This window comes from Eurosta solidaginis, chromosome 2, assembly GCF_040869045.1.
Source record: "Eurosta solidaginis isolate ZX-2024a chromosome 2, ASM4086904v1, whole genome shotgun sequence".
NCBI classification, from domain to species: Eukaryota; Metazoa; Arthropoda; class Insecta; order Diptera; family Tephritidae; genus Eurosta; species Eurosta solidaginis.
In genome coordinates, this window is record NC_090320.1 from 136557227 (window position 1) to 136845584 (window position 288358).

General features: G+C 38.6%; 2 protein-coding genes and 2 pseudogenes across 3 annotated transcripts; 2 read left to right on the forward strand and 2 right to left on the reverse strand.

The window, feature by feature from the left end:
- Positions 1-244: 244 nt before the first annotated feature.
- Positions 245-153270, forward strand: LOC137242374 (uncharacterized). 2 transcript variants are annotated; one of them, XM_067769685.1, is made up of 2 exons: positions 245-899; positions 152886-153270. In XM_067769685.1, exons 1-2 carry the CDS (start codon positions 345-347, stop codon positions 153075-153077), a joined length of 747 nt encoding a protein of 248 aa, XP_067625786.1. In that variant the 5' UTR covers positions 245-344; the 3' UTR covers positions 153078-153270. The 2 variants fall into 2 exon arrangements, with proteins under 2 accessions (XP_067625786.1, XP_067625787.1); XM_067769686.1 differs by lacking the exon at positions 152886-153270 and adding an exon at positions 11523-11974.
- LOC137239744 (uncharacterized) lies at positions 114453-128019 on the forward strand. The gene is made up of 2 exons (XM_067765365.1): positions 114453-114651; positions 126826-128019. Exon 2 carries the CDS (start codon positions 126829-126831, stop codon positions 128017-128019), a length of 1191 nt encoding a protein of 396 aa, XP_067621466.1. The 5' UTR covers positions 114453-114651; positions 126826-126828.
- On the reverse strand, positions 123109-126052 carry LOC137240250 (vacuolar protein sorting-associated protein 41 homolog; annotated as a pseudogene).
- Positions 153271-241509: 88239 nt separating the features above from the next.
- On the reverse strand, positions 241510-249400 carry LOC137241661 (uncharacterized; annotated as a pseudogene).
- Positions 249401-288358: the final 38958 nt, after the last annotated feature.

The window sequence follows — 288358 nt, forward strand, 5'->3', positions numbered from 1 at the left end:
CATAAAGATACGTTTAAATTCAAAATAGGTTTAAATTCAATAGAACATATGCAATAATACATATTGAAGCGTGTAATAATTAAAAATTGTTTATAAATCCAATGTTCTTAAGACTAATTTAGGTAAAATAAAGGAGTTGGTGGTTGACGCCTGCGCCAGTCGCCAAACATTTTATTTGGAGGATATATTATCAGAGCTGTGATATTAATTTTTTTCTTGTGACATTTTTTTTAATTTCAGGTAGACTACTAAGTAACCAGCAGCACGGAATTGTTCTAACAAACGAAGAAAGGTACCAGTATTTAAAATATACCTGGCAACTTACAGAAGACTTTAAGTTTACAATGGTGAGCGAGGGAAACAAGAATCGTTATTCCCAATTAAACTGGCTAAAAAAGTATGAATGGCTAGCATATAGTAAAATTGCTGGTGGTGGATTATGTAAAATGCGCGTTCTGTTTGGTCGACGTGAAGCGAGCTCAAACGATGTGAAGTTGGGGAAATTGGTATCGGAGCCGCTATCAAAATATAAAAAGGCAATAGATGCTATAAAACACCACGAGAGCAATAATTACCACAAAGCAAACATGGTAGAATCTAAAAATTTTTTGATGGTGATGGAGGGTAAATCGGTGAATGTTTTTGAGCGAATGCGATCCCAGGAAATGGAGATCATAAAGAATAATGGTGAAAAACTAATACTGATTATAAAAACGATTATACTATGTGGAAGGGAAAACATACCGTTAAGAAGTCACAGAGACGATGGTAGTTTAGAAGCGAACAGCTCATATGAACACGGAGAAGGAAACTTCAGAGCTTTATTAAAATTCCGAGTCGATGCTGGAGACATGATATTGCAAGAACATGCTGAAAAGTTTGCTGCAAACGCGTCTTACGTAAGTAAAACAACACAAAATGACTTAATTGAATGCTGCCATCATAGCAGATGAAACAAAAGATGTTTTTGTTTGCGAGCACTTATCCATTTGTATTCGCTATTTCGATGTAGATACAAATGAAATTAAAGAAGAATTTATAATGTACGTCGAAGTAGTTGGGCTTACGGTCGAAAACATTGCTCAGCAAATTGTGAAAGCATTGGACAATTTTAATTTAGACGTAACATTCTGCCGGAGCCAGGTTTATGATGGATGAGCCAACATGAGCGGTAAACTAAAAGATGTTCAAGCACGTATTTGCACCATTCAGCCTTTAGCCGTATTCACCCACTGTGCAAGCCACCGACTGAACTTGGCTATTAGCACAGCCTGCACCGTACCCAGCATAAGAAATGCTGTAGGGGTTATTTCGAGTGTAGGCACTTTTTTTCGGGAATCTGCTCAAAGAATGCATATCTTGAGAAAAGAAATGCAATCTCATCTGCTAAAGCAAAAACAGATGTTATGGTCCACTTGGGAGATTCACCCTTGGAACATACCAGTTGGCTAGTGATAGGGAAAAAGTTAGGATTCACCCTCACTCATGTCTGCCTGGGGTGGTTAAAACAAATTTTTGTTAATTTCGCGCAGGTGGCATCGCGAAAGAATCCAATGGTGTGGAAAAATTTCCAATAACGGCAACCACCATGGTGAAACTATGCAAGGTGACAGCTGACTTGTAGTTTTTATACGATTTGACACTTCACCTTTCAGCGCAGTACGATTTTGACATTAGTCCATCGGTTCACAAAACCAAGTATATGGGAACTTTTAATGATGGCTGCAGGAATGTCACAGCGGCTACCACCTTGTATGGTTCCACCATAGCAACCACAGTTAAATCATGCCATTTAACGCGCTTTTCCATGACGCAGTCACAATAGGAGCGAACAATTTTCTTCCTAACGCCACGACGGCTTGGTGCGCCATATGAAAAATCAAAATGTAAAGTGCGTTGAAAAGTGTCGGTTGTGTTCGCGTGATGATCGTTCAATATTGATAAATTTAAAATTATTTTCCATCGCGCTTATAATTAGAATGAAATTAGTGTGTGCGGAATGTATTCATTTAAAATGTATTAAATTTGGAAAGTAATAACAACTTTAAATATGTAAGTTGTGTTCTTATGTGTATTTAAGACTTATTGTCCGTTTGTATAGCCTCAGTTTCTGTAGGAACATAGTGGAAAGTAATAACAACTTTAAATATGTAAGTTGTGTTCTTATGTGTATTTAAGACTTATTGTCCGTTTGTATAGCCTCAGTTTCTGTAGGAACATAGTTATATATATCGTCGGAGTTTGGTTTCCAATAAGCATACTAAAAATGAATGTGAAGATTACCGCGAATTTTGCATTAGAAAATGAGTTCGATAACTCTCGAAATGCTTAATTGGAGGGTTCCGCGCAGTTGTTTTAAATTGGTGTTAAAATTTACATATATTAGCAATAGAGATTACTGAGGTGCTGAAATACCACTTGAATTTAATAAAATGTTTAGAAAGCAAATGATAGACAGGGTTGCTTAATGGTCCCCCCCCCCCCCTCACTTTCAGTCAAAAAAAAAAAAAAATGTCTCATAACAACGAAAATAATGTTCCGAAATAAAATACAAAATCACAGAAACTACACCGTAAGAGAACCTCTAGTTCAAAACTGGTGCACTTCTATTGCATTCTGGATCGCTAACAGTTCGCCATCTATCTCTTTTACATTGCGATGTATTAGGAGATGGAAGTTGTCCTCACCAATATACACAAACTTCCACTTTGGAATTAGTTCTTTATTTGCACTTTTGGATATTTACGAACTAATGTAAAATTTTACAGTTCCATTGAGGATAACTTACTATTATCATGCGAAGTTAGAAGAGGCAGTTTTGCTTATATTCTTTGGTCATATGCCCCATATACTTCAGCTATGCGGTTAGTTATCTATTATTCTAATTATCAATGTTACAATTTTATTTATGAGTCAATTTTAATTACCATTTTTCAGTGCTATTTATTTTTGAATATATTTTAGCTGTCAAATTGTAAGTGTAAAGCTTTTTTTTATTCTTACACAAGTGCCTGAGCTTCATACCGAAGTGTTTTTTTGGCACTGTCATAAGAAATTCGAGCATTTTCATACGACTCAAAATTATATGTGATGGCATATGCGAGCGCTATGAAATTATTTTTTTAAGTTTGAATTTGTATCTGTGCATATGATTCGGAGCAAAACAAAACAAAAGTGCTGCAAGTGTATAGGGGTTGAGCAGCCCTGTTCTTAACGAAAACGGATTATAGCCAAATTGCCAAATAAAGCAATACATAATCCATGTAATATGTTATACGTTTTTATCGCTTATGAAACATTAACAGCATTCTTTCTTATTTCATAGCCCCACCATCGCCAAACCGCGCGCTACCACCGCCGACAGCACAACACCGCGCGCCAATACCACCTTCAAATGTACCCCCCAACCGCGCATGAACATCATCAGCGCACCGCACCGTGCAACAACAGAACAGTGACAATCAACAGGCAGGCCCACCTAAACGGCCTCCTGCACTACCAAAAGTGACAATCAAAAGGCAGTGGCCCACCTAAACAGCCTCCTGCAGTACCAATAGTGACAACAGCAAGGCAGAGGCCCACCTAAACGGCCTCCTGCACAACAACAGTGACAATCAAAAGGCAGGGGCCCACCTAAACAGCCTCCTGCAGCACCAATACTGACAACAACAAGGCAGAGGCACACCTAAACGGCCTCCTGCATCTCCAACAGTGACAATCAAAAGGCAGAGGCCCACCCAAACGGCCCCCGGCAGCATCGGCAGTGACATCATAAGGCAGAGGCCCACCTAAACGGCCTCCTACACCACCGGCTACGGCAACGACAACGAGAACACCATATAATGGGTGAGTTCGTTCCGTAATACGGACGATTTAGGAATTTAAATTTTTTTCTTTTTCTTTGAATTTAAATTTATAATTGAATTTAAACATATTTAAGCAAATAAGCTGTCTTATGATGATACTGTAGAAGAAAAACGTTTTCATTAAGTTAACATCCAAATATGTAATAAGAATTACGCCTAATTTTATGTTACATAAGACGCAAAACTTGAGGCGTGTTTAATTGCTGCTTGCAGCATATGCGCTAATTCTTTTACCTAAGGCTTAGGTTAAAATTTGTAAGTAAATTTTGCGGTTGCCAGCAACAAACAAAATTTACTTCATTAATATTTCGGCTTTGATTGCATTTGTTTAATAAAATGCAATTTTATTATAATTTTTACTCAGCATATTCTATAAGCATACATATCTATTCATAGTTGCTAGTAGAATCAACTCACGCATACTTTATCATACACTTACGTATATACATAGGCATAGAAATACATTCACCTTTTAAATATGCTTATTCTCAAGTATACAACTACTTAAAATTTGTGTGAATATGTATCAGCAACACAACATACGCACATGTATGCACAGAAATTTAAACTATTTTTTTTAAATTTGTAAGTAAATTTTGCGGTTGCCAGTAACCAAACAAAATTTACTTCATTAATATTTCGGCTTTGATTGCATTTGTTTAATAAAATTTAATTTTATTATAATGTTGCTTTAGCATATTTTATAAACATACGTACATATTTTTAGCTGCTAGTAGAATAAAACCACAAAATACCATACGATACACTTACGTATGTACATCTGCCTAACGATACATCCACCTTTTAATCATAGTTAATATCAATTACAAAACTACTCGAAATTTATGTGCATATGTATCAGCAACATAGCCTATGTAAGTGCATACACCGTAACAAACAAAAATGTATCGACTATACTTTAAGTTATTTTTGTTACTTCGCAAGTTAAAAAATACATTATAAAACAAGTAAGGAAGGCTAAATTCGGGTGCAACCGAACATTACATACTCAGTTGAGAGATATGGAGACAAAATAAGGAAAATCACCATGAAGGAAAATGAACCTAGGGTAACCCTGGAATGTGTTTGTATGACATGTGTATCAAATGGAAGGTATTAAAGAGTATTTTAAAAGGGAGTGGGCCATAGTTCTATAGGTGGACGCCATTTAGGGATATCGCCATAAAGGTGGACCAGGGCTGACACTAGCATTTGTTTGTACGATATGGGTATCAAATGAAAGGTGTTAAAGAGTATTTTAAAAAGGCGTGGGCTTAGTTCTATAGGTGGACGCCTTTTCGAGATATCGCCATAAAGGTGGACCAGGGGTGACTCTAGAATTTGTTTGTACGATATGGGTATCAAATGAAAGGTGTTAATGAGTATTTTAAAAGGGAGTGGGCCTTAGATCTATAGGTGGACGCTTTTTCGAGACATCGGCATAAAGGTGGACCAGGGGTGACTCTAGAATTTGTTTTTACGATATGGGTATCAAATGAAAGGTGTTAATGAGTATTTTAAAAGGGCCTGGACCGTAGTTCTATAGGTGGACGCCTTTTCGAGATATCGCCATAAAGGTGGACCAGGGTTACCCTAGAATTTGTTTGTACGATATGGGTATCAAATGAAAGTTGTTAATGAGTATTTTAAAAGGGAGTGTGCCTTAGTTCTATAGGTGGACGTCTTTTCGAGATATCTCCATAAAGGTGGACCAGGGGTGACTCTAGAATTTGTTTGTAAGATATGGGTATCAAATGAAAGTTGCTAATGAGTACTTTAAAAGGGAGTGGGCCTTAGTTCTATGGGTGGACGCCTTTTCGAGATATCGCCATAAAGGTGGACTAGGGGTGACTCTAGAATTCGTTTGTATGATATGGGTATTAAATGAAAGGCGTTAATGAGTATTTTAAAAGGGAGTAGGCCTTAGTTCTATAGGTGGACGTCTTTTCGAGATATCTCCATAAAGGTGTACCAGGGGTGACTCTAGAATGCGTTTGTACAATATGGGTGTCAAACGAAAGGTGCTAATGAGTATTTTAAAAGGGAGTGGGCCTTAGTTCTATGGGTGGACTCCTTTTCAAGATATCGCCATAAAGGTGGGCCAGGGGTGTCTCTAGAATTTGTTTGTAAGATATGGGCATCAAATGAAAGGTGGTTAATGAGTATTTTAAAAGGTAGTGGGCCTTAGTTCTAGGGGTGGACGCCTTTTCGAGATATCTCCATAAAGGTGGACCAGGGGTGACTCTAGAATTTGTTTGTAAGATATGGGTATCAAATGAAAGGTGTTAATGAGTATTTTAAAAAGGAGTGGGCCTTAGTTCTATGGGTGGACGCCTTTTCAAGATATCGCCATAAAGGTGGACCAGGGATTACTCTAGAATTTGTTTGTACGATATAAGTATCAAATGAAAGGTGTTAATGAGTATTTTAAAAGTGAGTGGGCCTTAGTTCTATAGGTGGACGCTTTTTCGAGATATCTCCATAAAGGTGGACCAGGGGTGACAATAGAATGCGTTTGTACAATATGGGTATCAAACGAAAGGTGTTTATAAGTATTTTAAAAGGGAGTGGGCCTTAGTACTATGTGTGGACGCCTTTTCGAGATATCGCCATAAAGGTGGACCACGGGTGACTCTAGAATTTGTTTGTAAGCTATAGGCATAAAATGAAAGGTGCTTAATGAGTATTTTAAACGGGAGTGGGCCTTAGTTCTATAGGTGGACGCCTTTTCGAGATATCTCCATAAAGGTGGGCCAGGGGTGACTCTAGAATGCGTTTGTACAATATGGCTATCAAACGAAAGGTGTTAATGAGTATTTTAAAAGGGAGTGGGCCTTAGTTCTATGGGTGGACGCCTTCTCGAGGTATAGTCATAAAGGTGGACCAGCGGTGACTCTAGAATTTGTTTGTAAGATATGGGTATCAAATGAAAGGTGTTAATGAGTATTTTAAAAGGGCGTGGGCCTTAGTTCTATAGGTGGAAGCCTTTTCGATATATAGGCATAAAGGTGGACCAGGGGTGACTCTAGAATTTTTTTGTACAATATGGGTACCAAGTGAAACGTGTTAATGAGTATTTTAAAAAGGAGTGGGCCTTAGTTCTATAGGTGGACGCCTTTTCGAGATATCTCCATAAAGGTGGACCAGGGGTGACTCTAGAATGCGTTTGTACAATATGGGTATCAAACGAAAGGTGTTAATGCGTATTTTAAAAGGGAGTGGGCCTTAGTTCTATGCGTGGACGCCTTTTCTAAATATATCGCCCTAAAGGTGGACCAGGGGTGGCTCTAGAATTTGTTTGTAAGATATGGGTATCAAATGAAAGGTGTTAATGAGTATTTTAAAAGGGCGTGGGCCTTAGTTCTATAGGTGGACGCCTTTTCGAGATATCTCCATAAAGGTGGACCAGGGGTGACTCTAGAATGCGTTTGTATAATATGGGTATCAAACGAGAGATATCGCCAAAAGGTAATGTGTTTTTACGATATGGGTATCAAATTAACGGTTAATGAGGGTTTTAAAAGGGAGTGGTGGTAGTTGTACCTATATGTGAAGGCGTTTTCGAGATATCGACCAAAATGGGGACCAGGGTGACCCAGAAAATCATCTGTCGGGTACCGCTAATTTATTTATATATGTAATACCACGAACAGTATTCCTGCCAAGATTCCAAGGGCTTTTAATTTCGCTCTGCAGAACTTTTTCATTTTCTTCTACTAAATATGGTAGGTGTCCCACACATTTTACAAAGTTTTTTTCTAACGTTATATTTTGCGTCAATAAACCAATCCAATTACCATGTTTCATCCCTTTTTTCGTATTTGGTATAGAATTATGGCATTTTTTCATTTTTCGTAATTTTCGATATCGAAAAAGGGGGCGTGGTCATAGTGGAATTTCGGCCATTTTTATAGAAATACAAAGTGAGTTCAGTTAAGTGCGTGAACTGAGTTTAGTAAAGATGTATCGATTTTTGCTCAAGTTATCCTGTTAACGGCCGTGCGGAAGGACAGACGGGCGACTGTGTATAAAAACTGGGCTTGCTTCAACCAATTTCGCCCTTTTTCACAGAAAACAATTATCGTCCTAGAATCTAAGCCCCTACCAAATTTCACAAGGGTTGGTAAATTTTTGTTCGACTTGTGGCATTAAAAGTATCCTAGGCAAATTAAATGAAAAAGGGCCCATTTTGAAATTTTCTTTTATTTTTGTATTTTGTTGCGCCATATAATTACTGGAGTTGAATGTTGACATAATTTACTTATATTCTGTAAAGATATTAACTTTTTTTTTTTAATTTGACTAAAAAAATTTCTTTTTTAAAAGTGGGCGTGGTCGTTCTGCGATTTTGCTAATTTTTATTAGGCATACTTATAGTAATAGGAGTAACGTTCCTGCCAAATTTCATCATGATATCTTCAACGACTGCCAAATTACAGCTTGCAAAACTTCTAAATTACTTTCTTTTAAAAGTGGGCGGTGCCACGCCCATTGTCTAAAATATTACTAATTTTATATTCTGTGTCATAAGTTCAACTCACCTACCAAGTTTCATCGCTTTATCCGTCTTTGGTAATGGATTATCGCACTTTTTCGATTTTTCGAAATTTTCGATATCGAAAAAGTGGGCGTGCTTATAGTCCGATATCGTTCATTTTAAATAGAAATCTGAGATGAGTGCCCAGGAACCTACATACCAAATTTCATCAAGATACCTCAAAATTTACTGAAGTTATCGTGTTAACGGACGAACGGACGGACGGACATGGCTCAATCAAATTTTTTTTCGATACTGATGATTTTGATACATGGAAGTCCTTTCCTTTATACCTGTACAACCAACCGTTATCCAATCAAAGTTAATATACTCTGTGAGCTCTGCTCAACTGAGTATAAAAATGCATACTTTAATTATATAATTTATACATAAAGACATGCAATTGCATATTGCCAACATGCAACCATACAATTGCTTACTGCATGTTGCGCTTATTTTGCCCAGTAACTAGCATTTTTATTTTTTTATTTTTTTTCGAGAAATTAATAATTAATATAACAATAAAATTTTTTTAATAGTTTATATATCTATATTATATATATATGCACATATGTACCTACCTGGGTAAATATAAGATGCAAGACATACTCTGAATCACATTAATTTAACAAAGATTTTAATTAACATAATGGTGGCCACCGTGGTGTGATGGTAGCGTGCTCCGCCTATCACACCGTATGCCCTGGGTTCAACTCCCGGGAAAGCAACATCAAAATTTTAGAAATAAGATTTTTCAATTAGAAGAAAATTTTTCTAAGCGGGGTCGCCCCTCGGCAGTGTCTGGCAAGCGCTCCGATTGTATTTCTGCCATGAAAAGCTCTCAGTGAAAATTCATCTGCCTTGCAGATGCCGTTCGGAGTCGGCATAAAACATGTAGGTCCCGTCCGGCCAATTTGTAGGGAAAAATCAAGAGGAGCACGACGCAAATTGGAAGAGAAGCTCGGCCTTAGATCTCTTCGGAGGTTATCGCGCCTTACATTTATTTTTTTTTTTTATTTATTTTAATTAACATTAAAATAAAATTACACCAAAATAAAAAGAACCAACAAAAATTATGAGACAAAATAAAATTTAATAAAATAATAAATATTATAAATAACAATAACAAAAATAAATAAATAAATAGATGTAAGGCGCGATAACCTCCGAAGTGATCTAAGGCCGAGTTTCTCTTCCAATTTGCGTCGTACTCCTCTTGATTTTCCCTACAAATTGGCCGGACGGGACCTACATGATTTTATGCCGACTCCGAACGGCATCTGCAAGGCAGATGAGTTTTCACTGAGAGCTTTTCATGGCAGAAATACACCCGGAGCGATTGCCAAACACTGCCGAGGGGCGACCCCGCTTAGAAAAATTTTCTTCTAATTGAAAAACCTTATTTCTAAAATTTTTGATGTTGCTTTGCCCGGGGTTTGAACCCAGGGCATCCGGTGTGGTAGGCGGAGCATGCTACCATCACACCACGGTGTGATACAATACAATACAATACAAGAAAATTTAACTGAATATATCAAAAATAAAATGAACTATAATAAAATAAGTTTTAATAAAATAATAGAGATTATAAAATAATAGAGATTATAAAATAATAGATATTAAAATAAAATAACATTTAAAATTAATCTAAATCAAATTAAAACAAAATTAAATTAAATTAAAGTAAATAAATACATTAAATAAATAAACACAAGAGATAAATAAGGAAATAAAATACGTAGCTACAACAAAAACAACAAACGAATAACCCAAAAACTGTAAGTATGAGTATATTTAGAAGGGCAGTTTTTTTTCTCGAAATCAACTTTTACGTTGTATTAACCGTTGAAAGGAGTATGCAACTCAGTCAATACACACACAATTAGTTGAGATTTTTTCTTTTTTGCCTTAGGTTTTCCTTATAGTATTTCAAATAAGTCCTTAGTATAGTACTATTGCTAATTTTGACTAAGTTTTCAACTATAATGAATTATAAATAAATTCTTGTAATAATGGGAATGCTGGCGTTCTCTTTTATTTATAAGGCACGTAGGGTATTCAGGTAAGGGGCCACCGAAAATTTAGGTGCGTCGGTGGCCATGGTTTTTGAGGGTGGGGATAATGCACCGGGCGTCGCAGCAACACCCGTGGCGCCCCTTTTTTATTTGTTCTAATTTTCAGCTTTTTTTTGTCATTTTGCTTTTGTGCGTTTGGTAACCGGTCATTTCCGGTTCGGTTAATTTTGTTTCCTTTTTTTGGGTTTAGTTTTTTTGAAGTTTGAATTTTAAATTTGAATGTTTTAACGGTCTGTCCGTGGCAATCGGTTCGACCGGATGTTGTTTTAGTTTGAATTATAGCGTTTTGAATGAGTTCTGCGCCTTTGACAGGTTTTTTTAAAGGCATGATATGACCTTTTTTCTGTTTATGGCGCAGGACAGCAAGGTTGCCAAGAGCCCAGCCTAGCTGACATGACTGATCTGATTTGATCAGTGTCAGTCGCTCGATTTGCTGGGTTTACAAAGTTCAAACGCACACACACACATGCACACACATATGCGCACATTTGCGTTTTTGAACGGATGCGCCTAAATGTAGGCAACGAAATTGTTTTGTTGTTTTGCGGTGTCATACGCATGCACCTAAATGATAAAGATCGGCCAGAACACAAACCGAAAGAACGGATGCACCTAAATGTAGGCAACGAAATTGTTTTGCTGTATATATGTGTGTCGGTGTGTATGTACTTAATCAACTTGTGGATTAATGTACACATAAAAACCTACCATCTGCAAAAACAAAATCGATTCATAATTAGAAGAGATATTCACAACAAATATGTACAAGGAAATTACCGGTAACATTATTAAAGGTTACAGTGACCTTTTAAGGAAACCCCGAGACAAGTTTAATATATAACAGTTCAAAATAAGTAAAATTGGTATCAGACCAGATTCTTATCAGATACACAACTGATAGGTAACAGATTTAAAACGGAAGAGCCCCATTTATGCGCCATATGTTATAGAATAACTCCGTTCTCATTGCAAATATAGAAGATATCTAGAACCTAGCTTAATTGCTGCGTTGACAGGTGCACATTTTCTTCTTTCTTCCTGCAGCTCGAACTTCCTACATCTGCTGTGGAACGTACCCGATCTATGTCCGGCAATGGACCATCATCATCGATAACACTTCCAAAAACCTTCGGGGGAGTGCCTTTATCGTTGAAACAACAACAAACACAAAAGCCTTTCCTGCTTGATGGATCACATACAACTCATGTCTCTTTTTGATTTCTCCGCTGATCAGATACACAACTGATAGGTAACAGATTTTGCAGATTCTTATCAGATACGCAGCTGATAGGTAACAGATTTTTTTTGATCGCTCGTTTAAAATCATGTTATATAATCGTATTACTGCATTAGCAAATCTTGCTAAGACCATGAAAGTATTAAGAAAAACTAAAAAGAATATTTTGTTAGTTTTGGAAATTTACAGCCACCGATTGAACTGGTTAATTATCTGAAGCCATCAATACATTACAATTATGGGTAGAAAGAAAAATACAACACAGTAACATGTGGTCAATTACGTTTAAAATTTTTATTTAATAAAAATGAATTATATAAAATATAAATTGTTTATTATTTTTTTCTTAAATGTATTACAGTAAAGTACTACTATAAGGTTTCGAAATGACCATAAGCATAAGTATCAATATGATTTTCTCGTACAATTCGCTTATCATCCATATTGCTTAGAGCTACTTTATAAATATTTTGTGTATAAAGCGTATGTAATTTAGATCTAAATGTATACATTGATGCATTATACAATTTATTTTCCAACAGACATTTTCTAAAATCACTTAAACTCAATGTAGAAGTTACACACTTTTTTATTCACTTAATTTTTTTAGTTTCATTTATATCGTTATCAATTTTAAATGAATAGTTTTTTGCTCTTAAACCTATAAACTGTTTTATTAACTTCCCATTACATTCATCCTTCATCATACCTAGAACCTTCTTATTCAACTGAGGAAAATTAAAAATATTTTCCTTTGGATATGAGGATGTATCGAAAAATTTTGAAATATCATCACGAATATCATTATAAAAGTCACCGGTTTGAATGTCATATATGAATGAAAGAGTATCCATATAATTCAAAGCAATATGATAGTTTATTGTTCTCTCGCCGCGTACGGACGTGTTTTTAATCGCTCTCATATTTTCACGTATTCTTACATTTTCTTTTACTTTAAATTGCCAAAATGGATGAATATTGTGGAAAGTGTAATAAACAATTTTCCAGAACTGGTGACAATAGTCTAGTGCGGTGTAATGGGTTCTGCAAAAGGATTTTCCACAGAACCTGTAGTGAGAGTATATCGGACTATGAAGTAAAGCTAATCAAAGCTAACCCGCATTTGCTTTACTTGTGTGAAAAGTGTGTGCACATGCCGAACAAGCTATATAATATTTTCAACGCTATTCTTGTGGCTCAAAAACAAGGTTTTGACATAATTTCCAATGCTGTTTCTAAAAAATTGGATGACTTAAAAAATCATATAATGGACTCTTTGAAGTCATCCAACAACAACTTAAATGTTGCTGAGTCATATGGTTGTCCGAATGTCAGAAATAGTGCGCTATTTATTTCTGCTCTCCCCATGGTATCCAATAACAACAACTTAATACAAAGCAACCTAATGGATTTTCCCGCTACCCCGATTGGCACGGAGTTCTCTAATTCCCCTATCGATAATCTGAGAGCTAATGCTTCATCACCTGCACCTACTACTACTCTTACATCTAAACCTGCTGCTATTATTACTCAGCCGCAAACATCGAAAATTCTCTCTACTAGTTCTACTACAAAGACAACTTCTACTTCGCCTGCATCTAAATCGACATCTAAAAACGCCTCATCTTCTAAAGTCTCTCATTCGTCTAAAACTACGTCTACATCTGGAAATACATCAACATCAATTAGTTCCAATTCTACATCTGAAACTAAATCTACTGCATCCACATCTAAATCAACTAAAGCTAACAATCATAAAAATAATTCAAATGTGCCTTCTGATAATTCCAATAAGTCTGATGCTCAAATGGTTGTCAACAATGTGACAAATACTAGTGCAGTGTCGCGCTCTGCTGGCACTGTATCATATGCAGATGCTGCAGTTAGCGCAGTTAATGCAAATGTGCCATCTGTTGATGTTTCTGACAGACAACGAAAGAGTGCATCAAAAGAAATTACGCAAAAATCGCGTGTTGTTAGTGGTAGCAATGACAATGCTGAATTAGATGTATTTGTGCGGTATAAATGGATTCATTTGTCCTCACTTAAACCATCGGTCACTGAGGAGAGTATTGTTAAATACATCTCTGATCACTTTGGCATTGCTGCTTCTAATGTCGCTTGTTTTAAGTTAGTAAATAGAGATATCGACATTAATACTTTAGTGAGAGTCGCTTTTAAAGTTCGAGTGATTGAAAGTGAATATAGCAAACTTTTCAATGCTTCTCTTTGGCCCAGTAATGTATACATTAAGCCCTTTCGTTTTTTTTTTGAAAAGATGTAGAAATTCCCGCGGAGTCATAGATTTGTCTGACACCTTTCATAATGGCCTCAATGTCTATTATCAGAATGTTAGGGGTCTAATCTTTTTCTCCGTAGTCATGAACTCTGTTATGACGTTTTGGTTTTTACTGAGACATGGTTGAAACCAACTGTGTTTAACTCTGAGATATTAGCAGATTCGTATGAGATCTTTAGAAAACACCGACGAAACAGAGTTGGTGGAGGCGTGTTAATCGCCGTACATACCAGGTTCTCTGCTGAGGAAGTGTACTTCGATGATTCTTCTGAAATCCTCTGCGTTCGAGTTAAACTTTTATCTACTTATAAAAATTTTGTTGCGTCTTATATTCCGATCCAGTCAGATATTTCTATATACTTAAAATATTCTTCTCTATTGAAATTTATATTTGCTATGTCAAGGTCTGTTGATTCTGTCTTAGTGGCTGGCGATTTTAATCTGCCCTTTGTGTCGTGGAATTTTATTAACGGAATGCTAGTTCCCACTGCTTGTAATGCTGTATTCTACGAGTTTTTAAATGACCTTGCAGACTTTGGTCTTTATCAACTTAACAGAATTCATAATAAATTTGGCAAATATCTTGATTTAATTTTTTCAGACGAACATCGAATTGTTCTGTTACTCGATGTGATCCAGTGGTATTGCCTGAGGATGTTTATCATCCAGCACTTTCAATTTACCTGGATTGTCTTAGCTTACCGGTGCGGAATACTACCGATCCGAATGCGTCTTCGCGCCGGTTTCTGTTTAGAAAGACCAATTGGTCTTTACTAATCGACGAAGTCTCTAAAATAAAGTGGCTTGAGTACGACGGAGATATTGAAGCGAGCTCCGTCCATTTTACCAACGTTTTACATGCGATATTCCGCAAATGTGTGCCTTTTTCCAAAACCTCCTCAGCATCTGCAGCTACTGCTTGGAGCTCTAGAGAACATAATTATCTAAAAAAAAAAACACGCTTCTTCAAGCGTTTCAAATTATCTGGCTCCAATAGTGACTATGCTGCATACTCCATCTTGCGCCTTAAGTACAACAGGCTACAGATAAGATGCTATAAGAATTATCTGATGAAGATTAAGCATCGGATCTCTTCCAATCCAAAAACATTTTATTCCTTCGTCAACTCCAAAAGAAAAAGTAAAGGGTTTCCTTCTGTAATGAAGTATAACGATCGGATTTCTAGTATTGACTCCGAGATTGCAAATATGTTTGCTGACTTTTTTAAATCTGATTACTCGACTGTCCCTGACTCCCCTCCGGTGGATTATCAATACATATTACCTTCACTTAACTCAGTAGGTATCTCATATATTCATACAGATGAGGTACTAAGGCATCTGGAAAGTCTGAAAATTTCCTACTCCAGTGGACCTGATGAAATACCATCTGTTGTGCTGAGAACTTGCGCTCAATTTCTTTGTCAACCCCTTACCTGCTTATTTAATGCCTCTTTGAGGCAAGGGATATTCCCTAAGAAGTGGAAGGAGTCGTTTATAATACCACTTTATAAAAGTGGGAGTAGATCTTGCATCACAAACTATAGAGGAATAGCCAAACTTTGTGCTATTCCAAAACTATTTGAATAAGTTGTCACAAATCAACTGGCTTTTGCAGTATCTTCGGCAGTGGACCTGCCACAACATGGCTTTTGCAGGGGTAAGTCCATTGTGTCTAACTTGCTGGAGTTCACAACCCCCGTATCCAATAACTTAAGGACGAACTGCGAAGTTGATGTCATTTACACTGATTTCAGTAAAGCGTTTGATAAAGTTTCCCATTCCTTACTCCTACTAAAACTCGATCGATTGGGTTTTCCATCACGGCTTCTCTCTTGGGTCTCTTCGTACTTGGTAGGTAGAAAGCAAACCGTTGTGTTTAACAATTGCTTGTCTGAATTCATCAATGTATCTTCTGGAGTTCCACAGGGCAGTCACCTTGGTCCAGTGTTGTTTCTGCTCTTCATTAATGACCTCCCAAATGTTTTGAAGCGCTGCATACCGCTGATGTACGCTGACGATGTTAAACTGGTTATGCCCATTCGCTCACCTGATGATAGTGCACTTCTTCAATTGGATCTGAATAACCTGGTTGAGTGGTGTGACGTGATCGTCATGTAACTAAATTTACCGAGTGCAAGTTTATGTGTTTTACGAGGAAACCTTTTAAAACCTATCAGTACATGATAGGCGATTATATCATTAAGCAACTCACAAACTTTACTGATCTTGGCGTTATAATGGCCCCTAAACTGGACTTCAAATTATATATCGAATCGTGTGTGAATAGGGCTAGAGGCACTTTGGCTTTCGTAAAAAGGTGGTCAAAGGAATTCAATGACCCCTATGTCACTAAAACTCTTTTTTTATCGTTAGTTAGACCTATATTGGAATATGCTTCCATTACCTGGAACCCGCGTTATCAGGTTCATAGCGAAAAATTGGAATCGGTCCAGAAGCAATTTTTGCTCTTTGCTTTAAATCATTTGCCCTGGGATCCATCAAGGAACCTACCGCCCTATTGCAGCCGGTTAAAACTTTTACAGCTGCCTTCACTACAGAGCCGTAGGGAGATGCTTGGCGTTTTATTTACATTATAAAAAAATATACACTCACTGCCTTGAACTCATAACTGCTTCAAAATCACATGTTAAACTAAATCTGTTACCTGCTCCAGTTACTTTGGGCGGGTGGCTTGGAATTGCGTCCTTTCCAACCTCCCACACATCGCAGCCCTACTCATTGTGTGTTAATATACATCAGCTGCTCGAAATCACGTCCATTCCGACAGCACTAATAATCAATAGTTACTTTGGGCGGGTGGCTTGGAATCACGTCCTTTCCAACCACCCACACATCGCAGCCCTACTATTGTGTGTTAAATATACATAAGCTGCTCGAAATCACGTCCATTCCGACAGCACTAATAATCAATAGTTACTTTGGGCGGGTGGCTTGGAATCACGTCCTTTCCAACCTCCCACACATCGCAGCCCTACTATTGTGTGTTAAATATACATCAGCTGCTCGAAATAAAGTCCATTCTGACAGCACTGATAATCAATAGTTACTTTGGGCGGGTAGCTTGGAATCACGTCCTTTCCAACCTCCCACACATTGCAGCCCTACTATTGTGTGTTAAATATACATCAGCTGCTCGAAATCACGTCCATTCCGACAGCACTAATAATCAATAGTTACTTTGGGCGGGTGGCTTGGAATCACGTCCTTTCCAACCTCCCACACATCGCAGCCCTACTCATTTTGTGTTAATATACATCAGCTGCTCGAAATCACGTCCATTCCGACAGCACTAATAATCAATAGTTACTTTGGGCGGGTGGCTTGGAATCACGTCCTTTCCAACCTCCCACACATCGCAGCCCTACTCATTGTGTGTTAATATACATCAGCTGCTCGAAATCACGTCCATTCCGACAGCACTAATAATCAATAGTTACTTTGGGCGGGTGGCTTGGAATCGCGTCCTTTCCAACCTCCCACACATCGCAGCCCTACTCATTGTGTGTTAATATACATCAGCTGCTCGAAATCACGTCCATTCCGACAGCACTAATAATCAATAGTTACTTTGGGCGGGTGGCTTGGAATCACGTCCTTTCCAACCTCCCACACATCACAGCCCTACTCATTGTGTGTTAAATATACATCAGCTACTCGAAATGACGTCCATTCCGACAGCACTGATAATCAATTCCGTTGCTCGGCATCACAGTCCATCCCGACAACTGATTCAATAATATATGTATATACATATTTTATAATATAATTTTGCTCACTATGTATGCTTGTTAATTTTATACTGTAATCCGCATTTATATTCATTCATTCATTCATATTTAGTCTAATTAATTGTAAAATTTGTAGACTAACAAATAAATAAATAAATAAATAAATATTATTTTTACATTTATCTTTGATATAATCATAATGAAAACTATACATTTTAAATTTAGAAAGTTCTAATACGGTAAAACCAATATGTATCGGTTTATTGTACAGAGTTGACACTTGTTTCAATTGAATCGCTTTTAAATGATTAGAAAATTTGCTTAGACTATGGAAATTTGGTTTTGCTATTAAGGCCCTAGCACCTAATTTTTTCCTACCTCTTCCCCCAATACTAGTATTTTCCCAATCTTGCGCTAATTTAACATCTACTCTTTTATCTACATTTTCCATAGTTTTCCCATACACAGCATTATTCAATAATTTAAAGAAATTTTTCTCAAACTTATTTGCTGCTAATGTTCTATGATAACTATTTAAATCAATATATTTTTTTTAGCCAATCTGATTGATTAAATTGTAGAATTCTATGAATTTTCTTTAATACAAGACCCATGTTTAATACATTGTTGTAAATTTCTATAATGAATAATATATTTTATTTTGCTTCTCAAATCACCAAACAACTTTGAGTTTTTCATTTAGCCAACTTTTTTATTTTCAAAACAAAATGGTAAATCATTATGAATATTGTGAGTGGTTATGGGATAATCTAAATCTACTTCTAATATGTATCCGACTAAAGAATCATCTGGTATGCTAAAAACGTCAAACTCCTCTACGTTTTCAATCCATTCAAAATTATTATGAGGGAGATATTGTGACATAGCATAACCATATAAATTATTAACATCTAAATAAATTATATAATTTGAAGACTTAGTCGCATCGTAATCACTTAAATATTTATTGTTAGTAACTGAACGCCGTTTGCAACATTGAACAATCCCGCCCCTAATTCCCGACGTTATAAAATTATGCATGTTTTCATCAGTAAACAATTCTATTCTATTCTAATTTGAGCATTGCGTCCCGTGATAATCCTGGAGATGTATAATATTGACAAGGGTCTAGTCGATAAATTCCTTTACATAATTTTCTAAAATTTTCAAAAATGTCATTGAGGAGTAGCACATCTACTTTTAGATATAATAATAAATAATCTAATAAATTGGAACAATTAAATGTTGTCCAAACATTTTGTGCATGCTGATAATAATCGATACTACACGATTCATTTGATAATTTATTAGAGAAAAGTGAACGATCAGGTAATTGTGTTTCGTTGAGACGTTCTTCTGAATCTAAGTAGTCATATGGAAAAATACCTCTTCGTTTCATTAAATTAAAGTGATGATCGTTGGGGAAATAAGCCTTTGTTATTTCTAAATCATTATTACTTAAATTAGCTAAACTGTCTAAGCTAGAAGGCATGAATCGAAATGAATGTAAAAACCTAAGTTCCATGGTATCTTTATTACTAACGCATATTATCTTTGATATTGAAATATGTAACTCTTTGTTTAAGGGAATAATATTTATATCCCCCTCTACAGATGACAACTCTTTAATAAATAAATGACAATTGTAGAGTTTAAATTGTTAATTTCTACTCTCGTTCAAATGAAAATCGAAAACAGCTGGTTCGTTTCGTTATAATTATTTATTATTGTTCGCAAAAATGTCTATATGTTCACAAAAAATGTATTTTTCCACAGCTAAAGTAAAACTATTCGTACAAAATCGTTTAGCGAACTTCGGAAAATCTCTTCTGCTTTGCACGGCCAACCATCGTTGTCCACACTACAACGCAGTCAACATTGTCTTTAATTCCAATTCTTGGAATTGGTACTTTGTACGGCGAGCTTAAGCCGGGGTCATTGGTGCCGTATGTCGTATCGCTGTATCCGTATCCCTAACGTAATCAGCTGTTTATCGTTACCACGGTAAACCAAACCCAAATTGGTTGGCTACGATACGGTTACGACCTTAGCGGCACCAATAATCGATTGCATTGATTCTCATAAGGTTGGTCGAATCAGCTGTTAAAAGGTTACCGATACGGTTACCGATAAAGCACCAATGTCTCCAGCTTTAGCGCTTACCACGTACTCCGTACTTCCTCCAGAATATAAAATTCCACTTATCAGAATTTGCACTTTGTACGGCGAGCTTAGCGCTTGCCACGTACTCCGCACCTCTACTGATAAGTGTTCTTACCGCCGATCGCAAAACGAAATGATTGAAAATTAAGAGTGCGCAGCCTTTTTATAGTCTGCGCCAGAGCAAAATTATTTTAAGGCAATCCTGTTAAGAAAAATGTTATACAATGCCAATGCAAAAGAAAGAAAGAGACAAGCATAGTTCTTCAGTTATACTACTATTACTATGGTAACGAAAGTTTTAAAGTGAAAGGAGTTGCCATACAGTTGTCTAATGAAATACTTCAAATATGTTATGCTACGTTACAGTCTCCCCCTTTGGCGTGACTAACTCGTCTCGAGGGCACGACAACACTTGTTTAATTCTTCTTGGGTCGTCTTCGTCTTTTCAAAGGCCGTACAGGTGTTGGAGACTCATCTTGATTGCCTTGACTGAATTTTGTAAGTGAGGAAGCATGGTATGTTCCCAGCAATAAATTTGGGTTTTGTTTAGAAGCGATTTCATACGACGATGAGCCAACTTTTCGGATGATAATATATGGTCCGTCCCTTTTCGGACAAATTTTGATGTGAGGTTTTTCGATGCTTGACTAAGATTATGTGTAGTGACTAGTACTTCTGTACCAAGTTCAAAGTCGTATTGAGGGCGTCTCCGCTGATCAAAGTAGTCTTTGTTTTTGTCTTGCATGTGATGTTGTGTTTCTTTTGCACGTTTCAATTCAGTGCTGATTCTATTGAGATATGGCGTAATTTGTGGAATAAAATTTTCGGACTCCACAATAGCTTTGACGTCATGTTGTACGTCATCGAGAGTGCGTAGCTCTCTTCCGAAAGTTAAGTATGCTGAAGTAAAGCCAGTACTTTGGCACCTGGCAGTATTTAGTGCGAATCTGATTGATGGTAGATTTAGATTCCACGTATTATGTTCATTGCCAACAAGTATTGCTAATTGTGTTTTGATGTCCCTATTCTTACGCTCGACGGGATTAGCTTGCGGGTGATAGACGGCTGTGAACTGTTGCTCAATTCCCATGCAATATGAAACTTTTTGCATTATGGCTGACATAAACTGGACACCATTATCAGATTTTAGTCGACGGGGAATCCCATAACGGAGAAATATTTCGTCAATTAACGTTTTTGCACAACATTCCGCGGTTGCTTCTTCTAGAGGAAAAAGTTCTGTCCATCGTGATGCTACGTCTTCGACTACCAGTATCCACTGGAAGCCATCGTGGGTTTTTGGTAGAGGACCAAACAGGTCAACCGCGACTACTTCAAATCGTTGATTGCTGCTGGTAGTTTGAAAAAGACCCATAGGTTTTAGATAAGTTGCCTTATACCTCTGACACTCTGTGCAAGCTTTGCCATGCTTTGCAATATCAGTTCGCATACCTGGCCAAAAATATCGGTTAGCAATACGATGAATGCTTCTCTCTATCCATAGTGGCCGGCAGTACACTCATTATGGTATTTCTTTAAAATTTCCTCACGTTCTTGCCGTGGTATTACCAGTTGAGCATCTTCTCTATAATCGTTAGAATAGCAGAACAATATCCCATCAAACAGCAAATAACCTCCGCTTGACCAAAATGTTAAATTATCGTCTTCAGATTCAATTGATGATATAATCTTTTTTAAGTACTCGTCTTTCAATTCATCATCCCGTATTTCTTTGGAACTCTTACGGGGAAAGTCTATTTGAAAAGCACGTAAATAGTTTTGTTCAATTTGGATTTGATCCTCAGCACTTGTCGGACGGGATAGCATATCAGCGAGGGAGTTGGTTTTCCCAGGGGTGTATTTCAATTTGAAGTTATACTGTTGAATTTGCAATGCCCAACGTGCTAGCCGACCAGAAGGTGACTTTATTGTAAGCAACCATTTTAAAGGTTGATGATCTGTTACCAAAATAATCTCAGAACCTTCGATGTAGCCGCGAAACTTTGCACATGCCCACACTATCGCTAGTGCTTCCCGTTCTGTAGTAGAATAATTTCTCTCAGCTGATGATAATAATCGGCTCGCATATCCAATCGGATGTTCATTATTTTCCTCCTCCTGGAGTAAAGCAGCTCCTAACGCATAAGCGCTAGCATCGGCTTTGATATAAAATGGCATATTGTCTTGAGCCTGTTTCAATATGGGCGCTGATGTTAAGGATTGCTTAAGTGATTCGAATGCTTCTTTTTGCCTTTCTGACCAAGACCATTTTGTATTCTTTTTCGTAAGCTCAGTTAATGGTTTCGAGATTTCGGCATAGCCACTTATGAATCTCCTGTACCATGAGCACGTCTGAATAAATGAATTTAATTCTTTAACATTTGTTGGTTCTTTTCTTTGGCTAATGGCGGCTGTCTTCTCCACATCAACACATATGCCATCAGCTGTAATAACATGACCTAGATACTTTACCTCGTCGCAATAAAGTTTACTTTTAGCATTATTTACCCGTAGGCTACATTCGTTTAATTTAGAGAGGACAATGTTAAGATCCTTGAGGTGCTCTTCAAAAGAAGACGAGCGCACGATCAAATCGTCTAGATAAACTAATAGTTGAACCTTGGGACTAGAAGCCTTAAAACGGTCCATGAGACGCTGGAAAGTTGCCGGTGCATTACGCAAACAGAATGGCATTCTTTTAAATAAAAATGTTCCAAAAGGGGTAATAAAAGAGGTTTTGTAAGAGTCTTTATCATTTACTTTTATTTGATAATAACCACTTTGCAAATCTAAAGTTGACATATGTTTAGTACTTTTTGCTGCATGTAAAATGTCATCCATACGTGGTAACGGTACGGTTACTGCATTTAGCTTCCTGTAGTGAATACATACTCAGACTCCGCCGGTTTTCTTTGGCACCATTACAACGGGGGATGCCCATGGTGATTCACCTTCCATGATAATATCAGCATCTATCATCTTTCAACTTCTGTTTTTAGCTCACGTGTTTTCGCAAAAGAAAGACGATAAGGTGGACTAAAAATTGATACATGATCACCTGTGTCAATTTTGTGTTCTGCGTACGGCGTTGATTCAGAAATGTTGCCAAATGCTTCTGAATTGGCGTGAAGAACTGCATTGAGCTCCTGCTTCTGTTCACTTTTGAGACTAATCCCATCTGTGGATTTCAACAATTTAAAATCGAATGAATCCAGTCTTACGAAGTCATCGTCGTCATCTCTTTTATTATATATCAAACTTGGAAATAGAGGTGGTCCTTTCTGCCTCTGTGGGGTTAGCGCATCGGCTGGCAGTGAATCTTTAAATATGGCTTGGATCGAACCTGGCGAATAGTCATTTCCTGGTATGTCTGGACCATAATACTCAGGATATGAAGCATGCGACTTTGGAGAAGGGTTGTTAGCTGGAATCTTGCGCTTAGGGGTAATAATACGCGCTACTTTAATGGTTTCGATCAGGTTTACTGGTACGTTTTCACCAAAATCGAATTGTTGCGTCTTCGAAATACCAATATTTCTGCCCCATGTTTATTACGAAATTTTCTTTTTCGAGAAAGTCGGCTGCAATCAACGTGCGATTACAGTCCGCCTCTGGCAGTATTATGAATTGGATGTTTAAACACCGACCGCCAATTACGATTTTGCATATAGTTGCCAAACATTCTTTCCTTGACACGATTCCATCCGCTAAAGCGATGTCACAAGTAACTTTTTCATACTTACACCCCTTGAAATCCATGACGCGTTTGAGGTTAGCGCTTGCCACACTTGTACGAGCTCCAGTATCGAAATACGCTTGTCCCGGTACACCGAACAGCTCCACATTTACCACTGGTATGTTTCTACCAACATTTACGGGGGATATTGCGTTAAAATTCACCACCTTACCAGATGACGGTTTACTTTTATTGCATACGGTACAGTTTGCGCGTGTTACGCCAGGTGCATTGCATCCATAGCATACAAACTTCGGTTTGACAGCTATTGCAGCGGCAATTGTAGCGGCATTTGCGTCAGACGTGTCAGATTTTTGCTTTTTAAAGCAAGTTTCACGCGTATGTTCCTTTTTATGGCAACAAGTGCATCGGGAAACTTGATCCTGTACCTTTCTCGAGCTTTCACGTTCGCTCAAAAACAATTCTGTTTCTCGCGCTTCTTTGAGAAGTTGCTCATATGAATTTACCTTATGTCGGCTTACTCTCTCCCGGATAAAAGCACTAAGCATGCCAAAAACCATATCGATTTGATCAGCTTCTGCTGGAGCGTTAGGTAATTGAGCGAATAATGCTCGCTTTTTCCGGATAAAGGTGTCCGTCGGTTCGCTCTTCTGCTGCTTACATTCGAATATGTCACAATATATTCTCCATGCCGGTTTTGCGGGACAGAAAATTTCGCGTAGCATGCGAACTACATCCGTGAATGTGGATACTTGATCCTTCACACCACGCAACCATTCCGCAGCATCACCCTCGAGCAACATAGGCATTCCCGTTATTGCGTCGGCGTCGTTAATTTTTTCCACCATTTTAAAAGTAGAAATCGCTGCGATGAACTCTTCGACTTTGATAGGGCTCCTCTCGCCATTGTACCGAGCTTTGCAGGTGCTAAATGTACCTACACATGTATTAGGGTTGTTCATTGACATCAGTAGCTCCTTAAATTGTTCATTAGAGAGAGACACCATTTTGTTAAAACGTGGACTTCTTCGTGGTAAAATTTTGAAGAACAAAAATTCAGCCGCTTTGTTGGGCACCAATTGTAGAGTTTAAATTGTTAATTTCTACTCTCGTTCAAATGAAAATCGAAAACAGTTGGTTCGTTTCGTTATAATTATTTATTATTGTTCGCAAAAATGTCTATATGTTCACAAAAAATGTATTTTTCCACAGCTTAAGTAAAACTATTCGTAAAAAATCGTTTAGCGAACTTCGGAAAATGTCTTCTGCTTTGCAGCGGCCAACCATCGCTGTCCACACTACAACGCAGTCAACATTGTTTTTAATTCCAATTCTTGGAATTGGTACTTTGTACGGCGAGCTTAGCGCTTACCACGTACTCCGTACTTCATCCAGAATATAAAATTCCACTTATCAGAATTTGCACTTTGTACGGCGAGCTTAGCGCTTGCCACGTACTCCGCACCTCTACTGATAAGTGTTCTTACCGCCGATCGCAAAACGAAATGATTGAAAATTAAGAGTGCGCAGCCTTTTATAGTCTGCGCCAGAGCAAAATTATTTTACGGCAATCCTGTTAAGAAAAATGATATTCAATGCCAATGCAAAAGAAAGAAAGAGACAAACATAGTTCTTCAGTTATACTACTATTACTATGGTAACGAAAGTTTTAAAGTGAAAGGAGTTGCCATACAGTTGTCTTATAAAATACTTCAAATATGTTATGCTACATTATCTTGATACGTTACACAATCATATTTAGATAAATTATGAAAAAATATTGGAATAAAATTTGATACCTGATATTCTAAATTACATTTTTTATGTGCTGGACCTCTATATTCACCAGTTAAATGGTAATGGTCTGCTATCCTATCATTTAATAAAAGTTCCATTCCACAAATATGACAAACTATATCCTCGTTTTGACGCCTAACTTGGTTGGCAGTTAATGGATGCATTCTAACTATTTTACTCAAATATAGGTGGTAAATATCTAAAACATCATCGAAAATATTTAAGAATTTATGAGCTTAACACCGGCTTTTAATAATTGAATTTCAATTATTATGTTTTCTAAGAGAAACTGAAAAGAAAGAAACATTTACTGGCATATTGCGATGGACCCATTTCGAAAACCGCCAACGTAATCATCATCAGGCAATTTTGTAATGTTATCAAAGGTTTCACCGGGATTCGAACCGTGAGTCACATGGTGAAAATGCAGCAGCCTTTAACCACTAGGCCATCCTGCTGGTATTTGTTTTCATGCTTAATTCTGTTTTTCTCATTTCTACACTAACAACACAATTGAGACATTTTGTTACAAAGCTTCTCATTCGCAACGAAGAAGGACTTTACAAGAAACATATCTACATGGCACACAAATCAATATAGAGACAAAATGTCTCAATTGTGTTGTTAATGTAGAAATGAGAAAAACTGAACTAAGCATGAAAACAAATACCAGCAGGATGGCCTAGTGGTTAAAGGCTACTGCAGTTTCACCATGTGATTCACGGTTCGAATCCCGGTGAAACCTTTGATAACATTACAAAATTGCCTGATGATGATTACGTTGGTGGTTTTCGAAATGGGTCCATCGCAATATGCCAGTAAATGTTTCTTTCTTGTCAGTTTCTCTTAGAAAACATAATAATTGAAATTCAATTATTATAAGCCGGTCTTAAGCTCATGAATTCTTATATATAAGTATAAACTGAACACACCATTAAACAAACATACATAAATATGTACAACTGAGCCCGAGTTCACAAAGCGTCTCATTCGCAACGAAAAAGAACTTTACAAAAACAAATCTACATGGCACACAAATCAATATAGAGACAAAATGTCTCAATTGTGTTGTTAGTGTAGAAATGAGAAAAACTGAATTAAGCATGAAAACAAATACCAGCAGGATGGCCTAGTGGTTAAAGGCTACTGCAGTTTCACCATGTGATTCACGGTTCGAATCCCGGTGAAACCTTTGATAACATTACAAAATTGCCTGATGATGATTACGTTGGTGGTTTTCGAAATGGGTGCATCGCAATATGCCAGTAAATGTTTCTTTCTTTTCAGTTTCTCTTAGAAAACATAATAATTGAAATTCAATTATTATAGGCCGGTGTTAAGCTCATGAATTCTTAAATATAAGTATAAACTGAACACACCATTAAACAAACATACATAAATATGTACAACTGAGCCCGAGTTTACAAAGCTTCTCATTCGCAACGAAGAAGAACTTTACAAAAACAAATCTACATGGCACACAAATCAATATAGAGACAAAATGTCTCAATTGTGTTGTTAGTGTAGAAATGAGAAAAACTGAATTAAGCATGAAAACAAATACCAGCAGGATGGCCTAGTGGTTAAAGGCTACTGCAGTTTCACCATGTGATTCACGGTTCGAATCCCGGTGAAACCTTTGATAACATTACAAAATTGCCTGATGATGATTACGTTGGCGGTTTTCGAAATGGGTCCATCGCAATATGCCAGTAAATGTTTCTTTCTTTTCAGTTTCTCTTAGAAAACATAATAATTGAAATTCAATTATTATAAGCCGGTGTTAAGCTCATGAATTCTTAAATATAAGTATAAACTGAACACACCATTAAACAAACATACATAAATATGTACAACTGAGCCCGAGTTTACAAAGCTTCTCATTCGCAACGAAGAAGAACTTTACAAGAACAAATCTACATGGCACACAAATCAATATAGAGACAAAATGTCTCAATTTTGTTGTTAGTGTAGAAATGAGAAAAACTGAATTAAGCATGAAAACAAATACCAGCAGGATGGCCTAGTGGTTAAAGGCTACTGCAGTTTCACCATGTGATTCACGGTTCGAATCCCAGTGAAACCTTTGATAACATTACAAAATTGCCTGATGATGATTACGTTGGCGGTTTTCGAAATGGGTCCATCACAATATGCCAGTAAATGTTTCTTTCTTTTCAGTTTCTCTTAGAAAACATAATAATTGAAATTCAATTATTATAAGCCGGTGTTAAGCTCATGAATTCTTAAATATAAGTATAAACTGAACACACCATTAAACAAACATACATCGAAAATACTTTTAAAAAAAGTTTTGGAGCATCAACACCGCTATATATTTTAAAACGATTCTGTTGGTTATTATATGAGCACTTAATAAAATAACAATAGGCATAAGGAATATGTTCTTGTACACATTGAGTCCTACTGGAATTTTAAATATCTATTGGTTTTAGAATTCATTCCAAATCTGCATATATATATTAATGGTACATCTAATTGTAGTATTGAAATTTTAGCATTCTTTTCTCAGGTGTAGGCATGCCTGTTACAATTTTTCTACAATGCTTTTTATGAGTTAGTAATTTTTCTTCCATATCAAAATGTATTAGACATATATTGCAAAAATAAAATTTATTCTTATGTTTTGTAACTTGATCCCTCATTAATCTACTTAAATTTTTTATCCAAACATAATGGCTTTCATTGAAATCATCACTGTATAAAAAAATAAGATTAATGTAATTCGATTTTTAGGGTCCTACTACCAAATTGTCTTGTATACCAAACACATTTACACTAATATCTGGATTATTTGATTCAAATATTTCAATATCTTTTATTTGTAATGGGAAATTAAAATTTTCAAAATTGACTACTTTATCATTAATTAAAGTTATAACGGAATCTTGGATATTTCTAATGTGATATGAAGAACACCTTTTTCAATTTTTTGAGGGTTGGTAAAGAGATGAAATTATGGCCCACTTAAAGCAATATATCATTGTTAACAATGTTAATACAAGCTTTTTTATCTGCTATTACTTTTGGTAGTGGTATATATAATGAGCCTCTAATTGGTTGATATTTATTTATGTTTACTTCTAGATGGCTAATTTCACTTAGACTCCAACCACTATCTCGCTCTTGAAATGTTTTCATTTTTTCCATCAATTTACTAAACTTTTCCTTAATTATTTCACCAACATTATTATTCTCCATAAATGCTTCAGTCATTAGTGTTTGGTGTGACATTATAGCGAATTCTTCAATATCTTCTTTAATTTGAATATATTTACAAAATAACTCAAAGTTAAATTTGATGCTTTCATGCTTTTCTATAGATTTCTGTAAAAGTGCAGATAATTCGTTAAAATGTTTTTCAAAAAAATGTTCAACAATTAAATCATAAATATATATACTATATATATATATATAATGCAAAAAGCTCCAAGCTTAAGAACGTATGCGCCTAAAAGTAGGCAACGAAATTGCTTGCGCTATGTATATGTGTGTCAGTGTGTATATACTTTTCCTTGCACCATTTTTCCTTTCACCATTTGAGCTAGAACCCCCTTTTTCATACTACTCTTGTTTGGTCGAAAGCCACAAAAAAAAAAACATACCTCAAAAAATTAGAGGGGGTGTGCAGGCGATGCTTAGCATTACGGGAGCCCTGAAAACAACCCCGACGGCTGCACTTTATGCCATTCTGCGCATTCCACCTGTAGACCTGGTAGCAAAGAACAAAGCATTAACAACCGCAACCAGGCTCGGTGCCTCGGGGCAGCTTGAGCGCCGACCATATGGCCATATTAGTATAGCGTCATCAATCACAAGACGAACAAACAACGTGATTCCCTATCTGCGTTTCGGGGAAGATCTTAAGGCCACAATAGAGGTGGACGGTTGGCGCAAGGGTGCGCAAATGGCGGACGAGGCGATACATGTGTATACAGATGGTTCCAAAGTAGTGAAAGGAGTAGGGTCTGCGGTATACTGTGCTGATCCGGAAATAAGCAGATCCTACAGGCTGCCGGATTACTGTAGCGTTTTCCAAGCGAAAATATTAGCCGCAACCAAAGCAGTAGAAACCCTGGAAGAGAATAGCTTAAGCTACAACCGTGTTAACTTTTATATTGACAGTAAAGCAGTAATTAAGGCAATAATCTCGCATAGCACAGCATCTAAATGCGTGTTAGAGTGTAAACAGTCTCTGGAGAGAATCGGGACAGGGAGAAGCATACATCTGTATTGGGTCCAAGGGCATATGGGAATAGATGGGAATGAAAAAGCGGATGAAATAGATAAAAAGGGCGCATCCCTTGGAGCTTACTCCGTAGACGTCCGAATTAGGCTGGGCGAGATTAAGCGAAGGCGAGAGGTGCACATGATCGACCAAGCGGGAAAGGCGTGGGTTCAAGTGCGGGGCTGTAAAGTGTCGAAGATTATGTGTAGGTTTTACAACCTTAGACTAACAAAGTTGCTTCTATCATTAAAAAGAGCAGACTGTAGACTCATGACGGGTATTCTGACTAGGCACTGTCTTCTGGCGTCACATGCCTTTAAATTAGGCTTGGTCAGTGATGGCAGATGTAGGAAGTGCGGGTTGGAGGAGAAAACGATCGAGCACGTTCTGTGAGAAGCAGCAAGTAGCTTAATTCCTAGGAAGCCTCTAGTATTTGCCAAGAGGACGGAGTTATTTTATAACATAGGTCCTGGTTTTTGATAGGGTTTTTCAGTTTGGTCGTTAAAACAAACTTCTGGTAACACTACGGACTCAATCAGTTTATGTGAGGTCCTCATGGACCGGCCAGTTCAACCTAACCTAATCCAATATTTCTTAGCTCTTTTATTTTTTGTTTGAGTTTTAGCCTAACTACTGTATTTGTGGTAAAATTTAGTAACCTAAAGGTTTAAGAGTCCTTAATTGTAACAAGTTTTAGCGGATTTAACTGAAACATTTAAATTTTCTTTAAAAGGAAAAAAAATTGTTTTTTTTTTCAAATTTTTCTCATAATCCAACACAAGTCCTATTAAATAAGGAATTATTAATCCTATTAATGAAAGAAGAAAAAAAATTTCTAACTTAACATAATTCCTAAGCAGAAACGAAAATGTCTGCTCTTGGTTAAACGTCCGTAAGGCCGCCAAATGTGTCTAATATTTTATACTTAATTTATTAGAGTAATAGCCGCTACTCATGCTGCCAGTCGTGTACTCCTTCTGAATGTTGTTTTGCTGCTAATCTTCGCTGTAAATCAAGATCTCCTTATTCCACCTCGCTTGTGCTTTTGTGCGGCCAGTCATACGTCCATGTTAACCTTTTAGAGCCTCAAAAAAATTGGTAATTACAAATATTTGAACATCCGATCTTTGTTGAGGTATGATAAGTTATTTGTAGGTGTACTAATGAACCCATCAAATCTCCTCTAGCCTCCAATGAGTGTGCAAGATTGTACCACCTTGTTTTGTATCCTGTTCGGTTCAGGATTTTATATTAATTTATTAATATTTTATTTTTATTTTTTATATTTATTTTCAAGACCTTTAGTCCTGCTTTTAAAATCCTCGGTAGCTAACGAACTGTTTGTTGTAGTCTGGCAGGATCTCTGATCAGCTAGATTTTTAGCAATTTTTCTGATGTTTGATCTAGACTGGCAGGATCGTCATGAAATGTGAAATAATTAAAAACACGCGGAGTCGCTTAGCGTCTGACAATTATTGATTCTTTATTGAAAAATGCTTTCTCTTTTATACAAAATGTCTTACATTACAAATACGTAGTTACACTAATACTTACAAACTAAAAAGTACCTACATTCCTAGTGCATATATGCCAAGTCAGCATATAATTATTTTAGTGACCTATTTATGGACACATGCATATAAATATTTTTGGCAGTCACATTGACCATTGACTGATCGATAAGTGTGTTGGTCAATGTGACGGGTTGACAAATGTAAATAAATAAGTGTCGTGTGCGTCGGCATGCACAAGTGATGTTGAGCTCCCGCTGGTTCAAATTATGTATGTCGGTTTTGCTTGAATACTTGGGTGGTCGGTATGAATGTATGTATATTGTACCATTCGAAAGAAGTGCATTCAAAGTAATGCTACAATTCTAATAAATTCAAACATGCCGAAAGGAGTGGTAATCGCAGTTTTATAAATAATGTCTTCTTTAGCCATAGGAATTTGGTGATACGCTCTAACTAAGTCTAACTTTGAAAATATCTTTTTGTTATGCAAATTCATATTGAAATCCTGAATATGACGTAGTAGATAACGATCTGATATGGTACAAACATTTAATCTTCTGAAATCACCACAAGGATGCCAGTCATTTAATTATTTTTTTGTACCAAGTGAAGTGGAGAAGCTACTGAAGAACTAGAAGGTTGAGAAATTCCTGTTTTAACTAAAAAATCAAACTCAGCTTTAGCAATTTTATATTTAATTGGGGCTAAACGCCTGGTGTAGCATTAAGCGTCATGCCCACCTATGCAATACATTTTGCGGCATTACGCATACTCCTATGCAATACATTTTTAACAGCACAATCATATTACTATATTATTCAAATTATTGACCTAACACAGCGGTTACCTAACATCAATGGAATGCCGAATATGAAACTCTTGTCTGTTCACAAATAATAAATTCTGCTTATTATCAATTTTAGTTTCTCACCAAAATATTTACATACTACCAATAATGAGAATTAACCAGACATTTCATATGAATATCGATTTGCTGACGAATGCATACATATTTACATATATGCATACCAGGCTTACAAATCTACATGTATGCATACCGTGCATACAAATCTACATATATGCATAGCTTGCATACAAATCTCCATTTTTAATATTAAGACAATTATGAATGTGTAGGTTAAGAAATTACCTATAAAAGAGAAAGAACTTCTTTAATAAAGACAATCATTTTCAGACTTCCAAAGTCATAAGTTCTTTTTATTTAAACCTAATATTTCATGGCGATCCTGCCAGCTTGATCTTCATTTAGCTGAAAAATTTGCTCTTAAGCAAAATTCGCTAGATCTTGCTGGAGGAAGATCCTGCCAGTTCGATCTTAATAAGCATACAAGTTTGCTGAACATGCAAACATTGCTAAGACGATCTGAATGGAAGATGTGCCAAGTTTTTTTTTAATTAAAAAAAAAAACGCGACAAAGGATAATTGTAATACGTACACTTAACCTTACCAAGGATGACGCTTTGTAAAGCATACAACAGTAGAGCCTAGAACACTTTATTTTAACCACCAACCAAATGCCACTGCAAATACAACAGATATAATCGAGTGGAATATCATCAAAGATTCAGCAAACCACAGATATTTTGGAAAAAAGCATAATCGAGTGGAATATCATCAAAGATTCAGCAAACCACAGATATTTTGGAAAAAAGCATAATCGAGTGGAATATCATCAAAGGTTCAGCACACCACCAAAGATATTTTGGACAAAAGCATAATCGAGTGGAATACCACACCAAAGGGACAACATAAGCGAACCGAATATTTTAGTAACATCCAATTGGCAGCATGACCGGCGGAAAGCAGGACTTATAAGTATAAAATTTAGAAGCAAATTGGGCGGCCTTTACGGACGCTAAACCATTAGCAAAAACGAAAGTTTTTGCTTAGGAACTTTTTTTTTTAAATAGGAATTGAAAAATAAATCAAATGTAAAACGCTTCTTTTCAAAAAAAATTTCATGGAATTAGCAAGAAAATCAAAGTGTATTAAATTATAAAGAATTTTTTAGCTTGAGAAAAAAATATAACATAAAAATCTACTTTGTTAAAATTTAAATTTTTATGAAAAAAAAGCAGTAGCAGGAAAATTAAAATTTCTTATTTGAAAAAAAAAAAAAAATGCTAAAATGCTAAAAATCTTAAATTAAACAAATTTTTCCAACAAAAATTTGCTTAAGCTTTTATATCAAATAAATAAAGAAAAATATTCAAGTAAATTGGAATGTTTAGGACACTTCTGTAAACTAATCAATTAACTTCAGACAGTTCACCTATCCTATGTAGAAAGCCCATAGAACATTTGTATAAGGTTTAAAAATTTAAATCACTCTGTTCATAATTATTAAAATGCAAAGAGATTCCTTAGACTTGCCTCTATATTGGTGGGACGAAAATACCCGATACACTAAGGACCTAAAAAAAGGATTAGAAGGCTTAAAAAAATTGTAGAAGATAATAGGAATGGAAAGGGAACCCACAATAGAAGATATAATAAATCCCACAACCAAGGAAGAAGAAATAATGAGAATGATTGGGAGAGTGTTCCCCGAAAATGCCAAATGTTAAGTAGCATCTGAAAAAAAAAAAATATTAAAAGTTTGTTTAATACGAATAGATAAAAATATTTCCAAATATATTAAGAAAATTTTTTTGGAATATTAAAATTTTTTTTACCCTAAATAAAAATATTTTTAATCAACAATTTCCATAAAATAAAAAGTCATAAAACAAAATATCTAACATCTTATTAAAATTAAAGAACTTTCAAGATGTCTTTGTGTACAAAAATAGCCCAAGGCATTATGGTATCCATAGCTGGTTACGAGGTAGGAAAAGGAAACGTTGAAACATCAGATAACAGGATAATAAAATATGAACCACCAGCTGAACCAGAAACAAAAGCTGCTCCAAATATTCCAGATGTTTTGTTAGCAGTTATAGGTTGTGTATTCATGCTATTGATCATCACAATAGCTATGATGCTCAAAAACTATATCAAGCACAAATTTAGGCAGGTAAAACCCGCCACAAATCGTATCTAAGAAACACCAGTTTTTGCAACCCATTACCTAAACCAAACCCAAAGCTGAGGAAGAGCAATAAACAATTCAAGTAAATCTCAAAAAGTAAACCTAAAAATGTCGCAATCGACAGTAAAGGCATCCCTGCCTAAAGCGAACAGCAAATCAAAAATTCGCATAATTGCTTTGATGGCTCCTGACAAAGATGGTCATGAAGCAATAGGAAATTATAGGACAGTGGAAATAGCCAAAAACTAAGAACGAAAAAAAAATACAAAACTTTTAAAACCACCCCATAACAAAAAAAATGAAGAAAAAGTCACAAAGAGAACCTATATAACTATAGAAATATTAAAGCGCTATATAAATTTGCAACAAAAGACTAGTCGCGCTCGTTTTCATCTTAGGATAGAAAAATGGTAGCGTAGAAAATTTTCAAGCAACCGGATTGTTGAGGAAGTTATTGACTTAGGACAATATTCGACCAGGCATAAAAGAAATGGCTGCAATCCAGGACTTGAAATTTATAAGGAAAACACAGTTGTCCTGAGGGATAAATTGGTGAGAATAAATATTTAATGCAGTAGGCAAATTTAAAAAATTATGAAAGTAGGTACCAAAGCTCTCTAAGATCAAGCAATTGCACAAACCCAAACGATTGTGCATGTGACAATCCCGGTATAAAAATAATAATTATTCTTCATAAAAGTCATGACGATTCTGTCTTGGTGGCCGCCGCAGAAATCGCATGACACATAAGATCAAAGATATTACTGGAAAATAGGGAAATTATTGAAAATATAAAAAGAACATTTAAAGATACAAAAATTTTTTTTTGCACCCACTGTACCTAAATTCATTATCCATTAAAGCTATCCATTAATAGAACTACTATCAATATATATATTGGCGGCCACCGTGGTGTGATGGTAGCGTGCTCCGCCTATCACACCGTATGCCCTGGGTTCAACTCCCGGGCAAAGCAACATCAAAATTTTAGAAATAAGATTTTTCAATTAGAAGAAAATTTTTCTAAGCGGGGTCGCCCCTCGGCAGTGTCTGGAAAGCGCTCCGATTGTATTTCTGCCATGAAAAGCTCTCAGTGAAAACTCATCTGCCTTGCAGATGCCGTTCGGAGTCGGCATAAAACATGTAGGTCCCGTCCGGCCAATTTGTAGGGAAAAATCAAGAGGAGCACGACGCAAATTGGAAGAGAAGCTCGGCCTTAGATCTCTTCGGAGGTTATCGCGCCTTACATTTTTTTTTATCAATATATAGCTACCCCGCTCTTCCATCAGCAACCCCTCTATTGTCTATACAATTTATTACATATTTACCTTATTATGAATGAAAAAAAATGCAAGTGAAAAAACAAAAATCTTTTTTTTGCTCCTTGAATAATATGCGGAATTAGTTTGATAAAACAAAATAAATACAATCATTTATTACCTAGGTCTCATAAGGTCATATTTTTACATATTAGGAAAGTACTCTACTTTAACCCCATTAGATTAGAAAATATTAATAGGAAAATTCTTTTACTCTAACCCTCGGTAGATAAACAATAAAAATTATTACAGTAACTTATATACATAAGAAAATTCCGATAGGAAAATAGTTTGCATAAGTTACTAAATAATGATGTATATTGGAACGATTTTCCGTCATCCCTTGTCAAAACATTCGACGGTAGAATAATAAACGAACAGATAAACACAATTTCTGACACAATATTCGAGCCTTTAAAACTTGTTTACAGGAAACAACTTAATCACACAGGTACAACAGACAAACACACAACAACAAATAAACACAAAACAATTAACACACCAAAACAAAAAACCGACAAAGAAGGTCAAACGACTAAAATCACAGATTTCTACCTGCCCCAGTCAGCCACACAAATCGATTAGTAAACCACCCTCGGTTTTGAATGAACACACAGCACATACACATAACTAAATATACACCAGCATCAATTTGACAATACCTGCTCATATACCTACTATAAATACAGGACAAACGACAACAACAGATCAGAACGAAAATCGACACTGACGGTGGCACAACGCCGAAACCGGTTTGTCTCAAAACCAAATTTGACAAGGGATGACGGAAAATCGTTCCAATATACATCATTTATCCACCCTGTCGGAAAATCAACCAAACAAGACAAGTCAGTTATTACTAAATAATGGTAGGAACAATAAAAATAAGAAAATAATAGGCCATAAAAATAGGCTTAAACCCATTTAAAGCATCTTTTGACAACTTAAAAAATAATCGTAAAATAAGCATTCCAATTTACTCGGTTAGTTAATAAAAATTGCTAAAGACAAGCGGATTTTAAGTGAGTACACACATTTAAAATCCGGCAAATAAAATAAATAAAATCAACAAAATAAATAAAATAGGTAAAAGTTAAGAATTTCTATATGTAAAAATTTAAAAATTTTAAATAAAAAAAAGAGGACTTGTACAAAAACAAAAGAAAAAAAATATATGTAAGATGCAAATAATAAAAGTATGAAGGTCAGCAAATTAAAAACTAAATTCAAAAACTCTTTCAATACAATATCAAGTTACAGTAAAATACCAAAATCATCTAAATGCAAACAAAGAGTATTATACAATTGTTCACAAAACAATTATATAATCCTCTTTTTCTAAGGCGGATGGTGTAGCATTAAGCGTCATGCCCACCTATGCAATACATTTTGCGGCATTACGCATAATGAACTCCTATGCAATACATTTTTAACAGCACAATCATATTACTATATTATACAAATTATTGACCTAACACAGCGGTTACCTAACATCAATGGAATGCCGAATATGAAACTCTTGTCTGTTCACAAATAATAAATTCTGCTTATTATCAATTTTAGTTTCTCACCAAAATATTTACATACTACCAATAATGACAATTAACCAGACATTTCATATGAATATCGATTTGCTGACGAATGCATACATATTTACACATATGCATAGCATGCATACAAATCTACATATATGCAGACTATGCATACAAATCTACAGGTAGGCATACCATGCTTACAAATCTACATGTATGCATACCGTGCATACAAATCTACATATATGCAAAGCTTGCATACAAATCTACATGTATGCAGACTATGCATACAAATCTACATGTATGCATACCATGTATACAAATCTACATGTATGCATACCTCTATTATAAATATACGTATTTTTAGTATTAAGATAATTATGAATGTGTAGGTTAAGAAATTACCTATAAAAGAGAAAGAACTTCTTTAATAAAGACAATCATTTTCAGACTTCCAAAGTCATAAGTTCTTTTTATTTAAACCTAATATTTCACTGGGCTTAGAATATGGAAGATTACCTTCTGTTATAAGTTTGTGTACCGTGGTATGTTTAACTGGCTTTGTATAATCTGATTCAGTAATAAGTGACGGAAACATTTAAAAATAATAATTTTGTATACTGATTATCAACAGTAAACATTTTGGAAGAGGGACGTTGCAAAAATATGAGTTTGTGTTAACAGATAGATTTGTCAATAGATCTACTAAACGTTTATGTTTAATATCTATTAAAAGACCATATTTAAAAAGAAAATCAGCACCGATAATGGGTTTTGCTATTTCAGCTATCAAAAACGCAAGGAGAAACTCGCGACGTAAACCTAAGTTTACATTTAATACCTTCTTTTCACAGGTAGAAATTGTTGAACCATTAGCTGCAGTAACAATAATATCCGAACATTTTGCATGTGGGAATTTTGATGCAGGCAATACTGAAATTTCTCCTCCACTATCAATCAAAAAATTTAGTTTGTTTCCTTTATCAAAAATAAATAAGCAAAGAGTTGAGAATCCCAAATTTCCGTTTGTCGCTGCAACAACGGACGAATTTTGTTTGTTGAATTTTGATTTTTACTATATCAGCAAGGTTGTTTACACTTAGTTGCTTTATCTCCAAATTTATAGTGAAATCTGCGCAACCAATTTGGATTATTACGTGAATTAGATCTACGTCTAAATGTATTTCGAAAACTATTTCTTTTTGTTTTGATCGTGATCGTGAACGATTTTCATTAATTTGAGTTTTAATTTCTGATAATTCTAGGAATAATTTTTCAAAATTTTCACGAATAAGAGAAGTTATTTTAACTAAATTTTCAATAACAGAATTTTCAGATCTGTTATCTAAAATATTGTTAACCGTGAATACTTAATTTTTATTAACGACCTCCCAAATATTGTCCGCTAAATTCGTTAACTCCTTAATATTATTTGAAGTTGAACTAACTAAAATTGCATTTAAATTTTTTGGTAATTTCCCCATCCAAAGTTTTTTCAAAATATTTTCACTAAAATTTGAACCTGCAAGCAAAATTAATGAGGGATAAAATTCTGAGGGTTTACGGTCACCCATCTCAGAATCACTTAAAATTTTATCTATTTTATAATTTTCACTAAGTAAAATCTATCTATCAGAACTTTTTTAAGTTCAGAATACTTATGTTCCGAGGAGGATTTTGAATAAAATCTAAAATAGTTATAATTACTTCCTGCGGATGTGCTGTTCCAATATATTCGTACTTAGTATTCTCTTGATTAATGCCTTTAGTACTAAATTGCATTTCTGCATTACAAACCATGTTATGGTTTCGCATTTTTAGGGGAGCAGCAAGGAAAGCCGTCGATCTGGTGGTTCACTGTGGCTAGTCATGTCGGATGGCCGGGTTCTTGCCAACCTTGCTGTCCTGCGCCATAAAAAGAAAAATTCCTATCATGCCTTTAAAAAAACAGCTGTCAAAAAGCGCAGAGCCGACTCAGAACGCTTATAATTCAAGTAAAACGACATCCGGAGGAACCGGAATGCCACGGTCAGACTGTTACCAACCAACAATTTTCAAATTCCAAAAAAAAATCAAACGCAAAAACAAATTTAACCGAACTGGAAATGACCGGTTACCAACGCTTAAACAAAATAATAAAAACAAAACATGCTGAAAGAAAAAAAGAAAAGGGCTGAATATATTTGGGGCGCCGCGGGTGGTGTTGCGACGCCCGGTGCTTAATCCCATCCTCAAAACCATGGCCACCGACGCACCTATATTTTGGTGGCCCCTTACCTGTAATACCTACGTGCCTTCTAACTCAAAAAGAACGCCAGCATTCCCATTTTTAATTACAATTTATTTAAAATTCTTTATAAGAAAAAAAAATTTCAGAGAGAACTTACATGCCAACCTAATAAAACCGCACTGCGTTTTTTTAGCGCACGCAAACAACCGGCGTTTTTTGCCCTAACCCAAATAAGCATGCGTTGCGACAATGTAAAGCAAAGCCGGCCAAAAGTTGCACATTGTGCAACTTGAGTTCGTATTTTCACACAGACACTAACGAAGAGCGATCACGATCGTTTGCTTTCGCTTGTCACTAATTAAAATCAACAGTGAATGCAAAAGGAAAAGTCCATGCTACTTTTTGGGCACATAATCAAAACAACATGACTTTTAATTCGTTTTAGTTAGTATTATTAAGTTCCTTTGAACATACATATTAATATTGACAATTTATATATTAATTATTAATAATTAATTAATTATTAATAAATATTGACAATTTAATATAAGTAAATTTTTGTACGTTCTACTTAGTTTTATTAATTTTTATTAATTTTTTTTATTGAGTAACTTTATGTTTTCAAAATATATATTTCCATCTTTACATTTACTTTGTTTTATAGTTCTTTCTTAATGAAAGAGTGAATTTTTTTTAAGTAAATTTTGCATTGAAGAAACATAATACCTTCTTTTATAAAAAAGTTTTATCTGGCTAGCTCGACCTCCGTGTTCTTAGTTATACGAATATAAGTAAATATAGTTAGGATTAGCTTGAAATCAAATAACCTAAGTCCTTTTTAATTTCAAACTTCTCAGTCCACATTTTCTTTTAGCACACTGTGGGGAGTTGTCACTAAATTTTTCAGACACTTATGTAATTGTTTTAGTTTTTGTGTGGCCGGCTCTGTGCTAAACTGTGGCTGGACTCCGCTCCAGAAGTTTATACGAATTGGGCAAAATTCGTGAGTGACTTTTTGTTTGAGTTTCGCTCAGAAATAAATGCAGCTGAAATTCATATGAAGCTAATGAGAATGCGCCGTACATTGAGTGAGTCATCCGAGACATTTTACTATCGTGTCTTATCTGAGAGTAGACAGGGTAGGGTGGGTTAGATGATCAATCGATAATAAAATATGTGCTAAATGGAGTGAATGACGTTGATATGAAACGTTCACTCTCGGTAAAAACATACAATTGAGAGCGATTTTGAATTATTGTTCGTTCAACACATACAAAAACGACTCAGTCACAAAAACCGATGAAAAATATGTACAGCAGTCGGTGAACAAGAATAATAATAATAACAAAGAAAGAAAAGATAATCAAAATATTGTGTGCTACAATTGTCGCCAACCCGGTCATATTTCATTAAATTGCACAGAGCCACAAAAACGCATAAAGTGTGTGAAATGTAACAAGTATGGGCATGATGTAGCAAATTGCAAAGCTATACAAAAATCTGAATGCAACAAAATTGAAGAAACGAAAGAAAAATTTAATATGAAAATGGTGAAGCTAAACAATGTTGTAGTAGAGGCATTAATTGATTCGGGCAGTACACGATCGCTAATTAAAAGAAACTTTGCAACAAAATTTGACAATAATTTAATTGAAAAATGCTTTGTAGGATTGAAAGGTTTCGAAGGTAGCGAATACGAATGTTTTGAGCATATTGAATGCAATATGATAATTGACGACGTGCGTGTTGATGTAAATTTATTGATAATAGACGACGTTAAACTTGAATATAATGTACTAGTGGGTAGAGACGTGCCATGTACAAACGGTACTCAATTTGTAATTGATGGAGAAGATTGCTGGATGCAATCCAAAGAAAATACGATTAAAAATGCGACATTTGAGAATGAAAATTTAAAGAAAACTTTGGAAAAATACGAAGGCTGTTTCAATAATCCTGGAAAAACCAAACCAATAATAATGAATATAAAGCTCGATAATTATTCCCCAATCAATATGAAATCATACCGGTTACCTTTCGCGAAAAGACCAATCTTAGATGAAATAATAAAAGATTTATTGGCAAAATTTTTGTACATGGGTTTTGCCCTATATATTCGGATTCTATGTTTAATTCTATAAAAAAAATGCAATTACGAATCAAAAATATTTGGTTTTGTAGAAGTTATAACGATTTGAAAATTTTGCATTTTTGCACCACGCTAATGTAGGTCCTTTCGCGTTATTTCGGTCGATAGAGGGCGGCGGGTAGCTACCTGATGCAGCGATGCATCGAAAAAAGATCTACTTAAAGCGCAACATACTCATCTTAAAAAAAAAAAAACAAAAAAATGTGGCTGAGAAACAGTAAAAAAGAGATAAAAGTCCCAGATACACATGATTTTAGGTAGATTTGGCAATTCGTTAAGTACATATTAAGAAACTCATCGCCAGCTTGCCAGCTACCTGATAGCGTTTTTGTAAGTAACATTTTTTTTAAGAAGCTGTAGTTTCTTGGGTCACTCTTTTTGGGTGACACTATGTTTTGTTCCATATCACAGAGGAATGATGTCTTCGAGAAGTTGTAAACGAGCGGCTAATTCGTTTTGCTATATATATGGCGAATGTATTAAAAGAAGACAAAAAAAGTTTGATTTAACTAAAAACACAAGGATTTGCGAGACCTACCTAGCCTACTTCGGTCTACCTGTTAAAAACCAGGACAAAAAATGGGCTCCACATGTTTCATGTAACTCTTGCAGAAGCATTCTGGAGCGTAAGTTTATTTGCTCTTTTTTATTGTACTAACTGTTGCATATATATATACATATATCTACATATATATAATTGCATAATAACTGAAATTGTTATGAAATGCTTTACGTTTTATTATAGTTTGGTACCAGGGTGAGAAAAGAGCCATGAAGTTCGCAGTTCCGAGGATTTGGAGGGAACCGAGTAATCATGACATTGATTGCTATTTTTTTGTAGTGAAACCACTGAAAGGGAAACGTTTAAGGAAAACAATATATCCGGAACTACCATCGACATCCGCTCCAGTACCACATTCGGAACAAAATCCTGTACCTGATCCACCTGTGTTGGAAAAGCAACTATTCCCTCAAGGCAGCTTTCAAACACCGAGTTCATCTGCATCCGTACATTCCGAATTTGTTCCTCAATTTGAACCAGGAATACCACATCTCATCAACTCTGAAGATCTCAATGACTTAATAAGAGACTTAAATCTATCAAAGGACAAAGCAGAGTTATTAGCATCGCGGCTTAAACAACGAAATTTACTTACTTTGATGTTCGAATATTTCGGCAAAGAAATCGTCATGAAGAATTTTCTTATTTCTACAGTAAGGAAAATGGACTCTGGTTTTGCTATGACGTGAACGGTTTATTTGAAGCAATTGGTATTCCTTGTAATACAAATGAATGGCGCCTCTTTATCGACAGCTCAACAAAAAGTCTAAAAGCAGTTCTACTACACAATGGGAACAAATTTCCATCTATTCCACTGGCACATTCCATACATCTCAAAGCAAATTATGACAGTATTAAAATGCTATTAACTGCAATCAAATATACGAAATATATGTGGGAAGTTATTGGAGACTTCAATATGGTTTGTTTTTTTTTTTTTTTACTGGAATGCAAGTTGGATATATCAAACACTCCTGTTATCTTTGCCTATGGGATAGCAGAAATGATTCCGCCCACTATCGCCAAAAACATTGGCCTGAACGTACTGAGTATGGAGTGGGAAGATTTAATATTAAACATGAAGCAATTGTCGATCCCAAAAATATATTTATGCCGCCATTGCATATTAAATTGGGCCTTATTAAACAATTTGTGAAGGCTCTTAATATTGAGTCTAAAGCTTTCAAATATTTGCAGACTTTTTTCCAAAGCTATCAGAGGCGAAAATTAAAGCTGGAGTCTTTGTTGGCCCTCAAATAAAAAAAATTGTGAACTGCGATATTTTCCCGGACCTACTTAGTAATGAGGAGAAACTAGCGTGGAACAGTTTTAAGGCAGTAGTTCATGGCTTTCTTGGAAATCATAGGGATGAAAATTATGATGAGCTGATAACGAATTTTTCCGCCATCGGATGTAGAATGTCGCTAAAGATGCACATGTTACATTCACATCTGGATAAATTCAAAGATAATATGGGAGCTTATTCAGAAGAACACGGGGAGCGATTCCATCAAGATATAATGGAGTTTGAGAAACGCTACCAAAGCCAGTATACGGAAAGCATGATGGGGGGACTATATTTGGACGTTGGGAAGACCCCAAAACTACAGGATTTCGGGGCCTCTACCAATTTGGATTTTTCTTATTAAAATCATAAACTGAAGTATAATAGTTGACCTATATATGGCATGAAATGAATTCACTTATACATATATGTATATACATTTTGAATTAAATATACTTTGTACAATCATACATACATTTTAAAACATATATAATTATAATACATATTAAATTATATATAGGATATGAAAACTTTTATCGCAGAGTGTAAGAACTCACATAATTATGCACAAAAATACATACCTACGTATAAGCGAACAAGGAGAAATGAAATTATCAAACGATAGCGAACACACATGCGTACAAATATACATTTAGGATGCTTAGCTTAGTTTTAAGAACTTTTATTGTAAATCAACGGAAGCCGACTCAAAAATGGTATAAAAGGAGCGGCAAATTAATAAGCAAGGCACTCTTGGCTTAGAAGTCATAGAGTGAGCTATACAGTGGGCTGTGTTAAACATCCACTACGGAGCAGCTGGTGGTGTCAAACTTCAGCTGTTTATGCTAGGCGAACCCATTCGCTGAGTTATACCCCAGCTATAAACCCGACTATCGGGGTTCGTTACAATTGGCGCCCGAGCAGGGACCCTTATACATATAAGGGGATATATATTTTATTTCACCGGAACATATAACAAAACAACATGTTCAAGGTAAATTGGGTTTATTACCTGAAGAAGGAAGATATTTTGACATACGCGGCCGAGTTTGGATTCAACAACAGCGGAACCGTCGACGAGTTGAGGAAGGAGTTCGCCCAATTTGTTAACCAAAATCCGAGCTACGAAACACGTTTCGCAGAGTTGGAAACAAAGCATTCCAAAACAACATTAACCACCAATCAACAAGGTCAAGGCCACATTGGAACCGCTTCCGGAAGTCGACCAGCGACCTCGGTCAACAACAACGGCAAATGAAAAAGTAGCGAAAATGAAGGAGATATTTCAAATGGTACGGCGAAACCAGCAACGTGCGTCGGCAAAACAGGCACGACATTATAATTTGCGGAGAAGGAAGTGGAATCCGGCGATAGGAGACAGAGTTTTAGTAAAGGAACACCATCTGTCTAAGGCAACCGACAACTTTGCGGCCAAACTAGCACCAAAATTCAGCGGGCCCCATAGAATCACGAATTTTATTTCACCAGTCATCGTCGAACTGGACAAAACGTTTCAAGGCAAGAAGAGAACAGCGCATCTAAGCGAGCTTAAACCATTTTATGAAAACAAATTAATTAACGGAGGAAACGAAAGCGCAACAAAAACCTCCACACTACATCTTGGCAAACACAACCGAAGAGTAAAATCACCGAAAACTACAAAGGATGGCGTAGCACGAAGAAATCTGACGCATCTCCAAACAAATCACAGGAGACTAACAATAACAAGGAACAAAGAAATGCAATGGTACAACAACAACCAACACGTGCAAACACGAAATATAAATGCAGTGGTACAACAACAACAAACACAAGCAATACAATAAAGAGCAAATGCACGCGCATACCAATAGTAACTAACATAAGTAATAGAAAATATCACAGCTACTTGGTACAACAACAAACAACGCAAGCAAGCACGAAATGAAAAGATACGGTGGTACAACAACAACAAGCACAAGCAATAAAAGAAAGGGCAAATACACGAGGATACCGACAGCAACTAACATAAGAATTGCAAGGTATTAAAGCTACAGTAGTACAACAATAAAGGTCAACGTAACTTAAGAAGGAATAATTATTTGATGACAACAACAACAAGTAAGAAATTAGCAAACTCACACGTACATTTATACACATAAACATACAAAATTTTGCGAAATGGGAAACCTTGGGAAATTTAACGAAGGAAATACCAACACGGTTCGGGTTATGATTAGATGGTTTTGGACAAAATTTACAGATTTCACGCGATGACAACGGATCAACAGAGGCGGCGAGGTAACAAACACGAGCCGGAAGTAAGGGGGGATGTGAAGACCACAAAATTACAGGCTTTCGGGGCCTCCACAAATTTGGATTTTTCATATTAAAATTATAACCTGAAGTATAATAATTTATATATATGGCATGAAATGAATTTTCTTATATATATATATGTACATACATTTTGAATTAAATATACTTTGTACAATCATACATACATTTTAAAACATATATAATTATAATACATATTAAATTATATATAGGATATGAAAACTTTTATCGCAGAATGTAAGAACTCACATAATTATGCACAAACATACATACTTACGTATAAGCGAACAAGGAGAATGAAATTATCAAACGATAGCGAACACACATGCGTACAAATATATATTTAGGATGCTTAGCTTTGTTTTAAGAACTTTTATTGTAAATCAAAGAAAGCCGACTCAAAAATGGTATAAAAGGAGCGGCAAATTCATAAGCAAGGCACTCTTGGCTTAGAAGCATAGATGAATGGATTTGCAACTCTTTGTTTCGAAAGAGCGCTGTCAAAATGCACATTTTTTATAGCATTTATGAGGTGGGTTTGGTCAAAGGCTGAGGTATGCTTAAGTCAATCCAGAGTCGGATGGAGGTTCCACTTCCCCCACCTAAATAAATACACAGTGAATTAGTGTTTTGATTTCGAACACACACACACACGCGGCTCTCGGGCTAAAATATCCACAACCTTGAATCCAGGGGAGAGAGAGAGAGATGTTCACTAGGTAGTGTCGCTGAAAATATAGTGTAATCCATGGACGACGGCTATCCACAGAGAGAGGGAGATAAAGTGCTAGCTTAGCGGTGGCTGAGGCGGTGAAGACGACGGTGGCTCTCGCTAAGGGGTGCTAACGGCGGTAGTAATGACGGCGGTAGTTAGGATCACGCCCGAAGAGAGAGTACTGAGTGACGGTTGCTCTCACCAAATAGCTTTGACGACGGTGGTGGCTAGACTTCGGGATGGGATATCCGAGGATCAGGATCGTGGTGATATACCTACGGCGAAGTGTCTATTAGTATGAGGCTAACTAACTACAATATATTGGCTCGGGTATTCGGCTAGGGTAGTAGGGGAGTTTGTCCCGCCGCAGGCGTTGAGAAGTGTTCCCCTCTTACCTGAGCCGTGTATCCGTGCATTACCCTTCCTCTGAGTAATAGGGGGGGGGGGGGGGGGTGAGTCCCGTCTTACTCAGAGGAGATGATAACAAAATATTAGGGTTGCCCAATAGGCCGCGGGGGGAAGTACCATCGGCAGAACCGACCTTGTAACTTTACCCCCCTCGACCCAAAGGGAGTCCCTGGAATATGGGCGAGGCTGCCCAATAGGCCTGGGGGGAAGTACCATCGGCAGAACCGACCTTGTAACTTTACCCCCCGTCGACCCAAACGGAGCCCCTACAAAGTATTCATATTGGCTCGGGCAGTCTGCCAGGGTAGTGGGGAAATCCGCCCCGCCACTGGCGTTGGGACGGGTTTCCTTCCTACCCGAGAAGGCTGCTCGTGCATTACCTTTCCGATGAGTAATAAGGGGTGTAAATCCCTTCTTATTCACGGGAAATGTGGGTAAACCTGCGGGGTGTCCGATAAGCAGGGGGGGCGTACCATCGGTGGAACCGACCTTGTAACGCACCCTCCTAACCCAAAGGCCACCCCTTGTCGACCGCCAGTGGCGGCCGACACGCACTTCACTTACCTACGGCGAAGTGTGCCTGGTGTATTCCGGCCAATCATTTTATTCATAGGTAACTATGAACACGTTGGGAATTATGCTCGCATTGTCGCGCACAGCGCGCCACGAATGAAAATTCCCAAGCATTTTGCGTTCACCATCGCTGGCTTGCTTTGTGCTTGCGCGATGGTTGTTGGGCCGGTATGTATGTATATATGTATTTCGGTACATACACTACTAGGGGTGGGCAGTAAATGGAAAATATGATGTTAGGGGTGGGCGCTAAATAGGAAATAGATAATGTGGCGTAGCATTTGCTACGTTACAGTCCCCCTCCTACTTCGGCGGACGAAAGGTTGTGGTATTCTAGGGTTTTTGCGCGGAGGCCTGAACTACCATGGGCAGAGCCCAGGTATGTTTTATCATCGGTTGAATCCGATGGCTCGGCCGACATGTGTGTATATGTGTTCGTTGATGTTTTTATTATTATGATTGATTGATTTTTTTTTTCTTCTCTTTTTTTCAACAATAATGTGTACATTTCATTTGTGTTTAAATTTACATTGCAAGTAGAAATTCATTTTAAATTAACATTTCAAGATTAAGGTATATACGTATGTACATTTTTATATTACATTTTAAATTTACATTTCATGTAGAGAAAACTTATCAAACTAGGTCGGATCTTGCTTCTCCTCAGCCAGCGAACCGTACCATCTTGGAGTGTTCTTTCAGCTTGATTATGGCGTGATCTTCGTCCACCCTACGCGCCGTGTTACACCCTTTTGCGATTTAGCCATAGTCCGGGCAAAGAAGTCTGGGCGTGGTTTCCATTAATAGTATCGTGTGGTTCTCGGTTTGGTGCATACGGTATAGTGTCACCAGCGGTTAGTTTGTCGCATACGATGGCGTTTAGATGGCCGGCTATTAATGGCGGGTCCCAGAATATCTTAGCGTCCAGTATTCGTGGCTTATTTGCGGGCCACGGTACTGCGTCGAATGGAGGCGGTTCTTCGGGTATGGCATATTTTGTTCGTGCTTCTCTCGGCCCAACGAAGTTGCGGTTAAAATTTATTTCGGCGGTTGATTTGTGTTGGGCCGTATTTATGGCGAACGCTTTTTCTGGTAATTCCCGTTGCCAGTTCCGATGGTCTTGTTTCGTACGTTGTGCCACCCTTGTTTTGATAACGTGATTAACGCGTTCGGTAGGATTTTGTGGGGGGCACACGGTTTGGTAAATCGGTGGGTGATGTTATGATCCTTCAGGATCGCTGCCGGAGCGTTAGTGACGAGTTGCTCACCATTGTTGCTGAGGAGGATGGCCGGGTAATAACTTTGTTTTAGTGTTGTGTTGTGTCTGTGTTCTGCGGCAGTGTTTGACCCTTTTAGGTGTGTGGGTGCTTTTTGATGTGTTTCTATGAGCTCTAGGTGTTCTATCTTTCGCTCTTCGTTGAGGTGTTCCGCTGCTCTTATGTAATGCAGGGTTACGGGTGCGTTTGCTTTGGTTGCACCGGCTGTGGTAAGGGGCTTTCCATTCATTGAGACGGTAACGTTGAGCTTTGCCAAAAAGTCCATACCCAGGATAACACTCTAGGCCAAATTAGGGATAACAGACACCAACGTACTGGCTGTTTGATCATTGTATTTGACCTTGACCGGGTAGGAGTGGGTGCTCCCAATGCATGATTGGTCGGCGAGTTGCACGTTGCGACGATTGGATAACGATGGAATCTTTCGTCGTTCCAGATGCCTTCTTACGGCTTTATTGATGTATGTCACGGTGGCCCCCGTGTCGATCAGGGCGCGGCACATCAATCCTTCCATGGACACCTGTATGTAAAAACGTCCGTCGTTCCCCTTCCCTTTGGCTACGGATGATAATAGTGCGGGTGTTATCGGATTATTTCGATTCATTCCGTAGCATGCACAATCCCTGGAGAGCGTTCCGTCTCTGCCGCATCTAGAACAAAAAAGTCGTCTTTTGTTGTTGCAATGGGAGCGGCGGTGGCCGCGTTTCTTGCATCGCCAGCAGGTGTTTCTTGCACCGTAACGGTCAGTGAGTGTGGACAGGGAGTTTGTTTTTTAATCATTCTGCTCCTCCAGCTCCGCGATTATTAATGTGCTTAAGCTATGTGCTAACAGTCGGCTCTGTTTGGCTTCTTCGCTCCGCAGTAGTTCGTACTCGTCGGTGAGCTCCATAAGCTGCTCTATCGTTTGGAACTCGCCCCGCTTCACAAAAAGTCGATACTCCACCCGTAGTCCGTCGTATATGCGTTCTAGATGATCTTCTTTGCACAAAGTCGGGTGGCGGCGAATCATCGTCTGGAGGGCGAGGATATAATCCTTGGCCTTTTCTCTGCTCGTCTGTTTCATTTGGCGGATATCGTCCTCTAGCTGGCTAATGTGTCGCTTCGGCAAAAAGAATTTGCCGGCTTCGGAGCGGAAGTCAGCCCATGTGTGTAGTTGTTGTTTTCGCAGGCGGAACCATTGAAGGGCTTTGCCACGCAGTATCTCTGGAAGGGTTGGGAGGAGTTGATCTGGCTTAACCAGATAGCATTCTGCCAGTTCCTCAATCCTTTCCAGGAAGTCGTATAATTTGTCGCCTCCAGCGTAATGTACATCCCAGCGGCGGACTGTATTCATAACCTCCGTGTTACTTATGCCGCTCTGCTCACGCTGGGGGGATATTGCTTTAATTGTGACGGCCGGCGTGGTATTTTGCGTAGATGTGACTGGCCGGGCCTCTTCGGCGGCGATCTCCATCTCTACCTCTCTCAAAAGATTTTCTGTTGACTTACGCTTTCGTTGGTCTCGGACGTATGCGCTGAGTGTGCTGCGTAATTCGGCGACGGTATGTCCTTCGATGTAGATTCGGTAGCGTTTGCATTCTTCGATTAGCCTCTCCTTCTTCAGCAGGTAAATCCAGCCTAGAGTGTCGACGTTGAGCGTGGTGGTGGTGGTTTCGCTTATTTTTGTGTCAATTGTTGGTTGTGTGTTCGGTGAACCCGTTCCTACAGTGTTGGTTCTCTCGTTGGTTTTGGCACAGTCGCCTGAGGAGACGGGTCCCTGCTCGGGCGCCATTTATGAGGTGGGTTTGGTCAAAGGCTGAGGTATGCTCAAGTCAATCCAGAGTCGGATGGAGGTCCAACTTCCCCCACCTAAATAAATACACAGTGAATTAGTGTTTTGATTTCGAACACACACACACACGCGGCTCTCGGGCTAAAACATCCACAACCTTGAATCCAGGGGAGAGAGAGAGAGAGATGTTCACTAGGTAGTGTCGCTGACAATATAGTGTAATCCAAGGACGACGGCTCTCCACAGAGAGAGGGAGATAAAGTGCTAGCTTAGCGGTGGCTGAGATGGTGAAGACGACGGTGGCAGTAATGACGGAGGTAGTTAGGATCACGCCCGAAGAGAGAGTACTGAGTGACGGTTGCTCTCACCAAATAGCTTTGACGACGGTGGTGGCTAGACTTCGGGATGGGATGTCCGAGGATCAGGATCGTGGTGATGTACCTACGGCGAAGTTTTTATTAGTATGAGGCTAACTAACTACAATATATTGGCTCGGGTATTCGGCTAGGGTAGTAGGGGAGTTTGTCCCGCCGCAGGCGTTGGGAAGTGTTCCCCTCTTACCTGAGCCGTGTATCCGTGCATTACCCTTCCTCTGAGTAATAGGGGGGTGAGTCCCGTCTTACTCAGAGGAGATGATAACAAAATATTAGGCCAATAGGCCTCGGGGGGAAGTACCATCGGCAGAACCGACCTTGTAACTTTACCCCCTCGACCCAAAGGGAGTCCCTGGAATATGGGTAAGGCTGCCCAATAGGCCTGGGGGGGAAGTACCATCGGCAGAACCGACCGTGTAACTTTACCCCCCGTGGACCCAAAGGGAGCCCCTACAATGTATTTATATTGGCTCGGGCAGTCTGCCAGGGTAGTGGGGAAATCCGCCCCGCCACTGGCGTTGGGACGGGTTTCCTTCCTACCCGAGAAGGCTGCTCGTGCATTACCTTTCCGATGAGTAATAAGGGGTGTAAATCTCGTCTTACTCACCGGAAATGTGGGTAAACCTGCGGGGTGTCCGATAAGCATGGGGGGCGTACCATCGGTGGAACCGACCTTGTAACGGACCCTCCTAACCCAAAGGGCACCCCTTGTCGACCGCCAGTGGCGGCCGACACGCACTTCACTTACCTACGGCGAAGTGTGCCTGGTGTATTCCGGCCAATCATTTTATTCATAGGTAACTATGAACACGTTGGGAATTATGCTCGCATTGTCGCGCACAGCGCGCCACGAATGAAAATTCCCAAGCATTGTGCGTTCACCATCGCTGGCTTGCTTTGTGCTTGCGCGATGGTTGTTGGGCCGGTATGTATGTATATATGTATTTCGGTACATACACTACTAGGGGTGGGCAGTAAATGGAAAATATGATGTTAGGGGTGGGCGCTAAATAGGAAATAGATATTGTGGCGTAGCATTTGCTACGTTACACATTGGTGATTGGTGCCACATGCAAGGAAAGTAAAATTGGGGATTTTTTGATAAATTTTGGGGATTTTGTAGTTCCTTATAGAATTCAACGGATATCGTAATAATGAAATTTTGTATGCCTTAGTTTTGAATAATGTAAGTAGAAAAGTAAATAAATACATAAATATAAGAAAAATATAAAGATTTAATAGAATTATAGCAACAAACCAAACAGAAAATTTAATATATCAAAAAAGATAATGCCAATATATTTAAAATGATGTTTTGAAAGCAAAAATCATTCAAATGAACACAAAAAAATTAAATAAAGCTTTACTTTGCACTTTCCACACCACCCCGGAGGTATGCATATGGCGCGTTACCGAAGTTAGTTTTGGGTGCTCGGTTCCCCAGTAGGCCTATATCACCTATATACGTAAATTTGTACAAAAATCATAAAAAAGCGAACATAAAATTATACAAAATAATGCAAAAAAAAAATAAAATCAAGTTATAAAATAAAAACAATTCAATGAATTATAATAAATAAAATAAAATTTAAATAAACACAATAAAATATCACAGAATTCATTCACATGAAATAACTTAAAAGTATAAGTTTTATTTACACATTTAAATAGATTTTTGCCAAATCTGACCCCAGTGCTTAAACAAAAACTGTAAACGCTAAAAGGATAATAGTTCTCGGAAATATTAAATCGAGTCTTGGAAAAATAATTTTGATACTATTTGCCGAAAAAAAATCTAAAAGTGCGAAACACACAATATTTTGTTTTTAAAATCTGGGTTGCTTAGATCTCTATTAAAAAATTTGAGATGGAAGAAAATTCTACTCCGAACAAATAAACCTAGAACTATGTCGCTTTTACAATTTACACAGCAGAGATAGGGTCGAACATGTTTCATTTTATCAAATAAAAGTTGGCCTACACCAATTCTGTGGCAAACCGAATCAAATTCCCTAAGAAACATACTTTCTAGCTCTTTAATGTAGTCCATGAATTCTTGCGGTGGCTTAACTAAATTACATCTATCGATTTGCCTTTGCTGAATGAAAAATAAATCATATGAAGCGTCATTTTTATCTAAAACCTGTAAGGGTTGGGAGCACGTATGCGTTTTGAAAATTTTCAAATAGAGATAGCCGCAGAAGTAGGCAAGGGCATTTGATTTAAGGAACTCTACTTCGAAATCTTCTATATCAGAGTGCTCTTGAACTCTTAACCTGTGAAATTCATGCTCTGGTCGGGGAAGACCTTGAAACTCCTGCCATGACAAATCCTGAACTATATTGTCATTGCACACACTTTGCATTATATTATTGAGCTGTTCAGGAGAAAAAGTTTCATGTTGAGAAACGGGCTCACAGTTACCACGAATGACTACATTTGTGTATCGCAAACCCCAAGACTTTTTAAATAAATTGCAAAACATATAAGGTGTTATCCGAATACTTCTGCCACCTCCTATTCTTATTTGCCCAAAATAGTTTTCCAAGCTGTCTTGACAAAGACGTCTAGTCTGTAGATAAGTGAAACCTGATTGTGATAAAAATCGCCACAGTCGGAGCAAGCTACTAATATTTATTATCCAACCCTTGATATACCTAAACTTATTGGTTATGTCCGTCCCATTTTCATCTAAAACTTTAATGGTTTTTAAAAGACCTACAGCTTCACGCAAAAATTCAATTTGTTCGGGGCTGGCGGAGAAAACTTTTTTCCAAGGCAAAATAGCATCACAATTTCTACTGTTGAAAATATCAAATAATTTATTTATAAATAAAAGATATTCCGCGGTGTTGAAATAGCTTGTAGAGGGGGAAGCCAAACTACCGGAGCTATACATGGAAAACATGCCAGAAGCAACTGTGTCGCTGAAAACCTGGCCAGCTAGCTTAACGCTCATCTTCTGAAAATTGTTGGGATTAATGTGTGCATCCGTCAGTTTTGGGGCACAACGAATAGGGTTCTGGGAGTCTTTACCATAAAAGTGAACAATATCGGACCAATTTATAGGGCGAGACTTAAAACTTATCCGATTTTTGGAATTTTGTAGACAATTCCGCGTATTTTTTAATAAGTGGGGACAGTCGCTGAAGAAATGTATATCTTTGCCATTTACTTGAAAATAGGGACGTTCTTCAGAGACACCTAAGGCATTAGCTAAATGTTTAAAATTTGATCCCTGATCACTAACAAAATGGCAAGGTATTAAACCGATATTTTGCAATTGGGTAATGGCCTCAAAAATGTATTTCTTGGCAACATCCCCGTCGTAAGAGTTATGAACAATGAAATAAGCTAAAGGATGAGACCAAGGCTCTCCACCAATACCTTGGACCATAAGAGCAAATGCGCTATTACCTATTCGACTGGTGCGATTCTCATCGCCATAGTCCTCTAAACCTACAATTTTATCAAATTTGGGAAGACATTGCATGTGGCTCTTTAGTGCCATTTCATCGCATAAAATTGACACGAACTTTTGGTTCTGAGTAAAGCCACGGGCTCTTAATTCTAAACATTTAAGGGTACTATTACTACAGCCTGGATCCCGCGGCCATTCCGAAATGAACTCTTCTAAAGTTCTTTCTGTTGGAAACCTGAGGAGAGGCTTAAGGTGTCTATAAGCTAATGGGGAAATAAAGAATACACCTAAAGCCAATGTTTTAAAATAACTGTCGTATCTACGACCTTTTGGGTTGCGACTGTCATTTTTAAAGGAATTTTGTACCACTGAACTTATAGCCGGAGGAAGATTGCTACACAAGTTACGGACGGAATCGAAACTCTCCTCCAAATCCGCTAACTCTTTTTTCAAATTGTTTACTTTGGTGGTCATCTCTGCTAATTGGTACTTTAAATATATGATATTCCTATCCTTTTCTTCAAGGGCGGCCTTTAATTTTAAATTCTGTTCCTCGAGTCTCTTTTCTCTGTCTGCTCCAGAGGTTAAGCTTAAATTTGTTTGATTTCCCCTCTGTACAACCATTGGCTCTATTGCTAAATAATCATTATCAAGCTGTATTTCGGTGTCCAATAAATCTATTTCCTCCTGGCTTTCTTCTGCCACGGCAGCAAGTAAATATAAGTTGCTTGCTTCATTAAATAATTGTGAACTATCAAAAATTGGATCAAAGTCCTCAGTTCCTAACTCCACAACATAATTAGGATCTATATTTTCAGACAAATCACTGGGATCAGGCACATTTGTTGGCAGTTTTTGGTCCGGAACAGCTTCTGGAAATAGTTTTCGGTCCATTTTCATTTTTTTTGGAGAAGTGCCGATCACATGCAAAGAGATTCTTTGTTTTGGTATGTTCCACACCAAGCGATTCATCCAAAGCAAACATCTACAGGAATTATTAAAGCGAAAAACGAAACCGTAAAAAATTTCTGTACTAAATATAAGGGCAATAATCTCACTTTTTTTTTTTAATCTCACTCTATGGTTTTTAGAGAGAGAATACCCTAATAGTTATTTATTGTTAGCAAACCTAACGGCATTATTATTTTTTTTAATAAATTTTATTGTCGCATTGTTAAAAGGAATTACTTATTTTTATTATGCCGAATCTTATTTTTCGATTTGCTACTGCACTGACTTAAAACCAATGGCATGAAATAGACATGCAGTAACACTGAATACTACTTATTTAACCTTATCTTCATGCAAAATACAATATGAAACCTCTCAAGTACCGGGTTTCAAAACACCAAATTTATTAGATTCATCTTTTTGAAATTTCTAATATTTCCTACACTCAATTGAGAAAAAGGAGATGAGGACTAAAGATACAAAATTTCTACTTAGTAGGTACGAGATATTTCATAAAAATACTTAGGAACCGAATATCTTCATATAATATATACATTAATTGCAATTTTAGTATATTCAATTGACTAGTATACTCGACGCAAAGAAATAAACGCACATATTATTTAAAATACTAATTTGAAATTAGGTTCTATACAAGATGCAATAAAAATGTACTCGGTACTCTGGCTACTTTAGATCTAGCAACACCATGCATGCAATAAAGTAATATTAAATGTTATTATTATTAAAACTGCTTTAACTGATTATTTTGCCGGAAATTCACAACTTCTGCTTTTAAAATTAATTTCTACTTCAACTTAACTCTCTTGATCCTTCTCCCAATTGGGAAACTTAAAGAAATGCCCGTACCCACATGCAATGACGCATTTTCGTTTGTTCGGCATTTTCCTATTTACAACAGAAACACAACACTTTCATGTAATATCAGTACACTACACTTTATTTAACGCAAAATTACTATAATTACCTGATATAATTCGGTATTTAATTAATTATATTGCAAAAACTTTGAAGGATCATCAATTAAATCAGTATCACAAATTCCAAAATTTTTGACAATTATTTTGGCGCGTTTTTTGCTCTGGTTCCCGCTTTTTTGCATTTCAGCTGCTCAGAGGGATTTATCTGTGATTGTTGCCAGCAACAACTAGAAGATAAATCCCTCGTGAGAGCGAAAATATGAGAGCGTAAACAAAAGATTCGTATCAATCTAATCTATGCTTAGAAGTCGTAGATTGAGCTATATAGTGGGCTGTGTTAAACACCCACTACGGAGCAGCTGGTGGTGTCAAACTTCAGCTGTTTATGCTAGGTATACCGCCGAGTCGTGTAAAACGTTCGACGACTACGTATTTTACTAGGGATCCGGTGAGTTGTGTAAAACGCTCACCGATTACGTATTTTACTAGGGATCCGGTGAGTTGTGTGAAACGCTCACCGATTACGTATTCTACTAGGGATCCGGTGAGTTGTGTGAAACGCTCACCGATTACGTATATTCACCAGGCATACCACCGAGGCGTGTAAAACACTCGGTGACAAAACGTATTATAACCATATACGTATATATATATATGTATATAGATTTTATTATTGATTGAAATAAATCATCGTTTTATAACGTTAACTAACATCAGGTATAAACCCGACTAACGGGGGTTCGTTACAACGTTAATAAGAGAAAATGTTACCGAATATGGCGGGAAAAGCAGGAAAAAGCATTTTTAAACATTTAAACTGTATTCTAAAACTAAATTTATAAGAATAAATCTTAAATTGATTTTTACTATACTAGAATAAATCAAATCTATGTCAAATTTTGACGAATTTTCATGTTTTTCGTTTTTCTCATTTTTTTCGAACAAAACCAAATCAAAAACTTTTTTATGTTTATATTCTTATTTCTGGGTGCAAAAGCAATAAAAAATATACGCACGACCCATGTACAAAAATGTTGTTGAGCAGTGTAATGGATGAGCTATTTGCTTCACTCGCAGGTAATGTGTACTATACGACGTTAGATTTCAACATTTTCATTTTCACCAAATTGAATTGGAAGGAAATGCTAAGCAATACACCGCGTTTGTAACTTATAATGGTCATTACGAATATAATCGTATGCCATTTGGGTTGGTTAATGCACCGTCGGTATTTCAAAATATGATAAACAAAATCGTTGATAAAATGAAACCATATTTGGTTATTGAAGAATATGACTTAACGCTACGCTGTAATAAATGCAAGTTTTTGGTGCAAGAAATTGAATCCTTGGGACACAGAATCACTGGTGATGGCATTGCAGCCGGCGAATGTAAGGTAAACGCAATTAACTAATTTAAAAAACCAAATTCTGCAACTGAAGTGCGACGCACAGTTTATTATTTTCATGTTCTAGAAAACATTAATTAAAAAATGTATATTATTGAATTTCAAAATTGAAATTCTATTTAGAAATGCGTAATTAAGCAAAAAAATAAAAAAACTAGGAAATTTTAACTAAGTTGAATCGACTAACGGAGCTTTATTTGGAAGCATATCAATTGAAAAAAAGTTTTAACTCGAATTTTTGCCATTCAATGTGAAAGTTTAAATTGCTGGCCTGCTGTGAGTTATACTTCAATTGCTAAAATACTATATTGTTTTTATTTTCTGAGGTATGCTAATTTTCGTAAATATACATTTTTGTGATTTTAATTGAACAGGAATTAGTTTTTCATGTTATAGTGGGATAATGTTAAATTAAGTAAAATTTTGGAAATGTTTTGAATTCATAAGGCCAGCAACCTCGTTATCCGCGTTTATCCGCTTTAATTTTTATCTAAACTTGTTTGCTACTATTCATATAACAAAAATAGTACAACTTTAGCTGCAGGAAAATACAGGTTTTCATGTAATACTTTGTTTTCAGGAAATATGGCAATTTCAAAGGACGAACTTTTCGAGATTCGGTATAAGTAAAATAACGCAAAAGAAAAAAAATGACAGCTCAAAGTTGACTCCAATAAAAAAAGCCGTTTCAAAAGTTGTGAGTGGAAAAGTTGCAGACATATTTTAAAGATGAATGGATGAACACTGATATCTTTTTCGGAGACTAGTCATCAGTCCAAAAGGAAAAAGTTATCGCATTTGATAAGAAACTATTCAAAAGAAAAGTTAACTTTTGCAACTGCTTCTAGCTTGAGGTTATCAGGTCAGCGGGATACAGCATTAATGGTAGAAGCCATCACCAAAAATGCAGACGCAACTAAAATATAACACGCCCTTACTCGTCCAGCCTCAGTGATAAATAAATATACTCCAGAACAGGCAGTAGCTCTATACATAGATCGAAAGTTTACAGTTAAAACGAATTTAGAACTACGATCTGGGGCTAAATAAAGTTATGTTTATATTTACCCAACATATGAATTCCTCGTTCCACAGTGTCGGAGTCGGCATAAAACATGCAGGTCCCATCCGGCCAATTTATAGGAAAAATCAAGAGGAGCACGACGCAAATTGGAAGAGAAGCTCGACCTTAGATCTCTTCGGAGGTTATCGCGCCTTAGATTTATTTTTAAAAAATTTTTTTTTTATGAATTCCTTAGAAAAGAAAAAATTGCATGCTATCCTCCAAAATAATCCATTGTTATAACTGGCCTGTCAGCGGAAGTCCACCTGCAAGCGTTGGTGAACAAAACTCTTGAAGGAACCGAAAAGAAGATTGTTGAAGAGAGAAAAAAAAAGTTTTAGAGAAGACATGGAGTTATTAGTAAATCTTCCAAAACAAGGCTTTGGGACGACCAATGATGGCAACACAGCCAGAAGTTTTTCCAATGCCCTTCAAATGCTGCGGAAATAACGGGAGTTGACGAAAATTTAATTAAGCGGTTTGCTTTCATACTTCAAAAAATGTCATGTGGATTTGCCGTTAAGTCCGAAGCATTTCAAAAGTATGCCATTTTGAAAAATTTTTTGTAGATTTGTACCCATGGTATTACCTGCCATCGAGCATTCACAAAATTTTGATTCATGGGGCAGATATTATTAATAAAGCATTACTTCCAACAGAAAAGCTCTCAGAGGAAACACTGGAGAATAGAAATAAAGATTTTAAGAGCTACAGGCAAAATATTATAACAAAGATGTCTCGTAAATATACAATGGAAGATTTATTCAATATTTGTTTTTTGTCGTCGATCCCCTAATATACTGTAACGAATTTGCTGCAAATCCTCTTATTTGCCCTTTTGCTAGGTTCGTATCGCTAAACTGTTGAATAAATAACTCCAATATTGAATAATGGAAAAATGGCCTTTATTAAAATACTTCACAATAACACTCAAACTGTGCAACGAATAGCTTAATAATCAAACTGATAGCTTAAATGAAACTGACTTTCAAAATAATACTGCTATTGCTCGCTAGATATCGTCTTAGTCGTAACTGCTTAACAACTCAAATCAAACTGAATTACATCGCCTCTACATCTGTCGCCTTTTATACTCTTTGATTTTAACATTCGCATCTTCTAGTCACTTCGAGAATCTACTAGTCCAGCAGCTCTCAAACTTGTCAGCTGTAACTACAATTGCACAATTTTATACATCTTCTAGGCGCTTCCAGAATCTACTAGTCCAGTAGCTCTCAAACTTTTCAGCTGTAACTACAATTGCACAATTTTATAGTTTATCTCATTGCATACTTATAGGAGTATCTCAGATATATGCGTGTGTTTGCGCATTGACTCTCCGCTGCTCGTATTCGTACATGGTACATATGTGTAGACGCAATTATTTATTCATTTATGTAGATACATAATGATTGAATTATTGATGTGAATGTTTGTAGTTTACAGTCCCTCGCGCACACATAGGCGTATAAGTAAATGCATCTGTGTGTGACATCTCTCGGCTGCCTTATATATGTGTATACATGATTTGATTATTGACGTAAATATCGCTTAGCATGGCCTTAGCATCGCCTTAGTGATGGTATAGCTCAGTGATGCTAATATCCGTGACACTGCCCTCCACCTAAGTCTGATCGTCCCGATCAGACAAATCTCTCGATCTAAACGCTGCTTATCTCTCCAATTGAACCACTTTCATTTTGGTTCGTGGTTTGGTAGTGGTTTGTATGCGGTATACTACATCGTTGCTCCGTTTTACAACTTTGTATGGGCCTTCCCAGTTACACTGCAATTTCGGGGACAAACCTTTTTTTCGTTGTGGGTTGTATAACAGCACCAAATCTCCTTCCTGAAACCCTTCCGAATTAATTGCTTTATCGTACCTCGCTTTCATCTTGTCACTCATAATCTTTGCTCGTTGCCTTACCAGATCGTGTATCTCTCTCAGCTCTTCTTCCAAGACACCAGTGGATTTCTTGACATTCCTCTCCGCATCGGCATCTATCCCATACTTCAAATCAGCTGGCAGTCGAAGGTCATTGCCAAAAATTACCTTTGCGGGAGCTTGGCCCGTTGTGTCATGTACTGCCGATCGGTAGGCCATCAAGAATAATGATATGTGTGTACCACTTTTCTACTACTTTCCTTAAATGCTCCTCCAATGTTCTATTGAAACGTTCCACCATACCATCGGACTGAGGATGCAATGCAGTTGTCCGTGTTTTTCGAATGCCCAACTTCTTGCACATTTCTTGGAACACAGCTGATTCAAAATTCCTGCCTTGGTCAGAATGTAACTCCATTGGTACACCATACCTTGCAACCCATTCGTTTTTAACCACTTCTGCTACTGTTTCTGCTTCTTGGTTTGGGATTGGGTATACCTCTGGCCATTTACTGAAATAATCCATAACCACCAGTACGTATTTGTTTCCGCGGTTGCTAGTAGGAAATGGACCTGCGACATCCATGGCGATCCTTTCAAATGGTGCACCTGAAATATACTGCTTCATCTGGCCATGACTTCGGGTTTTGGGCCCTTTCGCTCTGTTGCATACCTCGCAATTGGCAATCCACTCGGTGACCGACTGACGGCAACCAACTCAATAGAATCTCTGCTTAATAGAATGCTCTCGAGTATCTTCGTGATTTCAAGATGACCTCCACTTGGACCATTGTGCAGCTCGCTGAGCACGTCAGGAATCCTCTTTCTGGGAACAACTATCAGTTTCTTCTTGTATTGACCATCCTCACTCTCCCATACTCGATGCAAGCAACCGTATATCAATTCTAAACTGTTCCACTGTGCCCAATATGAGTTCGCAATGGGACTCTCTGCTGACATCTCCTCTCTGCTTGGTCTTTCGTTTCGTTCGAGCCCTTGCATAACATGTGACAGATCTGTATCTTCTAGCTGACACTTTCTTAGTTGTTCCTTGTCCAATTCATCCGTACACGTTATAGTCATTAGCCGGACATCAATAATGTCCTCTTTAGCCTCGGCCTTTGAACAGTGCTTGCATTCCAAACTACATGGCCTTCGTGACATTGCATCGGCATTTCCATGGGTACTACCTTTTCGATGCTCAATGGAAAAGTCATAGCTTTGTAGTCGCTCGATCCACCGTGCCAATTGTCCTTCCGGATTACGGAACTACAGAAGCCATTTCAACGCTGCGTGATCTGTCCTGACACGGAATCGCTGGCCGTAGAGGTATTTGTGAAAATGTTTAATGCACTCTACCAATGCCAACAGCTCTCTCCGCGTAACACAGTTAACACAGTAGTTCCTCTCTGGTTTTCCAATCGAACGGCTGTAATATGCAACTACCTTCTCCTGTCCATCGACCAGTTGTGATAAAACGCCTCCTATAGCATATCCACTAGCATCTGTATCTAGAATAAATGTTGCCCCTGAAATCGGATATGCCAACATTGGGGCAGTGCACAAACGCTCCTTCAATGTTTGGAAAGCCACTTCTTGCTCCTTCTTCCATTCAAAAGCTTTATTTTTTCTTGTAAGCTCATGGAGGCTATGGGCTACGCTGGAAAAATTTGGATCAAATCGGCGGTAATATATGCACAGCCCAAGGAAACTTCTTAATTCATGTAGGCTCTGTGGTCTTGGCCAATCCTTTACAGCCTCTATCTTTTCGTTCGCAGTGCAGATGCCCTCTGTCGTTACCTTGTGACCCAAATAATTTACTTCCTTTTTAAACGGCGCACACTTTTTGGGACTTAACGTCAGACCAGCGCCAGCTATTCTTTGGACAACTTCCTCCAAGTTCCTAAGATGTTCATCAAAATTCTTGCCCAATACGATGATGTCGTCCAGGTACACCAAGTATGTTTTCCAATATAGTCCTTTCAGTACCTGGTCCATGAGTCTCTCAAAAGTAGCTGGTGCATTACAAAGTCCAAAAGGCATCACTGGAAATTACCAAAGACCATCACCGACACTGAAGGCTGTTTTCTCTTTATCTTCCTCCTTCACCTCCACTTGCCAGTAGCCGCTTTTCAAGTCCAGCGTTGAAAACCATTTCGTACCAGATAGCGAGTCCAGAGTGTCGTCAATTCTTGGCAATGGGTAGCTATCCTTTTTCGTTACGTCATTCAACTTCCGGTAGTCCACGCAAAACCTAATTTTTCCATCCTTCTTTTTTACAAGTACTACCGGTGAGCTCCATGGACTAGCTGATGGTTCGATGACGCCGCTGTCGCTCATTTCTTGAATGATTTGACTCACAACTTCCCGCTTCGCCAGTGGAACACTACGTGGAGCTTGACGGATCGGCCTCGCATCTCCAGTGTCAATTTGATGTTTCACAACGTTGGTGCGGCCTGGTTTAGAATCATCCTGGTCAAATATATTCGCGTACTTTAGGAGCAGTTGTTTTGCCTTACTCTGATATGCTTCCTCTAGCCCCTGCGTCCATGCCGTGATGTCATTTGAAAGATCAGTATTACTAGCTGAAACGTGTTCCTGGAGCTTTTCACAGTTAATAACTACTTCAGCCTCTTGGCATCTTCCCAAAATAGCTCCTTTAGTCAGTTTGAGTGGTGACTTGAACTCACTGAGTACTCTTACCGGAATACGTGCATCTTGTTTTGTCATAGCTAGGGTTTTTCCTACAAGTATGTTTAGTGCTGATTTGTTTGCTGCTTTGACAACCCACAATTTGTTTGTCCCACAATCTCCATCAACCTTTGCCCAGATGACTGCTTCGGATTTTGGTGGTATTTGCTGACTCTCTTCCACCAGCACTCGTTTACTGCTGTAGCCTCTCTCGTAGCCGAAATTAAGTGGTACATCCATGTTTTTATATCGCATCGTCTTGCTTTGCATGTCGATCTTGATGCCCTGGTCGATTAAGAAGTCCACTCCAATTATGATTTCATCAACAATTTCTGCCACTATAAAATTGTGTACTACCGTGACGTTCCCAATTGCGACTTCACATTTTACTTCTCCAATTACCTGGGTGTCCTCTCCCGTGGCTGTACGTAATCTTGCTCCAAGCAATGGTCTTAACTTTTTGTTGACTAAATGGAATGATGGAATGAGATGCACCCGTATCTACAGTCAGTAAACGTTCTTTTCCGTCCACATGTCCTCCAACAGAAAGATTGCTTGATCTTCTTCCAATCTGCGATATAGAGATTATGGGGCATTCAATTGCGGGAGCCAGCTGTCGCCCCTTGCGGCTGACTCGATTTAGTTTAACGATTGAGTGGTCTTGGAGATTTGCTCATCACCTTCTGCTCTGCGTTTACGACCACCCACATTGTTGGAGCTATTGGGACCGCTGCTGCAATGTCGTGCAATATGACCCGGGTTGCCGCACTTGAAACATTTAATAACTCCGGCAATTTCTGTTTCCACGTCCCGTATGCCATTTATGAAACTCTGGATTTTTACCCTTTCAGTGTATTCCACGAGTGCGTCCGCATTTGCAAGATGAGCCAATCTTTCAATATCTGAAGCAAGATCCTGCAATGTCTCATTTGCTTTTTGGTAGCGGTTTTGCAACTCAATTTCAAGTTTAACGCCGCTTGTATTCAATCCACGGCTCTCCAACTCCTCCTTTAGTTGCTGGATCTTCAATTCACTGAACTTTGCCATGTCCTTGTTGTCCTCTGGAATTTATTCAACAATTCCTCTTCTGACACCAATTGTAACGAATTTGCTGCAAATCCTCTTATTTGCCCTTTTGCTAGGTTTGAATCGCTAAACTGTTGAATAAATAACTCCAATATTGAATGGAAAAATGGCCTTTATTTAAATACTTCACAATAACACTCAAACTGTGCAACGAATAGCTTAATAACCAAACTGATAGCTTAAATGAAACTGACTTTCAAAATAATACTGCTATTGCTCGCTAGATATCGTCTTAGGCGTAACTGCTTAACAACTCAAATCAAACTGAATTACAGCGCCTCTACATCTGTCGCCTTTTATACTCTTTGATTTTAACATTCGCGTCTTCTAGTCGCTTCGAGAATCTACTAGTCCAGCAGCTCTCAAACTTCTCAGCTGTAACTACAATTGCACAATTTCATACATCTTCTAGGCGCTTCCAGAATCTACTAGTCCAGTAGCTCTCAAACTTCTCAGCTGTAACTACAGTTCGAAGATTTTTGTAAACGAAACGATATATCTCACATTAAAACCGCAGTCAGGACTCCGCGTGCAAATGGGCATGTGGACTAATAAAATCATTCTAGACTTTCTACGTACAGCGGGATCTAAAGCAACTCAATAGGACGAGGAGTTAAGAAATTTATAATGGAGTGTAAACTCTCAACGAAACTCTAGCACTGGTTTCAGCCCAAACGAACTAATCTATGATTTTAAACTACGTGACATCATTCGTAATAAACTTTTGGCAGCAGTAATTGAAGACTCTGAAAAACATAGCATGACCGAGAAGCGTGAAAAGGCTGCTGAATATATAAAAAAACACCGAGGGAAGTGGAAGCAACGCAAGCCTGTCGTATATCAGGTAGACGATCTAGTAGTAAAAGAGAACGATCTTCAAGCAACCGGTGAATCACGTAAACTCGACATACGTTATAAAGGTCCATACGTGGTAACAAAAGTATTGGGTAACGATCGTTATTTGATTGAAGACATCGATGGTATGCAACATGAACAAAAGCATTTCTGTTCAGTGTATACAACAGACAAAATGAAACCGTGGTGTACACTACCACTAGATCTAGATGAAGATGATTCCGACGAAGATGAAGTCAGTGACATTGGGACGATGCCAATGTCAGGATTGGCCGAATTGTCACATACTTAAAAATGCAACCCTACTTGACATTAGAACGAAGAGCAACTCTACACGAAAGAGGAGCACGATGAGATATCTAGTTGACGAAGGACATGGAAACGAATTGGTATCGCGCGGCAGTAGTGAAATAATTGAAATATAATAAACTTTGTATTTCCTAAACTCTGTGCTTACGCGACCACGCGTAGCAGCACATCATCGTATCCAACAGTCCATTTTTATACGCCCACACGTCACCTAGAAGTTCACCACGCCAATTCAATCTGGCATGGGCAACTCAGCCACGAAGAGCAGCGAACTTCTATAGGCAATTGTCATTATTATTGAGAAAAAATCATCATCAGCATCGTTTTTTTTTTCGAGAACCATCATCTTGTGCCTTTTTTTGATAAACAAAGTTCGCGATAATCATCAAGTTTTTCTACACTATCCATTATTGGTATCACCGTGCTATTATATTCGCGCTATAATTCCTGAAAACCAACAAATCATCGAGACTTGTTCGCCAAATCATTTTCATGTTTTGTACCACATTATAAGTGTGATAATTGCGTATACATATCGATACACTCATCAATGTTAGCACTCAATGTGTCATTATTCTATGAACTTTGAATATCAGAAAATATAAACTTACAATTTTGTGAAGATTAACGTTGGCCTATATTTCAAATAGCGAGCAGATTCTAAATTTTTAATAAATCTACGATCACCGATCGCAAACTACGGATTTGACAGTGTTTCATTCCCACCCAAATTGCTAGATTCACGGCGACATACAGTGGAGCTTGCAGCAAAAGGGCACACCCCTCTGAACTAAACCATCTGAGCAGCTCAACCTCGAGGCGTTGAGTCAGGTAAGCAGGACGTAACCAGTGGTCCTTCGACACCATCAACAAGCCAGCGCAACAAAAAGCATAAGTACCCAAAACAGTAAAACTGTAAGTAGAAAATCAAATTTCTATTCCCCTCACAATAGTAAGCCCCCTCAAGTACCATAAAAGTGAAAAATTAAAATCTCGTAAGAAAAATATATCCCGCCAAAAAAAAATTTTTCCCGCCAAAATTGCATATATATATATATATATATATATATATTAGGGCGGGTCGCTTTAAAAATTGCTCATTGCTCTGTGAAAATCGTACTCTAGAGATCAAAATAAGAAACTTTGCCGAAGGAACCATACCCCTCTAAAACGAATTCTGATGTCCCCCCCTTTGGGTCGAACTTTTGGGTAGGGGCAATTTCAATTCTACCTGCTGTGTCTTGTGGTGGCTTAAAAAAAACAACACAAGCAATTGCAAAATTGTGAAATGGTTGAATAAAAAACCCACACAACTATGTTTACGACATGCAAATGCATCACAGTGATGCCTTGGTTTTAAAAGGGGGTTGTAAAAACGCTAATTTCTAATAATTTTTTTAAATTTCTTTTCTGTTACTAAGTTAAATTCATTTTTTCATTTACATATGTTCTGACTAAATAAATTTCGAAAGAGAAAAATAAACTCCAAAAAGAAAAAAAATATAGGCATTTCAAAGTAGGATTTTTCAAAATTTGCCCCTACGACCCATCAGAATTCGTTTTAGAGGTACGGTTCCTTCGGCAAAGTTTCTTATTTTGATCCCTAGAATATGATTTTCACAGAGCAATGGGCGATTTTTTTGTCTCCCCACAAATCGACCCGGCCTAATATATATATATATATATATATATATATATTATATATTCTCACCCCCATATATGCATATACATAAACGAGGTCCATTACAACCCGGCAAATCCCACACATACTTCCACAAAGTTATTTCATTGCCCTTTTATACTTGTGTGTCCCTTGCGGTATAATTTTAAACGCATATCCCCACAATTGTATTATTATTTGCGATACCCAGCAACAAATTCTGCCACTTTTATATTGTGTGCAATACCCAGCAGTAAATTCTGCCGTTCGTCCCAAATAGTCCCAGACTAAACCCAAATCAGTCTTAACTGGTCCTAGATTACGGCAATCCTGATTAATGGGATAACTTCTCCCTGTGGTTTTCGCGTATAAATAAACTCTCGTCAGTCCCCAAAAAATTCCCAAAATAGCCAAAGTAAAATTAAGCAAGTCCCTCTTTAGAATGGCTGCCGTGGTCGAAAATAAATTTATATCCGAAACGGATCTCATTTCGGATTACTGCGCTCGGTTCGGCACAACCGAGATCCAAGATAACACCGAGGCATCCCTAAAAATAAAAGATAAAAATATCGATCTGTTCTGTGAAAGGGTACAGAGCGCATATGACGCCGTCGTAGAGTCAGATAACAACGACCTTCCCGAAAACTTTAAGGCCTCAGCTTTCAATAAATACCGCGCCTGCCTTATAGCGTATGAGGACACAAAGGCAAGAATAGGAAATCAACTCCAGCTAATGGTACCAAGCAATCCCGTCCCCACTACAACCACCAATCCCCAAGAAAGTTCCGGTATGCACCTCAAAGTACCCGCCTGTGACACCGAAGTCTTTTACGGGAGTTATGATCAATGGCCGTCCTTCCGTGACATGTTCACGGCGGTCTATATCAACCACCCCGAACTCTCGAGCGCCCAAAAACTTTACCACATCAGGTACAATACCCAAGGAAAGCGGGCCAAATAGTGAAGCAATTCCCACTTAGTGATGACAACTTTGCTCTGGCGTGGGAAGCCCTGAAATCCCGATATGAAAAGAAAAGAGTGTTGGTCGATAACCAAATAAAAGTTCTCATGAACCTCAAGGCCATTCAGACTGAAAACAGCGAATACATTCAAAGACTGCAATCTTCCCTCCAGATATTAGCAACCCAACAAGTCTCGATAGATAGTTGGGATCCCATATTAATATATCTGGTAACCTCAAAACTCCCAGAAAATACAGTTGCGCTTTGGGAGCAATCTTTAAGCTGCAGAAAAGACCTACCGAACTGGTCCCAAATGGTCCAGTTTCTGGCAACTCGTTACGAGATAGTGGAAAGGGTGGATCAATGGCGACCAGCCAAACCCCGATATAATCCACCCTCCACAAATTTCTCAAGGCCTTCCCCAAGTCAGAAAAATCCCCAGTTCAGGCAGGCTCAGACCAAAAACCAAAGCCGCAACCCCCCGCAGAACAGCAACTACTCGCAAAATCGCACAAATGCTCATGTGGCCGAGCATCAAAAAATCTACGCCTGCAGAATGTGCAAGCAGTCCTCCCACACGCTACAAAGCTGCTTGCGTTACAAGAAGCTGTCAATCCCAGAACGAAATAAATTCGTGAGAGATAACAACCTGTGCGAAAGTTGTCTATCCCATACTCACCTCTTAAAAGACTGCACAAGCACAAGAACGTGTCTCTACTGCCAAGTTCGCCACAACTTCACCCTCCACGACACCGGAGTATCTCATCAAACCAATGGCCCTCGAAGAACGGCATCCCAAGTAGCATCTAGTGAGGACGTTACCAACCCAGAATCCAACGAAGAACTTCCTACCACCTCAAACGCTGCCCACATTCAATCTTTTCATGCAGAAAATGATAGCCAAATCATCCTCCCCACAGCGATAGTGTCGATAGAATACCGAGGGGACTGCTTCAGGCTCAGAGCCTTAGTGGATCAAGGGTCAGAGCGTAGCTTAATCTCTTCAAAAGCTCAGATCAAGCTAGGCCTTCCATATACCCACTCCCTAATTGAAATATCGGGCATGGGAGGCGGAGTGGTACAAACCTCCAACAAGTTGTGCTCACTGACCCTAGTCTCAAATGGCCACAAGGTGAAAATAAAGGCCCAGGCAATAGTGTTACCCAAGCTCACAAGGATACTCCCAACCCCCAACTTACCCACGAGCAAAGTCGTAAATGGTTGCACCTAAAATTAGCCGACCAATATTGTCAAAGCCCCTCCCAAATCGATCTGGTGTTAGGCAGCGACCTCATTCCTCGAATAATGTTAGATTGCATCTAGAAAATCTCTCCCACGTTGCTAGCACAGAACACCATATTTGGCTGGATTCTACGCGGCCAAATCCCCGAAAAGGTGGCGTCACACTCTACCCAAGTCTGGGAAGTAACTGATGCCTAGACCAACAGCTCCGACAGTTTTGGGAAATCGAAGAAATTCCCAGGCCACAAATGTTAAAACCCGAAGATCGCATATGCGAGAATTACTACCAGAGCACGACAATTAGGACAGATGACGGTCGATACATGGTTCGGCTCCCTTTTAAGCCAGCATTCCCGAACTATATCGATCTAGGTCAATCCCGAACGGCAGCCATGAGACAGTTCCTAGGCATGCAACGTACCTTCAGTAAAAAAGGCGATCTCAAGTCTCAATACGATAAAGTATTGGCAGAATACATCTCCCTCGGCCACATGGAAGAAACTAGCCGCTGTGAAGTATAATGCAAAGGCAAATACTACTCTTTCTACCTCCCCCACCATGCGGTCGTTAAGCCAGAAAATAAAACGACAAAGGTCCGTGTACTGTTCAATGTGTCGAAAATATCCGGTTCCGGTCACTCCCTAAACGACGTTTTATGCACTGGGCCAATCCTCCAACCTGATTTATGGCTTATGATACTAAAATGGCGTACGTATCAATACGTGTTCAATGGCGATGTTGAAAAAATGTACCGCCAAATTCCCCTACACCCCGATGATCAATACTACTAGAGGATCATCTTTCGCACATCTCCAAATGGTCCAATAAAGGAGTTCAAGTTGAAAGCAGTAACTTTCGGTGTCAACTGCGTGCCATGCTTGGCTATAAGAGTTCTGCACGAGCTCGCGAAAGATGTAGCCAACTCCCACCCAAGCGCAGCCCCCATCTTAAACCCGAAATCTATGTGGATGATATCCTATCTGGCAGCCATGATCTTCAGTCAGCCGAGCAGTCCCTTTCGGAAGTAATATCCGCTCTTCGTTCAGCCGGTATCCCATTAAAGAAGATAACAGCAAACCATCCCGATATTCTGCAGTCAATACCACAAGCAGATTTGCTGGACACTAATTTCCTCGATTTCGAAAAATCGAGTACCGCCAAAACCCTGGGTATACAGTGGAATGCGCTCTCGTACACTGTGGGGTCCAATCCGGTATCCATTGCGAAACTTTTCGACCCCGCAGGGTGGCTGACGCCAATTATGATCCAAGCACAAATCTTGATGCAAGAGCTATGGCTAGACGGGACTGACTGGGATGAGCCAGAGAAGCCACCTCATTCCTGGAAAACCGATGTCTCCAATCGAACTGCGCAGATCATCGACCTCATCGGCAATGCCACGTGGCGACATGTGCGCAACAAGGACAATCCCGCGGATATGGGCACCAGAGGATGCACCCCCTGGACCTATCGAATTCATCCCTATCGTGGAGCGGCCCAGAGTGGCTTTCCGGACCCCCCGAGGACTGGCCAACACCAACGGCCAGAAATATTGCACCCCCCGGAATCCACCGAGTAGAGGCACTGCACGCAGAGGCAGAAACCGTATATGCCTTAGAACGGTTTTCCTCTTTTCCCCGCGCCTTATACGTAACAGCGTACATATTGAAATTTGTAACTCCGATTAGGAACGCCGTAGTAGGTAGCCGTACTCCTAACGATTCCGTCCTCTCTCACGCACGCGAAAACCTGTCTGCTGACCTTGACTCAGTCGAGATTTTTCGCTTCCGAACGAGCTTCCCTCGAGAATTCAAAACCAATCGGAAGGCGAAGTCCCCTACTGGCACTTGATCCCTTCCTGGATGCAACCGGGATTCTCCGTGCCAACGGACGATTAGTAAACGCCGACATGACCTACAATGAGTGTCACCCCATCATTCTACCCGAAAAGGCTCGATTTACTACCCTCTATATAACGTTTCTGCATGAGACCTTCCTCCATGCGGACGTCCGCCTACTGAAACAAGCTGTGAGGCAGGAGTTCTATACTCCCCGACTCAAACCTCAGTTGAAAAAATTATTATTCCAGTGCAAAGTCTGCACCATTCACAAACAACAAACGCGATCACAAATAATGGCAGCCTTGCCCCCTGAAAGATGTAGGTTCGCTCCCCCCCTTTCACCACGACTGGTGTAGACTTCGCTGGCCCATTTCAGATAAAGGTTTCTATGCATCGGTCTCCCAAGATAATGAAGGGCTATGTAGCCGTCTTCGTCTGCTTCGCCACCAAAGCCGTCAACTTGGAATTATATTCCGATCTCACCACCCAAGCAGTTCTCGCCGCTTTTGCCCGCTTCGTGGGACGCCGAGGATACCCCATCAAAATGATGAGCGACAATGGCACCACCTTCGTAGGAACTAAGCGGGCCACAGAAAAGGAGTTCATATCATTTCTAAGGGAAGTCTCGCCTGTCGTCGTCCATAAGTATGCACCGCAAGGCATCAACTGGCAATTCATCACCCCTGGCGCTCCCCACATGGGCGGTCTATGGGAATCCGCTGTGAAAAGTTTTAAGATCCACTTTAAAAAGGTCGCCGGGACCCACACCTTCACATTAGAAGAGTTCTCTACTTTATTAGTTAGAATAGAGGCGGTTTTAAATTCTCGCCCCATCTTCCAGCTGTCTCAGGACCCAGCGGAACTCACCGCCCTCACACCTGGTCATTTCCTCCGAGGTGCACCCCTGCTCTCCATCCCCGAACTGAACTACGAACACCTCTCTATGATTAGCCGCTGGGAACTGTTGAAAGTTTTACATCACCAGTTCAGCAAACGCTGGAAGAATGACTATCTCATGGATCTGCACAAGCGATATCGATGGAAGATGACCCAACCTCCGCCTCGAAAGGGGGACCTCGTAGTCATCAAAGAAGACAACCTACCCCCGACGTCTAGGACGTGTGGAAGACACACATCTCGGAAGAGACGGACACATCCGAGTGGTCAACGTACGCACCCAGAGTGGCGTCCTCACCAGGCCAAACACAAAGCTGTGTTTTCTGCCGGCTCTTGAACCTGACTTGAGCCCTCGCGGCTCTCTAACACCCCCGACTCTACTACAGTCCACTACATACACGTTATAGAAGAATCGACCCAAACCCCGACAACGCCTTACTAACACTCCACTCTCAACATGATGAGTGACTAAAGTCTGTGTTATTTTTCTTGTCTCGTTCGCAGATGAATCGCCAGCGTCCTCCAGTTCCCACGATGCGCCGCTCCTTCGCATTGAAAGTGACCAGGCCAACGACCCCATTACGAAGTGACGATGCCATAGCCGACTATCGACGATGCCGATGGTGTATGCGGCACCATGCGCTTTCGAAGTGCCCCTTGTTTACGATATAGCCCCAACAACGTGCCTTGATTGCCAGGGCGCATAACTACTGTACGAATTGTCTGGCCTTGTCACCCCACACACGCGTGTGTACATCCCGCGAGCACTGCCAAGTCTGTGGGCTCCATCATTACGCACTATTGCATCGTGACCCCGTGAGTCGCCAACCCCAGCATGCAGCATCACCACCGGTGCGCCACCGTCGTCAGTCGCGCCGCCGCGAAATACCAAATTGCCGCACTATGCACGGCGAGCCACACCAACAACCATCGGCAGCAGGAGTGTCTGGCACCGCATCCAGCTCACGGCGCAACCAGCACCCACCGACCGTGTTAGGTCGCACCATCAGGTGCACCGACACCGGCTTGCGCACCGCCAAGTATAAGGGCAAAATCGGAAAGCTCCTCATCGAGGAAGCCCAACGAGCTCTGCGAGAGCTACGGCAAACACTAGGCGCTTTGTACGCCTATGGGAGGCAGTGTTTACGCGACCACGCGTAGCAGCACATCATCGTATCCAGCAGTCCATTTTTATACGCCAACATGTCACCTAGAAGTTCACCACGTCAATTCAATCTGGCATGGGCAACTCAGCCACGAAGAGCAGCCAACTTCTATAGGCAATTGTCATTATTATTGAGAAAAAATCATCATCAGCATCGTTTTTTTTCCGAGAACTATCATCTTGTGCGTTTTTTTTGATAAAAAAAGTTCGCGATAATCATCAAGTTTTTCTACACTATCCATTATTGTTATCACCGTGCTATTATATTCGCGCTATAATTCCTGAAAACTAACAAATCATCGAGACTTGTTCGCCAAATCATTTTCATTTTTTGTGCCACATTATAAGTGTGATAAGTGCGTATATATATCGATACACTCATCAATGTAAGCATTCAATGTGTCATTATTCTATGAAAGTTGAATATCAGAAAATATAAACTTACAATTTTTTTAAGATTAACGTTGGCTTATATTTCAAATAGCGAGCAGATTCTAAATTTTTAATAAATCTACGATCAACGATCGCAAACTACGGATTTGACAGTGTTTCATTCCAACCCAAATTGCTAGATTCAAGGTGACATGCAGTGGAGCTTGCAGCAAAAGGGCACACCCTCTGAACTAATCCATATGAGCAGCTCATCCTCGAGGCGTTGAGTCAGGTAACCAGGGCGTAACCACTCTGTAAATTCCATTCTTTTGAATTATTAATTAGAAAATATCTTTTTATACGAAAACCCTGACAAACAGTGAAATAGTAAAGGATATTTAGTAATTTCATGTTATTTTTTATTAATTTTATATATGTGTGTTTTTGTTAACATAAAAATTGCACAAGTTGATGTTTTAAAAGGAAGTAGTGATGTTATGAAATGTGTATCTAATTAATAATTATTTGCATCAATTAAAAATTGTTTCACTAAATTAACATTGTCAAAAATAACGATATTTCGATGGAAATCAAAACTTAAAAGAAATTAAAATAAAAGGTATTTATGTATATTCATTATCAAAAAGTTGTTTTAGTCATTATAACAAATTGGCATTTGCTTTCAATAAAGTTAAGGTTTCTAATGAAACGTCCGACAAATGCCTTGGAGCATTTATAACTCTTGCAAAGGAAAATAGTCGCTCAACAGGGGCAGAAGAAGTTAAAGGAGTGTTGAAGAGTTTTGCAGTTTCTTTCAACGCACTTCGTGTTTTCCAAATGTCCATGCTATTACATCAATCCCCCAGATAGCTATACCGCTCAGTAGTATGTAAATACCAGTTCTAGCCCAAATGGTGAAAGGAAAAATGAGAAAGGAAAAGTATATACATACCGACACACATATATATACAGCAAAACAATTTCGTTGTCTACTTTTAGGCGCATACGTTCTTAAGCTTTGGAGCTTTTTGCATTTTAAATACAAAAACTCGGAACATGACTCACTATATCAATTTATACGTTCTTCCGGTTTGTGTTCTGGCTGATGTATAAGAAAAAGCTTAGATCATTTTGCCTTTAGCAGAGCTTAGCCCTTCTGGAGAGGATCTTTAAATGGGGGCCCTATATTTTTAAAGGGCCGCAATTTTTTAAATGCTCCCTCATATTTCTAATGAGTCCTAGACTTAACAAGAGCGTTTTTAAAGAGTCCCATAGATTTCTAATCGAGCGACTGCTCCCCAAACCCCCAACCCTCTTTTTTCTCGTCTACAAAAAGTAGCAGTTGGGCACCTGTAGTACCGCCCAATCCCAACCCCAAATCCCAACCCCTAACCCCCTTTTTTCTCGTCTACAAAAAGGAGTCGATGGGCACTTGTAGTATCGCCCCCCTTTTTTTTTCTCGTCTGCAAAACGGGCCTGTCGGGCACCCGATTAGGGGCAGATTGAACATTTTATTTATCTTTTTTATTAGGTTATAAGTTTGTGTGCATATGCTGATCCATTTTTATATGCATGTGCGAATTTCATAATTAACTAAAGGTTATCTTAATATTGAACACATGATTTTCCATTTGAGCTCCTTAAAAATGACAGCATACACATAAATTATAATTTTTTAAATATGAATATTGAACATTTTAGTTATCTTTTTTGTTAGGTTATAAGTTTGTGTGCACATGCCGTCATATATGTTTGTACATGGGAATTTTATTAAACCACACTGATAAGAAACCTTAACCGCACAACATTGAAACATATTTATATATATATGTAAATAAAACTTCATGCTGTATTTCATTTAATTAAATTCGTTATCAGAATTTTCCGTAAGTATAAAACATAGAAATCCGATCAGGGGCAGATTGAACATTTTATTTGTCTTTTTTATTAGGTTATAAGTTTGTGTGCACATGCTGGTCCATATATATCTGCATGCGAGAATTTCATAATTAACTAAAGGTTATCTTAATATTGGACTCATGATTTTCCATCTGGGTTCCTTAAACATGACAGCATATAAATTATATATATATTAGGCCGGATCGATTTGTGGGGAGGCAAAAAAATCGCCCATTGCTCTGTGAAAATCATATTCTAGGGATCAAAATAAGAAACTTTGCCGAAGGAACCATACCTCTAAAACGAATTCTGATGTCCCCCCCCCTTTGGGTCGTAGGGGCAAATGTTGAAAAATCCCACTTTGAAATGCCTATGTTTTTTCCTTTTGGAGTTTATTTTTCTCTTTAGAAATTTATTTAGTCAGAACATATGTAAATGAATTTAACTTAATAATAGAAAAGAAATTAAAAAAAATTATTAGAAATTAGCGTTTTTACAACCCCCTTTTAAAACCAAGGCATCACTGTGATGCATTTGCATGTCGTAAACATAGTTGTGGGAGTTTTTTATTCAACCGTTTTAAAAAATGAAGGTATCACTATAACACAATTGCAGATCGTAAAATTGCTTGTGTTGTTTTTTTTAAGCCACCACAAGACACAGCAGGTAGAATTGAAATTGCCCCTACCCAAAAGTTCGACCTAAAGGGTAGAGGTATGGTTCCTTCGGGAAAGTTTCTTATTTTGATCCCTAGAATACGATTTTCACAGAGCAATGAGCGATTTTTAAATCGACACGCCCTAATATATATCAACAAACCACAAAATACATACCGACACAGACACATCCATCCATATACATACATTCAGAAAGATAAGGGCTACTTGGCTCAATGTATATAAATTGGGCATCTTTTCGGTAAAAAAAATGTAGTAAATTGTTTAAAGCAGCGCAGCACTCATCTTTATTTCACTGATAAACAGTTTATACGGATTTTCACCCGTGTTTAACCAGGATCACTTCTGATAAACAGTAATAAACTTTAATACTTATACTTCGTTACTTCTTTAACACCGTTGCTTATTGTAGGCATATTCCACAATATGAGTCAAGCTCTTAAGGATTTAAAATCAATTTCAAAGGAAAAAGGCTCATAAAAGCCAATTAATAAAAAAATAAAAATGCATCCGGGTAGTTCTTGTGAAAAGATATATACTCGGAAGAGCAGTTTAGTGAGACATATTGCAATGAAACATCAAGTTATAAAAAAACCCGCGATTTTTTGCGAGCAGTGTAAAATTCAAGTGAAACAAAATGTATTGACAGCACACTTTAGAACAAATATACATAAAAAGAATTGTTTGCATAATGTAAGTAGTAATGTTAAATGTATTAACGCTGTGTTTAATAATCGTATTGAGACATACGTTTTGGAATACCATCAACCCAATGAATTAATTGTTGAACATTTTTTTGAAAAATATTTTAACGAATTATCTACACTTTTACAGAAATCTATAGAAAAGCATGAAAGCATCAAATATAACTTTGAGTTATTTTGTATTCAAATAAAAGAAAATATTGAAGAATTCGCTATAATGTCGCACCAAACATTAACGACTGAAGCATTTAGGGAGAACAATAATGTTGGTGAAATAATTAAGGAAAAGTTTAGTAAATTGATTGAAAAAATGAAAACATTTCAAGACCGAGATAGTGGTTGGAGTCTAAGTGAAATTATTCATCTAGAAGTAAACATAAATAAATACCAACTAATAGGATGCTCATTATATATACAACTACCAAAAAAAAGCTTGTATAAATATTATTAACAATGATATATATTGCTTTAGGCCACCTGCCTGAGGCCACCGTGGTGTGATGGTAGCGTGCTCCGCCTATCCCACCGTATGCCCCGGGTTCGCACCACGGGAAAAGCAACATCAAAATTTTAGAAATAAGGTTTTTCAATTAGAAGAAAATTTTTCTAAGCGGGGTCGCTCCTCGGCAGTGTTTGGCAAGCGCTCCGGGTGTATTTCTGCCATAAAAAGCTCTCAGTGAAAACTCATCTGCCTCGCAGATGCCGTTCGGAGTCGGCATAAAACATGTAGGTCCCGTCCGGCCAATTTGTAGGGAACATCAAGAGGAGCACGACGCAAATTGGAAGAGAAGCTCGGCCTTAGATCTCTTCGGAGGTTATCGCGCCTTACATTTATTTTTTTTTTTATATATTGCTTTAAGTGGGCCATAATTTCATCTCCTTTACCAACCCTCAAAACATGGACAAAGGTGTTATCCATATTACCTTAGAAACATCCAATATTCCATTATAACTTTAATTAATAATAAAGTAGTAAATTTTGCAAATTTAAATTTCCCATTACAAATAAAAGATATTTATTGTTATTTTTATTTTCGGCCTTTGAAGAAGAATTTCCGAGCTCTAGGCCACACAGATATATGAGTAATAAAAATGCAATGAATTACAATACCATATATGTTGTATTTATTTATTTTGTCGATATTTCGATTTAAATTAGAAATCATCTCCAGGGCTGTAAAAGATACATTTTTCTATAAAAACCGTAAATGCACAAACATAATCTAACACTTACACTTGTGAATACACCTTGTCGACTAATTTAAAATTTCAGTAAAGAACAGAGAATATCATAAACAGAAAACAAAAATGTACGCAAATAATACACAGTAATAATAAACAAAATATCTGCTAACTACAAAATATATATTAACTTATTGGACACCCTCAGCATTATTGTTGCTAGCTTCTCTTCATTACCAAATGCCTGTATGCGTGAGCGATGTTGTCGGTGCCGCTCTTAAAGTTCATGCGTATGTCATTAGGTGTATTGATAATATGTAGCATTTAGAGAGTGTACCGCTTGGAATATTGTTTTTCTTCTTGCAATATTGTAACATTCTCTAAGTCGGGAGAGTGTCCCGTGGTCTTGCAATGATGCGATAAAGCCGTTGTGTTGTCGTTAGAGTGGTTGCGATTTTTGATGTTCGATTTGTGTGCGGAAATCCTTGTCTTTAGTTTTGATTTAGTAGTACCCACATATACTTTGTTGCATAAGTGGGACCCGTCGCATTACATTTAATTTTGTATATTACGTCGGATTTATCGTATTTTTCGATTTTGCTTTTTGTATTGCTGTATATTTGTTGTACGGTATTCTTATACTGGAATGCGATTTGAAATTTTTCCTTGTTATACATGTTTGAATGTTTTATTCGGTTAGACAAACCAGGCACAAATACGGCAGTCTTATATATTTTATTTGTGTTCTTGTTCTTTGTTTCTATTCGTAGCGTAAAATTGGTGGATATAACCATTAATAAGGTGGATCGGAAACTCGTTGTTTTGAAGTATTTTTTTATATTTTTCGGGTGATATATTCTATCGCTGATAGAGAGAACTCGCCTGATAAAATTTTTAGCAGTGTTTATTATTATACTTCTATCAGGTTTCGAGTTAAAACTTATTAACCTCCCGGAAGCCGTAGGCTTTTTATACCAGTCGAAGGTTAGGTGGTTGTTATTTCTTATTACTACCGTGTCCAGAAACGGCAACATTCTATTATTTTCCATCTCAGATGTGAATTTGTTTGTGCCGTGATTTTTCCTCAAAATTTTCCATTACTATATCTGCTATTACCGGTGATGCTGGTGAGCCCAGGGGCATACCCGATCGTTGTTCATAAACTTTGTTGTTGTACTTAAAGTATCTGTTATCTTTTATACAGAAGCGTACAACACTTAAAAATAGCTCTTTGGTAAGGGTTATGTGGGGTTTTATTTGGTCCCATTTGGACGATATGATTTCTATGGCATGGTCTATTGGGATACTAGGAAACAAGGACACAACATCAAACGATACCAGACTCTCATCATCATAAATATATGTATTTTTAATCTTATTCTTGAACTCAATCGTGTCTTTAACATTGTACTTGGACCCTTTAGTGATATTTTTCAGGACATTAACAATATATTTACAAAAATTATACGACGGAGGATTAATGGACGAACATATAGGTCTAAGTGGAGTTCCTTCTTTGTGGATCTTTAGTAGTCCATACAATCTGGGCGCATTGGCCGTTCTGCTCATTAGGTTATATTTTTCTTTTACATCTATCATTTGGTTTTTAAACAGTTTTTCTACGATCTCGTTATTCCTATCTTGCAATTTATTAGTGGGATCACGTTTTAAAACACGGTATGAGGAGATATCGTTAACTAATGTTTGCAATTTTCTATCGTAATCGGATTTTTCCATTACAACTCTTACGTTTCCTTTGTCTGAATTGAGAACTAACAGTTGGTTATTTTGTTTGAAGAATTTCTTTGTCGTTTGTAAGGTATCCAAACATACTTATCACGCACGCTAATGTTTGTTCTATTGAGGTGGTCCCGTATTAATGTAGTCAAATTGTTTCTCTCAATCTCTTGTTGCTCTTTGTCTTTGATCGTCTGTATAAATTCTTCGCCGTCTGCGATAAGCTTAAATAAGGGAAATTTTTTATTAGTTGTTGGTATGGAGTATTTCGGTCCCAGGGAGAGAATCCACTGCACATCCATCGGTATAGTAATATTTGTGGTATTGTGAAACCACTCGGGTACATTTTGTATGTTAAGTAATTGTGTTTGTTTGTCTTTGAGTCTCTCAAATTTGTTTATTTTTAGTTTTCTAATTTTGGCTCTGAGGTTTTGAGACAATACTCTTTCACTATCGAAAAATACTTTAGAATCCTCCGCGTTAAGCTTTATTTGTAATCTATTGTTTAATTTATTTACCTCTATTCCTTTTTGTTTTTGTAGATCATGCTTAATTTTAATAATGAGATTTATTAGTTTTTTCTGCCCCGTAGACAAGAACGTTTCTATTGAGTTGGGGATCTTCTCTGATATCTTTTCATTGTTGGTGTTGCATTTTAAGATGTACGAGATGTTTGGTAGCATTGCTAATGAAGTTGGGTATGACAGCACTTTTTCTGCATCTCACTAGAAACTTTATGGATTGAGACAGCTTTGTGAGTTGTTGTGTATTTTGGCGATAACGTTTTGTACACTTGTTGGTTTCTATGTCGTATTTATCTTTAACACGTCTGTAAATATTTACTGTGTTTTTGTTGTTACGGTGTGCTTTCCGTTCCATGATTATTGTTATTTTTATTTTTATTTTCGGCCTTTCCAAAGTTATATGAAGAGGAATTTCCGAGCTCTAGGCCACACATATATATGAGTAATAAAAATGCAATGAATTACAATACCATATATGTTGTATTTATTTATTTTGTCGATATTTCGATTTCAATTAGAAATCATCTTCAGTGCTGTAAAAGATACATTTTTCTATAAAAACCGTAAATGCACAAACATAATCTACCACTTACACTTGTGAATGCACCTTGTCGACTAATTTAAAATTTCAGTAAAGAACAGAGAATATTATAAACAGAAAACAAAGATGTACACAAATAATAAACAGTAATAATAAACAAAAGCCGTGTTTTTTTACACGCGTATACGTTTCGTTTGCGCGTGAAAAAAAACGCTTATCCTCGCTTAGATAATGCGTAGGAGACCCATCTAGCGGCTGTGGTTAAACAACTAGCTACAGCAACAGGGTGTACCGAAAAGCCGAGACACAACGCTCTGATGGCCATAGGGTAACATATAGCTGAATCAGTTGCTATGAATTATGGACACACATAGAATACATAGAATTAATGTAGAGGGTGAAAAAAAGACACATATTTCAGTTACATCTGAGTGTAATGCGTATTGAAATTTAGTAGGACAAAATTTACGCGCAGCAATTTCAGAGGTGTATTTAAAGTTTGTCGCTTAGCAGTCCATATAAAGTTTAAGCGTAAACGGATATACGCGTATTAAAAAACACGGCTAAAATATCTGCTAACTACAACATATATATTAACTTATTGGACACACCCAGCATTATTGTTGCTAGCTTCTCTTCATTACCAAATGCCTGTATGCGTGAGCCATGTTGTCGGTGTCGCTCTTAAAGTTCATGGGTATGTCATTATGTGTATTGATAATATGTAGCCTTTCGACAGTGTACCGCTTGGAATGTTGTTTTTCTTCTTGCAATATTGTAACATTCTCTAAGTCCGGAAAGTGTCCCGTGGTCTTGCAATGATGCGATAAAGCCGTTCTGTTGTCGTTAGAGTGGTCGCGATTTTTATACTCAGTTGAGCAGAGCTCACAGAGTATATTAAGTTTGATTGGATAACGGTTGGTTGTACATATATAAAGGAATCGAGATAGATATAGACTTCCATATATCAAAATAATCAGGATCGAAAAAAAATTTGATTGAGCCATGTCCGTCCGTCCGTCCGTCCGTCCGTCCGTTAACACGATAACTTGAGTAAATTTTGAGCTATCTTGATGAAATTTGGTATGTAGATTCCTGGGCACTCATCTCAGATCGCTATTTAAAATGAACGATATCGGACTATAACCACGCCCACTTTTTCGATATCGAAAATTTCGAAAAACCGAAAAAATGCGATAATTCATTGCCAAAGGCAATTAAAGCGATGAAACTTGGCAGATGGGTTGACGTTATGACGCAGAATAGAAAATTAGTAAGATTTTGGACATTGGGCGTGGCACCGCCCACTTTTACAAGAAGGTAATTTAAAAGTTTTGCAAGCTGTAATTTGGCAGTCGTTGAAGATATCATGATGAAATTTGGCAGGAACGCTGCTACTATTACTATATATGTGCTAAATAAAAATTAGCAAAACTGGATGAAGAACACGCCCACTTTTTAAAAAAAAAATTTTTTTAATTCAAATTTTAACAAAAAATTTAATATCTTTACTGTATATAAGTAAATTAAGTCAAAATTCAACTCCTGTAATGATATGATGCAACAAAATACAAAAATAAAAGAAAATTTCAAAATGGGCGTGGCTCCGCCCATTTTCATTTAGTTTGTCTAGAATACTTTTAATGCCATAAGTCGAACAAAAATTTACCAATCCTTCTCAAATTTGGTAGGTACATAGATTCTATGACGGTAACTGTTCTCTGTGAAAATGGCCGAAATCGGTGGAAGCCACGCCCAGTTTTTATACACAGTCCACCGTCTGTCCTTCCGCTCGGCTGTTAACACAATAACTTGAGCAAAAACCGATATATCTTTACTAAACTTAGCCCACCTACTTATCTGAACTCACTTTATCTCGGTATAAAAAATAGCCGAAATCCGACCATAACCACGCCCACTTTATCGATATCGAAAATTACGAAAAATGAAAAAAATGCCATAATTCTATACCAAATACGAAAAAAGGGATGAAACATGGTAACTGGATTGGTTTATTGACGCAAAATATAACTTTGGAAAAAATTTTGTAAAATGGGTGTGACACCTACCATATTAAGTAGAAGAAAATGAAAAAGTTCTACAAGGCAAAATCAACAGCCCTTGGAATCTTGGCAGGAATACTGTTAGTGGTATTGCATATATAAATAAATTAGCAGTACCCGACAGATGATTTTCTGGATCACCTGGTCCACATTTTGGTCGATATCGCGAGAACACCTTCACATATACATCTAAGGGCCACTCGCTTTTAAAACCCTCATTAATACCTTTAATTTGATATCCATATCGTACAAACACATTCTAGAGTCACCCCTGGCCCACCCTAATGGCGATATCTCGAAAAGGCGTCCACCTATAGACCTAATGCCCACTCCCTCTTAAAATGCTCAGTAACACCTTTCGTTTGATACCCATATCGTACAAACATTCTAGAGTCACCTCTGGCCCACCCTAATGGCGATATCTCGAAAAGGCGTCCACCTATAGACCTAATGTCCACTCCCTCTTAAAATGCTCAGTAACACCTTTCGTTTGATACCCATATCGTACAAACATTCTAGAGTCACCCTTGGCCCACCCTATTGGCGATGTCTCGAAAAGGCCACCTATAGACCTAATGCCCACTCCCTCTTAAAATGCTCAGTAACACATTTCGTTTGATACCCATATCGTACAAACATTCTAGAGTCCCCCTGGCCCACCCTAATGGCGATATCTCGAAAAGGCGTCCACCTATAGACCTAATGCCCACTCCCTCTTAAAATGCTCAGTCACACCTTTCGTTTGATACCCATATCGTACAAACATTCTAGAGTCACCCTTGGTCCACCTTTATGGCGATATCTCGAAAAGGCGTCCACCTATAGACCTAATGCCCACCCCCTCTTAAAATGCTCAGTAACACCTTTCGTTTGATACCCATATCGTACAAACATTCTAGAGTCACCCTTGGTCCACCTTTATGGCGATATCTCGAAAAGGCGTCCACATATAGAACTAAGGATTACTCCCTTTTAAAATACTCATTACCACCTTTCATTTGATACCCATATCGTACAAACACATTCTAGAGTCACCCCTGGCCCACCCTAATGGCGATATCTCGAAAAGGCGTCCACCTATAGACCTAATGCCCACTCCCTCTTAAAATGCTCAGTAACACCTTTCGTTTGATACCCATATCGCACAAACATTATAGAGTCACCCCTGGCCCACACTAATGGCGATATCTCGAAAAGACGTCCACCTATAGACCTAATGCCCACTCCCTCTTAAAATGCTCAGTAACACCTTTCGTTTGATACCCATATCGTACAAACACATTCTAGAGTCACCCCTGGCCCACCCTAATGACGATATCTCGAAAAGGCGTCCACTTATAGACCTAATGCCCACTCCCTCTTAAAAGGCTCAGTAACACCTTTCGTTTGATACCCATATCGTACAAACATTCTAGAGTCACCCTTGGTCCACCTTTATGGCGATATATCGAAAAGGCGTCCACCTATAGAACTAAGGATTACTCCCTTTTAAGATACTCATTACCATCTTTCATTTGATACCCATATCATACAAACACATTCTAGAGTCACCCCTGGCCCACCCTAATGGCGACATTTCGAAAAGGCGTCCACCTATAGACCTATTGCCCACTCCCTCTTAAAATGCTCAGTAACACTTTTCGTTTTATACCCATATCGTACAAACATTCTAGAGTCACCCCTGGCCCACCCTAATGGCAATATCTCGAAAAGGCGTCCACCTATAGACCTAATGCCCACTCCCTCTTAAAATGCTCAGTAACACCTTTCATTTGATTCCCATATCGTACAAACACATTCTAGAGACACCCCTGGTCCACCTTTATGGCGATATCTCGAAACGGCGGCCACCTATGGACTAAGGATCACTCCTTTTCAAAATACTCATTAACAGCTTTCCTTTGATACCCATATCGTACAAAAATATTCTAGAGTCACCCCTGGTCCACCTTTATGGCGATTTCTCGAAAAGGCGTTCACCTATAGAACTAAAGCCCATTCCCTTTTAAAATACTCATTACCACCTTTCATTTGATACCCATATCCTACAAACACATTCTAGAGTCACCCCTGGTCCGCCTTAATGGCGATATCTCGAAAGGGCGTCAACCGATAGACCTAAGGCCCACTCCCTCTTAAAATGCTCAGTAACACCTTTCATTTGATACCCATATCGTACAAACAAATTCTAGAGTCAGCCCTGGTCCACCTTTATGGCGATATTCCTAAATGGCGTCCATCCATAGAACTATGGCCTACTCTCTCTTAAAATACTCTTTAATACCTTCCATTTGATACACATGTCATACAACCACATTCCAAGGTTACCCTAGGTTCATTTTCCTACATGGTGATTTTCCTTATTTTGTCTCCATAGCTCTCAACTGAGTATGTAATGTTCGGTTACACCCGAACTTAGCCTTCCTTACTTGTTGATGTTCGATTTGTGTGCGGAAATCCTTGTCTTTAGTTTTGATTTAGTAGTACACACATATACTTTGTTGCATAAGTGGGACCCGTCGCATTACATTTAATTTTGTATATTACGTCGGATTTCTCGTATTTTTCGATTTTGCTTTATGTATTGCTCAAAACCTCAGAGCCAAAATTAGAAAAATACAAATAAACAAATTTGAGAGACTCAAAGACAAACAAACCCAATTACTTACTATACAAAATGTACCCGAGTGGTTTCACAATACCACAAATATTACTATACCGATGGATGTGCAGTGGATTCTCTCCCTGGGACCGAAATACTCCATACCAACAACTAATAAAGAATTTCCCTTATTTAAGCTTATCGCAGACGGCGAAGACTTTATACAGACGATCAAAGACAAAGAGCAACAAGAGATTGAGAGAAAAAATTTGACTACATTCATACGGGAACACCTCAATTGAACAAACATTAGCGTGCGTGATAAATATTGTGACGACTATGAGTGACACTAAGTGATACTCACATCCCTAGTCTGATGCTAAGTAAATAAAGTCACAACAACAATAAAGCAGACAGCCACTTGTATCTACATAAACGAGTCAATCATTATGTCTACACATATGTAGGCACACGCAGCTGAGAAGCAAGGCACAACCATATGCAGACATCTTATTTGAGATGCTCCTAAATGTAGGCAATTATAATTGTGGAAGTCTCGCTCACACATACAAGCATGGGGTATGAGAGAAGCTATAAAATCGTGCAATTTTAGTTATAGCTGAGAAGTTTGAGAGCTCATGGACAATGCTAGTAGATTCTAGAAGATGCGAACGAGGAAATCAGAGAGTATAAAAGGCCGCAGATGTAGAGGCGCTGGAATTCAGTTTAATTTGAGTTTCGATTAAGACGATATCTAGCGAGCAATAGCAGTATTATTTTGAAAGTCAGTTTCATTTAAGCTATCAGTTTGGTTATTAAGCCAGCTAATTGCAAAGTATAAGTGTTATTGTGAAGCACTTTAATAACGGCCATTTTTCCATTATTCAATATTGGAGTTATTTATTCAACAGTTTAGTGATACGAACTTAGCAAAAAGGCAAATAAGAGGATTTGCAATTCGTTACAATATGTTTTGGATACCTTACAAACGACAAAGATATTCTTCAAACAAAATAACCAACTGTTAGTTCTCAATGCAGGCAAAGGAAACGTAACAGTTGTAATGGAAAAATCCGATTACGATAGAAAATTGCAAACATTAGTTAACGATATCTCTTCATACCGTGTTTTAAAACGTGATCCCACTAATAAATTGCAAGATAGGAATAACGAGATCGTAGAAAAACTGTTTAAAAGCCAAATGATAGATGTAAAAGAAAAATATAACCTAATGAGAAGAACGGCCAATGCGCCCAGATTGTATGGACTACCAAAGAGCCACAAAGAAGGAACTCCACTTAGACCTATATGTTCGTCCATTAATTCTCCGTCGTATAATTTGTGTAAATATGTTGTTAATGTCCTGAAAAATATCACTAAAGGGTCCAAGTACAATTTTAAAGACACGATTGAGTTCAAGAATAAGATTAAAAATACATATATTTATGATGATGAGAGTCTGGTATCGTTTGATGTTGTGTCCCTGTTTCCTAGTATCCCAATAGACCATGCCATAGAAATCATATCGTCCAAATGGGACCAAATAAAACCCCACACAACCTTTTCCCAAAAGCTATTTTTAAGTGTTGTACGCTTCTGTATAAAAGATAACAGATACTTTAAGTACAACAACAAAGTTTATGAACAACGATCGACTATGCCCATGGGCTCACCAGCATCACCGGTAATAGCAGATGTAGTAATGAAGGAATTACTATTAAAATTTGAGGAAGAATCACGGCACAAAGTACGCTGACGATTTATTCGCTATTGTGAAAACCGATTCCGTTGAAGAAATGCTGGCCCTCTTGAACTCATTTCATAACTCTATAAAATTCACATCTGAGATGGAAAATAATAGAATGTTGCCGTTTCTGGACACGGTAGTAATAAGGAATAACAACCACCTAACCTTTGACTGGTATAAAAAGCCTACGGCTTCCGGGAGGTTATTAAGTTTTAACACGAAACATGATAGAAGTATAATAATAAACACTGCCAAAAATCTTATCAGACGATTTCTCTCTATCAGCGATAGAATATATCACCCGAAAAATATAAGCATAATCAAAAAAATACTCCAAAACAACGAGTTTCGGATCCACCTTATTAATGGTTATATCCACAAATTTTACGCTACGAATAGAAACAAAGAACAAAACGCAAAGAAAATATATAAGACTGCCGTATTTGTGCCTGGTTTGTCTAACCGAATAAAACATTCAAACATGAATGACAAGGAAAAATTTCAAATCGCGTTCCAGTATAAGAATACCCTACAACAAATATACAGCAATACAAAAAGCAAAATCGAAAAATACGAGAAATCCGACGTAATATACAAAATTAAATGTAATGGCGACGGGTCCCACTTAAGCAACAAAGTATATGTGGGTACTACTAAATCAAAACTAAAGACAATGATTTCTGCACACAAATCGAACATCAAAAATCGCGACCACTCTAACGACAACAGAATGGCTTTATCGCATCACTGCAAGACCACGGGACACTCTCCGGACTTAGCGAATGTTACAATATTGCAAGAAGAAAAACAATATTCCAAGCGGTACACTCTCGAAATGCTACATATTCTCAATACACCTAATGACATACGCATGAGCTTTAAGAGCGACATCGACAACATCTCTCACGCATACAGGCATTTGGTAATGAAGAGAAGCTAGCAACAATAATGCTGAGGGTCTCAATAAGTTAATATATATAAATTCGACCAACTCTTATTTTTTTCAACTCAGTCTATGCATCCAGTATTGGGGGTAGTGAAATAATGCGTTAATAGTTAAGCAGTGAGCGGAAATATAGCAAACTGGTCTAACTTACTTAAATTTTTCATTAAGACATTGTAATTTTTATTGTATTGTAACGAATTTGCTGCAAATCCTCTTATTCCCCCTTTTGCTAGGTTGGTATCTCTAAACTGTTGAATAAATAACTCCAATATTGAATAATGGAAAAATGGCCTTTATTAAAATACTCCACAATAACACTCAAACTGTGCAACGAATAGCTTAATAACCAAACTGATAGCTTAAATGAAACTGACTTTCAAAATAATACTGCTATTGCTCGCTAGATATCGTGTTAGTCGTAACTGCTTGACAACTCAAATCAAACTGAATTACTTCTTACTCGCTTGCCCCGCTTTTATAGTTTACGCTGCATACATCTTACCAACTATTTCGTGTGTTTATAGTTCTCATATAGTTTCTACTTGTTTACAATTATCCACTTTTCAGCGTCTCTCAGATGTATGTGAGTTTGTAGTTTACAGTCTCTCGCACACACATAGGCGTATAAGTAAATGCATCTGTGTGTGACATCTCTCGACTGCCTTATATATGTGTATACATGATTTGATTATTGACGTAAATACCGCTTAGCATGGCCTTAGCATCGCCTTAGTGATGGTATAACTTAGTGATGCTAATATCCCGATCGTCCCGATCAGACGAATCTCTCGATCTAACCGCTACTAGCCTCTCCAAATGAACCACCCTTCTATTTCGTGGCTTCCCAATTGTTTGGATGCGGTAGATGGCATCACTGATCCTTTTTACAACTTTGTACGGGCCTTCCCAACTGCACCAAAATTTGGAAGGAACACCTTTCCGCCGGTGAGGGTTGTACAACAGTACCAAATCTCCCTCCAAGAAACCTTCCGAATTATTCTTGTTGTCGTACCTGTATTTCATCTTACTACTCATTATTCTGGATCGTTCTCTCGCACTCTGTTGCTTGGCCAATGAAGAACTACTCTGTAGAGCTTGTTCTTGACGGATTGGCTTCACATACTCAGTATCGTTCCGACGTTTCCCAACAGAAACCATTGAAACCATCCTTGCGTTCTTTCTGAAAAATTTTTTCAGTCATTTTAGTGCATCCATTAGGGTTTGTCGATGCCGGTCTTTTTCTCGCAAGTACTTTGAATTTCGCTTTATTTGGCACATTCGATCCATCAACCTCTCCTTTTGCCTTTCGTGGCCTTTGTCGAATCTTCTCCACCAGCACTCGCTTACTGCTGAACCCTTTTTCCAAACTGAAGTTAAGTGGCACATCTTGGTTCTCATAATGCGTCACCCTTCTCTGCATATCGATCTTGATGTCATGGTCAACCAAGAAATCCACTCCCAATATAACTTCATCAACAATCTCCGCCACAACGAATTTGTGTAAAACCATGACCTTCCCAATTAAGACTTCACAGATCACTTCTCCCCGGAGCTGGTTATACTCGCCAGTGACCGTACGCAGCCCCGCTCCAGGTAACGGTTTTACTCTCCTGTTGACCAAGTCAGATCGGATCAAGGAATGAGATGCGCCCGTATCTACAGTCAATACACGCTCCTTGCCATCCACATTCCCTCTGACGGTAAGACTGCTTGATTTCCTTTCAATCTGCGACACAGATATCACAGGACATTCAATAGCCGGGGCAAGTTTTCGTTCTTTACATCCGACACGCTCTTGCTCATTTCCGCCAGCTTTGCGTTTACGGCCACCCACATTATTGGAACTATTAGGACCAAGATCGCAATGTCGTGCAATGTGACCTGGGTTGCCGCACTTGAAACATTTAATAACTCCGGCATTCTTCTGTTGAGATCCCTTCAGTGCTTCCAAAATTGTGTCTACCCACTCTGGCCTTTCTACTTCCACACGGCGTGGTTTGAAAACTGGCTTACACAGAAGCGACGTTGTTTCCTGAATCAGAGCATGCGATACCGTTTCAGCAAATGTTAGTTTTGGATTCGTATATGTAGCCCGCTTCGTTTCCACATCTCGTATGCCATTTATAAAGCTCTGAATCTTTACCCTTTCAGTGTATTCCACGGGTGCATCCGCATTCGCTAAATGTGCTAGCCTTTCAATATCCGACGCAAACTCTTGCAATGTTTCACCAGGCCTCTGGAAGCGGTTCAGCAACTCCATTTGGTATATCTGTCTCCTATGCTCAGTTCCGTATCGTCTCTCTAGAGCACCCATCAATACTTCATAACAGTTCCGTTCGCCCTCTGGAATGGTTTGTAAAATCTCAGCTGCAGGCCCTTTCAACGCCATGAACAGTGCAGCAACTTTATCTTCCACATTCCAGTTGTTCACTGTTGCAGTCTTCTCAAACTGAATCTTAAACACCTGGAAAGGAACAGAACAGTCAAAGGATGGTGTTTTTACCTTTGGATTACTCGTTGAAACTGCTGGGCGATTTAGTTGCAACTGCTCGATACGTCCTCTCAAAGCATTCACCTCGGCCTCGATTTTATCCTGTCGACCACTGTAGCCTTCATGAAACTGGTTTCTTCCATATGCGCTTCCAGTTTAGATGATATACGGACTTCCTGCTCTTCTAGTTGTGTGGAGATCTGAGATGATATCTGTGCTGAAATTTGTGCCGACATTTCTGAAATACGCGTTTCTTGTTCTTCAATCTTCGATGTTATTTCTGACGACATTTCTGCAATATGTGTCTTCTGTTCTTCCAATTGTGATGACATGTTGGTATATATTTGTGATGCCATTTCGGACATTTGTGCCGATATTGCAGCCAATATCATGTTCAGGTCTGTGTTCGCCATTGTCTGCGGTGTTTCATTTTTCTCTTAAATTTTTGTTGTTCTCTCGTCCTCATCAGGATAAAAGACATACTCGTCCACATCAATTCCTTCTGCTTCCATTGCCTCTCGTAGCCGTGCCTGAAGTTCGAGTTTAATGCCGGTTGTATTCAATCCACGGTTCTCCAACTCCTTCTTCAGTTGCGGGATCTTCAATTCACTTAACTTTGCCATGTCCTTGTTGTCCTCTAGAATTTATTCAACAATTCCTCTTCTGATACCAATTGTAACGAATTTGCTGCAAATTCTCTTATTTGCCCTTTTGCTAGGGTCGTATCGCTAAACTGTTGAATAAATAACTCCGATATTGAATAATGGAAAAATGGCCTTTATTAAAATACTCCACAATAACACTCAAACTGTGCAACGAATAGCTTAATAACCAAACTGATAGCTTAAATGAAACTGACTTTCAAAATTATACTGCTATTGCTCGCTAGATATCGTCTTAGTCGTAACTGCTTGACAACTCAAATCAAACTGAATTACTTCTTACTCGCTTGCCCCGCTTTTATAGTTTACGCTGCATACATCTAGGATCTTCTATTTCCACAACTTACCAACTATTTCGTGTGTTTATAGTTCTCATATAGTTTCTACTTGTTTACAATTATCTACTTTTCAGCGCCTCTCAGATGTATGTGAGTTTGTAGTTTACAGTCTCTCGCACACACATAGGCGTATAAGTAAATGCATCTGTGTGTGACATCTCTCGACTGCCTTATATATGTGTATACATGATTTGATTATTGACGTAAATACCGCTTAGCATGGCCTTAGCCTTAGCTTAGCCATGGCCTTAGTGATGGTATAACTTAGTGATGCTAATATCCGTGACAGTAATTTCTTAAATTTTCTACAAAATTTTCAAATGTATTATAACCTTTTGGTATGGACCTCCTTAAACAAAAATATAAAAAATATCTAAAATCAAAAGAAATTGACATAGAATTAAGGTGAAATTACTTGACATTAAATTGAAAAATAGGTTTTCCACACCACCCGGGAGGTCCCCGTTGGGGCGCTACCGAAGTTAGTTTTGTGTGCTCGGTTCCCCAGTAGGCCTATATCTCCCATATACATATATCGCCCATTTACTTCAATAGTGTCATAATTCAAAAACACGAACTTTTAGTTACAAACGAAGAAATGTGCTTAAGGAATTTAGTCTATTTCACGCCACCCGTTAGGTATGCAATTGGCGCTTTACCGAGTTTAATTTTGTATAAATTCATATGTAGTATGTATATAAGTGTGACACAAAACGAAAATTTTGAATAGAATAGATGATACCTTCATAAAAAATTAAAATATAAAAAAACTATGTAATGAGAAAGAGGGCAGAGTTTACTAAAAAAATTTAAATGAAAGAAAAAAAATAAAGTACTTAAAGTGCGAAAAAATTAAGTGATGTGAATAAACAGTTCCATATAAAAACGCAATAAGTGCACTTGGACCTTTTTCCGGGTTTTAATGTTATCATTGTGGAAATATGAACATTCTAATATTCGGATATTTAATGTTGGGATTCCCATTGAGATCTATGTACGTAATTAATTTGTATTAAATTTGTAAACATTCATATTCATGAAATGGAGATGAATATATATGACCATATCTACCATAAAATATCGTCTGTGAACGATATAATACTAAGATATAGCAAAACACAATAAATTAGAAAAAAAAGAAAAAGAAACAAAAACATTGAAATTATTCACGCAAACATATTTACTAAAATAAAATTGATTTCATAATTTTAAGCAACATAATCCAATTAGGATTATGGGATCTAAGCATCCGATTAATGGGCATATAATCAAACAAAGTTAGCCTAATAATAAATATAGTGGGTAATATACTGCCTATGCAATATTTCGACCTAAAATCGAAAACATTTTTGGGTCGTTTTTTTCGTTTAATATACAACGTGAAATTTTCCGATTCAATCAAGTTGCATTTAAATAATAATAAACTAAGTTGAAATAAAAGATAATATAATAAAATAAAATAAGAAATATCAAAATAAATTAGCATAAAAGACAATATACAAATTTTAATGTAATATCTGTGTAGCAAATTTATTTATTTTTTGTTTACTATAAGACGTGCTATATCTAAAATGAGCTTAAAATCTGGAAATGCAAAAAACATTTGGGTCAAATTTGCAATTAATTGTTATAAATAAATAAATTTATTGAGTTTGAACAAAAGTTGACTCATTATTTCTGATTTCATTTTTTTTAAAGCACCTAAAATAAAAACAAAGAATCTGTTAAATAAAGACCTATGCTTTTACGTGTAAGTAAAATTTGTCCAAAAAAAATAGGCCGGTTAAGTTATTACTTCTCTTTAAAGTTTTTTTGTGCGCTAACAATTATTTTAGAACAGGTTTTTAAGGATTTTGGTACAAACCAATATAGGTAATTGGAAACAATGGGATACAATATTTTATTTCAACAGAAAATGAGCGAAGCAGTAGTTCTCTCACCGTTTGCCGTGTACAAATATATACATATGTAGCGGTGAAACATTTGAGCAATGCAACAATTGAGAATTTGGAGCTATTTACTCAGGGGGGTTTGTGAACATAATGCGTACTGCAGATGGCAATTTCGATAGTTGCACAGATTTTCGAATTTACAAAAAACTTTTTCTATTAATTATAAACAAATAGAGTAATATTTGTTAACAAAAATAGGCCTATGCACTGCGGCTGATCAATACGAATCGATTCATATAACTTTTATATGATTTTACGTATGCTAAGTATGCGAAACAGCCTGTCAATTGATTGTATGGAAATTTTGTTAGCGTATTAATATATAAATAGTGGGTAATATACTGCCTATGCAATATTTCGACCTAAAATCGAAAACGTTTTTGGGTCGTTTTTTTTCGTTTAATATACAACGTGAAATTGTCCGATTTAATCAAGTTGCATTTAAATAATAATAAACTAAGTTGAAATAAAAGATAATATAATAAAATAAAATAAGAAATATCAAAATAAATTTGCATAAAAGACAATATACAAATTTTAATGTAATATCTTTGTAGCAAATTTATTTATTTTTTGTTCACTATAAGACGTGCTATATCTAAAATGAGCATAAAATCTGGAAATGCAAAAAACATTTGGGTCAAATTTGCAATTAATTGTTATAAATAAATAAATTTAGTGAGTTTTGTTGCGCGTATACTTACAGCGAAGCTCGGAATAAATATAAAACACGTTGTTACTAGTACGAAGTTTATTTTAGAACTGAACTCAACGTTGAAAATTTGAAAAAACATAGTTGTTGTACATATATGCATTTTACAGGGATGCATTTCATAGGATTGCCAGGTTTCCAATACTCCTCCTCAACAATTATAGTTTTTATATAATCTCAAAAGCAAATACTATTTCAATCCAAGCAAATTTACTAGTTTAACATGCTTTACTTTACATAAATTCTTTGTCAAAATATCTGCTGGCATATTATCTGTGCTAATATAATTCAGATTGATTACATTATTTTTTACAACATCTCGTATATAATGAAATCGGATATCGATATGTTTACTCCGGTTATGGTAAACCGGATTCTTCGCCAAATTATGTGAACTTAAATTATCGCCGTATATAGTCATTGGTCCTTCATTCTTGCAATATTCAATCTCGCTAAGCAATTTCTTTAAATATACTGCTTCTTTTGCCACTGCTGTTAACGCCATATACTCAGCTTCGGTACTGCTTAGTGCAACTGTTGATTGTTTCTTACTTTCCCATGAAAATACACAGCCTGCCATTGTAAATACATAACCGGTGAATGATCTTCTGTCTTCTGTGTTGCCACCCCAATCTGCGTCTACATAACCTTCGGCTTGCTTACCAGTCTTTTTTTAAACAAGCTTCAAATCTTTGGTTGAAGAAAGATACCTTAATATATGCTTTGCTGCTGTCTCATGCTCAATGTGGGGATTTTGGTTTCGTTGTGCCAACTTGCTGACCGAATGCAAAATGTCAGGTCTTGTTGTTATCGCCAGGTACATTAATGCGCCGATAAGTGACTGATACTCAGTAGTATCTACTTTCTCGCACTCTGTTTTATCACAATGCACTTTAAACCCAGGATCTAATGGCGTAGATGCACTACGACACTTCTCCATACCATACTGACGCAGCATGTTTTGAACGTATTGAGTATGACCAACTGAAATAGCGCCTACACTTCCAATGCGTTCTATTTCCATACCGAGAAAGTGTCTTATTTTGCCTTTGTCTACAACCTCAAAATTGTTTGCAATTTGTCGCTTTATTTTTATAAGTTCGTTTTCGCTGGAACAAGCCACGATAATGTCGTCTACATATACCGCAATCAAATTGTAATTATCGCCGTCTTTTCTCTTATATAACCATGGTTCATTAACGCAAGCTTCGAACCCAATATTTTTCAATATTTCATCTAACGTGTGATTCCACTGGCGACCTGATTGCTTAAGGCCGTATATCGCCTTTTTAAGCTTTAATACGCGTTTTGGGTATTTTGTGCTTACAAACCCTTCTGGTTGCGCCATAAAAATTTCCTCATCTAAATCACTATTTAGATATGCTGTTGAGACATCAAGCTGATGCATATGCAGCTCAAGCTCTGCCGCCAACGCGAACAACATACGTACAGTAGCATGACGAACCACAGGCGAAAACGTTTCATTGTAGTTTATACCATATTGCTGACTACACCCTTTAGCAACTAACCGCGATTTGTATCGTTCTATATTTCCTGCCTGATCTCTTTTTAAATTGAATACCCATTTGCAACCAATTTTTTTCTTACCACTAGGTAAATCAACTAGCACCCATGTGTTGTTTTTCATTAAAGAGTCATACTCTTTTTTCATTGCTTCTTGCCAGCGTTCACTACTTTCGCTAGACAATGCTTCTCTTACGCTCAGCGGTATTTTAACACGATTATCGTTTGCAAAATTAACAACATGGTACTCTTTACGCGGACGACCAACATTACCAGTATGTATACGTTTCGGTCTTCCCCTTCCTCTTCGTTCAGTCAAACATTCATTTACGCAGCCTTCGTTGCATTGCACTCCTGCTTCTTCGTTGCTAACGTCGCTCTCTGCTTCCGATGCTGTTTCGTATTGCTCCTCCTCAATACGAACTTTGTTGTCGATTTCATTTGATGGTTGTTGTAATTTGCTTCTTATTTCATTTGTGTCAATTGTTACCATTTCTGTCTCTTTCGCTTTCATTCTACCTAATACATTTTCATCGAACATCACATCGCGTTTCTCAACTATTCTCCTTTCTTCGCAGTCATACAGTCTATACGCTTTTGATGTTAAAGAGTAGCCTACAAAAATATACTCTTTTCCCCGCTCTCTAAATTTATTCTGTTGACTCTTGTCTAACCCAATTGCTTTTGAACCAAACACCCTTAAATGACTAACATTCGGCTTGTTGCCTGTCCACACCTCGTATGGAGTTTTGTTTACTAATTGTTTGGTTACCGATCGATTTCGCAAATACACTGCAGTAGCAACAGCTTCTGCCCACAAATTTTCATTGAGACCTGCTTCTACTAACATACTACGAGCCATCTCTACTATTGTCCTATTAGCTCGCTCTGCAACACCGTTTTGCTGAGGCGTATAAGGAACAGTCAATTGCCTCTGGATGCCGCACTCATTTAGAAAATTATCAAATTCGCGATTCACATACTCTTTGCCATTATCAGTTCTTAGCACTTTTATTTTTCTCTCTGTTTGGCATTCTGCTAAGCTTTTAAATAATTTAAATTTCTCAAACACTTCGTCTTTCGTTTTGAGAAAATACACATACATTCGCCTAGATTTGTCATCTATAAACGTCGCGAAGTAACGCGCTCCACCAAGTGACAATTTTGGCATAGGCCCACACACATCTGAGTGTACCACATCTAACAAATTCTGCGATTTATTATCGCTAACCTTCGGAAACGACTTTACACATATTTTTGCTCTCATACATACGTCACAATTTATGTCTTTAGGTAGTGTTTTTAGCTCTAAACCATTAACAATTCTCTTGCTACACAGCTCTTGCAGACTCTGAAAATTTAGATGGCCATATCGTTTATGCCACATCATTGCATTTTCTTCTACTGCACTGAAACACTTTTGTACACACATTTCGCTTTCAAATATATACAAGTTATTTCTCTTCTCTGCTCTTAGCACAATATTTCCTTTTTCATTTCTTATAATCGCGCATTGTTTATCAAAATTTACACGCATACCATTGCTTATGGCTTTGCCGATTGAAATGAAATTGCCTACCATTGTTGGTACAAATAATACGTCTCTTAAAACAATGTTACAATTTGCTTTAATCAAAACACTTCCTACACCTGTATCTTCTAAGTACTTTTCTGATGCCAACATCACTTTCTCTTTGCTCTCTTTAAGAGATATAAACATACTTCTCTCACTGCATATGTGAGTCGACGCACCACTATCAAGACACCACGACGAACGTTTGATGCTTGAGACATCGGCTGCTGCCAGCGTCGCGAACGAACACTGCTCACTCTTCTCACTCTGCTTGTCTTTTTTCGGTGCTTTACATTTTGACGCTATATGTCCACACTTACCACAATTAAAGCATTTTCCGTTGAATTTTCTATTTTGATTTTTACCTTCCCCTTTCGAAGTCGCTAGAAACACTTGTTGGCTTGTCACACTTTTATGCTGCCCCTCTGACTGTACTTGACGATCGTACTCTTCTAGCAATTTAATTTTTAGAACTTCGAAGGTGGGGAAACTGTCACGCGTCTCCATTGCGATCACGAAGTTCTCGAAACTTCGTGGCAAACTGGACAACAAAATTATCACTAAAAGTTCTTCGTTTAATTTAATATCCAATTCTGCCAATTTCTCAGAAATGCACACAAACTCTTGAATATGCTTTGCCATTGTTATATTTTCACACATATTCAGGCTTAATAACTTTTTATACAATGTAACTTTGCGAATTGGACCGCTTGGCTTGTATACACTTTTTAATTTTTGCCAAGCATCTAAAGCATTGGTACAATTCTTCACATAGCCCAACTGCGATGGCTTCAAACACAATATAATCATAGCTAAAGCCTTTTCATTTTCGCTCTTCCATTTGGCTTCTAACGTGGCATCGTCTGGCTTCACAAATTCGCCACTCACTACACTCCAAATGTCCGAATGCACGAGGATGCACTGCATCTGTATACACCACGTATCATAGTTGGCGTCGTCCAACTTTTCTATTTGATACAGCGAACTCATTTTATTTTTTATTTTTCACACAGTTCTATTCAAGTCTCTTTTACGACACACGCGATAACTTCCAAACGTTTTAAATATTATCCCGACAAGGCTCTGGGCCCATAACCTGTTGCGCGTATACTTACAGCGAAGCTCGGAATAAATATAAAACACGTTGTTACTAGTACGAAGTTTATTTTAGAACTGAACTCAACGTTGAAAATTTGAAAAAACATAGTTGTTGTACATATATGCATTTTACAGGGATGCATTTCATAGGATTGCCAGGTTTCCAATAAGTTTGAACAAAAGTTGACTCATTATTTCTGATTTCATTTTTTTTAAAGCACCTAAAATGAAAAACAAAGAATCTGTTAAATAAAGACCTATGCTTTTACGTGTAAGTAAAATTTGTCAAAAAAAAAAAAAAAATTGGCCAGTTAAGTTATTACTTCTCTTTAAAGTTTTTTTGTGCGCTAACAATTATTTTAGAACAATTTTTTAAGGATTTTGGTACAAACCAATATAGGTAATTGGAAACAATGGGAAACAATATTTTATTTCAGCAGAAAATGAGCAAAGCAGTAGTTCTCTCACCGTTTGGCGTGTACAAATATATATATATGTAGAGGTGAAACATTTGAGCAACGCAACAATTGAGAATTTGGAGCTATTTACTCAGGGGAGTTTGAAATATAATGCGTCCTACAGATGGCAATTTCGATAGTTGCACAGATTTTCGAATTTACAAAAAACTTTTTCTATTAATTATAAAAAAATAGAGTAATATTTGTTAACAAAAATAGGCCTATGCACTGCGGCTGATCAATACGAATCAATTCATATAACTTTTATATTATTTTACGTATGCTAAGTATGCGAAACAGCCTGTCAATTGATTGTATGGAAATTTTGTTACCGTATTAATATATAGATGTTGTAGTTAGCAGATATTTTGTTTATTATTACTGTTTATTATTTATGTAAATCTTTGTTTTCTGTTTATGATATTCTCTGTTCTTTACTGAAATTTTAAATTAGTCGACAATAGAAAAATGTATCTTTTACAGCCCTGAAGATGATTTCTAATTGAAATCGAAATATCGACAAAATAAATAAATACAACATATATAGTATTGTAATTCATTGCATTTTTATTACTCATATATATGTGTGGCCAAGAGCTCGGAAATTCTTCTTCAGATATTGAAATATTTGAATCAAATAATCCAGATATTAGTGTAAATGTGTTTGGTATAAAAGACAATTTGGTATTATTTAACAAAAGAAGAAAAATCACATCACATTAATCTTATTTCTTTATAAAGTGATGATATCAATGAAAGCCATTATGTTTGGATAAAAAATTTAAGTAGATTAATGGGGCATCAAATTACAAGAGATGGACATAAATTATATTTTTGCAATGCATGTCTAATACATTTTGATAAGAAAGAAAAATTACTAACCCATAAAAAGCATTGTAGAAAAATTGTAACACCTGAAAAAAGAATGCTAAAATTTGAAAATTTCAGAAAACAATTAGATGTACCATTTACTATATATGCAGATTTCGAATGCATTCTAAACCCAATAGATATTGAAAATTCTAGTAGGACTCAATGTGTACAAGAACATATTCCTTATGACTATTGTTATTTTATTAAGTGCTCATATAATAACCAGCTGAAAGTATTTTCTATGATGTTTTAGATATTTACCACCTATATTTGAGTAAAATAATTAGAATGCATCCATTAACTGCCAACCAACTTAGGCGTCAAAAAGAGGATATATTTTGCCATATTTGTGAAATGGAACTTTTATTAAATGATAGGGTGTAGTAACGCGTGGAACTCACCCCATTTCAAACACGCTTAACATTACAAACGCTCGTTCACTGACCCAGGTAACTACCATAAGTTCATTCGCTTTCACAAAGTCACCTAATGCATTAATGCGTCATACCAAACTGCGCAAGCGGGAATCATATTGACAATATGTAGGTCAATAATTTACTGACAAGCATTCCTCACTATTGAGTCATGCACCTTTAGTATGTAAATGTTAATGTAAGTATGTATATATGAATAGGTTAAGAACTTCTGTATAAATAGTAATGCATTTCTTTAATAAAAAGATTACTGATCAGACTTCCAAATTATAAACACTCTTTTATCAATTTGTCACATTACATGGCGATCCTGCCAGTCTAGATTTAAATTGGAAAAACTGCTAAAAAATATAGGTGGAGGAAGATCCTGCCAGTTCAGATCAAAAATTGGAACAACTGCTTAAACGACCTGACTGGCCAGAGATCCTGCCCACTTTTTTTAAAGTTAAAGAAAAACGTTTTGTTAAAAAACAAAAAAGAAGCGACGTTAGCAGCAGCAGTACAGACAAGAAATTAAGCAGCGTTTAGATGGCATAAAATTCGGATATTGGTAACAATTTTGACTGACAGCATGCGAGCATATATAGAGCTGGAATATAATAAGGAATAAATACTACATGGAAATTAACAATTTTGACTGGTAGCATGCGAGGTGGAGTATAATAAGGAATAAATATCACATGGAAATTAACAATTTTGACAGGCAGCGAAATAGAACCCTCTTAAAATAAGACTGGCAGCAATAGAGAATAAGTATAAAAATGTAGAATCAATTGAGCGGCCTCAGGGACGCTAAACCATGAGCAAAAACTTCGTTTTTGCTTAGGAATTTTTTTTTAAATGGTAGGATGAACAACATTTTTTTTACAAAAGTTTGTTGTCAGCTTTGCAAATGACACAAACTAAACCAAAAAATAAGAAAAAGATTGAAGCCCAAAGTGGTATAGAAAATAACAATAGCATAAAATTCAATTTTAAACAATACTTTGTAAAGTAAATTCAACAAAAAAAAAAAATAAAATAAATTTCAATTTTAAGAAAAATGTCAAAAATATTAAATCTAAAAACTTTTTTAAGAAAAGCAAAAATTTTAGAAACAAATTTTCTATAATGTCAATTAAATAAAGAAAAATAGCAAAATGGCAAAAAAATTAATTTTTAAAATATTTTTTATAAATTGAAAAAAACTACCATTTCTAAAATTTAAAGAAGAATGTTAATTATTTTGTAAAATTAATTAAACAAAAAAAAAAAAATTACATAGAAATAAGTTTTTTTTAAATACTTTGTAAAATTAATATTTTAAAAATTTTATAAGAAAATTTGAAATATCTGAATTAGAAATGTTAAATTTAACAAAATTTTTCTTTAAGAATAAAGTTTTTTTTTCTAAATAATAACAAGCCTAATTAAATAAGAAAAAGAAAAAAAAATAATTAAGTTACATGGAATGCATATGATAAAGAATAAAACCAAAATTTTTTTTTCACATAGAAGCAGGCAAAATAATTATAGGAAAAATTCAACATGGCTTGGTGGACAAAGATTGCCCACGGCATCCTGATAGAGATAGCCGGATATGAATTAGGGAAAGAAAATTCTGAAGTACCAGAGAATAGACAAATAAAATATGAACCACCAGCTGAACCAGAGACAGGAATTACACAAAACATTCCAGATATTTGGCTAGCCGTTTTGCTTTGTATAATCGGGCTATTGATCATTACAATAGCCACAATACTAAAGAAATATATGAAGCATAAGTACAGACAACTAAAACCCGTTCAAGGCCGTATCTAAAATTTTTAAATAAACCTTTAAAGAGTAACCCTCAAAATGTCGCAAACGACATTAAAGGCAGCTTCATTAGACCTGCCCAAAGTTAATGGCAAATCAATAATTTGCATACCTCACAGTAGTAGTTTCCATGGAAGTTATCAAAATAACATCCTTGAAGGCTGTCAAAGGAAAGATTTATAAAACAACCCTAGTAAAATTTGCGTCAGTGGACATATGAAAAAATTTTTTTTTCACAACCACCCAATATTAACAACAAAAAAAATAATGAAGAAAAGTCACAAAGAGAACATATAGAAATAAATGTGAAGCGCTATATAAATTTGCAACAAAAGACTAGTCGCGGTCGTTTTCATCTTAGGATAGAAAAATGGTAGCGTAGAAAATTTTCAAGCAACCAGATTGTTGAGGAAGTTATTGACTTAGGACCATATTCGACCAGGCATAAAAGAAATGCCGGCAATCCAGGACTTGAAATTTATAAGGAAAAACACAGTTGTCCTGAGAGACAAATTGGTGATTAAGAGTTGAATATTTACTGCAGTAGGCGAATTTATAAAATAATAATTTGTACCCAAGTTCTCTAAGATCAAATAATTGCACTAACCAAAGAGGTTGTGCATGTGACAATCCCCGAAAAATAAAAACAATTCTTCATAAAAGTCATGACGATTTTGTCTTGGTGGCCGCCGCAGAAATCGCATGACAAATAAGATCAAATAAATAGCTGGAAAAATATGAAAAATAAATTAAAAGATCGAATAAATTTTGCATCCACTGTACCCCCCTTCCGCTAACTAGCTAAACTACTACCACTAATATAAACTACCTTGCTCTTCCGTCAATCACAACTCCTAAATTACTGCATTATTAATTACTGACATATTTCATATCATATATTTCTGTATAATTAGCTACAGATTTTTTTTACCAAGTTTAATGTAACCCTAATGAAATGAAATAAAAATGAAAAGATGTTATTTAATAGAAATTATTAAAGAAATGGATATAAGTATGAGATGCTTCAGTTAGGAAACCTATTTCTAGAGAGGTCATAATTTTAGGAAAACTATTTTTACGAATAGGAAAATATCTTTCATTCTAAATAGATTAGAAAATAAAAATAAGAAACATTTCTACTTTTAACAAAAATAGGAAATAAAATTAGGTGATCTAGTATTAGTTAGAGAAGAAGCTAGCCATAAGCTAGACAGTAGATATAAAGGACGGTATAAGGTAAAGAAAATTTACAAAAATAACAACTTTACTTTATCCATATAGAGAAGAAACTAGTAATAGAAGCAATAAAGATAAGGAATTAGTAGTCCATAAAAATAGGCTTAAACACATTTAAGATATCTCTCGGAAATAATCTAAAAATAAATATTCCAATTTACTCAGTCATTTAATAATAATTTGTATCTAAGCAATTGAAAACAAAAATTTTTTTTTTCTCTCAGCTTCATATTTGTATATAAATATTAGAAAATAATTTCTAGAAGACAAGCGGATTTTAAGTGGGTGCACACATTTAAAGCCGACTTTGTAATAAGTAAAAAAAAAAAAAATAAGTAAATAAATAAAAAAAAACACAAAATTTTGCACAAAAAAAAAATATAGTCAAAATTACTCATTATAACAAATATACGAAAACACAAAAAAAATATAGCAAAAGTCAGCTTATTATGAAAAAGCGAGCATGAGCATAAAGGGCATGGTATGTAAAGCAAATGCAAACGAATAAAAGTTACATATCAGTTCATTTATTTATTAAAGACTTGTCATCTGTAGAGGGGGCCTAGAGCTCGGAAATTCTTCTTCAGATATTGAAATATTTGAATCAAATAATCCAGATATTAGTGTGAATGTGTTTGGTATAAAAGACAATTTAGTAGTAGGACCCTATTATGTAACAAAAGAAGAAAAATCAATGAAAGCCATTATGTTTGGATAAAAAATTTAAGTAGATTAATGGGCATCAAGTTACAAGAGATGGGCATAAATTATATTTTTGCAATGCATGTCTAATACATGGCGGTCACCGTGGTGTGATGGTAGCGTGCTCCGCCTACCCTGGGTTCGCACCCCAGAAAAAGCAACTTAAAAATTTTAGAAGTAAAGTTTTTACATTAGAAGACAATTTTTCTAAGCGGGGTCGCCCCTCGGCAGTGTTTGGCAAGCGCTGCGGGTGTATTTCTGCCATGAAAAGCTTTCAGTGGAAATTCATCTGCCTTGCAGATGCCGTTCGGAGTCGGCATAAAACATGTAGGTCCCGTCCGGCCAATTTGTAGGGAAAATCCAGAGGAGCACGACGCAAATTGGAAGAGAAGCTCGGCCTTAGATCTCTGCGGAGGTTATCGCGCCTTACATTTATTTTTTTTTTGTATGTCTAATACATTTTGATACGGAAGAAAAATTATTAACCCATAAAAAGCATTGTAGAAAAATTGTAACACGCATGCCTACACCTGAAAAAAGAATGTTAAAATTGAAAATTTCAAAAAACCATTTACTATATGTGCAGATTTCGAATGTATTCTAAACCCAATAGATATTGAAAATTCTAGTAGGACTCAATGTGTACAAGAACATATTCCTTATGCCTATTGTTGTTTTATTAAGTGCTCATATAATAACCAGCTGAATCGTTTTAAAATATATAGCGGTGTTGATGTTCCAAAACATTTTTTTAAAATTATTTTCAATGTTGTTTTAGATATTTACCACCTATATTTGAGTAAAATAGTTAGAATGCATCCATTAACTGCCAACCAACTTAGGCGTCAAAACGAGGATATATTTTGCCATATTTGTGGAATGGAACTTTTATTAAATGATAGGGTAGCAGACCATTGCCATTTAACTGGTGAATATAGAGGTCCCGAACATAATAAATGTAATTTAGAATATCAGATATCAAATTTTATTCCAATACTTTTTCATAATTTATCTAAATATGATTTTCATTTATTTATTAAAGAGTTGTCATCTGTAGAGGGGGATATAAATATTATTCCCTTAAACAAAGAGTTGTATATTTCAATATCAAATGGAATATATGTTAATAATAAAGATACCATTGAACTTAGGTTTTTAGATTCATTTCGATTAATGCCTTCTAGCTTAGACAGTTTAGCTAAAAATTTAAGTAATAATGATTTAGAAATAACAAAGGCTTATTTCCCCAACGATCATCACATTGATTTAATGAAACGTAAAGGTATTTTTCCATATGACTACTTAGATTCAGAAGAACGTCTCAACGAAACACAATTACCTGATCGATCACATTTCTTTAATAAATTATCAAATGAATCGTGTATTATCGATGATTATGCACAAAATGTTTGGAGAACATTTAATTGTTCCAATTTATTAGATTATTTATTATTATATCTAATAGTAGATGTGCTACTCCTCAGTGACATTTTTGAAAATTTTAGAAAATTACGTAAAGGAATTTATCGACTAGACCCTTGGTAATGTTACACATCTCCAGGGTTATCTTGGGATGCAATGCTCAAAATAACTAGAATAGAATTAGAATTGTTTACTGATGAAAACATGCATAATTTTATAATGTAGGGAACTAGGGGCGGGATTGTTCAATGTTGCAAACGGAATTCTGTTGCTAACAGTAAATATTTAAATTATATAATTTATTTAGATGTTAGTAATTTATATGGTTATGCTATGTCACAATATCTCCCTCATAATAATTTTGAATGGATTGAAAACGTAGAGGAGTTTGACGTTTTTAGCATACCAGAAGATTCTTTAGTCGGATACATATTAGAAGTAGATTTAGATTATCCCATAACTACTCACAATATTCATAATGATTTACCATTTTGTTTTGAAAATCAAAAAGTTGGCTCAATGAAAAACTCAAAGTTGATTGGGGATTTGAGCAACAAAATAAAATATATTATTCATTATAGAAATTTACAACAATGTATTAAACATGGACTTGTATTAAAGAAAATTCATAGAGTTCTACAATTTAATCAATCAGATTGGTAAAAAAAAATATATTAATTTAAATAATTATCATAGAACATTAGCAGCAAATAAGTTTGAGAAAAATTTCTTTAAATTATTGAATAATGCTGTGTATGGGAAAACTATGGAAAATGTAGATAAAAGATTAGATGTTAAATTAGTACAAGATTGGGAAAATACTAGTATTGGGGGAAGAGGTAGGAAAAAATTAGGTGCTAGGGCCTTAATAGCAAAACCAAATTTTCATAGTCTAAGCAAATTTTCTAATAATTTAATAGCGACTCAATTGAAACAAGTGTCAACTCTGTACAATAAACCGATACATATTGGTTATACCGTATTAGAACTTTCTAAATTTAAAATGTATAGTTTTCATTATGATGATATCAAAGAGAAATATAAAAATAATATAGCGTTGAATTATATGGCTACTGGTTCATTCATATATGATATTCAAACTGATGACTTTTATAATGATATTGGTGAAGATATTTCAAAATTTTTTGATACATCCTCATATCCAAAGGAAATATTTTTAATTTTCCTCAGTTGAATAAGAAGGTTTTAGGTATGCGAATTGTACGAGAAAATCATATTGATACTTATGCTTATGGTCATTTCGAAACCTTATAGTAGTACTTTACTGTAATACATTTAAGAAAACATTAATAAACAATTTATATTTTATTACATAAAAATTAATGTGTTGTATTTTTCTTTCTGTTCATAATTGTAATGTATTGGCAGCTTCAGATCCTTTAAATAAAGGTCGATATCGAAAGGGGTTCGATAATTTTGTATAACTATAAGAGATCTATAAAAGAAATATACGACAAGAGGATTCTTATCAGATACACAACTGATAGGTAACAGATTTACCAGATTCTTATCAGATACATAGCTGATAGGTAACAGATTTACCAGATTCTTATCAGATACACAACTGATAGATAACAGCTTTTTTTCGATCACTCATTAAAAATCATACTAAATAATCATATGGCTGTATTAGCAAATCTTGTTAAGATCAGGAAAGTATTAAAAAACTTAAAAGAATAAAATTGAGAGAATTGGATAGAATTAACTTGTTAGAGGATACAGGCATTCTACTAATTGAGACTGTCTCGGCCGTTTCATGTTCATAACGAAAACTGGTCCCGCAAACACTTTGATCAAATGTAATTCCCTTATCTTCCTTTTCTGAAAGACAGATGCACACAAGTAGATTACGCATTGCTTAATGAGATGGCATCGCTAGCCACATTTTTTCTTATCGCACGCACACTTTTTATTGAATGCTTATCAATGATAAAATGAATGAATATATTCGATGACATGTTGCAAGTAGATTAGGCATTGATTACACATTTCTTATCGCACTTAAAAGTACTTTATTGTTCTATGCTTCTACTATAAAAGCTCAGCTCAGATCCATTTTAAATTATTCAAAATTCAAAACGCAAGCATATAATATGATTAATATTTTAAATTCAAAGTTGTAATTTTCAGTGCATACATTACGAGGGATAATCTCCCTCTTAATGATTTTGCGCGATGGCGCCGAATTTTGGAGGACGACCAGCGGCGTCAAGAGCTGCTTGGCGAAATTGTTGAAGGGCTAGTACATTACCTGCGCCTGCAGCCGGATTTTATTAATTTTTGCAACATATCAATGGTTGTAACAAACATTGATTTAAGTGACACTGAGGAGGGTAATTTTTCTGTCTCAGTGTCACTTTGTAAAAAAAATATGGAAAAAAAAATATGGAGAAAAGTAAGTATTTACAGATGGAACTTATTTACAATATTTATAAGGAAGTGGATTATAAATTTTTGTGTAAGTGTTCATAATTTTGTAGGCTTCCTCATCCAAACGCTCTAGGTGTAAGCAATTGCAAGTGTTTGGGCCATCTGTGCTATTAGAATTCGACCAAACACAGTTTTCATAGTGTTCGCCGAAATTATTCTTAATTTTACTTAATTTATCTCTATACTCAATTTTTGAATGAATTTCGAAAATCTTTTCTTCTGCTCTTCAGGTAAAATATGTTTAAATTGTTTCAGAAAATTAAATATGTCTACTGCTGCAGACGACGACGACGAGACATGTTTGTGATTACCTTCATATGCAATGTTTGATAATAACGATCAACATGAATTATTGTTGGATTTATATCGTACGATGTGTGCTCATATAATTCTTCTCGTTTATGTAATGTCTCCGTATTGTCTTCCGGAAATTCAAAGCAATATATATTTAAGTACGCTGTATATAATTACTGTAATAAGAGCATTTAATTAGTATTTCACAATTATCGTAAACTAAATTGAAATGTCTATAAAAACCTCTGGGCTTTCAAAAATGCCTCCTATTCTCTTTTCCTTTTCAACTAGTAATTCTTTCGTCAATAGTCTCTAGAATGGTGTACTCACTTTTTTTCACACCATGTGACTCACTCCTTTGATCGCGGATAGTTGGTTTAAAAGATCCCCCAGGGCTCTGCGTTGTTGTTGCTGTTGATGTTGTTTTTAATAATGATGGGTTGAGCTCAGGAAAACTCTGATCTAACAATTGAATTGTTACATTCAAAACAATCTGTTTACTATTTTCAAACTTTCTGAAGCTGTTTATATTTTGTTCTTGATTCATAAATTGATTATAGGGATAACTTGTTCCATAACTTAAGTGAAACAGGTAAATAAGTAAAATTTTTATTAAATTAGCTAATTTCAAATCGGGTTTTTTATTTTTTTATTTTTATCTATACACGTGTGAGTCACATTATACAATGATCATATTATATGTTTGTCTATAGTTTTCACATCAATTAATCCTATATGTGGTCTTTTAAATTAAGTATCCTGGGCTAGAATCTTTTCAATATCACCATCACTAAGAATTCGTTCAGTTTCAATTTCACGATATTCAAAGCACTTGATGCTCAATATTTTTTCCACGTATCTACTATCATAACTACAACTAATTGGTAGATCAAAATTATCATATTCCAATTTAAAATGTCGATAAAACGCTTGTTTTGCCTCAATGATTCCTCCAATATCAGATTCCTTTTCAATGAGCTCTCTACGAAATGCCTCTATGGCTTCATCTATAGTAAAAGTTCTCATAGGCTTCCTTTTCGTTGAAAAATCACCTTTAGACGATGGTGCGATTGTTATGGATGGTGAAAATAACGGCATCGTTGACAACACTTTAATTTCTTCTTCGTCATTCGTTAAAATAGGCTCACTTTGTTTTAGTGATAATAATGATATATTGATTGATAAAATATTATTACTATTCGGCAATGTTAAATTAATTGAATACTTTTCGAGTTTTGGTTTATCGCAAGCGCATTACTATCTAGGTTTTTCCCAAAATGGTGCCCCGTAGGTAGTTTTGAAAACAAATAATAATAATAATGAGATATAAAATTTAAAATTCATTGTGATATATCCCTTTGTTCACGTCAATTTAAAATGAGATTGATATTAGAAAACAATGTATTTATATACTTACTTTTCTTCTTCTTATTCTCACCCTTTTAAAATAAAAAAACACTAAAGTTAAGATTTCTAATTCTATTTTATTTCATTATAAATTTAAATTACTACACCATATGTATTTGAACAAAATATATGCTGATTTTAAAGCACAACGAATTTGTCGTTGGTTAATTTTCACATTACAATCAGTATGGAAATGATATTGACAACGCACAACCTGTGGGAGTAAACTATATAATCTAGAGAGATTCATTCCATCACATCCTGTACTCTCCTCTTCAATGTTAAACACCGGCTTTTGGAGGAACTCTGCTAACCATACACTTTTTTTTGTCGCCCCTTAACATAAACTTGTATGTGCTTCAAATCTAATCAACATCAAATAGTTTTTTACAGATTTAAACTATCGCTTCCATAGGACCATAATAAATTATGGTGGTGTAACATTAACCAATTAGCTTGTCGTTGATTATCCTTACTCAGATCCGAAAATTTAAATGAAGCTTTTATGTGGAAACAGTGGAATTCTTCATTGTTGAGGACCACAGCTATTTCCTTTACAATAAATCTATTATCGCATGCTTTAAAGCCTTGAACATCTACTGTCGCAAACATTATGAAAATTATTAAGAAATATCTTTGTAATGGCATGCTTTTTATACGTTAAGCACACACAGGTGAAGCATGGTTGGGTATAAAAAAGAATTTTTATCATTTCCCCACACTTATATACTTTAGAAATATGAGATGCCATTTAAAAATTTGGGCTCTTTAAAAATTTGGAGCTCTCTTTTAAAATCTGAGCTCGATATTCTCTTGAACGGCTAAGCGGTGCTAAAGGCAAAAAACTCTAAGCTTTTTTATACATCAGCCAGAACACAAACCGGAAGAACGCATAATGAGTTGATAGGGTGAGTCATGCTCCGAGTTTTTCTATATAAAATGCAAAAAGCTCCAAGCTTAAGAACGTTTGCGCCTAAATGTAAGCATACAAACTTACAATATAATGAAATACGACATGTGGTTTTATTTACTTATATATATTTGTAAATATGCTTCAATGTTGAACAGTTAAGGTTCCTTATCAGCATGTTTTGATTTTTTCTTTTGTACATACATATATGTTACTATTTACATATAAACTTATAACCTAATAAAAAGATAAACAAAATGTTCAGCCTTCATATTTATTTACCGTTTCATGAAATTCTTACGTACATGCATATGTGCAAGTATGTATATACATACTTATACCCTAATAAAAAGACAAATAAAATGTTCAATCTCCATATTTAAAAAATTTTATAATTTATATGCAGACATGGTTAAGGAGTCCAAATGGTTGTAATCAATGTTTTATTAAAATACAAAACTTTGTGGTAAAGAAATTACAAGTTTATTATAAAGGCGGCCTTTAGTTAAAAATCTTAAAAATATTTATGTGTTGTACGGATTGGGGAGCAGTCGCTCGATTAGAAATCTATGGGACTCTTTAAAAACGCTCGGGTGAACTCTGGGACTCATTAGAAATTGTCCCCTCATATTTCTAATGAGTTCTAGACTTCACCCGAGCGTTTTTAAAGAGTCCCATAGATTTCTAATCGAGCGACTGCTCCCCAATCCGTACAACACATAAATATTTTTAAGATTTTTAACTAAAGGCCCTTTAAAAATGTAGGGCCCCCCATTTAACGATCCTCTCCTGAACAGATAAGCTTTGCTAAAGGCAAAAAGCTCTAAGCTTTTTCTTATACATCAGCATGAACACAAACCGGAAGAACGTATAATGAGTTGATAGGGTGAGTCACGTTCCGAGTTTTTCTATATAAAATGCAAAAAGCTCCAAGCTTAAGAACGTATGCGCCTAAAAGTAGGCAACGAAATTCTTTTGCTGTATATATATGTGTCGGAGTGTATATACTTTTGCTTTCACATTTTTCCTTTCACCATTTGGCCTAGAACAGTATTTACATACTACTCCGCTCATTTTGTACCAACTTTTTCAGCCCACCTTTTGTTGGAGAATATTGCCCCAGACTGGCGATGATATGAAACCAATATTACTAAAATAAAGCGAACAATATGATAAACTTTGATTACGAAACAGTCAGTGCATAGCTGTAACGTAATCCAAAATAGTGGATATATTAATTTTGTATACAAAACAAAATTGGCTTGACTTAAGGATGAACCATAGAGGATAGTTATTATTTTATATAATGAGCGTAGCAAATTATGCACGTGTATATACTTACCGGAGAATATGTTTAGATCAACGCTCATATACCATTCGCCCTATATCTTGCATGTATATATTTGCTTCGATAAGCGGTTACGATTTAATATTGCATCCTAAAATGTACTTGTATGTAGAAATTATTCCGTTCATGCAACAAACAAGAATTTTTCTTTCAACAAAGCGGAAAATAATCAAAAGTAATAAAAAAATCAAAAAAAAAAAAACAAAAAAAAAAAAGACAAAAAAATCAAAAATAATCAAAAGTAATCAAAAAAGACCTTTTTTTGATTATTTTCAATAATCGTAAAAAATCATGATTTTTATTTTGATTATTTTTTTAAGTAATTGAAAAGTAATCATCAAAAATAGAAAATAATGGCAAGTAATCATTAAATGGTGTTTAAAGAAAATAATCAATGGAACGGCAAATCATTACCATTAGTAATCATTATTTAACAAGTCTAATACCACCATATATATACTATATATACCACCGATCTGTATGATTTTTTAGACAACAATATATGATATATATGTAACAAAGATCTGCTTGGAGTACTAATAAAATTAGTGCACTTAGTCATGAGCGAAAAAATTGTGTCTAAATGTCAAGTACAGACAAATACTATGAGTGATTAGCACATAAAATAGAAAATACAAACGAGTGCGCCGTAACACATATGTCTCATACATATATGACATAAGCTGTATTTCGTTGCTAACTAGTACAATTAAAACACTAGCTAGCTTACCGAATTGCATGGAAAGCAACAATAAAAAGTAATCGAGTTGAGTTGGCTAAGCGCTTTCAGTTCAAACCACCAACCATCTTACTCAATAAGAAAATGGAGTACTGAACTGCTTCGTGGCTTATGAGCGGTTATTCATACGGTTTTAATTTATTATAATAAAATACATTAGAATTCGATTCGTCCTCTAATCGCTTTCTAACCTAAATGTTTGTTGGGAGGGTTTCCCTTCTGTGCTGGTTCAGGTACCATTTGAACGCAGAAAGCTAATAGCTGTTTCCATCTTAGAAAGTAGGTACCATAGCCTTAATGTGTCGGCGGCACTTTCGACTCCAGTGCAGACATTTCTCCACGAAGTTCTCTTCGCTTGTCTCAGGAATTTTCTGTCGGTCCTTAGTTTTCCTTTGTATTCTAGCCATTGTGAATCATTATCGAGGCTTTTTTAAACTGCTCTATGCTGGGTTTACGAAGTAGGTCCTAATCATGGGACCACCAAGGAGGCTTACGCCTACCGCGTGGTTTATGAATTGGACAAGCCTGTTCCAGGGCATTTGAGAGTGCCTTTGAGAAGGTTGCTACCAAGAACACGCCATTTTTTAACCCACCCATGAACGCTTTCGCTACAAATAGAGAGGACAATAACTTCTTTACGGTCTTTAGGAAGAAAAGTTGGTTCATTACCTGCATTGCAAACTACCAGATTAATTGTTAAAAGGTAACGGAAAAGTGACTTACCACGAGTGCTTATGTCGGAACTGCCCCACTGGACGTGGTGGGCGTTTGAGTCCGCCCCGATGAGCAGATGGCTTTTACCTAGATCGGCCACCAGATCCTTTAGGAAGGCGACGGCAGCGAGCCTTACATTTGTGCAGGTTTTTCTGGAGCCACTTTAGAATGAGCTTGTTCAGACGCCCCTGCCTCCAACACCGTGCCGTTATGATCCCCCGCGCATAGAGCCCCAGTGCAATCTTATATGGCGGACACCAAGCTTTCTGCGTCGGAGAGCTCCGCTTCCTCCTCGAGTGCCTTGTTGTCCGTGTACAAAGAGGCAACCGAAAGGGATGCGCGGTATGCGTCGCCACGGTATAGGTGAATTACGACCTCGCCGCGGCCGTAAAACATTCGTCCTTTGCTCTGTTTTAGGGGCTCGAGAGACCTCTTATTCAAGGCCAAAACGACCTGCCTCCTAGGTATTAAATATAATCATGTCTATCATGGCAAACGTCGGATGGGTTGCGGCGGGAGTTAAATCGATCCGCACTCGATTCACTTTCTTGCTAAAATGCTATCATTGAATCCGACGGATGCACTGCATTACAATCCGTGTTTAGGCCACAGGCCTAAATATATCTCCCCCCCCCCCCCCCCCCCTCGTAACATAACTTTCTTTGTTTTATTTTCTTCGTTACTACCACCCGCATATTCTTGTGATATACACACAGGCATGTGTGAGTGGTAGTACGTATGTGTCTTAGACGTTTACCGCTGTGAGCCCGTGGTACAGCAACTTTGTTGCCGGGAAACCCAACGAAGTGGCTGTATCGTGGGTTCATCGGCTCATGTGGAAAAGAGTCTCGTCCTCTTTTAATCCAGCAGCCAGCAAAGGAACACGTAATCGCCCGTTCACGTAAGTTCAACTTTTCAAAATTATTTTCACATATATATCATTTTCCACAACATTTGTTAAACCTTTTCTTAACACTTGTTGTATTTATATAAATAAAAGCACTTTGTGAATTCTTTTATTAATACGAAATCCTTTTGGTGTTTTTATTTTCTTCCTTTTTTTTTCGCCTTAACCTAATCTTTAACAAATACGTGGGTGCGCGCCGTTGCCACCACGCATTTGTTCATGGTCCTTACCGCGCCGGTAAAGAGAACCAGTCACACAATTACAGTCCACTCAACTCTCTAGGCATTAAAGCAAGGAAGTGATAATACACAGGAAAAACCAAAAATTTCAACAGCAAATAATACAACTTTCTTGGTGATACCAGCGATTTATATCCAATATACAACAACTGATAAATTTTGGTGGTACATTTTGGTGGTACATTTTGGAAACATCCAACAACAAAATTTAATTCACATTCGAGTACTCCGGATCAACGAATTAATAAAGGTACGTGGTTGAAAGTATTCCGTGCTAGGTAGGGTTTTCCTTTTCACTTTTAATAAAATTTCACAAAATAAAATTACAAATTACAAAGTGACTTTTTTATATGTAATAGTGCAAGTGATTTTGTTTTTTTTCCGTGAAGTGAGAAGTCTCATCTTGTGCAAAAATTTGAAAAAAGGCGCTTAACGCAGTTATTTAAAGTTTGTGCAACACGCCTTGTGACTATCCGGAACTATCCCCCACCAGCGGTAAGATTTTCCGGACACAGCTCAAGGTAGCACAACACTGCTCTAAAAGGTTAACATAACCTCAAACACCGATTTGCGTCACTTTTCGATTTTCACCTTTGCAGGATTTATCTGAAAAAATTAATTTAATCCACTGCACAAAAATTCGATTTGTTAAGGTTGCTTATTCAGAAACCTGTAAATTTATTTTAGGCGCACATTTAATTAAATAAAATTTTCTCCCACATAAAAATCACTTGCACTTATTTACACGGGCAATACGTTTGCAATTTAGTTTGGTGCTATAGTACAAAGTGCACTTAGTTACATACACATATATTGTTGTTGTTGTTTGGGTGGCCAAAAGGCTTATTTCCTGTTCAATTTTTTAAAAATTGAATTATTTTTATTTTTCACTTGCGGCAATACACAAATCAGTTTTTGACTGATCTAATTTTTGTGATACAAAAGATCACAGCCCTTGGTTAAATTACCAAAAAGTCCATAACGAACGTTCATACATTTCATTATTTTTTCACTAACACCACTTTCTTCACTAGCCATTACTTATTGGCTTACACAAGTCATTGGCACATCTGCATTAGAGCATTCTTTGAATAATTACGTGGGTGCGCGCCGTTGCCACCACGAAAATTGCACATTCTTTAAATCAATTCCTAGCTTTCTCGCAAGCTTCGAGGCCACTTCCTCGAGAGATCTCTCTCAAACACAGTCCTTCGTTTCAGTTCATTTTCACTCAATACTCTCTGCAAAGGCAATTAATCAATTAATACTTCAATAAATTTTCATATAATGGATACCTATACACGCCAAGCAGATGTAGTGACGGAGTATGAAAATGACTTCAACGACATGTCACCTTCACAACACAGTAAACACTCCCTAATATACCAAAGGGATGAGTTAAAAACTCTGTGGGAAGCTACGAAGGTGACATACGAAAAGCTCTTAGGTTCATCAGAGCTTGATTCAAAGGACTTATCGGCTATCAAGAAGAAGCATAAAATGTGCTATTTCAGCTTCCTAAAGTGTCAGGCGGCAATAGCTGAGCTTTTGGAAAATTTTGAAAAGAAAGATAAGAAAGTAGATGTCTCAGATAATATGGAATATCACATGCGCCTGCCAGCATGTGATACGGATATTTTCAAAGGTGACTATATTTCATGGCCGTCTTTTAGGGACATGTTCACTGCCATATATATTAATAATAGTAAACTCCATGCAGTGCAAAAACTATACTATTTAAGGCAAAAAACTCAAGGGGAGGCCAAAGAGATAGTGGAACGGTGTTCCTTAACAACAGACGGTTTCGATACAGCGTGGAAAAATTTATGTGACCGATACGAAAACAAACGTATCTTGGTCAATGCCCAATTAAAAATTCTTTTTAGTTTAAAAGCAGTTGAGAGCGAATACGGTAGCTCCATTAAAAAACTGCAACGTGAAATAAACAATTGTATCTCAGCGCTTCAATGTCACAAGATTGACATATCAAACTGGGATGCAATTCTAACATATTTGTGCTCCACAAAACTGCCAGAAACCACACTGGCTCTATGGGAACAAACCATAGAAAATAAAACAGAAATTTCAAAATGGGCAGATATGGATAAATTCTTATCCAGCAGATTCCAAACGTTGGAAACTGTGGTAGATATAAGAGGGGATACGGTTTCAAAACCATCTAAGCCACATGCTTCTCGTTCCTCGGCAGATACATCGTCGAAACGATTAGGGTCCTACCAGGCAAGTGCAACAACAGCCAAACCTACGTGTAAGATGTGCAAAAGTCCTGCACATCGAATTTCAAAGTGTGAAAAGTTCTTACGTTTAACACCCAATAAACGGTTTGAACAAATTAAGAGCAGCCGTGGGTGTATAAACTGCCTTTCTGCTGGCCATTCGGTGACAAGGTGCACCAGCCAAATGAACTGTGCCACATGTCATTTAAGACATCATACGCTGCTTCATATTTCGAATCAGCCAAAACCAACAAATACTTCCGACACTATCGGAGCATCTACCTCACGGGAAGTTCAAATACGACGCAATGCTGAAAGAGAAAACGCTCCGATTAATAATGTGAACTCATGTTTCGCAAACACAAATAAAGGGGTATTACTAGGGACAGCTCAGGTCAAGATTCATTTTAATGGTGTTGACTATTCGGCGAGAGCCCTAATAGACTCGGGATCTGAATGTTCATTCATTACCGAGAAACTAAAGCGCAGAATTAATCTGCCATCCAAACACCTGCATGCCCAAGTTTCGGGCATCAATAATACAATGTCTGCACAAGCAAAAGAAGCGTGCAACATACAACTGCGGTCACCAACCGACCCATTAATCGAGATCAATACGATCATGCTGGTTTTACCACAACTGACAGGGAATCTTCCAACTTGCCGAATAAATGCAATGACTAGGCAAGCATTCCCTGACTTAGTACTGGCTGACAAAAGATTCTTTGTCAATGAGCCAGTCGACTTAATTCTGGGCGGAGACATATACCCCCAAATTATGCTAGGCGGTATCAGGAAGGACGTGCTAAACACATTAATAGCACAGGAAACGGTGTTCGGCTGGATTTTGACAGGCCGGACAGATGCGGTTGATACAAATAAGACCCTAGTTTCATATTTCAATGAGGTCACTTTAGATAAACAATTGGCGGCTTTTTGGGAGATAGAGGAAATTCCAAAGAAAAGGAGCATCAATAACGATGACACTTACTGCGAGGAGCTATACAAATCCACAACAGTTCGGAACAACGATGGCAAATACGTAGTCTCCTTACCCTTTAGGAAAGAGTTTAACTTAGGCCCCTCATTAAGAAGTGCGTGCTCTCAATTCTATCGCAACGAGACACGACTTGCGAAAAACCCAGTCCTTCAAACGGAATACAATAGAGTTGTATCCGAATATGAAACTTTAGGGCACATGAAACAAATAGGCAATATTTCGCCAGACTCAAATGACTGTTACTTCCTACCTCACCATGCTGTTATAAAGGAGGGAAGTACAACGACAAAAGTCAGAGTCGTATTTAATGCATCTTGTCCTACCACTAATGGCAAAAGTCTAAATGATGCCTTATATCCAGGTCCGATTCTTCAATCCGACCTGACAGTTCTTATACTACGTTGGCGGCTGTTCAAATACGTATTTAACAGCGACATAGAGAAAATGTATCGCCAAATATGGGTCAATGAAGACCAAACAAAATATCAGCGAATCATATTTCGCAAATGCCCCAAAAACCCAATTAACATTTATGAATTGAAAACGGTAACCTTTGGGGTTAATTGTGCTCCGTATCTTGCGATTCGAACGCTGCACCAACTAGCTGATGACGTGGAGGCATCGCATCCAATGGCAGCAGATATACTGCGAAATTGCATGTACGTTGATGACGTACTCGCCGGTGGACACAGCATCGAAATTGCAATCAAGGCAAGGGACGAAATATCATTGGCATTGCAATCGGCAGGTTTCCCATTGCGAAAATGGACGTCCAACTGCAAGAAAATCCTACAGGGTATACCGAAGCAACACCTATTAAGTGAGGATTTTCTTGAGTTTGAAGACACCAGCATGGTAAAAGCACTCGGTATCAGGTGGAACGCCCATTTCGACTACTTTTACTTCACAGCGAAACCCTTTGACAATAACCACGCCGTAACAAAAAGGTCAATACTTTCTGCGATCGCAAAACTTTTCGACCCTCTTGGCTGGCTGGCACCAGTCGTAATTGTAGCCAAAATAATAATGCAAAATATTTGGTTGGAAGGGACAGGCTGGGATGAAGATGTGTCTGAAACTACTCTACATCGGTGGCAATCGTTCATGACGGACTACGAAAAGATCAACGATATACGCATACCGCGATGGGTTCACTACACATTGAAGGACAATGTCGAAATACATGGATTCAGCGATGCCTCGGAAAAAGCATATGCCGCCACTGTTTTCCTGAGGGTACAAACAAAGGATCAAGTCTTCACCAACCTGTTGATGGCCAAAACGAGAGTAGCCCCGGTCAAAACCATATCATTGCCACGACTGGAACTCTGCGGCGCAGTCCTACTTGCAGAAATTATAGAGTCGGCCATAGAAAATATGCAACTTTCAAACATTAAAGTAACCCTTTGGACAGATTCGACTATAGTACTGGCGTGGATCCGAAAACCACCATGTTCGTGGTCAACGTTTGTGGCACATAGAATAACGAAAATCATCTATAAAGTAGGAGACAAAGTATGGCGGCACGTAGACTCCGCGTCAAATCCTGCAGATTTGGCGAGCAGAGGCCTCTACGCTTCGGACCTAATCAACAATTCTTTGTGGTGGCAGGGACCTTCTTGGTTACAAGAAGACAACGAAAATTGGCCAACACAAGAAGAAGATTACAATACGAATATGGAGGAAAAGAGGGTGAAAGTTCATACAACTTTGGTGAAAAATAACTTTGACATTCTGGATAGGTTTTCCGATTTACCAAGGGCTTTGCGGGTTATATCCTATATTCTTCGGTTTTTCCAGAATACGCACCCAAAAACTAAAGCCTCCGTGAAAAGGGATTCTCATGCGATCGCTCCTGACGAAATAGAAAAAACAACGCGAAGATTGATAACAATATGCCAGAGGCAACATTATCAAGAAGAGTACGCAAACTTGAAGTCAGGAAATCTAATAAATGGGAAGAGTGAGATTCTACCCCTGAACCCATATATAGATGAAGAAGGCATCATTCGAACTGGGGGGCGGACTGGGGCATCGAAAGACATGTCCCATAATGAAAGTCATCCCATTATTCTTCCTTATACTTGCAGGTTATCCAGACTTATCGTCCAATCCTCTCATGAGACCACCCTGCATGGAGGGAACCAGCTGATGCTACGTCATATCCGCACTCAGTACTGGATCCCACGCGTTAAAGTCATGGTAAGGTCGGTTATCCACAACTGTAAAGTCTGCACTATTTACAGGAAGCGGACACAAACGCAACTTATGGGGATCCTTCCGAAAGAGCGCACCACCTTTACTAGGGCCTTCACTAACACTGGGGTAGATTTCGCGGGACCATTCGATATAAAATCCTACAGAGGGAGGGGATGTCGAATTTCGAAAGGATACGTCTGCCTGTTTGTCTGCTTTTCGACGAAAGCCATCCATCTAGAAGCGACAAACGACCTTAGTTCCGGGTCCTTCCTAGCTGCCTTCGCCAGATTCGTATCCAGACGGGGCTGTCCAAAAAACGTTTACTCCGACAATGGTACTAACTTTGTCGGAGCTTCTCGATCTTTACGATCCGAGTTTAAAGCATTTCTGCGTGAAGCAAGGGACGGAACGTTGACTAAATATAGCCATCACATTATAGAATGGCATTTTATACCGCCAAGCGCTCCTCACATGGGAGGTTTGTGGGAAGCGGGGGTAAAAAGTTTTAAGACCCACTTTAAAAAGCTCGCGTCCGATCATAAATATACTCTCGAAGAGTTTACAACCCTCTTATGTCGAATTGAGGCCTGCCTCAACTCGAGACCTCTAAGTCCCTCATCCAACGACCCTTCCGACCTGGAGCCGCTTACTCCAGGCCATTTCCTCGTAGGCGGGCATCTTTTAGCTCCACCTGAACTCGACTGTAGTGAAAACCCTGCCTCCATTGTAAACCGATGGCAAAAGATGAAAGCCCTTCATCAAACCTTTTGCAAAAGATGGAAATCGGAATATCTCACCGAGATCCAGAAAAGGTATAAATGGAAACATCCACAATCCAACGTAAAACCCGGGGACCTAGTCGTCATAAAAGAGGACAGCCTACAACCAAACGAGTGGAGAATGGGTAGAGTCGTCAACACACATCCAGGTTCCGATAACCGTGTACGTGTTGTTGACGTCAATACAATTAAGGGACAAATTACAAGACCAATAGCGAAACTGGTACTACTTCCGCCCAACGACAACGAAAATGAACTTTAATAGTCCATATTCCTTTATCCCAAAAAACCCAGCTCTCGTTCACCCCGAACGAGGCCAACACACAAATCACCCAGCTCTCGTTCCCCCGAACGAGGCCAACACAACCTAACGCAGACTCACTATCTGCCCCAGAATACAATTGAATTAAAAGTATTTTCGAATATAAAATTAAGATGCACGTCGTAAAGGTGTAAAAGTGCAAATAAATGTTGAACGAGCCGGCCCAATAAAACCGCACGGCGTTCTTTGCCCTAACCCAAATAAGCATGCGTTGCGACAATGTAAAGCATGTGTGCAAACGTCGAATCTAAATGTTACGCAGAACAAAAATTGGAAATCGAGTTAGTTTTTCACGCAGCAAATTCAGCTTGGGTTGCTCTCATGTAACTTGTATGTACATGAGACATTTTTTGACAGAAAATTACTTGCGTGCGTTTATATTGGGTTGGCTGTAAGAAACACAAGGTGGTGTTCTGAATAGCAATCCGGCCTGTTCTGGATTCCGACTCGCTTTGAAAGGTCAGGCGGGGTTGATTCCGAGTCGATTTCTTTTTGGTGTTCTCAGTTCCGATTTAAACAAATCGATTCGAAGCTGATTTCGTATCGTTTTTCATATCGAGTCGATAATAAAGCGAAACAGCTGTTTTTATTTATTTTGGTTTTGGTTAAATTAAAATTGTGCAAAAATTTGAACAAAATGCCAGCACCAATGGTTTTCGGAAATGCAGAGGCAACAAGACAATTGCAATTTTGCATAAAAAAAAAAAAAACAAAAAAAACGCTAAAGAATCGATCGATCGAAATTGAGAACACGTCACCTTGCTTTCGACCGGAATCGCTTTGCTTGGGTGGGACAATTTTTTGATAGGAGTTTTCAAGTTGAGATTTATTATACTAAATAAAGAAATATTCCGGCAAAACGTTGTAATAAATTTTCCAAATAAAATGAATAACTTAATAAAACTTATTTGTGGGGAAAATAATGTAAGGATCTGTGCTTAATGGGCTAAATACTTTCGATTCCGGAGAACAGGTCCGAATCTCAGTTTGAATATCCTAATATTTTCCACATAAGACAATTAAAAGCGGAACATTAAACTAAAATAAAGTGACTAACACAAAAGGGTATTAACTCAGATTTCTGCACACTATCCTTTGCGCATTGCATTCCAACCAAAGAAATTTGGCAAACTATTTGGAACATACTAGAACCGGGAGACTTGGGTGTTGAAGTATTAAGCATCAAAATCAACATTTCAGACGCTATTTTACAGTTTTTTTAAATAAAATGCATTTTCAAACCCTACTCATACGTACATCTATCTTCAACTTAAGTATGCTTTGTGAATTTATTTCAAGAGAGTAGCTAAACCCCTGGAGCCTACTAAAGAATTTGGCATCGCGGACTTCGTTTACTCTTTCAGCAAATCGGGATAAAGAATTTTTGAAAAGAAGAAAAGCTGCACCCATCTCGGGTAACTTAACAACTTGAGGTCAATTTGAAGCATGCCCGACTTGGGCCATTTTATTTAAATTCATGGTTCTTTTCTATTTTTTGGAAAAAAGTTATGCGTAGAGAGCATGTAAAAGGCAAAAAATCAACAAATTAATCTGGCTCAGGATCCTTGCAACGAGATGATGGCGTATCTGAGCAACATTATGGCTCATTGCCGCGAGAGATTTCGAATCTTAATTTACTATTACTCACCTGATCGATATCCATATAATAGCGTCCCTCTTCGACCGCTCCTTGTATATCATAATGCAGCGCTGCAGCTTCTGACGTTGGTACGTTGCCATCGTCGGGCAATAGCGAAAGAGTTGTATGAGTTAGCCATGTTGATTACACAATCTTCCCTCAGAAAAAAAAGAATATAATTATATTAATAAGCCTTCAGTACCTCCAAGATGTAATTTTATACACACCTACGCTTCCTTTGTGTGATATCCACCGGCAAATGTAGGACAGACCGGGCTGGGATTGACTCAACCTTCATTATTTGAATTGAATGAGCTCGCGCACGATGACGAGCACCCATATCACGATAACATTGTGTAACTGCACCACCAACGTTCAAATCACGATACTCGCGGTACATGATGTGCGCACCAGAACGCGAATCACAACGCAACCAAATGCCGAAGCTCTTTATTTTGGTTGGAGAAGTCTCATACACCTGTTTCGGCGATACAATTTCACCGATGGTCTTTTTTTTATCTAATTCAGCAGTAGTAAAAAGTCATCACCTTAATTTTTATCAAAATCGCTGGGATTGCAAAATTCGCAGTGATCAGTATCCAAGGCGCCAGGTGCACAATTATGATGATATGCATGTCCGCATAGGAAAATAATAATATCTTTAAGCGGTGCCATATTTTCGTTCGTACTAATAATCGATCGATGACATTTCAAACAATACTCGGAGGCCGAAGCATAACGGCCACGATTTTGTGTATTTACTACTTTTTCATGTTGCTTATAATAGAATTCAAATTGTACTTTTTGCATGCTTTTACGAATTTTCACCTGCAAACGATAATCCCACAAAAGCTTTACTACAGCATTTCGTAAGCCTGGTATACTTTGACCAAGCTTGATTTTTTCAACAACTGCGACTGGATCCACATAGTCAACTATGCCATCCAGCAGTTTCAATACAATTCCCGGATCTTTAACAGACTCATCAATCAATATATTCCATAAGTCCGAGTCGTTATGCTCTTTACAAAACTCAATAGCCATTTCAATATTTTTTATCTTCTCTATAATAATATTTAATGCTTCTATCGGATTACCCATTTGACCCAACAAATACACCATTTCAGGATAGAATAATTCCCGCTTACATACGTCTAATGCTTCTTGCATTGGATAGTGATTTGATTCTTTTAAAAATGGTAATAGTTTTTCACGTTCGTATTTTGCATATAAATTCACTAATTTCCAATGGTATTTGCCACTTTTATCAAATTTATCCAATTCATCCAAATACCAATATAAATACTCTTGATTTTGTTCCAATTGTTGTACAACAATTTCTGGTGAAATTTTATTTTTTTCAAATAAAATCTTAAAGGCACGCTCCCGATCTAACTGTATGAGTGGTATAATCATTTTATGTATTGCATCATAACGATCATAACGTCGTATCATTTAAAATACGTCGGCATTTTGTAACTTTAAGTACATTCTTAATGCACTTTCATAGTCGCGCTTACGAAAATTGTCATGAATTGCATTAATGACCGCAGTGCAATTGTATAAATGTAATGGCCATTCCTTGATAAGATTCAAAAATCCTTTGGCATCGTATTTTAAATACTCATATAGTACCACCTCGTACACATGTGGATCAAGCTTACAATCATCGGCGGTAGGTGGATAAGCGCTAACTGAACGTAATTGTTGGCACCTAACAAATTTGAAAACTTCCTCCTCCCAAGGTGATTTTTATTGCCCAATACGCGCAGACATAATTCCGCAGCTTCGTCGTACTGCTTCTGTGCGAGTGGATGATTTATGTACAATTTGGCCACAGACAGCAATGATGTGCTACCGCCATGTGTTGATATAACTTCCATTGCCTCTTCAAATTTACGATGGTCGATCAACCATTTAACTCTGTCCTCTGTTTCATATAGGCTAGCAACAACTATATCCTTTGGTGCAACAATGAAGTACCGATTTTCATCAATGATACAACCCAAACTATAATCATTAACCGTATATTCCTGATAACCACGCAATGAAAGATTGTCAGTACAAATCTCCTCACAAGAATTCAGTTTATGTTCCATAACGCAAAGAACTGGTCTCAATGACGTACGCTCTGCATCCTTTTCTTTCGGGCAACCCAATACCACCAATTGGTTAGATGTAAGTGGCGCCAATCCAGAAATATAGAAGTTTGTTTGAAAAGTTGATATTGGGTCTACTATATAACCGGGCAATTCTCTGGAAGCAACTTCAACTGAATTTCGTCTACGTATAACACAGATGCGTATTGTATCGACCCAACCTATAAGCAACGTAGTTGCATTTGACCAGCGAAAATTACAACGAAAATTCTCCAAGCGTGCGTTAGTTGGTTCTTCCCATTTCATGAGGCCAAGTGAACATTTTTCATTTAAATCATAAACACGTACGCCTAGATAACTGGCCCATGCTATAAAGGATCCATTCCAACATACTGATAGAACGTAGCCTTCGGCGCTATATAAAACAGTTGATTTAAGTTTTTTAAGGAAATTTTTCTCATAAAGCGTTAGTTTATCGTCACCTACAACAAATCGTTATCCAGCCGTTATTTTAGGATCCGGATCCAAAGCGACGGCTTTTATTGATTTACCAAAACTTAAATTTTGATTATTTTCATCGCTGAATATGCCAGTTATATTTACCTTGCCATCATCAGAACAAGTAGCTATGTACTCGGCCTTTGCGTCAACATCTATATTATTGACAGCGACAGTGTGTGAAAATTCGTTTGGTTTATCCCCCGAGAGATGTGAAGTCACTGTATTACCTTGATGGTCAAATAAATAAATACGACCCAGAAAAGTGCCAAACATCAAAAACTTTGGGTGCGCCGCACTACATGTAACCACATCTGTATTAAGCATTTTACGCAAATCATTGGCAATACGATGATACTTAAACTTGGGCTCGATTTCATCTTCAGTACTTTCGGTTTCTGTATCGCTGTTATTAATTGGCTCTTGATCGGCAGCCATACCTGAAATGTGCAAATGAACTTTTTTTGAACTTTTTCAATTAACGCAAGAAGTACCAAAAAACGCGATTTGGCCACAATGTTATCCGGGGCAAAGATACGCATTTCGTACAGTGGAGTTTGTGGCTCCTTCTCGGTTGGCAATTTGCGGCTAAGCACGTCGTATTCCGTCAAATCTCCCTTGGACTTCATTTTGGCAGCGTTTAGAGAAAACGATACGTCACCTTAAACGTTTTTTTGTGCCTCAACGCTTTGTTCACGATATAATGGCTCAGCCGCTTGTTTTAATTGCATGTTGTACCATGACACCTTCAACAGCACTGGATACCTGGAAAGAAAAAGAGAAATAAATTAATAAAAAACCATATTACGCATTATAGAAATTTACTCACCACCGCGTGTTTTATCTCAATGATTTTTTTTTCATTCAGGAAATGAAAAAATTGTAGCAAATGTCAAATGTCTACACTTTACTTCTGACAGTCAATGCATGGCAACACCGACATTAGGCCTCATGCGCAGCAATCATCTCGCGCACTACACGTCACGTACTACATGCCGCACTACACGTCACGCATTACATGCCGCACGACATATCGAGCACAATACGCCACACATGTCGCGTATTACATATCTCGACCAATCATTCATTTGGTCGAGATTTAAAATACTTAATCCAACATTATCGACAATACACGTCAAAAATAATGTTGAATGGTGGAAGTGCAACTTTTTAATACCTTTTCAGCCAGGTTTGAAACCGTTCCGTGTGGTGGCAGGCCACTTGTTGTGAAAACAAAGTTCACCACAAATCAAAATAAATCTTTAGGACTACTTCGGCGACAGCTACCGACATAAAATAAATTATAAAATCCCTACAAAATTTGGTCACAAAACCCAATCACGCCCATGCAAGTGTGACTAGGAATATAACCTATGACCTGGTAAAATGACTAGTCAAATGACGTGGAGTGACGAGAGCGTTTTTGCAGGGATGTACTAGAGGCGCTAAAGCACCAGCCACATCGTATGGATGCGTGCTAAATCCGTTTTTTCTTCGTATTTACTTATGGCCCTTAATTTTTATTTCAATAAAATGTTTTTTTTTCTTGCGAAAATATATGAGAGATAATATTTTTTTTGGCTTACGCCACCCAAACAACATTCCGCCAACCTCAATTTGGGTATGATCAATGATATCAATATTCTTTCAGATCATGACCCGCTACCAAACTTTACTGGCCAAGTCAGAGGGAGGCGCAACGCGTTTCGACGTCGCTTGCCAGCTCTGCGGCAGGGACCATAGTCTACGAATCTGTCCCGAATATCGGAAAAAATCTCCAGAAGAGAGGTTGCGGGCAGTGCTTTTATATAAGTACTGTCCGAACTGTCTGTCACCCTTCCACCGGGTAAACAAGTGTAGCAGCAAGTATCGCTGCAAGAGGTGCCAAGAGAAGCACCACACCACGCTTCATTTAGATGAGCGTCGGCCGGTATGCGACGAGACAGCCACAAATGGCGACGACAACACGTCCGACGACGCGTTGTCAATCAACCTATCGGGAACGGCTAAATCCTGGGCTCAGCAGGTGGAGGAGGAAGAAATGGAGGAGGAGAGAGCAAAGGCGGAGGAAGAAATAAGTAAAACGGTGACAACAAGACCGTCAACGGTCAACCATGGGATGCGCAGTTTCCGGCCGCTGTTACAGCATGAAAGAAGCGCGGCGAAAGTAAACAAACGTCGAAACGAACGAAACAACTGGCGGCACCACGACATTGGACTCCAAGGAGGCCCGACCAAGTCATCCAAACGCGGCAGACAGCAGCGGCGAGATAAATCGACGCCATATCATTCTGACGCCCAAAATATGCAAGCACTATCGCGTGGTACACCGGAAGGCTTCCGAACCGGCCGGCTGCTCCCAGCCACTCCAGCGCCCATCATGCGGTCTTTCGTGCCCATTGCGCCGACGGCCATCGTACGCGTCGAATCGCGTGGGCACCTACACTTGGTACGTGCGATCATTGATCCCTGCGCCGCCAGCACCATCGTCGATGCAGAGCTGGTACGCGATTTGCAGTTAGAGCGCCAAGGACCAGGGCAATGTACCCTTATTCTGCGCGGCAAGTTCGGGTCAACGACTCGTGTCACTACCCAAGCCGCCGTGGTCAACGGCCACTATCGGTTGAGTCCGCCATCCAATGTGGATGCAAAGGTTGCCGTTCCATTTGAATTTATGCGGCTTGCAGATCCGCAGTTCTACCGCTCATCGCCAGTTCGTCTTACACTCGGCGCTGATCTATACGCCGAACTGATGGTGAGCGGAACGCCAGCAACAACAGTTGGCGGTCTCCTGACCCAACCGACCGTATTCGGGCTGGTGGTCTCAGGAGCCTGCCAAGAATAGGAGCGTTTCATTAGAACTAAGTAATTACAGCACGGAATTTAAAACCACGTACGTGTATTTAATAACATCTTTTCTTTTTCTTCTCAGGACAACGAGACACGAAGTCCATCGTGCGACGTGCAGTGCTTGCAGTCCGCATCTGCACATCGACATAACGGCTTACTGGACGTGCGATCGCGTGTCATTCCTTTTTTTCCTTTTCATTCTTTTTTTCTTTGTTGCTTACGGCAAGGGGGCCGGTATGTTTAGGCCACAGGCCTAAATATATCTCCCCCCCCCCCCCCCCCCCCCCTCGTAACATAACTTTCTTTGTTTTATTTTCTTCGTTACTACCACCCGCATATTCTTGTGATATACACACAGGCATGTGTGAGTGGTAGTACGTATGTGTCTTAGACGTTTACCGCTGTGAGCCCGTGGTACAGCAACTTTGTTGCCGGGAAACCCAACGAAGTGGCTGTATCGTGGGTTCATCGGCTCATGTGGAAAAGAGTCTCGTCCTCTTTTAATCCAGCAGCCAGCAAAGGAACACGTAATCGCCCGTTCACGTAAGTTCAACTTTTCAAAATTATTTTCACATATATATCATTTTCCACAACATTTGTTAAACCTTTTCTTAACACTTGTTGTATTTATATAAATAAAAGCACTTTGTGAATTCTTTTATTAATACGAAATCCTTTTGGTGTTTTTATTTTCTTCCTTTTTTTTTCGCCTTAACCTAATCTTTAACAAATACGTGGGTGCGCGCCGTTGCCACCACGCATTTGTTCAATCCGTAAACCGTATTATCAACATAATCAGCTGTGCAATAATTTCAAAACACAAATAAATATTTGTTCAATGTGTAGTATGGATTCAATAGCGTTTTATTTAGATTTTGATGAAAACACAAATAAGGATGCAAGACGAACCCGGAAGCAAGTAAGAGATAAAGCTGTTGAGGTACTCCGGTTACCTGATGATATGTAAGTTCACGGTGAATATATATTTAGAACAGTTGACGTTGTCAATTTATGTGTACTCCTTAGATTTGTTAAACAGTTCCGGCTCAATAAGTTAGCATTTCAATATGTTCTGGATATATTAAAGCGGGAAATGCCTCCCGCTCGCAACTCATGGTCAATGTCACCAGAGCTTAAACTAGAATCCTGTCTTAAGATTTTTGCTGTAGGGGGCTATCAAAATGGTACTGGACAAGATTTTAATATTGGCATAGCGCAATCCACAGTTTCCACAGCACTGTCCGACGTCCTTAATATTTTAGAAGCAACACTATGCCCTATATGGATAAGCCTGACAATGACGGAGACTGAAAAGCTTGAAGCCAAAAGGTATTTTTTTGGAAAAACAAGAATTCCTGGTATAGTTATGTGTGTAGATGGCACCCATATAAAAATTTTAAAACCTGCTGGGGACAATGCACACCTTTATTATAATAGGAAAGGGTATTACAATATTAATGCCATGATTGTAAGTTAATTTCCACAATATAATTTACTACGAAAATAGTTTCCTTTCTTAAGATATGTGACCATAAGTTGCGAATAAGATATGTGAATAGCAGATATGCAGGTGCAAGTCACGATTCCTTTATTTGGAAAAAAAGCGATGCTTCAACATATTTCCAAGCCTTGTACGAAAATGGAGACAGAAGCACCAGATTGTTGGGTATGCATTTAAGAAAAAAAAATTAACCATACATTTGTAATTTTGTTTTACATAACCTTGCCCTAGGTGACTCTGGATACCCACTTTTACCCTGGCCGATAACACCCTTTCGAAATGCTGGAGCTAATACACCCCAAAGCCGATTCAACAACAGTCATAGCTCGGGTCGCAATATTGTTGAACGCACCATGCCTGCTTTCCGCTCGCCAACTTCATTATTCTCCAGAAAAAGTGGCTCAAATTGTAAACGTTGCGCCGACACTTCATAACATTCGAATCCATTACAATATTTCAGAGGAATATTTAGACGGGGTTTATGAAAACGATGATTATGAAATAGGTGAACCTGTAACAACACCAAAGATATACAAATGAAGCAAACCAAATTCGCAATGAAATGTAACAGAACTTGTTGTGAAAGAAAATATATTTATTTTCTCTAAACATATGTATATATTTGTTAAAATTAAATAAAAAAGCCTTCCTGGCAAATGTTGCACTTTAAAAACTAAAGCTAAAAAATTTAATTATTCACACAGGTACTTAGTTTCGGTTAGATTTAAATACTCATACTTATATATACATTTAACATAATTTGTTAAAATTAAATAAAAAAGCCTTCCTGGCAAATGTTGCACTTTAAAAACTCAAGCTAAAAAAAATCACTAATTCAGTCAGATTTGAATACTTATACTTATTTTTTAGGTGTCAGTTATTTGTTGATCCCTCCTAGCTCAATACTTAAAAGTTCTTTTTTTACCCTCAATTTTTCAACAGCATTCGTCTCCATAGCGATATTGTGCCCCTTTGTCTCTCCAAGAAAAGCTTGGAGAATTTAATTTTTTTCTGGTAATATCCCAGCCTTTCTACCGATCTAGTCAGTCGTTTTATATCATCTTTGACATTTCTAAAATGCAGTTCTTGCGCACCAACACCTTCGCTAATTTTTGAATATAAGCTCTCCTGCACACATATTTGCTTTTCTAATAAATCAAATTGCTCTGGTCTCTTTTTTTTTTTTGCGTGCATTGCAAATATTTTGCTGATTTTCTACATTTTCATTTCCTAAGAACTAATGGTCCATGGCATCTCGTGAAGTATATAGATTACTACCCTGTTGTTGTTGTTGTTGTAGCGATAAGGTTGCTTCCCGAAGGCTTTGGGGAGTGTTATCGATGTGATGGTCCTTTGCCGGATACAAATCCCGTACGCTCCGGTACCATAGCACCATTAAGTTGCTAGCCCGACCATCTTGGGAACGATTTATGTGGTCACGTTAAACCTTCAGGCCATTCCCTCCCTCCCTACCACCAAGTTCCATGAGGAGCTTGGGGTCGCCAGAGCCTCGTCTGTTAGTGAAACAGGATTCGCCGCGGATAGATGAGGTTGACAATTGGGTTTGGAGAAGCTATATATTGCGCTGGCAACCTGAAAGGTTGCGCTACACAGCCCCTTGAATCTGGTATTTTAGTCGCCTCTTACGACAGGCATACCTACCGCGGGTATATTCTGATCCCCTAACCCGCTGGGGTTAGGACCCTCACGAGTTCTCTTCGATGTAGATGGAGTAATTTCATCAACCGTCAGCTCTAAATTTATTGGAGTGGTATTCTCAGTTATTTTTTTCTGAGGAACTCCAAACTGCTTTGCATTTCTAATGCCACCGACACAGTCATTTAGACCTACTAAATCAGCAACATCTTCTTCCAAACTAGTTAGCGGTTGTTGCCTATTTTCTCCTCCATTTCTCTTTTGTTGTGTGCCAACTTTTTCTTAACTGCAGACTTAAAATCTGACCAAACCTAAAATTAATACATAATTAAGTATATTTTCAATTAACTATTGAATAACCTACAAAGCCTTTTTCCATTCTGCTATGGTTTTCGATGCAGGTCCTAGAGAGTTGAGATCATCACGCACGCCTTCCCAAAATTGTTCTACCTCTTTTGGAGCATTTCTTGTAAAATTTTTGGCTATATCGGGATGCTCCTTCATTTTAGATACCAAGCATTTAAACTGGTCCCTGCTGGTTGTGCGTCTCCTAAAAAAATGGAATTTTTAATATATATTACTCAAAAAAGATATATAAAAATATTTTCCCTTACATTTTATTGCTCTCCATCTTTATTTTAATAAGATCCGCAACACAATGAACTACGGATGAGAAACGAGTAAATTTGTTTGAAAAGCGGATCGAATGCGTTATCGGTGATACCATTTATTTAATCGATCCGCGCACTACATTATCGATCCGCACCCTGCTTTATCATGCGTTTATTATGATACCGAATACCGTCGGATCGAGTATAACTCCCTCCGCAACCATCCGACGTTTGCCATGATAGGCATGAATTATGTGATAGTTAAAGAGCTATAATTCTAAAATTAAATATGAACAACTTTGTAAGGTTGGCTTAAAACCGTATTTAACTATTTTGAAAAAAGCGGGCGGACAATGCCTTCTAAGGTCATTCGAATCTTTTGAAAATCTTTGCATTGATTTCAAGAACAGTTGAAAATGTTGCCACGAAAATTATTTTTCATCTTTATTTCCCCAACAAAAACACAACATTGGTTGATAACCACGCCGACTTTCTATATAAAAATTAAAAATACGCCTACAACTTCGAGATCGTGGGCCTTTAGTTCTGTGGAAATTATTTTCATTAAGTTTGTCCATATTTTACGTAAGTGTACTAAAAATTTATTTATTTACTTTATTTGTAATAAGATATCATATGAATAAGTAAAATTTTTATAAAATTGAGTCTTTACTGATTAAATTATTTTTTGTTGGCTTTTTGCCTTTAGTTTGTTAAAAATGTTTGTAAATTCTCGAGCTCGAGGCTCGGTATTTGATGAATAAAACGACAATGTATAACGCATATATATAAAAAGTTTTTGTATGTTATTTAACATCCAGATAACGAAGGTGTGTCATATAGACCGATACCACTCCTTTCACCAGTAGCAAACACATTGGAAACCATCTTGCTCCCCTCATTTTACGGCGAATCTTCGCATAGCCGCCCACCAACATGTCTTCCGAAAAATGCATAGCACTACCACGCACTAAACGTCATGAACACTCAGATAAATTACGGACTAAATAAGGAAAAACCTTATCAAAGGACGGTGCTCGTGGTACTTAACCTGTCAAAAGCTTTTGACACAGTCAACCACGGCACGGTATTTCAAGGCATAGAAGGCTCACACCTGAATGGTCGGCAAGCGTCGGTACAATTTAGGAACGAAATCTCAAAGCCTTTGAAAATTAAACGGGGGGGGGGGGGGTACCACAGGGTGGTGTCCTATCCCCGCTTCTGTTTAATTTCTACACATTAAAACTCCCTTCCCCACCAGAAGGAAATACAATCATTTCCAATGCCGTCGACTGCACCATTACGGCAGCGGGATCTGGCCTTCAATAGATGAATTAGTTGCTAAAATACACCGCTATCTCCCCGGTCTTTTTTGTTTCTTCACTGTACCATAGTACAAAGCCGCAAAAATAATTTCGCTTTTTCTACTTTCATTTGTAGCTACTTCTTCTTTTTTTTGATTCATATAGTTTTACTTTCCTTGCCACCACTGTTCAGACTTCAAAACTTTAAGTAACTCAGCTCATGTCAAAAACATATGTTTTGAACAGAGTTATCGACACATCTTGGAAACGCAAGGGTCTAGTACCTTTTCCTGAAAAAATTATCTTTTTTTTTCCTGTGGAGATCTGAAAGAAGTAACATAGTTTGTAAAGTTGTCGCGGTGATATAAATTTCTTTTGAGTTAGAAGTGAAGTAAAAGTGAAGCTTCCTAAAGTTAACTAAATAAATTAAATAGCGCGAGTGAGCATAACTATATTTGACCAACAAAAACACTCAAAAGCAGTCGTCAACTGCGAGCCGGAGCCTTGTTATCTAATCGTTAAATTTTGCATCTATATACATGATTTCTTTCGAGAATTCCCAGCAGAAAAGTTGTATCATATGCATGTGGGTTGCTTGTGCGAGCCACAAGCAACCCTCTCCCTCATCTCCCTGCATTTCGCCATCAAAGCATAATTGTACTAAACGCTGCAAACGTTGCTGAGATCTTCCTAGGGCCACTCTTGACCTATCTCTAAGTCCAGCCTGATCGAGTTTTCCCACCTCCAGCTTTGGAATTTTCAAAATGAATGAATAGCAAATCCTCTCAAGTATTTGCATAAATATTAAAATATGTAAAAATGTAAAATTTGGCATATAGTACAATGTACGAAAAAGAAGAAGAAGTTAAAAGTTAGTATACTGAAAAGACAAGTCATTAAATACAACAAAACTTGGAGCAAAAGGTTGCTAATAAGAATGTATATGATAGAAAGATGTTGCGAAATTGAAATTATTATTATTTCCGAATAGAAACATCAATCTAAGAAGGATTATCCAATAAAATTAAAATAATACCTAGATTTAGTCCCATTTAGATTTAAACCCACTGTGGAAAACAAAAAAAGTTAAATTTAACATATCCATTAGATTTTCATAATCAAATTTCATATAATGATTATCAACATGAATATGTAATGTAACTAGCGATCGCTCATCAACATATGCCTATGTTGTTGTTCGTGTACATTCAGATTGTTTAAACATGCGACAAGTATAAATTGTAAGGAATGAGAATGATTGAACATGTTTGAGAGAGAGTCGTATGACGTCGTTTGAACCCAAATTGTAGCTTAAATAATTTTTTGTTGCGATCTCTCTTAAGCATTTTGTATGAATTCGGATGGTTACCGTCATTCGCAAATTTATTATAGATGGGTAATTTATATTTAAAAGAATATTTGAATGTTTGCGATATTCCTAGTGCGGCGGCTGCAAGCGTGAGGGCCTTCGATGCTACGTAGCAATGCAATATATATATAAATATTTATATATATAATATATACCTATATCTACCTTTTTTTGATGCCCCTAAATATTGAAGCACACCACATACATATGCATATCTAGTCATAAGATTTTATTAATGTTACTTAAACACATATTTTTCTTAAAACATACTTACTTTGTTGTTGTTGTACATACATACTGTATGTACATAAGCATGTGCGGATATACGAATGTAATTTCAACTTAAGTGAAATTCGATGATTTTTAATGATAAATACTTTGTTCTTGCAAAGTGAGTTTTCTTTGCATCTACACACATACATATTTACATACATCTGTTTAAAGCTTTTTATTGAAGTTGAAGTTAAAGACAAAAAAAAAGTGAGTATGCTTATAGGAATCATTATAGTTCTGCCACCTCATACTTTTCGTTGTAGTTTTAGGAAATAATAGGCAAACTAAGCTAATATCCTTAATATTGTAATGGATTGATTTTGGATGAAATAATAATTGTTAAAATGGGTAGATAATTTGTGTTTGCTTTGGTTTGAGACACAGGAGTTAGTGGTAATGTATCGGGGCCTCAATAACATCTATGGGGCCAATGGTAGGGCGGGTAAAGAGGCAGCCACCAAACCTTGCAACAATGAGCTGCCATGCATAGAGGTGAGTATACGGTGGGTCATATGACTGAAGGGTGGCATGTAAGTGCGTTTGTTGTTTTATTTTATCTTCTTATGCTAGTGTATCCCAGTGTGCAAAACAAATTATTCTGTTTGACCATTGACTGGGGAGAGTAGTGCTGTGCAGTGATAACGTTAAGGAATCCACGAAGCTGAAGCTCCGGGCCTAAACGCCAGTGCACACGCCGTGGTCATCGCACCTTGTCACAAGCACTGCTGCTCGTTTGTTCCTGAATGTGCCCGTTGCACACTCAGTCGATGGATATCATAACAGATAAAATGGCGCCCAACGTGTGGGGCACAGCCCTATAGAGGAAAGTAACTTTTGTGTGCTTTTGTTAGATATTGGCTCCACATACATGATTCACTCCTGGAATCAAATAGTCTGTCTGCTTTTGGAATTTTTTTTTAGATTAACATTTTATAAATTTTTGATTTTTTTTCGGTTGTCGTTGTGTTCAAACATTTTTGTATGGATGCGAAGAATTTTCGCTGGAATTAACCATCCTATAGGCTAGATGCTTGGAGATGCGTACCGCGTTAAAACTTCGCGTTTAGGGAATAATTTGAGCATAGCACTTTTGGTTTTGTTCCAAAAATACGTTATACGCTTCTTGGGAATTTTTGTCATTAAGGCTAAATGCCAACTGACTTACCAGGCGTTTACGTTTGCTACAAACCAATAGAAAAATATATGCAAGTTTTCATTAGATAGTACATCTCACACTCATCGTCGAGATGCCACCTCAATTTCATACCTTTTTTATAATTTTAATTTAATTTATTTGAGAAAGATTGTGAATATGTCGGAATTTGTGAGTTTAAATCAAATAAATCACAACCGATCTTTCTTTTTCAAAATGTTGCATGCCACAACACAGTATGACATTATGCTCTTAATTACACCTTTGTGCCACATTACCACTAAAGAGACTCCCATGGTCTCAAACCAAGTTTCTTTTGATGATTTTTGTTCTTTGATAAATAACCTTTTGGCGTTTAATTACAAGCGGAAAAGATATAATTATTTTGATTTTTGTTGGGTTTTCTTTAAACGAAAGTTTTCCTTTGCGTTAAGGACATAACAAGCAGATAAGCTTCTAATATTTTTGGTGCTTTTTTTTTATTGGTTTTCGTAAAAACAATTCTGTTTGCGTTAAACTATTTTTTTTTAACACTGCGTTAAAGGGTCATATCTTTTTTTTGCGAGTGCAAATATACATATCCTTTTTTTTAATTTTTTTTTGGGAACATGCCATTGCGTCACAGCGACGAACACACTCCTTTGCAGGCTGGATGTTTTCTATGTAGGAAGGCTTTTACGAATAGGGATAACATACTAACTACCGCGTGTGACCACCGCTTCCACCGAAACTGCCTATTGCCGTGGCTTAAGAACAATTCTTCATGCCCACTTTGTAGAGCTCCTTGCCGCAGTAGGGAGTTTAATCACAATATATATAACACTAGATTATTGAAGACGATGTCTCAGGGAAACGCAGGTAATACTAGTGGGAGTGGAAACCTGCAAAAGTCCCATAGGGAAGCGCAGCATGCGCTGCAACAAAGATCCGAAAATGCCAATAATTTCTCAGCTGAAGGAGCACATGGTGGTCACGTACCACCCGTAAATGATGACGAAGCTCGTATTAGGAATATGGTCTCGGCTATTGAATCGCGTAGCGCAAATGCTAGAACAGCGGATAGAAAATACTTTATCCAGTTTTTTAGAACGGTTAAATATTAACCCTACACCAGCAGTCCCTGTAGGCAATGACATAAGTCAGGCAGCTAATTTGTTCACAACTCAACACCCACCAAATAGGTCTACTCCGGTGTGGCCTAGAGATGCACCTCCATTGCCAAATAATACCAATACAAATTTTCATAACCAGATTGACCAAATACGGCTAAGTGATATGTCGACCGTGCCGTACATGGGTAGAATAGCCCAATTAATTGCAAGTTGGGACGTAAAGTTTGACGGTACGTCTCGTTTATCGGTAGATAGCTTCTTATCGAGAATAGAATTGCTAGTTATCGATTCGCTTAACGGCAATTTCAACCTTTTGTGTGAACACATACAAAGCCTTTTTATTAATGAAGCCAAGGACTGGTACTGGCGATACCGTAGATCTGTCGAACGTGTCACCTGGCCAGCTCTTTGCCAGGCGTTAAGAACAAATTTTCAACAACATAAGAGTGACTTCGAAATTAAAGAATCGATTCGTGCTCGAAAGAAGGGCCAAAACGAATGTTTTGATGAGTTCCGTAATGCCATCCTAAAAATCGCAGAACCACTTGAAACTCCACTTTCAGAGGTAGAGTTACTCGAAATTTTAAAACATAATTTGCGACCTCGGATTCGGCAACAGCTTCTTTTCATTCCTATTCATTCTGTGGCAGAATTACGTAGACTCTGTTTGAAAGGTGAGAGTCTTGCCAATGAAATTGCGAAGATAACGTCATCTTCACAAACAAACAGCTCTCGACTATTGCCTAGGAGACAGGTTAACGAAGCCTACCTTGACTTGGAAGTAGATGATGACGCGATAGTGCAAAGTGAACTTGCTTAGGTACACGCAGTTTCTCACCTAGCTTCCAAACTAAAACCTGGCTGCTGGAATTGTAACAAAGAGGGACATAGATATTATGACTGCCTTGAAGAGCGAACGGTGTTTTGCTACGGTTGTGGCGCCTCAAATACTTATCGTCCCAAATGCCCGAAGTGTAGCCCGGGAAACTGCAAAACGAGCGAGGAATCTCGACAGATCCCTCGCAACGACAGCAAACGCTAGCCAGCAATATCTCACACAAGTATACGCAAACCAGCTGTGTACCGCCAAGTATACACACTGGTGATTCTCAGACTTTTACAACTCCGCCAAGAAAAGAAATTATTCCATACGAAGAACGGTTGAAGAGATACAATGAAGTTAGAAGAAGAATATTTAGTCCTGATGATAGTACCTCAGAATTTCCAAAACGTTCCTCAACTCGTATGAAAGACTTTTGGATAAAAGTTAAAACAAATAGAAAAAAATTGAAGAAGGTTATTTGTTCGTTGCAGCGAAGTGAAAGTGATTTGAGGCCCTATGCCAAGGTTAGGTTATTGGAAAGCGACCACTTAGGCCTCCTAGACAGTGGAGCTCAGGTGTCTTGCCTTGGAGGTTTGTTAGCAAAGGAGGTTTCCAAACGTCCTTTACGAAAACACCAAATTCCGATCTGCACAGCTTTTGGCAAGAATCAAATAGTTTTCGGTACTATAGACCTTACTGTAAAATATAAAAATAAAACAGAAATCATAACTTTTTTTGTTGTACCGAGTATGTCACAGGATTTGATACTAGGTCTTGATTTCTGGCTTAAGTTCCAAATTGCGCCGAACATTATTTCGGAAATTTCACTTGATGAAAATTATAATGACGAAAACTCGCTTTCGTTGAATGTTGAGCAACAGCATCAGTTAAGTTTAGTTAAAAATAGATTTCCAAGCTTCGAAAAAGAAGGCTTAGGAAAAACCTCTTTATTGGAGTACGAGATACAGCTCGAACCCAATGTCGGTCCGATAAAGCAGCGCTACTTTCCAATTTCGCCAGCTGTCGAGAAACTCGTACATGCCGAAATTGATGAAATGATTAAGTTAGGTGTAATCGAGGAAGCTCCAAATAGTCCATGGTCCAGTCCGGTAGTGTTAGTGAAAAAGACAGGCAAAGTCCGTATGTGTCTTGATTCAAGAAAAGTAAATAGCGTTACCGTGAAGGACGCTTACCCCCTTCCTCATATTGATGGGATTCTTAGCAGAATACCCAAGGCAAAATTTATAAGTTCACTAGACTTAAGGCGTGCCTTTTGGCAAATTCCCCTAGCCGAACAATCCCGAGATTACACCTGTTTTACCGTCCCTAATCGTCCGCTTTATCGATACCGTGTGATGCCTTTCGGTCTTTGTAACGCCCCACAAGCACTTTGTCGCTTGATGGATCGCGTAATTCCACCCTATTTAAGATATCAAGTTTTCGTCTACTTAGACGATTTATTAATTGTGTCAGAAGATTTTGACACACATATGTCCGTCCTTGCTGAAGTTGCTCTACATTTAAGGAAAGCGGGGTTGACCATAAACGTCAACAAAAGTAAATTTTGCATAAAGGAAGTGAAATATCTGGGGTATATCGTAGGCAACGGAACTATACGTACCGACCCCGAAACGATTTCGGCTGTTACGCAATATCCGGTTCCAACAAACGTCAAGCAAGTTAGACGGTTTTTGGGAATGGCGGGCTGGTATCGCCGATTCGTTGACAATTTCGGTGCATTGACATGTCCTCTTACTAACTTATTAAAGAAATCCAAAAGTTTTGAATGGAACGACGACGCCCAACTAGCCTTCGAAACGCTGAAAGGAAAGCTCTGTACAGCACCAGTACTGGCTAGTCCAGACTACACAAAACCTTTCATCATCCAGTGTGATGCCAGTAAGCTAGGAGTTGGTGCGGTGTTGGTCCAAAAGAATGCCGAGGATGTTGAGGTTCCTATAGCATATTTTTCGCAAAAGTTGAACAAAGCGCAAAGTAACTATAGCGTAACAGAACTCGAGTGTTTAGCAGCTCTGCTAAGTTTAAAGAAATTTAGAGCCTACGTCGAGGGGCAGGAGTTCACTATAATTACTGACCACGCTAGCTTGCAGTGGCTTATGCGACAAACTGACTTATCCAGCCGACTAGCGCGTTGGTCTCTCAAATTGCAAGGTTTCAAATTTAATATAGAACATAGGAAAGGCTCCCTTAATGTAGTGCCTGATTGTCTATCACGACAAAATTTTGAGGAAGTAGCTGAAGTCCGTGAGATTGAGGTCCCTCCGTTAGTTGATTTACAGTCGTCCGAATTTTTGTCCGATGATTATCAAACGTTGATAAGTCATGTCCGTCGAAATGAGAACCGCTTGCCTGATCTTCAGGTAATCGACAACCTGGTTTATAAAAGAACCGAACACCCCGATGGCAATCCTGAAAGGGAATCATTTAATTGGAAGCTTTGGATTCCCACATCTCTAGTTCCAGGGGTCATCGAAAACGCGCACTGTCCACCAAATAAATGTCATGGTGGGATTGCCAAAACATTGGAGCGATTGCGAAACAATTTGTATTGGCCAAATATGACAGTTGATGTCAAGAACTACGTTAGCCGATGCGAAACATGTAAGCAAAGCAAATCGCCCAATGTTACGCTAAGACCACCAATGTCCGCACAATACACTGTACAAAGACCGTTTCAGAAATTGTATGTAGACTTTCTTGGACCTTACCCTAGATCCAAGTAAGGAAACATAGGAATATTCATTGTATTAGACCATTTGACAAAGTTTCCCCTTTTAAAAACGGTTAAAAAGTTTAACACTCCAGTTGTATGCGACTTCCTCCAAGATAACGTCTTTAGTATTTTCGGAACTCCCGAAATTGTAATGAGTGACAATGGCAAGCAATTTAGATCCACTCAATTTAATACCTTATTGTCGGCCCGTGGGATAAGACATGTTTACACGGCCCTATATAGTCCTCAGGCCAATGCAAGCGAGCGTGTGAATCGCTCAATCATTGCAGGTATAAGAGCTTACCTTAAGAAGGATCAATCACACTGGGACAGGAACATCTCTGAAATTGCTGAAGCACTTCGAAGTTCATACCACCAAGCGATCGGTGTAACACCGTATTTTGCATTGTTTGGACAGCAGATGATGTCCCATGCAGGTGATTATGAACTATTAAGGAAGCTCAAGACCCTGGACGACACCGTTTTGGAACGAAGTAACAACCTGAAACTCATAAGAAAGAAAATTTCTGAAAACATCTCAACAGCCTTTGAAAATTCCTCAAAACGATACAATCTTCGAAGCTCTGATAAACGTTTTGAAATTGGTGATTTCGTTTTTCGGCGCAACTTTGTCCAAAGTGATGCCTCAAAGAGATTTTCAGCGAAACTTGCTCCAAAATTTGTAAAATGTAAAGTGACTGCGATAAAAGGCAACTGTATATACGAGTTAGAGGATATCGATACAGGGAAAAGAGGAATTTATCATAGGAAAGATATCCAGAATAGCAACTAAGGCACACCGCACCAGCTCTCTAGGTGGGGGGATGTGTACCATAGTACAAAGCCGCAAAAATAATTTCGCTTTTTCTACTTTCATTTGTAGCTACTTCTTCTTTTTTTTGATTCATATAGTTTTACTTTCCTTGCCACCACTGTTCAGACTTCAAAACTCAGTAACTCAGTAACTCAGCTCATGTCAAAAACATATGTTTTGAACTGAGTTATCGACACATCTTGGAAACGCAAGGGTCTAGTACCATTTCCTGAAAAAATTATCTTTCTTTTTCCTGTGGAGATCTGAAAGAAGTAACATAGTTTGTAAAGTTGTCGCGGTGATATAAATTTCTTTTGAGTTAGAAGTGAAGTAAAAGTGAAGCTTCCTAAAGTTAACTAAATAAATTAAATAGCGCGAGTGAGCATAACTATATTTGACCAACAAAAACACTCAAAAGCAGTCGTCAACTGCGGGCCGGAGCCTTGTTATCTAATCGTTAAATTTTGCATCTATATACATGATTTCTTTCGAGAATTCCCAGCAGAAAAGTTGTATCATATGCATGTGGGATGCTTGTGCGAGCCACAAGCAACCCTCTCCCTCATCTCCCTGCATTTCGCCATCAAAGCATAATTGTACTAAACGCTGCAAACGTTGCTGAGATCTTCCTAGGGCCACTCTTGACCTATCTCTAAGTCCAGCCTGATCGAGTTTTCCCACCCCCAGCTTTGGAATTTTCAAAATGAATGAATAGCAAATCCTCTCAAGTATTTGCATAAATATTAAAATATGTAAAAATGTAAAATTTGGCATATAGTAAAATGTACGAAGAAGAAGAAGAAGTTAAAAGTTAGTATACTGAAAAGACAAGTCATTAAATACAACAAAACTTGGAGCAAAAGGTTGCTAATAAGAATGTATATGATAGAAAGATGTTGCGAAATTGAAATTATTATTATTTCCGAATAGAAACATCAATCTAAGAAGGATTATCCAATAAAATTAAAATAATACCTAGATTTAGTCCCATTTAGATTTAAACCCACTGTGGAAAACAAAAAAAGTTAAATTTAACATATCCATTAGATTTTCATAATCAAATTTCATATAATGATTATCAACATGAATATGTAATGTAACTAGCGATCGCTCATCAACATATGCCTATGTTGTTGTTCGTGTACATTCAGATTGTTTAAACATGCGACAAATATAAATTGTAAGGAATGAGAATGATTGAACATGTTTGAGAGAGAGTCGTATGACGTCGTTTGAACCCAAAAAAAAGCTTAAATAATTTTTTGTTGCGATCTCTCTTAAGCATTTTGTATGAATTCGGATGGTTACCGTCATTCGCAAATTTATTATAGATGGGTAATTTATATTTAAAAGAATATTTGAATGTTTGCGATATTCCTAGTGCGGCGGCTGCAAGCGTGAGGGCCTTCGATGCTACGTAGCAATGCAATATATATATAAATATTTATATATATAATATATACCTATATCTACCTTTTTTTGATGCCCCTAAATATTGAAGCACACCACATACATATGCATATCTAGTCATAAGATTTTATTAATGTTACTTAAACACATATTTTTCTTAAAAAATACTTACTTTGTTGTTGTTGTGCATACATACTGTATGTACATAAGCATGTGCGGATATACGAATGTAATTTCAACTTAAGTGAAATTCGATGATTTTTAATGATAAATACTTTGTTCTTGCAAAGTGAGTTTTCTTTGCATCTACACACATACATATTTACATACATCTGTATAAAGCTTTTTATTGAAGTTGAAGTTAAAGACAAAAAAAAGTGAGTATGCTTATAGGAATCATTATAGTTCTGCCACATCATACTTTTCGTTGTAGTTTTAGGAAATAATAGGCAAACTAAGCTAATATCCTTAATATTGTAATGGATTGATTTTGGATGAAATAATAACTGTTAAAATGGGTAGATAATTTGTGTTTGCTTTGGTTTGAGACACAGGAGTTAGTGGTAATGTATCGGGGCCTCAATAACATCTATGGGGCCAATGGTAGGGCGGGTAAAGAGGCAGCCACCAAACCTTGCAACAATGAGCTGCCATGCATAGAGGTGAGTATACGGTGGGTTATATGACTTAAGGGTGGCATGTAAGTGCGTTTGTTGTTTTATTTTATCTTCTTATGCTAGTGTATCCCAGTGTGCAAAACAAATTATTCTGTTTGACCATTGACTGGGGAGAGTAGTGCTGTGCAGTGATCACGTTAAGGAATCCACGAAGCTGCAGCTACGGGCCTAAACGCCAGTGCACACACCGTGGTCATCGCACCTTGTCACAAGCACTGCTGCTCGTTTGTTCCTGAATGTGCCTGTTGCACACTCAGTCGATGGATATCATAACATCACCTCAAGCAACCTGGCACTTTCACCGAAAAAATCCAGGGCCACTCTGTTTACGACGTTGAACGAACAGATTACGTAAATTGGACGGTCACGTTTTTACTAAACTGTCACAAACCAGGACCTCCTAGCAAACAACTACATGATATAGCCCCATCTTCACGGGGGTTAAGGGAACATCTCCATAAGCACTATGACGAGATCCGTCATCTGCCAACACAGCCGTTTGATCCAGACAAGCATAAGGAAGCCCTAAGCAAAATCCACGCAGAATCAGTAAACGCGTTTGCCAGGACGCGCCCGGTGAACCCTGCTATCAACATACAATATCGCACTCTTGCAGAAGAAGAAAGCACACTACCAAGGGAGACACGAGTCACCCTGACCCAACTTCGATCTGGGTACTGTAAAAGGTTAAACTCTTAGACCCATTCACAGAACGGCAACGGTCGTGCCCATTGAATGGGGCGTGGTCGGACACCAATGTTACCATCGGCTGCCAGTTTATGCAATTGGGAAATCCTGCGATATCGATGGAAATGTCTGGACTGTGACAACTTCCTACCATACGTGTTGGGGTGTCCCCGTTTATCGTGCAGAACGTCGTTTCTTCTATTTGGACTGCCAACATCTCGCCCCTACTCTCCGCCTGTGGATCATAATGCGATTTTCGCCAGTGAGTAGGGCGCTGATGTCAGGACAGTATCCACGGGGCAACAGGTGACAGGAGAGATGTAGATGTTGATGATTTATAAATTTGCATCAATGTAATGAGTTGATCTCTCTGTCGTTACCGAGCAAGGTTTTCAAAGTTTGTTTGGGAAAGTTCATGTCGGGCGGGACCCTTTTACGAAACTAGCGAGCAGTCGGCTTTGGGGGGATTCTTGACATTCTTTCTACCAATAACTATTACAAATATTTATTATGAGCGTCCCTAAATTACCCTTTTATTAGGGATAAAACCAAAAAAAAAGGAAAACGAATAACTATAAAATTTAAGTCGAGAGCAAGCAAAATGTACAGCATTGTCATTTCAAAGTCGGAAAAGGATATGGAGGAGATACAAGGTGCGAAATCTGAACCCTCCCTACCTTTGATTTTTGGGGGCACTATCTTTTACCCAAAAATCCCTAGCGCAACTCTATGACCCGACTTACCATATTACCTCAGTAAATAACGTAAGCTTTTACAGTTCCGTAGTAAGTTCCTTTACTTCATTTAAAAAACAAAATTTCCTTAACTCTACGTATATCAAATGTGAAAACTTGCATTTCTTAAACCGGTTACATAGGTTAAACTACTTTAATGATAATAAATCTGGAGATTCCATATATTATTTCTCGTTTTTTTCTTCAATTTAAATACAAAATTTTTATTTAACAAATTCATGGTAACCGACTTCATGTCTAAGCTTTTAATTTTAAAGTTTAACTAAGTTTAACTTATCTAATATTATTGTCTGGAACACCCCAATGTATAGCATGTAGGAATTAAATCAAAAAATTAACATATCTACATGCTATATATATAAGTATGTGTGATGCATGAGACAAAATTTATTGCAACTTTACTTAGCAACATGTCGCATAAAAAAATGTATCACAAGGTATGTGATTAAAAATAGAAAGAAAATATCATGATACTCTTCTGTTCAGAAATCGTCACAAGTGGGATAGATTGTACGTATATATGCACGTAGAAATGTGCAGCAAGCGTATGTATAATATAAAAAGAATGTATGCAAAAACAATTAAAAGCACTTACATAATTTTGGTCTCGATCGATGACGTCAGGCGCCTGGTGACATGGTCGTGGGCGAAGAGATTGGTTATCTCTCTTAAGCTGTTGAAATAAATTATCACATTCTTTTGTTGTTTTGTTTTTCTCACTAAAACAAATACTCTAACCCACTCTTACGATGTACATTTGTATATAGTATATATACTATTTTACGTTATTCCAATTAGATTTTACTCTGTATACCGGTTTGGTTTTACGCCGCCAGTGGCGTAGTGAAATTTATATATAAGGGGGAAGCGTTGGATATTTGTAAAAAAAGAAAGATGTACAAATATTTAAAAGCTTTTATGTTTTATGCTACATTTATAGCGAAATTGCGAATAAATGTTTGTTCCTCTTTTGTATACTAATTAAATCAATTTATATCAAATAGTAAACTAAATTTAGCTTTGTATTATTCTTTTTCTCAAACGCATATTTTTTTGTATCAGATTAAGGAAAATCATAAAAGTACCATTACAATAAAAAAAATCTAAATCTGAGTTTCTACAAAACTGTTTATAATTGTCAAATTTGTTCCGCTTAATCTTCATTCTCATGTTTAGCAAAAATTACATATTGAAATCTGAAGACATACAAGCTCTCTGCTGTTATAAATATGTTATTGACGCAATGTATGATAAGCATCAGAAGTTCGAATTTGAGTTTATTGGCATTTCGTATCGTTTTATATACATCATCGTTACTCCATAAGCATTCTAACGCAAAATCTAATTCAATAACTGATACTGATTGACTATTAAGATTGTTATTACACTCGTTTGCAACACACTTTAACATTAATTTTATGGGCATAAAAGCTATTTCATCACTACTTGCAATTGCGTTTTTACAACACTGCAGATCTTTCTCAAATTGGTTGTTCGATTTCGGTAGCACAGCAATTTTGCTTCTCTCTGGCAGGCCTAAGATTCTATCTTGCTTTACATTTTTTGATATACTCGTGATAGCTGCTAACATTGAAATTGTCCTCTCAAGCTCAATTTCTTCGGCATTCCCTATGCAATTCGGAAAAAGATTTATGCATAAATTGCCTAGTCCTTTTTATGAGGCGATTAACTTGTGAACAACACGCAAGAGTAAGCGCAGCAAATTTGTACCCAAATAGTTTGTTAAAAATTCTCGCAAGGCAATTATTTTACTCCAGTCTCCAGGTGCATTTACAATGAGCGGTGTAAAACATTTGTTTGCATATAAGGAAATTGCACCCTTCGTTTCGTTAATGCTTATCTCATGTGCTTGTACAAAGTCAGCGTTACTGCTGTGGGCAGGGACAGGTTTTGTTGATAAGTGTGATTGATTTATGATGTTACACACTGTCTCCAAGAGATACGAGATAATTTCCTCGGGTATATTATTATTGAGCTTTTTTAGCTTCGCTGTTATGGCCGGCAGAAAGATGATTTTCCCAAATAATGCTTAATGTCTTTGTTAGTAAAAATTCATTGTCATTTGCTTTTATTTAACATATTTTACATTATTTAAATGATGCGATTAACATGTCAAGTAGACGTTGACGAGAGTAGACGTGTTTTTGTGCTGCTCTGTTCTTTTAATTTCTTTTCATTTTTTTTGTTCTTTTAATAGTGCGTTATGTCTTTGTGTGATAAATGTAACTCTGAGTGTGCCATGGGTGAATTTTTATGCTGTGGCATTTGCTCGCATACTTTGCATTTAAAGTGCTCTAATATAAACACAAGCTTGGCTAAGCTTATAAACTGTTGCAAAAATATCTTGTTCAGATGTGATACGTGAATTGATTTGCCTATTTCATCTTATTTGCTTAAGCTTCGAAATGCAGTGCGCTCTTTAAGCGAAATTCAAAACGAATTTAGAGGACAAGCAAATCAAAAACATTTTAAAAAACAAAGTGCTACAAGTGCAGCCACCAACAGTGTCGGTAAATCTATAAAAAGTCAATCAAACAACAATGCTGCTGATAACGGCGAAGCTAAACAAAGTGCAGTGCAAAACAATAAGAAGTGAGCCTTACGATCTAGCACAAACGCCGATGATCGTGATCCATTGCCTTTGATTTCGATTTCTACTCCCTCAACTCCTTATGTTTCTGATATTCGTGTGGATGCTCTCTCTCAGTTTACCGACAATAATAGCGATATTGAAGTTGTTGCTGCATCCGAAAATGAATTTGTTTCTCGTGATCCTACTGCTGCTACGACTTCTTCTTCGAATTCAGCTAATGCGAGAAGAGTATTTCGCGCATATTCTGTTGAACTCGCGAATAATGACTCACTGCTTGATCAATTATATGTATGCATTAACAGAGCTGAGCATTAACGGCTGCTTGTATCTGATTGCTTCGTACATACCACCAGGGAGTAACGTGGATTTATATAAAGCGCATGTGGATAATGTGACTAGTCTAGCTTTTGATAATTTGGGCGACAATCACTTATGCTTTTTGGGCGATTTTAATCTTAGCAATATCATCTGGTATGGTGATTCTGCAAATTCAAGCCTTTTAGCTAACAATATAACTACTCACCACGAATCATATTTTATTGATAGTATTCTGAGTATAAATTTGAAGCAAATTAATGGAATTTTTAATCAACTTAATAAACTCTTAGATCTTATCTTTGTTTCCGAGAATGTTAATTCTGTCGTATCTAAGTGTGTGTCTTCTATATCGGCTGAAAGTATTCATCATGCCGCTCTTGAAATTAAGATACTTTTTTACGAATTTTTACCGTTATCTCATACTGATACAGTAGCTTTTAATTTCACCTCTTGTGATTATCTAAGTTTAAACAATTCTCTTCTAGAATTCGACTGGGCGGAGCTGCTCTCTGGCCTTGACGTTAACAATTGTTTCTCTAAGTTCAAACTAATAATGAATGAATGTTGTCTCAATAATATATCTTTAAAGAGGAAGCGATGTTACAAATCACCATGGGGTAACACGCGCCTGAAACGGTTACAAAATCTCAAAAACAAGTTTCTTAGGAATATAAGGCATTTCGTATTTCAGCATATTTTGTTAAATACCGCCATTTTCAGAAGAAATTCAAGTCTATGAATAACAAGCTGCACAAAAACTATTTAAGTAGTACGGAGAGAAATATTAAATCTAATCCGAAGAAATGTTGGAACTTCGTGAAATCCAAAAAGGCAGCCTCAAGCATTCCCACGTCGGTTGAGAACGATAATAACTTCGCTGCGACCCCATATGAAGCAGCAAATCTGTTTGCTGACTTTTTTAAGTCAAATTACGTGTCTGATGTTGGAGAGTCTCCTGATTTCTCTGGCGATATTCCGCCATTTCTTACTTTCGGTGCGTTTCAAATTACCGCTAACGATATTACGGAGGGTTTAGTTTGTCTCAAGTCTTCTTCTCAGACAGATTGTGATGGACTGTCAATAATGTTCCTCAAAAACTGTCCAGCATTAGTTACTCCATTGGAGATTATATTTAATAAATCCCTTTCTTCAGGGACGTTTCTGAACGATTGGAAACTAGCTACAATCACACCTCTTTTCAAAAGTGGGAGAAAAAGCGACGTTCGGAACTATCGGCCTATATCCAAGCTCTCAAGCATCTCGAAGTTGCTTGAATGGATTTTTAAAGAAAAAATATATTTTACTGTCAAGGCTATGATAAATCCAAATCAACATGGATTTGTGCAGGGTCGCTCAACTGCCTCTAATTTAGCGGTCTTTAAGCGAATTCTGTATTTCTTCCTTTTCGGCAGGACCCAGGTTGATTGCATTTACACGGATTTTTCAAAGGCGTTTGATAGAGTCTCTCATACGATTCTATTACATAAATTGGTATGCCTTGGATTCCATTCATCTTCTTTATTATGGCTCAAATCATACCTAACCGGTAGAAGTTGCTTAGTTACCATTGATGGTGCACTCTCTACCCTTTTGTTGCCACTTCAGGCGTTCCTCAAGGAAGCATTCTAAGTCCGCTCCTTTTTATAATCTTTATTAATGACATTAGTGAATGCTTTTCGCACTCAAAATATTTGCTCTACGCTGACGATTTAAACATTTTTTCGAATGTTCGTGACACATCAGATGCCTTTGATCTGCAGACCGATTTGGATAATATTCATAGATGGTGTGAGAAGTCACGCTTCTCCCTTAACATAAAGAAATGTTTTCATTTGACATATTGCAGGCGTCTAAGAATCCTCGATACATCGTATCGGATTGCTAATGATGTGCTGCAAAATGTTAAAGAGTTTAAGGACTTGGGAGTGGTATTTGATGTTAAGCTTACTTTCAACGGCCATATAAACTTAATACTCTCAAAATCGTATTCCGTTCTCGGCTTCATTCGTCGCAACTCCACCGAGTTTTGTGATCCCTATACGTTTAAGCAACTATTTACCTCTCTTGTTCGATCACACTTAGAGTATGCTGTTTTCATTTGGAGACCATATGATCAACTTTCGATAAGTAGAATTGAACGAGTTCAAAAGGTCTTTCTAAAACACGCTCTACGTCCCTTAGGGTTTGAGGAGCCAGTCCCGTCCTACGATTCTCGGCGTTTGCTCATTAATTTGGATTCGCTGGAAAAACGAAGGAAAGTTCTCTCGCTTTCCTTTGCTTTCAATGTTATTAATGGCATTATTGATTGCCCAATGTTACTTGAGCGGATTAGTTTTAATATTCCTCAGAGAAATCTTCGTAAGTTCTACCTTTTTTATTTGGAGAACTTTAGTACAACATATGCTAGCAATGCGTCTATTGCTCGAGCACTAAGAGAATTAAATGCTCTGTTCTCTTCATCAACTAAGCTTGACTTTGCACTATCAAAATCGGATTTTGTAAGAATTCTAAACTCAATCAATTACAATACATACTTCTTCTCATTTGCGGGAGATTATTTTACATTATTCTAGTCTGTAAGGTATCCTGTACTGTAGACTTAATTTAAATAAATAAATAAATAAATAAAATCAGAGAAAATCATTTTAGCCGTCATCCAGTGAGTTTTACAGCTCCGGATTACGCTCAATTCTCACGGGAATGCTCTGGATCATTCAGAGACTAGAGAAGCAAAGGTCGTGATATTTTCGCACACGTGAAATGTGATAGGCAGATGTCGCCGCTATTTTTCATTTAACTCATATGGCGAAAGGCTAAGCAGCGACATCTATTTTTGAGAAAGTAGGTTTATTAAATGCAGCGTACCCAAACTAAAGACAAGTAATTAACAAATTATCTGGCTCACAAATTGAACCAGACTTCTACCTGGATTTATCTGGCTCAAATCGTTGTTGTTGCGTTTACATGCAAAATTATTTAGCCGGCTCAGGATCTTTGCCACTGGATGATGGTTTTTGAGTTCACAAATGACGACCTCTGAGGCACTATCTATGGGTAACTGCACAAAAAGCTGATCTTATTTTATCTGCTATAGCACCGATATAATATTATGCGAAATTCACCGAAAAGCTTATTTCTTTGCTTGGAAAACAGTTTAACAACTATATTTAACTGTTTTGTGTATTACTTCATGGAAAAATTCAAGTAATGCACTTTTTTTGTTTTTTTTTCCCGATTTTCTTCTCCAACTGATCTGCTTCCACGCCAACTTAAAAGGGAAAGAGCTCTCTCCAGCGGAAGTTCGAAGTTGCTCTTTCTCGTGCAGGTCGTATGACATCTCTCCACTGTCAAGTTGACAAAATTCACAATTAATGCAGTATCTCCATTAGGGTTACCATCAAATGCATAGAATAATACTAAGTTTTAAAGTGGACTTTTACTGTTTCATAAGTCGCGCTCACAAAGCAGTTTTTTTTTCTGTAAGTATTGCGCAGAAAGACATGAGAAAGGCAATGAGTTTAGCATGACGTTACACAAAGAGTCGCGTCTGTAATTCCTTCACAACAAATAATACATATGAGTCTTATTGACTCACTAAATCGACTGTTACAAAATCCGAGAACTTGGTAACTTTTGTTGTAAAGTCATTTTTGATTTATCAATATAATTTTAATTTCCTTTCGAGGTAATGGGTTTTCGGATCGTTTATCTTTTGACTTTCAAATAACAACACTACCGCCTTCTGATCGATTCGATATAAGTGTCTTCGAATCGGACAAGATTAGCACTAAGCACCAATACTCGTATTCCAGAAATGAAGAGCTCTAACTTTGAATATATTTAATATTTTACTACAATTATTATTATTGAATTGCATATAATCAAGGGGGTTGAGAATTTAAGTCTGACATGCTTAAATCTCAATTTCCACACCCTGGTATTGGCAAGGAAATCTCATAAAACTATGTAAACCCACAGTTGTCCTTTGGACTGAATGCCTAAGTAACAATTCCGGAAGGTCACTTTACTGTATATCGGTGATATAGAGAATATAAATGATTTAAATGTCGGCGCTTGAATCAGCTATTTGAAATTGTTGAGCAGAAGGTGATACTCCAGGGATGAATTGCCTAAACCGAACTCCTAAATGCCCTTCTTTCTTACTGACAACGCAATTGTTAATTCACGAATCCTGCATACGTTTTGTTTGTAAATAATGACAGAAGGTCAACATTATTTACAGCGTAGAACAGAAAAATAACACTTAGTTATCCGTTCTACGATATAGGAGCATACCTAGTGAGTGTAAGATACAATATGTGCTGGTGTGCTTTGGAATTTATAATCAATTAATTTTACCTTAACCCACTACGAACGGAAAAAAAATTTACTGAGATCGTTCAAGTTACAATACATGTACACTGAGAAATTCGACCTATCCTAATAGAAAAGTAGTAACTTAAAAAATGTTTTAAAAAGGACGTAACTGAGCGGATGTGTTAAGGGTCGTGTATCGGAATTTCTGTCATCTAATTCTAAGGAATTAAAGATTCATTTTCATGATATAATTTACCGAATAAGTTCTAAACGAATTGTAAAAAGGATTTAAAAGTTAATATCTCTCCTGTCAAAAATGCTATTCTTTCAGTTACAACATTTTTAAGTGGTTTGCTGAGATAGGACTTTATTAATGATTTTGCTGAGTTACGACCTTGTCAACGAGAATTCCGAAATACGACCTTTTTAACACATCGCTCAGTTAAGTCCTTTTTACAAGATTTTTGAGTTACGAAATTTCTATTATTATAAGTCGAAATTGAACAAAATACGTCCCCAGGACTAATATTCAAAAAGTCAGCCAATGCTATTTTAATTTCAGACATATCGTTAACGTATTTGTTCAAAATTTCTTTCTTGTTTTTTTCTATTTCTACCATTTTCGCAATCTTAGTCCCAGTACTTTGAATTTGGACAGTAATATCTTTTACATGATTTTCTACATTTGTCATATGTTTAACCATTTCTTTCTGTATGTTAATTTGGTTTGCAGCCGTGCGAGATGTGGTTGCTTTGGAAACTGGGGAGAATGCCTCCGTGGAACCATCGTCTTTGCAGGATTTTGGCGACAGCGAGGACACAGGTGATGGCTATTGATATAGGCACATCAGACGGTAAAGAATTTCCGATAAGTCGATTGATGATTCAGCATTCGAAAAGCGATTTTCTGCAAGAAACAATGTAAGTTGTTTTTCAGATAAATAGCGCACTATATTTTAATTGAAAATTAACGAAAAAGTTTAAGATACTTTAATAGTTTTTGATATACCTTATTAATTATAAATAAAGCTTAAATAAATAATATACGAAATAAAAACTTAATAAACTTTGGCTTTCATAAATTAAGATAATTTATATCTATCGCTTTGTAGTTATATGCGCTCATAAATATATTATTATAGCTGTTAACATTTCAGTTATTAAAGTCTATATATTTATAATAAATTAAGTAGTTTTTTTATATATAAACTTACATATTTATTAAAAACTAATTTCAGAAGGCAATGTAATGGCCTTAAGTTACTCAAATACAAATAAAAAAATTACTATCTCACAACCATATACAGCAATCACCAAAGTATTCTTTTGTCAAAATCTTACTAGTATTTATCATAAATATAACGATGACGGTGACATTTGTGTTGGAGAAGATATGAATTGCGCTGGTATCCCCTTGAAAAGGCTTGGGTATTTAAGTCGCCTCTTACGATATTCAGTTCTGATAATATTTTCTGGCATTATTGCTATCAGTCAGATTTTAAAGTCTCTTTCACTCATGTCCATTCTTCTCACGTTAACTTCTAAGTATGGGTCTGTCTTCCCTCCTCGCGTCACGATACGCCTTATAATCCTAAATAAGGGTGTTAACTTATTATGTCTACCAAAAAAAATGTTCCTTACTCTCCTCTCCCCCCTTCCTCTCATAAACATTCTCCTTGTTTTAGTAAAATAACGAAATACAATTGACACTCGCTGTCTGGGCGTTGTTTAGAAATTGTATAGTGATTTGAATGTCCGATTCAACAATGAAGTAAGTATATTTACCGCTTGTTCATAAAAATGACGTTTTCATACAAATTTTCAAATTAGAGCTTAATAAACCTATTTTATTTTTTTATGAATACGGGGGTTAGTGTATAAGGAATATAAAATGTGTGCATTCAAGATATCATGGAAAATACTTTTTTGAGCCACTGCATAGAGCACAAATACCGAAATATTATCAATCTGCTCAAAAGAGATTCGGTTGTTGGTATTATGCTAGGACAGGGGCTGAGCACTCATATACGTTCAAAAATATTGAGAGAGGTGTCAAAAGACACGTTTTGATCTCGGTATCAATAGCCCGAAGGCAGTCAAGTGATATTTGCGAAAAAAACGCGACTTTGGATCGGTCCGGAGTTTTCTTTTGGGTAGCTTTTGATACAAGCAAAATAATATCTTTCCGCCTTTGAATTATTGATGCTGAAGTTAAAACGCGTCTTTTGACGCCTGTCTCTATATTTTGGACATATATGAGCATTCAGCCCCTGTCATAGAATACCACCCAGTTGCTCACTATGATCACATATATATGCCTGTATTGGTAAAACAAGTGAAATTAACTATTTACCCATAATACTATCTTCCATCATCTCCTGTACGTTGTTGATTTTAAATGATCCCAACAGGGAATTCATTTGACCGTATAGGTACCAATCCGATGGCGACCCTCTGGAAGGAACAATTTTATCCTTTTCTCTCCTAGAAAAATAATAGGTTATCGTTTGTGCTAAAACAATGGTTTAATATATATATTTACTAGAACACCCACAGAATGTATGGGATTTGCAAAAGTATCAAATTATTTCGCTCCCCACGCATTTTCTGAAAGAATGGGGATAAAAAATAAGATCTGTGAAAAAATTCCATGGAAATTTTACCTAAATGCTAAAAATGGACTTAAAAATTGTATATGTCTTTATTGGCTAATATATCATAAACCAGTAATTTTAGGAGAACTAATGACATAAGGACTTTTATTTAGATTGGAGTCACGAGTAAATTGCCCATATAAATGTTGCACCTGCGAGTGTCCTTTGAAGGACTTTTAATAAGTCGAATTTAATTTTTAAGTTTTTTGTAATGGTCAAATAAAATACATGCAAACTAATGGATTAGATAAGCTATACACCGTTTGGTAGGATATTAACCACAGTTTCATTTTAACATTGCATTTTAATTTTATAAACATTTTTGCAATGGTGGGATGGCGTAAAACTAAATAAAAACGGTTTTTAAATTTCTAAAAACATACAGAATGAGATAATTCAGGGGCACAGTTCTAATTTTATATGCTATGTTAAAGTAAAATGGTAAATATTAAGTAAATAATCAAATTGAATAATAATATGAAACGTTTTGAAGTCTATAAAACAATATTAAACATTTTCTGCAAGCAATTTACGATGCTCTACTAGGAAATTGATTGCTTTTTGTTTTTTTTTGGTTTACTAAAATTTGTGTTGCATTTGTATGCGAAATATCGAACAGTTCTTCCAAAGAGTTGCTAAACTTTCTTATAGTCGCTAAACTGTCATTTTTTATACTCAGTTGAGCAGAGCTCACAGAGTATATTAAGTTTGATTGGATAACGATTGGTTGTACATATATAAAGGAATCGAGATAGATATAGACTTCCATATATCAAAATAATCAGGATCGAAAAAAAATTTGATTGAGCCATGTTCGTCCGTCCGTCCGTCCGTTAACACGATAACTTGAGTAAATTTTGAGGTATCTTGATGAAATTTGGTATGTAGGTTCCTGGGCACTCATCTCAGATCGCTATTTAAAATGAACGATATCGGACTATAACCACGCCCACTTTTTCGATATCGAAAATTTCGAAAAACCGAAAAATTGCGATAATTCATTACAAAAGAGAGATAAAGCGACGAAACTTGGTAGATGAGTTGAACTTATGACGCAGGATAGAAAACTAGTAAAATTTTGGACAATGGGCGTGGCACCGCCCACTTTTAAAAGAAGGTAATTTAAAAGTTTTGCAAGCTGTAATTTGGCAGTCGTTGAAGATATCATGATGAAATTTGGCAGAAACATTACACCTATTACTATATGTACGCTTAATAAAAATTAGCAAAATCGGAGAAGGACCACGCCCACTTTTAAAAAAAAATTTTTTTTAAAGTAAAATTTTAACAAAAAATTTAATATCTTTCAGTATATAAGTAAATTATGTCAATACAACTCCAGTAATGATATAGTGCAACAAAATACAAAAATAAAAGAAAATTTCAAAATGGGCGTGGCTCCGCCCTTTTTCATTTAATTTGTCTAGGATACTTTTAACGCCATAAGTCGAACAAAAATTAACCAATCCTTTTGAAATTTGGTAGGGGCATAGATTTTATGACGTTAACTCTTTTCTGTAAAAATGGGCGAAATCGGTTGATGCCACGCCCAGTTTTTATACACAGTCGTCCGTCTGTCCTTCCGCATGGCCGTTAACACGATAACTTGAGCAAAAATCGACATATCTTTAATGAACTTAGTTCACGTGCTTACTTGAACTCACTTTATCTTGGTATGGAAAATGAAAGAAACCCGACTATGACCACGCCCACTTTTTCGATATCGAAAATTACGAAAAATGAAAAAAATGCCATAATTCTATACCAAATACGTAAAAAGGGATGAAACATGGTAAGGTAATTGGATTGTTTTATTGAAGCGAAATATAACTTTAGAAAAAACTTTATAAAATGGTTGTGACACCTACCATATTAAGTAGAAGAAAAAAAAAAAGTTGTGAGAAAGTGAAAAAGTTCTGCAGGGCGAAATAAAAAATCCTTAAAATCTTGGTAGGTATTACATATATAAATAAATTAGCGGTATCCAACAGATGATGTTCTGGGTCACCCTGGTCCACATTTTGGTCGATATCTGGAAAACGCCTTCACATATACAACTACCACCACTCCCTTTTAAAACTCTCATTAATACCTTTAATTTGATACCCATATCGTATAAACTCATTATAGAGTCACCCCTGGTCCACCTTTATGGCGATATCTCGAAAAGGCGTCCACCTATAGAACTAAGGCCCACTCTCTTTTAAAATACTCATTAACTCCTTTCGTTTGATACCCATATTGCACAAACGAATTCTAGAGTCACCCTGGCCCACCTTTATGGCGATATCTCGAAACGGCGTCCACCTATGGAACTGAGGATTATTCCCTTTTAAAATACTCATTAACACCTTTCTTTTGATACCCATATTGCTCAAACGAATTCTAGAGTCACCCCTGGCCCACCTTTATGACGATATCTCGAAACGGCGTCCACCTATGGAACTAAGGATTACTCCCTTTTAAAATACTCATTAACACCTTTCTTTTGATACCCATATTGTACAAACAAATTCTAAAGTCACCCCTGGTCCACCTTTATGGCGATATTCCGAAAATGCGACCACCTATACAACAACCACCACTCCCTTTTAAAACGCTCATTAATACCTTTATTTTGATACCCATATCGTACAAACACATTCTAGAGTCACCCCTGGTCCACCTTTATGGCGATATTTCGAAACGGCGTCCACCTATAGAACTAAGGCCCACTCCCTTTTAAAATACTCATTAACACCTTTCGTTTGATGCCCATATTGTACAAACAAATTCTAGGGTCACCCCTGGTCCACCTTTATGGAGATATCTCGAAACGGCATCCACCTATGTAACTAAGGATTACTCCCTTTTAAAATACTCATTAACACCTTTCATTTGATACCCATATCGTACAAACAAATTCTAGAGTCAACCCTGATCCACCTTTATGGCGATATCCCTAAATGGCGTCCACCTATAGAACTATGGCCCACTCCCTCATAAAATACTCTTTAATGCCTTTCTTTTGATACCCATATTGCTCAAACGAATTCTAGAGTCACCCCTGGCCCACCTTTATGGCGATATCTCGAAACGGCGTCCACCTATGGGACTAAGGATAATTCCCTTTTAAAATACTTATTAACACCTTTCTTTTGATACCTATATTGAACAAACAAATTCTAGGGTCACCCCTGGTCCACCTTTATGGCGATATCTCGAAAAGGCGACCACCTATAAAACGAGGGCCCACTCCCTTTTAAAAATACTCATTAACACCTTTCGTTTGATACCCATATCGTACAAACAAAGTCTAGAGTCACCCCTGGTCCACCTTTATTGCGATACCTCGAAAAGGCGTCCACCTATAGAACTAAGGCCCACTCCCTTTTAAAAGACTCATTAACACCTTTCGTTTGATACCCATATTATACAAACTTATTCTAGAGTCACCCCTGGTCCACCTTAATGGCGATGCCTCGAAAAGGCATCCACCTATAGAACTAAGGCCCACTCACTTTTAAACCCCTCATTAATACCTTAAATTTGATACCCATATCGTACAAACACATTCTAGAGTCACCCCTGGTCCACCTTTATGGCGATATTTCGAGACGGCCTCCACCTATAGAACTAAGGCCCACTCCCTTTTAAAATACTCATTAACACCTTTCGTTTGATACCCATATTGTACAAAAAATTCTAGGGTCACCCCTGGTCCACCTTTATGGAGATATCTCGAAACGGCATCCACTTATGTAACTAAGGATTACTCCCTTTTAAAATACTCATTAACACCTTTCATTTGATACCCATATCGTACAAACAAATTCTAGAGTCAACCCTGATCCACCTTTATGGCGATATCCCTAAATGGCGTCCACCTATAGAACTATGGCCCACTCCCTCATAAAATACTCTTTAATGCCTTTCTTTTGATACCCATATTGCTCAAACAAATTCTAGAGTCAACCCTGATCCACCTTTATGGCGATATCCCTAAATGGCGTCCACCTATAGAACTATGGCCCACTCCCTCATAAAATACTCTTTAATGCCTTTATTTGATACACATGTCATACAAACACATTCCAGGGTTTCCCTCGGTTCATTTTCCTACATGGTTATTTTCCCTTATGTTGTCACCATAGCTCTCAACTGAGTATGTAATGTTCGGGTACACCCGAACTTAACCTTCCTTACTAGTTTTTTTATTTTCGTATAGCTATTATAATTTAGTAGGATAATTCTTTCAATTCCGTCAAGTTTTTTCACTGGAATTTCGAATTTTTCGTATAAATTGATTATTCTTTCTGCCAAAAATAAAGCACTGTTGTTGTTGTTGCTGTTGTTGTTGCAGTGCTTCCCCCACCTAACAGCCGCGACCGATCACAAATTGTTATCAATATCCTCTAACGGGAGTCCAAGGAAACGTGCTGTTTTAACAGGGGTGGACCATAATGGAAGGGGTGCTACAGGCGTTGGTTCCACATTACAATTAAAGAGATGGTTGGTGTCATGTGGGGACACATTGCAAGCGGGGCATACATTTTGTATGTCGGGGTTGATTCTGGATAGGTAAGAGTTTAACCTGTTACAGTATCCAGAACGAAGTTGAGCAAGAGTGACACGTGTTTCCCTGGGGAGTACGCGTTCCTCTTCCGCGAGTTTTGGATAATTTTCTTTAAGTACTGGATTCACCGGGCAATTCCCGGCATAAAGGTCCGACGCCTGTTTATGGAGTTCACCAAGGACCTGCTTGTGTTTTTTCGCTTAATACGGCTGGGTTCTCAGGTGCCGTATTTCCTCAGAATGCTTACGGAGATGACTCCTTAAGCCCCTAGGCCTGATGGGGAGTATTCTCGTCTCATTATGTAGATGGTGTTCTGGGGACATAAGAAGACAGCCCGTGGCGATTCTGAGAGCAGTATTTTGGCAGGCCTGTAGCTTCTTCCAGTGGGTAATTTTTAGCCTTGGCGACCATATGGGTGACGCGTAGCACATAAACGACTGGCCAATTGCTTTGTATGTAGTAATGAGCGTTTCTTTATCTTTTCCCCAGGTACTGCCAGCAAGGGATTTGAGTATTTTATTATGGCTCTGGATTTTCGGAACAATTGCGGCTGCGTGCTCACCAAAATGTAGATCCTGATCAAACGTCACACCCAAGATTTTGGGGTGTAGGACAGTCGGTAGCGTAGTGCCATCGACGTGGATGTTCAAAATGGTCCAAATTTGGGACGTCCATGTTGTAAATAAGGTCGCGGAAGATTTAGTCGATGATAATTCCTGGTTTCTCGAGGAGAAAAAACTGGAGAGATCAGGAAGGTTCTGTTGCGGAGATCATCGATCTGTGGTCCTGGGCCTGTGGCCATTATTGTGCAGTCATCGGCGTATGAAACGATAGTGACTCCTTCTGGTGGTGAAGGTAGCTTAGATATGTAGAAATTAAACAAAATTTGGGATAGGACACCACCATGTGGCACCCCTTGTTTAATTCCTATTGGTTTTGATGTTTCGTTTCTAAATTGCACCGATGCCTGCCGACCATCCAGATAATTTGCGGTCCACCTTTTAAGACATGGGGGGAAGGGTAGACCCTTCCAGGTCTTGCAGTAACGTGCCATGGTTGACCGTATCAAAAGCTTTTGATAGGTCTAGCGCTACGAGTACTGTTCTATGGTGGGGGTTTTGATTTAAACCGCAATTTATCTGGTTGCTGATGGCATTTAGCGCGGTGGTGGTGCTATGGAGTTTTCTGAAGCCATGCTGATGACAGGCTAGCTGCAAATTTGCTTGGAAGTAGGGAATAAAGCACTGTCTCTTGAATTTTTTGTTTTGTTTTGCATTAAATAACAAAGTACACTCAACACCTCTCTTCTGCTGGGAAGCACATCTGCATACAAGCATTTCTTTTTCTTTCCCATGTAGAACAATTTTTGTATTTATTTTCTTATATTTACTTAGTTTCAAAACTTACCAATTAAAAACACGCTTCTAGATATGTTTTCCATTGTGCTGCTTTATCAGAATTATTTTTATTATAAATTTCTTGGCCTAGAGCTCACAATTACAATGCACGTTTATTATAAATATATTTCCAAGCCCTTTGTGACAATTTAGTACCGGTTTACTTGCAAAAATAGCTTATTTAATAAATTATTTTTTAAGAATTCGCAAAAAAAATCTTTGACTTATGAAAAGTCCTTAAAAGGACACTGGCTGGTAAAAAATTTATATGGGCAATTTACTCCTGATACCATTCTAAATAAAAGTCTTTATGTTATTAAATAAAAATAAATGTAAGGCGCGATAACCTCCGAAGAGATCTAAGGCCGAGCTTCTCTTCCAATTTGCGTCGTGCTCCTCTTGATTTTCCCTACAAATTGGGCGGACGGGACCTACTTGTTTTATGCCGACTCCGAACGGCATCTGCGAGGCAGACGAGTTTTCACTGAGAGCTTCCATGGCAGAAATACACTCGGAGCGCTTGCCAAACACTGCCGAGAAGCTACCCCGCTTAGAAAAATTTTCTTCTAATTGAAAAACCTTATTTCTAAAATTTTGATGTTGCTTTGCCCGGGGTGCGAACCCAGGGCATAAGGTGTGGTAGGCGGAGCACGCTACCATTACACCACGGTGGCCGCCAAAGTTATAATTTTATTTATGTTATTATTTCTCCTTAAAATACGTTATGTTACCAAATAATATACGTTATGTTACCAAATAAAGACATATATATTAACAATTTTTAGTGCATTTTTAGCCTTTAGGTCAAAAGCGCATGGAATATTTTCACTACAGATTTTCTTACAGATCTTGTCTTTTATGTGGAGCGAAGAGGATTAGAATTTTACCCCTGAATTATCTCATTCTGTATATTTTTTAGAAATTTAAAAACCGTTTTTACTTAGTTTTACGCCATCCCACCATTCCAAAAATGTCAATAAAATTAAAATGCAATTTTTTGTAATTGATATTAGAGAAAAATTGTAAGTTTACAAACGGCGATGGTTACTAGGACATGTTTCTGAATTTCACTTCTTCATCAGCTAGCTTTTCGGGAGCTGAGCGTTGAACTCGAGTCTCCAACATTCATATCAGTGCAAGCCTTTTTTTAGCTGCTACGCCATATGAATGTTCCGTTGTTCGCTGTACAATTGGTCTCTAAGAGTTGCCTTTTTTGTTTATATTCCTTTTGATCACCATGTAGGCACATACACTCTGTATGTAGTTTATTCCTAATGGTGTGGATATGATTTTTAGGCGTGCTTTTGAAAGCTTAGTAACATTTGTTCGGATTTTTACAGTATTTGTTTTTAATACTTCCGCTGTTACTATTATATCAATATGATCATATGTATTTAATTAGCGAGCTTTGCTCATATTGCTTTATACAATGGTTTTTTGTAATTGATATTAGAGAAAAATTGTAAGTTTACAAACGGCGATGGTTACTAGGATATATTGTATAAAGCAATATGAGCAAAGCTCGCTAATTAAATACATATGATCATATTGATATAATAGTAACAGCGGAAGTATTAAAAACAAATACTGTAAAAATCCGAACAAATGTTACTAAGCATTAAAATGCAATGTTAAAATGAACCTGTGGTTAATATCCTATCAAACGGTGTATAGCTCCTCTAATCCATTATTTTGCATGAATTTTATTTGACCATTACAAAAAAATAAAAAATAAAAAATTTACTTCGACTTATTAAAAGTCCTTGAAAGAGCACTCGCAGGTACAACATTTATATGGGCAATTTACTCCTGACTCCAATCTAAATAAAAGTCCTTATGTCATTATTTCTCCTAAAATTACTGGTTTACGAGATATTAGCCAATAAAACATATACATTTTTTAGTGCATTTTTAGCCTATAGGTCAAATTTCCATGGAATTTTTTCACTACAGATGGCCAGATTTTTTTACAGATCTTATTATTTATCCCTGTTCTTTCAGAAAATGCGTTGGGAGCGAAGAAAATTAGCACTTGTTTCCTGTGGGTGTTCTAATATTTACCTACATATATTTCGAGGTCAAGTTAGGCATTTTAATTTGAATTTCCGTTCCGAATTTCAGTTACTAAAAATCCGGCCTTTTGCATTTCCACCGCCATCTCCTCCATAATGTGCAAATTTTTTCTGGCGCCTCGCATCTGTTCAATTTTTGCTTCCCACATCTCAATTAATAATTGTTCGGCCAGCTGATTCCACAAATTCCTTTTTTTGTATATTCGTTTTATTTGTAGTTCCTCCATTATAGTTTATTTTACTATTTTCCCACAGCCGAATTAAAACGTTCAAGATAAACATATGTTTTTGAAATTTGACAGTTAGTGCGGGCAGACCATCGATTCTTTTGTGTAAATTGTAATCAAACACAGAATTGCTCAGTAAATTGCACATAATTTGGGTCCAATTTCGATACAATTTAGAAGAATTTCTAATTTCGTTTGACAGTTTTACATAACGAAATTAGGTAATTTCGTACTAATTTCAGCTGAAATTAAGAATCTTCCGAAATCAACTTGAATTTGGTGCCGGGGAGACATAGTATAAATGTCATTGTACGCACACCACACAGAATGCTCCGACTTCAAAACGGATTTTTTCATTTGAAAGCTTAGCTACGTGAGATGGATACTTTCAATATAAAGTGAAAGCATATATTATAGGGGCGTGGCAAATTGCCTAAATGTTGTAAAAAATCATAAAATTTTTGTTTACACAGCTATAACTAATAAACGGATGGATGGATTTAAAAAATTCAACCTTGCAGTAAAACTTTGAAATCTTTACCTTCGTTCTGCATAAAAAAAAATGCTTGATTCCTTTCTTATATCAGCCAAATTGTTTAAACAAAATTAAGATTTTTAGAAAAAAATGCAGTGCGTGTGATTGTTCGCTGTCAATTGTGCGCTCAAACTGGTTTGTGTAAGGCATGATGCATCACATACGTACATACTGTAACGAATTTACTTGCAAATTCTCTTATTTGCCCTTCTACTAAGTTCGAACCACTAAACTGTTGAATAAATAACTCCAATATGTAATAATGCAAAATAGCCTTTATTCAAGTATTTCACAATAACACTCATACTTTGCTACTCGCTGGCTTAATAACCAAACTGATTGACTTTCAAAATAATACTTCTATTGCTCGCTAGATATCGTCTTAATCAAAACTGCTTGACAGCTCAAATCAAACTGAATTACATTTTACTCGCTTGTGCCGCTTTTATAGTTTACGCTGCATACATCTAGGCTCTTCTATTTCCAGAACTTACCAACTATTTCGAGTGTTTATAGTTCTTATATAGTTTCTACTTGTTTACATATTTCTACTTTTCAGCGTCTCTCAGATGTATGTGAGTTTGTAGTTTACAGTCTCTCGCACACACATAGGCGTATAAGTAAATGCACCTGTGTGTGACATCTCTCGGCTGCCTTATATATGTGTATACATGATTTGATTATTGACGTGAACATTGCTTAGCATCGCCTTAGTGATGGTATAGCTTAGGGATGCTAATATCCGTGACACTGCCCTCCACCTAAGTCTGATCGTCCCGATCAGACAAATCTCTCGATCTAAACGTTGCTAGCCTCGCCAAATGTACCACTCTTCTACTCCGTGGTTTCTCAATGCTTTGTATGCGGTATATGGTATCACTGATCTTCTTCACAACCTTGTACGGGACTTCCCAACTGCACCGAAATTTGGATGGAACACCTTTCCGCCGGTGAGGGTTGTATAACAGTACCAAATCTCCCGCCAAGAAACCTTTCGAATTATTTTCCTTGTCGTACCTGTGTTTCATCTTACTACTCATTATCCTGGATCGTTCCCTCGCACTCTGTTGCTTGACCAATGAAGAACTACTTCGCAGAGCTTGCGCTGGACGGATTTCCTTTGCATAATCAGTATCGTTCCGACGCTTCACAACAGTAGTGTGCCTTGGCTTGAAACCACCCTTGCATTCTTTCTTCGTTTCAGTACGTCCGTTAGGGCTTTTCAATGCCAGTGTTTCTCTCACAGGTACCTTCGGTTTTGATTTGTTTGGCCCATTTGTTCCATCAACCTTTACCTTTGAATTTCGTGGCCTTCGTCGAGTCTTCTCCACCAGTACCCGATTACTGCTGAACCCTTTTTCCAAACTAAAGTTAAGTGGCACATCTTGGTTCTCATAACACATCACCCTTCTCTGCATATCGATCTTGATGTCATGGTCAACCAAGAAATCCACTCCCAATATAACTTCATCAACAATCTCCGCCACAACAAATTTGTGTGGAACCATGACCTTCCCAATCAATATTTCACATATCACTTCTCCCTGAACTTGGTTATAGTCGCCAGTGACCGTACGCAACTTTGCTCCTGGTAACGGTTTTACTCTCCTGTTGACCAAGTCAGATCGGATCAAGGAATGAGATGCGCCCGTATCTACAGTCAGTACTCGTTCTTTGCCATCCACATTCCCTCTGACGGTAAGACTGCTTGATTTTCTACCAATTTGCGACACAGATATCACAGGGCATTCAATAGCTGGATCTAGCCCGCTACCTCTTACACGCTCTTGCTCATCTCCTCCAGCTTTGCGTTTACGCCCACCCACATTGTTGGAACTATTAAGGCCAAGATCGCAATGACGTGCAATGTGACCGGACTTCCCGCATTTGAAGTATTTGATAACTTTTTCACTCCGCTTTTGCGATCCTTTCAGCGCCTCCAATATTGCGTCTACCCACTCTGGCCTTTCTACTTCCACACGGCGTGCTTTGAAAACTGGCTTACACAGAAGCGACGCTGTTTCCTGAATCAGAGCTTGTGACACCGTTTCTGCGAATGTTGGCTTTGGGTTTGCGTATGTAGCCCGCTTCGTTTCCACATCTCGTATGCCATTTATGAAGCTCTGGATTTTTACCCTTTCAGTGTATTCCACGGGTGCGTCCGCATTTGCGAGATGAGCTAATCTTTCAATGTCCGAAGCAAACTCCTGCAAAGTCTCATTTGCTTTTTGGTAGCCGTTTTGCAACTCAATTTGGAATATCTGTTTCCTATGCTCGCTTCCATAACGTCGTTCTACAGCAGCCATCAATGTTTCATAACTGTTCCGTTCGTACTCTGGAATGGTCTGTAAGATTTCCGCTGCAGGCCCTTTCAATGCCACGAACAGTGCAGCAACTTTATCTTCCGCATTCCAGTTGTTCACTGCTGCGGTCTTCTCAAACTGTAGCTTGAAGACCTGGAAAGGAACAGAACCGTCAAATGATGGTGTTTTTACCTTTGCATTGCTTGCTGAAACAGCTGGGCGGTTTAATTGCAACTCTTGTATACGACCTCTCAAAGCATCCAACTCGGCTTCGATTTTTTCCTCAAACTGCGTTATTTTCTCGTCCATACGTGCTTCGAGTTTTGATGATATACGCGCCTCTTGTGCTTCGAGTTGTACTGTTATGCGTGCCTCTTGTTCTTTCAGTTGTGTCTCCATCTTTGATGTAATCTGTGTCGACATTTCTGACATACGCGTTTCTTGTGCTTCAATCTTGGATGTTATGCGTGTCTCCTGCGATTCCAGCTGAGATGACATGTTGGTGGATATTTGAGTTGACATTTCTGTTATACGTGCCTCTTGCGCTTCCATCGTGGATGTTACTGTCGATGTTTGAGCAGTTATTGCAGCCAATATCATGTTCAAGTCTGTGCTGGTAACCGTCTGCAATGTTTGGTTTTTCTCTTCAATTTTTGTTACTTCCTCGCCATCAAGATGAAAGTCATACTCTTCCACATCAATTTCTTGCGACTCCATTACCTCTCGTAGCCGTGCTTGAAGTTCGATCTTATTGCCGGTTGTATTTAATCCACGGTTCTCCAACTCCTTTTTCAGTTGCTGGATCTTCAATTCACTGAACTTTGCCATGCCCAAGTTGTATTCCCAATCTTCGGAATTTATTCAACAATTCCTCTTCTGACACCAATTGTAACGAATTTACTTGCAAATTCTCTTATTTGCCCTTCTACTAAGTTCGAACCACTAAACTGTTGAATAAATAACTCCAATATGTAATAATGCAAAATAGCCTTTATTCAAGTATTTCACAATAACACTCATACTTTGCTACTCGCTGGCTTAATAACCAAACTGATTGACTTTCAAAATAATACTTCTATTGCTCGCTAGATATCGTCTTAATCAAAACTGCTTGACAGCTCAAATCAAACTGAATTACATTTTACTCGCTTGTGCCGCTTTTATAGTTTACGCTGCATACATCTAGGCTCTTCTATTTCCAGAACTTACCAACTATTTCGAGTGTTTATAGTTCTTATATAGTTTCTACTTGTTTACATATTTCTACTTTTCAGCGTCTCTCAGATGTATGTGAGTTTGTAGTTTACAGTCTCTCGCACACACATAGGCGTATAAGTAAATGCATCTGTGTGTGACATCTCTCGGCTGCCTTATATACATGATTTGATTATTGACGTGAACATTGCTTAGCATCGCCTTAGTGATGGTATAGCTTAGGGATGCTAATATCCGTGACAATACATACATAGCATTCGCTGCGTTATTTAACTTCGGGAGTACATTTATATGTATGGATGTATTTATGCATTTTCATATCATATCAGCTTGATATATGTATGTACATTAAGCTGGGCCGAATTGTTAACCTATATCGATTTTTCGATAGGTTTTGGGCTCAGGAAAAAAAATTCCACTAAGCATACCCAAAAAAATAATTTTCGAGCCTGCAAAATTTGAGTTTTTTGATTTTTTTCTTTGATTTTTAAAGTTTTTTCCATGACCTACTTTAAAAATTTTCATTTGGTTTTAAAATTTTCATGTATACCTTGTCCGACTCAAAATTTTCCGCTAAAAACCTTGCCGCTAACAGTTTTTTGTAAAAAAAAATATCTTTGGGTCTTGAGGAGTGTTTTGGTGAAAAAATTTATTTTTTCGCCTTTTTTTAAGGGCTTCTTCAGAAACGTGCAAAAGTGTTGCCGATGAAAACGAATTTGTCTCATAGTTCCTATCCCACCTAAAATTATGCGATAAAAACGTTGGCATTAACAGTTTAAAAAAAAAATGTTTTTTTGGTTTTTGGGACTTGTTTTTGTCGAAATCGGGTTTTTTCATTTTCAAGGCTCCAAATCATTTTTTATGTATATGTTTCCGTTACACCCATCAATAAGTATACCAAAATGATCAGGGGACGAGCTAAGTTGATTTAGCCATGTCCGTCTGTCCGTCCGTCTGTCCGTTTGTTTGAACGCAAACTAGTCCCTCAATTTTTGAGATATCTTGATGAAGTTTGGTAAGCAGGCATATTTTGATAGGGGATTTGACATTTGTCGGAATAGCACTATAGCATATACCTCCCATACAATTGATTGTTCAATAAGAGGGTTTTCGCCATTTCTGCCTCATTTTAACAGCTAGCAACATCAAATATTACCACAGGCTTACGTATTGGGCATAGATTGTTGTCTGAAAAAATCATCACGATTTTTTCCTTAACTTTCATGCATGCAGTTTAATATTTTAGAAGAAATTTATTATGACGATTTAAATAAGTTTTTGTGCCGAGCGCTTCATAATAAAGAAAAAATAAAAGGAGAGAAAAGGAAGGGAGAAGGCAGGACTGGACAGCGAACGAAAGGACAGGAAAAGAAAGAAAAGGAAAGGAAATGAAAGAAAAGGAAAGGATAGGAGAAAAGAGGACAACAAAGGACGAGAAAGGAAGGGTAATGAAAAGAAAGGAAGAAAGGGAAAGAACAGGAAAGAGAAAGCAAAGTAAAGAAAAGTAAAGGAGAGGAAATGAAAACAGTTAATTAAGATAATTTTTCCTTAACTTTCATCCATGCAGTTTAATCTTAATATATAAAAAACACGTGTCACACAATTGAGGCCAATGGACTCCTAAACTACTGAACCGATTTTGAATTTGTTTTGCACCCCGTGTGTATTTTGATCTAACTTGAAATTTAGGATAGGTGACTGGGTGACTAGGGTCTCGAGATATAGGCCAAAACGTGGACCCGGGTACCCCTAGAGCGTGTTTATAGAATATGGATAGCAAATGAAAGCTTTTGATGAGTGCTTTAGCAGAGGGTAATTTTCATACCCCTGGGTGAGTAGGGTCTCGAGCTATAGGCCAAAACGTGGACCTGGGTACCCCTAGGACGTGTTTATAGAATATTGATATCAAATGAAAGCTGTTGATGAGTGCTTTAGTAGAGGGTAATTTTCATACTCCTGTGTGACTAGGGTCTCGATTATAGGCAAAAACGTGGACCCGGGTATAGGGTTATCTACTTTAGTTATATATACTTTGTTTGTATAAATTATTTTTAAATCATTTTATTTTGTATAATATTTCAAAATGAAAATATTGGAAGTTATAAGAAAAACATCTTAAAAAAAAATGAAGTTTAATATTTTCTAAATTCAAAATTAAAAAAAAAAAAAGTTTTAGTTTAAACTATAAATGGAGTAAACATAGTGTTAACTACTTTGTACTCTTTACTTTAATTTTTAAAATAATTTTTAATTGAGTTTTCATGTTAACTTAAAATTTTTGAATAACTTCAAAAAAAGAAAATTCTTATTAGTATTAAAATATCTAAACTCAAAAATAAACACAAATAAATTTTTAAAAATAAAATAAATATTTGGTTTATTACCAAACCGGGTACAATGTGTTTATAGAATATGGATATCAAATGAAAGCTGTTGATGAGTGCTTTAGTAGAGGGTAATTTTCATACACCTGAGTGACTAGGGTCTCGAGATATAAGCCAAAACGTGGACCCGGGTACCCCTAGAAGGTGTTTATAGAATATTGATATCAAATGAAAGCTGTTGATGAGTGCTTTCGTAGAGGGTAATTTTCATACCCCTGGGTGACTAGGGTCTCGAGATATAGGCCAAAACGTGGACCCGGGTACCCCAAAGAATGTGTTTATAGAATATGGATATCAAATGAAAGCTGTTGATGAGTGCTTTAGTAGAGAGTAGTATATTATCCCGAGACGGAATGGGACTGGGACTGAGACTCGGAGTGGGACTGGGACTGGAATAAAATACATACCACCCTCTGGGACAAGCAATAAGGGATGCAGAAGAATAAGAAGAAATTGAGAGAAGAGAAAAGAGATAAGGAGAAGGAGATTGAGAAAGAGATAGAATGAGACGAGGATGGAAATAGATGAAGCGAAAAAGACTGAGGAAGGTGTGAATAAAAAGATTAGGAAAAAGTGAAGAGAGGGGAGGGCAGATTCAGACGGAAAAAGCTTATTAAAATGTATGCAGATAGGCCAAATTTAGGGCAGGACAAGGTCTGCCGGGTCTTCTAGTATTTTATAAATAATTTATTGTTACGATTTAAATAAGTTTTTGTGCCGAGCTTTTCATAATAAGGAAATAAAAGGAGAGTAAACGAAGGGAAAAGGCAGGACCGGACAGCGAACGAAAGGACAGGAAACGAAAGAAAAGGAAAGGATATGAGAAAAGAGGACAATAAAAAAGAAGAAAGGAGACGATAGGAAACCAAATGAAAAGAAAGGAAGGAAGGGCAAGAAGGAAAGAAAAGGAAAAGAAAGGAAAAGAAAGGAAGGGGAGGGAAAGGAAAGGAAAAAAGGAAAAGAGAAAAGAAAGTAAAGTAGTGGAAAGGAAAGGAGAGGAAATGAATAAAATTAATTAAGATAATTTTTCCTAAACTTTGATCCATGCAGTTTAATATTCTAATAATAATTTATTCTTACGATTTAAATAAGTTTTTGAGCCGAGCTTTTCATAATAAATAAATAAAGGAGGCGAAATTACAGGGGAGGAAAGGAAGGCAGAAGACAGGACCGGACAGCGAACGAAAATACAGGACATGAAATAAAATTAAAGGAAACGAAACAAAAGGAAATTGTAGGAGAAAAGAGGACAAGAAAGAAGGAGAAATTAAAGGATAGGAAGGGAAATCAAAAGAAAGGAAGGAAGGGAAAGAAGGAAAGAAAAGGAAAGGCAAAGGAAAGGAAGGGAAGGGAAATGATATGAATTATCTTAATTTTTTATTTGAACCATTAATTCAAAATATCAAAACAAATTACCATTTTTAAACATTGCAACTTGTGTGAAACAAGGTGCGGGTTGCTAGTTAGCATATATATGCTTTCCGTCATCTGCTGTCGAAGTGGCTATCGCGCTGATATCAGTACACTACTCAGTGTTGCCAGAACTTTTTCAGAAAAAAACCTAAATGGGCAAAAAATAAAGCTAAAAAAAATTTACAACGCTAAGAAAAATAGGTAAACTTTTCAAGCGTTTTATTATTTTTTTTATGAAAAACATAACATAATAAACATTTCATATATCTAGTAAAAAAGTAAAAGTAATGTTTACTTCAATCTAATAAAAAGTAAATAAAATAATTTACAGATACAATGTGCGTTTTATAAAAATTTCTTAAAGCGACCACTCTTATACTACTACTATTTCAGTGCTTGCAACAATATACCTACGTAGATACAAGTTAGTGGTGCATACTCATAGTCAAAATAAAATGGGTTTTAAATTTAGTTACAGCTTTTTGACACAGTTTTCTATGAGCTATTTGTCTGAGACAATACATCGTTAGCTTAATTCACTGGGGTCCTCACCAACAGATTTTTTTAAACTGCGTTTTTCGCAGAGTTTGGTTGATATATTTATTTTTTAAGATATGTATTGTAACGAATTTACTGCAAATCCTCTTATTTGCTCCTCTGCTAACGTTCGAACTACTAAACTGTTGAATAAATAACTGCACTATTTAATAATGCAAAATGGCCTTTATTAAAGTACTTCACAGTAACACTTATAATCCGCAGCTAATAGATTGCTTAAATCAAACTGATTGATAGCTTAAATGAAACTAACTCTCGCGCCTCTACTGTCGTGGCCTTTTATAATTTTTGATTTCTCGTTGCATACCTCTAGGCTTTTCCATTCCAGAACTTACTAGTTAGTTATCAACTACCAAATCACCAGCCACAACTACGTTTATAGCTTCTCATATGCGCGTGAGTAGTACTTGCACAAATTATTGCCCTCTCTTGTGAGCACCTCAGATAAGATATATGCATGTGTTTATGCATTTCTTCTCCGCTGCGTGTACGTACATATGTGTAGATATAATTATTGATTCGTTTATGTAGATACATAATGATTGATTTATGGATGTGCTTGATATCACTATTTAGCATCGGCTTAGAGATGACAGTGCCCCTTAGTGTTGCTAATATTCGTAACACTGCCCTCCACCTAAGTTTGATCATCCCGGTCAGACAAATCTCTCTATCTAAACGCTGCCAGCCTTTCCAAATGAACCACTTTCATTTTAGTTCGTGGTTTGCCAATGGTTTGTATGCGGTACACTACATCGTTGTTCCGTTTTATAACTTTGTATGGGCCTTCCCAATTACACTGCAATTTCGGGGACACATCTTTTTTTCGTTGTGGGCTGTATAACAGCACCAAATCTCCTTCCTGAAAACCTTTTGAATTAATGCTTTGTCGTATCGGGATTTCATCTTGTCACTCTTAATCTTTGCTCGTTGTCTTACAAGATCGTGTATCTCTCTCAGCTCTTCTTCCAAGGCACCAGTGGATTTCTTGACATTTCTCTCCGCATCGGCATCTATCCCAAACTTCAAATCACCTGGCAGTCGAAGGTCAATGCCAAAAATTACTTTTGCAGGGATTTGGCCCGTTGTCTCATGTACTGCTGATCGGTAAGCCATCAAGAATAATGGTTTGCGGGTATCCCACTCCTTATGGTACTTGTCTACTACTTTCCTTAAATGCTCCTCCAAGGTTCTATTGAAACGTTCCACCATACCATCGGACTGAGGATGGAATGCAGTTGTACGTGTTTTTCGAATGCCCAATAATTTACACATTTCCTGGAACACAGCTGATTTGAAATTCCTGCTTTGGTCAGAACGTAACTCTATTGGTACACCATACCTTGCAACCCAATTGTTTATAAGCACTTCTGCTACTGTTTCTGCTTCTTGATTTGGGATTGGGTATACTTCTGGCCATTTGCTGAAATAATCCATAACCACCAGTACATATTTGTTTCCGCAGTTGCTAGTAGGAAATGGACCTGCGACATCCATAGCGATCTTTTCAAATGGCGCACCTGAGTTATATTGCTTCATCTGGCCATGACTTCGGGGTTTGGACCCTTTCGCTCTGCTGCAAACCTCGCAGTTCGCAATCCACTCAGTGACCGACTGACGGCAACCAACCCAATGGAATCTCTGTTTAATCTTCTCGAGCGTCTTTGTGATTCCAAGATGACCTCCGCTTGGACCATTATGCAACTCGCTGAGCACGTCAGGAATCCTCTTTCTGGGAACAACTATCAGTTTCTTCTTGCATTGACCATCCTCACTCTCCCATACTCGATGCAAGCAACCGGATATCAATTCTAAACTGTTCCACTGTGCCCAATATGACTTCGCAATGGGACTCTCTGCTGACACCTCCTCTCTATTTGGTATTTCGTTTCGTTCGAGCCCTTGCATAACATGTGACAGATCTGTATCATCTAGCTGAAACTTCCTTAGTTGTTCCTTGTCCCATTCATCCGCACACGTTATAGTCATTAGCCGGATATCTATAATGTCTTCTTTAGCCTCGGCCTTTGAACAGTGCTTGCATTCCAAACTACATGGTCTTCGTGACATTGCATCGGCATTCCCATGGGTACTACCTTTCCGATGCTCAATGGAAAGTCATAGCATTGTAGCCGCTCGATCCACAGTGCCAGTTGTCCTTCTGGATTACGGAACTGCAGAAGCCATTTCAACGCTGCGTGATCTTTCCTGAGGCGGAATCGCTGGCCGTAGAGGTATTTGTGAAAATGTTTAATGCACTCTACCAATGGCAACAGCTCTCTCCGTGTAACGCAGTAGTTCCTTTCTGGTTTTCCAAATCAGGGTCGGGAACGGCTTCTAAAATTTCAGGATGATTTGCCGACATCTTTCTCAAAGGGAACCCTGCCGATTTTAAAGCTTCGATAATGTGGGTCATGGAGCTCAAAGTGGACTGTATTATTATGGCGTATCCAGGGGGGGGGGGGGGGGGAAATGGGGATAGATCCCCCTTCGTCGCTCAACTTCTTATTTTACTTCGTAATTTATATTAAAATTACCAATTTTCCTTCTGATTTAGCAAAAAAATACAAGAGAAAATCAAAATCTCTATATAAGTACGTACGTGGCAAGATAATATTAATGTTTAATTTTGTCATGGAGTACACAGTGCTCATCAAATTCCATATTGTCGGTCCCAACGAAGACTATCTCAGTTCGTTATTTGCATCGAGACTAGCTTAGTCTGCTTATTTGCGTCGAAGACTATCTCAGACTATCTAAAAGCTTGTTCAAAAATTGTGACAAATGTGCAAATGACATAGGTATAGAAATCAAAAAGAAACGATTGAAACCTAACCAAGTTCTAGCTGATTATTTTAAGGTATCGGTCTTTTACCTATTTCTTGACCATATAATAATGGAAATTAATATTCGATTAAATGAATATAAAACAATCTTCAAAGGATTTGCTTCAATTTTTTCGACTAAACGTACTGATGTTAATGACGCGAGCTTATTGAAACTATATCAGTTTTATGAGCCGTACATTGAAAGTAAAAATATTGTAACGAATTTACTGCAAATCCTCTTATTCGCAACTTTCTACTAACGTTCGTATCGCTAACCTGTTGAATAAATAACTCCAATATTTAATAATGCAAAATGGCCTTTATTAAAGCACTTCACAATAACACTGATACTTCACAACCAATAGCTTGCTTAAATGAAACTGAATTTTAGCGCCTCTACTGTAGCTGCCTTTTATACTCTTTGATTTCCTCGTTGCATCTTGTAGGCGCTTCTGTTCGAGAATCTACTAGTTGGTTATCTGTTATAATTATAACTACAGATGTACGTGTATAGCTCTCATATGCGCGTGTGTTTGTGAGCGACACTTCCACAATTATAATTGCATATCTCAGATAAGATATCTGCATGTGTTTGTGCGTTGCTTCTCCGCTGCGTGTACGTACATATGTGTAGGCATAATGATTGAATTATTGATGTGCATTCTCGTTACTGCTTAGCATCGGCTTAGAGATGACAGTAGCCCTCAGTGTTGCAAATGTTCGTTACACTGGCCTCCACCTAAGTCTGATCGTCCCAATCAGACAAATCTCTCGATTTAAACGCTGCCAGCCTTTCCAAATGAACCACTTTCATTTTTGTTCGTGGTTTGTCAATGGTTTGTATGCGGTACACTACATCGTTGATCCGTTTTACAACTTTTTATGGGCCTTCCCAATTACACTGCAATTTCGGGTACAAACATTTTTCTCGTTGTGGGTTTTATAACGGCACCAAATCTCCTTCCTAAAACTCTTCCGAATTAATTGCTTTATCGTATCTCGCTTTCATCTTGTCACTCATAATCTTTGATCGTTGCCTTACAAGATCGTGTATCTCTCGCAGCTCTTCTTCCAAGACACCAGTGGATTTCTTGACATTTCTCTCTGCATCGGCATCTATTCCAAACTTCAAATCAGCTGGCAGTCGAAGGTTATTGCCAAAAATTACCTTTGCGGGAGTTTGGCCCGTTGTCTCATGCACTGCCGATCGGTAAGCCATCAAGAATAATGATATATGTGTATCCCACTCCTTATGGTACTTGTCTACTACTTTCCTTAAATGCTCCTCCAATGTTCTATTGAATCGTTCCACCATACCATCGGACTGAGGATGCAATGCAGTTGTCCGTGTTTTTCGAATGCCCAACTTCTTGCACATTTCTTGGAACACAGCTGATTCAAAATTCCTGCCTTGGTCAGAATGTAACTCCATTGGTACACCATACCTTGCAACCCATTCGTTTTTAACCACTTCTGCTACTGTTTCTGCTTCTTGGTTTGGGATTGGGTATACCTCTGGTCATTTGCTGAAATAATCCATAACCACCAGTACATATTTGTTTCCGCAGTTGCTAGTAGGAAATGAACCTGCGACATCCATATCGATCCTTTCAAATGGCGCACCTGAGTTATATTGCTTCATCTGGCAATGACTTCGGGTTTTGGGTCCTTTCGCTCTGCTGCAAACCTCGCAGTTTGCAATACACTCAGTGACCGACTGACGGCAACCAACCCAATAGAATCTCTGTTTAATCTTCTCGAGCGTCTTCGTAATTCCAATATGACCTCCGCTTGGACCATTATGCAGCTCGCTGAGCACGTCAGGAATCCTCCTCTTTTCTTCTGTATCTTCTAGCTGACACTTTCTTAGTTGTTCCTTGTCCCATTCATCCGTACACGTTATAGCCGTTAGCCGGACATCTATAATGTCTTCTTTAGCCTCGGCCTTTGAACAGTGCTTGCATTCCAAACTACATGGTCTTCGTGACATTGCATCGGCATTCCCATGGGTACTACCTTTGCGATGCTCAATGGAATAGTCATAACTTTGTAGCTGCTCGATCCACCGTGCCAATTGTCCTTCTGGATTACGGAACTGCAGAAGCCATTTCAACGCTGCGTGATCTGTCCTGACGCGGAATCTCTGGCCGTAGAGGTATTTGTGAAAATGTTTAATGCACTCTACAAATGCCAGCAGCTCTCTCCGTGTAACGCAATCGTTCCTCTCCGGTTTTCCAGTCGAACGGCTGTAGTATGCAACTACCTTTTCCTGTCCATCGACCAGTTGTGATAAAACGCCTCCTATAGCATATCCACTCGCATCTGTGTCTAGAATAAAGGTTGCTCCGGGAATCGGATATGCCTACATTGGGGCAGTGCACAAACGCTCTTCCAATGTTAGGAAAGCCACTTCTTGCTCCTTCTTCCATTCAAAAGCTTTATGTTTTCTTGTAAGCTCATGGAGGCTATGGGCTGTGCTGGAAAAGTTTGGTACAAATCGCCGGTAATATGCGCACAGTCCAAGGGAACTCCTTAATTCAAGTTCTGTGGTCTTGGCCAATCCTTTACTGCCTCTTTTATTCGCTGTACGGATACCTTCTGTCGTTACCTTGTGACTTAAATATTTTACTTCCTTTTTAAACAGCGCACACTTTTTGGGACTTAGTTTCAAACCAGCGCCAGCTATTCTCTGGAAAACTTACTCCAAGTTTTTAAGATGTTCATAGAAATTCTTGCCCAATACGATGATGTCGCCCAGGTATACCAAGAATGTTTTCCAATGCAGTCCTTTCAATACCTGATCCAAGAGTCTCTCAAAAGTAGCTGGTGCATTACAAAGTCCAAAAGGCATTACTGTAAATTGCCAAAGACCATCTCCGACGCTAAAGGCTGTTTTTTCTTTGTCTTCCTCCTTCACTTCCACTTGCCAGTAGCCACTTTTCAAATCCAGTGTGGAGAACCATTTCGTACCAGAGAGCGATTCCAGAGTGTCGTTAATTCTTGGCAATGGGTAGCTATCCTTTTTCGTGACGTCGTTTAACTTGCGGTAGTCCACGCTTTCCCATTCTTATTCTTCACAAGTACCACAGGTGACCTCCATGGACTAGCTGATGGTTCGATGACGCCGCTGTCGCTCATTTCTTGCATGATTTGACTCACAACTTCCCGCTTCGCCAGTGGAACACTACGTGGAGCTTGACGGATCGGCCTCGCATCTCCAGTGTCAATTTGATGTTTCGCAACGTTGGTGCGGCCTGGTTTGGAGCCATCTTGGTCAAATATGTTCCCGTACTTTAGTAGCAGTTGCTTTTCCTTACTCTGATAGTCTTCCTCTAGTCCCTCTGTCCATGCCATGATGTCATCTGAAAGATCAATATTGCTAGTTGAAACCTCTTCCTGGAGCTGTTCACAATTGATTATTACTTCAGCCTCTTGGCATCTTCCCAAAATAGCTCCTCTGATCAGTTTGAGTGGTGACTTGAACTCATTGAGTACTCTTACCGGGATACATCCATCCTGTTTTGTTATAGCCAAGGTTTTTCATACATGTATGTTCGGTGTTGATTTGTTTGCTGCCTCGACAACCCACAATTTGTTTGTCCCACAATCTCCATCAACCTTTGCCCAGATGACTGCTTCGGATTTTGGTGGTATTTGCTGACTCTCTTCCACCAGCACTCGCTTACTGCTGTAGCCTCTCTCGTAGCCGAAATTAAGTGGCACATCCATGTTCTTATATCGCATCGTCTTGCTTTGCATATCGATCTTGATGCCTTGGTCGATTAAGAAGTCCACTCCAATTATGATTTCTTCAACCACCTCTACCACTATAAAATTGTGTACTACCGTGATGTTCCCAATTGCGACTTCACATGCTACTTCATCTAGAACCATGGCGTCTTCTCCCGTGGCTGTACGCAATCTTGCTCCATGCAATCGTCTTATCTTCTTGTTGACTAAATCCGCTCGAATGATGGAATGAGTTGCACCCGTATCTACAGTCAGTCAGTAAACGTTCCTTTCCATCCATATGTCCTCCGACAGTAAGACTGCTTGACCTTCTTCCAATTTGCGAGATAGAGATTATGGGGCATTCAATTGAGGAAGCCAGCTGTCACCCCTTGCGGCTGACTCGCTTTAGTTTAACGATTGGGTGGATTTGGAGATTTGCTCATCTCCCACAGCTCTGCGTTTACGGCTACCCACATTGGCGGAACTGTTAGGATTGGTACTGCAATAACGTGCAATGTGCCCTGGCTTTCCACATTTAAAGCATTTGACGCCACCATCGTTTTTCTGCTGCGTTCCTTTTAATGCTTCCAAAATTGTGTCTACCCAGTCTGGCCTTTCCACTTCCACGCGATGAGCTTTGTATGCGGGCTTACTCAAAAGTGACGCTGTTTCCTGAGTCAGTGCATAGGATACCGTTTCAGCAAATGTTTGCTTTGGGCTTGCGTATGTAGCTCGCTTTGTTTCGACATCCCGTATGCCATTTATAAAACTCTGATTCTTTACCCTTTCAGTGTATTCCACAGGTGCGTCCGCATTTGCAAGATGAGCCAATCTTTCAATGTCTGAAGCAAACTCCTACAAAATTTCGTTAAATTTTTGGTAGCGGTTTTGCAATTCTATTTGGTAGATTTGTTTCCTGTGTTCGCTTCCGTAACGTCGTTCTACAGCAGCCATCAATGCGTCATAACTGTTCCGTTCGTACTCTGGAATACTCTGTAAGATTTCGGCAGCTGGTCCTTTCAATGCTACGAAGAGTGCAGCGACTTTATCATCAGCATTTCAGTTGGTCACTGTTGAGGTCTCCTCAAATTGAAGCTTAAAGACCTGAAAAGGAACAGAACCGTTAAAGGATGGTGTTTTTACTTTTGGATTACTCGCTGAAATTGCTGGGCGACTTAGTTGCAACTCCTGTATACGATCTTTCAAAGCATCTATTTCGGCCTCCATTTTATCTTGTCGTTCACTAAAAGCCTCCAGCTGCGATGAGACTTTTGTTTCCTGTGCCTCCAGTTTCGTTGAGATACGCTCTTCCTATGCTTCGAGTTGTAATATTATGCGTGCCTTTTGCTCTTTTAATTGTTCTGCAATTTGTGACGCCATATATGTTTTCTGTTCATCCAATTGTGCTTCAATCTTCGATGTGATGTGTGTCTCCTGCGATTCCATCTTGGACGTTAAACGTGTCTTTTGCGATTCCAGCTGAGATGCCACTGTCGATGTTTGAGCAGATATTGCAGCCAAAATCGTGTTCAAGTCTGTGCTCGTAACTGTTTGCGATGTTTCATTTTTCTCTTCAATTTTTGTTGTCTCCTAGCCATCAAAAGGAAAGACGTACTCTTCTACGTTAATTCCCTCTAATTCCATTGCCTTTCGTAGTCGTGCCTGAAGTTCGAGTTTATTGCCGGTTGTATTCAATCCACGGCTCTCCAACTCCTTCTTCAGTTGCTGGATCTTCAATTCACTCCACTTTGCCATGTCCAAGTTGTATTCAAAGTCTTCGGAATTTGTTCAACAATTCCTCTTCTGACACCAATTGTAACGAATTTACTGCAAATCCTCTTATTCGCAACCTTCTACTAACGTTCGTATCGCTAAACTGTTGAATAAAAAAATTCCAATATTTAATAATGCAAAATGGCCTTTATTAAAGTACTTCACAATAACACTGATACTTCACAACCAATAGCTTGCTTAAATGAAACTGAATTCTAGCACCTCTACTGTTGCTTCCTTTTATACTCTTTGATTTCCTCGTTGCATCTTCTATGCGCTTCTGTTCTAGAATCTACTAGTTGGTTATCTGTTATAGTTATAAATACAGATGTACGTGTATAGCTCTCATATGCGCGTGTGTTTGTGAGCGACACTTCCACAGTTATAATTGCATATCTCAGATAAGATATTTGCATGTGTTTGTGCGTTGCTTCTCCGCTGCGTGTACGTACATATGTGTAGGCATAATGATTGAATTATTGATGTGCATTCACGTCACTGCTTAGCATCGGATTAGAGATGACAGTACCCCTTAGTGCTGCTAATATTCGTTACAATATTGCAGCAGAAACCAATGTATGGAGGGCGTTTCTAAAGCGACAAAATCTTTCACCACAAACTGCGCTGGACGCACTTCAAAGCTGCGACAAAACGTCATTTAATAACTTATTTCAATTGCTCAACATTTTCCAACACTCGCCGTTTCCACTTCCACATCAGAGCGTACATTTTCAACCCTTAAAAGATTGAAGACTTATCTTCGCAATTCTACGGAATAGGTATTTGAAATATCACTACATTGCTTTATATAGATTAATATCTTAGCTCTTTTTTTCATTTCCATGTAAGGAGCGGCTGAATGGTTTGGCAATGTTGGCGATTCATCGCGATATACCAATAACACCGGAAGAAATTATTGAGAGATTGAGTGTTAAGGAGCGAATACTAAATTTCGTTTTATAACAAACAGAATTACAGTTTTAAATAAAGATTTTCAATTTAATTGAAATAAATGAATAATAACGCAATTTAATTGAAATAATGCAAGTATTTCCCTTGAAGTAAACGAGTTTGCATAAGTATATGCATGTATATATGTATATGATGGTAAGTATTGCTAATTTGTTCTTCTCCGACCATGCGTATATCAGCCTAAGCATCCCCCTAAAGAGGGCAGAGAAGGGAGGAACCTTTAAAAACCCTAGGTCAACGACGAAATTCCAGAAACATATAGAAACAAAACTGGGACAACCAAAAGGGGTTGCCAATGTGGATGAACTGGAGGAGTCTAATGAAATCCTAACAAGGACGCTCATGACTGCGTATAACAGAGCTTTCCCTTCTAAGAAGATTCAGAGGAAAAGCAATGAGCTGAATCCTCTAACTAGACAGGTAAAAGAAATGTTTAAGCTAGCAAAGATCTCGGAAAGCGAAGCGTGTCGGCTTGAGTACAGGGAAAATTCCAGGTTGAAGAGAATCTCATGGAAAAGTTTCTGTGCGGACATAGAGTGCTCTAGCGAAACAGAATGATTGAAAAAAGGGAGCGGGGAATGGTCACGTGAGAAGTCCCTTGAGGTGATTTTTGATACACATTTCCATCGTGCGATGATTTAGAAGCGGCAGCAGACAGCACTCACACTTCGATCACGGAGCGGGTAGTGCCGGCCTTGGTGACCGATACCAAGATCGAATGGATGGTGAAAGCGTTTTCTAAGTTTAAATCGCCGTGCCCAGACGGTATATTGCGGGCAATGCTACAACTTTCAAGTACAGCGGTGTGTAATGGTTAAAATAATATTCGATTGGTGCATAAGTTGAATCTTGGAGAACTGCTCGTGTAGCTTTCCTACCAAAGGCGGGAAAGATCGGCCACGTGTATCCCAAAGACTATAGATCCATTAGCTTAACATCATTTCTGCTCAAAAACGTTGAGAGGCTGATAGATGTGTACATAAAGTCCAACGTGGATAAAAAGCTGATCTCCACAACACAGCATGCGTACATGAAAGGCAAGTCGGTAGACACTGCATTGCATAGGGTGGTAATAAGCATAGAGAAAGCCATTCAATATAAGGCATATGCTCCAGGGGTCTTCTTAGACATTGCCGGGGCTTTTAACAATGTTTCTAAATGGGCGATTATGGATGGTCTTAATTGCATTATAGTACATCCAGCCTTAACCAGGTGGATCGGCTGCTTTTTAAATTTCAGGAAGATTACTTCACATGGGGTTTGTATGAGGCCACGAAATCAGTGGACAGTGGCACGCCGCAGGGAGGGGCGCTATCACTTCTGCTGTGGACGCAGGCCATCAACCAACTGCTCAGGAGATTCGATGAGGGACCCGGGCTTACGCAGATGACGTTGAAATTGTCATAGCGGAAAGTGCTTTCCAACGATTAGCCCTTTGATGGATCGGCGCTACGGGATATTCATGCCCAGTTATGAATAATGTCGGGTTGACAGCCAACACTGAGAAGACGGATATGGTCTTCTTTACAAAGAGGTACAACATCCCAAATTGGACTAGGCCTAAGTTAGGTGGGGTTACCCTGCAGGAGAAACCTTGCACAAAATATCTAGGCATCATCCTAGACAGTAAACTGTCATGGAAGCTCAACGTGGAGGAGAGGGTGAAGAAGGCCTCAACGGAACTTTATGAATGTAAAAGAATGCTGGGGTGTACGTGGAGTTTATCGCCCTCTCTTTCCCATTGGGTTTGTAAAGTATACGATGGAGTTATTGTTGGTGGAAAGCCACACAAAAAAGAGCCTACATCAAAAAATTAGAGGGGGTATGTAGACTATCAATGCTTAGTATTGGGGTGCCCTGAACGACAGCTGCACTGTTTGTCATTCTGCACATTCCGCCTGTAAACCTGGTAGCAAAGAACATAGCGTTAACAACTGCAACCAGGCTCAGTGCCTCGGGGCAGCTTGAGGGCCGTCCATACGGTCATAGTTGTATAGCGTCTTCAATTACAGGACGAACAGTCTACCTGATTCCTTCGAGGGAGATCTTAATGCCACAATAGAGGTGGATGGTTGGCGCTAGCGTGCTCAAATGGCGGACGAGGCGATACATGTGTACACAGGTGGTTCCAAAGTAGTGGAAGGAGTAGGGTCAGTGGTATATTGTGCTGATCCGGAAATAAACACATCCTACAAGCAGCCATACTACTGTAGCGCTTTCCAAGCGGAAATATTAGCCGTCACCAAAGCAGTAGAAACACTCCAACCGTGTTTACTTTTATATTGATAGCCAAGCAGCAATTTAGGCAATAATCTCGCATTGCACAGCATCTAAAATTGTGTTAGAGTGTAAGCAGTCTCTGGAAAGAATAGGGGCAGGGAGAAGCATACATCTATATTGGGTCCCAGGGCATATTGAAAAGCAGATAAACTAGATAAAAAGGGCGCTTCCCTTGAAGCTTGCTCCGTAGACGTCCCAATTAGACTGGGCGAGATTAAGCGAAGACGAGAAGTGCACATGATCGACCAAGCGTGAAAGACGTGGTTCAAGCGCAGGTCTGTAAAGCGTCGAAGATTATGTGTAGGTGTTACAACCTTATACTAACAAAGTTGTTTCTACCATTAAACAGAGAGGACTGTAGACTCATGACGGGTCTTCGGACTGGACACTGCCTTCTGGCGTCACATGCCTTTAAATTGAGCTTGGTCAGTGATAGCAGATGTAGGAAGTGCGGTTTGGAGGAGGAAACGATCGAGCACGTTTTGTGCTCATGCCTTGCGCTTGCCAGGCTAAGACTCCAGCTATAAGGAGTGATACAGCTGGCAGATCTAGAAGTAGCAAGTAACAGTTGATGCAGTACCAGTGGTTCCTCGCGCACTCGTAGCGCTCCTCCTGCTTCATTGCGATGAACGTCCGACACTGCCTGAGCACATGACGCTGATCACATAGCGGCATTTCTTTATCTCCGTAGATCTGCGGGTCCTGTAAAATCAAAAAAGGAAAATACGTTTTTCTCAAAAAATGGGTTAGAAAAATACATTGGTGAGGCTAGCGTATATATCTTTCCAGAATACTAGGGGCATGAAGCAGAGGGTACCAGAGGTGTGGTAGCACGCACAGTTTTTCAATATTCCGGGTTATTATTAGTCTGTTTTGGGTTTTGAGTTCAACAACTCGAACATGGTTATCCCATCCAGGGTGTAAAGTGATTACCCGCCCCAAACGCCATTCGTTGGGGGGTAGTAAATCATCCTTTACCACCCCTAAATCTCCAACTTGAATATTGCGTTGAGTGCATTTCAATTTGTACCGCTGCAGCTCCTTGAGGTACTCGTTCTTTCATCGTGTGCTGAACTGGTGGTGAAGTCCTTTCAGTTTCTGCCATTTATTGACCAAGGTGCGATGCTCTGCAGTTGGCTCCGGTAATGATAAGATTGGCGCGCCACGTAGAAAATGCCCTGGGGTTAGGACTGCGTACTAAGAGGGTAGTAAGCCCTGCGAACGTCTAGTTTCCTGCTAATTTCGTGAAGTGTATCTTGAAACTTTTCACGACCGTTTACCATGGATCACCTATGTGTGGAGAGTATGAGTTGGGTTTGAATGATGACTTTGATTTTGGCGTCATTCACTTAGGTGAGGTTGATCGTGGCTGAAACTTTTAGTTTCGTTGCTTTTCGGATAAACGGCGCGAACGAGTTCGTGTTCGGATAAATTCAGCTCACTTCGCAGCTGTTTCACTAATGTGGAGAGTAAGACTGCTACATAGAGTTCCAACCGTGGAAGGCTCACGGTTTGAACGGGTGCTACGATGCATCTGAAAATCCATGCAGCTGGATGAGTTTATCGGGGAAACTGTACCCATCTAGAGATCTTAATATCTCTGATGTGAGGTAAATTTTCATAATAGATCTGCCCTTCGTCGCTCAACTTCTAATTTTACTTCGTAATTTATATTAAAATTACCAATTTTCCTTCTGATTTAGCAAAAAAATACAAGAGAAAATCAAAATCTCTTTATAACTACGTACGTGGGAAGATAATATTAATGTTTAATTTTGTCATGGATTATACAGTGCTCATCAAATTCCATATTATCGGTCCCAACGAAGACTATCTCAGTTCGTTATTTGCGTCGAAGACTATCTCAGACTATCTAAAAACTTGTTCAAAAATTGTGACAAGTGTGCAAATGACATAGGTATAGAAATCAAAAAGAAACGATTGAAATCTAACCAAGATCCGCCAGATCTAGCTGATTATTTCAAGGTATCGGTCTTTTACCCATTTATTGACCATATAATAATGGAAATTAATACTAGATTCAATGAACATAAAACAATCTTCAAAGGATTTGCTTCAATTTTTTCGGCTAACCGTACTGATGTTAGTGACACGAGCTTATTGAAACTAGGTCAGTTTTATGAGCCGTACATTGAAAGTAAAAATATTGTAGCAGAAACCAATGTATGGAGGGCGTTTCTAAAGCGACAAAATCTTTCACCACAAACTGCGCTGGACGCACTTCAAAGCTGCGTTAAAACGTCATTTAATAACTTATTTCAATTGCTCAAAATTTTGCAACACTCCCGGTTTCCACTTCCACATCAGAGCGTACATTTTCAACCCTTAAAAGATTAAAGAATTATCTTCGCAATTCTATGGGACAAGTATTTGAAATATCACTACATTGCTTTATATAGATTAATATCTTAGCTCTTTTTTCATTTCCATGTAAGGAGCGGCTGAATAGTTTGACAATGTTGGCGATTCATCACGATGTACCAACAACACCGGAAGAAATTATTGAGAGATTGAGTGTTAACGAGCGAAGACTAAATTTCGTTTTATAACAAACAGAATTACAGTTTTAAATAAAGATTTTCAATTTAATTGAAATAAATGAATAATAACGCAATTTAATTGAAATAATGCAAGTATTTCCCTTGAAGTAAACGATTTTGCATGAGTATATGCATGCATTTATATATGTATGTGATGGTAAGTATTGCTTGTTTATAAAGAAATACACACAGTTGGTAAACCTAGTTACAGTGTGTCTTAATTTCTATTTAACTTAAAATAAATTATTGCCCATGCCTCCCTTCTGGAAAAATCCTGTATACGCCACTGACTGTATATATGACAAAATATCCTCAACATACGTTTCATTCAATGAAATGTTTTTTGCGAGAGGATATTCATCTTGACAGTCGTGGCCGAGTTAGTATAGGGTTCGAATCACCAATATGGTTCGCAATTTACACCAAAGGTAACGGTTAGTGTTTAGTCGAAAATCTTCTCTCGGCAGAGTTGGATGTTTATGAAAAACTATTCGCTGAAAGTCTTTCTTCATGGATGATTATTTGGTGATACATTTTCTCAATATCGCCGTTAAAATCAAACTTATAAAGTCACCGTTTAAGTATCACAACCATTAAATAATTTTGTAGTATGGAGCGTGTATGGAGAACGTCGTTCAACGACGACTCGCACTTTTGTGGTTTTGCTGGCGGGTTTAATGACAGCATGATGGGATAAAATGTTAGATATTTACTATCCCTAATTATCTCTTGTTGTGAGGCGGGAATTAGGATTTCAAAATATTTGTACTGCTGTTGTGCTGCGAGTCGTGAATGACCGAGTGCCAGATTTTCTGAAAATGCCGTCTTGAACGGCAGTTTGACTCTGTAGCGCCCATCTTCTTCTTGAATTTTGGTTGTCCAGTAAAGTGCTTCGCAGTATTCATCATCTGCAGATCGTTGTTGGTTGTGGTGAACTTCTTCCAGTTCCCAAAATTGTCTTAAAAGTTGATTTAAGGCGTTATCGGTGCATTCCGTGACATAAGTGCTGAGCGTTGATACCTTTTCAGCTACAGGGCCGCTTAATATCCATCCGAAATTGTGTTTTGGGCAAGTAATGTTAGACACACGTTCCGTAGGACCCCTTCGGTGAGGATTTGCGGGGTGATATCGCTGCCGATTACCCCATTGATTTTCGATGGTATCGAATATTGTGGATCGGCTAACGGTAAATCGGAGAGTTCTTCGATCATTGAAACTCTGCCTGTGGGCAAGAGCTTAGTCAGCTTCGGCAAAATTATTGCTTGTACGTCTATAATTTGGGTTAAGTCTGCAGAAAAAAATGTTACCTGGCAGGCTTTATTGGCATTCTTCGCAACCGTTTCACCCATTCCAGATATCTGGTGGAGAGACTCTTTTGTGGGTAGACCAAGAAGCTTATGTATACGCGATGATACAAAAGTTTTTTGTGAACCTTGGTCTATTAGGGCACGGATTTTATTAAATTCGCCAGCAAAGTATACTGATACTACTGATGTAGGCTGGTTCCATGATTACTCGAAAAGACTGTAGAAACACAGTTTTAACCTGAGACAAATGCAGTTACAAATGATGACACTTTTGACAATATACGCACGAGAAACTACGTGACGTTGATAAACAGTTTTCGCAGTAACTATTTTCTCTCACAAATTTGATTCGGTGTGGCACCGATATTGAACTCCGTATGATATGCGTGGGTTCCATTATTATTAGATTGAGTCGAGTTTTGATTCACCATTCGTGTTGTAGAACTCAAAAATTGGGGTTTCACCTTGCCTAGCCTATCGGTATTTAATCTTTCTACTACCTCGTATCTGCTGGTCAAAAATCTATTCATATTATCCCAAAGTGGGAGTTATTTTCGGGAGTTGAGGGATTGTTCCCATAGTGAAAGGCTTTCACTTCGCAGCTTGGATGCGCAGAGGTAAACGGGGATTGGGTCCCAGTCCGTTGTCGGGATTCCTGGGTGTTAAGGGTTGACATGCAGTTGTTGATTGTTGCCTGCATCTTTTGGATTTGTTATCCGTTTTCTGCGGATATTGTGGGCAGGTTGAACAGCGTTTTCAGTTAATTGCCAACGAGTATCCCTTTTTTCTCGTACCTAGATCAAAACGCTTCCCAGGTAAGCTCGAAATTATCATCGCTCAGTGGGTATTGTTTGACAATAAGGCCGGCTTGCCCTTTTGTTTTCAGGCGCAATTGGTATAATTTTTGAGCCGGTGATAATTTAGGGTGGTTTTTATAGACTGCCGTGAACATATCTCTAAAAGTTGGCCAGTCTTCGTATCTACCATGAAAGATTTCGGTGTCGCATGGTGGTACTTTCAAATAAAAACCATTTGAGTTTGACTCAGTTATTGGGTGGGCGGGCTAGCAGTATTAAAAAGTTGTAAGGCTTCCTAAATTTCAGATTTGCATGTTTGGTAAGTTTCCATGCATTTAGAAAATTTTTGCTGAACCGAGCCGCTGACATCTGAATAATTATGGAGAAACTTATTTCTCAATGGGACTCTAGCACCTTTGCCCATATTTTATCAAGGTCTTCTAGTTTGATCTTAAGCATATACTCTGATAAATCGGTAGCTTGGGAGGGTGACCTGACCATCTTGAGCACTAAACTAATTGGTTACCGTCATAATGAATTCCTGCAGGCATTGGTTTGCAGTTGTCTATTTTTGGGTTTCGTCCGACGATTTCAGCATTATAAATTAATTTGGTTTATTAAAAGAGGAGCTTTTATTAAGCTGTGAAAATAGGAAAAAATTTCCTCAAAAAAGAAAAAATAATATTAATTTTTTTTTTGAAACCAGCCTAATGTACGCTGCTTGGTTCTTTATACGTTCTTGTCTCAGCGCTTCTGAGTACAAGTAATGTGGGTGTATAAATGGGTGGGTTTTCACTGGTTTTTTTTTGAGACCCGCCTAATGTATGCTGGGTTTTTGTTATATGTACATGGCTCAGCGCTTCTGAGTACAGGTAATATGGGTATATATGTATGTATGTATATATCTGTGGACATTTGAAAGAACAACTTAAGTCTAAAACTCAAATTTTACAGGAAAGCGAAAAAACACCTTTAGCTGCATACAAAATCGTTGTTGGTAGTTATTAACCCTGTTATAAAACTACTTTGCTTATTTTTTACTTGTTAACAACATAGAATATTTATCTTAGTTGTATTGGCTTTGGAATTTCTGTCAGTGAATTAAAATATTGTAATAATTGTTTACAGTCGAAATTATACGTGCATTGAAAACGAGTTTGTGTGTTTCAGTATTCTTTTTTTTTTTATTGATAAATCTCTGCTAACAGGTTATGGGCCCAGAGCTCATATAAATTACCAAGACGAATTGTAATATACTAAAAATGAGTTCCGGAGGTTTGTATGCAATCGAGAAGCTCGATGATTCTAATTAAAAAAAATGCAGTGCGTGTGATTGTTCGCTGTCAATTGTGCGCTCAAACAGGTTTGTGTAAGGCATGATGCATCACATACGTACATACATACATAGCATTCGCTGCGTTATTTAACTTCGGGAGTACATTTATATGTATGGATGTATTTATGCATTTTCATATCATATCAGCTTGATATATGTATGTACATTAAGCTGGGCCGATTTATTAACCTATATAGATTTTTCGATAGGTTTTGGGCTCAGGAAAAAAAATTCCACTAAGCATACCCAAAAAAATAATTTTCGAGCCTGCAAAATTTGAGTTTTTTGATTTTTTTCTTTGATTTTTAAAGTTTTTTCCATGACCTACTTTAAAAATTTTCATTTGGTTTTAAAATTTTCATGTATACCTTGTCCGACTCAAAATTTTCCGCTAAAAACCTTGCCGCTAACAGTTTTTTGTAAAAAAAAATATCTTTGGGTCTTGAGGAGTGTTTTGGTGAAAAAATTTATTTTTTCGCCTTTTTTTTAAGGGCTTCTTCAGAAACGTGCAAAAGTGTTGCCGATGAAAACGAATTTGTCTCATAGTTCCTATCCCACCTAAAATTATGCGATAAAAACGTTGGCATTAACAGTTTAAAAAAAAAATGTTTTTTTGGTTTTTGGGACTTGTTTTTGTCGAAATCGGGTTTTTTCATTTTCAAGGCTCCAAATCATTTTTTATGTATATGTTTCCGTTACACCCACCAATAAGTATACCAAAATGATCAGGGGACGAGCTAAGTTGATTTAGCCATGTCCGTCTGTCCGTCCGTCTGTCCGTTTGTTTGAACGCAAACTAGTCCCTCAATTTTTGAGATATCTTGATGAAGTTTGGTAAGCAGGCATATTTTGATGGGGGATTTGACATTTGTCGGAATAGCACTATAGCATATACCTCCCATACAATTGATTGTTCAATAAGAGGGTTTTCGCCATTTCTGCCTCATTTTAACAGCTAGCAACATCAAATATTACCACAGGCTTACGTATTGGGCATAGATTGTTGTCTGAAAAAATCATCACGATTTTTTCCTTAACTTTCATGCATGCAGTTTAATATTTTAGAAGAAATTTATTATGACGATTTAAATAAGTTTTTGTGCCGAGCGCTTCATAATAAAGAAAAAATAAAAGGAGAGAAAAGGAAGGGAGAAGGCAGGACTGGACAGCGAACGAAAGGACAGGAAAAGAAAGAAAAGGAAAGGAAATGAAAGAAAAGGAAAGGATAGGAGAAAAGAGGACAACAAAGGACGAGAAAGGAAGGGTAATGAAAAGAAAGGAAGAAAGGGAAAGAACAGGAAAGAGAAAGCAAAGTAAAGAAAAGTAAAGGAGAGGAAATGAAAACAGTTAATTAAGATAATTTTTCCTTAACTTTCATCCATGCAGTTTAATCTTAATATATAAAAAACACGTGTCACACAATTGAGGCCAATGGACTCCTAAACTACTGAACCGATTTTGAATTTGTTTTGCACCCCGTGTGTATTTTGATCTAACTTGAAATTTAGGATAGGTGACTGGGTGACTAGGGTCTCGAGATATAGGCCAAAACGTGGACCCGGGTACCCCTAGAGCGTGTTTATAGAATATGGATAGCAAATGAAAGCTTTTGATGAGTGCTTTAGCAGAGGGTAATTTTCATACCCCTGGGTGAGTAGGGTCTCGAGCTATAGGCCAAAACGTGGACCTGGGTACCCCTAGGACGTGTTTATAGAATATTGATATCAAATGAAAGCTGTTGATGAGTGCTTTAGTAGAGGGTAATTTTCATACTCCTGTGTGACTAGGGTCTCGATTATAGGCAAAAACGTGGACCCGGGTATAGGGTTATCTACTTTAGTTATATATACTTTGTTTGTATAAATTATTTTTAAATCATTTTATTTTGTATAATATTTCAAAATGAAAATATTGGAAGTTATAAGAAAAACATCTTAAAAAAAATGAAGTTTAATATTTTCTAAATTCAAAATTAAAAAAAAAAAGTTTTAGTTTAAACTATAAATGGAGTAAACATAGTGTTAACTACTTTGTACTCTTTACTTTAATTTTTAAAATAATTTTTAATTGAGTTTTCATGTTAACTTAAAATTTTTGAATAACTTCAAAAAAAGAAAATTCTTATTAGTATTAAAATATCTAAACTCAAAAATAAACACAAATAAATTTTTAAAAATAAAATAAATATTTGGTTTATTACCAAACCGGGTACAATGTGTTTATAGAATATGGATATCAAATGAAAGCTGTTGATGAGTGCTTTAGTAGAGGGTAATTTTCATACACCTGAGTGACTAGGGTCTCGAGATATAGGCCAAAACGTGGACCCGGGTACCCCTAGAAGGTGTTTATAGAATATTGATATCAAATGAAAGCTGTTGATGAGTGCTTTCGTAGAGGGTAATTTTCATACCCCTGGGTGACTAGGGTCTCGAGATATAGGCCAAAACGTGGACCCGGGTACCCCAAAGAATGTGTTTATAGAATATGGATATCAAATGACAGCTGTTGATGAGTGCTTTAGTAGAGAGTAGTATATTATCCCGAGACGGAATGGGACTGGGACTGAGACTCGGAGTGGGACTGGGACTGGAATAAAATACATACCACCCTCTGGGACAAGCAATAAGGGATGCAGAAGAATAAGAAGAAATTGAGAGAAGAGAAAAGAGATAAGGAGAAGGAGATTGAGAAAGAGATAGAATGAGACGAGGATGGAAATAGATGAAGCGAAAAAGACTGAGGAAGGTGTGAATAAAAAGATTAGGAAAAAGTGAAGAGAGGGGAGGGCAGATTCAGACGGAAAAAGCTTATTAAAATGTATGCAGATAGGCCAAATTTAGGGCAGGACAGGGTCTGCCGGGTCTTCTAGTATTTTATAAATAATTTATTGTTACGATTTAAATAAGTTTTTGTGCCGAGCTTTTCATAATAAGGAAATAAAAGGAGAGTAAACTAAGGGAAAAGGCAGGACCGGACAGCGAACGAAAGGACAGGAAACGAAAGAAAATGAAAGGATATGAGAAAAGAGGACAATAAAAAAGAAGAAAGGAGACGATAGGAAACCAAATGAAAAGGAAGGAAGGAAGGGCAAGAAGGAAAGAAAAGGAAAAGAAAGGAAAAGAAAGGAAGGGGAGGGAAAGGAAAGGAAAAAAGGAAAAGAGAAAAGAAAGTAAAGTAATGGAAAGGAAAGGAGAGGAAATGAATAAAATTAATTAAGATAATTTTTCCTAAACTTTGATCCATGCAGTTTAATATTCTAATAATAATTTATTCTTTCGATTTAAATAAGTTTTTGAGCCGAGCTTTTCATAATAAACAAATAAAGGAGGCGAAATTACAGGGGAGGAAAGGAAGGCAGAAGACAGGACCGGACAGCGAACGAAAATACAGGACATGAAATAAAATTAAAGGAAACGAAACAAAAGGAAATTGTAGGAGAAAAGAGGACAAGAAAGAAGGAGAAATTAAAGGATAGGAAGGGAAATCAAAAGAAAGGAAGGAAGGGAAAGAAGGAAAGAAAAGGAAAGGCAAAGGAAAGGAAGGGAAGGGAAATGATATGAATTATCTTAATTTTTTATTTGAACCATTAATTCAAAATATCAAAACAAATTACCATTTTTAAACATTGCAACTTGTGTGAAACAAGGTGCGGGTTGCTAGTTAGCATATATATGCTTTCCGTCATCTGCTGTCGAAGTGGCTATCGCGCTGATATCAGTACACTACTCAGTGTTGCCAGAACTTTTTCAGAAAAAAACCTAAATGGGCAAAAAATAAAGCTAAAAAAAATTTACAACGCTAAGAAAAATAGGTAAACTTTTCAAGCGTTTTATTATTTTTTTTATGAAAAACATAACATAATAAACATTTCATATATCTAGTAAAAAAGTAAAAGTAATGTTTACTTCAATCTAATAAAAAGTAAATTAAATAATTTACAGATACAATGTGCGTTTTATAAAAATTTCTTAAAGCGACCACTCTTATACTACTACTATTTCAGTGCTTGCAACAATATACCTACGTAGATACAAGTTAGTGGTGCATACTCATAGTCAAAATAAAATGGGTTTTAAATTTAGTTACAGCTTTTTGACACAGTTTTCTATGAGCTATTTGTCTGAGACAATACATCGTTAGCTTAATTCACTGGGGTCCTCACCAACAGATTTTTTTAAACTGCGTTTTTCGCAGAGTTTGGTTGATATATTTATTTTTTAAGATATGTATTGTAACGAATTTACTGCAAATCCTCTTATTTGCTCCTCTGCTAACGTTCGAACTACTAAACTGTTGAATAAATAACTGCACTATTTAATAATGCAAAATGGCCTTTATTAAAGTACTTCACAGTAACACTTATAATCCGCAGCTAATAGATTGCTTAAATCAAACTGATTGATAGCTTAAATGAAACTAACTCTCGCGCCTCTACTGTCGTGGCCTTTTATAATTTTTGATTTCTCGTTGCATACCTCTAGGCTTTTCCATTCCAGAACTTACTAGTTAGTTATCAACTACCAAATCACCAGCCACAACTACGTTTATAGCTTCTCATATGCGCGTGAGTAGTACTTGCACAAATTATTGCCCTCTCTTGTGAGCACCTCAGATAAGATATATGCATGTGTTTATGCATTTCTTCTCCGCTGCGTGTACGTACATATGTGTAGATATAATTATTGATTCGTTTATGTAGATACATAATGATTGATTTATGGATGTGCTTGATATCACTATTTAGCATCGGCTTAGAGATGACAGTGCCCCTTAGTGTTGCTAATATTCGTAACACTGCCCTCCACCTAAGTTTGATCATCCCGGTCAGACAAATCTCTCTATCTAAACGCTGCCAGTCTTTCCAAATGAACCACTTTCATTTTAGTTCGTGGTTTGCCAATGGTTTGTATGCGGTACACTACATCGTTGTTCCGTTTTATAACTTTGTATGGGCCTTCCCAATTACACTGCAATTTCGGGGACACATCTTTTTTTCGTTGTGGGCTGTATAACAGCACCAAATCTCCTTCCTGAAAACCTTTTGAATTAATGCTTTGTCGTATCGGGATTTCATCTTGTCACTCTTAATCTTTGCTCGTTGTCTTACAAGATCGTGTATCTCTCTCAGCTCTTCTTCCAAGGCACCAGTGGATTTCTTGACATTTCTCTCCGCATCGGCATCTATCCCAAACTTCAAATCACCTGGCAGTCGAAGGTCATTGCCAAAAATTACTTTTGCAGGGATTTGGCCCGTTGTCTCATGTACTGCTGATCGGTAAGCCATCAAGAATAATGGTTTGCGGGTATCCCACTCCTTATGGTACTTGTCTACTACTTTCCTTAAATGCTCCTCCAAGGTTCTATTGAAACGTTCCACCATACCATCGGACTGAGGATGGAATGCAGTTGTACGTGTTTTTCGAATGCCCAATAATTTACACATTTCCTGGAACACAGCTGATTTGAAATTCCTGCTTTGGTCAGAACGTAACTCTATTGGTACACCATACCTTGCAACCCAATTGTTTATAAGCACTTCTGCTACTGTTTCTGCTTCTTGATTTGGGATTGGGTATACTTCTGGCCATTTGCTGAAATAATCCATAACCACCAGTACATATTTGTTTCCGCATTTGCTAGTAGGAAATGGACCTGCGACATCCATAGCGATCTTTTCAAATGGCGCACCTGAGTTATATTGCTTCATCTGGCCATGACTTCGGGGTTTGGGCCCTTTCGCTCTTCTGCAAACCTCGCAGTTCGCAATCCACTCAGTGACCGACTGACGGCAACCAACCCAATGGAATCTCTGTTTAATCTTCTCGAGCGTCTTTGTGATTCCAAGATGACCTCCGCTTGGACCATTATGCAACTCGCTGAGCACGTCAGGAATCCTCTTTCTGGGAACAACTATCAGTTTCTTCTTGCATTGACCATCCTCACTCTCCCATACTCGATGCAAGCAACCGGATATCAATTCTAAACTGTTCCACTGTGCCCAATATGACTTCGCAATGGGACTCTCTGCTGACACCTCCTCTCTATTTGGTATTTCGTTTCGTTCGAGCCCTTGCATAACATGTGACAGATCTGTATCATCTAGCTGAAACTTCCTTAGTTGTTCCTTGTCCCATTCATCCGCACACGTTATAGTCATTAGCCGGATATCTATAATGTCTTCTTTAGCCTCGGCCTTTGAACAGTGCTTGCATTCCAAACTACATGGTCTTCGTGACATTGCATCGGCATTCCCATGGGTACTACCTTTCCGATGCTCAATGGAAAGTCATAGCATTGTAGCCGCTCGATCCACAGTGCCAGTTGTCCTTCTGGATTACGGAACTGCAGAAGCCATTTCAACGCTGCGTGATCTTTCCTGAGGCGGAATCGCTGGCCGTAGAGGTATTTGTGAAAATGTTTAATGCACTCTACCAATGGCAACAGCTCTCTCCGTGTAACGCAGTAGTTCCTTTCTGGTTTTCCAAATCAGGGTCGGGAACGGCTTCTAAAATTTCAGGATGATTTGCCGACATCTTTCTCAAAGGGAACCCTGCCGATTTTAAAGCTTCGATAATGTGGGTCATGGAGCTCAAAGTGGACTGTATTATTATGGCGTATCCAGGGGGGGGGGAATGGGGATAGATCCCCCTTCGTCGCTCAACTTCTTATTTTACTTCGTAATTTATATTAAAATTACCAATTTTCCTTCTGATTTAGCAAAAAAATACAAGAGAAAATCAAAATCTCTATATAAGTACGTACGTGGCAAGATAATATTAATGTTTAATTTTGTCATGGAGTACACAGTGCTCATCAAATTCCATATTGTCGGTCCCAACGAAGACTATCTCAGTTCGTTATTTGCATCGAGACTAGCTTAGTCTGCTTATTTGCGTCGAAGACTATCTCAGACTATCTAAAAACTTGTTCAAAAATTGTGACAAATGTGCAAATGACATAGGTATAGAAATCAAAAAGAAACGATTGAAACCTAACCAAGTTCTAGCTGATTATTTTAAGGTATCGGTCTTTTACCTATTTCTTGACCATATAATAATGGAAATTAATATTCGATTCAATGAATATAAAACAATCTTCAAAGGATTTGCTTCAATTTTTTCGACTAAACGTACTGATGTTAATGACGCAAGCTTATTGAAACTATATCAGTTTTATGAGCCGTACATTGAAAGTAAAAATATTGTAACGAATTTACTGCAAATCCTCTTATTCGCAACTTTCTACTAACGTTCGTATCGCTAACCTGTTGAATAAATAACTCCAATATTTAATAATGCAAAATGGCCTTTATTAAAGCACTTCACAATAACACTGATACTTCACAACCAATAGCTTGCTTAAATGAAACTGAATTTTAGCGCCTCTACTGTAGCTGCCTTTTATACTCTTTGATTTCCTCGTTGCATCTTGTAGGCGCTTCTGTTCGAGAATCTACTAGTTGGTTATCTGTTATAATTATAACTACAGATGTACGTGTATAGCTCTCATATGCGCGTGTGTTTGTGAGCGACACTTCCACAATTATAATTGCATATCTCAGATAAGATATCTGCATGTGTTTGTGCGTTGCTTCTCCGCTGCGTGTACGTACATATGTGTAGGCATAATGATTGAATTATTGATGTGCATTCTCGTTACTGCTTAGCATCGGCTTAGAGATGACAGTAGCCCTCAGTGTTGCAAATGTTCGTTACACTGGCCTCCACCTAAGTCTGATCGTCCCAATCAGACAAATCTCTCGATTTAAACGCTGCCAGCCTTTCCAAATGAACCACTTTCATTTTTGTTCGTGGTTTGTCAATGGTTTGTATGCGGTACACTACATCGTTGATCCGTTTTACAACTTTTTATGGGCCTTCCCAATTACACTGCAATTTCGGGTACAAACCTTTTTCTCGTTGTGGGTTTTATAACGGCACCAAATCTCCTTCCTAAAACTCTTCCGAATTAATTGCTTTATCGTATCTCGCTTTCATCTTGTCACTCATAATCTTTGATCGTTGCCTTACAAGATCGTGTATCTCTCGCAGCTCTTCTTCCAAGACACCAGTGGATTTCTTGACATTTCTCTCTGCATCGGCATCTATTCCAAACTTCAAATCAGCTGGCAGTCGAAGGTTATTGCCAAAAATTACCTTTGCGGGAGTTTGGCCCGTTGTCTCATGCACTGCCGATCGGTAAGCCATCAAGAATAATGATATATGTGTATCCCACTCCTTATGGTACTTGTCTACTACTTTCCTTAAATGCTCCTCCAATGTTCTATTGAATCGTTCCACCATACCATCGGACTGAGGATGCAATGCAGTTGTCCGTGTTTTTCGAATTCCCAATGATTAACACATTTCCCGGAACTCAGCTGATTCGAAATTCCTGCCTTGGTCAGAACGTAACTCCATTGGTACACCATACCTTGCAACCCAATTGTTAATAAACACTTCTGCTACCGTTTCCGCTTCTTGATTTGGGATTGGGTATACCTCTGGTCATTTGCTGAAATAATCCATAACCACCAGTACATATTTGTTTCCGCAGTTGCTAGTAGGAAATGAAACTGCGACATCCATATCGATCCTTTCAAATGGCGCACCTGAGTTATATTGCTTCATCTGGCAATGACTTCGGGTTTTGGGTCCTTTCGCTCTGCTGCAAACCTCGCAGTTTGCAATACACTCAGTGACCGACTGACGGCAACCAACCCAATAGAATCTCTGTTTAATCTTCTCGAGCGTCTTCGTAATACCAATATGACCTCCGCTTGGACCATTATGCAGCTCGCTGAGCACGTCAGGAATCCTCCTCTTTTCTTCTGTATCTTCTAGCTGACACTTTCTTAGTTGTTCCTTGTCCCATTCATCCGTACACGTTATAGCCGTTAGCCGGACATCTATAATGTCTTCTTTAGCCTCGGCCTTTGAACAGTGCTTGCATTCCAAACTACATGGTCTTCGTGACATTGCATCGGCATTCCCATGGGTACTACCTTTGCGATGCTCAATGGAATAGTCATAACTTTGTAGCTGCTCGATCCACCGTGCCAATTGTCCTTCTGGATTACGGAACTGCAGAAGCCATTTCAACGCTGCGTGATCTGTCCTGACGCGGAATCTCTGGCCGTAGAGGTATTTGTGAAAATGTTTAATGCACTCTACAAATGCCAGCAGCTCTCTCCGTGTAACGCAATCGTTCCTCTCCGGTTTTCCAGTCGAACGGCTGTAGTATGCAACTACCTTTTCCTGTCCATCGACCAGTTGTGATAAAACGCCTCCTATAGCATATCCACTCGCATCTGTGTCTAGAATAAAGGTTGCTCCGGGAATCGGATATGCCTACATTGGGGCAGTGCACAAACGCTCTTCCAATGTTAGGAAAGCCACTTCTTGCTCCTTCTTCCATTCAAAAGCTTTATGTTTTCTTGTAAGCTCATGAAGGCTATGGGCTGTGCTGGAAAAGTTTGGTACAAATCGCCGGTAATATGCGCACAGTCCAAGGGAACTCCTTAATTCAAGTTCTGTGGTCTTGGCCAATCCTTTACTGCCTCTTTTATTCGCTGTACGGATACCTTCTGTCGTTACCTTGTGACCCAAATAATTTACTTCCTTTTTAAACAGCGCACACTTTTTGGGACTTAGTTTCAAACCAGCGCCAGCTATTCTCTGGAAAACTTACTCCAAGTTTTTAAGATGTTCATAGAAGTTCTTGCCCAATACGATGATGTCGCCCAGGTATACCAAGAATGTTTTCCAATGCAGTCCTTTCAATACCTGATCCAAGAGTCTCTCAAAAGTAGCTGGTGCATTACAAAGTCCAAAAGGCATTACTGTAAATTGCCAAAGACCATCTCCGACGCTAAAGGCTGTTTTTTCTTTGTCTTCCTCCTTCACTTCCACTTGCCAGTAGCCACTTTTCAAATCCAGTGTGGAGAACCATTTCGTACCAGAGAGCGATTCCAGAGTGTCGTTAATTCTTGGCAATGGGTAGCTATCCTTTTTCGTGACGTCGTTTAACTTGCGGTAGTCCACGCTTTCCCATTCTTATTCTTCACAAGTACCACAGGTGACCTCCATGGACTAGCTGATGGTTCGATGACGCCGCTGTCGCTCATTTCTTGCATGATATGACTCACAACTTCCCGCTTCGCCAGTGGAACACTACGTGGAGCTTGACGGATCGGCCTCGCATCTCCAGTGTCAATTTGATGTTTCGCAACGTTGGTGCGGCCTGGTTTGGAGCCATCTTGGTCAAATATGTTCCCGTACTTTAGTAGCAGTTGCTTTTCCTTACTCTGATAGTCTTCCTCTAGTCCCTCTGTCCATGCCATGATGGCATCTGAAAGATCAATATTGCTAGTTGAAACCTCTTCCTGGAGCTGTTCACAATTGATTATTACTTCAGCCTCTTGGCATCTTCCCAAAATAGCTCCTCTGATCAGTTTGAGTGGTGACTTGAACTCATTGAGTACTCTTACCGGGATACATCCATCCTGTTTTGTTATAGCCAAGGTTTTTCACACATGTATGTTCGGTGTTGATTTGTTTGCTGCCTCGACAACCCACAATTTGTTTGTCCCACAATCTCCATCAACCTTTGCCCAGATGACTGCTTCGGATTTTGGTGGTATTTGCTGACTCTCTTCCACCAGCACTCGCTTACTGCTGTAGCCTCTCTCGTAGCCGAAATTAAGTGGCACATCCATGTTCTTATATCGCATCGTCTTGCTTTGCATATCGATCTTGATGCCTTGGTCGATTAAGAAGTCCACTCCAATTATGATTTCTTCAACCACCTCTACCACTATAAAATTGTGTACTACCGTGATGTTCCCAATTGCGACTTCACATGCTACTTCATCTAGAACCATGGCGTCTTCTCCCGTGGCTGTACGCAATCTTGCTCCATGCAATCGTCTTATCTTCTTGTTGACTAAATCCGCTCGAATGATGGAATGAGTTGCACCCGTATCTACAGTCAGTCAGTAAACGTTCCTTTCCATCCATATGTCCTCCGACAGTAAGACTGCTTGACCTTCTTCCAATTTGCGAGATAGAGATTATGGGGCATTCAATTGAGGGAGCCAGCTGTCACCCCTTGCGGCTGACTCGCTTTAGTTTGCAATGTGCCCTGGCTTTCCACATTTAAAGCATTTGACGCCACCATCGTTTTTCTGCTGCGTTCCTTTTAATGCTTCCAAAATTGTGTCTACCCAGTCTGGCCTTTCCACTTCCACGCGATGAGCTTTGTATGCGGGCTTACTCAAAAGTGACGCTGTTTCCTGAGTCAGTGCATAGGATACCGTTTCAGCAAATGTCTGCTTTGGGCTTGCGTATGTAGCTCGCTTTGTTTCGACATCCCGTATGCCATTTATAAAACTCTGATTCTTTACCCTTTCAGTGTATTCCACAGGTGCGTCCGCATTTGCAAGATGAGCCAATCTTTCAATGTCTGAAGCAAACTCCTACAAAATTTTTAAATTTTTGGTAGCGGTTTTGCAATTCTATTTGGTAGATTTGTTTCCTGTGTTCGCTTCCGTAACGTCGTTCTACAGCAGCCATAAATGCGTCATAACTGTTCCGTTCGTACTCTGGAATACTCTGTAAGATTTCGGCAGCTGGTCCTTTCAATGCTACGAAGAGTGCAGCGACTTTATCATCAGCATTTCAGTTGGTCACTGTTGAGGTCTCCTCAAATTGAAGCTTAAAGACCTGAAAAGGAACAGAACCGTTAAAGGATGGTGTTTTTACTTTTGGATTACTCGCTGAAATTGCTGGGCGACTTAGTTGCAACTCCTGTATACGATCTTTCAAAGCATCTATTTCGGCCTCCATTTTATCTTGTCGTTCACTAAAAGCCTCCAGCTGCGATGAGACTTTTGTTTCCTGTGCCTCCAGTTTCGTTGAGATACGCTCTTCCTATGCTTCGAGTTGTAATATTATGCGTGCCTTTTGCTCTTTTAATTGTTCTGCAATTTGTGACGCCATATATGTTTTCTGTTCATCCAATTGTGCTTCAATCTTCGATGTGATGTGTGTCTCCTGCGATTCCATCTTGGACGTTAAACGTGTCTTTTGCGATTCCAGCTGAGATGCCACTGTCGATGTTTGAGCAGATATTGCAGCCAAAATCGTGTTCAAGTCTGTGCTCGTAACTGTTTGCGATGTTTCATTTTTCTCTTCAATTTTTTTTGTCTCCTAGCCATCAAAAGGAAAGACGTACTCTTCTACGTTAATTCCCTCTAATTCCATTGCCTTTCGTAGTCGTGCCTGAAGTTCGAGTTTATTGCCGGTTGTATTCAATCCACGGCTCTCCAACTCCTTCTTCAGTTGCTGGATCTTCAATTCACTCCACTTTGCCATGTCCAAGTTGTATTCAAAGTCTTCGGAATTTGTTCAACAATTCCTCTTCTGACACCAATTGTAACGAATTTACTGCAAATCCTCTTATTCGCAACCTTCTACTAACGTTCGTATCGCTAAACTGTTGAATAAAAAAATTCCAATATTTAATAATGCAAAATGGCCTTTATTAAAGTACTTCACAATAACACTGATACTTCACAACCAATAGCTTGCTTAAATGAAACTGAATTCTAGCGCCTCTACTGTTGCTTCCTTTTATACTCTTTGATTTCCTCGTTGCATCTTCTATGCGCTTCTGTTCTAGAATCTACTAGTTGGTTATCTGTTATAGTTATAAATACAGATGTACGTGTATAGCTCTCATATGCGCGTGTGTTTGTGAGCGACACTTCCACAGTTATAATTGCATATCTCAGATAAGATATTTGCATGTGTTTGTGCGTTGCTTCTCCGCTGCGTGTACGTACATATGTGTAGGCATAATGATTGAATTATTGATGTGCATTCACGTCACTGCTTAGCATCGGCTTAGAGATGACAGTACCCCTTAGTGCTGCTAATATTCGTTACAATATTGCAGCAGAAACCAATGTATGGAGGGCGTTTCTAAAGCGACAAAATCTTTCACCACAAACTGCGCTGGACGCACTTCAAAGCTGCGACAAAACGTCATTTAATAACTTATTTCAATTGCTCAACATTTTCCAACACTCGCCGTTTCCACTTCCACATCAGAGCGTACATTTTCAACCCTTAAAAGATTGAAGACTTATCTTCGCAATTCTACGGAATAGGTATTTGAAATATCACTACATTGCTTTATATAGATTAATATCTTAGCTCTTTTTTTCATTTCCATGTAAGGAGCGGCTGAATGGTTTGGCAATGTTGGCGATTCATCGCGATATACCAATAACACCGGAAGAAATTATTGAGAGATTGAGTGTTAAGGAGCGAATACTAAATTTCGTTTTATAACAAACAGAATTACAGTTTTAAATAAAGATTTTCAATTTAATTGAAATAAATGAATAATAACGCAATTTAATTGAAATAATGCAAGTATTTCCCTTGAAGTAAACGAGTTTGCATAAGTATATGCATGTATATATGTATATGATGGTAAGTATTGCTAATTTGTTCTTCTCCGACCATGCGTATATCAGCCTAAGCATCCCCCTGAAGAGGGCAGAGAAGGGAGGAACCTTTAAAAACCCTAGGTCAACGACGAAATTCCAGAAACATATAGAAACAAAACTGGGACAACCAAAAGGGGTTGCCAATGTGGATGAACTGGAGGAGTCTAATGAAATCCTAACAAGGACGCTCATGACTGCGTATAACAGAGCTTTCCCTTCTAAGAAGATTCAGAGGAAAAGCAATGAGCTGAATCCTCTAACTAGACAGGTAAAAGAAATGTTTAAGCTAGCAAAGATCTCGGAAAGCGAAGCGTGTCGGCTTGAGTACAGGGAAAATTCCAGGTTGAAGAGAATCTCATGGAAAAGTTTCTGTGCGGACATAGAGTGCTCTAGCGAAACAGAATGATTGAAAAAAGGGAGCGGGGAATGGTCACGTGAGAAGTCCCTTGAGGTGTTTTTTGATACACATTTCCATCGTGCGATGATTTAGAAGCGGCAGCAGACAGCACTCACACTTCGATCACGGAGCGGGTAGTGCCGGCCTTGGTGACCGATACCAAGATCGAATGGATGGTGAAAGCGTTTTCTAAGTTTAAATCGCCGTGCCCAGACCGTATATTGCGGGCAATGCTACAACTTTCAAGTACAGCGGTGTGTAATGGTTAAAATAATATTCGATTGGTGCATAAGTTGAATCTTGGAGAACTGCTCGTGTAGCTTTCCTACCAAAGGCGGGAAAGATCGGCCACGTGTATCCCAAAGACTATAGATCCATTAGCTTAACATCATTTCTGCTCAAAAACGTTGAGAGGCTGATAGATGTGTACATAAAGTCCAACGTGGATAAAAAGCTGATCTCCACAACACAGCATGCGTACATGAAAGGCAAGTCGGTAGACACTGCATTGCATAGGGTGGTAATAAGCATAGAGAAAGCCATTCAATATAAGGCATATGCTCCAGGGGTCTTCTTAGACATTGCCGGGGCTTTTAACAATGTTTCTAAATGGGCGATTATGGATGGTCTTAATTGCATTATTGTACATCCAGCCTTAACCAGGTGGATCGGCTGCTTTTTAAATTTCAGGAAGATTACTTCACATGGGGGTTTGTATGAGGCCACGAAATCAGTGGACAGTGGCACGCCGCAGGGAGGGGCGCTATCACTTCTGCTGTGGACGCAGGCCATCAACCAACTGCTCAGGAGATTCGATGAGGGACCCGGGCTTACGCAGATGACGTTGAAATTGTCATAGCGGAAAGTGCTTTCCAACGATTAGCCCTTTGATGGATCGGCGCTACGGGATATTCATGCCCAGTTATGAATAATGTCGGGTTGACAGCCAACACTGAGAAGACGGATATGGTCTTCTTTACAAAGAGGTACAAGATCCCAAATTGGACTAGGCCTAAGTTAGGTGGGGTTACCCTGCAGGAGAAACCTTGCACAAAATATCTAGGCATCATCCTAGACAGTAAACTGTCATGGAAGCTCAACGTGGAGGAGAGGGTGAAGAAGGCCTCAACGGAACTTTATGAATGTAAAAGAATGCTGGGGTGTACGTGGAGTTTATCGCCCTCTCTTTCCCATTGGGTTTGTAAAGTATACGATGGAGTTATTGTTGGTGGAAAGCCACACAAAAAAGAGCCTACATAAAAAAATTAGAGGGGGTATGTAGACTATCAATGCTTAGTATTGGGGTGCCCTGAACGACAGCTGCACTGTTTGTCATTCTGCACATTCCGCCTGTAAACCTGGTAGCAAAGAACATAGCGTTAACAACTGCAACCAGGCTCAGTGCCTCGGGGCAGCTTGAGGGCCGTCCATACGGTCATAGTTGTATAGCGTCTTCAATTACAGGACGAACAGTCTACCTGATTCCTTCGAGGGAGATCTTAATGCCACAATAGAGGTGGATGGTTGGCGCTAGCGTGCTCAAATGGCGGACGAGGCGATACATGTGTACACAGGTGGTTCCAAAGTAGTGGAAGGAGTAGGGTCAGTGGTATATTGTGCTGATCCGGAAATAAACACATCCTACAAGCAGCCATACTACTGTAGCGCTTTCCAAGCGGAAATATTAGCCGTCACCAAAGCAGTAGAAACATTCCAACCGTGTTTACTTTTATATTGATAGCCAAGCAGCAATTTAGGCAATAATCTCGCATTGCACAGCATCTAAAATTGTGTTAGAGTGTAAGCAGTCTCTGGAAAGAATAGGGGCAGGGAGAAGCATACATCTATATTGGGTCCCAGGGCATATTGAAAAGCAGATAAACTAGATAAAAAGGGCGCTTCCCTTGAAGCTTGCTCCGTAGACGTCCCAATTAGACTGGGCGAGATTAAGCGAAGACGAGAAGTGCACATGATCGACCAAGCGTGAAAGACGTGGTTCAAGCGCAGGTCTGTAAAGCGTCGAAGATTATGTGTAGGTGTTACAACCTTATACTAACAAAGTTGTTTCTACCATTAAACAGAGAGGACTGTAGACTCATGACGGGTCTTCGGATTGGACACTGCCTTCTGGCGTCACATGCCTTTAAATTGAGCTTGGTCAGTGATAGCAGATGTAGGAAGTGCGGTTTGGAGGAGGAAACGATCGAGCACGTTTTGTGCTCATGCCTTGCGCTTGCCAGGCTAAGACTCCAGCTATAAGGAGTGATACAGCTGGCAGATCTAGAAGTAGCAAGTAACAGTTGATGCAGTACCAGTGGTTCCTCGCGCACTCGTAGCGCTCCTCCTGCTTCATTGCGATGAACGTCCGACACTGCCTGAGCACATGACGCTGATCACATAGCGGCATTTCTTTATCTCCGTAGATCTGCGGGTCCTGTAAAATCAAAAAAGGAAAATACGTTTTTCTCAAAAAATGGGTTAGAAAAATACATTGGTGAGGCTAGCGTATATATCTTTCCAGAATACTAGGGGCATGAAGCAGAGGGTACCAGAGGTGTGGTAGCACGCACAGTTTTTCAATATTCCGGGTTATTATTAGTCTGTTTTGGGTTTTGAGTTCAACAACTCGAACATGGTTATCCCATCCAGGGTGTAAAGTGATTACCCGCCCCAAACGCCATTCGTTGGGGGGTAGTAAATCATCCTTTACCACCCCTAAATCTCCAACTTGAATATTGCGTTGAGTGCATTTCAATTTGTACCGCTGCAGCTCCTTGAGGTACTCGTTCTTTCATCGTGTGCTGAACTGGTGGTGAAGTCCTTTCAGTTTCTGCCATTTATTGACCAAGGTGCGATGCTCTGCAGTTGGCTCCGGTAATGATAAGATTGGCGCGCCACGTAGAAAATGCCCTGGGGTTAGGACTGCGTACTAAGAGGGTAGTAAGCCCTGCGAACGTCTAGTTTCCTGCTAATTTCGTGAAGTGTATCTTGAAACTTTTCACGACCGTTTACCATGGATCACCTATGTGTGGAGAGTATGAGTTGGGTTTGAATGATGACTTTGATTTTGGCGTCATTCACTTAGGTGAGGTTGATCGTGGCTGAAACTTTTAGTTTCGTTGCTTTTCGGATAAACGGCGCGAACGAGTTCGTGTTCGGATAAATTCAGCTCACTTCGCAGCTGTTTCACTAATGTGGAGAGTAAGACTGCTACATAGAGTTCCAACCGTGGAAGGCTCACGGTTTGAAGGGGTGCTACGATGCATCTGAAAATCCATGCAGCTGGATGAGTTTATCGGGGAAACTGTACCCATCTAGAGATCTTAATATCTCTGATGTGAGGTAAATTTTCATAATAGATCTGCCCTTCGTCGCTCAACTTCTAATTTTACTTCGTAATTTATATTAAAATTACCAATTTTCCTTCTGATTTAGCAAAAAAATACAAGAGAAAATCAAAATCTCTTTATAACTACGTACGTGGGAAGATAATATTAATGTTTAATTTTGTCATGGATTATACAGTGCTCATCAAATTCCATATTATCGGTCCCAACGAAGACTATCTCAGTTCGTTATTTGCGTCGAAGACTATCTCAGACTATCTAAAAACTTGTTCAAAAATTGTGACAAGTGTGCAAATGACATAGGTATAGAAATCAAAAAGAAACGATTGAAATCTAACCAAGATCCGCCAGATCTAGCTGATTATTTCAAGGTATCGGTCTTTTACCCATTTATTGACCATATAATAATGGAAATTAATACTAGATTCAATGAACATAAAACAATCTTCAAAGGATTTGCTTCAATTTTTTCGGCTAACCGTACTGATGTTAGTGACACGAGCTTATTGAAACTAGGTCAGTTTTATGAGCCGTACATTGAAAGTAAAAATATTGTAGCAGAAACCAATGTATGGAGGGCGTTTCTAAAGCGACAAAATCTTTCACCACAAACTGCGCTGGACGCACTTCAAAGCTGCGTTAAAACGTCATTTAATAACTTATTTCAATTGCTCAAAATTTTGCAACACTCCCGGTTTCCACTTCCACATCAGAGCGTACATTTTCAACCCTTAAAAGATTAAAGAATTATCTTCGCAATTCTATGGGACAAGTATTTGAAATATCACTACATTGCTTTATATAGATTAATATCTTAGCTCTTTTTTCATTTCCATGTAAGGAGCGGCTGAATAGTTTGACAATGTTGGCGATTCATCACGATGTACCAACAACACCGGAAGAAATTATTGAGAGATTGAGTGTTAACGAGCGAAGACTAAATTTCGTTTTATAACAAACAGAATTACAGTTTTAAATAAAGATTTTCAATTTAATTGAAATAAATGAATAATAACGCAATTTAATTGAAATAATGCAAGTATTTCCCTTGAAGTAAACGATTTTGCATGAGTATATGCATGCATTTATATATGTATGTGATGGTAAGTATTGCTTGTTTATAAAGAAATACACACAGTTGGTAAACCTAGTTACAGTGTGTCTTAATTTCTATTTAACTTAAAATAAATTATTGCCCATGCCTCCCTTCTGGAAAAATCCTGTATACGCCACTGACTGTATATATGACAAAATATCCTCAACATACGTTTCATTCAATGAAATGTTTTTTGCGAGAGGATATTCATCTTGACAGTCGTGGCCGAGTTAGTATAGGGTTCGAATCACCAATATGGTTCGCAATTTACACCAAAGGTAACGGTTAGTGTTTAGTCGAAAATCTTCTCTCGGCAGAGTTGGATGTTTATGAAAAACTATTCGCTGAAAGTCTTTCTTCATGGATGATTATTTGGTGATACATTTTCTCAATATCGCCGTTAAAATCAAACTTATAAAGTCACCGTTTAAGTATCACAACCATTAAATAATTTTGTAGTATGGAGCGTGTATGGAGAACGTCGTTCAACGACGACTCGCACTTTTGTGGTTTTGCTGGCGGGTTTAATGACAGCATGATGGGATAAAATGTTAGATATTTACTATCTCTAATTATCTCTTGTTGTGAGGCGGGAATTAGGATTTCAAAATATTTGTACTGCTGTTATGCTGCGAGTCGTGAATGACCGAGTGCCAGATTTTCTGAAAATGCCGTCTTGAACGGCAGTTTGACTCTGTAGCGCCCATCTTCTTCTTGAATTTTGGTTGTCCAGTAAAGTGCTTCGCAGTATTCATCATCTGCAGATCGTTGTTGGTTGTGGTGAACTTCTTCCAGTTCCCAAAATTGTCTTAAAAGTTGATTTAAGGCGTTATCGGTGCATTCCGTGACATAAGTGCTGAGCGTTGATACCTTTTCAGCTACAGGGCCGCTTAATATCCATCCGAAATTGTGTTTTGGGCAAGTAATGTTAGACACACGTTCCGTAGGACCCCTTCGGTGAGGATTTGCGGGGTGATATCGCTGCCGATTACCCCATTGATTTTCGATGGTATCGAATATTGTGGATCGGCTAACGGTAAATCGGAGAGTTCTTCGATCATTGAAACTCTGCCTGTGGGCAAGAGCTTAGTCAGCTTCGGCAAAATTATTGCTTGTACGTCTATAATTTGGGTTAAGTCTGCAGAAAAAAATGTTACCTGGCAGGCTTTATTGGCATTCTTCGCAACCGTTTCACCCATTCCAGATATCTGGTGGAGAGACTCTTTTGTGGGTAGACCAAGAAGCTTATGTATACGCGATGATACAAAAGTTTTTTGTGAACCTTGGTCTATTAGGGCACGGATTTTATTAAATTCGCCAGCAAAGTATACTGATACTACTGATGTAGGCTGGTTCCATGATTACTCGAAAAGACTGTAGAAACACAGTTTTAACCTGAGACAAATGCAGTTACAAATGATGACACTTTTGACAATATACGCACGAGAAACTACGTGACGTTGATAAACAGTTTTCGCAGTAACTATTTTCTCTCACAAATTTGATTCGGTGTGGCACCGATATTGAACTCCGTATGATATGCGTGGGTTCCATTATTATTAGATTGAGTCGAGTTTTGATTCACCATTCGTGTTGTAGAACTCAAAAATTGGGGTTTCACCTTGCCTAGCCTATCGGTATTTAATCTTTCTACTACCTCGTATCTGCTGGTCAAAAATCTATTCATATCATCCCAAAGTGGGAGTTATTTTCGGGAGTTGAGGGATTGTTCCCATAGTGAAAGGCTTTCACTTCGCAGCTTGGATGCGCAGAGGTAAACGGGGATTGGGTCCCAGTCCGTTGTCGGGATTCCTGGGTGTTAAGGGTTGACATGCAGTTGTTGATTGTTGCCTGCATCTTTTGGATTTGTTATCCGTTTTCTGCGGATATTGTGGGCAGGTTGAACAGCGTTTTCAGTTAATTGCCAACGAGTATCCCTTTGTTCTCGTACCTAGATCAAAACGCTTCCCAGGTAAGCTCGAAATTATCATCGCTCAGTGGGTATTGTTTGACAATAAGGCCGGCTTGCCCTTTTGTTTTCAGGCGCAATTGGTATAATTTTTGAGCCGGTGATAATTTAGGGTGGTTTTTATAGACTGCCGTGAACATATCTCTAAAAGTTGGCCAGTCTTCGTATCTACCATGAGAGATTTCGGTGTCGCATGGTGGTACTTTCAAATAAAAACCATTTGAGTTTGACTCAGTTATTGGGTGGGCGGGCTAGCAGTATTAAAAAGTTGTAAGGCTTCCTAAATTTCAGATTTGCATGTTTGGTAAGTTTCCATGCATTTAGAAAATTTTTGCTGAACCGAGCCGCTGACATCTGAATAATTATGGAGAAACTTATTTCTCAATGGGACTCTAGCACCTTTGCCCATATTTTATCAAGGTCTTCTAGTTTGATCTTAAGCATATACTCTGATAAATCGGTAGCTTGGGAGGGTGACCTGACCATCTTGAGCACTAAACTAATTGGTTACCGTCATAATGAATTCCTGCAGGCATTGGTTTGCAGTTGTCTATTTTTGGGTTTCGTCCGACGATTTCAGCATTATAAATTAATTTGGTTTATTAAAAGAGGAGCTTTTATTAAGCTGTGAAAATAGGAAAAAATTTCCTCAAAAAAGAAAAAATAATATTAATTTTTTTTTTGAAACCAGCCTAATGTACGCTGCTTGGTTCTTTATACGTTCTTGTCTCAGCGCTTCTGAGTACAAGTAATGTGGGTGTATAAATGGGTGGGTTTTCACTGGTTTTTTTTTGAAACCCGCCTAATGTATGCTGGGTTTTTGTTATATGTACATGGCTCAGCGCTTCTGAGTACAGGTAATATGGGTATATATGTATGTATGTATATATCTGTGGACATTTGAAAGAACAACTTAAGTCTAAAACTCAAATTTTACAGGAAAGCGAAAAAACACCTTTAGCTGCATACAAAATCGTTGTTGGTAGTTATTAACCCTGTTATAAAACTACTTTGCTTATTTTTTACTTGTTAACAACATAGAATATTTATCTTAGTTGTATTGGCTTTGGAATTTCTGTCAGTGAATTAAAATATTGTAATAATTGTTTACAGTCGAAATTATACGTGCATTGAAAACGAGTTTGTGTGTTTCAGTATTCTTTTTTTTTTTATTGATAAATCTCTGCTAACAGGTTATGGGCCCAGAGCTCATATAAATTACCAAGACGAATGGTAATATACTAAAAATAAGTTCCGGAGGTTTGTATGCAATCGAGAAGCTCGATGATTCTAATTAAAAAAAATGCAGTGCGTGTGATTGTTCGCTGTCAATTGTGCGCTCAAACAGGTTTGTGTAAGGCATGATGCATCACATACGTACATACATACATAGCATTCGCTGCGTTATTTAACTTCGGGAGTACATTTATATGTATGGATGTATTTATGCATTTTCATATCATATCAGCTTGATATATGTATGTACATTAAGCTGGGCCGATTTATTAACCTATATAGATTTTTCGATAGGTTTTGGGCTCAGGAAAAAAAATTCCACTAAGCATACCCAAAAAAATAATTTTCGAGCCTGCAAAATTTGAGTTTTTTGATTTTTTCTTTGATTTTTAAAGTTTTTTCCATGACCTACTTTAAAAATTTTCATGTATACCTTGTCCGACTCAAAATTTTCCGCTAAAAACCTTGCCGCTAACAGTTTTTTGTAAAAAAAAATATCTTTGGGTCTTGAGGAGTGTTTTGGTGAAAAAATTTATTTTTTCGCCTTTTTTTTAAGGGCTTCTTCAGAAACGTGCAAAAGTGTTGCCGATGAAAACGAATTTGTCTCATAGTTCCTATCCCACCTAAAATTATGCGATAAAAACGTTGGCATTAACAGTTTAAAAAAAAAATGTTTTTTTGGTTTTTGGGACTTGTTTTTGTCGAAATCGGGTTTTTTCATTTTCAAGGCTCCAAATCATTTTTTATGTATATGTTTCCGTTACACCCACCAATAAGTATACCAAAATGATCAGGGGACGAGCTAAGTTGATTTAGCCATGTCCGTCTGTCCGTCCGTCTGTCCGTTTGTTTGAACGCAAACTAGTCCCTCAATTTTTGAGATATCTTGATGAAGTTTGGTAAGCAGGCATATTTTGATGGGGGATTTGACATTTGTCGGAATAGCACTATAGCATATACCTCCCATACAATTGATTGTTCAATAAGAGGGTTTTCGCCATTTCTGCCTCATTTTAACAGCTAGCAACATCAAATATTACCACAGGCTTACGTATTGGGCATAGATTGTTGTCTGAAAAAATCATCACGATTTTTTCCTTAACTTTCATGCATGCAGTTTAATATTTTAGAAGAAATTTATTATGACGATTTAAATAAGTTTTTGTGCCGAGCGCTTCATAATAAAGAAAAAATAAAAGGAGAGAAAAGGAAGGGAGAAGGCAGGACTGGACAGCGAACGAAAGGACAGGAAAAGAAAGAAAAGGAAAGGAAATGAAAGAAAAGGAAAGGATAGGAGAAAAGAGGACAACAAAGGACGAGAAAGGAAAGGTAATGAAAAGAAAGGAAGAAAGGGAAAGAACAGGAAAGAGAAAGCAAAGTAAAGAAAAGTAAAGGAGAGGAAATGAAAACAGTTAATTAAGATAATTTTTCCTTAACTTTCATCCATGCAGTTTAATCTTAATATATAAAAAACACGTGTCACACAATTGAGGCCAATGGACTCCTAAACTACTGAACCGATTTTGAACTTGTTTTGCACCCCGTGTGTATTTTGATCTAACTTGAAATTTAGGATAGGTGACTGGGTGACTAGGGTCTCGAGATATAGGCCAAAACGTGGACCCGGGTACCCCTAGAGCGTGTTTATAGAATATGGATAGCAAATGAAAGCTTTTGATGAGTGCTTTAGCAGAGGGTAATTTTCATACCCCTGGGTGAGTAGGGTCTCGAGCTATAGGCCAAAACGTGGACCTGGGTACCCCTAGGACGTGTTTATAGAATATTGATATCAAATGAAAGCTGTTGATGAGTGCTTTAGTAGAGGGTAATTTTCATACTCCTGTGTGACTAGGGTCTCGATTATAGGCAAAAACGTGGACCCGGGTATAGGGTTATCTACTTTAGTTATATATACTTTGTTTGTATAAATTATTTTTAAATCATTTTATTTTGTATAATATTTCAAAATGAAAATATTGGAAGTTATAAGAAAAACATCTTAAAAAAAAATGAAGTTTAAAATTTCTAAATTCAAAATTAAAAAAAAAAAGTTTTAGTTTAAACTATAAATGGAGTAAACATAGTGTTAACTACTTTGTACTCTTTACTTTAATTTTTAAAATAATTTTTAATTGAGTTTTCATGTTAACTTAAAATTTTTGAATAACTTCAAAAAAAGAAAATTCTTATTAGTATTAAAATATCTAAACTCAAAAATAAACACAAATAAATTTTTAAAAATAAAATAAATATTTGGTTTATTACCAAACCGGGTACAATGTGTTTATAGAATATGGATATCAAATGAAAGCTGTTGATGAGTGCTTTAGTAGAGGGTAATTTTCATACACCTGAGTGACTAGGGTCTCGAGATATAGGCCAAAACGTGGACCCGGGTACCCCTAGAAGGTGTTTATAGAATATTGATATCAAATGAAAGCTGTTGATGAGTGCTTTCGTAGAGGGTAATTTTCATACCCCTGGGTGACTAGGGTCTCGAGATATAGGCCAAAACGTGGACCCGGGTACCCCAAAGAATGTGTTTATAGAATATGGATATCAAATGAAAGCTGTTGATGAGTGCTTTAGTAGAGAGTAGTATATTATCCGAGACGGAATGGGACTGGGACTGAGACTCGGAGTGGGACTGGGACTGGAATAAAATACATACCACCCTCTGGGACAAGCAATAAGGGATGCAGAAGAATAAGAAGAAATTGAGAGAAGAGAAAAGAGATAAGGAGAAGGAGATTGAGAAAGAGATAGAATGAGACGAGGATGGAAATAGATGAAGCGAAAAAGACTGAGGAAGGTGTGAATAAAAAGATTAGGAAAAAGTGAAGAGAGGGGAGGGCAGATTCAGATGGAAAAAGCTTATTAAAATGTATGCAGATAGGCCAAATTTAGGGCAGGACAGGGTCTGCCGGGTCTTCTAGTATTTTATAAATAATTTATTGTTACGATTTAAATAAGTTTTTGTGCCGAGCTTTTCATAATAAGGAAATAAAAGGAGAGTAAACTAAGGGAAAAGGCAGGACCGGACAGCGAACGAAAGGACAGGAAACGAAAGAAAAGGAAAGGATATGAGAAAAGAGGACAATAAAAAAGAAGAAAGGAGACGATAGGAAACCAAATGAAAAGGAAGGAAGGAAGGGCAAGAAGGAAAGAAAAGGAAAAGAAAGGAAAAGAAAGGAAGGGGAGGGAAAGGAAAGGAAAAAAGGAAAAGAGAAAAGAAAGTAAAGTAATGGAAAGGAAAGGAGAGGAAATGAATAAAATTAATTAAGATAATTTTTCCTAAACTTTGATCCATGCAGTTTAATATTCTAATAATAATTTATTCTTACGATTTAAATAAGTTTTTGAGCCGAGCTTTTCATAATAAACAAATAAAGGAGGCGAAATTACAGGGGAGGAAAGGAAGGCAGAAGACAGGACCGGACAGCGAACGAAAATACAGGACATGAAATAAAATTAAAGGAAACGAAACAAAAGGAAATTGTAGGAGAAAAGAGGACAAGAAAGAAGGAGAAATTAAAGGATAGGAAGGGAAATCAAAAGAAAGGAAGGAAGGGAAAGAAGGAAAGAAAAGGAAAGGCAAAGGAAAGGAAGGGAAGGGAAATGATATGAATTATCTTAATTTTTTATTTGAACCATTAATTCAAAATATCAAAACAAATTACCATTTTTAAACATTGCAACTTGTGTGAAACAAGGTGCGGGTTGCTAGTTAGCATATATATGCTTTCCGTCATCTGCTGTCGAAGTGGCTATCGCGCTGATATCAGTACACTACTCAGTGTTGCCAGAACTTTTTCAGAAAAAAACCTAAATGGGCAAAAAATAAAGCTAAAAAAAATTTACAACGCTAAGAAAAATAGGTAAACTTTTCAAGCGTTTTATTATTTTTTTTATGAAAAACATAACATAATAAACATTTCATATATCTAGTAAAAAAAGTAAAAGTAATGTTTACTTCAATCTAATAAAAAGTAAATTAAATAATTTACAGATACAATGTGCGTTTTATAAAAATTTCTTAAAGCGACCACTCTTATACTACTACTATTTCAGTGCTTGCAACAATATACCTACGTAGATACAAGTTAGTGGTGCATACTCATAGTCTAAATAAAATGGGTTTTAAATTTAGTTACAGCTTTTTGACACAGTTTTCTATGAGCTATCTGTCTGAGACAATACATCGTTAGCTTAATTCACTGGGGTCCTCACCAACAGATTTTTTTAAACTGCGTTTTTCGCAGAGTTTGGTTGATATATTTATTTTTTAAGATATGTATTGTAACGAATTTAGTGCAAATCCTCTTATTTGCTCCTCTGCTAACGTTCGAACTACTAAACTGTTGAATAAATAACTGCACTATTTAATAATGCAAAATGGCCTTTATTAAAGTACTTCACAGTAACACTTATAATCCGCAGCTAATAGATTGCTTAAATCAAACTGATTGATAGCTTAAATGAAACTAACTCTCGCGCCTCTACTGTCGTGGCCTTTTATAATTTTTGATTTCTCGTTGCATACCTCTAGGCTTTTCCATTCCAGAACTTACTAGTTAGTTATCAACTACCAAATCACCAGCCACAACTACGTTTATAGCTTCCCATATGCGCGTGAGTAGTACTTGCACAAATTATTGCCCTCTCTTGTGAGCACCTCAGATAAGATATATGCATGTGGTTGTGCATTTCTTCTCCGCTGCGTGTACGTACATATGTGTAGATATAATTATTGATTCGTTTATGTAGATACATAATGATTGATTTATGGATGTGCTTGATATCACTATTTAGCATCGGCTTAGAGATGACAGTGCCCCTTAGTGTTGCTAATATTCGTAACACTGCCCTCCACCTAAGTTTGATCATCCCGGTCAGACAAATCTCTCTATCTAAACGCTGCCAGCCTTTCCAAATGAACCACTTTCATTTTAGTTCGTGGTTTGCCAATGGTTTGTATGCGGTACACTACATCGTTGTTCCGTTTTATAACTTTGTATGGGCCTTCCCAATTACACTGCAATTTCGGGGACACATCTTTTTTTCGTTGTGGGTTGTATAACAGCACCAAATCTCCTTCCTGAAAACCTTTCGAATTAATTGCTTTGTCGTATCGGGATTTCATCTTGTCACTCATAATCTTTGCTCGTTGTCTTACAAGATCGTGTATCTCTCTCAGCTCTTCTTCCAAGGCACCAGTGGATTTCTTGATATTTCTCTCCGCATCGGCATCTATCCCAAACTTCAAATCACCTGGCAGTCGAAGGTCATTGCCAAAAATTACTTTTGCAGGGATTTGGCCCGTTGTCTCATGTACTGCTGATCGGTAAGCCATCAAGAATAATGGTTTGCGGGTATCCCACTCCTTATGGTACTTGTCTACTACTTTCCTTAAATGCTCCTCCAAGGTTCTATTGAAACGTTCCACCATACCATCGGACTGAGGATGGAATGCAGTTGTCCGTGTTTTTCGAATGCCCAATAATTTACACATTTCCTGGAACACAGCTGATTTGAAATTCCTGCTTTGGTCAGAACGTAACTCTATTGGTACACCATACCTTGCAACCCAATTGTTTATAAGCACTTCTGCTACTGTTTCTGCTTCTTGATTTGGGATTGGGTATACTTCTGGCCATTTGCTGAAATAATCCATAACCACCAGTACATATTTGTTTCCGCAGTTGCTAGTAGGAAATGGACCTGCGACATCCATAGCGATCTTTTCAAATGGCGCACCTGAGTTATATTGCTTCATCTGGCCATGACTTCAGGGTTTGGGCCCTTTCGCTCTGCTGCAAACCTCGCAGTTCGCAATCCACTCAGTGACCGACTGACGGCAACCAACCCAATGGAATCTCTGTTTAATCTTCTCGAGCGTCTTTGTGATTCCAAGATGACCTCCGCTTGGACCATTATGCAACTCGCTGAGCACGTCAGGAATCCTCTTTCTGGGAACAACTATCAGTTTCTTCTTGCATTGACCATCCTCACTCTCCCATACTCGATGCAAGCAACCGGATATCAATTCTAAACTGTTCCACTGTGCCCAATATGACTTCGCAATGGGACTCTCTGCTGACACCTCCTCTCTATTTGGTATTTCGTTTCGTTCGAGCCCTTGCATAACATGTGACAGATCTGTATCTTCTAGCTGAAACTTCCTTAGTTGTTCCTTGTCCCATTCATCCGCACACGTTATAGTCATTAGCCGGATATCTATAATGTCTTCTTTAGCCTCGGCCTTTGAACAGTGCTTGCATTCCAAACTACATGGTCTTCGTGACATTGCATCGGCATTCCCATGGGTACTACCTTTCCGATGCTCAATGGAAAGTCATAGCATTGTAGCCGCTCGATCCACAGTGCCAGTTGTCCTTCTGGATTACGGAACTGCAGAAGCCATTTCAACGCTGCGTGATCTTTCCTGAGGCGGAATCGCTGGCCGTAGAGGTATTTGTGAAAATGTTTAATGCACTCTACCAATGCCAACAGCTCTCTCCGTGTAACGCAGTAGTTCCTTTCTGGTTTTCCAAATCAGGGTCGGGAACGGCTTCTAAAATTTCAGGATGATTTGCCGACATCTTTCTCAAAGGGAACCCTGCCGATTTTAAAGCTTCGATAATGTGGGTCATAGAGCTCAAAGTGGACTGTATTATTGTGGCGTATCCAGGGGGGGGGGGGGAATGGGGATAGATCCCCCTTCGTCGCTCAACTTCTTATTTTACTTCGTAATTTATATTAAAATTACCAATTTTCCTTCTGATTTAGCAAAAAAATACAAGAGAAAATCAAAATCTCTATATAAGTACGTACGTGGCAAGATAATATTAATGTTTAGTTTTGTCATGGAGTACACAGTGCTCATCAAATTCCATATTGTCGGTCCCAACGAAGACTATGTCAGTTCGTTATTTGCGTCGAGACTAGCTTAGTTTGCTTATTTGCGTCGAAGACTATCTCAGACTATCTAAAAACTTGTTCAAAAATTGTGACAAATGTGCAAATGACATAGGTATAGAAATCAAAAAGAAACGATTGAAACCTAACCAAGTTCTAGCTGATTATTTTAAGGTATCGGTCTTTTATCTATTTCTTGACCATATAATAATGGAAATTAATATTCGATTCAATGAATATAAAACAATCTTCAAAGGATTTGCTTCAATTTTTTCGACTAAACGTACTGATGTTAATGACGCGAGCTTATTGAAACTATATCAGTTTTATGAGCCGTACATTGAAAGTAAAAATATTGTAACGAATTTACTGCAAATCCTCTTATTCGCAACTTTCTACTAACGTTCGTATCGCTAACCTGTTGAATAAATAACTCCAATATTTAATAATGCAAAATGGCCTTTATTAAAGCACTTCACAATAACACTGATACTTCACAACCAATAGCTTGCTTAAATGAAACTGAATTTTAGCGCCTCTACTGTAGCTGCCTTTTATACTCTTTGATTTCCTCGTTGCATCTTGTAGGCGCTTCTGTTCGAGAATCTACTAGTTGGTTATCTGTTATAATTATAACTACAGATGTACGTGTATAGCTCTCATATGCGCGTGTGTTTGTGAGCGACACTTCCACAATTATAATTGCATATCTCAGATAAGATATCTGCATGTGTTTGTGCGTTGCTTCTCCGCTGCGTGTACGTACATATGTGTAGGCATAATGATTGAATTATTGATGTGCATTCTCGTTACTGCTTAGCATCGGCTTAGAGATGACAGTAGCCCTCAGTGTTGCAAATGTTCGTTACACTGGCCTCCACCTAAGTCTGATCGTCCCAATCAGACAAATCTCTCGATTTAAACGCTGCCAGCCTTTCCAAATGAACCACTTTCATTTTTGTTCGTGGTTTGTCAATGGTTTGTATGCGGTACACTACATCGTTGATCCGTTTTACAACTTTTTATGGGCCTTCCCAATTACACTGCAATTTCGGGTACAAACCTTTTTTTCGTTGTGGGTTTTATAACGGCACCAAATCTCCTTCCTAAAACTCTTCCGAATTAATTGCTTTATCGTATCTCGCTTTCATCTTGTCACTCATAATCTTTGATCGTTGCCTTACAAGATCGTGTATCTCTCGCAGCTCTTCTTCCAAGACACCAGTGGATTTCTTGACATTTCTCTCTGCATCGGCATCTATTCCAAACTTCAAATCAGCTGGCAGTCGAAGGTTATTGCCAAAAATTACCTTTGCGGGAGTTTGGCCCGTTGTCTCATGCACTGCCGATCGGTCAGCCATCAAGAATAATGATATATGTGTATCCCACTCCTTATGGTACTTATCTACTACTTTCCTTAAATGCTCCTCCAATGTTCTATTGAATCGTTCCACCATACCATCGGACTGAGGATGCAATGCAGTTGTCCGTGTTTTTCGAATTCCCAATGATTAACACATTTCCCGGAACTCAGCTGATTCGAAATTCTTGCCTTGGTCAGAACGTAACTCCATTGGTACACCATACCTTGCAACCCAATTGTTAATAAACACTTCTGCTACCGTTTCCGCTTTTTGATTTGGGATTGGGTATACCTCTGGTCATTTGCTGAAATAATCCATAACCACCAGTACATATTTGTTTCCGCAGTTGCTAGTAGGAAATGAACCTGCGACATCCATAGCGATCCTTTCAAATGGCGCACCTGAGTTATATTGCTTCATCTGGCAATGACTTCGGGTTTTGGGTCCTTTCGCTCTGCTGCAAACCTCGCAGTTTGCAATACACTCAGTGACCGACTGACGGCAACCAACCCAATAGAATCTCTGTTTAATCTTCTCGAGCGTCTTCGTAATTCCAAGATGACCTCCGCTTGGACCATTATGCAGCTCGCTGAGCACGTCAGGAATCCTCCTCTTTTCTTCTGTATCTTCTAGCTGACACTTTCTTAGTTGTTCCTTGTCCCATTCATCCGTACACGTTATAGCCGTTAGCCGGACATCTATAATGTCTTCTTTAGCCTCGGCCTTTGAACAGTGCTTGCATTCCAAACTACATGGTCTTCGTGACATTGCATCGGCATTCCCATGGGTACTACCTTTGCGATGCTCAATGGAAAAGTCATAACTTTGTAGCTGCTCGATCCACCGTGCCAATTGTCCTTCTGGATTACGGAACTGCAGAAGCCATTTCAACGCTGCGTGATCTGTCCTGACGCGGAATCTCTGGCCGTAGAGGTATTTGTGAAAATGTTTAATGCACTCTACAAATGCCAGCAGCTCTCTCCGTGTAACGCAATCGTTCCTCTCCGGTTTTCCAATCGAACGGCTGTAGTATGCAACTACCTTTTCCTGTCCATCGACCAGTTGTGATAAAACGCCTCCTATAGCATATCCACTCGCATCTGTGTCTAGAATAAAGGTTGCTCCGGGAATCGGATATGCCTACATTGGGGCAGTGCACAAACGCTCTTCCAATGTTAGGAAAGCCACTTCTTGCTCCTTCTTCCATTCAAAAGGTTTATTTTTTCTTGTAAGCTCATGGAGGCTATGGGCTATGCTGGAAAAGTTTGGTACAAATCGCCGGTAATATGCGCACAGTCCAAGGAAACTCCTTAATTCAAGTTCTGTGGTCTTGGCCAATCCTTTACTGCCTCTTTTATTCGCTGTACGGATACCTTCTGTCGTTACCTTGTGACCCAAATAATTTACTTCCTTTTTAAACAGCGCACACTTTTTGGGACTTAGTTTCAAACCAGCGCCAGCTATTCTCTGGAAAACTTACTCCAAGTTTTTAAAATGTTCATAGAAATTCTTGCCCAATACGATGATGTCGCCCAGGTATACCAAGCATGTTTTCCAATGCAGTCCTTTCAATACCTGATCCATGAGTCTCTCAAAAGTAGCTGGTGCATTACAAAGTCCAAAAGGCATTACTGTAAATTGCCAAAGACCATCTCCGACGCTAAAGGCTGTTTTTTCTTTGTCTTCCTCCTTCACTTCCACTTGCCAGTAGCCACTTTTCAAATCCAGTGTGGAGAACCATTTCGTACCAGAGAGCGATTCCAGAGTGTCGTTAATTCTTGGCAATGGGTAGCTATCCTTTTTCGTGACGTCGTTTAACTTGCGGTAGTCCACGCTTTCCCATTCTTATTCTTCACAAGTACCACAGGTGACCTCCATGGACTAGCTGATGGTTCGATGACGCCGCTGTCGCTCATTTCTTGCATGATTTGACTCACAACTTCCCGCTTCGCCAGTGGAACACTACGTGGAGCTTGACGGATCGGCCTCGCATCTCCAGTGTCAATTTGATGTTTCGCAACGTTGGTGCGGCCTGGTTTGGAGCCATCTTGGTCAAATATGTTCCCGTACTTTAGTAGCAGTTGCTTTTCCTTACTCTGATAGTCTTCCTCTAGTCCCTCTGTCCATGCCATGATGTCATCTGAAAGATCAATATTGCTAGTTGAAACCTCTTCCTGGAGCTGTTCACAATTGATTATTACTTCAGTCTCTTGGCATCTTCCCAAAATAGCTCCTCTGATCAGTTTGAGTGGTGACTTGAACTCATTGAGTACTCTTACCGGGATACATCCATCCTGTTTTGTTATAGCCAAGGTTTTTCATACATGTATGTTCGGTGTTGATTTGTTTGCTGCCTCGACAACCCACAATTTGTTTGTCCCACAATCTCCATCAACCTTTGCCCAGATGACTGCTTCGGATTTTGGTGGTATTTGCTGACTCTCTTCCACCAGCACTCGCTTACTGCTGTAGCCTCTCTCGTAGCCGAAATTAAGTGGCACATCCATGTTCTTATATCGCATCGTCTTGCTTTGCATATCGATCTTGATGCCTTGGTCGATTAAGAAGTCCACTCCAATTATGATTTCTTCAACAACCTCTACCACTATAAAATTGTGTACTACCGTGATGTTCCCAATTGCGACTTCACATGCTACTTCATCTAGAACCATGGCGTCTTCTCCCGTGGCTGTACGCAATCTTGCTCCATGCAATCGTCTTATCTTCTTGTTGACTAAATCCGCTCGAATGATGGAATGAGTTGCACCCGTATCTACAGTCAGTCAGTAAACGTTCCTTTCCATCCATATGTCCTCCGACAGTAAGACTGCTTGACCTTCTTCCAATTTGCGAGATAGAGATTATGGGGCATTCAATTGAGGGAGCCAGCTGTCACCCCTTGCGGCTGACTCGCTTTAGTTTAACGATTGGGTGGATTTGGAGATTTGCTCATCTCCCACAGCTCTGCGTTTACGGCTACCCACATTGGCGGAACTGTTAGGATTGGTAGTGCAATAACGTGCAATGTGCCCTGGCTTTCCACATTTAAAGCATTTGACGCCACCATCGTTTTTCTGCTGCGTTCCTTTTAATGCTTCCAAAATTGTGTCTACCCAGTCTGGCCTTTCCACTTCCACGCGATGAGCTTTGTATGCGGGCTTACTCAAAAGTGACGCTGTTTCCTGAGTCAGTGCATAGGATACCGTTTCAGCAAATGTTTGCTTTGGGCTTGCGTATGTAGCTCGCTTTGTTTCGACATCCCGTATGCCATTTATAAAACTCTGATTCTTTACCCTTTCAGTGTATTCCACAGGTGCGTCCGCATTTGCAAGATGAGCCAATCTTTCAATGTCTGAAGCAAACTCCTACAAAATTTCGTTAAATTTTTGGTAGCGGTTTGGCAATTCTATTTGGTAGATTTGTTTCCTGTGTTTGCTTCCGTAACGTCGTTCTACAGCAGCCATCAATGCGTCATAACTGTTCCGTTCGTACTCTGGAATACTCTGTAAGATTTCGGCAGCTGGTCCTTTCAATGCTACGAAGAGTGCACCGACTTTATCATCAGCATTTAAGTTGGTCACTGTTGAGGTCTCCTCAAATTGAAGCTTAAAGACCTGAAAAGGAACAGAACCGTCAAAGGATGGTGTTTTTACTTTTGGATTACTCGCTGAAATTGCTGGGCGACTTAGTTGCAACTCCTGTATACGATCTTTCAAAGCATCTATTTCGGCCTCCATTTTATCTTGTCGTTCACTAAAAGCCTCCAGCTGCGATGAGACTTTTGTTTCCTGTGCCTCCAGCTTCGTTGAGATACGCTCTTCCTATGCTTCGAGTTGTAATATTATGCGTGCCTTTTGCTCTTTTAATTGTTCTGCAATTTGTGACGCCATATATGTTTTCTGTTCATCCAATTGTGCTTCAATCTTCGATGTGATGTGTGTCTCCTGCGATTCCATCTTGGACGTTAAACGTGTCTTTTGCGATTCCAGCTGGGATGCCACTGTCGATGTTTGAGCAGATATTGCAGCCAAAATCGTGTTCAAGTCTGTGCTCGTAACTGTTTGCGATGTTTCATTTTTCTCTTCAATTTTTGTGGTCTCCTAGCCATCAAAAGGAAAGACGTACTCTTCTACGTTAATTCCCTCTAATTCCATTGCCTTTCGTAGTCGTGCCTGAAGTTCGAGTTTATTGCCGGTTGTATTCAATCCACGGCTCTCCAACTCCTTCTTCAGTTGCTGGATCTTCAATTCACTCCACTTTGCCATGTCCAAGTTGTATTCAAAGTCTTCGGAATTTGTTCAACAATTCCTCTTCTGACACCAATTGTAACGAATTTACTGCAAATCCTCTTATTCGCAACCTTCTACTAACGTTCGTATCGCTAAACTGTTGAATAAAAAAATTCCAATATTTAATAATGCAAAATGGCCTTTATTAAAGTACTTCACAATAACACTGATACTTCACAACCAATAGCTTGCTTAAATGAAACTGAATTCTAGCGCCTCTACTGTTGCTTCCTTTTATACTCTTTGATTTCCTCGTTGCATCTTCTAGGCGCTTCTGTTCTAGAATCTACTAGTTGGTTATCTGTTATAGTTATAAATACAGATGTACGTGTATAGCTCTCATATGCGCGTGTGTTTGTGAGCGACACTTCCACAGTTATAATTGCATATCTCAGATAAGATATTTGCATGTGTTTGTGCGTTGCTTCTCCGCTGCGTGTACGTACATATGTGTAGGCATAATGATTGAATTATTGATGTGCATTCACGTCACTGCTTAGCATCGGCTTAGAGATGACAGTACCCCTTAGTGCTGCTAATATTCGTTACAATATTGCAGCAGAAACCAATGTATGGAGGGCGTTTCTAAAGCGACAAAATCTTTCACCACAAACTGCGCTGGACGCACTTCAAAGCTGCGACAAAACGTCATTTAATAACTTATTTCAATTGCTCAACATTTTCCAACACTCGCCGTTTCCACTTCCACATCAGAGCGTACATTTTCAACCCTTAAAAGATTGAAGACTTATCTTCGCAATTCTACGGAATAGGTATTTGAAATATCACTACATTGCTTTATATAGATTAATATCTTAGCTCTTTTTTTCATTTCCATGTAAGGAGCGGCTGAATGGTTTGGCAATGTTGGCGATTCATCGCGATATACCAATAACACCGGAAGAAATTATTGAGAGATTGAGTGTTAAGGAGCGAATACTAAATTACAGTTTTAAATAAAGATTTTCAATTTAATTGAAATAAATGAATAATAACGCAATTTAATTGAAATAATGCAAGTATTTCCCTTGAAGTAAACGAGTTTGCATAAGTATATGCATGTATATATGTATATGATGGTAAGTATTGCTAATTTGTTCTTCTCCGACCATGCGTATATCAGCCTAAGCATCCCCCTAAAGAGGGCAGAGAAGGGAGGAACCTTTAAAAACCCTAGGTCAACGACGAAATTCCAGAAACATATAGAAACAAAACTGGGACAACCAAAAGGGGTTGCCAATGTGGATGAACTGGAGGAGTCTAATGAAATCCTAACAAGGACGCTCATGACTGCGTATAACAGAGCTTTCCCTTCTAAGAAGATTCAGAGGAAAAGCAATGAGCTGAATCCTCTAACTAGACAGGTAAAAGAAATGTTTAAGCTAGCAAAGATCTCGGAAAGCGAAGCGTGTCGGCTTGAGTACAGGGAAAATTCCAGGTTGAAGAGAATCTCATGGAAAAGTTTCTGTGCGGACATAGAGTGCTCTAGCGAAACAGAATGATTGAAAAAAGGGAGCGGGGAATGGTCACGTGAGAAGTCCCTTGAGGTGCTTTTTGATACACATTTCCATCGTGCGATGATTTAGAAGCGGCAGCAGACAGCACTCACACTTCGATCACGGAGCGGGTAGTGCCGGCCTTGGTGACCGATACCAAGATCGAATGGATGGTGAAAGCGTTTTCTAAGTTTAAATCACCGTGCCCAGACGGTATATTGCGGGCAATGCTACAACTTTCAAGTACAGCGGTGTGTAATGGTTAAAATAATATTCGATTGGTGCATAAGTTGAATCTTGGAGAACTGCTCGTGTGGCTTTCCTATCAAAGGCGGGAAAGATCGGCCACGTGTATCCCAAAGACTATAGATCCATTAGCTTAACATCATTTCTGCTCAAAAACGTTGAGAGGCTGATAGATGTGTACATAAAGTCCAACGTGGATGAAAAGCTGATCTCCACAACACAGCATGCGTACATGAAAGGCAAGTCGGTAGACACTGCATTGCATAGGGTGGTAATAAGCATAGAGAAAGCCATTCAATATAAGGCATATGCTCCAGGGGTCTTCTTAGACATTGCCGGGGCTTTTAACAATGTTTCTAAATGGGCGATTATGGATGGTCTTAATTGCATTATAGTACATCTAGCCTTAACCAGGTGGATCGGCTGCTTTTTAAATTTCAGGAAGATTACATCACATGGGGGTTTGTATGAGGCCACGAAATCAGTGGACAGTGGCACGCCGCAGGGAGGGCCGCTATCACTTCTGCTGTGGACGCTGGCCATCAACCAACTGCTCAGGAGATTCGATGAGGGACCCGGGCTTACGCAGATGACGTTGAAATTGTCATAGCGGAAAGTGCTTTCCAACGATTAGCCCTTTGATGGATCGGCGCTACGGGATATTCATGCCCAGTTATGAATAATGTCGGGTTGACAGCCAACACTGAGAAGACGGATATGGTCTTCTTTACAAAGAGGTACAAGATCCCAAATTGGACTAGGCCTAAGTTAGGTGGGGTTACCCTGCAGGAGAAACCTTGCACAAAATATCTAGGCATCATCCTAGACAGTAAACTGTCATGGAAGCTCAACGTGGAGGAGAGGGTGAAAAAGGCCTCAACGGAACTTTATGAATGTAAAAGAATGCTGGGGTGTACGTGGAGTTTATCGCCCTCTCTTTCCCATTGGGTTTGTAAAGTATACGTTGGAGTTATTGCTGGTGGAAAGCCACACAAAAAAGAGCCTACATCAAAAAATTAGAGGGGGTATGTAGACTATCAATGCTTAGTATTGGGGTGCCCTGAACGACAGCTGCACTGTTTGTCATTCTGCACATTCCGCCTGTAAACCTGGTAGCAAAGAACATAGCGTTAACAACTGCAACCAGGCTCAGTGCCTCGGGGCAGCTTGAGGGCCGTCCATACGGTCATAGTTGTATAGCGTCTTCAATTACAGGACGAACAGTCTACCTGATTCCTTCGAGGGAGATCTTAATGCCACAATAGAGGTGGATGGTTGGCGCTAGCGTGCTCAAATGGCGGACGAGGCGATACATGTGTACACAGGTGGTTCCAAAGTAGTGGAAGGAGTAGGGTCAGTGGTATATTGTGCTGATCCGGAAATAAACACATCCTACAAGCAGCCATACTACTGTAGCGCTTTCCAAGCGGAAATATTAGCCGTCACCAAAGCAGTAGAAACACTCCAACCGTGTTTACTTTTATATTGATAGCCAAGCAGCAATTTAGGCAATAATCTCGCATTACACAGCATCTAAAATTGTGTTAGAGTGTAAGCAGTCTCTGGAAAGAATAGGGGCAGGGAGAAGCATACATCTATATTGGGTCCCAGGGCATATTGAAAAGCAGATAAACTAGCTAAAAAGGGCGCATCCCTTGAAGCTTGCTCCGTAGACGTCCCAATTAGACTGGGCGAGATTAAGCGAAGACGAGAAGTGCACATGATCGACCAAGCGTGAAAGACGTGGTTCAAGCGCAGGTCTGTAAAGCGTCGAAGATTATGTGTAGGTGTTACAACCTTATACTAACAAAGTTGCTTCTACCATTAAACAGAGAGGACTGTAGACTCATGACGGGTCTTCGGACTGGACACTGCCTTCTGGCGTCACATGCCTTTAAATTGAGCTTGGTCAGTGATAGCAGATGTAGGAAGTGCGGTTTGGAGGAGGAAACGATCGAGCACGTTTTGTGCTCATGCCTTGCGCTTGCCAGGCTAAGACTCCAGCTATAAGGAGTGATACAGCTGGCAGATCTAGAAGTAGCAAGTAACAGTTGATGCAGTACCAGTGGTTCCTCGCGCACTCGTAGCGCTCCTCCTGCTTCATTGCGATGAACGTCCGGCACTGCCTGAGCACATGACGCTGATCACATAGCGGTATTTCTTTATCTCCGTAGATCTGCGGGTCCTGTAAAATCAAAAAAGGAAAATACGTTTTTCTCAAAAAATGGGTTAGAAAAATACATTGGTGAGGCTAGCGTATATATCTTTCCAGAATACTAGGGGCATGAAGCAGAGGGTACCAGAGGTGTGGTAGCACGCACAGTTTTTCAATATTCCGGGTTATTATTAGTCTGTTTTGGGTTTTGAGTTCAACAACTCGAACATGGTTATCCCATCCAGGGTGTAAAGTGATTACCCGCCCCAAACGCCATTCGTTGGGGGGTAGTAAATAATCCTTTACCACCCCTAAATCTCCAACTTGAATATTGCGTTGAGTGCATTTCAATTTGTACCGCTGCAGCTCCTTGAGGTACTCGTTCTTTCATCGTGTGCTGAACTGGTGGTGAAGTCCTTTCAGTTTCTGCCATTTATTGACCAAGGTGCGATGCTCTGCAGTTGGCTCCGGTAATGATAAGATTGGCGCGCCACGTAGAAAATGCCCTGGGGTTAGGACTGCGTACTAAGAGGGTAGTAAGCTCTGCGAACGTCTAGTTTCCTGCTAATTTCGTGAAGTGTATCTTGAAACTTTTCACGACCGTTCACCATGGATCACCTATGTGTGGAGAGTATGAGTTGGGTTTGAATGATGACTTTGATTTTGGCGTCATTCACTTAGGTGAGGTTGATCGTGGCTGAAACTTTTAGTTTCGTTGCTTTTCGGATAAACGGCGCGAACGAGTTCGTGTTCGGATAAATTCAGCTCACTTCGCAGCTGTTTCACTAATGTGGAGAGTAAGACTGCTACACAGAGTTCCAACCGTGGAAGGCTCACGGTTTGAAGAGGTGCTACGATGCATCTGAAAATCCATGCAGCTGGATGAGTTTATCGGGGAAAACTGTACCCATCTAGAGATCTTAATATCTCTGATGTGAGGTAAATTTTCATAATAGATCCACCCTTCGTCGCTCAACTTCTAATTTTACTTCGTAATTTATATTAAAATTACCAATTTTCCTTCTGATTTAGCAAAAAAATACAAGAGAAAATCAAAATCTCTTTATAACTACGTACGTAGGAAGATAATATTAATGTTTAATTTTGTCATGGATTATACAGTGCTCATCAAATCCCATATTATCGGTCCCAACGAAGACTATCTCAGTTCGTTAGTTGCGTCGAAGACTATCTCAGACTATCTAAAAACTTGTTCAAAAATTGTGACAAGTGTGCAAATGACATAGGTATAGAAATCAAAAAGAAACGATTGAAATCTAACCAAGATCCGCCAGATCTAGCTGATTATTTCAAGGTATCGGTCTTTTACCCATTTATTGACCATATAATAATGGATATTAATACTAGATTCAATGAACATAAAACAATCTTCAAAGGATTTGCTTCAATTTTTTCGGCTAACCGTACTGATGTTAGTGACACGAGCTTATTGAAACTAGGTCAGTTTTATGAGCCGTACATTGAAAGTAAAAATATTGTAGCAGAAACCAATGAATGAGGGCGTTTCTAAAGCGACAAAATCTTTCACCACAAACTGCGCTGGACGCACTTCAAAGCTGCGTTAAAACGTCATTTAATAACTTATTTCAATTGCTCAAAATTTTGCAACACTCCCGGTTTCCACTTCCACATCAGAGCGTACATTTTCAACCCTTAAAAGATTAAAGAATTATCTTCGCAATTCTATGGGACAAGTATTTGAAATATCACTACATTGCTTTATATAGATTAATATCTTAGCTCTTTTTTCATTTCCATGTAAGGAGCGGCTGAATAGTTTGACAATGTTGGCGATTCATCACGATGTACCAACAACACCGGAAGAAATTATTGAGAGATTGAGTGTTAAGGAGCGAAGACTAAATTTCGTTTTATAACAAACAGAATTACAGTTTTAAATAAAGATTTTCAATTTAATTGAAATAAATGAATAATAACGCAAATTAATTGAAATAATGCAAGTATTTCCCTTGAAGTAAACGATTTTGCATGAGTATATGCATGCATTTATATATGTATGTGATGGTAAGTATTGCTTGTTTATAAAGAAATACACACAGTTGGTAAACCTAGTTACAGTGTGTCTTAATTTCTATTTAACTTAAAATAAATTATTGCCCATGCCTCCCTTCTGGAAAAATCCTGTATACGCCACTGACTGTATATATGACAAAATATCCTCAACATACGTTTCATTCAATGAAATGTTTTTTGCGAGAGGATATTCATCTTGACAGTCGTGGCCGAGTTAGTATAGGGTTCGAATCACCAATATGGTTCGCAATTTACACCAAAGGTAACGGTTAGTGTTTAGTCGAAAATCTTCTCTCGGCAGAGTTGGATGTTTATGAAAAACTATTCGCTGAAAGTCTTTCTTCATGGATGATTATTTGGTGATACATTTTCTCAATATCGCCGTTAAAATCAAACTTATAAAGTCACCGTTTAAGTATCACAACCATTAAATAATTTTGTAGTATGGAGCGTGTATGGAGAACGTCGTTCAACGACGACTCGCACTTTTGTGGTTTTGCTGGCGGGTTTAATGACAGCATGATGGGATAAAATGTTAGATATTTACTATCTCTAATTATCTCTTGTTGTGAGGCGGGAATTAGGATTTCAAAATATTTGTACTGCTGTTGTGCTGCGAGTCGTGAATGACCGAGTGCCAGATTTTCTGAAAATGCCGTCTTGAACGGCAGTTTGACTCTGTAGCGCCCATCTTCTTCTTGAATTTTGGTTGTCCAGTAAAGTGCTTCGCAATATTCATCATCTGCAGATCGTTGTTGGTTGTGGTGAACTTCTTCCAGTTCCCAAAATTGTCTTAAAAGTTGATTTAAGGCGTTATCGGTGCATTCCGTGACATAAGTGCTGAGCGTTGATACCTTTTCAGCTACAGGACCGCTTAATATCCATCCGAAATTGTGTTTTGGGCAAGTAATGTTAGACACACGTTCCGTAGGACCCCTTCGGTGAGGATTTGCGGGGTGATATCGCTGCCGATTACCCCATTGATTTTCGATGGTATCGAATATTGTGGATCGGCTAACGGTAAATCGGAGAGTTCTTCGATCATTGAAACTCTGCCTGTGGGCAAGAGCTTAGTCAGCTTCGGCAAAATTATTGCTTGTACGTCTATAATTTGGGTTAAGTCTGCAGAAAAAAATGTTACCTGGCAGGCTTTATTGGCATTCTTCGCAACCGTTTCACCCATTCCAGATATCTGGTGGAGAGACTCTTTTGTGGGTAGACCAAGAAGCTTATGTATACGCGATGATACAAAAGTTTTTTGTGAACCTTGGTCTATTAGGGCACGGATTTTATTAAATTCGCCAGCAAAGTATACTGATACTACTGATGTAGGCTGGTTCCATGATTACTCGAAAAGACTGTAGAAACACAGTTTTAACCTGAGACAAATGCAGTTACAAATGATGACACTTTTGACAATATACGCACGAGAAACTACGTGACGTTGATAAACAATTTTCGCAGTAACTATTTTCTCTCACAAATTTGATTCGGTGTGGCACCGATATTGAACTCCGTATGATATGCGTGGGTTCCATTATTATTAGATTGAGTCGAGTTTTGATTCACCATTCGTGTTGTAGAACTCAAAAATTGGGGTTTCACCTTGCCTAGCGGTATTTAATCTTTCTACTACCTCGTATCTGCTGGTCAAAAATCTATTCATATCATCCCAAAGTGGGAGTTATTTTCGGGAGTTGAGGGATTGTTCCCATAGTGAAAGGCTTTCACTTCGCAGCTTGGATGCGCAGAGGTAAACGGGGATTGGGTCCCAGTCCGTTGTCGAGATTCCTGGGTGTTAAGGGTTGACATGCAGTTGTTGATTGTTGCCTGCATCTTTTGGATTTGTTATCCGTTTTCTGCGGATATTGTGGGCAGGTTGAACAGCGTTTTCAGTTAATTGCCAACGAGTATCCTTTTGTTTTCGTACCTAGATCTAAACGCTTCCCAGGTAAGCTCGAAATTATCATCGCTCAGTGGGTATTGTTTGACAATAAGGCCGGCTTGCCCTTTTGTTTTCAGGCGCAATTGGTATAATTTTTGAGCCGGTGATAATTTAGGGTGGTTTTTATAGACTGCCGTGAACATATCTCTAAAAGTTGGCCAGTCTTCGTATCTACCATGAAAGATTTCGGTGACGCATGGTGGTACTTTCAAATAAAACCATTTGAGTTTGACTCAGTTATTGGGTGGGCGGGCTAGCAGTATTAAAAAGTTGTAAGGCTTCCTAAATTTCAGATTTGCATGTTTGGTAAGTTTCCATGCATTTAGAAAATTTTTGCTGAACCGAGCCGCTGACATCTGAATAATTATGGAGAAACTTATTTCTCAATGGGACTCTAGCACCTTTGCCCATATTTTATCAAGGTCTTCTAGTTTGATCTTAAGCATATACTCTGATAAATCGGTAGCTTGGGAGGGTGACCTGACCATCTTGAGCACTAAACTAATTGGTTACCGTCATAATGAATTCCTGCAGGCATTGGTTTGCAGTTGTCTATTTTTGGGTTTCGTCCGACGATTTCAGCATTATAAATTAATTTGGTTTATTAAAAGAGGAGCTTTTATTAAGCTGTGAAAATAGGAAAAAATTTCCTCAAAAAAGAAAAAATAATATAAATTTTTATAATTTATTTAATAATTTGGGAAAAATTTAAACAACGTGACATCCGGACGGACAAGGCGACAGCTGTTTCGATTATACCTTGTAAATCTCTTCAAAGCCTTTTCTCCCGGGAGTGGGAGTCGAACTCGCACCCCTACGATAGTTGAAATGGTTGTAAACGCATTCAGCTACGTCATGCCTGTTGTGAAGTCTTTCCCAAAAAAAAAAAAAAAAAGCAATATGGGCAATCCCCGATTATTAAAAATAATATAAATTTTTTTTTTGAAACCAGCCTAATGTACGCTGCTTGGTTCTTTATACGTTCTTGTCTCAGCGCTTCTGAGTACAAGTAATGTGGGTGTATAAATGGGTGGGTTTTCACTGGTTTTTTTTTGAGACCCGCCTAATGTATGCTGGGTTTTTGTTATATGTACATGGCTCAGCGCTTCTGAGTACAGGTAATATGGGTATATATGTATGTATGTATATATCTGTGGACATTTGAAAGAACAACTTAAGTCTAAAACTCAAATTTTACAGGAAAGCGAAAAAACACCTTTAGCTGCATACAAAATCGTTGTTGGTAGTTATTAACCCTGTTATAAAACTACTTTGCTTATTTTTTACTTGTTAACAACATAGAATATTTAACTTAGTTGTATTGGCTTTGGAATTTCTGTCAGTGAATTAAAATATTGTAATAATTGTTTACAGTCGAAATTATACGTGCATTGAAAACGAGTTTGTGTGTTTCAGTATTCTTTTTTTTTTTATTGATAAATCTCTGCTAACAGGTTATGGGCCCAGAGCTCATATAAATTACCAAGACGAATTGTAATATACTAAAAATGAGTTCCGGAGGTTTGTATGCAATCGAGAAGCTCGATGATTCTAATTATGTGTCGTGGTCAGTCCACATGAAGAGCGTATTAGTTCATTCTGAATTGTGGCCAGTTATTAGCGGAAAGCTAAAAAAACCGAAAATTCCAGTCCTGAAGAAGTAGCAGCATAATAAAGACGAAAAGGCACTGGCGAGTATATTAAAATAAATAAATGTAAGGCGCAATAACCTCCAAAGAGATTTTAGGCCGAGCTTCTCTTTCAATTTGCGTCGTGCTCCTTTTTTAATTTTTCCTACAAATTGGCGGGACGGGACCTACTTGTTTTATGCCGACTCTGAACGGCATCCGCAAGGCAGATGAGTTTTCACTGAGAGCTTTTCATGGCACAGATACACTCGGAGTGATTCCAAAACACTGCCAAGGGGCGACCCCGTTTAGAAAAATTTTCTTCTAATTGAAAAACTTTATTTCTAAAATTATGATGTTGCTTTGCCCGGGGTGTGAACACAGGGCATTCGGTGTGGTAGGCGGAGCACGCTACCATCACACCACGGTGGCCGCCGGCCGAGTATATTACTATGTATAAAGTCATCACAGATTAACCACGTGAAACGTTGCGAGACTGCAGCAGCTGCATGGTTTAAGCAGAAGGAAGTTCATCAACCTGATGGGCCTGTAAGAAAAGTTACCTTTTTTAAAAAGTTATTGTCACTGCGTTTTTCATAGTCTGATAAAGTTTCAGATTATATTGCGGAATTCTGGGACATTAATGAAAGGTTATCAGAAATAAGCGTATCAATACCGGAGGAGTTATTGGTTATAATTTTATTAGCAAGTTTGCCGAAGTCGTACGAGAATTTCGTTGTAGCAATTGAATCTCGAGACTCTTTACCTGCAGTGAATGTGCTTAAAATTAAATTGATTGAAGAGGGCACAAGGCGTGATGGCAAAGGAGCTATTAGTTTCTACTCACAACAGGCGTTAGTAGCAAAATCCAAACTCCAGTAGAATCCGAACGTTAAGAACAGTGGTGGTAGCGGTGCCGCAGGAAAATCAAAATACCACGAGAGAAAAGCGCAAAGAGGAAAGTGCCTCAATTGTGGAAAGTATGGACCCTTTGCAGCGCAATGTAGAGAATCCTGTTCAGAACGCAATCTAGAAAAACCAAGAGTTAATAAATCATTAACTATTTTAGCTTCAGTTTCGTCGTGCTCAATGCGTGGTGTTGCCTGGTGTATAGCCAGTGGTGCAACGGCACATCTTTGTTGTGATCGGTCATTATGTATGAACTATAAAGAACATCGAGAAAAAATAGAACTTTCGGGTGAAAAATATTTAGAAACAGAAGGTGTAGGTGAAGTGTGTATAGAAAATGGAAAGTTTCGACTAAACCTAACGAACGTTTCATATGTGCCGGACTTGAGATGTAACTTTGTTTCGGTGAGTACGGTTTTGTTGTAGTTTTTGAAGAACATGAAAAAAAAAAAGAAAGAGATGGGGAAATAATTAATATTGAGAGCTCAAAAAGAAAATGGTTTATATATGGTGAAGTGTCAAACAAACAAATGTATAGCTTCCGCGCAACGCACAAATTTGCTGGTAACCATAGCAACGGGTAGTTGTGTGCGTATCGGGCGATGTCGTGCTCACACGTATTTGTTGTCGGCTTTGCGTTGATGAAAATCAAAATTTTTAGACTTTTTCGCGTGACAGCTGGTCTATTTGATCGTGACCGACGTGGTTGACAAGCATTAATGTGTTAGTTTTGTGAGAACGTGCAATGAGCAGCTTCGCGGAAGAAAAAGATTTTACATTGCGGTTTATTGGGACCTACGAATGCTTACCAGCATTGTGGAATAAAAAGTGTGAAGAATATTTTAACCGTGATGAAAAAATAAGCAATATGATATTTTTTCATCCACAATTTTTTATTTTTTTTATTTTGTTTCTTTTTTCCGCCAAAACAACTGCAGTTACAAGAAATAAAAAATCGTCATCCGATGACATCTTTACGTGCGCATGCTACGAATTTTCAATACAAATGGCGCTTGATTCTTTCTGCTTGTGCGGTGGCCGGGCAAGCGACAATCATCCGATACGCACACAACTACCCGTTGCTATGGTAACCATCAAGCAAATTTTGTGCGTTGCCCGGCAGCTTATGTTAACGAAAAATGAAACAAGTAAGGAAGGTTAAGTTCGGGTGTAACCGAACATTACATACTCAGTTGAGAGCTATGGTGACAGCATAAGGGAAAATAACCATGTAGGAAAATGAACCGGGGGAAACCCTGGAATGTGCTTGTATGACATGTGTATCAAATGAAAGGCATTAAAGAGTATTTTATGAGGGAGTGGGCCATAGTTCTATAGGTGGACGCCATTTAGAGATATAGCCATAAAGGTGGATCAGAGTTGACTCTAGAATGCGTTTGCACGATATGGGTATCAAATTAAAGGTATTAATGAGGGTTTTAAAAGGGAGTGGTGGTTGTTGTATAGGTGGTCGCCTTTTCGAGATATCACCATAAAGGTGGACCAGGGGTGACTCTAGAATGCGTTTGTACGATATGGGTATCAAATTAAAGGTATTAATGAGGGTTTTAAAAGGGAGTGGTGGTTGTTGTATAGGTGGACGCCATTTAGAGATATAGCCATAAAGGTGGATCAGAGTTGACTCTAGAATGTGTTTGTACGATATGGGTATCAAATGAAAGGTGTTAATGAGTATTTTAAAAAGGAGTACCTAATCCTTAGTCCCATAGGTGGACGCCGTTTCGAGATATCGACACAAAGGTGGACCAGGGGCGACCCTAGAATTTGTTTGTACAATATGGGCATCAAACGAATGGTGTTAATGAGTATTTTAAAAGGGAGTGGGCCTTAGTTCTATAGGTGGATGCCGTTTCGAAATATCGCCATAAAGGTGGACCAGGGGTGACTGTAGAATGTGTTTGTACGATATGGGTATCAAATTAAAGGTATTAATGAGGGTTTTAAAAGGGAGTGGTGGTTGTTGTATAGGTGGTCGCCTTTTCGAGATATCGCCATAAAGGTGGACCAGGGGTGACTCTAGAATGCGTTTGTACGATATGGGTATCAAATGAAAGGTGTTAATGAGTATTTTAAAAGGAAGTAATCCTTAGTTCCGTAGGTGGACGCCGTTTCGAGATATCGCCATAAAGGTGGACCAGAGGTGACCCTAGAATTTGTTTGTACAATATGGGTATCAAAAGAGAGGTGTTAATGAGCATTTTAAAAGGAGTAATCCTTAGTTCCATAGGTGGACGCCGTTTCGAGATATCGCCATAAAGGTGGACCAGGGGTGACTCTAGAATTTGTTTGCACAATATGGGCATCAAAGGAAAGGTGTTAATGAGTATTTTAAAAGGGAGTGGGCCTTAGTTCTATAAGTGGACGCCGTTTCGAAATATCGCCATAAAGGTGGACCAGGGGTGACTCTAGAATGTGTTTGTACGATATGGGTATCAAATTAAAGGTATTAATGAGAGTTTTAAAAGGGAGTGGCCATAGTTCTATAGGTGGACGCCATTTAGAGATATAGCCATAAAGGTGGATCAGAGTTGACTCTAGAATGCGTTTGCACGATATGGGTATCAAATTAAAGGTATTAATGAGGGTTTTAAAAGGGAGTGGTGGTTGTTGTATAGGTGGTCGCCTTTTCGAGATATCGCCATAAAGGTGGACAAGGGGTGACTCTAGAATGCGTTTGTACGATATGGGTATCAAATGAAAGGTGTTAATGAGTATTTTAAAAGGGAGTACCTAATCCTTAGTTCCATAGGTGGACGCCGTTTCGAGATATCGCCACAAAGGTGGACCAGGGGCGACCCTAGAATTTGTTTGTATAATATGGGCATCAAACGAATGGTGTTAATGAGTATTTTAAAAGGGAGTGGGCCTTAGTTCTATAGGTGGATGCCGTTTCGAAATATCGCCATAAAGGTGGACCAGGGGTGACTGTAGAATGTGTTTGTACGATATGGGTATCAAATTAAAGGTATTAATGAGGGTTTTAAAAGGGAGTGGTGGTTGTTGTATAGGTGGTCGCCTTTTCGAGATATCGCCATAAAGGTGGACCAGGGGTGACTCTAGAATGCGTTTGTACGATATGGGTATCAAATGAAAGGTGTTAATGAGTATTTTAAAAGGCAGTAATCCTTAGTTCCATAGGTGGACGCCGTTTCGAGATATCGCCATAAAGGTGGGCCAGGGGTAACTCTAGAATTCGTTTGTGCAATATGGGCATCAAACGAAAGGAGTTAATGAGTATTTTAAAAGGGAGTGGGCGTTAGTTCTATAGGTGGACGCCTTTTCGAGGTATCGCAATAAAGGTAGACCAGGGGTGACTCTAGACTTTGTTTGCACGATATGGGTATCAAATGAAAGGTGTTAATGCGTATTTTTAAAAGTGAGTGGGCCTTAGTTCTATAGGTGGACGCCTTTTCGAAATATCGCCATAAAGGTGGACCAGGGGTGACTCTAGAATGAGTTTGTACGATATGGGTATCAAATTAAAGGTATTAATGAGAGTTTTAAAAGGGAGTGGTGGTAGTTGTATATGTGAAGGTGTTTTCCAGATATCGACCAAAATGTGGACCAGGGTGACCCAGAACATCATCTGCGGGATACCGCTAATTTATTTATATATGTAATACCTGCCAAGATTTTAAGTGTTTTTTATTTCGCCCTGCAGAACTTTTTCATTTTCTTCTACTTAATATGGTAGGTGTCACAACCATTTTATAAAGTTTTTTCTAAAGTTATATTTCGCGTCAATAAAACAATCCAATTACCGCGTTTCATCCCTTTTTTCGTATTTGGTATAGAATTATGGCATTTTTTAAATTTTTCGTAATTTTCGATATCGAAAAAGTGGGCGTGGTCTTAGTCGGATTTCGTTCATTTTTCATACCAAGATAAAGTGAGTTCAAGTAATGACGTGAACTAAGTTCATTAAAGATATGTCGATTTATGCTCAAGTTATCGTGTTAACGGCCATGCGGAAGGACAGACGGACGACTGTGTATAAAAACTGGGCGTGGCATTAGCCGATTTCGCCCATTTTCACAGAAAACAGTTAACGTCATAAAATCTATGCCCCTACCAAATTTCAAAAGGATTGGTTAATTTTTGTTCGACTTATGGCGTTAAAAGTATCCTAGACAAATTAAATGAAAAAGGGCGGAGCCACGCCCATTTTGAAATTTTATTTTATTTTTGTATTTTGTTGCACCATATCATTACTGGAGTTCAATGTTGACATAATTTACTTATATACTGTAAAGATATTAAATTTTTTGTTAAAATTTTACTTAAAAAAAATTTTTTTTAAAGTGGGCGTGGTCCTTCTCGGATTTTGCTAATTTTTATTAACCGTACATATAGTAATAGGAGTAACGTTCCTAACAAATTTCATAATGATATCTTCAACGACTGCCAAATTACAGCTTGCAAAAGTTTTAAATTACCTTCTTTTAAAAGTGGGCGGTGCCACGCCCATTGTCCAAAATTTTACTAATTTTCTATTCTGCGTCATAAGTTCAACTCATCTACCAAGTTTCGTCGCTGTATCGGTCTTTTGTAATGAATTATCGCACTTTTTCGGTTTTTCGAAATTTTCGATATCGAAAAAGTGGGCGTGGTTATAGTCCGATATAGTTCATTTTAAATAGCGATCTGAGATGAGTGCTCAGGAACCTACATACCAAATTTCATCAAGATACCTCAAAATTTACTTAAGTTATCGTGTGAACGGACGGACGGCGGACGGACGGACATGGCTCAATCAAATTTTTTTTCGATCCTGATTATTTTGATATATGGAAGTCTATATATATCTCGATTCCTTTATATATGTACAACCAACCGTTATCCAATCAAACTTAATATACTCTGTGAGCTCTGCTCAACTGAGTATAAAAAGTACGGCGAAAATGTGGCATAATCGCTATGGGCGTTTGAACGTTGGTAGTTTTAATGATATAGTTGGTAATAACCTAGCACATGGTTTGAAAATAAACAAAATGACAGATAAACATGATTGTGTAACATGTGGAAAAAGTAAAATTAGTGTCAAGCCATTTTGTGATGCTTCTGAAAATTGTGCATTGAGTTTATTGCAAATAGTGCATTCCGATGTATGCGGTCCAATGAATAAAAGTTCATTTGGGGGTCTCGATATTTTGTGACTTTTATCGACGACAAATCTCGATACACAAGTGTGCATTTTTTGAAATCAAAAAGCGAAGTATTCAAAACTTTCCAAGCGTATAAAGAAAAAAGCGAGAAACAAAACGATAAATAGATAAAAATTCTCAGAAGTGATAATGGCCGTGAATACCTCAGTAATGATTTTGAACAATATTTGTGTGAAAATGGTATCCAAAGACAGTTAACTGTGCCCTACACGCCCTAAAAAAATGGAGTTGCGGAACGTGCTAATCGCACCTTAGTGGAAATGGCTCGTAGCATGCTGGTACATAGTGGACTAGACGAGTGTTTTTGGGCGGAAGCTGTTTCAACAGCAGCGTATTTGCGTAATAGGGCTGCAACAAAAACACTTGTTGGTAAAACGCCGTAAAAAACCAAGCGTAGCACATTTTAAGGTCTTCGGTACATTAGCAGTTGCTAAAACTCTAAACACACTCTAAAAAATTTAATGCAAAAGGCAAAGAATTAGTGATGGTTGGATATTCCGAAACTTCTAAGGCATATCCTTTAATGGACCCAAAGACACACAACGTAATTATAAGCAGAGACGTAATATTTTTTGAAGAGACGTATATGAGTGTAAATGAAGATATTTCTACTGATATTCTTGATTTTGATGTTTCGGATATGTCGTCAGAGGTAAACAAAACGTTGCATAACAATGAAGCAGTTGATGCTACTAATCCACTGAGTTCGGAAGCGGACGACGAACTGATAAATCGCGAGAGGCCAGTGAGATATGGTCGCGGTAGGCCCAGAGTTGTGCGTTCCGGAAATCGTGGTCGTCCTCGAAAGGAACGAAATGCGCTGAATTTTCCGAATAAAGTAGACATAGAGATTCCACATACCGTGAATGAAGCTTTGAATAGCGAATATGCTTAATATTGGCGGGCATCGATGCAGAAGGAGTACGATGCGTTAGTAAAAAAGAAAACCTGGTCATTAGTAGACTTACCGTTAGGCGAAAAGGCGATAAATAACAATTGGGTTTTTGATGTTAAAAGAAATCCAGATGGTAGTATCGAAAGGTTTAAAAGTCGATTAGGCGCGAAAGGCTGTAGTCAAAAATATGGTGTGAATTATACAGAGACGGTTTCTCCCGTCGTGAGGTATGCGACAGTACGTTTGTTGTTTGCTTGGCATGTAAATATAAGTTACATATGCAACAAATGGATGTGTCAGCGGCATATTTGAATAGCGATCTTCGCGAAATCGTTTACATGAAACAACCAGAACTGTTTGAAGATAAGAAGTACCCTCAGAAAGTCTTAAAGCTGAATAAAGCTCTTTATGGCTTAAAGAGTAGTGGTCGCGAGTGGAACGCGAAATTTTATGAAGTTGTTATGTTATTAAGATTCACCCCATGCGCAAGTGAACCGTGCTTTTATACGAAAAATGAACTCGGTAACTATAACTTCATCGCCGTCTACGTTGATGATTTAATTATTGGGTGTTCAAAAATGGAAGATATGATAGAGATAAAAGCTGAGATTTCAAAAGAATTCGACGTGGTAGATGGTGGTGTACTTAAGTACTTCCTAGTCATGGAAATTGAACGAGAAGGTGACACAGGAGACATAAGTGTGTGCCAAAGAAAATATATTGCAGATTTGTTGAATCAGTACGATATGCAAGATTGTAAGGCCGTAGTTACTCCGTTAGCTGCAGGGTACCAAGTAAGCTGTAACAATGAAGGATGTAGACGAGTGAATCCAACCAATTATCAGTCCTTGATGGGGCTTTAATGTATTTGGCTATATCTACAAGGCCAGATATACTACATTCCGTTTGTAAGTTGTCGCAAAGAAACGTCGAGCCTCATTGTGAGCATGAATCAGGTGCGAAACATATTCTGCGTTATCTAAAAGGATCAATCGATTTGAAAACTGGTCAGCCAATTGTATGTTATGTTGATGCTGAGAATCAAAGAAGCAGAGCATTGTTGCATTAAGCAGTACTGAAGCTGAGTATGTCGCATTGTCATCAGCTGCTAAAGAAGCTATTTATATTAGAAAACTACTTGCTGAAATGGGTTTCAAAATTACTGAGCCCACTATCATCAACAGCGATAATCAGGGAGCTCAACATTTGGTAAAAAATCCGGTTTACCACGCTCGTAGTAAGCACATTGATATAAAATATTATCACGTTCGTAACATGTATAAACTTGGAGAAATTGAATTAAAATATGTGTGTACCGAAAATATGATTTCTGATATGATTTAACTAAAAATTTTCAAAAAATTAAACACTGCAAATTTCGAAGAGATATGGGAATTTATTGAATTTGTAATTTGCGTTTGAATTTTAAATATGTATATGTTGAGAAGGAGTGTTATAAAACTACTTTGCTTATTTATTAGTTGGTAACAACTTAGAATATTTATTTAACTTAGTTGTATTGGCTTTGGAATTTCTGTCAGTGAATTAAAATACTGTATAAATTTTTTACAGTCGAAATTATACGTGCATTGAAACCGAGTTTGTGTGTTTCAGTATTCTTTTTTTTTTTTGATAAATCTCTGCTAACAAACCCTAACCTAATTTATTTTATATGTACAGATGAAGTAACGAATTCCAAAACGTTTCCAATCATATTTATATAATTTTTAAATACATATCATTAAAAAATTTTGTTTATAAAGTAATTAAGGACAAATTATTCATAACATTTTTCGCTGGTATAACTATTACTTATCTGGAGGTAAAATAACTGAATCAACCTTTCCTTTGAGGATATTCGTTGATCTAATTTTAGATGAAGGTGATGGAGACTTGTTCCAAATAGTAGAATCTTTACCAACGTAGAAGTTGGCTTCATCGTCTTCAATATTTGCATTTTCGTTTTCATCCGATATCTCATCTTCTTCTTCAGATGCTTCAGTCATCTGGTCCACTTCGAAATCATTATAACCATCATCATTGTTGTCACTGACTTCATCATCAGACTCATCTTCCGCTTCCCAATGTTCCAAAATTTCCTCCAACTCCAAATCATTCAACCGTTTTTAAGCCATCATAAAATAAAATTTTGCCACAGTTATATAATTACGTATTTATACAAATGAGAAATAACAAACTACAAATATACACGTGAGCACAATCTGCAAAACTATAAAAAAATTTGAATATATATATCTTCATCTGTTCAAAAATACAGTGGCTACTACGACTTTTTGCATTCAATGGATTCGAATTTTGCAACAGTTCAAAAATGCAGTGCCTAGTATAACTTTCTGCATTTTACGAATTAAAATTTTCATGTAATTTAAAAACGATAGGCCTACTATGCGAAGAGTGAGTCCCTCAGGCTCACTTTAAGATTAACGTTACAATTGCAAAAAATAGTAAAAATACGTACACAATCCAAAAAATAATAAATACGTCATAATAGTTATAATCAGTTGGAGGAATAAAGAAAATAAAATGATTTTATCCAATAATCTTGAAATGTACATGCATATAATAATTCATTGATAATTGTTTCAATTTCCTTTGATTCAACTATAAGTTATTTTCTTCAACTTCATCCAAATCTCAATCTATTTCAACTTCCTGTTGTCCTTCCACTTTAATATTATGGTAAAAATTATGCAGATCTGGTTTGATCAATGGCAACATATCAAGTAAATCGCGATTTTTGTTTACAGAAATCGGAAGAAGACCTGTATAATATTTTGAGAGCTCGGTGTTTTGATTTCTTTTGCATCGTTCACTTATGTTCAACTCCTTTAATGAATCGTCCATGTCAAGAGAATATTTGTACCGTATCAGTTCAGGTTCCTTTTTAGCATACCGCAACCACCTTACCAGCTTACACTCGAACTTTTCACCAAAAAATACGGATAATGATTAAATAATTTTTTTTAGATTAAATAAATATAAGTAAGTATAAAATAGTATAGAATACAAACCATTGTTGCTATTGCTTCTCAAGGTATATTTGTCTTTCATCAATGCATGAAAATTGTAGAAATCCTCCTGTTTCATGTCCTAAGTAAAATACTTTTTGCTTGTAGCAGCAATTAAATTAGACCAATCATGGGGATGCTGAATGGACATAGAAGAGTTTCTTTTCTCCTTTTCTATTTGTGCGTGAACTGTATCACACTCTAGAAGAGTATGACCAATAGGCCGGGTCGATTTGTGGGGAGGCAAAAAAATCGCCCATTGCTCTTTGAAAATCATATTCTAGGGAACAAAATAAGAAACTTTGCCGAAGAAACCATACCTCTAAAACAAATTCTGATGGCCCCCCCCTTAGGGCCGTAGGGGAAAATTTTGAAAAATCCCACTTTGAAATGCCTATGCTTTTTCTTTTTGGAGTTTATTTTTCTCTTTAGAAATTTATTTAGTCAGAACATATGTAAATGAAAAAATGAATTTAACTTAGTAATAGAAAAGAAATAAAAAAAAAATTATTAGAAATTAGCGTTTTTACAACCCCCTTTTAAAACCAAGGCATCACTGTGATGCATTTGCATGTCGTAAACATAGTTGTGTGGGTTTTTTATTCAACCGTTTTAAAAAATGAAGGTATCACTGTGACACAATTGCAGATCGTAAAATTGCTTGTGTTGTTTTTTTCAAGCCACCACAAGACACAGTAGGTAGAATTGAAATTGCCCCTACCCAAAAGTTCGACCCAAAGGGGGGACATCAGAATTCGTTTTAAAGGTATGGTTCCTTGGGCAAAGTTTCTTATTTTGATCCCTAGAATACGATTTTCACAGAGCAATGAGCGATTTTTAAATCGACCCGCCCTAATGACCAACAACAAGAAATTTGTGATCAATCATTTCAATTGTAGGATTATTTCCAATACCTTTCCGAACATAGCACAAATAAATGAGTTACGGTTCCGACCAGTGCAGGAATCGCTGTACAAAATGACATGCTTTATATTATTGTGTAAGCCTAGAAAACATTTATAAATGCACGAGCCGATATCATTGGCTCCACGCTTCGCAAAAGTTTCATGCCAAACATAGCAGTTAGCTTTATTGCTTGCACCATCATGAATAGTTACTAGTTGGCAGATACTGCTGAAGGTCAAAAGAAAACATTTTCACAGACTTATCTTGAAGGGAAAGTTCTTTGTCCCTTTTTCTTACAATGTAGGCTAAATCAGCAGCATCGTGGTGCTTTTGCAATTATAATTTAATCTCAGCTTTTTCCTCTATATTCTCTGTTTTTAATTTTTTCTTGTAATATCTCGCATTGAGTACATAAGTCAAGCTGGGGCTTTTTAAATTTAATATCTAGAGTTTTAAATATCTCCGGAAATTTAGTTTCTGACACCGGATTATAATTCTTTTCTTTATATAATCTATAAAGCGGTGCCAGATTAATGTCTCATTGGAAATAGAGCTTGGTAGTATGACTTTCATATTTTGGAATACTGTTTATGAAGTTCAAAACTTCATTATGCTTTTCAATTGCTAGTTTGTTGACTGGGATACGCTGTCCTCGGCGGTCATAGGGAATGACTCCACCGTACCTATTCCTGTTGTACTTTGTATTTACAAACAGTTTTGATTCTCTGTTCAGTTTCACCATACAATTGAAGAAAGCATTTTTGCAAACTTTTGTTTTTTCGCCGTTAGTTCCAAAATGATAAATATATACGTACTCCCGTTTATTAGGATTTGCAAGGGTTGATGTTTTTTATGTTGAACTACAATTAAGTTTGACAATATTTGCCGACGTGAACTACAGTCGCCTATACTATAATAACTTCCCAGCAAAAATGTACCCGCAAATTGACCAGTAAAACGACTAATATCTGTGTCGGTGGAACACGTAAATCGTTAAGTAGCATTTGTACAGGGCGTCGGGCACTTTTGTGACCAGTCCATTCCGCCGTACCTATTTATGTGATTGTCCATACCGCTCACACATGTACGGTATTAGGTTATCGAAATGTAAACAAACTATAGTGCTGTACTGTTCTTACATTCACGTTAACTGTCAAATGGCAGTCATTTTTTAAGTTATATACCTGTAACTTTACGAGTATTTTTACAGTATTTTTACGTTAATATGACCGCCCTTTGACTAGTATTACGACCTTTTTTTACTTGGATTATATCTGAAATTGCTATATAAATAAAACATTTATTTAATACAAATCCATTTACATTTGTTTTATAATAGTTGTAAATTATTAACTATAAGTCATAAGGAAGGAATAGTTTTTCAGTCTTGTTGGTGAGCCATAAATACAAATTTTATTGTATGCGATTGTATGCATACAAAGTTAAGGGAAACTTTAATAAATAAATTAATGATATAGAAAACAAAAGAGAAGAACTAACAGAACTATTGGTTGCAGTAAACCATCAAATCGCGAGTAGGCAATTCACAATTTGAGTAAGTTGACTTGTAATTCGCCAATTTTAATACTATACCTTTTTTATTTTAGTTCAGAAAGCTGCAATTGAGGTTCGAAAGTTACAACTGAAGTTCAAAAATTTCAATTCAAGTTCAGAAAATTTAAATTCAAGCTCAGAATTTATATTTGTAGTTCAGAAAATTAAAATTGAAGTTCAGAATTTCTGTTTGTAGTTCAGAGAATTATAATTGAACTTAAATTGTAATTTTCTGAACTTCAGTTGTAATTTGCTGAACTGCAATTGAAATTCCTGAGCTTCAATTATAATTTACCGAACTTCTATTGAAAACTGTGAACTTCAATTGTAATTTTTTGAACTTCAATTGAAATTCGCGAGCTTTCAGGACTTCAATTGCAACTTTCAAAATTTTTTTTACATAAAATGAACAATTTAACAATTCGTGTTGGCGCTTCTCTATATCATTAATATAACAAAATCTTTTTAATAATTTCAATAATAGACAAATATAAATTTTTTTCCTTTACATTTTAGAACTGTGTACAAAAATATTTAATTTTACATATCGCAACCTAAACCAAAAAGTATTGCAACTCATAATCAGAGAAGCTTTGTGTTGAATGTTGATTTATACCACAGAAACAACAAAATTCTTAACAAAACCAGGCTAAACGATAACGTTAACTACCAAAAAACGTAAGTTATTTTACGATGCTTTAATGGATCGATTTACACTTAAATACCGATTTAAATTTTTTTTAGTTTTGAAATTTTTTAGTTTAGAATGCATTCAGTGGAATAATTTTACATTGAGGGTACTTTATGCTATTTTATTTTTTTCGTAATTTTGCAATAATAAACGTAGGTACTCATAGTAATATTTTGTTTTAAATTATGTGATTACAATATTTATAAGGACCATTTAGTTGATGGTATTGGCACTGTCAGTTAAATTCATCAGCAAATATTTATATTCAAAATATTTTTTTGTTATACATCTAGTTTATAAAGTTTGTTTAAAAATTATTGACAAATTCGTTGCAATTGAATTGCTTTAAAAATCTTCGCAAACTTTATGCGATTGTTGAATATTTTTTTTTAATCAGAGCATGAAAAGCTTAGAATATTAACGTAGGAAAAAGCTTAAAATTATTAGATTCTTAGATAATTTTTAACCAAGATTATTTCAGTGTGTGTTGTTCGTTTGTTATACAAATTCCTTGTATATTAATTTTCAGATCGCGCGCCGCAATATCCATTGATGGGAATTGAAATTCATTATAAAGTCGCGAAGGCACGGTCCTGCGCAAACATATCGCCAACCTGTGTTGGCAAAAGATATGCTGAACTGTAGAGGAAGAAACATTTTTAAAATTTAATAAAATCAAAATTATAGTTCTGCTAAAAAGGGGTAAAGTATTATATGTTAAAGTATGTCAAAGTCTCAGCGGTCTTGTCCTGGTGAAAATTGAGTTTGAATAGGTCTCATTCTTCATTCTCAGAAACATGTACGAAGGTACCTCGTAAGATATTAAAAATCCTCAACGCTTTTTGCAATAACTTCAAAAAAACTCACATTCAAACCGGTGTCCTATCCCTACTTCTGTTTAGCTTCTACATATCAATAGCTATCTTCTCCACCAGAAGGATTCACTATTGTTTTATTCACCATATGGTCGCCAAGCCTAAAGATTACCCACTGGAAGAAGCTACAGGCTTCCTTCCTTAATTTTCGGAATCAGGGGGTGATTTTACATAGGAATTTCATAATGGCGTCTCTCGTGCATTTTGGCTGTAAACCAGTGATATCAATACTTTAAGCGTTTTTACTCCAAAAATGTTCAGAGAATGCTCTTAACAAGACGGTAAGTTGTGTTGATACGACGAGAGTTGATTTATTAATAATTTTAAAATGACCCGAACTCCTTTTATGTTTGTATTATTTCATATTCTGTACGCGGAAAAGCCCTTACGCGGGATTAGGTTGCTTTTGCAAAAGTAAATTAAACAAAAAAGGGCGCATCCTGAATTTATTTAAGTTGCTTTACCCAGCGATAGTTAGAAACTTATATCAAATATTTTTTACCTTTTCTATCTTATGTAACTTAAGTTGTTTTAGCAAATTCATTTATGACAAATATTGAGTTAAGATGCTTTTACAGATTTCATATCTCCGTAAGTAGCCATGATATTATTACGGCGATTAGACAGAATTTACCGTCCCAAAAAAGTTTCTTTATTATTAAAAAACTGGACTTGAGTTGTTCTTTCAAACGTCCACAGATATATATATATATGAGTGATATATATATTCCGGAAAAAAATGTGGTGTACCAACAATACCTTTTTTCTGCAGTGCCAATGCACTTGAGAGTAAATGCATGACAATATGTAACAGATGATATGCTTTTGTTTCTTCCTTCTATTATGTAGTTACATATGGTCATGCACTTACTTTGTTGAGGGTTTAAGCAAAAAGATATACAAGTGCATGTGGGTGTTATGGGTGCATATACTTGTCGATTTGTAAACAAAATTATCTTGGGTGCACCGGTAAAATAAACTTTAGGAAAAGTTGCAAACATTTAGCGCAGTTTGTTGCTATGGGCTTATTATAAATATATTTTAGTAATATATTGTTAAGAATATTAGCAACACTAAGAGGTACTGTCATCTCTAAGCCGATGCTAAGCACTGACTGTATGCACATCAATAATTCAATCATTATATCTACACATATGTACGTACACGCAGCGGAGAAGCAACGCACAAACACATACATATATCTTATCTGAGATATGCAGTTATAATTGTTGAAGTGTTGCTCACAAATACACGCGCATGTGAGAGAAGCTATAAAAATTGTGCATCTGTAGTTATAGCTGAGAAACTTATAGCAGATAACCAACTAGCAGATTCTAGAACAGAACCTATAAAAGGCAGCGACAGTAGAGGCGCGAAAATCAGTTGGATTTAAGACGCTATCTTGCGAGCAATAGCAGTATTATCAGTTTCATTTAAGCAAGCTATTAGTTGCGAGTTATAAGTGTTATTGTGAAGTACTTTAATAAAGGCCATTTTGCATTATTAAATATTGGAGTTATTTATTCAACAGTTTAGTGATTCGAAAGTTAGCAGAAGATTGCAAATAAGCGGAATTTCGGTAAATTCGTTACAATTGGTGTCAGAAGAGGAATTGTTGAATAAATTCGGAAGACTTCAAACACAACTTGGACATGGCAGCGTTCCATTCCAGAGGGCGAACGGAACTGTTATGAAGCATCGATGGGTACTCTAGAGAGACGATACGGAACTGAGCATAGGAGACAGATATACCAAATGGAGTTACTGAACCGCTTCCAGAGGCCTGGTGAAACATTGCAAGAGTTTGCGTCGGATGTTGAAAGGTTGGCACATTTAGCGAATGCGGACGCACCCGTGGAATACACTGAAAGGGTAAAGATTCAGAGCTTCTTAAGTAGTTTCTTAAGTATCGATTTGGTACAAATTAATGGGCTCTATAATAGGCTGAATAGAATTTTAGATTTAGTGTTCATCTCAAACAATGTTCACTACACATTGTCTGAATGCTTCACACCAATCCTGCAGACCGACAAACATCAAATTTCTATTTCCCTACAATTGGAGTTTTATGAATTTGCTGAAATTACAGATAAGCCTGAAATTAATTTCAACTTTAGCGCTTGCGATATGTCATACCTTAATGAAATATTATTAAGCATTGATTGGTGTGATTCATTCCGCGATAATGATGTCACATCTTGTTTTCATATTTTCAAAAATAAGGTTCATGAGTTGTGCTTGAAGCATATCCCAATATATAGAAAAAAAACATATAAGACGCCCTGGCATACTAAGAGGCTAAAACATCTGAGGAATGTTAAGTGCAAATCTTTAAAATAGTATAAAAGAACTGGAGATTCGGCGCACTACTCAAAATTTCAAAACGATGTAAAGGCATTCAAGTGCTTGAATAGGTGTTTTTCAACGACAAATCTGCAAACAATGCAGTTGATGCTGCGAATCTATTTGCCAATTTTTTTTGTTCTAATTTTGAACCAGACACTCGCGTCCACTCGAGTTTGCCTTCCATGAGCAACTCAGCGCTCAATTTTGGATCTTTGCGTGTTTCCGTTACGGATGTGGTTAATGGTATTGGGAAGCTTAAGTTGTCTACTAAGACGGACTCAGATGGTCTTTCTGTCATATTGTTGAAAAACTGCTTGTGTTTGGCTGAGCCTCTTTCAATTATCTTCAACAACTCACTGGCCACTGGAACATTTGTGGATGACTGGAAGCTAACTTCAATTTCTCCGATATTCAAGAGTGGTAACAAAAGTGATGTTCGTAATTACAGACCTATTTCGAAGCCCTCATGTGTTTCCAAACTTTTTGAGATTATAGTAAATGATAAAATATACTTTTGCAGTAAAGGGCCTAATTTCGAACAATCAGCACGGATTTGTTTCAAAACGGTCCACTGTTAGTAACTTATCTATTTTTTCTGAATACAGCATTTCCGCTTTTCATAATAGATTGCAAGTTGATACAATATACACTGACTTTTCAAAGGCTTTCGACAAGGTTTCGCACCAGATACTCTTGGCTACGCTTCTGGCATTGGGTTTTCATTCCACATTTTTGCAGTGGATTGCGTCGTATCTTTCAAATAGACAATAAGTTGTTGAAATAGACAACGCCACGTTCCAGACCTTCATTGCTTCCTCTGGGGTTCCGCAAGGAAGTATTCTAGGGCCTCTATTTTTTATTTTATTTATAAATGATATCGGCTCATGCTTCGCTTTTGCGGAATACTTGTTGTATGAAGACGATTTGAAAATTTTCGCCACCATAAAGAGTTCTCGTGACTCTGAAAGGCTGCAATCAGACCTCCTCAATGTTGAAAACTGGTGTTGTTTAAATCGTCTTACTCTAAACATCAAAAAGTGTTTCCACGTGACTTTTTCTAAATCGGCTAATGTTCTACGGACTTCATATAGTATTGCGGGCTGTGCCCTGGAATCCGTAGAGGAAATTAAAGACTTGGGTGTATTTTTTGACTCCAAATTTGGTTTCGCTAACCATGTCAACTACGTTATTACTCGGTCTTATGCCATGCTAGCGTTCATTCGTAGAAATTGTTCAGCTTTCACTAACCCTCACACCCTCAAGTCTCTTTATTGCTCTTTTGTCAGATCGAGACTGGAGTATGCTGCTATAATTGGGAGACCCTACCATACTAGTCCCTCTAATCGCATCGAGAGAGTCCAAAAAGTTTTTTTACGTTTTGCTCTCCGTTCTTTGAATTTTTCTGATCATTTACCGTCATATGAATCGAGATGTCTTTTAATTAAACTGAGTACGCTTGTAAATAGACGAACCATCTTATCGTGCTCGTTTATCATTGGCTGAATTTCTGGAGCTGTTGATTGTCCATCGCTCCTGGAAAAAATTCAGTTCAATGTTCCCTGTAGATACCTGCGGCACTTTGAGACCTTTAAAATTAGTTTTTCAAGGACCAACTATGCGGTAAACGCGCCTATTGCGAGGGCTTTTGCGGATCTCAATTTGTTTTTCAGTTCTTCAGGTGTTGACTGCACTTCTTCGTATGTAACCCTAATTAGTCATTTAAGATCTTTCTACTCTTAATATTATGCTAGTCTGTAAAAATTTGTAAATTTAAAGACTCAAATAAATAAATATAAATAAATATAAATATAAACCCAAAGCCAATATTCGCAGAAACGATTTCACAAGCTATTATTCAGGAAACAGCGTCGCTTCTGTGTAGGCCAGTTTTCAAAGCACGCCGTGTGGAAGTAGAAAGACCAGAGTGGGTAGACGCAATATTGGAGGCGCTGAAAGGATCGCAAAAGCGGAGTGAAAGAGTTATCAAATGCTTCAAATGCGGGAAGCACGGTCACATTGCAGGTCATTGCGATCTTGGTCCTAATAGTTCCAACAATTTGGGCGGCCGTAAACGCAAAGCTGGAGGAGATGAGCAAGAGCGTGTCAGATGTAAAGAACGAAAACTTGCCCCAGCTATTGAATGTTCTGTGATATCTGTGTCGCAAATTGGAATAAAATTGAGCAGTCTTGCCGTCGAAGGAAAGCTGGATGATACGGGCACATCTCATTCCTTAATCCGATCTGAATTGGTCAACAGGGGAGTAAAACCGTTACCTGGAGCAAGGTTGCGTAAGGTCACTGGCGAGTATAACCAAGTCCAAGGGGAAGTGGTATGTGAGGTGTTAATTGGAAAGGTCATGGTTCTACACAAATTCATTGTGGCGGAGATTGTTGATGAAGTCATACTGGGAGTGGACTTCCTAGTTGACCATCACATCAGGATCGATATGCGGAGAAAGATAATGCGCTATAAGAACCAGGATATACCACTTAACTTTAGTTTGGAGAAAGGGTTCAGCAGTAATCGGGTACTGGTGGAGAAGACTCAACAAAGACCACGAAAGTCAAGGGTAAAGGTTGATGGATCGAATGGGCCAAATAAAGCGATATCAAAAGTGCCGGCGAGAGAAACACCGGCATTGACAAACCCTAATGGACGCACAAAAATGAAGGAACGAATTTCCCAGAAATTAATGAAAGAATGCGAGGGTAGTTTCAAGCCGGGCGCACTACTGTTGTGAAACGTCGGAACGATACTGATTATGTGAAGCCAATCCGTCAAGAGCAAGCTCTACAAAGTAGTTCATTGGCCAAACAACAGAGTGTGAGGGAACGGCCCAGGGTAATGAGTAGTAAGATGAAACACAGGTACGACAAGAACAATAATTCGGAAGGTTTCCGGGTGGGAGATTTGGTACTTGTATACAACCCTCGCCGGCGGGCAGGTGTTCCATCCAAATGTTGGTGCAGTTGGGAAGGCCCGTACAAAGTTGTGAAGAAGATCAGTAATTCCATCTACCGCATACAAACCATTGAGAAACTACGAAATAGAAGGGTGGTTCATTTGGAGATGCTAGCAGCGTTTAGATCGAGAGATTTGTGTGATTGGCACGATCAGATTTAGGTGGAGGGCAGTATTACGAATATTAGCAACACTAAGGGGTACTGTCATCTCTAAGCCGATGCTAAGCAGTGACTGTATGCACATCAATAATTCAATCATTATGTCTACACATATGTACGTACACGCAGCGGAGAAGCAACGCACAAACACATGCAGGTATCTTATCTGAGATATGCAATTATAATCGTGGAAGTGTCGCTCACAAATACACGCGCATGTGAGAGAAGCTATAAAAATTGTGCATCTGTAGTTATAGCTGACAAACTTATAGCAGATAAGCAACTAGTATATTCTAGAACAGAACCGCCTAGAAATGTCAACGAGGAAACCAAATACTATAAAAGGCAGCAACAGTAGAGGCGCGACAATCAGATGGATTTAAGACGCTATCTAGCGAGCAATAGCAGTATTATCAGTTTCATTTAAGCAATCTATTAGTTGCGAGTTATAAGTGTTATTGTGAAGTACTTTAATAAAGGCCATTTTGCATTATTAAATATTGGAGTTATTTACTTAACAGTTTAGTGATTCCAACGTTAGAAGAAGATTGCAAATAAGCGGAATTTCAGTAAATTCGTTACAGTATGTGTATAAGGGTAAATTGAGCAGCGGTGAATTTCACGCTGGAAAAATATGTAGCACGGGCAATATTACCGAACTAAGTGGGTATATACATATATTACATATATACGTATATATTTTTATAATTAAGTAGATATTTATCGCAACGAACTTTTTGGGTATATAGAACCGGGCAGTGCATTTTCCATTGGTACGGGAATACAAATGTATTTATTGACAAAATTATAAGGGTTTTGAAGGGACTGTACCTTTTGTTACCAGTGGTTAGGCAAATAAGATATTTTGATCGGAAGGTATAAAATTGGGGAATTTTAGCTTTTCGGATCCGTAATTTAGACAGAGGAAATATATATATGGGGGTATATATTTGGTAAGAAAGAGTATTTACTCAGACATTTTGTCAATTTAAATTGTGTTACTTGTGAGTTGTTGTGTTGTCCTCTATCCTTTGTTGTAATGTGCTCTTCGTTACGTGTTGATGCTTTCCTTGTTGTGTTGTAATGTTGATGTTGTTTTGATGTGGTTTAATGTATGCATAATTGTTTGTTTTTCAATTGTTCATTGAATTTTTCCTTTTTCCTCAAAAATTGTTTCTGTTTCCACCAAACTTTTTTCAGTAATTTATTCTTTAGTTTTTCTATGTTCTTTTCACCAAATTTTTTTTTTTGTTTTAAATAAAATTTAAATTTTTTGTTTTGTTTTGCACACAATTTTTGTATTATTTATGTGTGTTATTGGTTTTTTTTTGTTTTTAACACTTTTTGTTAGCTGCTTTTGTATAAATTTGTCCCAGGGCATATGGGAATAGATGGGAATGAAAAAGCGGATGAACTAGCTAAAAAAAGGCGCATCCCTTGAAGCTTTTTCCGTAGACGTCCCAATTAGACTGGGCGAAATTAAGCGAAGGAGAGAGGTGCACATGATCGACCAAGCAGGAAAGGCGTGGGTTCTAGCGCGGGGCTGTAAAGTGTCGAAGATTATGTGAAAGTCTTACAACCTTAGACTAACAAAGTTGCTTCTATCATTAAAAAGAGAGGACTGTAGACTCATGACGGGTATTCTGACTGGACACTGCCTTCTGGCGTCAAATGCCTTTAAATTAGGCTTGGTCAGTGACAGCAGATGTAGGAAGTGCGGGTTGGAAGAGGAAACGATCGAGCACGTTCTGTACTCTTGCCCTGCGCTTGCCAGGCTAAGACTACAGCTATTAGGAGTGATACAGCTGTCAGATCTAGAAGCAGCAAGGGGCTTAAATCCTAGGAAGCTTCTAGTATTTGCCAAGAGGACGGAGTTATTTTATAACATAGGTCCTGGTTTTTGATAGGGTTTTTCAGTTTGGTCGTTAAAGAAAACTTCTGGTAACACTACGCACTTTCAGTCTATGTGAGGTCCTCATGGACCGGCCAGTTCAACCTAACCTAACCTTGTATAAATTTGCCCTTTTTTGTTTTCCCCACCCCAATTTTATCCTTTAAACTTTTCTTTTACACCTTTATGTAAACTTTAGATTTTTCTTTTGTGTTTTTGGTTACACACGATTTTGTGTATGTATGTATATGTGTATTTTGCTTAAATTTTTTGATATTTGTTAACTCAATTTTTTTCTGACTTATCTTGTTTGGTTCATTTTCCGACAGGGTGGATAAATGATGTATATTGGAACGATTTTCCGTCATCCCTTGTCAAATTTGGTTTTGAGACAAACCGGTTTCGACGTTGTGCCATCATCAGTGTCGAGTTTTGTTCTGATCTCTTGTTGTCGTTTGTCCTGTATTTACAGTTCGTAGGTATATGTGCAGGTATTGTCAAATTGATGCTTGTGTATATTTAGTTATGTGTATGTGCTGTCTGTTCATTCAGAACCGAGAGTGATTTGCTAATCGATTTGTGTGGCTGACTGGGGTAGGTAAAAATCTGTGATTTTAGTCATTTGACCTTCTTTGTCGGTTTTTTGTTTTGGTGTGTTAATTGTTTTGTGTTTATTTGTTGTTGTGTGTTTGTCTGTTGTACCTGTGTGATTATTTTGTTTCCTGTAAACAAGGTTTTAAATATTTGGACAGTTTGTAACATGGTGCCGATTTATATATTCAAAACCGAAGATCTCATAGAGGAAATGAAATGTCGTAGAATGAGAGAGGATCCCAGAGATGAATACCAAAAACAAATCAAAGTTGCTATAAAAATGCAACAAATATAGTATATTCTAAAATGGCACATATATTGGTCCAAATGAAACCTTCGGCTCCTCCACTGATTGCGCTACCAAAAATCCGCAAGCCGTACACGCCAATGAGGCCCATCATTAATTTTAAATCGGCACCATGTTACAAACTGTTCAGATATTTAAAAACGATATTGAAAGATACTCTGGAGCTAAGGAACGAATATGCAATAGCTAACACAACAGAACTAATAGAGAGACTTGAGACCGTAGAGCTAACAAGGAACAGCAAATTGGTATCTTTTGACATAAAAGATTTATACCCATTAAGTTGGGTTTCACTTATGGGTAGAAGCTTACGGAATTCGATAGCGTATCCAATTTTCCTGCGTTCCCGAGTTTTTAAATAAAAACCCCAAAAGACCTTAACAGCGGTTGACCTTATAATATTTAATCACTCAATTTTTATTTACTTTTTTGGGCTTTTAAATTACAAGTTCACAAAGATCGAAAATGAATACAATAATGTGCGCGCGCTCAACGACAACTGTTTACCATCAGTTTTTTGGTCGTCCGCTAAACCGCTTGCTAAGTAGGTAAATAGGTATGTATGTATGTAAGTAAAAACAAAGGAAGCAGTATTTGTTCACCGTACTTTAATTTATGACATTAAGGGGGTTCCAAAATTATAGCATGCGGTTTATCCATTTTTCATAGGAAATTTAATGTAAGTTTAAAGGTAAGTATCAATTTTAAGGTAAATATGCATTTCAGGGCAATTATAAATTTTAGGTAGATCCAAATTTAAAGGTAAGTATGAATATGAAAGGTATATAATTCAAAAGGATTCCAGGTAAGTATAAATAAAAAATAAATAAATGTAAGGCGCGATAACCTCCGAAGAGATCTAAGGCCGAGCTTCTCTTCCAATTTGCGTCGTGCTCCTCTTGATTTTCCATACAAATTGGCCGGACGGGACCTACATGTTTTATGCCGACTCCGAACGGCATCTGCAAGGCAGATGAGTTTTCACTGAGAGCTTTTCATGGCAGAAATACACTCGGAGCGCTTGCCAAACACTGCCGAGGGGCGACCCCGCTTAGACAAATCTTCTTCTAATTGAAAAACCTTATTTCTAAAATTTTGATGTTGCTTTGCCCGGGAGTTGAACCCAGGGCATACGGTGTGATAGGCGGAGCACGCTACCATCACACCACGGTGGCCGCCAAGTAAGTATAAATTTGAATTTAAGTATGAACGTAAAATGTATATAAAAAGGTTTACAGGTAAGTATAAGTTTGAATGTAAGTATGCACGTAGGATGTGTTACAATTCGATCAAGTTCCGTCCCATGTCTTCAACATGGCGCCCCGCCTGCGAAGTTGTGAGATGGAGGAGTTCTTGAAGCTTATCGAGCGTGGTCACCGCCGTGCTGAAGAGTTTGGGTAGATTGCGTGAGTCTATCATATGGTTCTGCGAGCGCGCGGCTGGCCTCTCGACCGTACGTGGGGAAGCCCTGCGCCGTTGTTCATAGCTCCTGTTGCGTTCTGGTGAGGGTGTAGCTGGACGTCGATTACGCGGCGTTGAGGTGGTCGGACGATGTAGTAGGGTATGATGGGCCCTGCCGCAGTGCTAAACTCCCGGACGACGTGTTTTCTCCTGTCTTGTGTGACGTGGCCAGGCAATTGATACAATACCTATGGACGCGGACGGACTCGTGTCGCTCCGCTGGCGTCATCGCCAAGAAAGCGTGGCAATGCCGTAATGAGTGTTGGCGACAGCACAGCCTGAATTTTCAGCGCTCCATTATGAGCTCTGTGGAGAAATTTGAGAGAAAAGAAAAAAAAGAAAAAGAAAACGAAAACTGAGGAATTAGCTGTTATATTAAAAGAGAAGGGTGGAAAGGAGATTTGGAGGGATAGGGCACAGGACGTGTGTGAGAGGGGGGCTATGACATGGGTAGTAAAAATATCTTTGTAATGTTGCGCGTAATTGTGCCGTTCTGGTGTGAATGTCTACGACGCGCACATTCTCGTCAGGTCCTACGTGTAGGTTTGAAATTCGACCTAGTCGCCATTCGTTGGGGTGCGGAAGTTCGTCTTTAATGACGACTAAGTCCCCTACTTTGACGTTGGGTTCTTGGGCCTTCCATTTTTGTCGCTTATGCAATTCCTTTAAATATTCATTTTTCCAGCGATTGCTGAACTGATGGTGAAGGACTTTCAGTTTTTGCCTTCGGTGGAGGAGGCTAAGATTATCGGGATTGGGTTCTGGGAGAGACAGCAGGGCAAAAAGTGGCCTGGGGTTAAGACGAGTAAATCATGGGGGTCCTCGGACATTGGAGAGAGCAGTCTAGTCTTCAAACGAGAATTTATGGTTTCCCGCGACTATATGGAAGTGCAATTTGAAGGTCTTCACTGCTGCTTCCCAGAGGCCGCCCATGTGAGGAGCGTAGGGGGGGATGAACTGCCAAGAGAGGCCATGCAGAGCGTATTTGTTGGTTATGTCCGAGGCGGATTCCCTTAGAAAAGAGGACAGTTTCCTCTGAAGTGCTCGTTGAGCTCCGACGAACTTTTTCCCATTATCTGACATCATCTTATGAGGGAGGCCACGGCGACCGGCGAAGTGAGCAAAAGCGGCTCTAAATGCTTCCCTTGTTAGATCTGAACAGCCTTCTTGGTGAACAGCCTTGGTAGAGAAGCAGACAAACACAGACGTAAGCCTTTGTGTGGGAGGCTCGACGTAGTGGGGATGTCTTGACGAGAAATGGGCCGGCAAAATCGACGCCTGTTGTGTGAAATGGTAAGGTATATGTCGTCCTTTCCGCTGGCAGAGCAGCCATTATCTGTGACTTCATCTTTTGCTTGTACACCGTACATGGTTTGCAATTAGAAATACAGGATTTTATTTTGAGCTTTAATATTGGGATGTAGTATTCTTGTTGTACCATTCGGACCATGAGTTGTTTTTCTGCATGGAGATGCGTTGAGTGTAGGAAATTGAGAAACAGTATGCAGAACCTGGAAGTTTCCGGAATTATTATAGGGTAACGCTCGTTGTCGCTCATATGCGCCTTACTGAGCCGCCCGTTCACGCGTAGGAGGCCCTTGGCGTCGAGCATGGGATTTAGGGATAAGAGAGAGCGTTTTTACTTATGGTTTTAATAGTGAAATCGTGTCTCCATAATACATTTGTTGCACTTGGAAGATGGGGCGTTCCTTTGTGTGTGTTATTTCGGCGTGAGAAACCGGGCTTGTCGGGGAGATTGAGAGTCCTTTTGCCTTATGGATGAAGCGGTAGACGAAGGACATTACGCGCAGCGTACGAGCATAGGAGAAGCGTTCCAGCAAATCGATGCTTTCAGTGGTGTGAAGAGTGACGATTGGTTTCTGTTCTAGGGGAAATGTCGGTTTAGGTGTGGTGTTTGGCCAGAAATGAGAGGGTTTGGCTAAACATTCGGGTCCGTTCCACCAGAGTGGGCAGTAGAATAAGTCTTTGGGGCCGACATCCTCGAATTCCTAGATCAGCTGGGTTGTCATTGCTAGCTACATGTTTCCAAGTCGCATTGTTTACATTTATGATGATCTGAGAAATGCGGTTTGCAACGTAAGTTTTCCACATATGGGGTGGCTTTTCTAGACATGCTAACACTATTGAGGAATCCGCCCATAGCTTTAGTTCGTAAGGTGCTAGTTTTAGCTGAAGTCGAATTTGTTTTATTAATTTTGAGATAGAACTGCTCCGCAAAGTTCCAGTCGAGGGAGACTGACCGTTTTTAAGGGAGCGACTTTACTTTTCGCCACAAGCAGGTGACAAGCGTACACGTTTGGAGATTGTTGTGTTCTTATGTATACACAGGCGCAGAAGGCTTTTTCAGAGGCGTCTGAGAAAACGTGTTATTGAGTGGGTATGCCGGGGGAGAGTTGAACCCAACGGGGAATTTTTATGTCGCTTATTGCCGTGAGACTTTCGTGAAAAACCGTCCACTTTTGAAGGGCGCCGGCTTTGACTTCTTTGTTGTTGTTGGAGTTTGACTTCTTCATCCCAGTAGTCAGTTTCCTTCATCCATAGTTGCTGCAGTAGGATTTTTGCTGTGATCATAATTGGCGATAGCCATACTGCCGTGTCGAAAAGTTTCGCTACCGCCGATAGAATTTGCCTTTTCGTCCGCGAATTATTCGGCGGACTGGGGTCGTAGGAGTACGTGAAGGAATCTGTAAGGGCATTCCGTCTTATTCCAATCGTTTTTGTGGACCTGGAGTCCTGGAATTCGAGGAAATCTATGTCTAAGAAATCTGAGTGGGATATGCCTTCGAGTAATTTCGGGGGCTTGCCGTTATTTTTCTGAGAGGAAAACCTCCCGAATTGAGCGCTTCGATGACTTGGGTTGTTGTTGTTGTAGCAATGCTCGCCCCACCTAATAGCCGCGACCGATCACAAATTGTCATCAATATCCTCTAACGGGAGTCTAAGGAAACTTGCCGTTTCAACAGGGGTGGACCATAAGGAAAGGGGTGTTAGAGGCGTTGGTTCCCCATTACAATTAAAGAGATGGTTGGTATCATGTGGGGACACATTGCAAGCAGGGCATACATTTTGTATGTCGGGGTTGATTCTGGATAGGTAAGAGTTTAACCTGTTACAGTATCCAGAACGAAGTTGAGCAAGAGTGACACGTGTTTCCCTGGGGAGTATGCGTTCCTCTTCTGCGAGTTCTGGATATTTTTCTTCAAGTACTGGATTCACCGGGCAATTCCCGACATAAAGGTCCGACGCCTGTCTATGGAGTTCACCAAGGACCTGCTTGTGTTTTTCCGCTTCATACGGCTGGGTTCTCAGGTGCCGTATTTCCTCAAAATGCTTACGGAGATGACTCCTTAGGCCCCTAGGCGGTGCTGGTTCGTCAATCAGATGTCTGTTGGGATGCCCAGGTTTCTGGGTATTCAACAGAAACTGTTTGGTCAGCATCTCATTTCTCTCCCTGATGAGGAGTATTCTCGCCTCATTATGCAGATGGTGTTCTGGGGACATAAGAACACAGCCCGTGGCGATTCTGAGAGCAGTATTTTGGCAGGCCTGTAGTTTCTTCCAGTGGGTGGTTTTTAGGCTTGGCGACCATATGGGTGACGCGTAGCACGTAATCGGCTGGCTAATTGCTTTGTATGTGGTCAAGAGCGTTTCTTTATCTTTTCCCCAGGTACTGCCAGCAAGGGATTTGAGGATTTTATTACGGCTCTGAATTCTTGGAACAATTGCGGTTGCGTGCGCACCAAAATGTAGATCCTGATCAAACGTCACACCCAAGATTTTGGGGTGTAGGACAGTCGGTAGCGTAGTGCCATCGACGTGGATGTTCAATATGGTCGACATTTGGGGCGTCCATGTTGTAAATAAGGTCGCGGAAGATTTAGTCGGTGACAATGCCAGGTTTCGCGTGGCGAAAAAACTGGAGAGATCAGGGAGATAGCCGTTTATTTTATTGCATAGCTCATCGATCTTTGGGCCTGGGCCTGTGGCCATTATTGTGCAGTCATCGGCGTAGGAAACGATTGTGACTCCTTCCGGTGGTGAAGGTAGCTTAGATATGTAGAAATTAAACAAAAGCGGGGATAGGACACCACCCTGTGGCACCCCTTGTTTAATTCTCCTTTGTTTTGATGTTTCGTTTCTGAATTGCACCGATGCCTGCCGACCACCCAGATAATTTGCGGTCCACCTTTTAAGACATGGGGGAAGGGTAGACCCTTCCAGGTCTTGCAGTAACGAGCCATGGTTGACCGTATCAAAAGCTTTTGATAGGTCTAACGCTACGAGTACTGTTCTATGGTGGGGATATTGATTCAAACCGCAATTTATCTGGGTGCTAATGACATTTAGCGCGGAGGTAGTGCTATGGAGTTTTCTGAAGCCATGCTGATGAGGGGCTAGCTGCAAATGTGCTTGGAAATAAGGGAGCAAAATGGCTTCAAGCGTCTTTGCCACTGGCGATAGGAGAGATATCGGACGATATGACTCACCTACGTTAGCTGGTTTCCCAGGCTTTAGTAGCGGGACCACCTTGGCCATTTTCCATTTCTCGGGTATGACAAAGGTGGAAAGAGACAGGTTGAAGACATGCGCTAAATATTTGAAACCCTATTTCCCTAGGTTTTTAAGCATCGGCATGGCTATGCCGTCTGGGCCCACTGCTTTGGATGGTTTAGCGCGACCAATGGCGTCCTCAACCTCTCTAGCGGTGATGGTAATTGGTGACGCACTGAGTTTGTGTTTATTTGCGTGTCTATTGGCTCTCCGCCTATCTTTGTCGACCGTAGGATGCATTATATATTGCCGGCAGAAAGCGCTCGCGCATTTTTTCGCATCCGACAGCACCTTATCGCCAAAGGCGATGGAAACTTTGTCTTTGTGCTTAGTCGGATTCGATAGGGACTTTACGGTGGACCAAAGTTTACCTACACCGGTAGAGAGGTTACAACCTCTTAGGTGCTCTTCCCATTTCGCCCGCTTGTGTTCGTCCACAAGCAATCTGATGCGTTGGTTTATATCCCTTATTTGGGGGTCGCCTGGATCAAGCTGTCTTATAAGGTCGCGTTCCCTCGCTAAGCTCGCGGCCTCCGCCGGGAAGTGGGGCCGGATTTCGGGAATTCTCCCGGCGGGAATGAAATGTGCCGAGGCGGATTCAATGACCTTACGGAAGGCACGCTCCCCTTGGCGAGCATCAGTCGGGATAGGGAGCGCAGCAAAGCTGCTGTCTGTTGCAGATTTATATTCTTCCCACTTTCCTTTTTTGAAGTTTATGAAAGTGCGTTTTTCGATGACGACTTGGGTCATAGAGTCGAGTGTGGACTGTATTTCATATCTGCCGGTGAGGATGTCATCTACATATATTTCATGCAGAAGTACATTGTAGGCGAACGGGTATTCTTCTTTGGTGTCGTCGGCTAAATGGAGGGGGGTTCTGATCGCGAGATAGGGTGACCAGTTGACACCAAAGGTGACTGTCTTTAACTTGAAATTTTCAAGCTTGGAGTTAGAAGATCTACGAAAGAGGATTCGTTGATAATCTTGATCTTCTGGGTAGACGATAATTTGGCGGTACGTTTTTTCTATGCCACCATTGGAAACAAATTTATCGAGGCGCCACTGTAGGATTATCAGCATTAAGTCATTTTGAAGTGTGGAGCCGGTGTGTAATATGTCATTCAATGATTTTCCGGAGTGAGTTGGTTTGGAGGCATTGAAGACTACTCGTACCTTTGTGGTTTTACTATTGGGTTTTATAACCGCATGGTGAGGCAAATAGAAGGAGTAGTATTTGCCTTTATTAATAACTTCGTGGGGTGAAGTTGGCTCAATGTGGTCCAGAGTTAAATATTCTTCTAATACTTCAGAGTACTTTTCTCTCAACTTTGGTTTTTTCTCTAGGGTTCTTTCTACTCTGATATGTTGCTGCTGGGCTGCGGGTCGAGAGTGGCTATAGTTTCGGGAAAACCTTGCTTGAAGGGGAGTTTGACCATGTATTTACCGTCTTCTTTCCGTACGGCGGGGTTTTTGTACAGCTCCTCGTAAAATATATCATCGTCTGTTATGGATGAGGAAGTTGGAACCTCTTCTTGTTCCCAGAATCTTTTGAGCAGTTCATTTAGAGAATTATCTGGATTATCAATTACGTGGGTGGAGAATGCCGAAGTTTCTTCGTTAACCGGACCACTGAGTATCCATTCAAATATTGTTTGTTGTGCGATAAGAGTTCCTGCCACGTTAGTTTCCAGGCCGTTTAGCAGAATTTGAGGGATTACATCACTACCAAGCAGCATGTCAATTCTTGCTGGGGAGAAGCAGTTGGGGTATGCCAGAGACAGTGAAGAGAACTTCTGGAAGTCAACGTTTTTGGCTTTGAATGATGGCAAGAAGTGAGTTAAATGCTGCGGGATTATCGCATGAGTTGAGATTTGAGTTGCTGAGTCGTCTGAGCAAATACTCATCAGACAAGTCTTATTTGAATTGTGGACTACGCGTCCGCCCATCCCTGATATTTGGTAACTGCTTTTTTGTGTGGGTATACCAAGTATACCAGGCGGCCACCGTGGTGTGATGGTAGCGTGCTCCGCCTATCACACCGTATGCCCTGGGTTCAACTCCCGGGCAAAGCAACATCAAAATTTTAGAAATAAGGTTTTTCAATTAGAAGAAAATTTTTCTAAGCGGGGTCGCCCCTCGGCAGTGACTGGCAAGCGCTCCGAGTGTATTTCTGCCATGAAAAGCTCTCAGTGAAAACTCATCTGCCTTGCAGATGCCGTTCGGAGTCGGCATAAAATATGTAGGTCCCTTCCGGCCAATTTGTAGGGAAAATCAAGAGGAGCGCGATGCAAATTGGAAGAGAAGCTCGGCCTTAGATCTCTTCGGAGGTTATCGCGCCTTACATTTATTTTTTTTTATACCAAGTAGTTTTTGTATACGCGAGGACGCGAAAGTTTTTTCGGAGCCTTGGTCTATTAGTGCGCGGAGTTTTAATATTTCTCCTCGGTGGAGAATGGGAACCATCGCGGTTGGCAGTAAGGTTTCTTCCTTGCTGCTCGCGAAGTGAGAGTGAACATTATTCTCATTTTGAGAGGTTGAGGAGGCTTGATTTTGTGCTGCCTTATTTTGGAGCTTCACGGCTTGTGCCGAGGTAGAGAGGGCCTCGTTGATGTTTAGCTCTTGAGGTTTAACCCTTGTTTGGTTATTACGTGACGAGAGAAGTTGATTGTTGGAGTTGACCGATGGAGTGGTCTGATAGTGGAGGAGAGAGTGGTGTCTATTTTGGCAATATACACATTTGAAGTTGCTCTTGCACTCGGACTCCAGATGAGAAAATGCCAAGCAGTTTTTGCAATAATGATTTTGTTTAACAAAATTGTTTCGCTCTGCGACACCGAGTTGTTTGAATTTTATGTAATTCATCATAGAATGATTCGAATTGCACAATTTACAGGATGCCTGTCGAATCGATTCGCTATGATATGAGTGGGACTTATTTTTGAAGTTATTCGACTTATTTTGGGGTGTTGAAGCTCGGTTGTTGAAGTTCGAATTTGGGTGGCGAGGTTTGCTTGGCCGATACGTACCAAGCCGTTCAACCTCTTCATAGCGCGGCGTTAGGAACTTGTCCATTTTCGACCAGAGTGGGAGTTCTTTCCTGGACTCTAGCGATTGTTCCCATAAGGCGAGAGTTTCATTGGGGAACTTAGAGGCACATAAATATATAAGGATGGGATCCCAGTTTTTGGTGGGGACGTTGTTTAAATTTAGAGTCGAGATGCAGGTATTTATCGTGGTTTGGATCTCTTGGATCCTTTCACCAGGAAAAGGGTTCAGACCTTGGCTGATGGGGTTCGGTTCCAGTTGCGCGAGCAGCTCGTCCATCCTGGTCCTTGTGTTCAGTGTGGTCTCCATCACTTTATCATAATTTTCGTCCAGTGATGACAGGGCGATGGCATCTGTGACGTTCATATGTACTGCTTCGTATGACCGTTCTAATGCGATTACGAGTCTGTTGAGCTCCTCCATATATGTCTGCAAACCGGGTTTGGTGTGATCTGCCTCAGAGATATTCCACCATTTGTCACATATCATGTCGAGTTTTCCTATTTCGAATAGGGACTTCCTCAAGGATTCTTCTTCTTCTGTCTGGACCTGCTCCGAGTCTTAGTCCCTTTGGTTACAGACAGTTTCTCTGTTTTGTCGTCGGTCATCCTGATGCTGAAGGTTGTTACTCAATATACAAAACTAGTTGGAGGGTCTTTGATTTGCGAGTTCAAAGCTAATGTTCGCTTATGTATGCGACAGGAAGTGTATCAGAGGTTTACGAGAGGGTATTTTCGAGGTGCGTATTTGGAGTACACAAAAAATATTACTATGCGAAAGCTAGTTTATTATATAAAGTATATTAGGAATATATTTCTATAATTGTTTTAGGGGTTGGGGTTTATTTTGAAAAAATTAATAAAAAATTTTTCCTTCGCTTTTATGTGTTTTTGTCCCACTGTATTTTTGATACAAATTTTATTTGCTGTGTCCCATTGTGCACATTTTGTTAGCGCCACTTATTTCAGTGACTATATATATGTATGTACAAGTAGATAGGTGCACTGAATTGCTAAGTTAACGGGGGTGGGTTCGTGCACTTGCCTCAGCGCTTCTGAGTACAAGTGTATGTACGTTTATTTGTATGTTACAATTATTGAGTTGAGCGAAATTGCTATGCTAAAGGTGGTGAGGTTATGCACTTTTCTCAGCGCTTCTGAGCATAAATGAATATATGTAATATATATGTGTATACAAATTATGTATTTTAACGGAGGTGAAATTATGCACTTGTCCCAGCGCTTCTGAGTACAAGTAAAAATATTTAAGTAAATTATATATTTTTTTTGTAAGCTAATGAGGCAAGAGTGTCGTTAGGCGAATATTATTGAACCGAATTTAAGTCTTTGGTAAATGCCTGCATACATATGTAAGTAAGCAAAAATTTTGGCTGTTGCTGGGCTAGGATGATGTGAAAAACTAACGGAGGCTATGTGCTATGTACGGGTGAGTTAATAATTTGTTGAGGTAAATAAGGGGTTTTTAATCATTTTTTTTTCAGGGGCATTCAAGGGAAGGCAAAGGGGGTATATACGTGGTTTATATATGTATATAAATATATATGTAAGTATTTGAAACTGTGTGATTTATATATCTTAGCGGTTTAGAGGCTTGTGTTGGGAGATTAAGAGATTTTTTTTGAGTTTATATTTTATATAGCAAATATGAGAACATAAAAGGTTTCTCGAGAAATGCTTTAGAGGTCCGCTAGGTTATATAAATCTGTGTATGTGTAGTAGGAAAATTTTTTCTACACTTACTTTTTGCCTGGGATACCTTCTATTTACCGTACGCTGCTGTTCCGAGATTTTGCTGGTGTTGGTAATGGGGAAATGCTGCTGGTGCTGTTAGCGGGATCTGCTGCTGGTAACGGATCCGCTTCTTGTGTGGATAGCGGGTTCTTCTGCTTGTGTTGGTAACTTTTCCTGCTGCTTGTGGTCTGTACCTTCTTGATGTTCGAAGATTTTTTTTTGTAATGTCTATATTTTTATTTTTCAGGTTCGGCACCCTACTTTTTGTTTTCACGGTCTAAATTAAAAATTTCTTATACTTTCACCTCTTTTCTTTTGTATTTGTTCAATTTCAGGTTTGAGGATCGCTTTTTGTGCTAAATTTTGATTTATTTTTTCCTCAGGTTTTCGAGCACTTTTATTTAACAGTTTCTTCCCTTTTTTTCAGACCACCAAGTTGTACCTATCTTTTCTTTTCAGTCTTTTGAGGGCATTTATTTAACAATTTCTTCCTTTCTTTTCACGTATAATAAATTTTCAGGTTTTTCAGTGCACTCTACTTCGTCTTTCTTTTCAGATTTTTTCAAGCGCCGCACTTCTAAAGAATTTTTTTTTCCAAACAGCACTTTTAATAAATTTTCAGGTTTTTCGGCGCACCCTATTTCTTATTTCTTTTCAGATTTTTTTTTGAGCACCGCAATTCTCATAAAATATTTTTTTCTTTTTCAGGTTTTGGAGTACCCTTTTTTCCTATTTCAGAGTTTTTCGGAAACCACACTGCCTTATTTAAAATTTGATTTTCTTTTTCAGATTTCTTAACACAGCTTTTTGCTTTTCTTTTTCAATTTAAAATTTGCTTTTCTTTTTCAGATTTCGTAGCACTGCTTTTTGCTTTTCTTTCTCAATTTAAAATTAGCTTTTCTTTTTCAGATTTATAGGTATTCAGCACTTTATTTTTTTTGTCACTTTTTCAGGTTTTTCGGATTACCTTACTGTTTAATTTAAATTTGGTTTTCTTTTCCCGATTTTTCAACACCGCTTTTTCAGTTTTATATTACTCAGCACTTTAGTTTTTTGGCACTTTTCGCTTATTTTCAGCTTTTTTCTTTTAAAAAATTTTCCTTATATCAAACTATAGCCTGTTTCAATGCTTCTTTTTTCTTTTTTAAATTTATATTTCCACTTTGGCTGGCGATAGGACCATGAGTTGGGTTTCACTTATGGGCAGACGCTTACGGAATTCGATAGCGTATCCAATTTTCCTGCGTCCCCGAGTTTTCAAATATAAACACCAAAAGAACTTAACAGCGGTTGATTTTAACTTTATAATATTTAATCACTCAATTTTTATTCACTTTTTTGGGCTTTTAAATTACAAGTTCACAAAGATTGAAAATAAATACAATAATGTGCGCGCGCTCAATGACAACTGACTACCATCAGTTTTTTGTTCGCCCGCTAAGCCGCTTGCTAAGTAGGTAAATAGGTATGTATGTATGTAAGTAAAAACAAAGGGAGCGGTATTTGTTCACCGTACTTTAATTTATGACATTAAGGGGGTTCCAAAATTATAGCAAGCGGTTTATTAATTTTTTATAGGAAATTTAATGTAAGTTTAGAGGTAAGTATCAATGTTAAGGTAAATATGCATTTCAGGGCAATTATAAATTTTAGGTAGATCCAAATTTAAAGGTAAGTATGAATATGAAAGGTATATAATTCAAAAGGTTTCCAGGTAAGTATAAATTTGAATGTAAGTATGAATGTAAAATGTATATAAAAATGTTTACAGGTAAGTATAAGTTTGAATGTAAATATGCACGTAGGATGTGTTACAATTCAATCAGGTTCCGTCCCATGTCTTTAACACCCATCTATACCACTAGAGGAGACTTTGGACATAGTTAGCTCAACAATAGTTCATAACACAAAAAACAAAGTGAAAAGTATGCAAATCACAAATACGCTAAGAACCACTTTACGTCAAAACTATTTTCAATTCAACAATAAAATATATAGACAAACAAACGGTCTTCGAATGGGAAGCCCCACATCAGCAATTCTTATGGAAGTGTTCGTGCAAAATCTGGAAGAAAAGTACATACAGGAGCTGAAGTCCAAATTAGGAGTGTCATTTTATGCTAGATACGTGGATGACATAATATGCATTTTAACTACTAATAACGAAGAGCTTGTACTGGAGTACCTCAACAAGCAGCACGGAAATATAAAATTTACAATGGAAACCGAAAAAGACGGAGGAATCAACTATCTACAACTCACGATAAATATTGATAAAGAAGCCAAAATATTTAACTATGACATATATAGAAAGTCAACGGCCACCGACACAATAATACAAAATACCTCAAATCACCCCCAACAGCATAAGAATGCAGCATTAAGGCACTTGATATGTACATAGACTTGAAAGAACACCTCTTAGACAAGAGGCATATAAGAGAGAACTTGAGGTCATATATAATATCGCTGCAAACAACGGATATAAAAATGCATTAGTAGATTAGCTCAGAAAGACAAATGGAGAACTAAAAAGAAATAATGAAAAGGAAAATAATAGCTGGACGACTATGACATATACTGGAAAAGCAATATATAAATTGGCAAACTTCTTTAAAAAATACGACATTAACACAGCATTCAAAACATCGAACAATTTAGGGCGAAAGCTAAGAACTAACCCTAACTCAGAGGATCCGTTTAGCAGCCACGGCGTATACAAGCTTACCTGCGGATGCCAGCATAGTTACATAGGACAAACAGGACGGCAAATAAGAACGAGGTTCAGAGAACATATTAGAGATTACAACAAAAAAATACGGAATCCAAACATTATACCCGAATCTAACTTCTGGCGGCCACCGTGGTGTGATGGTAGCGTGCTCCGCCTATCACACCGTATGCCCTGGGTTCAACTCCCGGGCAAAGCAACATCAAAATTTTAGAAATAAGATTTTTCAATTAGAAGAAATTTTTCTAAGCGGGGTCGCCCCTCGGCAGTGTCTGGCAAGCGCTCCGATTGTATTTCTGCCATGAAAAGCTCTCAGTGAAAACTCATCTGCCTTGCAGATGCCGTTCGGAGTCGGCATAAAACATGTAGGTCCCGTCCGGCCAATTTGTAGGGAAAAATCAAGAGGAGCACGACGCAAATTGGAAGAGAAGCTCGGCCTTAGATCTCTTCGGAGGTTATCGCGCCTTACATTTATTTATTTTTTTAACTTCGCGAATCACATGGTCGAGAATGAATGTTCCCCAGCAAACATCAATAAAACAGTTAGGGTTCTTCACATACAAGAAAAGGGCCGACGCCTCAATGTACTCGAAAACATGGAAATCTACAAACAGAAAACATTCGACGGCAGGATAATAAGCGAACAGATAAACACAATTTCTGACACAATATTCGAGCCTTTAAAACTTGTTTACAGGAAACAAAGTAATTACACAGGTACAACAGACAAACACACAACAACAAATAAACACAAAACAATTAACACACCAAAACAAAAAACCGACAAAGAAGGTCAAACGACTAAAATGACAGATTTTTACCTACCCCAGTCAGCCACACAAATCGATTGGTAAACCACCCTCGGTTCTGAATGAACACACAGTACATACACATAACTAAATATACACAAGCATCAATTTGACAATACCTGCTCATATACTTACGAACTATAAATACAGGAAAAACGACAACAACAGATCAGAACGAAAATTGACACTGATGAGGGCACAACCCCGAAACCGGTTTGGCTCAAAACCAAATTTGACAAGAGATGACGGAAAATCGTTCCAATATACATCAATTTTTTCCAATAATATTTTTTTCTCTTAAGAACTTTTTTAGTTTTTTATGTCCGTACAGAACCGTATGTAAAACTGTTTTTATATTTCTTTCTTTTTTAAAATTCCTTTTATTTATTTTTTTCTTTTTGGTCGCTGGTGTTTTTTGGCTGCGGTAGGACCATGTATAAGCTTGCACTAAAACAGCACTATGTTTATAAAAAAAGGGCAAGAAAGGCACGGAGTTAAAATTAAAATATGTATTTTATTCACAATAAAACATTGCCAAGTTACTAAAAATAAAGCGTTGGAAATAATAGAAATTGATATAGAAAGAAAGGTTATTAAAAATGCCAAAAACTTATTGATAAATCAAATTTTTACAGGAAATACAGTTGTTCTAGTAGAAGATAATTTGTTAAAATATACGAACTGTTTACTAAAAATAAATATTATTTTTCAAATTCAAAAGAAAATATTGAAAAAAATGATATACATTAATAATGGAATGATACACAATTTTACGAAAAAAATAACTTTAACGGATGTCATTAAAAGTAAAAATGCTAGAGCATTGCAAGCCTGTATAACCATAACAAATTTTCATATGTATGCTTCGTAAGCATAATTATTTTAATAATAATAATTGTAATATTTTCGATTTTTAAACACAATAAAGTTATTAAATATAAAATTAAGTAGTATAATTCAGAAGAACTTCACCAAATAAAGTCAATAGCTTGCCAAGTTATATAAGTGCAGACATCACAAATGAACAATTGTATTAACCTGCGGTCAATATTAAACCTGCAAACTGGCAATTCTGGGAATTCAGCTATTTAACAAAATATTAAGTACACAGCTAGTTAATTCTACTTCATTCGTTATTGATTGTAAAATAGTGAAAACTCAGTTTTGATTTTGAGTTACACTTTAGTCAGTTGTGTTGATTTTATTGGCTTATTCTGCATTTGGTTTAAATCTTCCTCTTTTTAAAAAGCCCCTCCGCGACTTTAACAACGAAGCTCGCACGATCAGCTGTAGGCCAACAAGGGAATGCACATACCCTTAAGGCAATCCTAATTAGAGATGTTTACCACGAAGCAAAGGAGTTGCTGGAGTAGTTATAACTTTAGAAGTTTTAAACATTATTTTAATAATTAATAATTCAGAAGTGGTTAGCTACTAACTAGATATAGTAGTCGGTGATCTTGACTTATCGATGAATAGTTTACCTGGGGGTTTTTACCTCATCATAACTAAATTTGTATATTTGGTGGGCTGTTTTCACCTCCATCTACCGGAAGGGTTATTGAATGGTGTCCTGCACGTCTAGGTTATATTTTATTTGCATTAACTAAAAGCTTTTGGTAAAGTTGCAACAAATCTGGGAGGTTAGGTTAGGTTGAACTGGCCGGCCCATGAGGAACTCACATAGACTGATTGAGTCCGTAGTGTTACCAGAAGTTTGTTTTAACGACCAAACTGAAAACCCCTATCAAAAACCAGGACCTATGTTATAAAATAACTCCGTCCTCCTGGCAAATACTAGAAGCTTCCTAGGACTTAAGCCATTTGCTGCTTCTAGATCTGACAGCTGTGTCACTCCTAATAGTTGGAGTCTTAGCCTGGCAAGTGCAGGGCACGAGCACAGAACGTGCTCGATCGTTTACTTCTCCAACCCGCACTTCCTACATCTGCTATCACTGACCAAGCCTAGTTTAAAGGCATGTGACGCCAGTGTCCAGTCAGAATACCCGTCATGAGTCTACAGTCTTCTCCTTTTAAAGATAGAAGCAACTGTGTTAGTCTAAGGTTGTAAGACATACACATAATCTTCGACACTTTACAGCCCCGCGCTTGAACCCACGCCTTTCCCGCTTGGTCGGTCATGTGCACCTCTCGACTTCGCTTAATCTCGCCCAATCTAATTGGGACATCTACGGAGCAAGCTTCAAGGGATGCGCCCTTTTTAGCTAGTTCGTCCGCTTTTTCATTCCCATATGCCCAATATAGATGTATGCTTCTCCCTGTCCCGATTCTCTCCAGAGACTGCTTACACTCTAACATGCTTTTAAATGCTGTGCTATGCGAGATTATTGCCTTAATTGCTGCTTGACTGTCAATATAAAAGTCAACACGATTGCAGCTTAAGCTATTCTCCTCCAGGGTTTCTACTGCTTTGGTTACGGCTAATATTTCCGCTTGGAAAACGCTACAGTAATCCGGCAGCCTGTAGGATCTGCTTATTTCCGGATCAGCGCAGTATACCGCAGACCCTGCTCCTTCCACTACTTTGGAACCATGGGTGTACACATGTATCGCCTCGTCCGCCATTTGCGCACCCTTGCGCCAACCGTCCACCTCTATTGTGGCCTTAAGATCTCCCTCGAAGCGCAGATAGGGAATCATGTAGTCTGTTCGTCTTGTGATTCATGACGCTATACTACTATGGCCATGTGGTCGGCGCTCAAGCTGCCCCGAAGCACCGAGCCTGGTTGCGGTCGTTAACGCTTTGTTCTTCCAATGAGAAAGAGAGGGCTATAGGCCCCACGTACACCCCAGCATTCTTTTACATGCATAGAGTGCCGGTGAGGCCTTCTTGACCCTCTCCTCCACGTTGAGCTTCCATGACAGCTTACTGTCTAGGATGATTCCTAGATATTTTGTGCAAGGTTTCTCCTGTAAGGTCACCCCTCCTAACTTAGGCCTGGTCTAATTTGGGACCTTGTTCCTCTTTGTAAACAAGACCATATCCGTCTCCTCCGCATTGACTTTGAACCCGACATTTGATGCCTGATATCCCGAAGCGCCCGATCCATCAAAGAAATAATCGTTGGAAGGCACTTTCCACTTATGACAATTGCAACGTCATCTGCTTAAGCCGTAAGTTTTACGGGTCCCTCATCGAATTGCCTGAGCAGTTGGTTGATGACCAGCGTCCACAGCAGGAGTGATAGCACCCCTCCCTGCGGCGTGCCGTTGTCCACTGATTTCGTGGCCTCGTACAATCCCCATTGTGATGTAATCTTTCTGCAATTTAACATGCAGCCGATCCATCTGATTAAGGCAGGATGTACTTAATGTAATTAAGACCATCCATAATCGCCCATTTTGCAACATTATTGAAAGCCCCGGCAATGTCCAAGATGATTCCTAGAGCATACTCCTTATATTCCAGGGATTTCTCTATGCTTATTACCACCCTGTGCAATGCGGTGTCTACCGACTTGCTTTTGGTGTACGCGTGCTGTGTTGTGGAGAGCAGCTTTTCATCCACGTTGGACTTTATGTACACATCTATCAGCCTCTCAAAGGTTTTGAGCAGGAATGATGTCAAGCTAATGGGTCTATAGTCTTTGGGATACACGTGATCGATCTTCCCCGCCTTTGGTAGAAAAGCTACACGAGCAGTTCTCCAAGATTGCGGTACATGATTCAGTCTTATGCACTCATCGAATATTATTTTAAGCCATTCCACGACCGTCCTACTTGATACTTGTAGCATGGCCGGGAATATACCATCTGGGCTTTCACGCTTGTTGATCCTCAGTAGATCCCTGTACTCGTCTCGACACGCTTCGCTTTCCGCGGTCTTTGCTTAAACATTTCTTTTACCTGTCTTCTTAGAAGACTTGTTAGGAATTCATTCGACTCCTCCAGTTCCTCTACATAGCAACCTCTTTGGGTTGTCTCAGTTTTGTTTCTACATCTCTCTGGAACTTAGTCCAGTTCGTTGACCTAGGGTTTCTAAAGGTTCCTTCCTTCTCTACCCTCTTTAGGGGGATGGTGGAGCTGATATACGCATGGTCGCAGAAGTATGGTCTATCAAGAACCATCCAATCATACATTGATATATCACGCTCGGAGCTCAATGTAATATCCAGAATATTGCTGGATGTTGGACCAGTGTATGTAGGGACATTTCCCCTGTTGGCTATCTGCAAATTGGTATGACCAACCGCTCTTTGCGCACTTCCTCCTGTACTAGCCTTTTGGATTCCATCGGTGGAACCTCCGCAGCATGGGCCATGTAGCAGGTAGGTAGGTAGTTTGAAGTGGCCGGTCCATGAGGACCTCACATAGACTGATTGAGTCCGTAGTGTTACCAGAAGTTTGTTTTAACGACCAAACTGAAAACCCCTATCAAAAACCAGGACCTATGTTATTTTTTGTTTTATTTTATTTTTTTTATTTATTTATTATTTAAAGTCGACGACAAACTATGGTCGACTGCATAATATAAAAGATATATAAATATACAACTCAAAAGATAAAATTTAAGATATATCGAGATTTCAACAATGTTATATTACAAACAAAGAAATATTAATGAACATTACTATTTAATTTCAAAATATAATAATAATAAGAAATATGAGTAGAAATAAGACCTTATGCCGAAATCTTATACTGGCGGAATGCATCAGATTCCAATCACCCTATTGGAATGCAACAAGATTCCAATCAGCATGTCATGGGAATCCGGCAGTGCTAAGAGTAGTGTAATGAAGATACGCCATCACAAGGCATAAAAAAGTAACATGACCTGTGTTGTTGGAATGCACCGGATTCCAATCAGCTCGATGCCTGACCCATAAGATTATACTGCCGGAATGCATACGATTCCGGTCAGTGACTCATGAAAAAGCATGTTTTTTACGTTGTTGGAATGCACCAGATTCCAATCAACACAGTACTGTCTTGTTCCTTCTTAATGATACATGTTGATAAATGTTCCTCCATCCTTAAGCGAGATAGTTCCTGTTTTTTATCGAAGGAATAAAATTCCGGCAAATTAAGTTAGCTTGTATCTCATAAATTAGATAGGCAAGTATTGCATTACGTATAGTGGCAAAAGTACATTCAAGACTGATGCAGCTATACAAGTCATTGTAGTGCGCGCACCAGATAAGAAGAGGATTATTTTTAGCAAAGTTTCGTCGACAAAGGGGTAAATAGAAAGGAACGTAGTGTCTGGATAATCTAGGGGGGACCGAAAAAAAAACAAGCGGCTGAGAAGGTCCGCGGAATCAATTTCTCCAATAATGAGCTTATGGATGAACAATACCCCCAGTAATATTCTCCGATTTTCCAGAGTGGGTAAGTTAATAAGAAGAAGTCTACTTCTGTATGGAGGAAGGTGGAGACTTGAGTCCCAATTAAGGCCGCGCAATGCAAATATCAAAAATTGCTTTTGAACTGACTCAAGACGCTTTATATGCTTTTGAGAAACAGGGGGACCAAACGCATGAGCAATACTCGAGTATTGGACGAACCAGCGATGTGTAAAGAACCTTAGTGAGGTACGGATCATCGAACTCTTTAGCCCATCTTTTAACAAATCCAAGTAAACCCAACGCTTTGTTGGCTATAGATGAAATATGCATGTTAAAATTCAATTTCGGATCAAAAAGGACACCTAGATCATTTGCAATAGATATACGCTCCAAAGGCGTACCATCTATTACATAAGATTTCAATGCTGGCATCACTCGGTGAAATGTCATATGCTTACATTTAGAGCAATTTAAAGCTAGTAAATTTGTTGTGCACCAACATTGGAACGAGTCCAAGTCGGCCTGAAGAAGATCCAAGGAACTCAAATCGGAAGGACAGTAAGTGTAGCAAAGTTTTACATCATCCGCATACATTATAGTATGGGAATATAATATTGTCTGTGGCAAGTCATTAATGAAAAGGGCAAAGAGCAAAGGGCCTAGATGACTTCCCTGGGGTACGCCGGATGAAACTCCGAACGATTCCGACAGATTGCACTTGAACAGGACTTTTTGGGTCCGGTTAGAAAGATAGCTTTTCAGCCACATTAATAGGTGAAACGGAAAGCTCAGTAAATCAAGCTTATGAATAAGCAACTCATGGTTGACGGTATCAAATGCTTTGCTGAAATCCGTGTAGATGACATCCGTTTGCTTGTTCGCTAAAAATCCTTCCGTAACTATAGAGGTGAATACAAGCAAATTTGTAGTGGTTGACCTTTGACGAATAAAACCGTGTTGGCATGCAGATAAAAGACTAGAACACTGATATTGCAGTTGACTGGTGACAATCTGTTCGAAGACTTTAGGAATGACTGAAAGTTTAGCAATACCCCTGTAGTTTTCAACTTTTGACCTACTACCTTTTTATGCAGGGGTATAATAAAAGACTGTTTCCAAAGTGCCGGGAATGACGTAGATCCCAGAGATAGCTCAAATAATTTTAAAATAGGCTCATACATGTTTTCGGCGCAGTACCTAAGCACGCAACTAGGAACACCGTCCGGTCCCGGAGAAAAGGTGGGCTTCAAAGATTGAAGACTCTGAAGAACAATATTACCATCAATAGCAGGATTCCTAATGTAATTTGAGCTATCTAAGTGATAGGGATATTGACCGGAATGAAAACCACTGGATGAATACGTGGACTTAAAGAACTCAGAAAATAGTTCAGCAACGTCGTCATCAGTGCAACCTTAAGCCAAAGGTTAATGAGGAAGTTTTCCGCTTTGAATTTACGAAACTGTAAAACTTTTTTGGATTTCTAAAAAATTGGGCTTTACAACAACTCAAGTAATTTTTATAACAAAGCTGATTAAGACGGTGAAATTTAGAACGAGCAATTAGATATTTAGAGAGGTCTGCAGATGCTCCAGATTTCTTGAACCTCTTATAAAGCCTAGATTTAATGTTATTAAGTCTGATAAGTTGCCTTGAAAACCAAGGGGGCTTATTCGAACATAGGGTATAGCGAGTAGGAATGCAGGTATCAAAGAAGCCATCAAGCGTACTGTAAAATATAGAGATAGCAGAATCGACATCAGTGCAAGCATAGAGATCCGACCAATCATGGGAAGCCAACAGATCATTGAGCATAATGAAATTCGCTTTGTAGAAGCATCTAGATCGGGGACGAGACTGTACTTGAATCCTACGGGGTAGGCTGATATCAAGTGATATCTCTAGCGTAGGGTGAAGAGGGTCTTCTGGAAGGGATAAAGGTGGTATTCGCGTAAGGGCAGTACCCACCGAGCCATCCTCAAATACTAAATCCAGCATTTTATTTCCACTATTTGGAACATTGTTAATCTGTAAAAGAGATGAGTCTAACAAGCAATTGAGAAACTCATGTTGAGCAGTGGGAGTTAAAAAGTTTGAATCACTTATATTAACCCAACTAACTGTTGGCAAGTTAAAGTCACCAACAACAACAAGTCGATCGTTATCTCCCAACTGCGAATGCAAATCACAGATGGCCGAGCTATGACTAGCATAAACATCCATATCCGAACGAGGTGGTATATACGAACAGCAAACAATTACGCTATAGCTACCGAATGAAAGACTAACTGCTATGAATTCGATATGAGAGATATTGTCCAGCGAAATCAACTCAGACGATAGGTTAGATTCAACAGCAATAAGGACACCTCCCGCTCTAGAGATGCGATCACGCCGATAAACAGCATATTTATTTGAAAAAACCTCAGAATTGTAATTATCAGGCTTTAGCCAGGTCTCCGTAAAAGCTACAACTTGTGCAGAAAAGTTGAAAGAATTAAGGAAGAATGGAACAAATTTTGATCGTAAACCACGAACATTTTGGTAATTAATGAGAAGACGGGACAGATCAGCAATTACCTTTGTGTTGTTATTACTGTGTTCGTCATACCGTTTTTTGGCTGTAATAAAACAGGTTCGGCCCTCGCCTTTCTCGTGAACAAGTGAACCACAGTATGCTTGGGCCAAAAAGAGGAATCAAGTACCTTATCGAAATATTCATCTGAAAGGGATATTTTAAATGAGGAGATGTCTCTCTCATATTTAAAGTTAAATTTATACACATTGATATTACTAGTGGGTGCAACACCAAGTTTAGAGCAAACGTAATGAGCAATGTCATTTTCGGTAAGCGAGGCGTGTAATCGGGACACAAATACAGCCCTACGAGGTGGCACGGCAGTCACCTGCAAAGGAGTAGCGGATAGCGCACCAGAGAGCTGGGAAGGTGCGGCCGTTATAGCTTTGGTTATCGAGCCCGTACTATTTTTTTCAGGTACACTTGTATCGCTAGCAACAACCCCAGTATCGGTAACTGTTATTGTTGGAGCCAAAGATACCGGTGGAGGTGTAGGATGAATTGGGGAGTCCAGCGAAATCAACATTGGTGACGTAGAACAAACAAAATAACTCCGTCCTCTTGGCAAATACTAGAAGCTTCCTAGGACTTAAACCACTTGGTGCTTCTACATCTGACAGCTGTGTCACTCCTAATAGCTGGAGTCTTAGCCTGGCAAGTGCAGGGCACGAGCACAGAACGTGCTCGATCGTTTACTCCTCCAACCCGCACTTCCTACATCTGCTATCACTGACCAAGCCTAGTTTAAGGGCATGTGACGCCAGAAGGCAGTGTCCAGTCAGAATACCCGTCATGAGTCTACATTCTTCTCCTTTTAATGATAGAAGCAACTGTGTTAGTCTAAGGTTGTAAGACCTACACATAATCTTCGACACTTTACAGCCCCGCGCTTTAACCCACGCCTTTCCCGCTTGGTCGGTCATGTGCACCTCTCGACTTCGCTTAATCTCGCCCAATCTAATTGGGACATCTACGGAGCAAGCTTCAAGGAAAGCGCCCTTTTTAGCTAGTTCGTCCGCTTTTTCATTCCCATATATTCCCATATGCCCTGGGACCCAATATAGATGTATACTTCTCCCTGTCCCGATTCTCTACAGAGACTGCTTACACTCTAACATGCTTTTAGATGCTGTGCTATGCGAGATTATTGCCTTAATTGCTGCTTGTCTGTCAATATAAAAGTTAACACGGTTGCAGCTTAAGCTATTCTCTTCCAGGGTTTCTACTGCTTTGGTTACGGCTAATATTTCCGCTTGGAAAACGCTACAGTACTCCGGCAGCCTGTAGGATCTGCTTATTTCCGGATCAGCGCAGTATACCGCAGACCCTGCTCCTTCCACTACTTTGGAACCATCGGTGTACACATGTATCGCCTCGTCCGCCAATTGCGCACCCTTGCGCCAACCGTCCACCTCTATTGTGGCCTTAAGATCTCCCTCGAAGAGCAGATAGGGAATCATGTAGTCTGTTCGTCTTGTAATTCATGACGCTATACTACTATGGCCATATGGTCGGCGCTCAAGCTGCCCCGAAGCACCGAGCCTGGTTGCGGTCGTTAACGCTTTGTTCTTTGCTACCAGGTCTACAGGTGGGATGTGCAAAATGGCATACAGTGCAGCCGTCGGGGTTGTTTTCAGGGCTCCCGTAATGCTAAGCATCGGTATTCTGCATACCCCCTCTAATTTTTTGAGGTATGTTGTTTTTTGTGTGGCTTTCCACCAAACAAGAACTCCATAGTATAGAATAGGGCTTACAATCGCTGTAAAAACACAATGAGAAAGAGAGGGCGATAGGCCCCCCACGTACACCACAGCATTCTTTTACATGCATAGAGTGCCGTTGAGGCCTTCTTGACCCTCTCCTCCACGTTGAGCTTCCATGACAGCTTACTGTCTAGGATGATTCCTAAATATTTTGTGCAAGGTTCCTCCTGTAACGTCACCCCTCCTAACTTAGGCCTGGTCCAATTTGGGACATTGTACCTCTTTGTAAACAAGACCATATCCGTCTTCTCCGCATTGACTTTCAACCCGACATTAGATGCCCAGGTATGAATATCGCGAAGCGCCCGATCCATCAAAGAACTAATCGTTGGAAGGCACTTTCCACTTATGACAATTGCAACGTCATCTGCGTAAGCCGTAAGTTATACGGGTCCCTCATGGAATTGCCTGAGCAGTTGGTTGATGACCAGCGTCCACAGCAGAGGTGATAGCACCCCTCCTTGCGGCGTGCCCCTGTCCACTGATTTCGTGGCCCCGTACAATCCCCATTGTGATGTAATCTTTCTGCAATTTAACATGCAGTCGATCCATCTGGTTAAGGCAGGATGTACTTTAATGTAATTAAGACCATCCATAATCGCCCATTTTGCAACATTATTGAAAGCCCCGGCAATGTCCAAGAAGACTCCTAGAGCATACTCCTTATATTCCAGGGATTTCTATATGCTTATTACCACCCTATGCAATGCGGTGTCTACCGAATTGCCTTTGGTGTACGCATGCTGTCTTGTGGAGAGCAGCTTTTCATCCACGTTGGACTTTATGTACACATCTATCAGCCTCTCAAAGGTTTTGAGCAGAAATGATGTTAAGCTAATGGGTCTATAGTCTTTGGGATACACGTGACCGATCTTCCCCGCCTTTGGTAGAAAAGCTACACGAGCAGTTCTCCAAGAGTGCGGTACATGATTCAGTCGTATGCACCCATCGAATATTATTTTAAGCCATTCCACGACCGCCCTACTTGAGACTTGTAGCATGGCCGGTAGATGGTCAAGAGGATGGTACTCACCGGTTTGGATTGAGAGGGCTGATGGGCCGACTATGGTTCTTACGGATAAACGGCGAAGCAAATCTCGATGATAACGTATGTCCAAGACCTTGGTGCTTTCACGGTGGTTCTAAGGGCCGTCACGTAATGTAGCTATGATGGGCCAAATGGGCAGTTGCACAGCAAACAATTGTAGATCAGTAAAATGTCTTCGTTGCAAGAATATGCTGAACTCTGCTTTGACTTGTTGAATAAGTGGTTCACCCGTCTAGGCGGCGAGCTGATGCGCACTGGCTAATCGTATCTTTCCAAACAAATTGAATTAACTCTGGATGACATTTTAAACACGATTGAGGTACAATTTTATTGTAAATTTTTTCACACTATAAGTGGTTACAAGATTGTGTTAAGAAAATAAAATTATCGGTGACTTGACAATTGGTAGAAGCTGCCGTCTTCACAAACTTTACGCGATATAAGCACATGAGATTCACTCCGACTATTTGGAGTTATATTATTATAATTGTATACGCATATAATATGCACTTGACTATCAAAATTTATATTTGTACAATATATATATGTGGAGGTGCCGCGAAAAAAAGGAGAAAACCACTTTGATTTTAGCAAACGATGGTTTTTTAACACAGAAGTTAGCAAAAGAACTATAATGAGTTTGCAACACTATGTATGCTAATAATAAATTAACAGAAGTTTTTTATCGAAAAAGATGTTGATTTGCACGAAAAAATGAAATTCTTAGCGATCTCTTTACACGAGATGACAACAATAACAATAAAAATTTTGATAGCCAAAAGGTGGTGGTTTTCTGACAGATGGCGATCATGCCAGATCGCCATACTTTCCTTGCGGCGAATTTGGTTTGGTGGATTTTCGCGGTGGAGGCTGCCACACGTCCATTAGTGTTCCCAATAGGGAATTTAAAGGGTAAATACAATTCATGGATTATGCGGGTAATTCACTATAATACAATTCCATAATAAAATACAGTACAAGATACGGAATATATATAAATTCATCGATATACGTATGTACAAGGGGGAGATGGGGCGAGTGGCAGCCTTCGCCGCGTAAACATCCTGGGCCGCCTAGGCGCACTAAGCGCCTAATGTGTGCTTCAGTTCCTGCAAGGCGCGTACTGCTTCCTGGATCAGGATTTTTCCCACCTTCGTTTTGTATGTGGCGGTGCGCAAGCCGGTCGCGGTGCACCGGATGGTACGCTCTTCGACGCTGCGTCGCGGGGTTGGATGCGCGGTAGGCGCGCGCTGAGGCGACCTCGCAGGCTGCTGTTGACGACGACGGCGGTGATGTGTAGCGACGCGGCGGCGTGGTTGTTGATGAGACTCCTCTTCGGTGGGTGCTTGGCGGCCTCCGGTGCCGCCGTGTAGCATGGTGTGGTGGAAGCCCCCACAGTCCCGGCATCGTTCAGTAGATGTGCATTGGTTGGTCCAATGCGATAATGCCAAACAGTTGCTACAGAATTGGTGTGCCTTGACTATAACCAACCGCTGATGCGTGGGCATTGCCTGAAAGAGAGGGCACACCAAAAGCGCGTGATGCTGCAAACAGAGACGACATTTGCGGTAATCAGCCACCGCGGGGGTGATGCGACGTGTCGGGGCTGCGGGTACTACGACTCGCGATTCCAGCGAGCGACGCGGTGTGGGAACCGGAGGGCGCTGACGATCCATCTGTGAAAGGAGAGGATATGAATGCACATTAGTGGTATGTCTGAGAGGAATCGCCAGGTTAGAGGCTGATTGTGAGAGATGCGGGATGGTTCAGTTATGTTCTGAGATGGTGTCAATAGTTAAGCTTAGTGGACTGTAGTTGGTTGGGAGATGGTAGGGAACCGTGGGGTTCTGAGCCGAATTCCGCTGGTGGCAGGAAACACAATTTTGTGATAGGCCTGGTGAGCACACCATTTTGCGTGCGTACGTCGACTACTCGGATATGGCCGTCTCTTCCTATATGGGTGTCTTCCACGCGTCCTAGGCGCCATTCGGTAGGGGGTAGGTTGTCTTCCTTAATGACGACTAGATCGCCGATTCTAGGGGAGGTTGAGCGGTTTGCCATCGATAACGCTTATGTAACTCCATGAGATAGTCATTCTTCCAGCGCTTGCTGAATTGGTGATGTAAAACTTTCAACCGGTCCCAACGGTTGATCATAGAGAGGTGTTCATAGTTCGGCTCGGGGATGGCCAGGAGGGGTGCGCCTCGGAGAAAGTGGCCAGGTGTGAGGGCGGTGAGATCCGCTGGGTCCTGGGAAAGCGGGGAGATAGGGCGAGAATTGAGAACGGCCTCGATACGAATCAATAGAGTTGAGAATTCTTCAAAGGTGAAACTGTGTGTTCCGGCAACCTGTTTAAAATGGGTTTTAAAGCTTTTGACGGCAGATTCCCATAATCCGCCCATGTGGGGTGCGCCGGGGGGTATAAATTTCCAATCGATGCCTTGTGGCGCATACTTTTGGACAATATCTGTCGAGACTTCGTTGAGGAAGGTGACGAACTCTACTTCGGTAGCTCGCTTAGCACCAATGAATGTTGTGCCGTTGTCGCTCATCATTTGCTTCGGGTACCCTCGACACCCTACAAACCGGGCGAAGGCAGCGAGAAAAGCCTTACTAGTGAGATCCGAACACAATTCCAGGTGGATCGCCTTGGTAGTGAAGCAAACGAAAACGGCCACATAACCTTTTACGAGGGTTGGAGATCGGAGCATCGACGCTTTGATTTGAAACGGGCCGGCGAAGTCTACGCCAGTAGTAGTGAAGGGGGCGCGAAAGTGCATCGTTCGGGGGGTAAAGCTGCCATTATTTGGGATTGCGTTTGTCGCTTATGGATGGTGCAGACTTTACATTGGAATATACATTTTTTCAGCTGAGGTTTGAGTCGGGGGGTATAGAATTCCTGCCTCATAGCTTGTTGCAGGAGGCGGAGGTCCGCATGGAGGAAGCTCTCGTGTAGATACCGTATATAAAGGGTAGTAAATCTAGCCTTTTCGGGGAGAATGATGGGATGACCCTCATTGTAGGTCATGTCGGCGTTTACTAATCTTCCGTTGGCCCGGAGAATCCCGTTTGTGTCCAGGAAGGGGCAAGTGCCAGTAGGGGGCTTCGCTTTCCGATTGGCTTTGAATTTTCGAGGGAGGCTCTTTCGGAAGCGAAGAATTTCGACTGAGTCACGCTCAGCAGACGGATTTTCGCGCGCATGACGTCGGCGTAAGAGAGGGCGGGATCGTTAGGGGTACGACTGCCTCCTACGGCATTTCTCAGCCGAGTTACAAATTTTAACACGTACGATGTTACGCGTAGGGCGCGGGAATAGGAGGAGAACCGTTCCAAGAAGTCTTCTGACTCTTCCGCTGCATGCAGTGATTCGACTCGGCGAAGTTCGGGGGGTACAACATTTCTGGCCGTTGGTGTTGGCCAGTCCTCGGGGGGTCGGGAAAGCCACTCCGGACCATTCCACCATAGCGATGAGTTAGAGAGATCGTCGGGGCTGCATCCTCTGGTTCCAAGATCCGCGGGGTTGTCTTTGCTTCGCACATGTCGCCAAGGGACATTTCCAACGAGGTCTATGATCTGCGCTGTTCGGTTAGAGACGTAAGTTTTCCACGAGTGGGTGGCTTTTCCAGCCAGGCTAGCACGATTTCCGAGTCGAACCACATGATTAATTTTTTTTGACTTAGGCCGAGATGGGGTTGGACTACTGCGACTAATTTTGCTAATAAGAGCGCTCCGCATAGCTCCAGGCGTGGCAGACTAATAGTTTTGAGAGGAGCCACTTTGCCTTTGGACACTATAAGGTGAGAGTGGACCTGAGTACCGACGGTACTTCTTAGGTACAGGGTTGCGCAATAAGCCTTTTCTGAGGCGTCGCAGAATCCGTGGAGCTCAACGTATTGATCGGGCGTAAAATTCACCCATCGGGGTACCTGGATGGCTGAGATAGAGGGAAGGTTTTGAGAGAACTGCGCCCATTTGGCTAGACGGATGGGTTTAACCTTCTCGTCCCATTCGGTCCCATCTAACCACAATTCTTGCATGAGCATCTTCGCTTGGATCATTATGGGCGTCAGCCACCCTGCGGGATCGAAAAGTTTCGCAATAGAGGAGAGAATTTGCCGCTTCGTGGCTGCAGTGGATGCCGGATTTGAGTCGACGGTATACGAGAATGTATCCGTTAGGGCGTTCCACTGGATGCCCAGGGTCTTGGCGGTGCTAGTCTTTTCGAACTCGAGAAAGTTTGTTTCCAGCAGATCAGTTTTCGATATTTTTTGGAGGATGTTGGGATGGTTTGCCGTGATCTTTTTTAGGGGAAAGCTGGCTGAATTGAGAGCGTCTATAGTCTCTGTTAGGGATTGCTCGGCTGATTGAAGATCATGACTGCCAGATAAAATATCGTCAACATACGTCTCGGATTTTAGTATTGGGGCTGCGCGTGGATGGGAATCGGCTATGTCTTTCGCCAGCTCGTGTAGAGTGCGAATAGCCAGGAAAGGCGCGCAGTTAACCACGAAGGTGACCGTTTTTAACTTATAGTCCTTTATTGGACTGTGTTCGGGGGTTCGGAATATTATCCGTTGGTAGTCTCGGTCATCGGGGTGCAAGAGAATTTGGCGGTACATTTTCTCGACATCGCCATTAAACACATATTTATATGTTCGCCATTTCAGCAACATAAGTCGGAGATCGGGTTGGAGGGATGGTCCGGTACATAAAACATCGTTGAGGGAGTGACCGGAACCAGACTTTTTGGAGGCGTTGAACACAACTCTGACTTTTGTTGTCTTTTTGTCTGGCCTTACGACTGCATGGTGAGGGAGGTAGAATGAGCAGTATTTACCCAGGGATTCTATTTCATTGGGACTGCATTCTTCCATGTGGCCTAGGGACAGATATTCTTCGAGTACCTGGTCGTACTGCTGCTTGAGATCGCCCTTTTTTGAGAGGGAACGTTCCATGCCGTGGAACTGTCGTAGGGCTGCAGTACGGGACTGACCTAGGTCGACATCGTTCGGGAATGTTGGTTTAAAGGGGAGCCGAACCATATATCGACCGTCATCCATGCGAGTGGTTGTGCTTTGATAAAAGTCTTCGCACATTTTATCTTCTAGAGTTTCCACTCGCACTCTGGGTATTTCTTCGATTTCCCAGAATTGCCTTAGCTGTTCATTCAGCTGGACATTCGTCACTTCCCACGCTTGAGAGGAGTGTGATCCGACCTTTTCGGGGGTTTGGCCACTTATTATCCAGCCAAATATCGTGTTTTGTGCTAGCAGTGTGGGCGAGATCTTTTCGATGCCATTTAGCATTATTTGTGGGATAAGATCACTGCCTAATACCAGATCAATTTGGGAGGGGTTCTGAGTGTTCTGGTCTGCTAGCTTGAGATGGGACCATTTACGCATTTGGTCGTTATTTAGCGTGAGTGTTGGGAGTTGCCTAGTGAGCCGAGGTAGCACGATTGCCTGGGCCTTTATTTTTACCTTGTGGTCATTTGAGACTAGGGTCAGTGAGCATAGCTTGTTGGAGGTTTGTACTACTCCGCCTCCCATTCCCGATATTTCAAATAGGGAGTGGGTATATGGGAGGCCTAGCTTGATTTGAGCTTTCGACGAGATGAAGCTACGCTCTGACCCTTGATCCACTAAGGCTCTAAGCCTGAAGCAGTCCCCTCGGTGTTCTATGGACACTATCGCTGTGGGGAGAATGATCTTGCCATCATTTTCCGCATACAAAGATTGAATGCGGGCAGCGTTTGAGGTGGTGGGAAGTTCCTCGTTGGGATCTTGGTTGGTAACGTCCTGAGTAGTTGCTACTTGGGCTGCCGTTCTTCGAGGGCCATTGGTTTGGTGTGATATTCCGGTATCGTGGAGGGTGGAGTTGTGGCGACCTTGGCAGTATAGACACGTTCCTGTGCTTGTGCAATCTTTTACGAGGTGGGTTTGTGACAGGCAGTTTTCGCAGAGATTGCTTTCTCTCACGAATTTTTTCCGTTCGGGGATTGCCAGCTTTTTATAATGCAAGCAGCTTTGTAGCTTGTGGGAGTTCTGCTTGCACTTTCTGCAGGCGTATACTTTTTGATGCTCGGCCACATGAGCATTTGTGCGAGTTTGAGAGTAGTTGTTGTTCTGCGGGGGGTTGCGGCTTTGGTTAGGGGTTTGAGCCTGCCTGAACTGGGGATTGTTTTGACTTGTGGGAGGCTTTGAGAAATTAGTGGAGGGTGGGTTATATCGGGATTTGGCTGGTCGCCATTGATCCACCCTTTCCACTATCTCGTAGCGAGTAGTCAAAAACTGATCCATTTGGGACCAGTTCGGTAGGTCTCTTCTGGAGCTTAAAGATTGCTCCCAAAGCGCAACTGTATTCTCCGGCAGTTTTGAGGTTACCAGATATATTAATATGGGGTCCCAACTGTCTGTCGAGACTTGTTGGGTTGCTAATATCTGGAGGCAGTTATTAACGGAGGATTGCAATCGCTGGATGTCTTCGCTGTTTTCAGTCGGAATGGGCTTGAGGTTCATGAGGGCTTTTATTTGGTTGTCGACCAGGACTCTTTTATTTTCATAACGGGATTTAAGAGCTTCCCAAGCCAGAGCAAAGTTGTCATCACTCAGTGAAAATTGCTTTACTATCTGGCCGGCTTTTCCTTGGGTTTTGTACCTGAGGTGGTACAGTTTTTGGGCGCTCGAGAGTTTGGGGTGGTTGATATAGACCGCCGTGAACATGTCACGGAAGGACGGCCATTGATCATAACTCCCGTAAAATACTTCGGTGTCACAAGCGGGTACTTTGAGGTGCATCCCGGAATTTTCTTGGGGAGTGGTCGTTGTAGCGGGGACGGGATTGCTTAGTACCCTTAGCTGGAGCTGATCGCCTATTCTTGCCTTTGTGTCTTCATACGCTATAAGACAGGCGCGGTATTTATTGAAGGCTGAGGCCTTAAAGTCTTCGGGAAGGTCGTTGTCATCTGACTCTACGACGGCGTCATATGCGCTCTGTACCCTTTCCCAGAACACATCGATATTTTTATCTTTTATTTTTAGGGATGCCTCGGTGTTATCTTCGATCTGGGTTGTGCCGAACCGAGCGCAGTAATCAGTAAAGAGATCCGTTTCGGATATAAATTTATTTTCGACTACGGTAGCCATTCTGAACAGGGACTTGCTTAATTTTATTTTAGCTATTTTGGTTATTTTGGGGATTGCCGAGGGTTTATTTATGCGGGAAAACCAAAGGGATAAGTTTTCCTATTGGTCGAGAGTGTAGTAGGCTAGGACCAGTTAGACTCAATTGGCAGTAGTCTGGGACCAGTTGGGATGACCTGCAGAATTTGCTGCTGGGTATTTCAAACTATGTGAATATGGCTGAATTTTTTGCTGGGTGTCGCTAACAATGTAGAAGTGGGGATATGTATTTAAATTATACCGCAAGGGACTCAAGTATTAAAGGGCAATGAGCTAACTTTGCGCAAGTGTGTGAGATTTGCCTCGAAATTTTTTAATGCACCGCTTTTATGTACAAGTGTATATTGGGGTGAGAATGTACATATACATATATATAAAATGTATTTTTTGGCGGGAAAATATAATTCTGGCGGGAGAAATTTGTATTTGGCGGGAGCCACCAAAATTTATTCGTGGGGATATACCGAATATATGTATATGTATGTATATTATTGAAAAACGCTGGTTCCGTCAATGGCGACGAAGGACCATTAGATGGTCAAGAGGATGGTACTCACCGGTTTGGATTGAGAGGGCTGAAGGGCCGACTATGGTTCTTACGGATAAACGGCGAAGCAAATCTCGATGATAACGTATGTCCAAGACCTTGGTGCTTTCACGGTGGTTCTAAGGGCCGTCACGTAATGTAGCTATGATGGGCCAAATGGGCAGTTGCACAGCAAACAATTGTAGATCAGTAAAATGTCTTCGTTGCAAGAATATGCTGAACTCTGCTTTGACTTGTTGAATAAGTGGTTCACCCGTCTAGGCGGCGAGCTGATGCGCACTGGCTAATCGTATCTTTCCAAACAAATTGAATTAACTCTGGATGACATTTTAAACACGATTGAGGTACAATTTTATTGTAAATTTTTTCACACTATAAGTGGTTACAAGATTGTGTTAAGAAAATAAAATTATCGGTGACTTGACAATTGGTAGAAGCTACCGTCTTCACAAACTTTACGCGATATAAGCACATGAGATTCACTCCGACTATTTGGAGTTATATTATTATAATTGTATACGCATATAATATGCACTTGACTATCAA

Coding starts and splice junctions, on each gene's coding strand:
- LOC137239744 (XM_067765365.1), top strand. CDS start 126,829: ATGACCCGCTACCAAACTTTACTGGCCAAGTCAGAGGGAGGCGCAACG.
- LOC137242374 (XM_067769685.1), top strand. CDS start 345: ATGGTGAGCGAGGGAAACAAGAATCGTTATTCCCAATTAAACTGGCTA. Junction 900..152,885: donor TTGCTGCAAACGCGTCTTAC/GTAAGTAAAACA, acceptor TTTGGTTTGCAG/CCGTGCGAGATGTGGTTGCT.